Raw genomic sequence first — 288,358 nt, forward strand, 5'->3', positions numbered from 1 at the left:
GTTCTACTCTTATTTATCTGGATGAAGCCAGATGGCCTTGCCACTTGACCACACTCATCTGGCCCATTGCAAAGGGCTCTCCCCACTGGCCATTCAGCACCTTCAAGTGGTGCGGTCTCAACAGGGAATGGGCTTCTCACAGTATTTCCCTAGCATGGTCTGATAAAGAGATGTATCAATGCTGAAAAGGAATTTAACAATTTATAAATGTCAAAAGATATTTAAAAATATATAAAATCATAAACTTAAATAGGAAGTAAAGCATTCATAAAACATAAAAATCCTTGGAAAAAAGTTACCTCCTTCCTTGGCATGTTACTACTGGTCTAGAATCACAGCAAACTCAGATTCTCTAACCCTAACCCACTGGAAAAGAGATTCAACCATGTCAAGACTATCGGATTCCACATGGAACAGAGCAACCCCATCTACTAACAAGTAGGTTCTGGACAGTAGGCTGCACATGCAGAAAAGTCCCAAGATTTGGTGACATTTCTGATTTGAAATGCCAGTTTCAGCCCAGAAAGATTGAACTCATTGTCTTGGTTCTCCATAAAATCCATTCTGTATTTACCTCACTGAGGGAAAGTGTTAGTGTAGTTTTGGTAGGCTCTGGATCAAGGATCCTTTTGGTCTCCTGCTGTTGCTTGCATTGTAGGGGGTGGCTTGGTGCTTCTGTTGGCAAGATGCTTCTGCTGCTGCTTGCGCGAGGGGAGGGGAGGAAGCTTCAGAGCATTCTACAGGGTTCTTGTTCCGTAGGTGTCCGTGAAGAGTATGAATTTCAGGTTGTATACGTTGACATTAAATAAACCTTTGAAGCCGCCCCATCCAGTCTCTTAGCATGATATCACAAAATAAGCATTCAACTACAGTTTTTAAAAATTCATTTTCAGGTAGTGGGCCCACTATTTACACCTTCACCAAGGCCACCCACCACCTTCATTATTTGTGATGTTAGTTATGGCTCTGCTAGAAGCACTTTAGCCTCTGAATCAAAGGGTTTCAAAACTCCAAGCATTTGAGCATAAAATCCCCTGGCAGAGAACAGGATTGTTAAACTGCCTGAGGTGATACTTGTCAAATTAGTCAAGTCAAAATCCCTGCATGAGTAAGGAAAACAATGAGTTGTTTTCACTGTTGAGGTAAAATATGATTTGAGTTTATGGAAAGGTATCACCCCAAAGTGATTCCAATACAGCTCCCTGATCCTGCTCTGCCATTCGATATCATGGCTGATCTTGCATCTCAAGTCCATTCATCTCTGATACCCCATCACGTCCAAAAACCCTTTAGTCTCGGCCTTAAATGGCTGAGATTCTACAGTTCTCTGAGGTGGAGAATTTCAGAGTTACAACCCTCTGCACCTTCTTTGGCATTTCATAAGTGTCTAAGACAAGCATACAAATCACCTTGGCATTGGCCAAGTGTCAGAAAACGGGATTAATAGGGAGGGTCCACTGGTCAGAATGGACATGATGGACAGAATGGCTCGTACCCCCTGCTCTATGACTGTGCAAGAGAATATCAGCTGATCTATTATCCAGAGGTTACATCCCAACTTCTAAACAGCCTCTTCCCATTAATAGCCTCTTACCTCACAGAACTTGAAAGGAATGAGATCAGCTCTTTCTATATTTCAGTGCATGTAGTTCAGTATTAACCAAATCCTCCCTGAAAGTGTGAACACCCTCTTCTCTAGCAATAACTTGGTGACTCCATAGCCAACTGACTCCAAGGATAGTCTCCTCATCTTAAATCATTGACAACTAAAAGTGCACACAGTTCTCAAAAAGAATTCAATAAAATTTGCACAGTATCAGCAATATCTTACTTTTGTACTGTAATACCCTCTTAATAGAAGTCAACTTTTCACTTGCCTCCATCATTTACTCAGTTTATTTACTGTATATTGTGTGAACCCAACACACCAGCATTCTGATTAATGTTTCACCACCAAGTAAGTGATGCATCACTGTTTCACTTACCAAAGCAAATACTCTCGCATTTTCCCAGTCATCTTTCTACTAGCTTTGAATCCAGCTGTAAACCTGCCTACATCGCCTTGTAGTTTCCAGTTGTTGTCTGCTCAGCTCATTTTTCCTGTCACGTCCGCAAACCTAGATATATTACACTCTCTCCTTTCATCTAAAATTATTAATTTCAAACACCTCAGCAAGCATTACCAGCCCCTACCAAACTCTACTAGTAACAGTCTTACAAATTTATTTTCATTTTCTGTTGATTATTAAATCCTCTACAGTGTGTCCACCTTCCTAACCTCTGGGCCCACTATTTTATGTGCCAACCCTAACCACATAGCTCAAGACATTCCTTACATGGCCATTTGGTTCCTTACATGGTCATTTGCCCAACACTTGGTTCATGAACACCAGAGAGGCTGGAAATCAAAAGCAACACACGCAAAATGCGACAGAACCATGGAGGGTCATAAGCAGTCACCGTTTTCCGACCGAGACTCTCATCAGGACTAGGAAGGAAGGGTAAACAGCTGAGGGTGGAGGGGAAGCAGTACAGCTGGCAGGTGATAGGTGAGTCCAGGTGAGGAGGAAGGTGGGTGGGTAGGGGAGCTGGGAGGTGACAGGTGAAAGACGTAAAGGGCTGAAGAAGAAGGAATCTGATTGGAGAGGATAGTGTCCTATGGGAAAAAGGGAAGGAGGAAGGTGATGGCAGGTGAGCAGAACAGAGGGGGTAAGAGGCGAACCAGAATAGGGAATGGGAAAAGAGGTGGGGGGTGGGAGGGGTAAGACAGAAATTACCAGAAATTAGAGAAATCAGTGTTCATGCCATCAGGTTGGAGATTCATGTATGGCTGATTGTCAAATCTTGTTTGCTAACACTCTTGTGAAATATTGAGATATTTCATTATGTTGAAAGGTGCTACATAATGCAATGTTTTCAAAATATTATCAAATGGAATGGAAATGTACTTCTGAGGTAATGACTGTATTTATTGAAATGGCATTTTTCCAGAATGGAACAAACATCCTGTGGATTGTCAAACAGATTATCTCATTGTCACTGATGACAAAAACATCACAGAAAACAAGGCTTCAACAAAGATACTGTAAATAGCTCTTACAAAAAAAAGGTAACTTCACTGGCGATTTGCCACTGTGAATACTTTAAAAAACACGCACACGCGCAGAGGCACACACACACATACACGTGCACTTATACACTCAGCCATCTAGACTTGCCAGTCATTAAATAATATAATTTTCACAAAGTGAAAACACAAATTGAGGTTACATTAGTTATAAGGTAAACATTTCAATAACAATTTCTAATAATTTAAATCTAACCATTGAACAGGATGTTGGCTTGAAGTGATTGTGTTTTATAGAATTCTTGTATAAAATACAGTATTCAGGAGAACAATCCAGTGATAGTTCTTTCACCGTTTCACTATCCACCTCTACGCTGGTTCACTTGGCTTAGACTCCCCTGTGCCAGCATCCATTTGTAGCTTCTCATACTTTCAACAATTAATCCGTTTACTCACTTTGCTTTCTTTCCCCCCGTTTAGCAGCAGATTCGTAACTAAGGTTTACATCATCTACCAATTAGCCACCTGGATAAGGGAGGCAGCTTTAGAAGGTATATGTGGAAAAGTTGTTTACTTATTAATCCTTGGAAAATGATGGTAACAAGTTGACACTTAATAAAACAATTCTTTCACAACAAAAATAACATTAGAGCACTACCAAAAATCTATCACTTCTTTCCCTGTAACTTCTGAACATAAGCAAATCCTCTTTTACAAACCAGTGATAATGTCTCAGCTCAGTTGTAAATTTGCATTGAGAAATGCAGTCATTTGTAATTGTGGGTATCAAATGTATTTAAATATTTACCCGAACAAGGCCAATCAATGCAATCAGGTCAGAAGAAATCCAATTATCAATTTTTGAACTGGAATGATAACCTGTAGTTTTTATAGCCACCCCTCATTTTGAGAATCATCCCAATAATTAAAATCATCTCAAGCTTCTTTTAACTATCTATAAGCTATACTTTAAACAAACCTGACCAAAATACAATCATTAAACAGTTCCTATTCACAAAACACCACTACCAACCATAAGATCGGAAGAAATATAGAAATAAACGTTGATGCTCACTTGACAAACTGCCGAATTTTCGGCATAGCATTGAATGAGACAAATCCTTCTGCTTCGGCCATTTCCCACCGTTTATCAATTTGTGCTGAAACCTACTGAGGATAATAAAGGACTTTATAAAAGTTTTTTCCTTCAGTAAAGATAATAACTCTTAATAATTAACATAATATACTTGTTGTACCCAGTTTGCTTAATGTTTATGAAGCACTGGCCAGTGCAATTCAGCAGGCTAATTCATAGGGAAAGCCATCATTGCAAAGAGTGTGCATATTCCTGCTTTCCACTGGATCCATCTCGGAACCTTTCAAATTACCACAACCAATTGCTGTGCAGTTCTGTTTCGGTAATATGGCACTGACCAAGGATCGATCTGAGAACCTTCCTGGTTTGACAGCATTGTACGGTAACAGTGAATGGTTACTCATCTAGACCTCAGGGGAATTTGTCACATTTATTGAAACTTGGTCTGAACATGCTGTGCCATTAAATACTAGTGGGTCAGAGATGAATGCAAGTCCAGTTTTAGTTATACATTTGAAAACAATCGAAGTTGAATATGCAACTTCATAATCAGCTGATTTTACTTTAATACAAAATATACAGGAGCTCTGCATTATTGAATATTTCTATTTTCTGATGAAAATGGACCTTATTGTTTCAGTCTTCTTTCATTTGCTACCAACACAACTCCTTCAGGAAGGAGTACCCTGGTCACATACATCCCCAGCAAGAGCATTTTTCTAGGGGGGAAAATAAAGATTGCCCAAGTAAAGGAAGTAACCTCATGTTTGGATTTCTTCATGGAGATCTTTCAGCAGTTTGGACACGGGAGAGGCCATGAATAATTTATCAAAGAGGGAAAGAAAACTTATAGTTTCTCAAACTGATGTCAAACCAAGTGAGAAATTAGATCACTGCATTTCTGCTGCGGCTGAGCTGGTGGGAGGTGTTTAGCATTAATCAGCAGTTATGTTCCATTTCATAGAGTTGAGTGCAAAACCCTAGGCTGGCACCTCAGGCAATGCCCAGAGCCTCTGTTGTCTCTCTCTCTCTCACATGTGGGCATACAAAAATCCTTCCACACTTTTTCCAGAAGAGCATGGCATTCTGGCCTTTCCCTCAATTAATTATTACACATAAATTAATTATCTGATTATTAATCGCTCTTTTGTTTGTGGCAACTTCCTGGGCAAGTTAGCTGCCCCATTTTCTACATTGCAACAGTGACTTTAGGTCAAATGTATTCCATGAACTCTAAAAATCTTTAAGTTGCAAAAACCATGCTTTAAATGCAAATCTTTTTCACTCAACTTCCAGTTACTTTTACCCAAGAAAACTCCGACTAATGAGAATAAAAAAAACACTGGATAACCCATTTTAAGTATTATATTAAAAATGATGTCATCATAATAGAAAATAAATACTTTTACTTCTTCCATTTAATTTGAAGTCTTTCTTGAAAAAATCCTGTAGGAGTAATTTTGTGAAACAAGAGGAACCTGCTTGACTCAATCACCTCTTGCAAACTTCCCTCCTGTCAGCACATCCTCCAAAGTCACATTGGCCATGCTGGATCAGCAACTGGGGGGGGTTTCACTGATAGTGACCTAGAGTCAATCCTGTTGCAACTTCCGAGATTCCCTTCATCACAACTCATCTGAGTTCATATGAAGCAAGAAAAATAAAAGAATGTGGAGCATGTTTTGGCCACAGCATTGAAACTCAGATTGTAATGCTAACAATGAAAATAATTTTGACCAATCTTTTGGTCATGTACCCTAATATGTAACTCAGAGTCAAATGCAGCTTGATAAACATTCTCAAGAAACACCTTGGGAGGTTTTAATATGTTAAAGGTGCTAATATAAATACAAGTTGTTATTACAAAGTCTTGCATTTCCCATCATGAATCGGATAGACAATGCTTTCAGACAATACTTCAGCAAATCATGTACTCTACAGCACTCCTGAAGTACCTCACAGACTGAACAATCGCCACTAACTACCAGAAAGTTATCAGCGTTGCTCCCACAGAACCTCCTTCCTCGTGAGAGGTAAAGGTCATTGGCCTTCAGAAGGTCAGGTGATCCGTTCTAGCATTTGGCGACCAACTGTGAGGAATGTCCTGCTGTTGAGAAACCAACAAAGCTGTATTTCACCAGTGTGGACCCGGTTTTGAAAACTCTTCCTCCTGTGGCTGCTGCATTGTTGGGGTCATGGGTCTGGCATGTCTGAAGTATCAACGACTACTTTAATGAAGATAGTGTCATCTTTAATATACGTTCCACTTTCCAAGACAGTCTGTGCAACAAAAAGAGGGCAGCCAGAAGCAATATTCATTTCTCCTACTGGCTGCTTAAAACTGCTGCTGTTGGGGTCTGGCTTAAAGGCATCCCCCAAATGGCGATTGGCCTGTCCTTGGTCTAACAGCATCAACGTTACTTTCTGTTTAAAAGGCCAAGGTAATAGTGCATCATATTCTCCTCGCATGATGACAAAAAACAGCGACAAGTGGGTTCCTTTGCCCATACCATCTCCATTGAGATAAACTCGAGCACACATTTTGTATCCAAAATATCCCGTGTAAAATGGCTGGCTATACAAGGATAACGTTTTTCCATTAACAGCCTCCTGTTTCCGCCGCCTGTAGTCTCGAATCTTCCAAATCAGTTTACCGTTGTAGCTGACAGTTTCTAAGAGTTGAAAGCGTAGGTCCATATCTGCCAGCCTCACGTCATGAACACTCAGTAAACTGTCAAACCTCTTCAGCTGGTTACTTAATTCAGCTGCAAGACAAAAAGAATTAAACATTTTATTTGAATGAAGTCACTTTGCAATAGGATGAACTATTTATATGATACTGGAGTTTGCAAATGTGAATCTTACGTCAACTAAACTTCTTACTGTACTTATTCAAAATATATAATTTCACTGGCATAATCTGCTGAAGATTAGTGACACAGGAAAGTAATGTTTTAACTTAAAATTTAATTTGATGTTGTTATTGCTGTGACAGTATCTAGACTTTACAAAGAAGCAGAGACATATTGCTTACAGCCAGTCACATAACATTCAAATGCTTCAGAGCAAAACAGCATTTAAGGTGATACAAGGACAAATAATAAAAACCTTGGATCCCAAACCAGTCCTTGCCTTTCAAATGGTGCTAAACTGTATTTGCAAGAACTTTTTCCAAAGGTTTCCCTGCAACTGAGATAGGGCATATGGCCTGACACTTCGTGGCTTACCCCATTCACTCTTCTTGAATATGGGAATAATATGGCCAGCAAATAACGTGACCAGCGGCGACGTCCTTCAAACAATTCATGAAACTACTTCTTCTTCTTCCATATATGATTATACTACTGCGTGTGAATGGAACCTGTGATTTACCTTTTCAGGTCGGTTGAGCGATCCAGCACTTTGCTGTTTCTGAGGGAGGTCGCTGAGGTTTGGAGCAGATTGTGCAGCCTGGAGCCAAGAAACCCGAAGCCCATGATTGACTCCAGTCCTCGCCAGTTAAAGCATCAAGCAATATTGAAATCAACGAGGACGAGAGTGGAAGGCGAGCGGGTATTCAGCACCGTCTGCCTGCGTGTGACTGATCTCTCTCTCTCTCCCCTCCTCTTGCTCGTTGCCGCCGGAGGAAGGTGCTGGAGTCGTGGATCTTGGGCAAGGTTTGATCGGTGCAATTTGTCACTGGACTCTGCAGTTCACGTTATACACGTCTGGTTACTCCTTTTCTTAGATTGCTCTTTTCTGCATTTGGGGCCACTGGCTCTGCAGCCAGCAGTCAACGGAAAATTGAACTGAGCTGAACTAAACTGAAAATTTCTAGACTGTTTAAGGACACTCTGGTTTGATGTTTTATGTTCTGTGTGTTTTTCGCTTGTTTTTTGCCATTTGCGCGATTTATTCTTTCTTTTGCGCACTGGGTGTTTGAGGTTTTCCTTGCACCGGTCCCATGGTGTTTCTTTGTTTCGTGGTTGTCTGTGGGAAGAAGAATCTCAGGGTTGTATACTGCATAAATACTTCGATAATAAATGCACTTTGACCTTCCAGTTTTCCAGTACCTCATCTGTGCCTAAAGAAGTCGTCTATCTCTCCATCAGAGCCCCTGTAATCTCCTCCTTTGCTTCCCATAGCTCCCTGAGATAGATTTCATTAATCCCTGGAGACTTATTGACATTAATGTCTCTTTCCTGCAGCGCACATTCCAGGCTATCAGCATAATCTCCCCGAGCAGTGCGTAGTGAACAGTGATACAGAGTATTCTTTCATGACGTCACACGTACTCCCGGCTCCACACAAAAAACTACCCTTTCGGTCCCCTAGAGGACTTACTCTTTCTCTAGCTACCCTCTAGTTTTTAAATACATTTATAAAAAGTTCTGGAATTCCCTTTAATACTGTAGGCCAAGACCATTTCATGATCTTATTTTATCCTCCAAATCGATTTCTTAAGTTTTCTCATCTGTAAACCTCAATGAATTAACTTGATAACAATCTCCTATGACTGACAATAGCTTCATTCTTTTTCCTGAACAACACTCAATTTGGCCATCAAATATATCAACTTTGCTTATCACGCTTGCAAGGATATGCTGATTCCAAACTCTTTTATGTCTCCCACTTATCAGGTATAGTTAGGATATAGGCAGCAATGTATGCATGATGGAAAATGATTAGCCCATTGAGAGTTCACCAGAACAATGGAAACAGTAAAAGGCCCAACACAAGAACCAGGGCGGGGACGATACTGCAGAAACATTTATACCTATGTTATTTTCTCAGGATTAGGTGTGGATTCAAGCTTCTGGAGCTTGAACTTATCAGGGAGTTAGGGAATGGAGTTGCAGCAAGACAAAGGGAATAGCTCTCTCATTGCAAAGTTCAGCCAGAGGACACTCCTGCTCATCGAGTACTTGATGCTAAGGCTAAATTTCTAATGAGTTAGGGATAGTGAAGAGTGACAAAGAGATGAAGCAGAACTGATTGGATTCAAAACTGACACTGTGCAATGAGGCTGCTGAGAGATGACAAACTGAAAATGGCCCAAGGAACCTTGGGGGGGGGGGGGCGGTGAAATAATATAGAAATAAGAAAAAGCTAATGCTATTGATTCTTTGCTGGCCACCGAATAAAATTTAAAAAAGAAATCGAGGGAAAGCAGTGCCAGAGTGCCAGCTGGATGGAGTGGAGAGTTATCTGGGGATGCTGTGCTGATAAGCGTTGCCTCCGGGTCACGAGGAATGAAGAGTGATTATTCGACTTTGTCATTGCCACAGAGCTCTCACATGTAGCCTTCAGAAAAGCCATTTTGATAATGCAGCAGAGACAGAACCCTGATTGTTCTGGGAAGGTTGAACAAGGATTTTGAAAGTGTTAGCAAATTCAAGGACCTGAGAGGAAGAGAAGAGCGTTAGCATTTGGAAAGAAGAAGGAGTCAATGGCGAGCTTCTTGAAATGGCCGATGGTGGAACATGTTAAGGAGAGAACCACAACAGCTAAGGAAAGAGAGATTTAGTTGGCCTGGTAACAGTAGGCCAAGAGGGAAAGAGCGGGATGGCAGACTTATGGCTGATAGGAACATGATGGCAGCATGAGACGTAAAGTAGGGAAAACAAAACTTTCTGTCACCTGAAAGTGAGGGAAATTAGGTCAAAACTGGATAGCTTCAATCTTAGTGGACCACATCACCAAGGCAGCACAATAGCATAGTGGTCAGCACAACACTTTACACTACGGGCAACCAGAGTTCAATTCCCGCTGCTGCCTGGAAAGAGTTTGTATGTTCTCCCTGTGACCATGTGGGTTTCCTCCAGGTGCTTTGGTTCCGCTACACAGTCGAAAGTCATACCATTTGGTAGGTTACTCAGCAGGCCAGGCAGCATCCAAGGAAAAAACCATAGTCGACACTTCGGAACTTTGGCCTGGAGCATCAACTGTGCTTTTTTCCATGGATGCTGACTGGCCTGCTGAGTTCCTCCAGCATTAAGACAGGGGTTACTGGGTGGCGTGGCTCGAAAGGCTGTATCCCAATGAATAGATATATCAAGCCTTAACGAACTCTGCTCTTAAGTAGCAAAACTGCCTATTATTCCAGTAATATCTTGGAATGCAATACCAATTCCAAATTCTTTTTCATTCCTGAAACCTTGGTCTCCTCCTCAACACAAGGAAGCAGCGACACCACCAAGTACTTAACATCTTATACAGTTTATTTATTTTTATTTAGAGATACAATGCGGAATAGGCCCTTCTAAGCCTGCGAACTGCACTGCCCAGCAACCCCAATTTAACCCTGACCTAATCAAGGGACAATATCCCAGTTAACCTACCTGGTACATCTTTGAACTGAGGGGGGAAGCCAGAGGAGCTGGAGGAAACATTCCACAGAGAGGACCTACAGAGGTTGCTGAAGTGAACTCTGAGCTGTAACAGCGTTGTGCTGACGGCTGCACTACTGTGTCGTCCCACATCATCTCCTGCCTGACGACTGTGGGAAGTAACCTGGCTAGCTGCATCATGTTCTGTCACAGCACTTCGAATGTACGGGAACGCAAGAAGCAGCAGAGAATAGCAGGCCCAGCCCAACACACTACTGCACGTCCCTCCCCACCAACCAAAGTATCTAAATCCGAAGGCACCATCTACCTACGATCGGCACCATCCAGGCCACGCCATCTTTTTGCAGCTACCGCTGGGCTGCAAGTACAGAAGCCTGAAGTCCCACACCACCAGGTTCACAAACAGCTACTGCCCTTCTGCCATTCAGTTCTTCAACCAGCCAGCACAACCCTACTCGTATAGTTATGCTTTCATTTCTTTGAACTACCATGGACTTCGTTTTTGTTTTAATTGCATTCATTTGTTTTCCTTGTGTATCTGATGCTACGTGCCAGTGACACCACTGCAATTAATTTTCTCATTTGCGCCTGTGCATACTTGCACTTATGCATATAACCACAAATTAATTTTTTGACTTTTATTGTAACTTTTGAGAAAGTGGGAATTATTATCTTTTCCACATTCTGGTTAGCTGCCTTCAGCCAACTCCTTCCCTTCCCCAGAGAGACAAAATTCCTCTGGCTCTTCTCACTGCCTGAGCTATCACCTCTCCAGTTGAGGCTCAGGATGAAAATACGAGTTTTAGGCAAGTCAGTTTTCAATGACTTCATTTATGATTCTTCATTCTCGTGAAAATCTGCACATTAACAATGCATCCTGGGTTGCAAACACTCTTTTACATAGGAGCCAACTTGCACTGCTCCCACACTTCAATTCACATCTTAGACAACAGACAATATGAGCAAAATCGTGGCTTTGTACTTACTCAAACTAGCAGCTCCCATGCCTGGTCCAGCAGTTCTGCCGGGCAACTCCAGTTGTCTAATTCGGGTCTGCAGGTGGTCTATAGATTCTCTCAGAATGTTGGCATCTCGAGCAGTCTCTTCCTGCCTTTGGTATGTCTGTTGCGATGTTTGGTCAATATTCATCAGCTTATCTGTCTGACTGGCCAACATTTTCTGCAAAAATTAAAATTAAAATTTGTATACATTTAATACAAGCTAGCATCATATCCAAAGCAGCAGGTGATCTGGGTTCATGCCCGATGGTCAGGTGAGGAAAGCATTCCTAGTGACCTAATGCGAGAAAGTCAATGCCAGCTTCAGACTAACAGTAAAATCCTTCGTTATAAGCAAAGCAGGACAGGAAAGACACACTGACAGATTCTGGGTTCCTAGTGAACTGCTTCCAATGTCCATTTCTCATCATGGCCATTCTTTGCAAGCATACAGCCTTTCTCACCCAAATTCCTCTCCACTCTGCAGGTTATTAAGGATCAAACTGCAGCACGTTTCAGTACAACTAACACAGAGCTTGTCTCTGCTCGTTCACTGATGAAATTCTTATCCGTGCCTTTTTGCTTCTAAATTCAACAACTTCAAATGGGCATTCTCATTCCAACCTCTATAATTTAGAAATCATCCAAAATCCTATCACATGTTTTGTACTCAGTTAGTCTGTTCATCAATTCTGTGCTACCTGGATTTTAAATTTTTCATTGACTAATTCATATCCCCTTTTGACCTTGCCCTCTCCTCTTTCTATAAACCTCTCCAACCCTATAATCCCAAGGGGTACGCATAGTCCTGCGCCTCACCTCTTTAACATATCCAAAGTTAATTGACACTGGCAGCCACATCTACAGCTAACAACACCTTAAGCTTTGAAGTAGTGCGTCTCTACCCCCTTTACCTTTTAAATTATTCCATAAAACATACTTCTAAAGTAGCTCAGTCGTCAAGTTATGCGTTAATGTCCCTGTGAAGCAGCTTAAAAATTTTTGCTACATTAAAGACTTTGTATGAATATAAGCTGCTGTTGTTGAGCAAGATATGCTTCAATGAATTGAAGAGAAAAAAAATGTGAAGAACAGTTGGCTGACAATGGAAAACCATTTGCACGAGGGTGGATGCGAACCAGGACTCGCAGACTCTGCAGAATTTGGATAGTTAACTGGCTAGTGTTACAAAGTTCATACAGACTCCAGTACACACGTAGAAATAAATAAGTAAACAATATGAATGGAGACATTTTCACATTGATTATAACAATTAGAATTATATAACTTGAAGCAATTGCATCAGTAGGGAATTATTATACAGTCATTATTATACAAACACCAGAGGGCATATGTATGAAATTAAGGGAGGGAAGTTTAGGGGAGACATCGGGGGTAAGTTTTCTTTACATGGAGGGTTGTGAGTGCCTGGAATGACTTGCCGGGGATGGTGGTGGAGGCTAAAACATTAGGGGTATTTAAGAGCCTCTTGGACAGGCACATGGATGAAAGAAAAATAGAGGGTTATCGGGTAGTGTGGGTTTAGTACTTTTTTTAAGGATTATTTGGGTCGGCACAACATGGAGGGCTGAAGGGCCTGTACTGTGCTGTAGTGTTCTATGGTTCATTGAATTTTTTAAAAAGTTGTAAATTATTGGCTAGAAAAAGAAAAAGCAGCTATCCTTGATGTTCAATGCTGTTACCAATACCGAGTCCTCCCACCATCAATATCCTTGGAGATAACTACTGATCACTGAGGTTGGTTATCTTCAGACATCAACAAACATTTAAGAACGATCCACACTCAACAAGGCAAAAGTCAGGGACATGGTGGAGTATTTTCCACTGGCTGTGATGAGTGCAGGTCCAACAATGATCAACAAGCTCAATGTATTCAAAACAGAATAACTGGCAACGGGCTGCCGGCAACTGTGGTGGAGGCGGATACAATAGGATCTTTTAGATAGGTACATGAAGCTTAGTAAAATAGAGGGCTACAGGTAAGCCTTGTAATTTCTAAGGTAGGGACTTGTTCGGCACAACTTTGTGGGCTGAAGGGCCTGTATTGTGCTATAGGTGTTCTATGTTTCTAATGCCACCCGCCTGTCATGCCTGAATGTTGTTTAGGGCTCAGTGCATGCAGGTGTGGACTGCATTATTTGCCGAGGTGTTGCAAATGGAACTGAAGATTGTGCAATCGGTGAACATTCTTCAGAATGACATTACAATGGTCAGTGATAAAGCAACCGAAGATGACTGAGCCTTGGAAACTGTTCCAAGAGACTCGCACTGATCCACAGGGCTGGGATTTCAGTTTTCTCCTGGCTTTGGTGTCTGCAAGAACTATTTAATCTACTTTATAGACTGTTCCACACCAAAGTTGCCACCATCTTCAAACTGACTTTGAAACAGTAAATCTCGTGGATATTTCTCTGGGGTCAATAGTGAGTCACTTCTTCAAGGATACCACAATATCCTGGGTTGTTCAAGTACAGAGAGCATTCTTCATTCCATCTGAAGTCACATCCTACCCGAGTTATTACTCCATGACACCGTGGCCCTCTGTTGACCCTGCTTCCTGCTCTTACCGTGATTTTAAATGTTTTATGAACATTTAATTTCTTCGTTCTCTATTTTTGACTATTCAGAATATACTGTACAATTATACCTGAAATAACAGTCTATTTTTCACATTTTTGGAATTTTTTCAAGCCTTCCTGATATTTCACATCTCTGTAAGAATTTTACTTAGCTACATCCTCCATGGACTAAAAGCCCCAAGTTGTTTTTTTTTAAAGCTACTTTATTGTTCAGCACTTACAGTTTTTTTTTTGTCAATGCCTTAAGAAATTGATTATTTTTGCAATCCAAAAAGGACATATTACATGTAAACTGATCTATTCAGGACAAATTCTCACTTATCTAATAGTTCAACATTTTACAGCTAATTACATCAAAAACTAAGATACAAGGATCTACAAATATGGAAGTATTTCCTCTCTGTGCCAAAAGGTATTACCTGCATGTGGCCAAGTCGACTTTCGTTCTTACTTGCGAGCTGTGCAAATTTACTTTGTTCTTTCTCCAAGTGGCTTATCTGGGCTGACATGATATCAACCATTTTACACTTTTCTTGCAACTTGTTCTGAAGATCCAAGACCTGCAGCAAGAATGAAGAACTATTAGCACGGAATCTCTCCTGGCAAGCACTATTATACCATTAAGATTCAATTTTTTCACTCTTTGCTGACTTCAGTAATAACTTCCATGAAATCGGAAATGCTTTATTCTTTTGTTCCTAACCTGACATTTCCATCACTGAGAGAGTGGGACTACTGAGGCCTTAAACTTCTCTTACTGACACCTTAAACATCCGCTCAAGGCCATTAGGCAGTTTTTTGATCCCATTAATTTGGGAACATCCTGCATGAAGGAATTATATGCTGTGGGATTTAAATTGGAGTCTCACCCATCACTGAAAGACCACAGTCCGTCAACCCGCATCATACAACTATATATGTAGACAATGCCAAGACCCAAGTGTGATTCAAATCGTTCCACAAAACATAATGAAATGTCAGCTCTGGCAGAAACTGCAACGTTTGACACCTTATACTTTAATACACTTAAATGATACTGCTGCATTTTATCTCATATTTCACAAAGAGTGACTTACTATTGCCAGTGAGGTCTTTTACATAATGAGGAAACTCTTGTAAGATGAATCAGCTACAGAGGTCAAACGGCTAGATTGAGAAAGAATGTAGCTCTCAATACAAATTCTCCTTGTCACAGCTACAGTTAGAGAGGATTACTTTTCAATAGTATATCAGTGACTTAGTAGGGCAGCTTCCAAACCACGATATTTCTAAAATAAACTTAATAAAAGCAGAATGGATCAAAATATTTGCCACTGTCGAACTTTTGTCCAATGGAGGAAGAGTACACAAAGAAAAGCAGAACTTGTTTTTACAAACCCAGTGCAAATTAATAAATTGGCAAGTTAGTTTATTATTGCTATCTGTACTGAGCTACGGATTGCAGATCAATTTGTCATAACAGCGCCTAGAGGGAATACAGGTAAAACAATACAGCGTGAAGAATAAAGTGTTACAGAGAAAGTGCAGAGTAGGTAGACAATAACGGCCAAGATCAAAACAAGATTGTGAGGTCGAGGGTCCATACTAGGGAACCATTATCATAGTGTGATAGAAGCTGTCCCTGAGCCTGTTCATACAGCTTTTCAGACTTTTGTATCTTCAGCCCAATGGGAATGTAGACTGTGTGCAAGGGGATGAGCTCTATGATTGTGCTGGCTGCTTTATCAAGGCAGTGAAATGTGAGAACAAGACCATGGAGGGGACACTGGTCTCATGCTATGCTGAGCTGTGCTCACAACTCCTTGCAGTTGCCTGCAGTCAACTTCTTTGGTTTCAATGGTGCGTCGAACAAAATGCGTTTAGCCTCCTGAGGAAGTAGAGCCATTGAAGAGCTTTCTTGTCCATAGCATCTACATGGTTAGACCAGGATACGTTATTGGTGATGTTCACTCCTAGGAACCTGAAGCTCGCAATCCTCGTGCTGATGTAAGCAGGAGCAATGAGCATTGCGCCCCTTTCCTGAAGTCAATGACTGGACCTTTCATTTTGCTGGCATTGAGGGGCAAGGCAGCTGTCATGTAATCATGTCACTAGGCTCTCTACCTCCTAACAACAGAATAAAAAGCCAGCTCCTCTTCTGAATTTACATTCTACATACTACATACAGTACAATAAATGCTGGTCTTGCAGGAATAGCAATGTCTCATAAATGAAGGAACAAAATTAACCATTAAATCCTGCTCAATGAGCTCGTCCATGTTGCATGTTGAAGCCTTTGGAACGGGGTCTCAACCCGCAGCCAGCTCCCAGAAAATGCAGAAACTGTTACAAGTTTCTAAAAAAAGTCCATGTTTTCATGGAAATAGAGAAAAAAAGGCCCTCAAACAGGCATCCATGCAATTGCTCGGAGAGTTAAGGACGTAAACTTTATCAACATTTTTTTACCCTATTATTGCAAAAATATGCACATTTCTGTTTTTGTCATGTCATTAGCAGTTCTTGAAGTATAACTGTTGCAGAATCTTCTGCGTTAACCAGTTCCCCAAATTACTGCTGGGCTACGTTCCAATTCTGAGAAATCAGTTTAGCCTTATTGGCATATAAACTCCAAAACACAAGGTTTTCTTTTCCTTTGAGCCCAAAACCAAATTTATGCATTTTTAGTTATTTTAGTCAACTGACAGACATACTTTATTGATCCCGAGGGAAATTGGGTTTCGTTACAGCTGCACCAACCAAGAATAGTGTAGAAATATAGCGATATAAAACCATAAATAATAATAAGTAAATTATGCCAAGTGGAAATAAGTCCAGGACCAGCCTATTGGCTCAGGGTGTCTGACACTCCAAGGGAAGAGTTGTAAAGTTTGATGGCCACAGGCAGGAATGACTTCCTATGACGCTCAGTGTTGCATCTCGGTGGAATGAGTCTCTGGCTGAATGTACTCCTGTGCCTAACCAGTACATTATGGAGTGGATGGGAGTCATTGTCCAAGATGGCATGCAACTTGGACAGCATCCTCTTTTCAGACACCACCATCAGAGAGTCTAGTTCCATCCCCACAACATCACTGGCCTTACGAATGAGTTTGTTGATTCTGTTGGTGTCTGCTACCCTCAGCCTGCTGCCCCAGCACAAAACAACAATATGATAGCACTGGCCACCACAGCCTTGTAGAACATCCTCAGCACTGTCTGGAAGATGTTAAAGGACCTCCGTCTCCTCAGGAAATAGAGACGGATCTGACCCTTCTTGTAGACAGCCTCAGTGTTCTTTGATCAGTCCAGTTTATTGTCAATTCATATCCCCAGGTATTTGTAATCCTCCACCATGTCTACACTGACCCCTTGGATGGAAACAGGAGTCACCAGTACCTTAGACCTCCTCAGGTCCACCACCAGCTCCTTAGTCTTTTTCATATTAAGCTGCAGATGATTCTGCTCACACCATGTGACAAAGTTTCCCACCGTAGCCCTGTACTCAGCCTCATCTCCCCTGCTGATGCATCCAACTATGGCAGAGTCATCAGAAAACTTCTGACTCAGTGTTGTAGTTGAAGTCCAATGTGTAGATGGTGAAGAGAAAGGGAGACAGGACAGTCCCCTGTGGAGCCCCGGTGCTGCTGACCGCTCTGTCTGACACACAGTGTTGCAAGCGCACGTACTGTGGTCTGCCAGTCAGGTAATCAATAATCCAATGCACCAGGGAAGCATCCACCTGCATCACTGTCAGCTTCTCACCCAGCAGAGCAGGGCGGATGGTGTTCAACACACTGGAGAAGTCAAAAAACATGACCCTCACAGTGCTCGCCGGCTTGTCCAGGTGGGCGTAGACACAGTTCAGCAGGTAGACGATGGCATCCTCAACTCCAAGTTGGGGCTAATAGGCAAACTGGAGGGGATCTAAGTGTGGTCTAACCATAGGCCAGAGCTGCTCTAGAACAAGTCTCTCCAGGGACTTCATGATGTGGGAGGTCAATGCCACCGGTCTGTAGTCATTGGAGCCACTGGGGCGCGGTGTCTTCAGTACAGGAACGAGGCAGGACGTTTTCCACAGCACAGGAACCCTCTGGAGACTCAGGCTCAGGTTGAAGACGTGGTGTAGTACTCCACATAGCTGGGGGGCACAGACTTTAAGCACCCTGGGGCTGACATCATCCGGGCCTGCAGCCTTGCTTGGGTGGAGACGTTTCAGCTGTCTTCTCACCTGTTCAGCTGTGGTTTCACGTATGGGAGGGGTGCAGTCACGAAAGCAGGGTGGGAGGCTGAGAGGAGGGGTAGGAGGGGAGAGTGGAGTATATGTTGGTTGGGGGCCGACAACAGATGAATCATGTGGGGGATGGGCAGGGGCTACAGTGTCAAATCTATTGAAGAACAGGTTAAGTTCGTTGGCCATGTCCACACTGCCTTCAGCTCCTCTGTTGCTGGTTTGCCGGAACCCAGTGATGGTCCTCATCCCACTCCAAACCTCTCTCATGTTGTTCTGCTGGAGTTTCCACTTAAGCTTCCTCCTATACCTGTCTTTAGCCTCCCTGATCCTGGCTTTCAGGTCCCTCTGTATTGTCCTCAGCTCCTCCCTATTTCCATCTCGAAACACCCTCTTTTTAGTGTTCAGGATTTCCTTAATGTCCTTTGTTACCCATGGCTTGTTATTTGAATAACAAAGGACAGTTCTTGCCGGAACATTGCAGTCCACACAGAAGTTGATGTAACTAGTGATACACTCTGTGAACTGTTTATCACAATTAGCATTAATGTGTACTGGAACAGCTGATCGCATCAACTAAGATCTAAAGTGAAATGTTCACACAAGGCCGAGTTCGCAATGCATTAAGTCTAGTATTCAAAGGAAGCAATTAAACCATACACCTATACAAATATAATGTGCGTTTGTCACCAGCACGACAGCCGGATTAAACAACATGGAAAGAATGTGGCTGACCCAGTGAATAGTTTCTGCAGTTGTGAACCTTCTCATTGATTAAACATAGATTTTTATTAAAGAGATATCAAAATTCAATGGCTTCAGTAATCCAGAAAAGAAGTTAACAAGTGATTTCTAGAGATCAGGGCGTTAGTCTACATCTCGCCATGATCCCAAAGAAATTCAATGCACCACCAGTATCTTTTAAGTACTTTTCATACTGAGATCAGCAGAATGAAGTGTGTTACACAACACTGAAACAAGCCCTTCGGCTCAACAATGGTGACCAAGGAAGTCACATGAACTTGCCCCATATGACTGCATTTGGCTCATACCCCTCTCCACCTTTTCCATCTGTACACTTGTCTAACTGCCTCTTAAACATAATAATAGTACCACACGTATTACTATTACTATCGAAAAGCCGTACGAATTATAAATAAGACAAGTTATTATGAGCCAACCAATCCACTATTTATTCAACTAAATACTTTAAAATTCAGAGATTTCATAGATTTTAAAATAATACAAATAATGTGTAAAGTAATAAAATGGACAGCTCCCACAAAGTATCCAAAGATTGATTAAAATGAGAGAAAGTCAACATGATTTGAGAGGAACATGTATACTTCAAAAACAAAGGATATGAACAAATGTAAAAAATCATTGTATTTCAGTCAGGGGGTGAATCTATGGGACAGTTGTAGTGAGAATTCAAAAACATGCACTACGCGTAACAAGTTTAAAAAATTATTTAAAAATAATTTAATGAACAAATATAAAATACATGATTTAAAATGAATGGGAGTAATGTAAATAAATGATTCTTGGAATTGGATTTTGTGTGAAAAGATTATGAAATTTTTTTGTTGTGTTGTGATGATTGATGCCAAATATATTGCTGTATAAAGTACGAGGGGTAGGTCTAATAAGCTGTAGCTTCAGCCTACACCCTTTCCGACTCTTTTAAAGATTTTTATTATTAAATTTTGTTTTATGAAATCTTCGTTGAAAATTGTGCTTTTTATTATGTTTCTACTGACCGAAATAAAATTTCATTCATTCATTCAATAGGACCTGTTGAAGTTGCAGCAAGGGAAGGATTAAGGTATAGTTGGCAGATAGCGTACAGTCAACCCGGCTGAGAAAGGTCTTTGAAGAGAAGTCCTTGAAGAGCATAACTTCCCTTTGGATGGCATCAATCTGCAGCCATTTGGCATGAAAGGGATGTGATGGAAGAATGCAATGCACACTCCGACTACGGGACAATCACTTTACCAACTTCAAAGTGTCATTTAACACCCGTATTGTGAATGGGAATTGATTATGCAAATAAGGGATATAAACAACCCACAGTTTACCAAGTGCCTGCAACTGCTAGCCAATTCTATATAAAAACGGCATTGCTCTGCTCAAACGTCAGAACAGTACGGTGACAGGAGCCACACTTGTGCACAAGTAAATAAAGTGTAATTGAGGGACAAGTATGAGTTTTCAGATTCCAGTTAATTGGCAACGACGTACCCACCACTCCAGTCTTCTTGGTGGTCTGTTGGATATACCCACCACCTGTGAAAAGCTTTCTTTCCGGTCCCTTTTAAATCTCTCCCCTCTCACTTTAGATCCATGTCCTCTAGTTTTAAACTGCCCAACCCAAACAAAAAGAATGTGCTATGTACCTTATCTATACTGCTCATGATTTTATATGTACCTAACGTTACCCCTCAGACTCCTGTATTCCAAGGGGAAAAAACAGCCCACCTAGCTTCTCCTTATGACTAAAGTGCTCCATTCCCGATAACATCACTATGAATCTTTTCGACAGCCTTTCCAGCTAAATGACGTTTTTAATGAAATCAGCTCCTGATGTATCATATTTCAACAACAAAATAAACCAGCTGCCAAGTTCCATGGCTCTTCTTGGGCACCAGCCCTGGCAAACACCAGATAATCACTGCCCATTTGTGATACATCAGGAACCTATCATGGGACTTATAGAAAAGGTTAAACTCAAAATAGGAAAACTGGTTCTAAAGCAAATACTTCCAATAACTTCAGAAAGCTTTGTTCTCACTTTGGAAGGAAGGCCAGTATAAGTGAACAGAGTTAATATTTAACTTTATTGACCTTTGAGCAAACTAGGAGATGTACAGTATAATAGACAAAAGATGTCTATTATAGGAATATAATATTTAATTATAATATAATATCTAATAATATGTAATATAATATCTAATTATAGGAAAGATGTCAACAAAATAGAGAGTGTACAGAGAAGATTTACTAGAATGCTACCTGGGTTTCAGCACATAAGTTACAGGGAAAGGTTGAACAAGTTAGGTCTTTATTCTTTGGAGCATAGAAGGTTGAGGGGGGACTTGATAGGGGTATTTAAAATTATGAGGGGGATAGATAGGCTTTTTCCATTAAGAGTAGGGGAGATTCAAACAAGAGGACATGAGTTGAGAGTTGGGGGCAAAAGTTTAAGGGTAACACGAGGGGGTATTTCTTTACTCAGAGAGTGGTAGCTGTGTGGAATGAGCTTCCAGTAGAAGTGGTAGAGGCAGGTTCGGTATTGTCATTTAAAGTAAAATTGGATAGGTATATGGACAGGAAAGGAATGGAGGGTTATGGGCTGAGTGCGGGTCGGCGGGACTAGGTGAGAGTAAGCGTTCGGCATGGACTAGAAGGGCCGAGATGGCCTGTTTCCCTGCTGTAATCGTTATATGGTTATATATGTCCAATGAAATGGTTAAAACACCTGAGGATAGAAGCATGTAAATTATGGCAGAAGACAAATATCTGTGGCTCAGGCTTTTCTGGCAGGAAAGCAGCAGGTAAACTGTACACGTGCGAAGCAAGAGGAGAAATAAAACACGACAAAGGCTTAGCAAGTCAGGCAGTATCTGTGGAAAGAAAGCAGACGGCGGGCTGGGGCGAGTCTTCCTTCTGAAAAGTTAACCTTTTTGCTTTCCACATGTGCCACTTGACTGGTAAGTATCTGTATTGCTTTCTTTTATTTCACATTTCCAGCATTTGTAGCTTTTTTAAAAGATTTTCAGTTACAAAGGAGGACCCGGTGGAGTGCAGTCCCTGAGTCTATCAATGACGCTGAGTTGGAGATGGTTGAGAGCTTCAGGTTCCAGGATGCACTATAAATATCACCAACAATATGTCCTGCTCCACCCATGAGAATGCTACAGCCAAGAAAACACACCAACACCTCCATTTCCTCAGAAGGTATAGGATTTTCAGCATGTCCCTGATAACCCTTGCACCATTGAAATCATCCAATCCAAATGCGGAACAGATTGGTGCTGCAACTGTTCTGTCCTAGGTCACAAGAAACTGCAGAAAGTTGCAATGCAACCCATCTCTCTGAGAAACCAGCCTCCAATCTGTTAACTTTGTTTGTACTTCCTGTTGCCTTGGCAGAACAGCTAAGACCTCCCTCCCTCAGTTATTCTCTCTTCTCCCTCGTCAGGCAGGAGATACAGATACAGAAACTTAGATACAGAGATACAGAAACTTGAGCGCAAAGACCACTAAAGTCAAGGACAGCTTCTATTCCATTGCTATCAGACTCTTGAATAGACCTCTCACAGGCTAAAAGATAAACCCTTGATCTCCCAATCTCCCTCATCGTGCCCCCTTGCATTTTATCTGTCTATCAACACTGCACTTAAGGAAAAACTATATTCTGTATTGTTTTTTTATGCCCTCGATATAAGTATACATGTCATGACCTGTCTGGATGGCATACAGAAGTTTTCTACTATATCTGAGTACATGTGTTAGTGAATGCAATTCCACATTCAAATTCCATCTTAACTTTTGTTGCTGCCAGTGGTTCTGGTGCAGTTACCCCCAATAATATTTGCTCAGAGAGAAAGTGGGTGTGGTTGTTAAGGTCTGAAGTTCTTCAACTCTGTTTTAAAACTGGAAGGCTGTAAAACAGATTATGTTGTGTGAATGATTTAGAAAGAAACCAGAATAGTGCAAGCTGATAAAGCTGATCAGTAACTAAAGTTTTCACAGTACAGTGCAATATGTCACTTCATTAATAACAGAAGTGAACATTAAAAGCTGAAGTAAACTTGAGTGTTGAGAATGTTAACTAGATTGAAAGTTGAAACAATTCAGGTGATACTGACCATCATGAAGAGGATCTGAGAGAGTACCATCTGAATATTTTCACAAACAAAATTCTCCTTGAACCACTCTTCGGTTTTGCAATCTCACCTCTCAGTCATTTGCATGGCTACTGATTTACAGATTCTGACTACTTCTTGGTCCAATGAGGACTCTAGGGTTTTAAAACTGGTGCTTGGCAATCTCATTAAATTCCAAGTAAAATGTCGAAATCCCTCGATCAGATAACCTGTAATCTATTTTCCACGGAAACCAATAACTTGCTGCAGTCATTAGATGATAAATGAGCTCCCTTGATGGTTCTCAATTTCTAAGATGTATTTATTTTTCATGAACTAGGTAGCACTAGAAAGACCATCTAACATTTCTTGGCAGCCTTGGATCACCCCTTGACTGCTCAGCCAAAGGAGTGGGTCTGAAGTCCCACATGAACAAGACTGAGCAATTCCCTCCCAGAATGACTTCTGTGAACTAGATGGGTTTTCACAACAATCAGTTTCTCTTAACATTGTTACTAATGATAACAATTTGAAAAAAAAGCTAGATTATTGATTGCATTTAAATTCCACAGTGGGATTTTATCTCTAGGGGTTACTTGATCGATTACTGCTCTAGCACCATATTCACAGAGTGGCTCTTTCCCAGTCTCTCCATCCAAATTGTAAGCAAGCGAACTTTGGAAGAATATGCCAACTGAAATCTCCTTCTGAATCATTCTCTTTCGGATGATTTTTAAAGTACTATTATTTTCTGCCTTTCAACTGATGAAACCCACAAGAACCTTACATCTGCTGAAGAGAATATAGAAAACCTACAGAATACAGGCCCTTCGGCCCACAAGGTTGTGCCAAACATGTCCCTACCTTAGAAATTACTAGGTTTACCCATAGCCCTCTATTTTTCTAAGCTCCGTGTACCTATCTAAAAGTCTCTTAAAAGACCCTATCATATCCGGCTCCACCACCGTTGCCGGCAGCCCATTCCACATACTCACCACTCCCTGCGTAAAAAACTTACCCCAACATCTCCTCTACACCTACTCCCAAGCATCTTAAACCTGTGCCCTCTTGTGGCAACCATTTCAGCCCTGGGAAAAAGCCTCTGACTATCCATATGATCAATGCCTCTCATCTTATACACCTCTCATCCTCCATCGCTCCAAGAAGAAAAGGCCGAGTTCACTCAACCTACTCTCAGAAGGCCTGCTCCCCAATCCAGGCAATATAGATGAGTTGGGAGTACTTTTCTCATTGAAGAGATGCCTAATTTATCTTCCTCAACAACCCAGAAAAGCAAACTCACTGTATTTGACAATTTTCAGACAGACGAAATGACATCTTCTGACCTGTTCTGTGAGCTGCTTCAGAAATAATGATGCATTTCCCTGTCAAACATGCTCCAGTTTGACTCAGCATCAGAAGCCTAACATGTCTTCCTGCTGCTTTCAAAGTCTAAAAGTCTCTTTTTCAAACACGAACAGTACAATTTTAAACAAAAAAAATAAAGAGGCCAGGCCTTCCTCTGCATTTTCCAAATGGAGTGTACGGCGTCCTTGGGCAAAGTAAGAGGCTGAAGGTCTGCTTACTAATTCACTCCTTATGATGCTTGGACGTGATGGTTCTGGCAAGCTGCAGCTCAACAGACTTGGAATATCTAATGGCAAAGTGCCGCCCAAACTATCTGACACAGGAATTCACTTAAGCTATCCCGACAGCAGCCTACGTCCCAACCCAAGCAGACGAGAAGCCCGCGGTCGATGAACAAAACTCCATCATCAACAATATAGAACTGGGATACACTTAGGCCTTGCTCTTCATAGTGGAATATTAATACCTTTATGGATTACCTCTCAATTTGAATGTAGTTTCTATAATCGAGTGAATAGACACTGCTTTTTAAGCCCAAAATGCACCAACCACACCAACATCTGTAGCAGGCAACTTTTAAAATGAGATTACTGCAAATAAGTATTGCCATTTGGCTGAAACGAGCAATTGCCTATTTTAAACTTGGGCATTTCAAGTGTGGGGCGGTGGGGAATTTGTAGCACCATAATGTGACACACCATGTTCCCTTTGCTAACTTGTTCACCAGTTCAGCTTCCACGTCAGCCTTTTATCACTGGACATCAACCGGACCACTAGATGGTGCATTAACTGGGTTTGTTGTATTTGCAGAATAGAGAAAATACAGATAACGTTGGATATCCACTGACCCTGGTGGCAGGACCATTAAAAATGTACTGAGCAAGATAACCAGTCTCAATACCAGTCAGCCACAGTCAAAACAATCTTACAACAATAAATCCCTTTTAGTGGCACCTTCTCATTTTATTGTGCCACTTCTTAGTTCAGTACAGTATAACATTTTAAGGCTGAACTACGTTAACATTAATACTCATAGCCCCCAAAGTATTAACTTTGTAATTCTCTAAGGAGGATTATAAATGAGTGAGAAGAGGAGGAAGAGGGAGACAGGGAGAAGAATGGAGATGGTGGGGGGGGGGGGGGGTGGAGACAGCAGCAATAAGCTCTGTTCCCCCTACACTGCGTAGGTGTGTGGCCGCACAGTAACCAAATGCTCTCACGCACATAGCCTTTACTTCTGCACATCTGGAATTTATTTTATATAATGTTAATATAAAGTGCCACACAATTTCCAGGCAGTGTAATAATTTCCTGCTGAAAGCTATGGTTGGTCTGCCCAGCTGTTGTAAAAATATGTTAGAGGGAACGTAGTCAATAAGGTAAAATGAGCAGTCTGTTTAGACATCAATAAGTAATCATAACATTCCCAGATATTATGGTGCAAATTTGTAGCTGAATACATAGAAACATAGAAAATAGGTGCAGGAGTAGGCCATTCGGCCCTTCGAGCATGCACCGCCATTCAGTATGATTCATGGCTGATCATCCAACTCAGAACCCTCTATCTGCCTTCTCTTCATACCCCCTGATCCCTTTAGCCACAAGGGCCATATCTAACTCCCTCTTAAATATAGTCAATGAAATGGCCTTAACTGTTACCTGTGGCACAGAATTCCACAGATTCACCACTCTCTGTGAGAAGAAGTTTCTCCTCATCTCGGTGCTAAAATGCTTCCCCTTTATCCTAAAACTGTGACCCCTCGTTCTGGACTTCCCCAACATCGGAAACAATCTTCCTGCATCTAGCCTGTCCAATCCCTTTAGAATTTTTTACGTTTCAATAAGATCCCCCCTCAATCTTCTAAATTCCAGCGAGTATAAGCCTAGTTGATCCAGTCTTTCTTCATATAAAAGTCCTGCCATCCCAGGAATCAATCTGGTGAACCTTCTTTGTACTCCCTCTATGGCAAGAATGTCTTTCCTCAGATTAGGGGACCAAAACTGCACACAATACTCCAGGTGTGGTCTCACCAAGGCCTTGTACAACTGCAGTAGAACCTCCCTGCTCCTGTACTCGAATCCTCTTGTTATGAATGCCAACATACCATTCGCCTTTTTCACCGCCTACTGTACCCGCATGCCCATTTTCAATGACTGGTGTACAATGACACCCAGGTCTCGGGTGCACCTCCCCTTTTCCTAATTGGCCTCCATTCAGATAATAATCTGTTTTCCTGTTCTTGCAACCGAAATGGATAACCTCACATTTATCCGCATTAAATTGCATTAAAATGTGGTGGTGTTTCCAAAAGGTTAAACTGACTTCCAGAATGAGAAACCAAAAGACAATGAACAATGGAGCTTCATGCGAAACTATACTCAGAGTCTGCAGGGTTACATCACACAGGATAATAAGAACCTTCTGTTTTTAAACAAAATTACCTTCACATTCAAACACAGAAGGAAACACAAGTTTAGTTTTTTGTAGTGTTTTCTTTGTAGCTGAAAGTGAAACAGAAAACATAACCGACCACTAGTATTGGCTAATTGTTGCCTAAAGGCACACCAGCAATGGCATAGTACTTCACTAATTTAAAAGACCTCATTGATCATCTTATCATAGGTATAGGAGAAGTTGGCTGCACATGTATTCACAAATGCAGTGGATCTAGTCAATTGGACCACTGTTAATCAGGGCAGCTGCTTATTTGGGACAAGGAGTATCCTGTCGTTTATTTTGCTTAATGGGGCAGGGGACTGTTGCTGAACTGTTTCTAACTGGAGTCAGTCACACGCACTACTGCGGTTGTTAGACACTACTCCGTGTTTACAGTGATCGGTTTTAAATTGTGTCAGTTACACGCGTTTGTGTTCAGAAAGCAGTGATTTTTATCAGCGTGAAATAGGCAGTTAAGACATTTGGAACAGTTTCACCGTCTTGGGGTCTCGGCCTGAAACACTGACTGCTCGTTTCCACAAATGCTGTCCAGCCTGCTGAGTTCCCCCAGCTTGTTGTACATGTTGACTATCAATAACTATTAGGAACTGATATAGTTTTATAGTGCTGTAGAGGTACTGGTAGTGTTCAACTTGTTTTGTATTTATCTAAATACATGAAGAGTTACTCAGTTAAATGGTAGTTTGTTTTTTTTTCCCTTTTAACGATTTCCATGAAACTTCAGTAAAAGGGGCAGATGCTTAATTGAGCCGAAATACACTGGTCAAATGTAATTAACCAGAATACACGGTGCTTCTAGCAGGAGTCACGAGAATAACTGTGGCAAAAACCTATTCTGGTTTTCCCCTTAACGTGATTGTAATGATCCCTTCACGATATCAAAGAAATCAGGGACCAAGCTGGTCATCTTTCTGAGTCATGAGTAAAAGGTAATGTTTTCTCCCAAAGTTGCGACGTGAAAAAACATAAAGTAGCATGCAAGCTAGGATAACTCTTTAGAAGTTTAGATATTTAAGTGACATCTTAAATAATGGCATCATAATAACATACTGGATAAGGATAATAAGCCCTCAGAAAAGATATCAACTGTACTGACAATTCTCCTTCAGGGACTGGTTTTGCTGAGACTAATGCACATATCTGAACAATGATTCAACTATTTGTTCCAAAGCAAGAATTTCTACAGTTCAGTATTCAAAGCCAGTGACACATTATGATTTTAATACAGGTGTCAGCTCTCATTTCTGGAGAACAATGAAGTGATAGAACCATTGCTGGGCAAGCTGTATGAGTAATCTGCAGATCTGTGCTTCAGCCCCTCTCTCACAACAACTATCTCATCTCCCTTCTCTCCCAAACAATTTCAAATTTGTGAACACTGACACACCCCAACATAAAAGTGATCAGGTATGTATTAGGCACACTATTGAATTTGCCTTTACTTCAAAAACAAAACACTTTGCTTGGACTTTTTCCACTTTTTACCGTTTTTTCGAGATGTTCATTCTTCAATAGCACATATTTTAAATGCTGGGCCATTGTACTAACTTCATGCATTTTCATTTCTTGGTTGTTTCCCTACAAGAACAAAGCAGAAGAAAGTTCAATGATGGTGAAGGAAACAAGAGAAAAATATTTGAATTCAGCTTCACAATATAAAGTTCAGCTGGAGTTAGCAAGCAAGGTTAGCTCATGAAAGTGTGAATTTCATTTTACACATTGCATCATGGCTGTAACTGCTATAGCACAATGAATATTTTAGTATTTTCTTTCTGCTGTTAGATTAGAGTAAAATCATTGTTTTTTTCATATTTTAACTTTTTTTGTGCTTGCTTGGATTTTTAGATAATCGTCCATGTAATTCACATAATCATACGTGTAACTGTTCAGTGAATTTTCCAGTAATTGTGGTATAGCTGAATCTGGGCTTTCCTAGATGGTTCTTAGTTTTTCTGCAGCAGGTGTCTTTGTGAATAAGTGGATTCATAACCACTTGAACACGAATATCTTGTTAGCTTTTTGGATTCAGCTAGTTTTTAAGTAGTATAGGACAACCACAACTTTTTGTTCCTTGCCTTCATTTCATTTTCTTTCTTATTATACTTTAAGATTTTCTACCTTCTACTTGGCACCTGAAGAAACTTCTGATTGCAAAATTGCCAGAATCCAACTGCCTAATCCCTGCTTTTTACGGTGTCTCCAAATATTTCAAGTTCTACAGCTAGAATTTGATCAACTAGACTTCTCAGCATAGCTAAACTTTAATAGGAATAAAATGATTAAAATGTACTAACCTGGAAATTGCATCCATACTGAGAGAAAGGACAGGACATCGTCACATTGAGACACTGTAACTGGTGGTTATTTAACTGAGAAAGAAAAGGAAGTTATTTTTATTTCTGTCTTGAAATGGTATGCACCTCAATTACTGTAGGTTCCAAGTAGAAGGAAGGTTATTCTTTTTATCAGTCAAGAAAGGAAAGGTACTGACACAGAGTGCAACCTACATGTCAAGTGCTTCAAGTAGTTAAGGGAGTGTCACAGGTGGACAGAGTCACAAAAAGAGCTTTTTGGCACATTGTCTCCATAAATCAAGCGTAATGATGTTCTGTCACCAAAGTTCTACAAGACAATTGGTGAGGCCGAATTTGGACTACTGTGTGGTCATCTACTTACTGGGAAGATATCAGTGAGGTTGAAAGAGTGCAGAGCAAATATACAAGAATGTTGCCAGGACTTGAGGACCTGGGTTATAGTGAAAAGTTAAATAGCTTAGGACTTTATCCCTTGGAGCATAGGAGAATAGGGCAAGATTTGATAGAGTTATACAAAATTATGATAGACATAGATAGGGTAAATGCATGCATATTTTTCCATTGAGGCTGGGTGAGACTAGAAGTAGAGATCGGAGGTTAAGGATGAAAGGTGAAATATTGAAACATAGAAAACCTACAGCACAATACAGGCCCTTCGGCCCACAAAGCTGAGAAATGTCCTTAACTGAGAAATTGTCTAGGTTACCCATAGCCCTCTATTTTTCTGAGCTCCATCAACCTGTCCAGGAGTTTCTTAAAAGACCCTATCGTATCCACCTCCACCAACATCACGGGCAGCCCATTTCACACACTCACCACTCTGAGTAAAAAACTTACCCCTGATATCTCCTATATACCTACTTCCAAGCACCTTAAAACTGTGCCCTCTCGTGCTAGCCATTTCAGCCCTGGGAAAAAGCCTTTGACTATCCACACGATCAATGCCTCTCATCATCTTATACACCTCCATCAGGTCACCTCTCATCCTCCGTCGCTCCAAGGAAAAAAGGCCAAGTTCACTCAAACTATTCTCATAAGGCATGCTCACCATTCCAGACAACAGCCTTGTAAATCTCCTCTGCACCCTTTCTATGGTTTCCACGGTGAGGCGATCAGAATTGAGCACAGTACTCAAAGTGGGATCTGACCAGGGTCCTATGTAGCTGCAACGTTACCTCTTAGCTCTTAAACTCAATCCCACGATTGTTGAAAGCCCATGCGCTGTATGCTTTCTTAACCACAGAGTCAACCTGCACAGCAGCCTAGAGTGTCAAACCTTGACCCCAAGATCTCCCTGATCTTTCACACTGCCAAGAGTCTTACCATTAATACTATATTCTGTCATCATATTCGACCTACCAAAATGAACCACCTCACACTTATCTGGGTTGAACTCCATCTGCCACTTCTCAGCCCAGTTTTGCATCCTATCAATGTCCCTCCACACTATCCACAACACCTCCAACCTTTGTGTCACCAGCAAGTTTACTTGCAGGTCCCCGAGTTTGGCCTTTAAAGTATCGGATCTCAAATGATGAAGAAATGTGTGGACACCTGTTCTACATGAGTGAATCCGAACATGCCCTGTCCAGGTACCAATTAATTTTTGTTTTACAGGTGGCCAAGATGACACCAGCCTTGCTTGCTATCAAAGCTGTCAACTTCAAAAACATCTACACTCACAGTCAGAAAGATTAAAATACAGATTGAAAAATATAGAACATTTAAAATAAATTCTTTAATTACTAAATATTTTAAGTATCAGAAAACATTAAATCACACTTAATTTGGATAATAAAATATTTAACATGTCTCTCATAACCAGTCCTCTCTGTTCAAACTGTTTCAGATACGGGTCTAACATGGAGCCGATTCAGATGGCAGAGTCCCTGCATGAATTAGGCAAGTCCGTGCTCCGCCACTACACTCACATGGAGTCAAATGTCAGAGCATTGCTGTGATGTTTTTGGGAGAGCCCGGCCTGCAACTGTGGGGATAGAGTACCGTGGATCTTTTGTCATAGTCAAGGGTTAAATGACAGTAATATTAGCATGAAACTTACTTTTTTTAAAAAGAGGTCCTCAGTTCCTTGTTAAAACTATACTATTGCCATGTTAAGCTTTCAGGATTTCTCATAACATGAACCAAGGACAAAGAGTGCTTTTCCTTTCTGTTCTTAGTGCCTCTGTTGTCCTTTAGCCAGGTGACTTCCTGATCCATCACATGCATATTCAACTCATAATCCAACTCGCAACTATGTCTATGAAGAGCAGATGTTTGATCAGAGACCATGCCTTCTTGGTCTGATGCACAGAACTCTTCAAGCAAAGCAGGTCAAAATAGAAGCCCTCCGTTTACACACCTCCCAAATTCACCATTTCTACCAGAGAGGAGGACTAAGGTTTCAGGTCTGTGGGAAGCTGTGTTACACTCTCCGGATGTGCAGATATGATCCTACTCCTTCAACACTGGATGCAGATCTGGGCGCTCCCTCCTTCCCCAGCAGCATTTTGAGAGTACCTGCACCAGAAGGCCTCAACAGCCTAACACTATCTCAGACAGTCAGAGGGATACAGTCATTACACAGGTCCTTCAATCAACTTAGTTCAAACTGACTATCAGGCACCCGTTCTTACACTGTTCCTACCCTGACCCACTTTCATCCTCACAAGTTTTCATCAGCCCTGGAAGTCAGGATTGAACCTGGAGCGGTGAGGTGGCAGCTTTACCAACTGTGGCACTCTTCCGCCTATACCCAGGGCAATAAATGTTGATGCCTGGGTTGTAAACAAAATAACAATCACAATTTGGTTCAAACTTCTGTTTTCTGTTAAAGGCTGTTTTTCACCTTGCTGATTTGTCTGAAGAGATGTTATACATGATTATTTTCCTCAGAGGAATTAAATTTTAATGTTATATTTTACAATCAAAGTCCATTCCCTGCACAAATTCAATAAATAAACAGCAGTCTACAAACCAAATTTTGAAAATGTACCATGAGGAAACTTAAACATAACAACTTACCTCTCCTCTCAGAATAAAAGTATTGCACTTATTAGGGCATAGGACTAGGAATGCAGGACAGTCAAAATCTTCATGTTTCTAGGGGAATAAAAGAAAAAGGGAAAAAAATATTATCCCCTCAAAACACGTTACTGAATTGAAGATTGTGCATCCTTAATTAAACTTATTTCTATCCATTTAATTCCAGTCACATCATTCTACTAATCATTCTTTTAATGCTGCTCATTTGACTTAGTGATGGAAACTATCTGTAAAATTGCGTGGAATATTCTGAACGATTCAATCAGAAATGTTTATCCGCAATCTCTGGTATTTTTGAAATCAAATTTCTTTTGATACATTCTACTTTGAAAAAAGTATGTAATGAGGCCTGCATTTACTGTAAATTTCTTTCAAGTCCGCTCCATCCCTCACACCAGCTTCCTCTCACTGAGCATTCTCCGTTGGGTCAACCTTGGCAATGCATTAGAATGCAGAGAAAAGCTAATGAGAATATGGTATAGCTCTGTCTAAACCAACCAACTACAAATATAAAACCTGGTAGGCCGTCATTAGCAAAAATATCATTAGGTCAGTCAGCAACATGACTAACATGTCTTTGACTATGCCATTCAATGGCATTTTTCAATAATTCACTTATTGTTGCCTTGTCTGGGTTCCATCAGAACCACTTTCCTTCCAATTTCATTACAGCCTTACACAATGAGTAAACTCACTGAGAAGGTGCAAGTGACCACCCTTGAATCTAGGGAAGAGTTTGAAGCATCAAGGGGGTCCCAGAAAAGTTGAAGTTTATGAGGACTTCTCTTTGGGATGAAGTCACATCCAGTATAAAGGAAACTGATGATGGCGACGTTGTTCGACAATCGTGTCAGCAGCTGGTCCTGTGTTTGGCCACATTCAGCTGCTTCACTGTAAGGTCAGAAATGGGATGATCAGTGTTCAGTTTCATTCGGAACACCTCTCGTGTCGAGATGCCACGAACACTATACATCAGATATATTCCGATTTGAGACCTGCAGCATCTGTACCGTATAGATGGCAAACAATAATCACAGCTATCAGATGAGGATAGAAATCAGCTCCTAACCTGCAATGGCATTTGCTTTTTGAAACTTAGCGATTCAGCACGGCAACAGGCACTTCTGGCCCAACAAACATGTGCCGCCCAGTTACACCTACGGGAGCCACAGGCAAGTATGTCTTTGCAATGCCGGAGGAAACGGAGGCATCCGAGGGCCGTGATCAGAGGGACCAGAGGCCGTTGCCTCTGCAACCTCCCTACAGAGAGCAGCAAAGCTGAACCAGAGTTGCTGGCGCTGTACACTACGTGCTACATAACGTGCTATACACCACCATCGAGCAGAAATCCAACTGTAGCTACAACAGAAGGTTAAGACCAGCAGTGATAGGTTCACCTCCCAATTCCTGAAATGCTTCTCATCAGACACACGAAACAAATCAGGAGCGTGGTGGAATGCACTCCTTCTGTCTGGATGAGTGAATCTCCAACAGAACTAGCCAGGTACTCTGTATACTTAATCTGTCCACACCGTAACTGTAATTGAAGCAGTTTCAAAATGTACTCACCAATGCCACTCTTCAGCTCTACTGCCTGGAAGGCCAGGCACCTGAAGGCATCACCAACTACAGGTCCGCTTCCAAGTCCTGAACATTACAGGTTTGGAAAATATCTAAATTACCGCATGGCTACCATGTCAAAACCCTGCAAATACTGAATTGTGGCAGTACCTGGATCAAAAGGGTTCCAGTGGTTTGAGGAAATTGCACACCGATTAATTAAAGGCGGAAAGAGAATGGCAATGAATTTCGGTCTAGTTGGTTTTGCTGAAATCCCATCAACAAATGAAGCCAGCCGGTGGTGTAGTGGCATCAGCACCAGACTTCAAGGCAAGATGGTCAGGGTTCAAATCCGGCCAGATCCTTGCCTGATTTCCATCTGTGTTGGGCTGAGCATCTAGCTAGCAACTCGGCCTCATAAAAAACAAACACCAAGGAAACGGCAAAAAAATGCTGCTCGACATGCCACAAGGCACAAAGAAAGGAACAACATCAACAAAAAAAAATAAAAAGTAGCTTCACTTTGATTTGTTCAACCAAACAATAATTGGATGTGATTAAATTCATGCTAACCTCTTTCACTACCAACTGGTTTTGAAGAACAAGAAAAATTAAAACAGATGCTGGAAATCTAAAATAAAGTGAAAGAAATGATGGAAGCTCTCAGTAAGTGGAAAGAAGAAGATTAACATTTCAGGTTGAAGATTCTACATCAGGATATTCTGATGGAAGTTCCTTGATGCAGAGACGATAACTCCATTTTGCTTGCCACAGATGCTACCTAGTCATTTGAGTATATCCAGCATTTTTGCTTTTTAATTGCTGCTCTTGAAGAACAAAAGATTGATGTGTAATAGTGATAAAGGGCAGACAGAACCAGACGGGTGAGGGGAAAGGAAAAGATGAACCAAGGTTGCAGAAACCCAAGTAGATGAGTGTGATACTCTGCAAAGGTCTTAGGCACACTAGATTTTTTTTATATGGTTTCAGAACATTAAGACCTCTACAGAGCCCTGAACTCAACATCTTCAAGGCTGTCTGGGATTACCTAGAGAGTAATCCAGTAATCCAGAGTAATCCAGACTCTCCTTGGCTGCAAGTGAGGCAGCCAAAGCCTGCAGAAGATCTGTAGCAAGTTCTCCAAGAGGCTTCAAAGAACCTACCAGTTGATTTTCTTACAAAACTGCACAACAGTGTACCTAGGAGAATTCATGATGTTTTAAAGGTAAAGGATAGTTGATTTGATTTAGTTTTGTATTGTTTACTGCTCTTCATAGTAAATTTTCTGATATTTAGAAAATTTTTGAAAGCATCCTCACTTTACCTATTTTTTATTTACATATGCCTAAGACTTTTGCACAGTTCTGTATGTGAGTGACAGGCAGATAGAAATAGAGTAATGAGAAGTAGAACGTAAAGATGATCAAAGGGTGTGCAGGGGTTCATGGACCCATCTATAATGATGTGGGTCCATGGTTGAAAGATGGCTGGGAAGCCCTGAAGGGAGAAAGACCTGGATGGATTGTAGGAGTGGGAAACTATACTCAGAGGGTGTGTCACGTGACATTGTAAAAATTCAGTATTCGTCTCAATTTGCTGTAGACCTCAAAAGCAGATGATGAGATGCTGTTCTTCTACTTTATGTCTGACATCACTTTGGGAGCAGAGAATGTGAAGGACAGAATGGAAAAGGGAGAGGAAATGATATGGAACTGCATGGTCAAGCTGTCCATTGAGGGCAATGCACAGGCAGTCTGCGGATGTTCTGCTTGGTCCCACTGATGTTGTGTAGGCCACAATGCCAATCAGGAGGTTGGTGAGGGTGCATGCGAGTCGCTGCCTCGCCTTTAATTTCTGTTTAATCCTTGGATTTTTGTGAGGGAGGAGGAGAAGGGAAAGTAATGCACCTCCTTTGGTAGCTGGAGTGGTCACGGGGTAAGGAGAGGAGTGGGTGGGAAGTGGCAAGTGTACTAGGGAAGTCAATGAGAAAGTGGTCCCTGTGGTAAACAGAAAGGCCAGCTGATGTGGTGAGGACCAAGTGAACAGCATTATCAGATGTGCCTTGGGCAAAGGAGGTAGGGTGAGAGGGAATGAAGAAAATGCACCCCCTTACTACCCATGTTGCAAAAAGAAAGCAGACATCATTAATAAAATTTAAGAAGCAAGGACACAAACTCATGGTGCCAACTATAGACCAATGTGTGACTATAGGATGGAAGCTATCCTCAGTTATACCAAGTAACTCCAGCTTTTTTGCATTCTTCCAGATATTCTGAAAACTTGCATAAACTTAGTAATTGCATAAAGAAACATGGTTACATTTATCGTGGAGCATTTTACCTTTAACTCTGCAATCGTTATTTTTTTATTGCAGTATTTACAGGCTTGCTCCCGATATGTACAAGTTGAATTTAAATGGTCAGCTAAATCCTTCCTCTGAACCTTTTCTGTGCACCCCCTGCGAGCACATCGAACTTCCTGGTAAGGACATTCATGTAAGTGAGCCTGCACGAGAGAAAGCAATCAAACAACTGTTTGCATTGAGACCACTACCTTCAGACAATGTTCAAATGTCACATCTTCTTGATAATTTTAATTGGCAGACTATCAATATTTTTTTTAATTTTCACATAATAATTTTTAAATGATCTCGAAGTCTTAATAGTAAAATTTTATATACTTTCCAAACAAAACTATTGATATTGTGTAAAAAAAAGGAAATTCAAACATTTAATAGTTCATTCCAATAAAAGTTTGCAACTTCCAAGTTAAAGCTTAATCATGCTGTAGTCCACTGATTATCTAAATATGCACCAGAATGACCCAGGAGCTACTGATTGTGTTTCAGATAGGGTTAGTAGTATCCATTACCTCAAGCTTTCCTAGAGGTAGCTGTCTCTTGCATCCATTTATTTCATTCCTACAATAGATTTGAAGTGCTAGAATCTCCTTTCTACAGCAGGTGTCCGTAAAAACCTTTGAAAATAAAAAAAAATAGAATTTTAATAGTTCTTAAGGTAATAAAATTGAAATTCAAAAACGACACATCCCAAATTGCTTACCGCATCCTCATATAAAGGCTCGTTGTCAAGTGGGCACACAGAATTTGGATTCCTGGAAAAATATTACATAATTATACATCACAGTAAGCTAAATCCCAATAGCAAAGTAAAAACAAATTGATTAGATAGCTCAATATGTTCACAAAGACATACTTCTCTTCTGGTCTAAATGCGATCCAAGTTGTATTACTAAACACATCTACTCCTAGTTTCTAAAGCGTATCCAATACACATAGTGAGAGTTATTTTGCAATAATTTTGCAGACATAATTGCAACACTGTCAACTCCACATTTCAGGATTCTTCCACCCCTACGGAGTTCAGCTGGCACCATAATTGCATTTTGTTCATCACTGTTCAACCCAATTTATTTCACATTGGGGCATCATTCAAATAAAATGACCATAAAATTAACAAATGAAAATACAGTTTAGAATCAAATTATGTTGATGTAAGACTTATCAATCTGTATTTATCAATAAAGCAAAAAGAAAGGAATTTTTCTCACAGCCAATACCGGTTCCAGTACATGCTAATTATCAGGTCTTTAACATATAAAGTTAAGATTTTGGTGTCAAAGCTTTTTAATCAACATGAGCATTTTCTGTTTACCATAACTGTACCAATTTTTTCAATTATGTATCAGAGGGATACATAAAACATGAAATGCTTTATTCAAAAGAAACATGACATCAAACGTGCTCAGAAATAGGCACGGCATGGAAATTGGCCCTTCAGCCCGGAGCATCAATCCAAATTGACTCTGTTAATCTCTCTATGCCCTCATTCAAGTGCCCGTACAGACGCTGCTTAAAAGTCGTTTCTGCTCCTGCCTCCTCCATCTCATTCCAGATACCAACAATACTTCGTGTGAAAAATACACACCTCAGATTCCTTTAAACTTGCTCCCCTTCTTCACCTTAAACTAATGCCTTCTAGTAATGGACACCCCTACAGTGGTAAGCAGATTCTGCATATCTGCATTCTCCATAGCTCTCATCATTTTATGTGCCTCTATCCCATCACCTCTCTGCCTCCTTTGCTCCAGGAAAAGTTAGACCCAACTTATCCAATCTCCGATAACTCAAACCCTCCACTCCAGCAACATTGATGTGAATCATTTAAATACCACCTCTCACTTATTCACATCTTTCCTGTAGAATGGTGACTAGAAGTGCAAGCAATACTCCCAAGTTTTGTACAACCAGAATATCACATCACAGTTTCTATACTCATTACCTCAAATGATGAAAGCAAGCATGCCATACCCCTTTCTCACCAGCCTGTCTGCCTTTGTCGCCATTTTCCGGGAAGTAATAAACATGCATTTATCTCCCTGTACAACAATTCCCAAGGACCTGTCATTCACTGTGTACGTCCTGGCATGTACTAATTTCCCAAAGTGCCTCACATTGTGCAGTTCAATCGATCTGCCATTCTCTTTCCCACTTTTGCTTGTTGATTTAGCTCCTGCTGCAACCTTAGCAACCTGTTTAGGCAATCCAAACCAACCTCGTGTGGCAGTAAATTATAAAAGAAGTGTGAACCAGGTCTCAGATCCAAACTTGTCAGATGAATCAAAATAACTGCATCAGCAGACACACAGCAACGCGTTTCAGATTAGTTCAAAAACTGTAAGTCAGAATAGCTCTGTCAACTTACCCAAGAATTTTTTGCATACAGCTTCCACAGAACCTGTGGCCACACGCGGTTTGCTTCGGATTGCAGAGCGGAAGACAGCAATGCTCACACTTGTACTTGTTTTCCACAGTCACTACAAATTTCTCCTTGAAGCCCCCATCCTCCGGTTCAATGCTTAGAGATGATATCCTACCATCTTGAACCGGGGTTACATTCGCTTGCTGTGCCAACGATTCCGGGGAAAACAGGGGTGCCAATGACTCTATGTTTCTTGCTGTTGCCATGGCCTACGGCCGCCCAAAGCTGTAAAGAAGCAATTTTTAGTATGTAACAATAATAACCAGCCCTTTAATATACTCTGTATACAACATTACTCTTTGGACACAACCTGGGGTATCCTTCAACTTAAATCCCTGGTGATTCATTAAAAAAAAGTTGTCTTGGGAGATTGAATGGAGTCCGTTAAGGGAAGCAAATGACAACAAGAACACAAGGAAGCTGATCTAGCCCATAATGCATCAGCCACCCTCCCCATTTCAATATGCCTGTGGCTGACCACTCTGCCTCATCTCCTCTTCCATGCCATTCCACATTGTGAACAATTTCCTGGTCCATCAAAGGTGAGACCAGTTGTAAGTTGGGGGACCACTACATCGAGCACCACTGCATCATCCTCCACAAGTGGGACTTCCCGGTGACCGAACATCTTAATTCTAATCCCCATTCTGCTTCCGAATGTCAGTCCATGGTTTCCTCTTGCGCCAAGATGAGGCCAACTTCAGGGTGCAGGAGCAACATTTTATATTCCATCTGGATACCCTCCAACCTGATGGCATGAATATTGATTTCTCCTTCCGGTAAACAAATTTCTGCCCCCCTTCCTTTATTCCACACTCTGACCTTTTACTTCTTAACACCTGCCTATAACTTACCCCAGAATCCCCCTTTCCCTTTCTGTTATGGTCCATTCTCCTCTCCTATCGAGATCCCTTCTTCTCCAGCCCTTGACCTTTCCCACTCACCTGATTCACTTATCCAGATTCCAGCTTGCTTCCTTTGCCCCCACCAACCTTTTTATTCGGGTATTTTCTCCCTTCCTTTTCAGTCCTGAAGAAGGGTCTTGGCCAAAGACGTTGACTATCTATTCATTTCCATAGATGCTACCTGACCTGCTGAGTTCCTCCAGCAATTTGTATGTGTTGCAACCTCCTCTTTAAATACCTCCATAATTCAGTCTAACTTTCCAGGGTACAGAATACTAGAAATTCGGTAGCCTCTGAAAAAATTCCTCTGCAACATAATTTTAAATGGATACCTTTTTAACTTATAACTATGTTCCTTTGTTCAACATTCAGTCACTGGTGGAAACATCTCGACATGAACACTTAGGATCTTACATATTTTACTAAGAATGCTCACCCTTCTTCTAAACTCTGAAGAATATGGATCTTTTCCTCTCATTCCAGGAATCAGTCAACTGAACCCCTGTTGTTAATATACCATTCTAAAATAAGGCAACCAAAATCATGTACAGCAGTTCAACCTCACAACCAATGCATACAAGCATAAAAATACAAATATTATACTGTATTTCTAAACTCTAACCCCCTGCAAAAAAAGGCCACTATGCCCCTTGCAAAAGGGCTTGCGGTACCTGCAACTTATTGCAAAGCTCTCACAAATCCACCCACTTTCAATGTCTCTTTATTTAGCCTGTTTTTAGTTCTTTCAACTGAAATTCCTGACCTCACACTTCCCTGTCTCAATCCCCATTTGTCAAGTTTTCACCCATTCACTCAAGCTACCTGTATCCTGTTGCAGAGTCCATAATCACATCTTCAGAGCAACATACCCTCCCACCAATTTTCATATCAGCAGCAAACACAGGTACCTGACACACTGCCCCCTCCCAAGTCATTAATATAGATAGTAAATTGTTGAGTGCCAAGAACAGATCTTTAGAACAATCCACCAATTAATCAAACAGGCCTGAGATATTTCCCCTTTTGTTTGGAATTAAAGAAGGCACCAAGTTGATCATTTCAATCACAACTGTAGCTGGCATTTCCCTCTGTTTAGCCATAAAGTAAAATACAACAGTAGACATGGGATACAACACTCAGATCTGAACCGTACATCAACTAAAACCAGAAAATTGTACGAGAAAATGAAGTATGTAAAAATTAAATACTCAGTATTGCCCAAGCTTAAATTTCCCTATTTAAAGAGTTAGGGTAGCTGACTCAAAGATGGAGAATTTTAGGTATTTTTCAAATTGCAGTTTGTCAGTCAAATTTGGAGATCTACAGTCAAATTACAAGCAGAAAATAGGTCTTTTCAAAATGAAACAGTGAAAATTGACAAGGGACTTCAATGATACCGATTTCATGCCCACGTTGTCATCACTGCAAACAAGATTCCAAGTCTACTTTTTTTTAAAAAAGTCCCTTCCAAACGCAAAAGCATTCAAGCTATTGTAAAGCTCTGGGCGTTGTAGTGTAGATAGCAATGGCATCTGCCTAACACTGCTTGACAGCTAGAAATTACTTTAAAAGTTTGATTTCCACTGCATTCAGATGATCAGTCCTAGAATTAAAGAGATGGCCCGTGTCTCATTTCATCACTCAATTCGCACTTGTATAATGAAATGTTCAATATACACACATCTTTTCAGCTTTCACACAATGTAACATCCAAGCATCTTTAAAGGACTGCATACAAGTGAACATCATCGAACATTTTTGTTCAGAGAACTCAAACGTGCCACTTGTTCATGTCCATACATCTCTACGAGCCAGGTACTTTATTCCTGTGCTCTTTGATCTAAGTGAGAATGTCTGAGCCAAAATTTGAATCACATCCAGACCCACTAAACAGTCTGTCTCACTGGCTTGATGCCTTCTGGGTTTTCACAAAGTTAAATTCCAGGACTCAGTAAGGGATGCAAAAGGAAAGTCCCGCATCCCAAAATAAACACACAGCTGCAGAACAAATTTACCTTGTTTTCCTATCATACATCTTCTAACTTTCTTTCCAAAGTACTATTCGTGTAGATCAAAATAAACATCAATTATGCACGTGTATCAGAGTTATATAAATGAAACCAGAGGCATACACATGTTAATGGCAACCTTCCTATTTCTGGATTCCTGGATATGCTAGCATTAATTAACTTTATTTATATCCCTTGCTTCTGATATTTTGTTGTCCATCTTTTGGGAATGATTGGCCATGGTTTCATGCTCTGCACAAATAGTTCCAAGTAACTCCACAAATCTCTTGGGCTTACTTGTTTTCATATTCTCAATTTAGTCATAGTTCTGAGATGGTCTACATCATTTCTCCTTACTGGTTCCGTTCAGGAGATGAGAAATTCAAATCTCTTATTAAGAGGAACTTCATGCATGCTGACAAGTAATGTTCTGTCTCGTTTAAATGCTTGGTCATGGATTCCATTCCCCTTCTCTCACATTCCGCTCATGTTTGCCAGGATAGTCTTATTACCTTTCTCGAAATGATACGTAGATAACACCACTTCGCAAGAGGACTTCATGTACAGGAAAATCAGCATTTTTGGACATCCCCAAAGATTAATCTGTTTAGTGCAACATCATTCTGATTCTGGGATGTGGAAATCAGTAAAATTCCAGGACTGATCATTTACCATCATTGAGTTACAAATCGTATTGGGGTAATGTTAGATTAGGGAAACATCAGAAATTATCTTAAGAAAAATGCTTAGGATTTCGATGTTGATCATTGTCCTGTGAACACAATCTGCAGAGTGTTAATTAGGAGAGACTTTGCCTCAAAGTTGATACAGTGCTTTGCCAATTGCTTTTCTACAGCTCCTGTATGAACAAGAGTCACACGATTTAATAGATGAAATTAGCCAGACATGAGTCACATAGTCCCTCCAGAAGAGAACAAAAGAAAAATGATCAAGAGCAAAACAAACAAAAGTGATCATAGATTACCCTTTCTTAGTTCAAAAGAAGTGTGTGTACTGTAGTCGTATGTAAACTCTGGGAAAAAAGAACTCAGATTGAGGGAATCTAGGGGTAAAATGGTGCAAACAGAAGGAGAAGAAAGAGAGGGGAAATCCCCACAGGTTTCTCTCACTGCACTTGCACAAGTAGTTCATAAATTTCTGTTCTGGGAGAAACTGAGACTTAATTTTGGTAACCTTTCCAGTAAATATGCAAGTCATGCAGTAACTACAGAACTAACCAATGCTGAAGTGGATCATACAAGGAACCGCAGGTGCTGGAACCTGGAGCAAAATCACACTGCTGGAAGTCGTCAACAGGTCAAATATCAGCTGGTCAAGAAACATCAGTGGAGGTGAAGGGCTGGTCGACATTTCAGTTTGAATCAGTAGAAGAAAGGTTTATTTAGAAGTGAGATGGAGGGTTAAAGCAGAGGCTACTAGATGGTAGGTGGATATAAACCGGAGAGGGCTGGTGGGTGAAGGAAGGAGGGAAGATAGAGCCAGATGGGTGAAGGGGAGAAGGAAGTGTTCAGACTGATAAGCAGAAAAAGCAAAGGAGAATATGAATTGGGCAAATAGAGCTAGGTGAGGGAAGAGGTAGTCAGGTGAACCACGAGGAGAAGAAAGAAAAACCCCAGCTGGATAGGTATGAAGGTCATGGTTAAATGGAACCAGCTGGGGAGGGTGGTCTGAGTAATAGGATGGATGGGGGGGGGGGACAAGGAAGTGACGGTAGAGGTCAACAAAAAGAGAGAGGAGCAGGATGGACTGGTGGGAGCACAGGAGATATGGATCACCCAAAATCAGAAAGTTGGTTGTTCTTTCTCTTGAGTTGCCCGCTGCCCAAGCAGAGTGGTGTTCAAAATAGGATTTAGACACATTTTGGTAGTAAAGACTGCCAAGGACAGACAGATTGGTGTGTGAATGGTTGGGGAGTTGAAATGACCTGCAGCTGTTAGTTCAAGAGGTGGCACTGTCTAATTGAAATGCTGAATCTAAGCCCCCTATCTCCTCAAAGGCAGCAAATTTAACCCTGCGGAGTATAACCACAAACCCGGTTATGAGGAATTCAGTACAATACGTGATAACTATTACTCTTACATGACTTTATCAATGATCGGATTGCTGCATAAGAGTTTACATGATGGCAAATTGACAATTACAATGTAGACGCTGTTGAATGCAGTGCAACATAGGAGTTGTTGGAGCACAATTACACAGTCATCTTCCCCACAGTGTGGGAAATTCACCAGGTATCTGGTGAATTATTGCCCTAGCAGTCTATCACCAATCATCAGGAAATGATGGAAGCAGTTATCAACAGTACCACCAGCAACAATTACCCACTAAACGTGTGTCAGGGCTTCACCAGGACCACTGAACTACAGGCCTCATGAGAAACTTGCTCCAAACATGGACCAGAGGACTGAATTCCAGAAGCAAGCGGCAGTGACTATACTTGACATTAAGGCAGCAATTGACAGATGGAGCCTTGATAAAACTGAGGTCAATAGGCCCAAAGAGAAAAGCACTCCAATGGGTGCAGCCATACCTCCAACTGGCAGAGCCTACTCTGCGCAGTATCACGAAATAAATAAATAAATCAATCAAAATCATGATCTTTTAATAGCCATCTCAGTCCAGGAATCATAGTCAGAGATCATCAGGCTGTCCTGTCTCCCTTTCTCTTCACCATCTACACCTCAGACTTCAACTACTGCACAGAGTCTTGCCATCATCAGAAGTTTTCTGATGACTCTGCCATAGTTGAATGCATCAGCAAGGGAGATGAGGCTGAGTACAGGGCTACGGTGGGAAACTTTGTCACATGGTGTGAGCAGAATCATCTGCAGCTTAATGTGAAAAAGACTAAGGAGCTGGTGGTGGACCTGAGGAGGGCTAGGGCACCGGTGACCCCTGTTTCCATCCAAGGGGTCAGTGTGGACATGGTGGAGGATTACAAATACTTGGGGATACGAATTGACAATAAACTGGGCTGGTCAAAGAACACCGAGGCTGTCTACAAGAAGGGTCAGATCCGTCTCTACTTCCTGAGGAGACTGAGGTCCTTTAACATTTGCCAGAAGATGCTGAGGATGTTCTACGAGTCTGTGGTGGCCAGTGCTATCATGTTTGCTGTTGTGTGCTGGGGCAGCAGGCTGAGGGTAGCAGACATCAACAGAATCAACAAACTCATTCGTAAGGCCAGTGATGTTGTGGGGGTGGAACTAGACTCTCTGACGGTGGTGTCTGAAAAGAGGATGCAGTCCAAGTTGCATGCCATCTTGGACAATGTCTCCCATCCACTCCATAATGTACTGGTTAGGCACAGGAGTACATTCAGACAGAAACTCATTCCATCGAGATGCAACACTGAGCGTCATAGGAAGTCATTCCTGCCTGTGGCCATCAAACTTTACAACTCTTCCCTTGGAGTGTCAGACAGCCTGAGCCAATAGGCTGGTCCTGGACTTATTTCCACTTGGCATAATTTACTTATTATTATTTATGGTTTTATAATGCTATATTTCTACACTATCCTTGGTTGGTGCGACTGTAACAAAACCCAATTTCCCTTGGGATCAATAAAGTATGTCTGTCTAGGCCAAACTACCTTCTTAGGGTCATATGTGTGGGTGTGGGAGGAGGAGGGAGCGAGGGAGGAATTCACTGCTATTGCACAATGTTCACTTCTATTTACAATCACTCAGCAAACGAGACCATGCAAATCATTTTCATTGTAACATTCAAGATGATTACAAATTCTTTGTAATTTCTAACTTGTAGCAGTGAAATTGCCATTTCTAGCATCTCCAAGCCTAAACGCTTGAAACCACAGTTGAGTAAAAAAGTTCTGAGTTGTCTTACTGCTTATTTCTTGCCAACTATCATTAACAAAAATCACTGCTTTTTGAACAAAAATATACACAACTGATGCTATTTAAAAAACATTCACTCAAAACATGATGTAGTGTCTAACAACTACACAAGTGCACTCAACTCATGGTAGTTAGGAACTGCTCGGCAATAGTCTCCTGGGCCAATTAAACAAAGAGAGTCCCAATTATTTTCTCAGTTAGTTTCTGTTTCAGAGTTGTCCCAGTTAAGTGGCCGCTCTGACTAACCGATTGTCCAAATAACTGGAATCCACGGCATTTCCCCATTCTAATAGTATTACATGACCTTCAACTTTCAACTACTCTACCCTCCACAAAGCATCATTGGACAGTTGACAGGTCACTTCCCAAACCCTCCCTGGATGTGAGTGGATGCCACGGTTGATGCATGGCTAGATAAAAAATATTACTTCCAATCTGCAATTGTCAATATTCGCTGTGACCTTGCTAAAAGCAATGTCCAGAATGTCAGTTTCTGAAACTTCATCTAATTTGGCAAGATCAGCAACTACAGGATCATGGTAAGAATATTAATGGAAATTGATTTTACGTGGGAAGTGACACTAATCTAGTGATGTTTTCAGGACAACCCAGAATGTCAGACGAGGGTAGGGATTGCCATTTCTATGCTTCTAGTATTCAGTAAAGAAAGAAAACCAAACAACGGAGGGAATGGACGGTCAAATTTAGCCAAGTGCCTTCATCTCCCTTTTTATTTATAAAGAGATTGCACTTTAGAAGTGGAATTTTGAACCCTTATTTTTAAATCTATATTATAGCTGCCTTTTTTTTAATATAGACTACAGTATAGAAATGAGATTTTCCAAAATCTGTTGCCACAAAAAAGTCATGCTCAGCTGGAACTCGTGATGAGATATTGACTGACATTCTGGCCTTCTCTCTTACCTCCTGGAACCAACTTATACTTACTTCCACTTTCTAACTGCTGGAATATTTGCATAATAAAACTTCACAAAAACAATTTCTAGATGAAAGAAAATGAAACTAATCCATTGGCTGCGCTGGATAAATATTATAAATATTGCAGACAGGCTGGCTCCTGTTCTATATAAAATGCATTTGCCTACTACAGTACTAATGCTCATCAGACTTGGGGGAATCCCAACTGGGAACTGGATCAAGTTCTGCTTGCTATTCTGGAACAAATCCAGGTACTTTCACTATTAGAACTTCAGCTTCAAACATTTATGTCAGTAAGTTATTACATTCCACAGGTATTCAAGGAACAAATTATTGATTCCTATGCACATCATTTACATAGGAACATTTTAATACAGTCTTAATAAATGCTAACATTACTTATATTAATTACCTGCTTACTATTTGATAGACCATGCACAGAAGGTAACAGAAACAGTAGTAGGTCCCCTCTTCCATCAAGTTTGCCAAACCATTTGACATGATCAAGGTTGATCTGTGTTGGCTTCAGCTCCGCTTTTGTCCTAGTTTCTCATTACCATCAATTCCCTAATCTTTCAAAATTTTATCTACCTCCAGCCTAAGATGTGGATGAATGCTTCAGTCCCAGGTGAACCAAATCAGAGGGGCCCACATTATAGTATATGGATGGGGACCTCTGCTTCATTTGAAAGGGATGACAAAGTTATGAATTGCCTGGTTCTGAATGAGTAGTCACTGAGGAAGACTGAATTTAAGCAAAGAGAGTTTCCTCTATCCTCTTTTTTTTAAGCCTTGTTTCTGTTCTCCATTTCCAAGACAGTCTTATGCGTACTTCCGTTGCCGTGGGAAGCAGAGCCTTTAGCATCACAACCCATGTCTCACAACCCTCTTCAAATTTCTTCACAATTCATTATTGCCAGCTTTTAAAATCGCCCTTTCTTGGACTCTACTTCTGAACATCTAATTTCTTCCTAATCCTATTCAGGTTTGCTTGTGAAACTTAAAATATTTTGCTACATTACAGTTGTCATGAATCTGATCATTTGGTAAATTTCTTGCAACCAAGCTGATGCGTACCTTCCAATCATCTGTGGTCCTCGCAAAAAATGTACTTATCTAAAACGGCATAACCCCACCCACCAGGCTGAAATCATCTCATTCAATCGTTTTGACCTCAGCAAGTATATGACCCTGGGGTGTGAGGCTTTTTTACTCTTCATAATACAGCATAAAAAGTTACACCACAGGTTTTGAAAGCAAAGTTAAAAATATATGGAATGAAATTGTATTATTCACAGATGCATTGATCAGTCATTCATCCTATCTGTGGTGGTGAGTTTTGTTGTGCAGTCATTTGCATCTTTACAGAATAAAGCACTGTTTTACTGACTATTGGTGAATGGTCCATGTTAATAGAATAGATTTAGCTTATATTCTGACAGAGCAAAGTACAATGATGACATTGATATGTGAGCCATCATATTGAATGCGGAATGGGGCACACAACCCTTCCACAAGTGCTTTTATTTCAGTAAAATAAAAAAGAGAATTGATTGTAAATCTAAGTCCATCCCTGTAACATTACACTGGCACTTTTGGGGTTTCCCTTCCCCACATAAACTGAAAGCATAGTCATGTTAGGGGTAGTGGAGGGTGAAGGGGTTATTTCTAGATACATTTTGAGCAGGATTGAAAGTTAATTATTTGCCAAATGAGCTCATTTATATCCAACTCTTATTTCTGTGGTTGAATTGGAGTTTCTTTCCTTTCTTACTACCACTACTGTTTGTCTTGGACACTTCTGCGATTATTAAACTGACCGATTATTTTGAAATTTAACTTGCCTCAAATTTTTCATATACATTGTAATAGTCATTAATTAGGATGGTGTAGAATTTTATGCCATGACATCAAGCTGTTAATCCAAACAACCATTTAAGATCATGTGTACTTCCTTGATTTTTTAAACAGGATTAATTAATAGTGATCAGGAATCCAATCTAATTCACCAAGCGCCTGCTATCCCCTCTGATGTTCTCACTCCAGGAAACTTTCTTTGGAGAACGTGTCTGGCAGGTGTGCAAGTGGCAGTTAATGGGAGGTTGGAGAATAATGTCCAAGTAATAGTCATCTGTGAGAGCCAAAAGCGATTAGCACTATCCATAGCAGCATTAAAGGGATTAAACATCAAAGTGGAATCCTGGAAAAAAAAACCGGAAACATTGCAGTCAAGACAGCAATGTTGAGAATAAATCCTTTTGAGACCCTGGAGTTCACAAAGGAGGGGTGAGCCTATCCAAATAACGACATTATCACTAGCTGCACACGCAGAAAAGGATGCTGAAGGAACATGGAGTGGTTCAGTGTGTCAGATGTTGGATGAAGACCAGAGAGGAATGAAACTGTGATTACTATCACAGAAATACAATCACTGACTTTTGCTATAGGCACTGAAGACCAGATTTGGAGAAGACCACCACAGGTTACCATTCCCTTCAAACATATTAGCAAACAAGAAGTTTTGAGCTTATGTTTTACATATTTTATATGAAAATGGTTAAGACCTCAAGACATTAGAGCAGAACTAGGCCATTTGGTCCATTGAGTCTGCTCCACCATTCCATGCTTTAATAGGCATCCGTTAGTCTCATGAGACCACAGATTTGCGCCTTGGAAGGTTTCCAGGGCACAGGCCTGGGCAGGGTTGTATGGGAGACCAGCAGTTGCCCAAGCTGCAAGCCTTCCCCTCTCCACACCACCGATGTTGTCCAAGGGAAGGGCAAGCTGCTTGGGTCCTAGGACCCAACTGACGGATTACTAGTCCAATGCCTTATCCACTAGGCCACGTGCCAACACTGATTTATTATCCTTCTAATCCCCTTTCTCCGATCTTCTCTCTGTGATCTTTGACACCATAACTAATCAAAAAACCGGTAACCTCCACTTTAAATAATCCCAGTGACTTGGCCTCCACAGCCGTCGGTACAAAAAATTCAACACCTTCACCACCCTCTGGCGAAAGAAGTTCTTCCTCATCTGTTCTAAAGGGACAATCCTCTATTCTGACATTGTGCCGTCTGGATTGAGAGGCAATATGCTCAAAATTTCTGATGGTGTACAGGAGTTTCGCCACCCCCCCCCCCCAAAGGAAAATGGAGATCAAATGCATTGGAGGAATTAAGTTCATTATATTGATTTTGAAAGGAAATGGGAGCAAAATCCAAGATGGAAATTACTTACGATACCACAAAACATGGTGGTCAGCGAATGAAATGGATGTTGGCCAGTTTTTTTTGAGAATGTGGTCTGGTTAATAGGTGTCTCAAAGTAAGTTGAGTTACTGCACTCCCAAAGGCAGAATAAAGAAAATGTCAGCCCTGATACAGTTTGAGGGAAATGGAAGGGTGGAGTACAAACAGCAGTTAAATAGGTGGCACAAATTTCTTTGCAAATGCTGATCAAAAGATTGGTGAAACAAACAGGGGAGTGGGCTTTATGGAAACCTTGAAAACGAAGAACGGAAGCTGGAGGTTTCCTTGACTCCCATTCTTCCCCTGGTATTAGTGCTAGATCAGAGTAGGTAAAGCCAACGTCCTACGTCCATTCCATAAGCAAACAGAGGCAGAAAAGGTGTAGTTAAAACTGCTAAATGGGCTGGAACGTGTCCGTCCAGCGGTCTACTCTCCCTTCACAGGTCGGCTTAGCTGTGATTTTTGTGCCCGTGTATTAAAACATGGAAGTCAGAGGAGTTGCTTTGCGAATGCCACCACACACGGCCTTCCACTTGTCACTGGCCGGGGTCACCAATCCAAACAGCATAATGGCTTAAATTTCTCAGACCATTGTGACGTTAATTGGACATACATTTTAATTAATAAATATACTTTCAGCCTTCAGGAACTTTCAGCACATTTAACAGCAGTGAGCTGCAAAAAATTCATAGGGCATTTTGTGGAGGGAGTTTCAGAATCTGCTGCCTAAGGTGTTACTGCTGTATGTTGTGTGCATCCTGCTTCATCTGTCTCTGATAAAGAGGGCCAGCCAAGAAGGTGTTCCATATCAGATTTATAATGACCAATTAACCTACCAACTGGTACATCTTTGAACTGTGGAAGGAAACCAGAGCACCTGGAGAAAACACACATGGTCACAGGGAAAACGTACAAACTGCTTATAGACAGCAGAGGGATCACCTGGCATCTTCAGATTCACTCTATGATATGCAGTTCACGGCCAGCAGTGTGCCACATCTTCAATTCAATGAGCCTAAGATATTTCGCACATAATTGCATATGCTTCATATGAACGTGCTTCAACATGGTTCAATACAAGATTACAAGAAGAAGAGAGTAGACGACCACCTGGCTCTTTAAGCCTGCTCACCCCCTGAATACAATCAAGATTGCTCTGCCTTAGGCCTAACCTCCTCCTCTGTTCTACCTCCACATAACCCTCAATCTCCCACAATCTTTCAAAAATATATCTGTCTCCAAATTAAATAATTCTGATGATCTGGCTTCTTCAGCTCTGTGAGGTAGAGAATTTCACCAACTATCCTTTGAGAAATTTCTACACACTGCCCCTTTCTACGACTGCCCCCTTATCTTGAAGCCATGGCCTCCTGTTCAAAACTCTTTCACTAGCAAAAATATTGGCATCTCCCTTGTCATGACCCTTCATACATTTCTGCTACAAATGAAGGTGCTGGACACTGATGTTACTGCGGTTTGGTGTACTGGCCCCTTGCAAAAAAACTGATGTCAAGATGCCAAGATGGTAACTGAGAGCGCATACTTCCACTCCTCAATCTCAAGTAATGCACGTTATGATTAAGCACAAGGAAATATTGGATATTTCTATTTTAATTTCATAATTGTTACTGTACTTTCACAATAGATAAAGTTCAGCATTACATTAGCTGATGTTCAGAGCCCACGTACAGCAATTTGCGTTATATTCAATGCACTAAGGCTCCACATCAACAATCGTTCACTGAAAATGCTGCAAATATACAAGATACATTTGACGAGCACACAGATGCCTTGTAGTTGAAAAATAAGCAGCAAAGAACATACAAAGCCACTATTCGTTTGATCTGATAGTGTAGAAAAAAATCAGCTTACAGTTCATCTCAAAAGACAAAAACTTACTTCTGCTAAGTGTAATGTTATATTGGAACGAACTGACATTGAATCAGGTCTTGTCAAAGTCCATGGCAGCTTTATAATGTACTTCTACCAAACAAAACATCACACGTGCAAAACAGATTTTACTTTGTTTTTGCACTGCAGTCAGGACAGAAACATTTTTAAATCAAAGTCAGTAGTTCCCCCCCCCCCCCACAAAGAAGGACACTCTACATGAAATGGAGAGATGATCATTGGAGAGAAGCCAAAACTACTTTCCATCCAAGCTTAACATGAAGTGGAGATACATCCTACTCTTTGAATTCTAAGCACTTTGATCAATCTCACAGAAAGCTACCTAAAAATAGCCAAGAGATTACTTCTATGTTTCATGTGGCATTACTTTAATACAGACATCACCCCTTATATTTGCCAGGATTAGGTTAACACAGAGATTTTTAAATACTAAAGCTACTATTTCCCCTTGTAATATACTACCAAGTTTCACAGAATCAACTTTCAGTGAAAGAAAACAACTTGGATTTACATTTGTGGATTGCCACGGTGTTTTAGCAGATGTGTCATTACAAATTCTTCCTTCTCTCAACAATACTGCATGTGCCCTTTGAGATTTGTACTAATTTGTTGATTAAGGAAAAAAACTGATTGTGAAGAATTCCACTGAATATGTGAATGCTATATACAGATATGTGAATGCTATATACAGATATGTGAATGCAATATAAACTGTACAGTTATAAATCAAAAAATTAAGTAACTATATATACCTGATCCAGTAATTTTTATACAATTAAACAGTTAATTGTCAAGCTGAACTTTCTTTTAAGGAAGAAAATCTTGACCTCACCTGAAAGCATTGCCATGAAGATGCTGCGTTTCCTCTATTCAAACAAATGAAATAAAGCAATAAACAGAACTAGAGAGAAATGCATTTCTTTTAGGGAGTTTCCAAGGCAGGATCAGTTCCTGGTAGTGCTGGGGACGGCCTGTGTTAAAACTCCCAGAAAAAAATCTATATGGGGAAAGTTCCCAGTGCAGTACATGTTGTCTTCCGCAATTTGAACTTTTATTCTAAAAAGAATTGGTTAAACATTAAAGTGCAAAGTTCAAAGTAAATTTTACTATCAAAATCATCATAGACAATGCTGAGATTCATTTTCCCGTGGGTATACTCAGCAAATCTATAGAATGGTAATTATAACAGGATCAATGAAAGATCAACCAGAGTATAGAAGACCACAAACTGCAAATGCAAATATAAGTAGATTGCAATAAATAACAGGAACACGGGACAATGAGATAGAGTCCTAAAAGTGAGATCGTTGACAAGTGAGTGTACTTATCCCCTTTTACTTAATGGTTGAGGGATAGTAACTGTTCTTGAACCTGGTGGTGCAAGTCCTGAGTCTCTTGTGCCTTCAACCTGATTTTAGCAGTGAGAAGAGAGCATGTTCTGAGTGGTGGTGATCTCTGATGACGGATGCTGCTTTCCTAGAAATGTGTTTCAATTAGATGTGCTCAGTGGTGGGGAGAGCATTACCGGTGATGAACTGGGCTGAATCCACTACCTTTTGTAGGATTTCTGTTCAAAGGCATTGGCGTTCCTATACCAGGTCTTGATTCAGACGGTAAATACAGTCTCCACTACACACCTACAGAAGTTTGTCAAAGTTTTAGATATCATGCTGTGTCTACGCAGACTCCCAAGGAGTCTGCACTTTCTTCCTAAGTGCATTTATGTACTAGGTCCAGGAAAGGTCCTCTAAAATAGTGACACCAAAAAACTGGAAGTTGCTAGCCCTCTTCACCTCTACAGTCACAGTGCAATTATGCCTGGTCTATCTAATTGAAACAAATCGGTTGGCAGACTGTATGGAACAATGTTTTAATATCATTCCAATTTATTAAGGACTTCCTGGAATGTCCCCATATTTTGTTTTCTAAAAACATTATGCTTTAATTCATTAACTTTATAATTCATTATTTGAGTAAAAAAAGACGACAATGGTTTAAAATTCTCATGCTAACATGGCAGCTGAGTACAAGAACATATGAAAATAGGAATCAGAATCACGATCTGGTTTAAAATCCCTGCCATACCTCATGAAATTTGTTGTCATGAAAAATGTAACTTCTTCCTCCTTAAATACATTCTAGCCTCTATACTCTCTGGTTTAAAGAATTCAGAGCTTCATCAACCTCTGTGAAAAGCTCCTTTCTACGTCATTTTTAAATTACCGCCCCCTATAGTTATAACCATGTCTCCTCAGTCTGATTTTTCCATTAGAGGAAACACCTCAAGAGCCATCATTCAATACGATCATCTGTTACTCTTTTAAACACTGAAGGGTATAGATCTAACTTCCTCAGCCAAATTTCAAAGAGTACTAATTTTCAAGTTCTAGCTTAATGTCATTCAGCTGTACATGTGTACCACCAAATGAGACAATGTTCCTCTTGGCCACGGCACACAACATAGTACATAACACAAAATAATATTACCCTACAAATAAATTAACAAATAATAAGGTGCATATACAAGATAAAAAATAAACAGTACAACACTACTGGTGCTTCAGAGGTGATGAGATCTGGGTGGTGGCAGGGTATTCAATGGCCTTATGGCCCGGGGGAGGAAGCTGTTTTTTAATCCCAACAGTTCTTATTCTAATGCTATGGTACCTCTTGCCTAATGGTTAGGGGTCAGAGAGATTTTTGGACAGATGGGAGAGATCACTGACATTGCGGAGAACCCTGTGTTCACAGTGCTCCCAATAAATACCTATAATGAGTAAACAGAGATCTGATGATCCTCTCAGCAGTTCTCACAATCCTTTGTAGGGATTTGCAGTCAGATGAATATCTTGAAATATTAATATCAAAACGAATATCAATAAAAAGGTCATGTTCAGCAAATGATTCAAGTAACATCTCAAAGAGGTTGATTTAAGTTATGAGCACAGAGGATTCTGATATTTCTGACAAAGAACATATTTGGGAGGGATATGAACACAGAAATCAAGGGCTTCAGATACACAGACATGAATGGAATGGAGGGATACGACTGATACACAAGAGGTCAATTAGAACAAACTACCATCAAGATTGGCAGAATGTCATGGGCCTAGTATCCTGCAGAGCTGTACTGTTCTATGAAAGATCAAATGCCACAATAATTCAATGTCCAATACCTTTGCTTAACAACAGTCAGCCCTAAATCGATAAATTTGTCAATGCGAATTAAGGAACTAGATAAAGTAACCACACACTCAGGTTCAATGGAAATCTTAACAAATCCAGAACAATACCATAAAAAGAGCTTTTGGCAAAATTTGAGAACTTTTTGCCTGAAGTAACTTTCTCAACAATGCATGCAGATACACATTTAATAGCAGGTAAGTCCACCTTTTTACATTCCAACTAATCTAAGGTTCTAATTAACCCAACTCTTTTTGCAAATAACGTATTTGGTCACAGAAAAGCTGAAATTTATTAAGTTCCTCCATGCTCATTCATTTATTGGTGTCCACTTTACCTATATCATAACAACTTGCAGTATATTAAAGAATCAAAGACCAAAGGCCTAAGTTAGAGCCTTTAGAGAATCATGATGCTCTATTACTGATTTCATACCCCCTCAAATCTTAATTTACATAAACCATTAGCGTAAGAGTATGGCCACTTTGGAAAACTTCGGGATATTTAAGTTGTCAAATTTATTGAGCAGTCCCAAAGTAATATGCAATCCCGTGCAAATTAACCTAGAAACAGGCCCTTGTATTAGTGAATGCAAGTAGAAGGTCTGCCATCTCACACCTCCATTCACCAGGTGCTGCCTGTGTGGATTGTGTACCTTCGCCTTGCAAGCCTCTGGAGGGGCTGGTGCGCATATGAATGACAAAATCATGGTGAAGAGAGGCGAGAGATTGAGACATATGTGAGGGGCAGGTGGGAATAAGCGTAGGATCAGTGTAAAGTTTATGAATTATGTACAGTATTGACTCAACGGGCTAAAAGGCCTGCTTCCTTCCTCTGCTGTTCCTATTCTGTCTTGGTACAAAACCCTTTGAAAAAAATTGTACGTCTCAATCAAAGATCAAATACTCATTGCAAGAGGAATGATGACGCTTAGTTCGGTGATATCATTCCTACTTTTTATTCAGATGTTTCAACACAATGTCATTTGGTGCTTGAACGTAATAGTGAGGTAAACCGCAATGTCAGGAGGCGTCTTTGAAAAGAGATGCTAAACTACCCACTGATACAAAAAAGGAGGGGATTTCTTGGAGTCTTCGGGCTAAAACTCATCCTCGTGAATAGTTGACCAATCAGCACTTTTGTGGGAAGTTGCCGTGGGCAAATCAGCTGCTGTATTTTCCCGCATTATTGTGATCACAATTTATTTAATTTGCAGTGAAATACCTCACCACGTGTTGAAGTCATGGAAGGTACTATAGAAAGGCAGGTTACTTTCTTCTTCAGTAGCAGGATTAACTCAGCAGACTGAGCAAGTGAATTATTTAATTTGTCACCAATAATGAAACTCCTCAGAAATCCCAAATGGTAGATCACTGAAATTCGGTTTCATGTCAGACAAATGCTTCAAGAATTATTTGAAGTCCTTAAAATACAGACACTGAACACGTGAAGTAGAAAATTCTGGAAATATTCGGCAGGTCAAGCAATTTCTGTGGGAAGAGGGAAAAAAACATTTATATTTCAGGTCAATGGCCTTTTCATCGTAACTGTTTAAATGAAAGATTTTGACCCAGAATAAACTCTTTCCTCAGATGCTTTTTGTCCTGCTGAGCATTTCCAGAATGCATTGCTGTTTTCTTAAACTATCAATTGCAATAAGGCCAAAAAGTGGAGGGGAAAATATTAATTCATATTGAGGAGGCTTAAGCAATGAAACATTCCAATCTAGAGGAAAAAAGGCAGAATTGGTAATGGTACAAAACTTCACTGCAACCTCCTTCAGAGGAAATGCCTGCAGCTCTTACCCAGTCCAGCCTATGCGTGACTCTAGATTCACCAATATAGTTGGCACTTCATGATTTCCCTGTTCAGTGGCAATAAAGTTTGTACAAAAAATGCTGATTATTAAGCACAACACACACATCCTGTAAATTACTGAATTACAAAAAACATAAAAGCACCAATACCACAGGCCAACAGGCTAGAAAGGACACATTGATGCCCTTTCTCATAAGGGCCCATGCTTAACTCCTTTATTCAAAGATCAGAAAAAGCTTGGGAATAAAGCAGCAACATATCATGACTTGGATAGTAAAACATTACTGACAAGATAAGGGGAATAAACCATATAAGGCAATGTTCATGCTTGGTTTTTATTTTCAGTTTCTTGTTCAAATCCCACTAGCAGCCTTTGCACTTGAGGACACAGTTTTATCTAGCATATGCAAAATCATCTGCTCTATGACGATAAAGAAAATTGCTGACAGAAAATGAGAAAAGTCACTAGACCTATAAGATAACGTAATAGAACTTACAGTACATATTAGGAAAATTTTTAAGAGAACTGGACCCACCAGAATAATACTAGCACTTAAACTCCAAGAAAGACTGAAGTAGTTGTACTTAAACTAGACGACATAGAAGTAAGAAGATTTAAGAAGGAACTGTTTCACCCCACTTGCTTGGAACCTGAAATGCATCAACTCAGACTCAGGTTTAATATCACTGGCATATGCCATAAGATGTATAATGCAGTAGTATTGCAATAAAAAAAACTATAAAATAATATATACAAGAGAAAATCTGCAGATGCTGGAAATCCAGTAAATTACTATAAACACACACACACACACACACACACACACACACAGAGTAAAAAAATCATTAAGTAAATAGTGCAAGAAGAAAGCAAAAAAAAAAAGTGAGGAAGTTCATGGACTCGTTGTCCATTCAGAAATCTGCTGCCGAAGGGGAAGAAGCTGTTCCTGAAATGTTGAGTGTGCATCTTCAAACTCTTGTACCTCCTCCTTGATGGCAGCAATGAGAAGAGGGCATGTCCTGTGTGATGGGGGTCCTTAATGATGAATGCTGCCTTTTTGAAGCATTGTCTTTTGAAGGTGTCTTTGATGCTGGGGAGGCTAGCGCCCTTGATGAAGCTGGCTGAGTTTACAACTTTGTACAGCTTTTACCAGTACTGTGCAGTGGCCTCTCTATACCAGATGGTGAGGCAACCATTTAGAATGCTCTCCACAGTACATCTGTAGAAATTTCCAAGAGTCTTTGATGACATATCAAGTCTCCTCAAACTCCTAAAGAAATATTGCCAAGATCATGCCTTCTCAGCGATTGCCCCAATATGTTGGGCACAGGGCAGATCTTCAGAGATGTTGACACCCAGGAGCTTGAAACTTCTCATCCTTTCCACACTGATCAGAATGTGAGGAGTGGTGTGTGTTCCCTCAACTTCCCCTTCCTGAAGTTCACAATTAATTCCTTGGTCCTACTGACATAGAGTGTGAAATTGTTCTTGTGACAGCACTCAACCAACTGATCTCTCTCGCTCCTGAACGCCTCCTCATCACCATCTGAAATTTCCCAACAATAGTCGTGTCATTGGCCAATTTATAAATAGGGCTTGAGCTGTACCTAGCTACATAGTTGTGGATGTAGAGAGTCCTTGAGGAGCGCTGCCATTGCCTGTCAGTGAGGAGACATTACTTACCATCTGCAATGACAGTGAGGAAGTCAAGGATCCAGTTGCAGAGGGTGATACAGAGGCCCAGGTTTTGGTGCCTGTTGATTAGAACCAAGAGTATGGTTGTGTTGCTTTCTTAAGGTTGCTATAGCCAGGGGTGGTAGCGGGGACAAGCTCCCACTACCTGTTAAATGCTCCCAATTGTGTGCATCTCAAATAGCCTCTGACAACTAGATCCAACTTCTGGATAGTAAATTTAATATCAAAGTATATACCATATATATACATCTGGGATTCATTTTCCTGAAGGCAAACTCAGAAAATCTAATTGAAGACCGCACCAGACAGGACAAGTAACCAATATGCAAAAGACAACAAACTGTGCAAGCACAAAAAAACTAATAATAAATAAGTAAGCAATAACTATCAAGAACATGAGATGAAGAGTCCTTGAAGGTGAACCCATAGGTTGTGGGGACAGTTCAAGGATGGGGCAAGTGAAGTTGAATTAAATTTACCCCACTGATGATTGAAGGGCAACAACTGTTCCTGAACCTGATGGTGTTGGTCCTGAGGCTCCTGTACCTTTGATCACTGCCAACAGTTGGTTGCCGCAGGTTTTCAGTACCCTACCAAGTACACCATCAGGTCATGATGCCCTGCATGGTTGCACCTTCTTGAAAGATGTTCTGACATCAGCCCCCAAAGCAGAGATCACAGGGTCAACTGACGATACAAGGATTTGCATAAGTGTACTTTCATTCTCCCTTTCAATGCATGTTCGAAAAGCATGGTGCTCACCTGAGAGTGAAACATCACAGCCATTCATGATACTAAAATTAGCTTTGTAGGAAGTAATGGCCTACAAACCTGCCAGGACTTTCATTTCTAACTTCAATTGGAATTTTTTTTTTTGAACTCTTAAAATAGCTTCTGTAGATTGTACCTGGACTTCTCGTATAATTCTGGATCACCAGTCTTGAATGTCACTGATTTAGCTCTCAGCAGAGTTCCAATCTCCTGGCTTTTCAACGGCTTTTATTGGGTATTTTCCGCTATGTTCTTAAACACAAGCACTCATCCTGTCTAGATGAAGACAGTGACAAATGTGGCACATTCATTCAGACTCAAAGGCAAATCTCTGAATATTGTCTAGTTCACTGACTCAAAGCAGTCCTGGAAGTGCTCTTCCACCTCCCTTGACCGTACCGGCTTAGTCCTCGTCACGGGTGCTGCTCTGGGCTTTAGTCTCTGCCTATATGCTCGGAGTAGAAGTACAGTCAGGTAATCAGACTTTTCAAGGTGTAGGCATGGGATGGCACAGTAAGTGCTCTTAATGGTAGTATAACAGTGGATAAGATTGTGATAGAAACAGGTACTCTTAAAACAAGATGAACACTTGAATTGCTAATGCAGAGAAAGCGACAGATCAGGTCCTGTTAAATGGGATTACATAAAAATGTAAAAAAACCTACAGCACAATACAGGCCCTTCGGCCCACAAAGTTGTGCTGAACACGTCCCTACCTTAGAAATTACTAGTCTTACCTATAGCCCTCTACTTTTCTAAGCTTCATGTACCTATCCAAAAGTCTCTTAAAAGACCCTATCATATCCGCCTCCACCACCATTGCCAGCAGCCCATTCCACGCACTCACCACTCAGTGTAAAAAACCTACCCCTGACATCTCCTCTGTACCTACCCCCCAGAAGCTTAAACCTGTGTCCTCTTGTGGCAACCATTTCAGCCCTGGGAAAAAGCCTGACTATCCACACAATCAATGCCTCTCATCATCTTATACACCTCTATCAAGTCACCTCTTATCCTCCGGCACTCCAAGGAGAAAAGGCAGAGTTCACTTAACCTATAAGGCATACTCCCCAATCCAGGTAACATCCCTGTAAGTCTCCTCTGCACCCTTTCTATGGCTTCCACATCCTTCCTGTAGTGAGGCGACCAGAACTGACCACAGTACTCCAAGTGGGGTCTGACCAGGGTCCTATATAGCTACAACATTACCTCTCGGCTCCTAAATTCAATTCCACGATTGATGAAGGCCAATGCACCTTATGCCTTCATAACCACAGAGTCAACCTGCGCAGCTGCTTTGAGTGTTCTATGGACTCTGACCCCAAGATCCCTCTGATCCTCCTCACTGCCAAGAGTCTTACCGTTAATACTATATTCTGCCATCATATTTGATCTACCAAAATGAACCACTTCACACTTACCTGGGTTGAACTTCATCTGCCACTTCTCAGCCCAGTTTTGCATCCTATCAATGTCCTGCTGTAACCTCTGACAGCCCTCCACATTATCCACAACACCCTCACCTTTTGTCATCAGCAAACTTACTAACCCATCCCTCCACTTGCTCATCCAGGTCATTTATAAAAATCACGAAGAGTCACGGTTAAGGAACAGATCCCTGAGGCACACCACTGGTCACCGACCTCCATGCAGAATATGACCCGTCTACAACCACCCTTTGCTTTTTGTGGGCAAGCCTTGCATGGGGTACCTTATCAAATGCCATGCTGAAATCCATATACATTACATGTCCATTCATCAATGGGCAGGAAGAGAAAGAAGGATTGATATAGATATGTTATGATAGGGTGAGCCAGACGGTCTGTTCGCATGCTGTACAATTCAATGAGCTTGTTTGGTCAGCAATTAGACTGACCTTATCAGATAAAGGCCTCCAAAGTTATGAAAGAATTTAAAAGAGCAGACCGAAAGACACTAAAAGAAGCGAGTCTGTGCGTGCATGCATCCTACCAGAGGTCATAAATATTTGATCATTACAAGAATCCTACAGAAAATTTAAGAAAAACTCCTTTCCTCAGTGAGTGACTGTCTGGAATTTACCATGTCAAATGCTGACATTGCCATCAACATTGATCATCCAGGATTCACTACTTACTGGAACTCAGTAGCACAGATGAAATTAAAGAGAGACTAGAAAACCACATGGAAGGATTAGAAAGTTGCTGATTGAATTGAAGAAACGAATAATAGAAGTCCTGTGTAATTCAAACATCACTGACCATACAAATTTATGTACCAAACCATTTTAACAAACTAGTTAAATTGACAGCTGTCCATATGGAAACAAGTTCTATATCAAACTAACGAATTCATGCATCTCCTTCGCTGTAATCAAAAGTAAATTTGAGACAAATGGTTAATATCCATAAGTCTGACATTTGCAGATTAGCACCTGATGCAAGTAGTCATGTGCTCATTACTTGCTCTGGGTGCTTACACACTGCTCATTGTATGTCATGGGACATCAGAGTTCTCTCAATGGTTTGTAGACAAGTTATTTGCGAGCTGCGCATGTTCCAAGTGCAAGTAAATGATAGTGCCTCGAATGGTTCTGGATGCAGTGTTCACCCTGACTCACAACATACCTGGCCTGACCCTATACGGATGTCTTTGGCCTCCCGGAGCCGAAGGCCAGCCTTGTGTGATGGATGGCCCAGACTCAGCACCCACGGCTTAGTTATTAGGCATGTGCTATATAACCTGAGGGCTGCTGCCAGTTCCTGGGTAACCCAGCTTTTTGTATTTCTCTTAAACTATGTTCAGAAAGATGTATTTTATAGAATGAAAGAGCAAATGTTTTCCAAAATGTTATCGGTAAAATGAAGCAACCCGAGCACATACCCTCATCTCCAAAGTCGTTCTGCAGGTTGAGTGGAAAGGAGTGGGTTCCAAATCCATCCAGCCCTCTCCCCAGCTGCTCACCTCTCCACTGCTGGATTCAGTGACGAGTCTATGTGACTCTATTTATAGGTTAGGGGATTGATATCATTTGGTCCAATCTGATTGACCCAAGTCAACTTTGGGCTTCATTTGTTTTTTTTTGTGGGGGAAGGAATGGGTGGTTAAATAATGCAAACTCATAGAGATTTTCAAAAAAGGAAGTTGGAATTTTGCTCCTTCAGTCATACAAAAAATAATTTCCTCCCCATTTCTTCCTCTTAGGTCAATGATGCAATCTGGTATCTTGCTGTGGGTATAGCTAGGAATATGGATATTGAGGACTGACGGGAACCACAACCACAAACAAAAATATTCTCATTCGTTATCCAGACCTTAACAAGGGATCACAAGTTACCGATTGGACAAAAGAATATTGATAGTTTGCTTTTTAGAAATGCAATTTCAACCACCCCTCAACGAAATTCAAGGAAAGGGTTACAGAAAAGACTTACTGCTCTCTGGTTCTCCAAGAGGACCACAACCTCGTCATGGCTTGGAGGCTTACGTGCCTCAATGACCTGGAGAGTTATCGTGGCTAAAGTCAGGACTTTATGCTTTGGCTCTTGGTAGGGTCGCCCATACCAAACAGGCCAAAGGGTAAAGGATAATGGCCCACCAGTCCTCCAGGTTCAGGGGTTCAGCTCAGGACTAACAGCCCTGACTAGTAAACTGAAACTGTTATGGAAAGAGCAATGAGGCATCCTTCTACATCTGAGTGGCCATGGACAGAGAAGGAGGCCCTTCATTGACACCCTAAACACCAGCAGCATAATGGCTGTAAGTAGTTAGCTGGTCTGTAGCATCCCACGTGCTGTATTTAACCATCGTCATTCTGACAGCCACAATGAAATATTTTCAGCTGCATTGTAGCTATTCTTATAAAAACTATGCTGGAAATCAAAATCCAAAAAATGCTGGAGGAACTCAGCGGGGGGCAGCATCTATGAAAAGGAGTAAACAGTCAATGTTTTGGGCCAATTCAATTCAGGCAGCTCTCCACTTCCCTCTCAGTCCTGAAGAAAGGTCTCGGCCTGAAACTATCTGGATGACAGAATTGATGGCGTTATGGCCAAGTTTGCAGATGATACAAAGATAGGTCGTGTTGAGGAAGCAGGAAGTCATCAGGAGGACTTCCACAGATTAGAAGAATGGGCAAAGAAGCAGCAGATGTAATACAGTGTATGGTCAGACACTTTGGTAGAAGGTTTGAAGTTATAGACAATTTTCTGAACAGGCAGCAAATTCCGAAATGGAGGTATAAAGGTACTTAGGAGTCCTCGTGCAGGATTCCCTAAAGGTTAACTTACAAATTGAGTTAGTAGCAAGGAAGGCAAATGCAATGCGACCATTTCAAGAGGACTAGAATACAAGAACAAGAATGCAATGCTGAGACTTTATAAGGCATTTGTCAGACCACATTTGGAGTATTGTGAGCAGTTGTGAGCCCCATTTTGGAGAGCTGACATTGAGGGTCCAGGGGAGGTTGATGAAAATGATACCAGGTATGAGGAGTGTTTGATGGGTCTAATTAAAACCTACCAAATATTGAAAGGCTAAGATAGAGCGGACATGGAGAGGATGTTTCAAACAGTGGGAGAGTCCAACATCAGAGATCACAGCCTCAGAAATACAAGGATTTTCCTTTCAAACAGTGATGAAGAGGAATTTCTTTAACCAAGGTAGTGAATTTGCCAAAGATGGCTGTGGAGGCCAAGTCATTAGGTATATTTAAAGTGGAGGTTGATTAGAACTTGATTAGTAAGAGCGTTAAAGAATATGGAGAGAAGGCAGGAGAATGGGGTGAGAGGAAAAATATATCAGCCGTTATCAAATGGTGGAGCAGACTTAATGTGCCGAGTGTCCTGTGTCTTATTTTCTTTGAAACATGTTACACTCTCAGAGATTAGCCTGCCTAATTCATATTTAGTGCAACCATCTATCATTTGAGGTATCTACTGATTTCACTGAAAATTGGATCACTTTATTTTTAAATTTCCAAGTTCATTACATTTATGTGAGTTGCAAATTCAACACCTATGGAACCTCACATGTTCAGAATGTTCCAAAATGCCTCAAAGTGACAATGAAGTATATACGATTCCTGTTACAGTGAAGGCAACCATACCAGTCAACTTTCCTACTACAATGTCCCAACAACATTTCTGTGATGGAACTTGAGCAACAAATAGTGCCCAAATACTTCCAAACAATCACCTATTCTTTTTCAAATCACATCACAGAAATTCTGTGATACATACAGGAAGTCTGGCAGGATGGTGATTTGAATCACCATCTCCAACATAGATTATAAGCTCATCTCTGAGGAACGCCTGAATCCTGAACATTAAAACTTCAAGTCTTACCGAAGAGTTACACTGAAAAGGGATAAATGAATTCCTTTTATTATTGTAAGCTAAACAGTTTTAAACAGGAATCAATTTCCGTGTCTGAAACTGTTTTAGTTTGTCTCAAGTAATCACAATTATGTCTTTCTTTTTGTTTTGGGGTTCATTGGTGTCTATGGAATAGGCCATGAAAACCAATTTGACTTTAGCAAACAATAAACTAAAATTCTATCTTCAAAAGCACAATTATGGAATGTCTGCTACTACTTTCCCCCCATCAGTAAGGCCTTAAAGCTCTCTGCTTCTTTCTACACAATGTACCTAACCAGTTCCCCTCCACCACCTCCACTGTCATCTGTTGACGGAACTGGTCCTCATCCTCAGCAATTTCTGTTTTGGCCCCTCCCCTTTTTCCAAACCCAAGGTGTAGCTATGGACACCTTCAAGTCTGCCTTTTCATTGGCTACATTGATGACTGCATTGGTGCTACTTCCTGCTCATCAATTTCATCAACTCTGCCTCTAATTTCAACCCTGCACTCAAAATTACTCTGTCCATCTCTGATACCACTCTTCCCCTTTTCAATTGCTCTGGCTCCATCTCTGAAGACAGACTGTCTACTGATATCTTTTATAAGCCTACCAACTTTCACAGCTTTTCCCTTTTCTCAGTTTCTTTGTCCCCACCACATCTGTTCCCAGGAAGAGACCTTCCATTCAAGAACATCTTGGATATCCTCCTTCTTCAAAGAATAGTTTCCCTTTTTCTACCATCAATGCTTCCCTTGGCCACATCTCCTCCATTTCCTGATCGTTCACTCACACCCCATCTTCCCACTGCCTTAACAGTTATAGACGTCCTTGTCCTTACTTACCATTCCACACGTCTCTACATCCAGTACATCACTTTTCGTAACGTCCATCACCTTCAATAAGATCCTATTGCTAAACGCACCTTTCATTCTTCCTCTCTTTCCACAGTGATCACTCTCCACGTGACTCCTTTGTTTTCTTGTCTTTCCTGGCAATTATCCCTGCAAACAGAATTTCTACACCTGCTCGCACACCTCCTCCCTCGCCATGATTCAGGGCCCCAAGCAGCTCCTCCAAGTGAGACGACATTTCACTTGTGAGTATGTCGCAGCCATCTACTATATCTGCTGCTCCCAGTTCAGCCTCAGAAAGACCCAACAAAGGTGGGGCACTGCTTTCCAAGCACCCTCCCTCCATCTGGCACAGAAGACAGGATTTCCCGGAGGCCAAATTCAGGTTGGACGAGCAATACTTCACATTCCATCCGGATGGCCTCCAACCCGATTATGAACATTGATTTCTCTAACTTCTGGTAATTTCTCCCCCTTCCCTTTCTCTCTTTTTCCACTCCCCGTTCTGTCTCTCCTCTTCCCAGTTCACCTGCACATCATCTCCTTCTGATACCTTCCTCATTCCCTTTCTCTCATGGTCCACTGTCCTCTCCTATCAGATTCTTTCTTCTTTGGCTCTTTGCCCTTCGACTTATCATCTGTCAGCTTCTCAATTCATCCTCCACCCCCACCTGGTTTGACCTATCACCTGCTAACTTCTACTCCTTCCACTCACCCCCCCTCCAAATTCTTATTCTAGTTTCTACCCACTTTCTTTCCAGTCCTGATGAAGGGCCTTGTGTTCATTCTGCACAATCGATGTTGCCTAATCAGCTGAATTTCTTCAGTATTTTGTGTATGTTTCTTTGGATTTCCAGGATCTGCTGAATCTCTTTTGTTTATGAAGGTTTATAACTACTTTCCCATAGGAGGTGTGGATGAAACAAAATAATTTCTTATTTCAATTATTGTTCCATCTTTTCAAAATATAGCAGAAATATCTCAAAAAGGAAGGCATTTCATGCTAGGTGATGGAAAATACTTGTTTGCTCATATAAAGGAAATTATATGCTCAAAAGGTTAAGAGGATGTTGCTGGTTTCAAGTCAAAATGAATGAGAACGTAGGATTTACTGAAAACAAGACAATCTAAAGTTCTTCACTGAACTAGACACCTAATTTCTCTTTTGTCATTACTGCAAAGTCTATTCTCTTTTTCCTCTACTGAAAATACAGTCTCCTCAATTCATGTAAAATATCACTGTCACTAACAAAACTTGGCTCACAAAGGCCTTCATTGATAACAATATGATACACTTTCAGTCACTGTTATGAAAATATTACGTGCAAGTTCACATAATATATTGAAAAATGCTTACGTTTTTAAATGGAAAAGACAAAAAATACCAGCTTTAAAATGGTTGAGTAAAATTTAAAACTTATAGTGTATTTAAACATACTTAAAAGACCATAAACACACGATAAAGGACATTACAAGAAATCCCTTTCTTAAAGACAAAAGTGATAGAGCCACTTCAATGCATCTTCTACATCCATATTTTAAAAAAATGAGGACTTCAGTTCTTACCTCTTCACCCATTTTTGGTTTTAGCTGACAAGGAATAAAAGTCAGTGTCTTTTCAGAATCACTCAAACATCATCCATTCCCAAGATTTGTATAGTTGTCAGTTTCTAACAACATGTCAGTTAGCTTCAATAAAATTATGTAACTTTGATTAACATTTCGGACAATGGCAACTATCAAGTGTCACATGTCTTAAATGGTCAATATATGATTTATTATCAAAGAAGAGTTATGAAACTAAACATATTCCAGTATCAAGAGACAATTCCACACAGGATTAGTGACTTCTGAAAAAGGGGTTGTGTCTGCTAGAAACACACACACACACACACTTTGTAAACTTTTACATTTTATTTACATTTATCAATGATATACATTTTGCATGTATATATAACCTTCCTACCTCCATTGATTAGGACACTAAAGTTAGTAATCACAAGAATAAAGCTTTCAAATGTAGCTTCAATCAAATTCTTGGAAAGACTGACTTTACAAATCAAGCTGACCACAGTAATGTCAGAACAGGTGCCAGAATCAGTAACAGTAATCAGATTTACCTTAGTTTGGAGAATGTTGCAAAATAAGTAGATATTTGCATGGAATCATAATCATATATACTGTACATGAAGACATACTGCAAAAATTTCATGACAAAATTCCTCTCTCTTCAAAGCTGAATGGAGCACTGAGAATTCACTGCTGATCACTCAATCTGATCAATCTCAATTTCTTTTAAACTGCCTTCATCTCAATGTTGCTAGATTCTGGTTCATTCATTGTAGTAACTGTGTCTTGCAATTAAATTGTTGCTGGCGTGCAGTACTTTTGAAAATTGCTGAACTCCTCACTAACTTTGATTCTTATTGTTGGTGGAAGGAGCAAGGTAACTATGATTCTGCACTGTAGGTTTAGGTCACTTCATTGCTGAGCACCTCCTACAGCTATCTCTTTCACAACTTTCACTTTCATTTGTTTCTCTACATACACTTTCATAGCTTTATTTCTGTGTCCCACTCCCACCATTAACCCATCATATATATTACTGTTTACAGCTTCATTCCTCAGCAAAACTACCCTTTTCCCTTTGTCCTATCCACTGTTTGCTCACCTACAGTGCAATTTAATATCAACATGCTTTCTCTCTTTTCGATTCCTGATAAAGGGTCTTCAGTCAAACTATTAACTCTTTTTCATTTTCCACAGATGCTGCCTGGCCTGCTGATACAGATGTCTGCAGAATGTGACTGAAGGACCCATTCCTGATGCAATTAAGCTTGGGAATAACCCCAGCTATTCGTTCAATGCAGATTGACCAAGCAAAAATCATTAACAGGTTCAAGAATATAACTGCAAATGATAGTTTGAAAGGGAAGGCTAATCTTTTATTTAGAAATTTTCCAACATTCATAGAATCAACTTTTCTATTGTCATATCTGTAGAACATTGTTTATGGCAAATCTGTAATCATTGATCAACCCTAAAATAAAGTGATCACAGCTGCCTAATGGCCACAATTTTAAACTTCCCTTCAGTCCACCTCCAGCACTACAGTTTCTTTTTCCAGTTTGCAATTGCTCTGATTTCAGACCCTTTTAGTGCAGCATCATGTCCTTTCATACCTTCATCCACATGGACTCAACGCCACAAAATTCTCATCCTCACACACACTCTCACTCTCGTTTCATTTCATAAAACCTGTTTGGTTGCTTTATGCAGCTTTAACAGAAGGAGCAGAGGGCTGTAGATCTTGTCAGCTCCATCTTAGGTACTATTTTACAAAGTACCCAGGTCATCTTCCAGGAGCGGTGCCTCAGAAAGGCAGTGTGCATTATTAAGGACCTCCAGCACCCGGGGCATGCTCTTTTCTCACTGTTACCATCAGGTAGAAGGTACAGAAGCCTGAAGACACACACTCAGTGATTCAGGAACAGCTTCTTCCCCTCTGCCATCCGATTCCTGAATGGACATTGAACCCTTGGACATTACCTCACTTTTAAAAAAATATACAGTATTTCTGTTTTTGTACGTTTTTAATCTATTCAATATACATATACTGTAATTGATTTATTTGTTTATTGTTATTTTTTAATATCTTTTTTCTATGCTAGATTATGTATTGCATTGAACTGCTGCTGCTAAATTAACAAATTTCACATTACATGCCAGTGATAATAAACCTGGTTCTGATTCTGATGATAATGCCTGTTTCAGTTCACAGAATATTTCCCTTATTTCCACTGCCATGCTGCCCAAAGCCTCTGCAGAACATTTACAAATATATTTCTACATTAAAAAGCAATAATTGATAAGCTCATTAGTTCTTTAAAGATGTCTTACCATTCTTGATAATTTTAAAAAACTATACCTATGAAGTTTTCTCAAGATAGATGATAACAAGATCAGGACAAGTTGGTGGCATGGACTGGATGGGCCCCTTGACAATTCTTTCAATGAGAACAGCCAATAAATCTTTCAGCATTTTCTATTTATTCTAATTCTTGTAAACGTTCCTTAAGAGCTGTCTTCCTCTAGCTAATGACCATAATAAACTGCTACTATATGGCAATTTATCAGTCTTGGAAGCTCAGCTAAGATGCCCCAAATACATGTAATAACTTTCCACTGAGCACCCTTGATTAAAAAATTAATATTTATAATAGCTAATGTGGTTACTGGCTACGATGAAAGAATTGAACTGACTTTACTACTTACACCCTTCGTATACATGAGGAGTAAAAATCTTTACACTACATAGAAACATAGAAAACCTACAGCACAATACAAGCCCTTCGGCCCACGAATTTGTGCCGAACATGTCCCTACCTTAGAAATGACTAAACTTTCCCAAAGTCCTCTATTTTTCTAAGCTCCATGTACCTATCCAAAAGTCTCTTAAAAAGACCCAATCGTTTCTGCCTCCACCACCATTGCCGGCAGCCCATTCCACACACTCACCACTCTCTGAATAAAAAACCTACCTCTGACATCTCCACTGTACCTACTTCCTAGCACCTTAAACCTGTGTCCTCTTGTGCAAACCATTTCAGCCCTGGGAAAAAGCCTCTGACTATCCACACGATCAATGCCTCTCATCCTCTTATACACCTCTATCAGGACACCTCTCATCCTCCGGCGCTCCAAGGAGAAAAGGCCGTTCACTCAATCTGTTTTCATAAAGGATGCTCCCCAATCCAGGCAACATCCTTATAAATCTCCTCTGCATCCTTTCTATGGCTTCCACATCCTTCCTGTAGTGAGGTGACCAGAACTGTGCACAGTACTCCAAGTGGGGTCTGACCAGGGTCCTATATAGCTGCAACATTACCTCTCAACTCCTAAATTCAGTTCCATGATTGATGAAGGCCAATACACCATATGCCTTCTTAACCACAGCGTCAACCTGCACAGCTGCTTTGAGCGTCCTATGGACTCGGACCCCAAGATCCCTCTGATCTTCCACACTGCTAAGAGTCTTACCATTAATACTATATTCTGCCATCATATTTGACCTACCAAAATGAAGCACTTCACACTTAACTGGGTTGAACTCCATCTGCCACTTCTCAGCCCAGTTTTGCATTCTATCAATGTTCCGCTGTAACCTCTGATAGCCCTCCATACTATCCACAACACCTCCAACGTTTGTAAATAGCATGTACAACAGGACAGTCAATATAGCTTAGAGATACAATTGTATCAGCGTGAATTAAACAGTCTGATGGCCTGGTGGAAAAAGCTGTCACAGAGACTGTTGGTCCTGGCTTTTATGCTGTGGTACCGTTTCCCAGACGGTAGCAGCTGGAACAGTTTGTGATTATGGTGACTCAGGTCCCTAATGATCCTACAGGCACATTTTACACACCTGTCTTTGTAAATGTCCTGAATAATGGGAAGTTCACATCTACAGATGCGCTGGGCTGTCCACACAACTCTCCGCAGAGCCCTGCAATTGAGGAAAGTACAGTTCCCATACCAGGCAGTGATACAGCCAGTCAGGATGCTCTCAATTGTACCTCTATAGAAAGTTCTGAGGATTTGGGGGCCCATACCAAACTTCTTCAACAGTCTGAGGCAAAGAGGAGCTGTTGTGCTTTTTTCACCACACAGCCAGTATGTGTAGACCACATAAGATCCTCAGTGATGTGTATGCCAAGGAACTTAAAGCAGATCCATTGATGTCAATAGGGGTTAGCCTGTCTCCAATCCTCCTGTTGTCCACAACCAGCTCCTTTGTTTTTGCAACATTGACGGAAATCAGTAGGAACTTATATATTTGATAAGAAGCTGGAGGACACATTCAGTGCAAATGAATTGGCAATATTTGTGAGAGAACCAAACAAGTATGGAATTGAAGTTCCTTTCTCCCTAATAGAGTTGTAATGAACGCTCTGTGTGTACACTATTGATCATTGCCATCTCGACAAAATGTTGGCCTTGATGCCATAGGGCTATATCAAGTGTTTTTGTTCATCAACATTCAATGAAATACTGCTTTAAAAAAAATTACAAACCCTCCATTTTAAGAAATCAGACATAAGCATTATAGCTGAAAGTCAAAAATCTTAATTTAAAGAAAAATAGAAAATGGTGAAAACATTCAGCAGATCAGGCAACATCTCAGGAAAGAGAAACAGAATTAATTTTGCAGGCCAAAGACACTTTCAGAAGCCCTTGATCCGAAATGTGACCTCGGTTTCTCTTTCCATGGATGCTGTCTGACCTGCAGAGTGTTTCCAGCATTTGTGTTTACATTTAGCTAATTAATGGCTATCTACAAGATATTAAGTAAATAATTGCACGAGTTTTTTGTGGAAACCAAGGAAGAGCATACCAAAAGAAGAGTCTCAATCACACCCAGTAGATTGTTCTTTTTCCTTTCGGATGATTTCAACAAATCAATGAACAAACTGATGCAGAACCTAAATATATCTCATCACATTAGAACAAAGAAACTCATTGATCTGAGCTAACAGGTCGATACATTCAATAAGATTATGGATGTTGCTTCAGGGTACCACCTTGCAATATCACCCTATTATAAATGCATAAGATAAAATATGAAATATGCATTAACTTTTCAGTGGTGGTTTTAAAACAACTTGGAGGCCACACAGGATGAACACAGCTTTACTCAGTTTTGTTAACTTCCACTTAGTGTTGACTTTAGTGGAGAGTTGGAAGGAGTCCCAACACACATCCAGCTGTTTTTTCAAAAAATGGTCAATTTGTGTTCAATTAAGAGGGGGAAATATTAGGTAGTGTGCACAAGAAAGTCCTATTTTCTCTCAAGGAAAACTTTGTGTGGTGTTTAAAACCTCAGCATTGTGACTTCTTGGATGTTATTGAAACTCCAGAACAATTAGAAATAAAACTGCAACTACATACCAAAAGCTTAACTTTGTTAGATAACACTGGTTCAAACAATTAAAACCATAATGTAAACTGAATAAAGTTAAAACTTTACGTGGGAGCCTACTGATGAATAAACTCTTAAACTCCCAAATTTCTGTTGTGAATATACAAACCTAAATTTCTGCCCTGAATGCACAAACTACTAATGATCTTCAGCTGAGGAAATTGGTGAAGCATTCACAGTACAGATCTTCCCCAGCTTACAAACTCCTGACTTGCGTACAGCCCAATCATACAAGAGAGCATTTGGAAGACTTGTAAGATGGATTTGCAAATTTCAGCCACCTGAGAACTCAGTTATAACTATTTTTTGTTACAAACAGTTCACAGGAAAGGAACCTAGGGAAAACATAATCCAGATTGGTGACAGAGGAAAGGGGCCACTTGGATCTATGCAAAATCAATCCAGTCAGTCCCACTCGCCATAGCCTATTTTTATTTCCAAATATTGAACAGTTTCATTTAAAATGCTGTAAGTTAATCTGTCTCACTTCTAATACAGGCAGTCCAATCCGACAATCCAAACCCCAAAGAACTTGCAATGTAAAACATATTCGTCATCTCATTTCTGTTTTTACTTATGCAGCCCACTTTCATCCCAAATCTCCAATTCATGAACTCTTTTAACTGATGGAAACAGTTTCTCTTAAGCTACTCAAACTCTTTATTCATGATGTTAAATACCAGTTATCCTTGCAACTTATGTTCCAGGAAACAAAAATTCTCCAGCTACTCCACCACTGTTCTTGGAATCTTCCTGCAAGTTATTTCCAGTTTTCAAATCCCAAATATAATTCCTCAATCGAAATTACAGGCATAAAGCCCATTTGCCAAATTCAGCTAATATGATTTCTCCATCTAGCCACAAGACATTCAAAATGAAAAAAAAAGCTCGTTAACAATTGCGTACCAGCTTGCCAGTATGGTTCATGCTCACCAATGGCCTTGGTAGAAAAAGAAAGGAAAAATTCCTCCACCCATTTTTGAAAGAATAGATGCTGTAGAGATGCATTAATATACCAAGCCCTGGTATTCTTATTTTCTGAGAAGGCTTGTGTACAGCATAATTTTAAGGAGAACAAAAGCAGGCTGCAAAGATTTCTTTCCAAGCTCATAGCGGCAGGTGCATTTTCAAACTGCCAACTTTCCTCTAATTCAAACCAAGTTAATAATAAAAGGCTGAGAAATTAGTTGACATACGACAAAGTATTTAAATTACAGCTCAAATTTGTCAGCATCCTTCCATCAATGAGATGACAGACCTGTAGCTCAAAGTTGCCCTTTCAAAAAAATCTAACCACCCAGTTTCCCTGTCATTCTCCGCCTCCATTTTTAGTTGTTCTTCATTCATAACCCATGCAACCAAAATCATCTTCCCCAATTCTTCTACGACTGCAGTCGTCTGTTCTGATCTTTAAAGTGTGTCTTTAAATATGCACCTCCTACAGCACTATATATTGTGCAATCCTGTGGTTTCCTAAGCTACATTTCTCTTCAGCAATGGATTCAAAAGTGCCTTTGACTGAGAGCACCTATAGGCATTGACTAAAATCTAGTTCCATCAGTACAGTGAATTTATACCAACAACTGCTGTCAGGGCTGTGAATATAACAATGAAAAAGATAATCGCTGTTCAAAATGTTGGTGTGATTAAGATATGATGGGAAACATTTCTAATCAGTATTTGGCAAGCACATTATTTGAACTGCCATCAAAAAGGAATACTTCAGAAAAATGAAGAAAGAGGATTTTACTTTGCAGCTCCCATCCCAATGGGATCCATCCATTACGACTGTGGTGACTGCAGATCTGCATTTACTTAATATTAAGAAGTTCAGAATAAAACTTGAAAGTTCAAAAACAAATTTTAAAATTATGACAGCAATGAGTGCATCTGAAGGATATAGCAAGGAAAGGAGCAGATGAGCCAGGAGAGGAGGAGGGGACTGATGTAAGGTAACTAGGATGAAGATTACAGGGGAGATGAAGAACGCAATTCCACCCAGATGGTAAGGGTCTGGAGCTCACCTCCTGGAAGATTGGCAAAGTTAGACATTATGATCAAATTTTATATATGCTTGATGTGTACTGAAGAACAGCAGTTCCAAATACGGTGTGGCTGAAGGCAGGATTAATTAGCTTAGCTTTTCTTTGTTGTACAGCACAGATGTGAAGGACTGAATTACTTCCTTTGTGCCATAAATGTTTTATGATTTGTATTCCTAATATTTTCAGGATGTGAATACATTTTCCAAAACTGGAACTCAATGCTTTATTCAAACATGATCTCACTGGAGATTCACCACACCAGAGCACTGATATGGGATTTAGGGCCATGATGTTGTTTGATGGAAATCCTTGTTAACTCGTAAAGTAGTAATACTCCGAAGAATGGTGTAGCTCTCATGTCTTTCCCCATGAATGATATTGTCACTTTTCTCCTCAGGCAACAATTCATGTATTTTTACAATCTTCTGTTATTCAGATCTCTCTCTCACACACACACTTCGATAAGAAGTGGCAACCACATTTAAAATTCACACCTCTTGTCAATGCCAAGTCCAACTGTGCCAGTGGCATTTACACCATAGCTAAATCAACACATACAAAATGCTGGAGGAACCCAACAGGACAGGCAGCATCAATGGAACTGAATAAGCAGTCAACATTTCAGACCGAGACCCTTCCTCAGCACTGGAAGGGAAGTGGGAAGAAGGAAGAATAAGGAGGTGGGGGTGAGGGGAAGGAGTACAAGCTAGAAGGTCATTGGTAACCAAGTGAGTGGGGAGCTGACAGGTAGTGGACCACGGGGGAAGAGGAAGAAGAAGTGGCACCACAGGAAAGTGATAGGCATGTAAGAAGAGGAGAGGCGAGAGGGGAGCCAGAGTGAGAAGTGGAAGAGGGAAGGGGGAGGGTTAGAGGTTAGAGAAATCTATGCTCACGCCATCAGATAGGCTATCCAGACGGAAGAAGAAGTGTTGCTCCTCCATCATGACATTAGAGGCGGCCATGAATCAACATGTCTATCACCTCCTGCTGATACCCCATCCTCCTTCCCTTTCTCCCATGGTCCACTTTCTTCTCCTATCACATTTCTTCCCTTTACCACCTCCCTGCTCCTTTCTTCCTCCCCCATCCACCTGGCTTCAACCATCGCCTGTATTCCTTCCCTTCACTTTCTTACTCTGGCTGCTTCTCCTTTCGTTCCAGTCCTAATTAAGGGTCTTGGCCCAAGACATCGACTGTTAATTCATTTTCATAGATGCTGCCTGACCTGTTGAGTTCCTCCAGCATTGTGTGTGTGCACACTCTGGATTTTTATCATCTGCAGTATCTCTTGTGTTTATAGCTAAATCAACTAGGGTTTTTACAAACAAGCCCTTTTCAGTGTATAACTGACCATCTATTTACTGAGCCATTATCAATTATTGCATTCTGTTAGGATCATTCAAAACAAGGGACTGCAACAGTAGAGAATAAATACATAAAATTCCAGCAATGAAGCCTCTACGTTGGAAAAGGGAAAGAAAATCTTACCAATTCTAATGAAGGATCGTCAACCTGAAACATTAATTCTGTTTCTCCCTCCACAGATACTACCTGACCAGCTGAATATTTTCAGCACTTTATTTCAGATATCTAATTCCAATTGAATTATTTTTTAATTCTTGATTTTAGTAACTCCAACTACAAATTCGCAAAAACCCCCCCATCCTCAGGAGCCCTGAATCTAAGAACGCAATAACTATGCAAATGGAGTTAATAAGCCATTGCACAGAAACATCTTTTCTCCAAGCTTCTTTACTAATGTTATTAGGATGAATTTAAAAAAAAACACAAAATGTCAGTCATCTGGGCTATGACTTCCCAGGAACTATGTCATACAGCCGAGCTCTGGTTATCTGCAAATTGTTTAAATTATTATTAATCAAAATAATTTTAATTAAATAATGATCATTATGCAGTTTGATTTCACACTAAAAACTACTTTCTGTCATTGAGTCCAAAGTCGCTTTAGAAATACCATGAGCAGTAATTTATTTTATTTTCATTATTATGAGCTAAACTTCCCATGAAATAGATATGTACAATTTTCACTCTTCAATAAATAATTTTCATTTACTACTATATTATTCTGAAAGCCACTAGCCTAAAGTCATTCATTTGTCATCCTACCTGTAGATTAGTTTAAAAATATTATTTTTGGAAAATATATACCCTTTTTTTTAATATTGAGATTCAGCACTGAGTGGACCCTTCCAGCCCTTTATGCCCAGCAATCCCCTGATTTAACCCCAGCCTAATCATGGGACAATTTACAATGACCAATCAACCTAAACCAGTACAGCTTTAGACTGTGGGAGGAAACCAGAGCACCCGGAGGAAACCTACACGGTCACGGGGAGAACGCACAAGCAGCGGTGAGAATTGAATCCAGGTCACCTGAACTGTACAGTGTTGTGCTAACCACTGCGCTACTGTGCTACCTCAGTAATCATGACCCACATTTCCAACAGACATTAGTCCTACTAATGCACAAGGGGAGAGCTGATTTTTTTTTAAAAGCACCTTGTAAAATTGTTTTTGAGGTCTGTGTCAATATGAAAATGCTGTACTTCATAGTAAAAAATATTTTTAGTCTTCAAGTGTTTTCCAGTATTATTACACTTTATTGAATGACAAACAGAAAAGAGCACGGAAAGGAAGTAATGGAAAGCAATAGTTAAATGGCAAATTATACTGTACATCTGACGACTCTCAACTTTTTAATTCAAACTGAGTATCTGAAGAAGTGCTTCTGAAATGATGATACTGAGTGTTTATTTCCTGTGAATGGTCTCACCTGAAGCTAATGACTCATATTGGGTTAAAGTTCCACATGCGCTTTTCTATATCTCAACTCAATTTCTGATCAGCCAGACTTAGAAAGGCTTTACTTACTAATATGAACAGTATCACATCCTGACCATGCTCCAGAATCTACAAACATACACATTCCACCAAGGATCCTGGATAATAATTAAGAACAAATTTATTGCAGCATCTTTTTTCCTTCCGCTCCTAAGCTCCTGTGCCTCTCAAAGTAATTTTCTTGGATTCCTGCAACCATGATCGGATTATTCAGCACAGGAGTAAAACTAGAACCTGGGCTCAGAAGTACACGTGTAAATAGGCAGCTGGTTCCCTATGGTGTATCCCGAGGCCCTCCATTGGTCGAGGTTGACCATGGATACCGCATCCCAGCTGCCGACGTGATACGCAAGCCAGTACAACGTCGAGAGCAAGCCATTGCCCATGTAGCAAGCTCCCTCTCTCCATGCAGCTAACCAATCCAAAGGAACAGCAGAGACCGACAGAGTTTGGCACCAGCAGTGCCACAGGAGCTGCCAGTCAGCGTTCAGCAGATGCTAGAAAATCCGAGTAGCACACACAAAATACCGGAAGAACCCAGCAGGCCAGGCAGCATCTATGGAAAAGAGTACAGTTGATGTTTTCGGCCGAGACCCTTCATCAGGACTGGAGAAACAAAGATGAGTCAGGGTTAGAAGGTGGAGGGGCTGGGGAAGAGGGGAGGAAGAAACACAAGGTAGGTGAAACTGGGAGGGGGTGAAGTAAAGAGCTGGGAAGGTGATTGGTGAAAGATACAGGACTATAGAAGGGGGTTTCTGATAGACAGAAGACCACAGAAGGAAGAGAAGGGGGAGGTGATGGGCAGATAAGGTGAGGGGGAAATGGGAAAAGTGAATGGTGAAGGGAGAGCATTACTGAAAATTAGTTAATGCCCCGCTCCTTCATCATTCCCCTCTCTCACCTCATCTCTTTACCTGCCCATCACCTTCCTCTGGTTCTCCTCCCTCTTTTCTTTCTTCCATGGGCTTCTGTCCTCTCCTATCACATTCCCCCTTCTCCAGCCCTGTATCTCTTTCATCAATCAACTTCCCAGCTCTTTACTTCAACCTTCCCACTCCCACCACTCCAGGGTTCACCCATCACCTTGTTTCTTCCTCCCCTCCCCCACCTCCTTACTATGAATCCTCATCTTTATCTCTCCAGTCCTGATGAAGGGTCTCAGCCCAAAACATCCACCGTACTCTTTCCGATAGATGTCGCTTGGCTTGCCGAGTTCCTCCAGCATTTTTTGTGTGCTACTTATGAAGGAGAGTTGTCTTTCTTGTGAAATGTCGAACCAAGGCCCATTCTCCTCCTGAAGGTGAATAAAAGTAGTCTTTGTAACACCTCAGTCATACACCAGAGAACCTTGTCTATTTTAACTCATCCTTGAACCAATGTCATTCAGCAGATCATCAGGTCATTATTCCATGGTCTTAGGAGACCTAGATTACAGTTACGTAAAACCTAACTCTTTGCCACTAAAGTACTTTGGGCTTCCCTGTGGTTGTTAAAGGAGTTTCATGGATATCATTTTCTTTTGCCATGGCAATGCCAGAAACCCAAGGTCAAAGAATAAATGACAACTATCGTTGATTGGTGAAAACTGGTTGGAGTTTGAGGGTTTGAATCAGCATTTTACATATCTCCTCAGCAACACCATTCACAAGATCTGACATCAGTGTCCAGTGAGGATTGATCCACCCATAGCACCTGTAAATACTATCAGCAACACTGGGTATGTACCTTCATTGACAATGCAACATCTTTAAATGCAAGATATTAAGATAAAATGACAAACTAAAATCTTTAAAAATTACTTGAACACATATTATATATAACAATTCTATTTAATGCCAATCATAAAGTTTTATTTCTACTTTGAGTCATTTAAAATGAAGCCTACATTGTTTTCCACAAACTAAGTGGCAATAGATCTCTACCTTTGTTTTAACCTGTTCGTTATCCTAACCATATCTAAGATCAGCAAAGATGCTAAATGAGGAGTGGACCTCCATGACAAGTGTTGAAAGACCTTTTGTACCACACCACAGGTTCAGCAATAGCTACTTTCTGACAATCATCAGCTTTGTGAACTGACTTGCACAGTCCTAACCCTACCAGAGCAATGGAACACTATAGACCATAGTGTTCCATTTTGTTTTTGCACTCAAGTCTTGTTTTTGCACAGCCTTTTCTCTCTTCGGTGTCTTGTACAATCTACGACTTATTTATATTCTCTGTGTTGCCCGTACCTACGTACCTGTGATGCTGCTGAAACATTTTCCATGGTATCTATACCTCACTGTACTTGTGCCCATGACAATAGCTCAACATGACAAGAACCAAACAGTTGAAACTGCGACCAAGGAATATTCTTGCTGAATTGTGCAGTGTTATTGAAGAGGGTTACTTGTATTTGTGAAGATCACTAATTTCAGTAAAGGACAGCCAGGAAAAAATAAAGCTAAGAAAACAAATTAACCCCCCCCCCCCACCACCACCATTTAGAAAACAGTAATTACTTTTATTTTCACACTAAAACATTCAGTTCAAAACATTCCTCAGCTTTTAGTCCTCAACTGCATACCCTTGCCCATTTAATTATCCACATCTTCACACTCAAACACAAACATAGGTCAACAAAACCATGACCATGGTCCTCAGGATCTGCCAAGGCTATGAAGCTCAGTTCTCAAAAGCCCATTGTTAACTGTGCCTGCCATCTCCTGCTACCAGCTGCTTTAACAAGCACCAACAGATAAACAGCTCTCAGCTCCAAATCTTCTTCAACCTGGTTCAGGGATTTTCCTAAGACACTTGTCACATGCTTCTCCTCAACATAAACAAATACTGTGCGGAGTGTAATGTGGCAGCGCAGTCCTTGAAGGAGGCAGCTCATGGGGAATATTTTTGCACATTTGGATTCACATACCTTCCCACTACCATGCCCTGTTCATACATACACAAGTCAATGAAAGGTATGGAGTAAGATAGGAAAAGCTCATCCCAATATGTGTGTTCACACTCAGAAGAAAGCATACTTTCACTGTAAAGATGTTTAAAACAAAAAAATATAGCTTTTAAAATGACAGTTCAAGCATTCATGCCTTCCCCCCCCCCCCCCATTTTCATTTCAGGTGTGCTACAAAGTCAATTTACAGACATCAGGTCTATTAGATATTGTTCCAAGAGGAAAGGAAAAACTTTAAGTATAATTGAGTAAGGAAGTACCCACAGCTATTCTTAGTTTTTCCACACATTTTCAATGTTAGTTTACCCAGTAAGTTTTGAAAACCTAGAGCAGCTGGAAGTTCTGGAAATCTGTAGCTTATAGAAACACCTGGTCAAAAAGAGGGATTAATGTTGTCACGGATAGTCCTTTAATACAATAATCTCTGTATTCTCCTCAAAGCTGACTAACCTGCCTTTATTCAGATTTCCATCATGTGGTATTTTGTCTGTATGTAAACAATGTTTTACTATATGAAATTGGCCACATCCCCAACCAAAATGCCTTTAGCAAATACAAAACAATAAAGAGGAATAACTTGGGAGGGAATAGAGAATACCATTTACTATACCCTTTTTCCTTTTTAGTGTGTTTGTCATTTTTGGACCGGGGTTCTCCTCTACTGAACGCAATGATATTTTTTTTCATTTCAAAAGGTTCGGGAACTTGAGAGGCAAAAAGGAATCCTAATATATCCTAGTTTCCAAGTCAAAAGATGAGCAGATTCCACCTACTCGAAAGAAATTGACTTTATTTATAAAGTTTCCTTTTCCCACACAAGCTCCCCGCACACCTCTGTGATTCTACCACTCTCCTAAAAAAGGGACACACATTTACATCCCGCTAACTAACTAGTTTGCAAACTCAAACATGTGCAAAGGTCTGATGTTCGGCATCATTCCCCTGATAAGGGGGGAGGGGGGGAGGGAATGCCTTTGACACGATTGCAAGTACAATGAACAACTTTTTTTAAAACCACCCGCTCGCGGCCGCCTCACAGAACGGCAACAGCAACAAAAAAAAATAATATCCAGAACATCCTCGGCACCAATTCAGCCTCCCTGCTCCCTACCACCTCTACACTGGAAGTTGAGCCACGGTCACGGAGCTTCCGAAGGTTTAAACCCTGAGACCCAACAGCATTAACACCCTTGTTCTGGGTGGAGTGGCACAGCTGCTAGCTCCTGAAAAGTCTCCGTGTGTAGTCCACCTGGGGGGTCATATTCCCGCAGCTAAATCTTATTTCGAACCGAGTCTTGAAACGTGCCAGTAGGGCCGGCCCCGTGAATGAAACGAGCGTGACCGGTTTAGAGCAGAAATCCCGGCGGACGCCAGCTTTCATTTGAATCACATACACGGAGGCTGCGAGTCCGCCTCCCCGAGCTGCAGGACCCAGGAGCCTCCTAGCACGAATGCCTATCTGAAAAGGCTGGAGGGGCAACTCGCCCGGGCTCGGACACAACGGCAGGGTCTGGTTCGTATCATCCCCTCCGCCTCTCACCCCCCTCGCTCCCCACTCCTGCTTCCCCGCATGAGTTACTGACCCCAAATGGTGCTCTTCATCCGAGCGTGGTCTGGGTCGGCCCCTATAGTCCTTGCCCCTTTGCAGCCTTCACTCCCGGAGCCGAAAGTGTCAATCTTGCGGGGAAGCCAACCGGAAAAAGGTTTCTTCTGGTAAAAATATCAGCGAAAACCACCTCTGATTCATTGCTGCCATTTTGAAAGTCTTGTACAAAAAAAAAGGGCCAATTACACAATGTTAAAATTCCCCACTTTTCTGCCGCTGCTGTTAACGCCGATCCACTCGCTGCGATGACTGACTGTTCTGGCTGGAAAGCCCCTTAAGTCAATATCACTTCCTCTGGCTGTGGAAATCCCCTACTCTATAAACAATATTACACCCAGCGCAGAGTGATCAACAGCTCTTTGATCAGCCTGCGATGTGCTTTAAAGAGATAGAAACGCTACAGAATGTGGCGTTTACGTGGACGGCCCCATTGCTTCTGCCTGTTAGACATTGATACTATTGTGTGGGGAGACGCATCGTAATTGCCAAATATGGCCTTGAAGTATTTCGCATTTGATTAACGCTGCTCCAGTTAAATTGAGAAATCGTGGGCTGTTAAAAAGGGGGGAAAAAACACTGGTGCTGACATCATGTCAAGCAATTCAAAAAGCAATTTGTACTGATGGGGGGACTTCACTGGAATTGAGTTGGTTTGCATTGTGTGACGACATCGGGCCAATTAAATCATGCGAATGCCACCATTGGATGCTGTGTGACTACACTAACTCAAAACGAGCCTCCCTCGAATTAGAATATTTAGCTCCAATTTTCATTCCAAATAAAAATACGGTGACATCATTTAAATTTGTTCAGCGTGAGAACTAGACTTTAAACTACCCAAATACAAAATACTGCAGTTGCTGGAAGTATTCAAGTCAGGCAGCATGTGTGTAGTCAGAGTTAACATGTCAGGTTGACGTACTTTCAATACAGCCGAAGAAAGGTCAAGTAGCTTCAGGACATCTTTGTCCCTGTTGTTATTATTATACCCACTTTTTACTTGTGTTTACAGCAATTCCCTTTTAATCTTCAGACTCTGGTCCAGGCAAAGTAATCAGATGAAGGCATTGGAACATTCAAGTATGTTCTACATTTGAGTGGTATGGATGGTTTTCAGCAAGGGATAAGTTGATAATGCTACGTCATTACAAGTCCCCAACCTCTTCACCAACACACAGTGTTCTTACCATCCCTATCTGTCACTCCAATGTACTATCACTGCATTCCATCTGTCTCCATCCTTTTGCAACTTCCACCCCTGATAAATATTGCTTCTTCACTGGTGACCTTTTGTGAAAGTCGCTTCCTTCATGCACAATTGGGAACTGTGCCAAATCAGCATACTCTGAAATTCTTGCTTAAGCCTACGAGCTCTTCACCTCCCTCTGTATTTTAAGTCCTGCCAAGATTTTTGTCTCCTTAAGCCTGTTTTGGATCATTCCTCCTCATACACTTCCCAAAAGCTTGGAACATATTTTCTGCATTGCAATCAATATATAAATGTAAATTCTTGTGCTAATTACAGATGGTGTACAAAATGAAACTGACGCTGGGGGATTCAGAAAGTGTCCAGTGGAATGGGGAAAGGTTAGGAGAATTGGAAATTCTCTAGAATCTTTACTCTAAATTACAACATGTGTCAGTACAGAAAAGGCCTGGTTGCAACACCTATCCGCTGCTGTCAATAAACCATTACTTGCTTGCTTGGTGTTTGCACATAATGACTATTTGGGCAAACTACCATAGGAAGCAGATGCTAACAAGCTGTTCTTTAAAATCAGTCTCTGCAGAAATGCCCAACAATGCAAGAAAATAGAAACCGAAGGAGGATACCTGGCTCTTCAAGCCTGCACCAACATTTCATTAGACAATAGCTGATATATGCTGTCAGGAGGGCAACAGTTATTTGAGTTACGCACACACAAAATGCTGGAGGAACTCAGCAGGCCAGACAGCATCTATGGGAAAGAGTACAGTCAAAGTTTCAGGCCCAGTCCCCTTGGCAGGACCCAGGTTGCTGCCTGGCCTGCTGAGTTCCTCCAGTATTTTGTGTGTGTTGCTTGGATTTCCAGCATCTGCGGACTCTCTTTTGTTAGTTATTTGAGTTACTGTCTTAATGCATTACAACAGTGGTGTGCAGAAGAGCATCTCCTAATGCATAACCTGGTGAACCATAAACCATGGGCTACAGCAGCCGAAAAGCATCCACTCGGTAACCACTATGTTAGGTAGAGGAAATACTAATAAAGTTGCCACCAAGTGTGTGTTCCTTTCTTTGTCATTCTCCTACTAGTGAAAACATTTCAACATCTACACTGTCATGCCCCCTTGGTGTGTGTTTGATTAAGGTCACTTCTCATTTTTCTAAACTCCAAAGAATACAGGAGCAAATTGTTTATATTTTCTTGATAGAACAACCCTTTTATACCAGAAATTAGCCTGGTGAACCTCCTTTCAATTGTCCCGAGTGCTACATGCCTTTTTCGGTAAGGGGGCCAAAACTGTGATAATATTCCAGGTATGGCATTTTCCAACGCCATGTATAACTGTCATTAAGCCTTTCTATTCTTAAATTCCAACCCCTTTGTAATAAAGGCCAACATGCCATTTGCCTACTTAACTATTTGCTGGCTCTGCATACTAACTTTTAATTATTCATGCACCAAAACATCCAGATCCCTATGAACTTCACTCATTTGCACCGCAGCCTTTCTCCATTTAAAGCAGGCATTCCCGCCTGGGGTTCCACAGACCCCCGGGTAAGTAAGACTGTAAGATATAGGCGCAGAAGTAGGCCATTCAACCCGTTGAGTCTGCTCTGCCATTCAACCATGGGCTGATCCAATTCTTCCAGTCATCCCCACTTCCCTGACTTCTCCCCATACCCTTTGATGCCCTGGTTAATCAACAGCCTATCTATCGCTGCCTTAAATACACCAAATGACTTGGCCTCCACAGCCACTCGTGGCAACAAATTCAACAAATTGACCACCCTCTTACTAAAGTAATTTCTCCGCATCTCTGTTCTAAATGGATGTCGTTCAATCCTGAAGTCATGCCCTCTTGTCCTAGACTCCCCTACCATGGGAAATAACTTTGTCAAATGGTAGCACTCCATGGCATATAAAAGGCTGGGAGCCTCTGATTTAGAGGATAATATGCCTTTTGATTTGTCCCCTTACAGAAGTGCATGACCTAACATGTTCCCCACAGGAACACAGGAAAGGGTCTCAGGAAAAACACAGGAAAAAAAATAGACAAAACAAATATGAGGTAAAATAAATGTGGAGGAAGATGAGCAAAAGAAGAATTAAGGGGATAAAATTAAAAATCAGTCGAAAATAAACCTTAAAATAGGAGGTTGCTAGTCACCACATTACAGGAAGGATGTGGCAGCTTTAGAAAGAGTGCAGAAGAGAATCACCAGGAAAGCTTTATTTAGAAGGGAAGACTAGAATTATTCTCACTGGAATATAGGAGTCTAATTGACGTTAATAAGTTGAAGTTGTCTCCTTGAAGTTATTAAGATTCTGAGGAATATAGATACAGTAGGGCAGATAAAGTATTTTTCTAAGAATTGTTGGTCTAATACTAAAGGGCCTAGATAAGGCACAGATTCACTTGCACCTCCTCCAACATAATCTATTGCATTTAGTGCTTACAGTGTGGTCTCTTCGACATGGTCACTGAGCATAGATTAGATGACTATATCACTCAGAATCATCGGAGGTGCTCTGAGTTTCATAGATACGCACTTTAGCAAAGTGGTCAAATCAAAGGTACAGGCATTAAATGGATGGTGACCAATAGGAAAGAAAAAGGGAGTAAGCAAACAGTGCAAGGTTACCTTGTGGCTATTCCCTTCAAAAATAAGTATATTGTTTTGGAAACGTATGGGGGGTGGCAGGGGAGGGTGTACTGCTCATGAGAAGGCAGCAGTAGACTGTTCAGTGGAACCAGAAATGCCTTTGCCTTTCGGTGGGGAATAGCGAATGCAGGAAGAGCTGTAGCAAAAGGGGACCCAATGGTTTGGGGGTGGGACTCTGCGCGTTCCTGTTAGCATGAAGCACAAGGCTGGCAGGAGTAGGGAACCCTGGATGGCGAGGGTTATTGGTGCCCTGGCCAAGAAACAGAAGGCATGACTCAGGTACAGGCAGCTAATCCCTGAAGGAGTATTTATTATTTTGTCACAACCGAGAGAAAATCCAAGTAGCACATACAAAATGCTGGAAGAACTCAGCAGGCCAGGCATCATCTATGGAAAAGAGGGCGGTCAACATTTCGAGCTGAGACCCTTCAGCAGGATCTGTTTTGTTTGTTTTCCATTTTGTATTTGCACTGTTTGTTATCTTTTACACACTGATTGTCCATACTGTCGGGGGTTGTCTTTCTTTGATTCTATCGTGTTTCTTGTATTTACTGTGAATGCCCACAAGAAAATGAATCTCAGTGTTGTGTGTGGTGTCGTATATGTACTTTGTTAATAAATTTACTTTGGACTTTGATTATAGAGGGTGTAGATGTGCACTCAAGAAGGAAATCGGGAAGGGAAAATTCTGCCATGAAATAACTTTGGCAGAGAAGAGTAAGGAAAATCCAAAGAGATTTAAGGATATTAAGGGTAAAAGAGTATCTAGAGAGAGAATAGGGTCCCTCAAAGGGACAACCTTGTATGGAGCAGTAAGATATGAGCAAGATCCTTAATAAAAATTTCTTCTCTTTTTACTGTGGAAAAAAAACCATGAAGACTTCGTAACTAATAAAAGTGGATGGGATTGTCTTGGGAATACTCTACATAACAGAAGAGGATGCAAAAGGTATAAAGGTAAATAAATCTGCAGGGACTGACCAGCTTTATCCAAGAATACTGTGGGATGGTAGAGAAGACCTGGCTGAGATATGTTAGCCATGGACAAATGAAGGAGTTTTTTGATGAACTATGAAAGTTCGTGAGGGTAGAGCAGTAGATCATAAACATGAGAAAGTCTGCAGATGCCGGGAATCCAAGGCAGCACACACAAAATGCTGGAGGAACTCTGCAATTCAGGCAGCATCTGTGGAAATGAATAAACAGTCGATGTTTTGGGCCAAGACCCTTCTTTAAGACAGAGAAAAAAGGTGGAGATGCCAGAACAACAAGGTGGAGTGAAGGAAAGGAAGCTCGCTGGAATGTGACAGCTAAAGCCATGCGAGCGGACAAGGTCAAGGGCTGGAGAAGAATGATTGGAGAGAAGAGTGGACCATAGGAGAAAGGGAAGGAGGAAGAGACCTGGGGGAAGTTATAGGCAGGCGAGAGGAAGTAAAAGGTCAAAATAAAGGAAGGGGGGATCTTGTTTACTGGAAGGAGAATTCAATATTCATGCCATCTCATTGGAGGATACACAGACAGAAATAAGTGTTGCTCCTCTACTCTGAAGGGGCCTCATCTTAGCACAAGAGCAGGCCATGGACCAACACATTGGAATGGGAATGAGGCAGGAAGATGGAATGAGCAGATATATGGGAAATGGAGGAGATGCAGGGGAGAGAAACCCCATTCTTTATAGGAAGAGGATTTCTCTGATGTCCTGGAATGGAAAACCACATCCTGGGAACAGACGCAGTGAAGGTGAAGAAACTGAGAAAAGGGAATAGCATTTTTACAGAAGTTAGGGTGGGAAGAAGTATAATCAAGATAACCAGGGGTATCAGTAAGGTTATAAAAGACGTCAGTTGATAATTTGTCTCTAGAGATGGGGACAGAGAACAAGAAAGGAGAGGGAGAGGTGTTAGAGTTGGACCATATGAATTTAAGGGCAGGGTGGAGGTTAGAGGCAAAGCTGATAAAGTTGACGAGCTCAGCATGCATGTATAAATCAGCACCAATGTGAACATTAACGTAGCGAAGGAAGAGTTGGTGATTATAACTGGGAAAGACTTTAAACATGGACTATTTTACGTAGCCAAAGAAGAGGCAGGCATAGCTGGGGCCCATGCAAGTGACAATGGCTACCCCTCGAGTTTGGAGACAGTGGGAGGCTGTAGATATGATTTAATGGACTTCAGTAAGGCCTTTGATAAGGTTCTACGTAGTCAGCTGCCTGGAAGGTTAGATCACATTGAATACAGGGAGAGCTGACTCATTGGAAACAGATTTTGTGTAATGGTAGAAAGCAGAGGATGATGGTCAAAGATTGTTTCTTTGACTATTGGCCCATGTCTAGTGGTGTGCAAGAGGGTTTGGTGCTGGACCCATCATTGTTTGTCATCTATGTCAATGATTTGGATAAAAATGTACAATTAGTATGGTTAGGAAGTTTACAGAAGACATTAAAGTAGATGGGTGACAATGAAGATGGTAATCGAAAATTACAGAGTGATCTTGGCCAGCTGATTAATTGACTGGTGAATACCAAATGGAATTTAATTTGAATAAGTGATACTGAAAATCTGTACCAACTGGCTGGAATATTCAAGGACATCTTCAACATGTCACTGCAACAATTGGAGGTTCCCACCTGCTTCAAAGGGGCATCAATTATACCAGTGCCCAAGGAGAGCAGGGTGAGCTGCCTCAATAACTATTGCCCAGTTGCATCACATCTACTGTGATTGAAGATCTTTCAGAGGTTGGTCATGGCTAGAACTAATACCTTCCGATCATGGAAGCGGACCCACAGCAACTTGCCTGTCACCATGTCACTTGTACGGTGTAAGTAATTTCACTGCCTTTCCACTCTGCTTTGAAACATCTGGACAATAGCAAAACTCTTGACAGGCTGATGTTTATAAATTACAGCTCCGCATTCAGTACTAATCAGCAAACTTCAAAACCATGGCCTCTGTACCTCCCTTTGCACTGTATTCTCGAGTTCCTTATCAGGAGACCACAGTCAGGATGCAGATCAGTTACAACACCTCCTCCTCACTACAAACCTCAGGGGTGTCCGTTCAGCCTGCTGCTCTGCTGTTTCTACTCTCATGGCTAGGAACAGTTCAAACACCATCTATAAATTTGCTGACACCGCTGTTGTTGGCTGAATCCTAAATAAGGAGGCATACAGGAGTGAGAAATATTGGCTAGTTGAATGGTGTCGCAACAACAACCTTGCACTCAGCAGCAGTAAGACCAGGAAAATGATTGTAGCATTCAGGAAGGGAAAGTCGAGAGAACACACGTCAGTCCTGATTGAATGGTCAGTGGTGGAAAGTATCAGAGCTTCAAGTTCCTGGGAGCCAACATCTCACTTATTGCCATTTTTTTTTTTGCTGTACTTCTGCCACAACACAAGAAATTTCACAACATAAGCCACTGATAATAAATGTAATTTGGAATCCGATTTTAATTCTAAGCATGAGGTTTTGCATTTTGGAAAGTTAGATCTGAGTAGTGAACGGCAAGCCCCTGGGGAGAGCTGCAGGACAGAAAGACCTCGGAATACAACTGCATGGTTCACTGAAGCAGAGTCGCAGGTGAGGAAGGTCTTTGACACGTTGGCCTTCATGAACCAGACTACTGAGACAACATTGCAGTTGTACAGGGTGCCAGTGAGGCCGCATTTAGAGCATTGTGTTCAGTTTTGTTTGCCCTGCTGTAGGAAGGAAGTTATTAAACTGAAAGGAGTGCATAAAAGATTTACAAGGATACTGCCAGGACTTGAGGAACTGTGTAGCAGGGAGAGATTGGTCGGGCTGGCACTTTATTCCTTGCAGGATAGGAGACTGAAGGAAGATCTATAGAGGAGTATAAAATCATAAGGGGCACAGATAGGATGAATGCACTCAGTCAAGGTTGGCGAATCAAGGGCATAGGTTTAAGGTAAGAGGGGAAGATTAGATAGGAATGTGAGGAGCAACTTTTTTTTTACACAAAGGGTGGTATCTATGTGGAATCAGCTGTCAGGGGAAATGCTTAAGGCAGGTAGTGGAGTACAGTGTGGAGCAGCCCATCCCAGCCCTCTGAGCTGCACCACCCCAGCAAACCCCAACAAAACCCAGTTAACCCTAACCTAATCACGGGACAACTTACAACGACCAGTTAACCTACCCGGTACACCTTTGGGCTGTTGGGAGGAAAGTGGAGTACCTGGAGAAAACCCACACATTCCACAGGGAGGACGTACAGAGACTCCTTACAGAACAGCGCTGGAATTGAACTCAAAACTCCAGAAGGTCCCTAGCTGTAATAGCTTCATGCTAAATGCTACGTGAAACCCAGTGATCGCCTTTAAAAGACAACTGGACAGGTACACGCAGAGGACAGATTTAGGAGATTATGGGTCAAACACTGGCAGATAGAAAAAGAATCCAGGGAAACTGCCCGTTTCTCCAGGTAACCCCGACAAAGATGGCAGAGTTTGTCATTGAAATGTTGGTTAAAATCAATACCAGTATCTGGCTGGAAATTCATCACTGGCAGGTAGGACTACCTTGGATGGGGCATCTTGGTCAGCATTGACCAGATGAACTGTAGGGCCTACTTTCATGCCATCTGACTCCATGACCATTTTGCAGAGCACTTGCACTCCACCCACAGTGAAATCCTGAGCTTCCAGTTACAGGTCGTCTCAATCACCCACACACAAAGCCATGTTGATTATCCCTAATCAGTCCCTGTCTATACAAATACTTACATCTCAGGTGCCTTCGAATACCTTCCAATAACTTTCCCATTGCTACTAGACTATAATTTCCTGGCTTATTTTTTAGAACATTTCTTAAACTACAGAACAACATTAGCTATCCTCCAATCCTCGGACACCTCTCCTGTGGCTAAGGATGGGTTAAATATCTCTGCTGGGTCCCCTGCAATTTCTGTACCAGCCTCCCACAGGGTCCAAGGGAACACCTTGTCAGGCCCTAGGGTTTTATGCACCCTAATTTGCCTAGAAGTGACTGAACAAGATGGCGGTAGTGAACAACGTGACCAACAGCAATGTCCTGCACAGTCTGCAAAACTACTTCCCCTTTCAATTATGATTCCAATAAGCTGCGTGCAGATGGAACCTGTTATTTAAATTTTGATGGTGTGTTTTTGGACTGATGGGGTGACGTGGTACTTTGCTGTCTATGAGGGAGATGTTGAGGTTGGGAGTGCAGTGTGCTGTCTGGAGGTGGGGCATCAACCATGGTGGACTCCATTGTGTCTCTCTGACAGAGTCGACAAAGGTGTGAGTGGAGGACAGGTGGGTGGTCAGAGCTGTCTGCTTGTCTTTCAACATTCTTCCTATCCCTCTTCTTAGCTGCTGTCGGAGGAAAGTGCAGGAGCCTTGGGTTCCACACTGCAAGAATTGATCAGCAAGGCTCATGGCTGAGCATTCATTTTGTGGGACCTTGAGCTTCAGCCTGCATGTGTTTCTGGATTCTGGTTACTCTTCTGTTTTTGAACAGTTTGATCGGAGAGATGGGTGCGGACTGAGGTGCTTGAGCGAAGACGGGCTCTGCGACCCACAGTCAGCTAGCGGCACTAAAATGAGTCAAACATGATGCTCTGGACTCCTGGTTTGATGTTGATAATCGTTTGCTTTTTGCCATTTGTGCAATTCGTTCTTTTTTCATGCATTGGGTGCTTGATGGAACCCTAGGAATGGGTTCCATGGTATCTTTTGAAACGTAGAAAACATACAGCACAATACAGGCCCTTCGGCCCACAAAGTTGTGCCGAACATGTCCTTACCTTAGAAATTACTAGGCTTACCCATAGCCCTCTATTCTTCTGAGCTCCATGTACCTATCCAGGAGTCTCTTAAAAGACCCTATCGTATCCACCTCCACCACTGTCACCGGCAGCCCATTCCACACACTCACCACTCTCTGCATAAAAAACTTACCCCTGACATCTCCTCTATGCCTACTCCCCAGCTCCTTAAACCAGTGTCCTCTTGTGGCAGCCATTTCAGCCCTGGGAAAAAGCCTCTGACTATCCACACAATCAATGCCTCTCATCATCTTGTACACCTCTATCATGTCACCTCTCATCCTCCGTTGCTCCAAGAATAGGCTGAGTTTACTCAACCTATTCTCATACAGCATGCTCCCCAATACAGGCGACATCCTTGTAAATCTCCTCTGCACCCTTTCTATAGCTTCCACAACCTTCCTGTAGTGAGGCAACCAGAACTGAGCACAGTACTCCAAGTGGGGTCTGACCAGGGTCCTATATAGCTGCAACATTACCTCTTGTCCCCTAAATTCAATTCCATGATTGATGAAGGCCAATATGCCGTATGCCTTCTTAACCACAGAGTCAACCTGTGCAGCTGCTTTGAGCGTCCTGTGGACTCTGACCCCAAGATCCCTCTGATCCTCCACAATGCCAAGAGTCTTACCATTAATACTATATTCATGCCATCATATTTGACCTACCAAAATGAACCACTTCACGTTTATCTGGGTTGAACTCCATCTGCCACTTCTCAGCCCAGGTTTGCATCCTACTAAAGTCCCGCTGTAACCACTGACAGCCCTCCACACTATCCACAACACCTCCAACCTTTATGTCATCAGCAAACTTACTAACCCATCCCTCCACTTCCTCATCCAGGTCATTTACAAAAATAACAAAGTGTAAGTGTACCAGAGCAGATCCCTGAGGCACCCCACTGGTGACCGACCTCCATTCAGAATATGACCCATCTACAACCACTCTTTGCCTTCTGTGGGCAAGCCAGTTCTGGATCCACAAAGCAACATCCCCTTGGATCCCATGCGTCCTTACTTTCTCAATAAGCCTTGCATTGGGTACCTTATCAAATGCCTTGCTGAAATCCATATACACTACATCTACTGCTCTTCCTTCATCAATGTGTTTAGTCACATCCTCAAAAAATTCAATTAGGCTCATAAGGCACAATCTGCCCTTGACAAAGCCATGCTGACTATTCCTAATCATATTATACCTCTCCAATTGTTCATAAATCCTGCCTCTCAGGATCTTCTCCATCAACTTACCAACCACTGAGGTAAAACTCACTGGTCTATGATTTCCTGGGCTATCTCTACTCCCTTTCTTGAATAAAGGAACAACATCCGCAACCCTCCAATCCTCTGGAACCTCTCCATTGATGATGCAAAGATCATTGCCAGAAGGTCAGCAATCTCCTCCCTTGCCTCCCACAGTAGCCTAGCGTACATTTCATCCAGTCCCACCGACTTATCCAACTTGAGACCTTCCAAAAGCTCCAGCACATACTCTTTCTTAATATCTACATGCTCAAGCTTTTCAGTCTGCTGCAAGTCATCACTACAATCATCAAGATCCTTTTCTATAGTGAATACAGTATTCATTAACTACCTGTGCTATTTCCTCCAGTTCCATACACACTTTCCCACTGTCACACTTGATAGGCCCTTTTCTTTCACATCTTATCCTTTTGCTCTTCACATACTTGTAGAATGCCTTGGGGTTTTCCTTAATCCTGCCTGCCAAGGCCTTCTCATGGTCCCTTCTGACTCTCTTAAATTCCTTCTTAAGCTCTTTCCTGTTAGCCTTACAATCTTCTAGATCTCTAACATTACCTAGCTGTCTGAACCTTTTGTAAGCTTTTCTTTTCTTCTTGATTAGATTTATTACAGCCTTTGTACACCATGGTTCCTGTACCCTACCATAACCTCCCTGTCTCATTGGAACATACCTTTGCAGAACTCCACACAGATAATCCCCTGAACATTTGCCACACTTCTTCCGTACTTTTGCCTGAGAACATCTGTTTGCAATTTAAGCTTCTAATTTCCTGCCTGATAGCCTCATAATTCCCCTTTCTGCAATTAAACACTTTTCTAACTTGTTTGTTCCTATCTCTCTCCAGTGCTATTGTAAAGGAGACAGAATTATGATCACTATCTCCAAAATGCTCTCCCACTGAGAGATCTGACACCTGACCAGCTTCATTTCCCAATACCAAATCAAGTACAGCCTCTCCTCTTGTAGGCTTTTCTACATATTTTGTCAAGAAACTTTCCTGAACACACCTAACAAACTCCACCCATCTAAACCCCTTGCTTTAGGGAGATGCCAATCGATACTTGGGAAATTAAGATCTCCCATCACGACAACTCTGTTATTATTACACCTTTCCAGGATCTGTTTCCCTATCTGCTCCTCGATATCGCTGTTTCTATTGAGCAGCCTATAAAAAACACCCAGTAAAGTTATTGATAATAACTCTAGATCTAGATTCGAAAGATCTCTGCCTAATCAGAAATCTGTAATGGGAACAAACTGCCGCTGTAAGAATAGATGGAGAAGTGAGTCAGTTTACGAAAATCAAGAGAGGCATTGGACAAGGGTGTGTTTTCTCTCTTGATTTGTTTAATGTATACAGTGAAACAATATTACAAAAAAATAAGAGACATCTTGGGTATCAAAGTTGGTGGTGAAAATATCAATAATTTTGGTAATGCAGATGACACTGTTAATTGCAAGTATGGAGGAAGTACTACAAAACTTAATTGATATAGTTGTTGAAGAAAATGCAAAAACAGGTCAATCTATCAATTGCAAAAAGCCAGAGTGTAAGGTGATATCCAAAAAGAAGCAGAATCCCATCTGCAGGCTGAGAATAAATGGGGAAGACATAGAACAGGTACAGAACTTTTGCTACTTAGGAAGCTGGGTGACGTCAAATGGCAGGTGTGACATGGACATCAAAAGAAGAACAGGGATGGCAAAAGACACCTTTACTAGAATGAAGAGAATACTGACCAACACTAAACTAGGCATGACAACCCGCTTCAGAACACTGAAACGATACGTTTATCCAGTTATGTTATATGGCTCGGAATGTTGGACTAGTAACATGAGGAAACGAATTGAAGCAGCAGAGATGTAGTTTTTGAGGAGGATGCAAAGAATTTCATGGATGAAATGAATATCTAACGAGGATGTCATGAACAGAGCAAGCACTGAAAGAGAAATAATGTATGAGATCATGAAAAGGCAACGTAAGCTCATTGAACATGTGATTAGGAAAGAAGAGTTAGAATGCACGGTAATTATGAGAATTGAAGGGAAGAAAGCAAGAGGAAGGCAAAGACAAATGATGATGGAGACAGCAGCCAGAGAACTGGAAATGAATACCAATGAATTGATCCGCTTGATCCGAAACAGGAGTGTGTGGGCCATGGCAGTCAAAGCTCAAACTGGGCACGGCACCTGATGATGATGATGAAAGTTATTGACCCCTCCTGTTCCTAACCTCCACCAACAGAGACTCTGTAGACAATCCCTCCATGGCATCCACCTTTTCTACAGCCGTGACACTCTCTCTGATCAACGGTGCCACGCCCCAACTCTTTTGCATCCCCCCACCCCCGTCCTTTCTGAAACATTTAAAACCCAGTACTTGAAGTAACCATTCCTGTCTCTGATCCATCCAAGTCTCTGAAGTGGCCACCACAACATATCTCCAAGTACTGATCCATGCTCTAAGCTCATCCACTTTGTTGACAAATCTCCTTGTGTAAGACACATCTCAAACCTTCGGTCTGAGCATGTCCCTTCTCTATCACCTGTCTATCCTCCTTCTTGCTCTGTCTACAAGCTTTCTCTATTTGTGAGCCAACCTCCTCTTCCCCAGTCTCTTCAGTTCAGTTGCCACCCCCCAACAATTCTAGTTTAAACTCTCCCCAGAAGCCTTAGCAAACCTCCCTGCCAGGATATTGGTCTCCCTGGTATTCAAGTGCAACCCATCCTTTTTGTGCAGGTCACACCTGCCCCAAAAGAGGTACCAATGATCCAGAAATCTGAATCTCTATCCCCTGCTCCAATCCCTCAGCTACGCATTTATACTCCACCTCATCGTATTCCTATTCTCACTCTTGCGTGGCACAGGCAGTAATCCTGAGATTACTACCTTTGCAGTCCTGCTTCTCAACTTCCTTCCTAACTCCCTGTAGTCTTTTTTCAGGACCTCTTCCCTTTTCCTGCCTATGTCATTGGTATCAATATGTACCATGACTTCTGGCTGTTCTCCCTCCCACCGCAGGATATCTTGGACGTGATCAGAAACATTAGGGTACCCTAATCAGAAACCCTGGCACCTGGGAGGCAAACTACCATCCGAGTTTCTTTCCTGCGTCCACAGAATCGCCTGTCTGACTCTCTAACTATAGAGCCCCCGATAACATTGTCATACCTTTCTTATTCCTCAGTTCTACCTGTAAAGCATCACTCTTTCCAGTCTGTCCCAACAGAGCACTGCTGTGACATATGCCACCTCTCCCTCTTTAATCAATCCCGCTCTATCACGTCTGAAACAACGCAGTACCAGAACACTGAACTGCTGATCCTGCCCCACCTGCAATCAAGTCTCACAAAAGGCTACAATGTCATAATTCCACATGCTGATCTGAGCCCTGAATGCATCCACCTTTCCAACAATATTTCTTGCATGGAGATGTGTGCACCTTGCTCGACCTTTCAATTCCTGACTTTGTATGTAGTCTTAACAACATCTTTTCAATAACCACTCTATTACCTGTTTTGGCAGTCTGGTTCCTATCCCCCTGCAACTCTGGTTTTAAATTCCAACCCCCTGCCCCACCCCCCGTGTAGCATTAACTAGCAATATTTCCCAGTAGAATATTATTTCCTTTCCAACTCAGGTACAAACCATCCCTTCTGTACAGGTCCCACCTTCCCCGGAAGAGAGCCCAATGACCCAAAAATCTGAAGCCCTTCTTCCTGCACCATCTCCTTAGCCACTGGTTAATCTGTATGATCTTCTTATTTCTGGTCTCACTAGCATGTGGCACGGGTATCCATCTGGAGATCAAAGTGCAAAGGTACTGTATGATTAACCTGGTCTCCCAACATCATCTCATTTAGATTTTAAGATTTAGAGATACAACATGGTAACAGTCATTTCCAACTCACAGGGCCCACACTATCCAATTACGCCCACGTGATGAATTAACCTACTTACCTGTAGGTTAGTTGATCACATTGAATGTGGCAGAAAAATGGAGCACCCACAGTCATGGAGGGAACATGTACATTCCTTACAGAGAACAGCTTGGGTCACTGGCACTGTAACCACTACACTGCACATCTTCCTTTCTGAAGGCAAATCCTACACAAAGAGAACCAGATGATCTTTTTCAATTCTTTCCAACTTCCTGTAAAAAGTTCATCCTCAGAGATCATGTTACGTCCCATCATCAATCCTCACACACTTCCATACTTAGAGACTCGAGGGTTTCATCTTTGTACTTTCCCAACAACAGCACAGTTGTCATTGCACTGACGTGATTTGTCCACGTAGGATCAGCTTCTATAACACAAGCTGACAAGAGCTCCAGTTCTCTGCTACTGACATTAACCCCACAACCATCACTTTGTGACTGGATTGCTTGTCTGGTATCAAGTCATTAATGAAGCAGCCCTCATGTAAATAAAACCGTGACACCCAAAAATGGCTACAACCTTACTCCTGACTTTATTCTTTCCCCTGGCCATTTCAGTTAGATGAACTCAATAATATACAATATTATTTAATTCTAAAATAATCTTCAAATTTTAAGTTAACACACCCATATTGCTATTTACACCCACCTCTACAATATTGCAGTCTTCTGTCCCAAGCTCACTCCCAACGTTCTTTTGTTATAAGTTTAGCTTGTCTGTTCTATTTTCCAGTCAACCATGCTTCTATCAACATACATCCTGACTCATCGAAATTCAATAAGCCACATCCTGCCTCACTCTAAATTCTGCTTGCTCAGAGCTTGCCCCATCCTCATCCTTACGTGAATGTATCAGTATCCCATTTGCAGTTCTGAACTGAAAAAGGCACATAATGTCGCACTATCAATCAGTGGCAGGCCAGGAAATTGGGAATTTTTAAAAACCCACTTAAATAACTAAACAAATGATGACAAGGGAAAATAATTAAACTAGCAAATAGATTTTTAAAAAAACAGGCAGGAAGAGCTTCGACAGGTGGATAGAATGAAAATGAGGCAGCAAGTTAATAATGTGAAATAAGTTAAAGACAAAGATTCCAAATAATAAAACATCATTAAAGATACACCAATAATAGACAATCAAGGTAGAGCAGTAACTAACTTGGAATCCCCAAAATTGACTCTGCATCCTTCGGCATCAGGTTAAAAACAGACAGGGAGACTTCCTCTAAATTTCTCTGGAATAATACGGTCATACAACATACAAATAGTCATATGGCCCATTCACTCACTCATCCTTCCACATCTATTGCCCAGCATTTGTTCCATAGCCCTTCATGCCTAAGAGACACATGTGTTCATCAGGAAACCTCTTAAATGCTGTTAGACACCCTGCTTCAACCACATTCCAGCTGCTTACCAATCTCTGTGAGAGAAAGGTCTTCCCAATATCCCCTCTAAATCTCTTCTTTGCCCTAACATTATGTTCTCTAGATTTATCTAGCTCTGATATGGGGAAAGGTTTCTTGCAGTCTAACCTATTTATCTATACCTTCAACTTTATATACCATAATCGCATTCCCTCCTAACCTCCTTCACTACAGGAAGAATAGATGTAGACTATCCAGCTGCTCCTCACAACTAAATTGCTCCATCCTAAGTGAATCTCCTCTGCACCTCTCTAGGATTACCACATCCTTTCTATACCTTAGGGACCAGAACTGCATTCACTGTAGGTCTGACCAAAGTTTTATAAAGTTGGATCAGAACCTCATTACTTCTATATTCAATGCCCCAATATATCGTATGTCAATTACCTATATACCATCCTAACCACATTATACACCCGTACAGTCATCTGCAATAAACTTGTTCTCCAAGGACCCAGTATTCCCTAAGACCCATGGTGTATGTCCTACTGCATTAGTGTTCACAAAATGTATCACCTTACATTTTTTGGGATTGAATTATATCTGCCACGTTTGAGCCATCTCACCAACACCTTGATATCTCTCTTCAGCTAAGATACCTTCCACACTATTGTCAGTTCTTCCAACCTCCTGTCAAGTATGCACTTACTGATCTCATCTCCCACATCTCATGAACTAGTCACAGGCATACCATCTTATCTATTATCAGACCAGTTTTGGATCCAGTTTGCCAACACTGTTGATTCTTAGGGCCCTAACCTTTTGAACCAGTCTCCTACATGAGACTTTGACAAGGGCTTTTCCAAAACCCAGAGAGTTTACATTTACTACCCTGCTCTCTTTGATACACTTTGTTACTTCATTCAAATCATTCAGACATGTTGGCTGTCTTTGATTAGGCACTTACTTTCCAAGGAATCATTATCCTTCTCCCACAGAATATTTTCCAGTACCTTCCTTATCACTGATATTAGGCCCACAGGTTTATAGTTACCAGACTTGTTCCTCTCGTCATTCTTGGAAAAGACACATTGCCTGATCGAGTGGTATTTCACTTGATGTTAGTGAAGGTTTGAAAACATTAACCAGAGTTTCAGGAATCTCTTCTCTTGCCTTTGGTAGTACCCTGTGATAAATCCCAACTTGCCCCAAAGGATGTATCCACCTTTAAACCCACCAACACCTCTTTATTTATGGAAAACTGCTCTAGACTTTCCCCAACCTTTTTGCTGAATTCTCAACTACGAAGGTTGCTTCCTTTGTGAACATTTATGAGAAATTTTCATTCAGGACCTCATCTATACTTTTTGGCTCCATGTATAGATAGCCTGTTCTCTCTGGTTGTCCCTGGTTATTCTTTTCTCTTTAATATACTCAGAAAACATTTTTGAATTTACCTTAATACTGTCTGATGTGATCTTTCATTATCCCTCTTAGTTTTCCTAATTGCCTTTTTAAGTAATTTTTTTTACACTTTTTGCACTCATGACAGACATTCCCCATCATTAGTTCCCTATTCCTATCAGATACTTCCCTTTTTTCTTTTTATCCAGCCCTCAATATCCGGAGTTTCCTCTTCTTGTAACTCCTGTCTTTCACCCTGACAGGAACACCTTGGTCTTGAAATCCAGTCATTTCTCCTTTGAAAATTTCTTGCAGTAAGAATGTAGACTTATTAACAAGCAGGTGCTCACAATATTGGCCTTCTCTTAGTTTAGGGTATTCATTATTTTTTCCATAATGACTTTTAAAATGCATTCTATGGCCACTTTATTAGGTACACCTGCTCATTCATGAAAATATCTAATCAGCTAATCATGTAGTAAATCAGTGCATAAAAGCATGTAGACATGATCACAAGGTTTATTTGTTGTTCAAAGCAAAATTCAGAATGGGAAAGACTTGTGATCCAAAATCTCTCTTGATGACCATATCTACCTATGATTTCATGTTCAAGGAATATTCCCAGATCCCTTTGTCTACCACACTCCTTGGTGCCCTAACATTCACTGTGCAAGTCCCATGTACAACACCTTACACTTATCTACATTAAATTCCACCTACCATTTTCCCAGCTGATCCAGATCATACTGCAAATGTTGATAGGTTTACTTGCTGTGCATTACAACCCCAGCCTTGGTGCCAACCACAAATGTGATGATCTATATCATTAATAGAGAAGATGAACAATAATGGACCCAGCACTCGTCACAAGCCTCCAATCAATTGGAGAATATTCCTTCATGCTCCTGACTTAGAGTCATAGAGTAATACAGCAATGAAATAAGCCAGTTGGCCCAATTCATCCATGCTGACCATGGTACCAAGCAAACTAGTTCCATTTGCCAGCATTTGGCCCATATCCACCTAAACCCATGTACTTATCCATTGTACCTGCTTCAACCACATTCTCTAGGAGCTCATCCCAGATACTCACCACCACCTGTGTAAAAAAGTTGCTCCTCAGATCCCTACTAAATTTTTCACTGTAAACCAATATGTGCTCTAGATTTATTTCCTCTTCCCTGAGGGAGTGGGGGGAAACTATGCCCATTCACCCATTCTCTACCCATCATGATTTTGTACATCTCAGTAAGACCACCCTTTCATCTCCTACATTCCAAGAAATGAACTCCCATTTTGCCCAACATCTCACTATTACCCAGGACCTCAAGTCCTGGCAGCATCCTCATAAATCTCCTCTGGACCCTTTCCAGTTTAATGACATCTTTCCTCTATTGAACCAAAATTGAAGACAAAACTCCATGTAAGGCCTGACCAATGTCCTGGGTAACTGCAAGATAACCTCTCAACTCCTATACGCAATACCCTGACTGAAGGCCAGCACGTCAAATACTGCTTTCAGCAGCCTTTCTACTTGTGACATTGCTGAAGTGAACTATGTAGACCTGGTCTTCATAGTCTAATGAGCCTGACCATTGACTGTATGCTGAGTTCTACTCAGGTTCGACTTCCCGAAATGCAATACTTCACACTTATCCAAACTGAAAGTTGTTTGCCAGTCTGTGGCCCATTTACCTAATTGATCACGAACCCTTGTAACTTTCGATAATCTGCTCCATTGTGTACAATAGTACCCATTTTGGTATCATCCACAAACTTATTAACCATGTATTATTTTATTCACATAGAAATAGTTTCTATAAATAATGAATAAAAGTCGCAGTATTAACCGTGGCACACCACTAGCAACAGGCCTTCAGTACAAGAAACAACCTTTCACCATCACTCTCTTCTACCTACCATTGAGCTAATTACAAATTCAATTTGCAGTATTTTCCTGGATCCCATGCAATTTAACCTTCCGTATGAGTCTGTTTTGTGGGACTTTGTCAAACTATTTCAGTAGTTACAACAAAGGCATTTACCAAACAATGACCTTGGTCTGAGCTTTGTAGTTGGTGAAAAAGCCTTCAGGTGTCAGAAGATGAAATCATAGTAGAAAACCCAATTACAACTGGGTATTAAATACATTTTAAAATATTTTAATTTAGGTGTTTTTCACCAGCAAGACTCAAAATAATTTAAAATTCTGATGTTTTTATAAATTAATTTTGGGCTGTGTTGTTCAAATTCTTATTCTACCTGAAGCAGTATATTCAACTGGAGAACTGATTTGAAAAACTGCTTCATATGACAATGCAACTTTTTTTTTACAGCATTGAGATTATTCAGATATATTACTCAATATAAATTTGGATGAAACAGTAGTACTTGTGTTTGGGAGATTGGTAGAGAACTTAAAATACATTATATTTCAAATGGCACTTTTCAGTAGTTCCTTGGGTCTGCAGAGCCAATATGCAGAGAAGATGTTTCCGATTGTGGGAGAATCCAGGACCAGAGGGTACAGCCTCAGAATAGAAGGATGCCCCTTTAGAATAGAAATGAGGAGGAATTCATTGCCATAGAAGGCTGTGGAGGCCAAGTCATTAGGTACATTTAAATTGGAGTTTGATAGTTTTGTGATTAATAAGGACATTATAGGTTACGAGCAAAGGCAGAAGAATCGGGTTGAGAGGGAAAATAAATCAGCCATGATGTGGTGAAGAAGTCTTAAATGGCTGAACCTCCTAATTCTATTCCGATCTCTTATGGTCTTAATACACAAGAAACATTTGAAAATGTACTGAAAATATGGCCCAATTTATTTTATTTTCTTTATTTTCTGAATGATAATCATTTACAAAATGGAAGACTGATCACAGCAGCAATGGAATCAGACATTTAGGGTTTGAAAGTCACAGAGTACTTATCTGAAATAGGTGGCAACAACCAATCCAATTTCAAATACTTAATATGACTATTTAAAACAGCAAGACATTTTAATTTCAAAATACAAAATATACACAAAGGAAGAAACTGTACCAAAAATATTTACTTTCATGGTATTATTTAGAAAAGCAAACCAAAGAAATACTTGCAACTTGTGTGACCCTCTAGGGTGACACACCATTTTCATTGCTCAAGAGGCTTCAAAAGGTACAATTAACGTCAGAGAAATAGATACAATTTAAATCCTGAAATTCTTTTTCTTCACAAACATCCTTGAAAACAGGGGAGTGCCCCAAAGAATGAATGACAATTAAAAGTTAGAACCCCAAAGCCCCCCTCAACTGTTTGCGTTAGCAACAGCAAAGCAATGACCCCTCCCCACCAGCAAAGAGGCATCAGCACCCACCCCCCCAGCGAGTACTCAAGCATGAAACAAAGCATCAATAAAGACACAGACTTGCAGTTACCCCAAAGACTACTCGTTCACCCGGAATTCGACATACCACAGACTCTCTCTCTCCCTCATAAGGGAAAAAGAGGTGTACCTGTTTCACGGTGAGAGGGGAGACATAACAAAACAACTCGCTGATTTATGGTATTAAAAGAACTTGGGTCCCTGGGTGCACAGCCAGCTCACTGCTTTCAATCAACCGTGTACTCCCACGATGCAACAGATGGCAGCACTGGCCTCGAATCAGCCTGACTCCAGAGCCATGAAAATCCGGCACCCTGAAAGCACGCCAGTCTTCCAGGCTGTGTCCCTGGCATATTGAAGAGCAGCAGGTCATGAGGCCCTGAGAGAGGGTCTTATCTCCACAAAGAACTGAAGTCAACATATAACTCCAGGTCAGGGTCTTCAAAAGAACCTTGAAAGGGGCAAAAAAAGAGAGATATCAAAGATAGAAATAAAGCTGAATCTGAAGATGCAACCAAAGAAGTCACTGTTAGGTGCCATTGTCCTCCTGAGTGCACTACCAAACTCTGCCCATCCATGGTGGTAGAAAGAGCCCATACTGTGGTCCTTCCTTACAGAGGCGGCTTAGCTCTGGCTGCTCAAGCTTCAGTGATCTCTCGGCATGTGCTCCTATGGCCTACGCCATTCTGCAGCATTCCGTTACACTGTGCTGGAAGACTGAAGAGTTTCAGGCAGAACAAAGCATGCCTTTCACTGAGATGACGACCTTCCGGCAGCACTTGATGTCTGCTTCAGTACGTGTCTCCAGGAACAGGTCATAGAGCCAAAAGTCCTCAATTGGTCAGCTTCCGAGGTGAATTGGCACATAGACCTTAGATACATCACCACATACACTTCGTAGATCCAGAAGTGGGTGACAGTTCCTTTCCCACTGTAGCCACCCCAAGGGCAGCATATATTAGTGAGCTATGTCATTAGTACAGGGAGGGTCCCCCTCACTGCCAGCCATGCAAGGTCTTGGAGCTTGTTAGTGAGGTCTGTTGATGAGGTGCTCTGTCATGTGGTTTGGACCATTTTCTCAGGGAAACACCCCATTTTCCCCCACTCGCTGGGAAAATGGAGACACCTCTTTCTCCCATATTAGGGAGAGAGAGCGCGCCTGTGGTATGTTGAATACCGGGTGAAACGCGAGGTCTTTGGGATAACTGCAAGTCTGTGTCTTTACTGTTGCTTTGCTCACGCTTGAGTGCCGATGATTTTTTTTTTGCCGGTGGGGGGGGAGGGGGGAGTTGTTGCTTGCTGCCACTTACGAGCAGGAGGGAGAAGAGCTGGGGGGGGGCAGACTTTGGGTTTCTAGCATTTAATTGTCATTCATTATTTGGGGCACTTCTTTGTTTTCACAGATGGTTGTGAAGAAAAAGCATTTCAGGATGTATATTGTATAAATTTCTCTGACATTAAATTGTACCTTTGAACTTTTCAACTATATCCCTCAGTGTCCCTGTTTCACAGTATCTGAAGGACATCCTGTGCTGACAACTGCCTGATGGACTTGTGGTCAAAGCTGTTTACTTGGAAGAAGACTTCTACAAAGGACAGGCAATAGGGCAAACCTAGAAACTGACCACTAAAAATGAGGGCGGAGAAATAATAATGGGGGACAGGGAGATAGGAGGTGAACTAAATGAATATTTTGCATCAGTCTTCACTGTGGAAGACACTAGTAGTATGCTAGGTGTTGAAGGGTGTGAGGGAAGAGAAGTTACTATTACAAGGAAGAAGGTGCTCAAAATGTTGAAATACCTAAGGGTACTTAAGTCACCCAGGCCAGAAGAACTGTACCCTAGAGTTCTGAAAGTGGTAACGATGGAGATTGTGGAGGCACAAGTAATGAGTTTTCAAAAATCATTGGACACTGGCATAGAGCCAGAGGACTGGAAAATTACAAGTGTCACTCCACTCTTCAAGAAAGGAGGAAGGCAGCAGAAAGGAAATTATAGACCAGTTAGCCTGACCTCAGTGGTTGGGAAGATGTTGGAGTCAATTGTTAAGGATGAGACTATGGAGTACTTGATGACATGGGACAAGATAGGACAAAGTCAGCATGGTTTCCTTAAGGAAAAATCTTTCCTGACAAACCTGTTGGAATTCTTTGAGGAGATTACAAGTAGGATAGATAAAGGGGTTGCACTGGATGTTGTATATTTGATCTTCCAGAAGGCCTTTGACAAGATGTCACATGAGGCTGCTTACCAAGTTAAGAGCCCATTGTACTACAGGAAAGTTACTGGTATGGTTAAAGCATTGGCTGATTGCTATGAGGCAGTGAGTGGAGGGGAAAAAAAGGATCCTTTTCTTGTTGGCTGCCAGTAATTAGTGGTGTTCCGCAGGGGTCAGTGTGAGACAGCTTCATTTTATGCTGTATATCAGTGATTTGATGGTGGAATGGGTGGTTTTATTGCTAAGTTTGCAGATGATACAAAGATTGGAGGAGGGGCAGGTAGTGTTGAGGAAACAGGTAGGATGCAGAAGGACTTAGACAGATTAGGAGAATGGGCATGAAAATGGCAAATGAAATACAATATTGGAAAATGCATGATCATACACTTTGGTAGAAGACATAAATGTGCAGACCATTTTCTAAGTGGGAGAAAATGCAAAAATCTGAGATGCAAAGGGACTTGGAAGTCTTTGTGCAGAACAACCTAAAGGTTAATTTGCTGGTAGAGTCAAATGCAATGTTAGAATTCATTTCAGGTGGTCTAGAACACAAGACCCAGGATGTGATGCTGAAGCTTGAGTATTGTGAACAGTTTTGGGCTCCTCATCTAAGATGTACTGGCAATGGAGAGGGTTCAGTGGAGGTTCACAAGGATGATTCCTGGAATGAAAGGGTTATCATACAAGGAATGCTTAATAGCTCTGGGTCTGTGCTCACTGGAATTTAGGAGGGGGAGAATGTTGAAATGACTAGACAGAGTAGATGTGCTGGGGGAGTCTAGGACAAGAGAGCACAGCTTTAGGACAAAGGGGTGTCCATTTAAAACAGAGATGCAAAGAAATTTCTTTCCCCAGAAGGTGGTGAACTTATGGAATTTATTACCACAGGTAGCCAAGGAAGCCAGGTCATTGGGTGTAGTTAAGGCAGAGCTCAATAGGTTCTTGATTGGACACAACATCAAAGATTATGGGGAGAAGGCCAAGGTGTGGGACGGAGGAGAGGGAAAAAAAGGATCAGCCGTGAATGAATGGCCCAATTCTTCTATGTCTTATGGTCTGAGCACCAAACTGATTGGGACGATTTGTGGTACACAGCAGGCCTTTTTTCCGTAATGCCAGGGATAGGTAGAACTTTAGTATCCGGACACTTGTAGACCATGCATTTTGGATCCATACAGCATGCAATACAGCTGCATTCAAAGGTGGTCAGCAGGACAATTGTAAATTTCTTGTTCCAGTCTCCGGGAACTTGTGCGTTATCCTTTATTGCACTTGCTCCATTTTGAATTGCCAGCACCGTTCCCCTAAGCTGTGGAGGTGTGCAGCTGCTCTGTGACTGAAATGCTCCCTTGCACACAGCTTTTGTTGATGTGTAACTGGAACTTTCCTTCACATAATGTTTTATTAAAATGCATGTTTTCATGCCATGTAAAAGATTCCAGCTCAGAGCAATGGTTGGTCCGTGCAGCTGTCTGGGAAACCTGTGCTGAGAATAATTGTGGCAGAGGCGTTGCTACTGATCCTTACTGATTGGAACCTGTTAGTCAGGAAATGGAGTTAGAGGGAAGTGTTGACTCCCAGGTCTTTAAGTTTGGGATTACAGTATTGAAGGTGGAGCTGTGGTCTATCAACAATAAAGTTACAGGTACCTTTGCTGTCCATATGTTCCCAAAATAAGTGTAGGGCCAGGGAGGTGGCATCCACTGTAGATCTGGTTTAGTGGTAGGTGAATTGCAATGGGCCATCTGGATTGGTGGCTGAGTCTTTGAACATGGACCAGTCTACTGGCTCAAAGCTGTCATGTAGCAGTTCATCCATTTTATCAGACCAGCACTGCAGGACCCTGTGCTAGATCAGCTTCTGTTTGTCTGCAGGGAGAAGAGCAGAGCCTGGACTCACTAACGAGTGGGTGGTGGGAGGTGGGGGTTGGGGGAGAAAGGAGGGCACTCAATAGCATCTTTGATGGTTGTACGGCAATGAGTGGGGGTTTTTGAGCCTCTGGGGGGCAGGAGACGTGCTGGTAGTATTTTGGTAACTACATCCTCAAGAGTGATTGTCTAGTTGAAGTCACTGGTGATTAAAAGGACCGTGTTTCAAGGCTGTTGATAATTTTTAGTGCATGCAGGCTTCATGCCCGTCTGGTTTGGGGGGCAGACTGCCTTTAGTACAGCTGAAATAAAGTCCTGTGAGAGACAGTATGGGCAACACTCCACCTTCAGATATTCCAAGCTGGGTGAACAGAAACTTGGACAGTCAGTAGATGTTCTTTACTTGGATGCTCATGCCTTGGACAAGGTACTGCAGATGAGGCTGCTAAACAAAATAAGAGCCCATGATTTTACAGGAAAAATACTAGCATGGACAGAAGTTTGGCTGACTGGCAGAAAGGAAAGGGGGAATGTTCTGGTGTGCTGCCAGTGACTAGAGGTGTTCTGTAGAGGCTGGTGTTGAATCCACTACCTTTCACAGTATGTGTTAATGATCTGGATGACAGAATTAATAGCTTTGTGGCCAAGTTTGCAGGTGATACAAATATAGGTGGAGGGACAGGCAGTGTTGAAGTAATGTGAAGAACTTGGACAGATTAGGAGAATGGGCAAAGAAGGAATAAAAGCAAAGACTATTTTCTAAACAGGGGCCCAAATCAGAACTCAAGGGGTGCAAAGGGACTTGGGAGTCCTAGTGCATGATTCCCTGATGGTTAACTTGCAGGTTAAGCAAGAAAGATAAATACAGTATACAAGAATTTAAAAGTAAGGACGTAATGTGGGGGCTTTACAAGGCTTTGGGGGTCAGGCCAAATCTGGAGTATTATGAGCATTCAATGGCACATATTTTTGAAAGGATGTGCTGGCATTAGAGATGGTTCACAAGAATTAACCTGGGAATGAAAAGGTTAATATGTGTCCAGCCCTGTACTCATTGGAGTTGAGAATGAGTGAGGATCTCATGGAAACCTACCAGATATTGAAAGGCCTAGAATGGATGTGGAAAGGTTGCTTCCAATAATGAGAGAGTCTAGGACCAAGGGGAATAGCCTCAGAATAAGACATCCCTTTGAAGATGAGCAGCAATTTCTTTAGCCAGGAAGTTCTTAATCTATTGTATTCATTGGCACAGCTGGTTGTGGTGGCCATGTCATTGTGTATACTTAAAGCAGAGATTGTTAAGTTATTGATTAGTAAGGGTGTCAAGGGTTATGAAGCAAGAGAAGAGGTTGAGGGGTTAAATAACTCAACCATGATTGAATTAATGAGTAGACTTAATGGGCCAAATGGCCTAATTGTGCTCCTGTGTCTTATGGTCCTCTTCCCCCTTCTGCTTGTTTATGATGGTAATGCCTTTCCTCATGGAGTCTGACATGGAAATCAGTAAGACTGCAAAGAGTGGAAAAGTGCATATAAAGCAACCACCCTGCAAGAAATTGACAGTTTGTTCTCACCTGTCCTATCCTACACCTCCTTACACTTCTTAGGCGAGATTAACAGTAGTGTATTGCACGTATTCTGTATTTATATTTGAACAGGGCCTTGTTTTTGGTGATTGGATGGGTACACGGTACCTGGAGGATGACACTTGAAAGGTATTACTGCTCTCTGCATTTCTCTTTTCTGTCATTACACTATAAAAGATAATAGGCTTGTTGATTAGTTTCGAATGCTTATTTTCTATGAACTGATACCTTTATGAATCACAATATTTTCGAGCCTGCTTACTTCATGAATTGTGTACCCTTCCTACTCAAAGGGAGTTTCATAACCTAGAATAGCACCATAATAGGCTATTAGAGGTGAAGTGGAGACAGGAAATCGATTCTCCTGCTGTGCCCACAAATTGTTAGTGTGAGTAGGAAGTCGGGCTTGAGCTGGTAAGTTGGAAGAACATACAGAACACATGGTTCTAGAATGAAAAAATATGCAAACTCTTTGCTAAAAAGGCAGGACGTGCACAGGAATTCATACAAGCCTGCTTTTGCAGGTGCATCTTAAACACACTGAACCTGCATTGAAACCTGCCCTTAATACAGTTGCTAAGTCGCTAACTGAGGCATAGCAAACGTTTGTGGGATCGACAGTCAGGTTTCTGACAGTTGTTACCTATAGGTTACATGTGTCTGTGAACAAAAATGCTTCAAGGAAAAGTATTAGGAATATATAATTTCTTTTAGAAATGCATCAAGCCCTGCGCACACTTCTTGTCAACCAATTACTTCACAAACACAGTATTTTGGTAGAATCAGCTGATTCGAGGTAAACTGCCAAAATGCTATAATTGTGAAGAGATTGGATGATGCATTTCTTTGGGCCACTTCCTGTTATTCAGTTTCCACTCTAAATTACCAAAGGGGAATACAGTTTTCTGTCCTCCCTTTGTTGTGGATAATGGAACCAGACTCCAAACTAGGTTTCTGACTTCATTTCCTTTTCAACCTTTGATATCGTCCACCACGGCCAGCTTGCCTGGAAACTCTTCAGTATTAACTTGGCTCAATGGAGTATCTTTTAGAATAAACTAGCACACATTTCAACTCAACCCTTCAAGCAGTAGTTCATCACCAAAATTTATTTTCAACACTTGCAGTCCAGTCCTGTTGGAAAATTTCATTTTCCGCTGATAAGTACTATTTCACTGGGCAAGTTTTCTTTCTTGTGGTACAAGGCGGCAAAACTGACAGGATGTATTCATCGTCTGCTCTGCTTTAGACCACCAAACAGGAAACAATACAATACAAATTAGTGGGTATAGTTCTCGATTCAGTGGCAAAATGAAGACTGTATATGGAGACCATATTTTTTCAATTTATTGTGGGCAGTACTTCAGGAAATTATTTAATAAATCCAAGTTTTTTAGATATATATGTATATACACACACACACACACAATATCACATCTTCTTAATGATGTTTAGAAATTGACTGCTTTTAAGTCTCAACTCAGAAGTGCCACTACACTGTTAATCTACAGCCAATTTCTGACCAAGCAGCAACTGAGGTTTCTCCAAACTGTGTTTGAAACATTTTTGTAATTTACTGCACATTACTAATTTACTGTCCTTCGACCATTGTAGCTAATAAGAAATTGAGTAGATTTCATGAATTAGTTATTGATTGCAGTGATAGTGCAACTTATTTGGCATTTTGTTCTGATTATTGCCAAGCATCACCTCATCTGTCCACCACTCCGAAGCTCTATACACAATTATAGTAATCTTCTTTGCTAATGATAAAACACAGATAAAAGGCCAACTACAATTCTGGAAAGTTCCTGCATGCCACCTGAAGCATTAGACAGGAAGCACCTGAGGCTTGGTGCAGGAAAGCCCCATTTAATTGTTTTAGACAGTAGTAGGCCAACTGCTAATTTGGAACCAGTCCAGAATACAGCCTTACAAATACGTACATATTTCAAAACTAGAACTCCCAGTCAGATATCCTTCCAAACCAATCAAGAGCAGCGTCACGTCACACCATATAATATTACAATATTATACAAGATTCACATGGCAAGATAAACCACTGACATCTTTCCACCACCCCACCCCCCCCCCCACCTCCCCCAAGGTTGGATTCATGTCAGGTCCAAATAACCTACATACCAGGAAATGCAAAATAACTATTGAAAAAGTAGGAATTTTTCAAATAATATAGCATTTATCTTTTAGAGATTTCCTGCAATTAGTCAAAATACAGTTGGTATTGTTTACAAAAAACACTTACAGTAAAAATACCAGACTTAACAGGGCATGGTACATATCCAAAAACATCCATATCATCACTTTATTTAGTAAGCTAGGAATAATTTGAAACCATTACATTGCAAGGCTGACCACCTTTTCCTTCCCTTGACAATACTTATTTAGATAAATAAAAAATATACACTTGTATACAGGTTATGTCTGACTGACAGGGAAATCTGATTTTTCACAAATTGCTTCAAAGCTATACATAAAACTTATAAATGGATACATTTTTGAAACAAATGATTTCATGGAATTCATTATTCATTGGGTATCATTTAATTATGAGTATTTGGGTGACTATTTATAAAGAGACTGCTATAGAAAGCAGCTACTTTTGAGAGGAATTGGCTTATGGACAGTTCTCAGAACGGAACCATTATGTAAGCTGGGTCTTCAGTATTAACTAAAATATCTCAGTCTTAGGGCAAAAATTTTACAAGCTACAAACTAGAAAAATTAATACTGTGGCGGATATCATTTACAGTGATTGAGTGCATGGCTTGGTTTCCATACAGGAATAAAGCTTTAATCATAAAGATATGTGTCATACCGAGAAACTACTGCAATGCCCTATTTATGTCTACAACAGTTAACCGTTGACTTAGATCATTAACTCTGACCTCAATTATAGTTTGAATGCCTTAATTGTCTTATCATCTGATATGATTGAGCTTTATTTCATTTGGATCTTTCCAAACAAAGATAACCAAGCATATTATGCTAAAAGCAGGGTTATGTGAACAACTTAAACCAGATAAAGTGATCAATTTTGTTTGCTGTCTTTTATTTTAAAGGTAGCTTTAAGACTTCTCTTGGAATTGAACAAAATAATATCCGTGTGTTAAAAGATTACAGCTATGGCCTCAATGCCATCCAATTCTCAACTGCAGAAAATAATTTGTAATAATTGAGCATAAAGGCACAAAACTAATTATTTTTAGCATTCTGCATTTAAAAAATTCATACAATTTGAAGTTTTTAAACCAATCCAGCTTATTAATGACAGAAAGCAATGTTGACAGCTATCAATTGACACCAATAATCAGTTTACTGATCCCAGTTTATAATTTACCAGATTCACTTGAATCTAACCTTGCTTCAAAAATGGACCAATAGGCTTTATTTCTAATGAGTAGTGAGGTTACTGCTCTTGACATTGAGGCAGCGTCTGAGTATGACAGAGAATCACTGAAAAATCTGGGCACAAAAAGGGAAGGCACCCCAAGTGCAAAGTTATATATCCTCAATGAAAAAGAGAAAAGATAGTTGTGGTTGTTTGATGCCAATAATCCCAACCCATGGACATCACTGAAGGAGTTAATAGGTCCAACTATGCTTCGCTGTTTAATTAATGACCTTCCTTCACCATAAGGTCAGAATTGTTTAAAGGTTGACTGACGATTAATTTCATTCACACACAGCAACTGAGAAGATCAAGTTGTTCATGCTCACTTGTAGAAGACCACAAGACCTAGGCCATTTTGTCCATTGAGTCTGCTCTGCCATTCCATCACAGCTGATTTATTATCCTTCTCAACCCCATTCTCCTGCCTTCTCCCCATAACTTTACTATCAACCTCCACTTTGAACAGACTCTAACAATATGTATGCATGGGCTAAAAGGTGGCACATAACAATTAGTTCAAAAAAATGTCAGGCAAAGATTATCAAGAGAAGGCTTGGAAGCACAGTACCATTACCATCACCAAGCCGTTAACATCTTGGGGTCAACACTGGTCAGAAACTCAACTGGTCCACTCGCATTAACAGACCTTAGTGAGTAACACTCCAAAGTCTTTCCAAGGACAGTACAAATCAGTAATGTTATGGAATACTCCCCAAAGCTTTAATTGACTTGTCCTTTGTTGTGGACACATACCCTGGTTTGATTTACCCACTCTTGAAAACATCTCTACCTGTAGAATGTCATGCATCTTCAGATCTTGTGCTTCATTAAGATTATCCTTAATCTCCTAAATTCAAGAGATTCAATTTCATTATCCACTCCTGATAGGTCAACCATCTCATCCCAAGAATTAATCCAGTGAAGCTCCTTTGGACTACCACTAGTGTTGTTATATCCTTTAAAAAAAAAGGAACAAGAGCTACCTTACAATAAAAAGCTATCACAATGAAGTCCCATTCTAAGACTGGAAGATAAAAAACTCAAGATCATACATTAGTGTTTTGGAGTGTGCATGTGCAATTTGCTCCTGTTTCTCTGACTTCCAAGAGTCCAACATCAAAAATTTATTGCAAAAAAAATTTGCATAAATGCACTTCTTCCATTAATTGTGCAGAATTACTTGCTAAGGTACAAGATTATAGTTGTATTCACGTTTAGTGTATTTTAAATAATAATTTGAATCATTAACTCACATTACAAATGCTCTGTAAGCACTATCACACTGCTTTTTGGTGAGAGCTATGTGCCCTTATGAAGGTTTGGACTTTAAAAATCAGACAGCAGGCTGCAATAGCACTTTCCGTGCAAAGGTGCTTATGGCATGCCAGAGGTGAAAAACTTTTAGAAAAAGTGTAAAAAATGGCAAAATAACAAAAAGAGAAAGTGTAGATATATATCAAAACCTATAGGAATGAAGCCCCAAACATCTCTCTGAAGTAATACACCTCACCTTACCATACAACTTCTCCCCTTCCCCACTCTCACCAAAATGAACCTTTAAGTAAGGATCTCATTACTCTAGGAGAAAAGGGATGGTCATTCTTTGGAATGTGGGGGAGTTGTTACCATGAGCCTGAACAATTACACAAAAACCAAAATTCAGGAATTCCCATCCTTTTTCATGATCACAAATACAGTCATCACAACATTGTGCAACAAATCAGTAACTAACCGAAAAGGATTTAGTGCTTTCCCAGTGTTTATGATGAATAAACTCTTCTTGGCCTTCCTTTCTTTGGCCTGACTTGTACCTGGCTGGAAGCCCAAGAGGAGTTTATTTGTAATAACTAACCATTTCCCAGGAGCCAGCATCAAGCATGTTCCACCAAAAACTGGCAGCGTTTTCTTTCGTAAGACAGCACACCCTTCAGTCGGGTCCCTTCCCAAAAATGGAAGCAACAAACAGGATCTATCACAGAATGGCACTGTCCTGGAGTGTGCAAATACTGTGTAAAATTGTCCTTGCTGTGCATTAGTCTAGCGTGTGAACCCAATACACATAACATCAGTCCTGCTCTGTCAGCACTATGGCATTATAAGACCATAAGACATAGGAGCAGAATTAAGCCATTTGACTCATTGAGTCCACTCCGCCATTCAATCATGGCTGATCCTTTCCTTCCCCCTTCCTCAGCCCTACTCCCTGGCTTTCTCTCCATATCCTTTGATGCCATGGCCAATCAAGAACTCATCAATCTCTGCCTTAAAAACATCCAGCAGCCTGGCCTCCACAGCTGCCTGTGGTAATAAATTCATCCCTGGCTAAAGAAATTTCTTTGAATCTGGATGCCCCTCTATCCTAAAAGTTGTGTTCTCTTGTCTTAGACTCTTCCACCACAGGAAGCATCCTTTCCACATCTACTTCTAGGCCTTTCAAGATTTGAAAGGTTTCAATGAGATTCCCCCTCATCTTTCCAAATTCCAGTGAGTACAGACCCAGAGCCATCAAACATTCCTCATATGATTTCATTCCCAGAATCATCCTTGTGAACCTCCTCTGAATCTTCTCCAATGTCAGTCCAAAACTGTTCATAATACTCAAGATGAGGCCTCACCAGTGTCTTATAAAGCCTCAACATCACATCCCTGCTCTTGTATTCTACACCTCTTGAAATGAATGCTAACATTGCATTTGCCTTCCTCACCTCTGACTCAACCTGCAAGTTAACCCTTAGGATGTTCTGCACAAGGACTCCCAAGTCCCTTTGCATCTCATTTGGATTTTCTCCCCATTTTGAAATTAGATCACACATTTATTTCTACTACCAAAGCACATGACCATGCATTTTCCAACATTGTATTTAATTTGCCACTTTCTTGCCTATTCTCCTATCTGTCCAAGTCCTTTTGCAGCCTTCCCGTTCCCTCAACATTACCTACCCCTCCACCAATCTTAGTATCATCTACAAACCTGGCAACAAAGCCATCTATTCCATCAACTAAATCATCGATATACGGCATAAAAAGCGGTCCCAACACTAACCCCTGCAGAGCACCAATAGTCACTGGCAGCCAACTAAAAAAGGATCCTTTTATTCCCACTTGCTGCCTCCTATCAATCAGCCAATGCTCTAACCATGCTAGTAACTGTCCTGTAATACCATGGGCTCTTAACTTGGTAAGCAGCCTCATGTGTGGCATCTTGTCAAAGGCTTCTGAAAGTCCAAATATACAACATCCACTGCATCCTCTTTATTTATCCTACTTGTAATCTCCTCAGTTCAGTATGGCAGTTACAGTGGGCACGAACTAAACTGTTTAATAAGAAATAAAATTCTAATTTGTCTCAACATGATCACATCCCCTTTTTAAATATGCTGAAGTATATAAAAGGAACATTACCAATAGAAATACATGGTTTATTGCTGCAATTAAATGTACTACATACTAATAATCCCTTGATTTAACTGTGCCAACACATTTTCTGCAAAAGAAATTTTAAAAACAATTCTGCTCTGAGTACACCATCTTCAGCGCACAATTAGCCATCCCATTTTGAAGCTCTCATCTGCTGGCAGTCAAATGACTCCCTGTTGCAAATGAGAGACAATGTAAAGTTACATGTCTGTTGCAATATTATTTCAAAAAAGCCTGGGAGGCTTGTGCAAATACATTTTTCTTTTTTAATGTCTGCCTTAAGGCACTCTATGACTCTGGATTAACCACATAATGCAGTTTTGAAGCAAAGGATTATTAAATAATCAGAATTCAGTTTTCATTTAGTGTTATTGAATTCAGTCATACTTATGTATAACCTACCTGAATAACACATTTTGCTCACCTTTCTCCAGCATGTTAGTACTGCATGATTTTTGTCAGTAGATGGATGGATTGAGGAAACGTGAATAGAAGGGGCATGATGCCATATTGCAATGCTTATCTACTCCAAAGCAGGCTGTATTTAACTGCACTGTAAATATCTTTTTTATCCAGTCCTAAGAATCAGATGTATAATTGTCAAATGAAAATATTAGATGAGAAATTTTACACTAAGTAGAACTGGTTATTTACATCTAGAGCAAACGCTGTAACATATCAGTTATGTTTTTCACCATTTTGAATCCCTGCTTTCTCCATTTTCCATTCAGCACCTTAAACATGTTTCAGTATTTAACTATTTGAAATGCCACCTAACTCCAGAAGTGTATACTTTACCCAATAAATTCAGCATTAGCCTTGAGAACCCCATGACTGCTGGGAGAGGGACGTGGGCAGAACACAGGTTCCACATTTCTATTCTCCTTTATGTGACAAAATACATCTTGACAGTAAACTTCGAATTGCAAATCTTTGAATCTTTCATATGGTGATATGTTGAGGTCTGATAGAGCTTTCTGGGAAACACCATCTAATACTTCTTAGTAATTATGCCATTTTGATCAGTCCTGCTCACAATTTCCATTTCTAAGCCAACTACCAAGTTATTTAACATGATTAACTCCAATTCTATAAATCTTGTGTGCATCTTTATCACATGCATGTTGAAAATCCAAATTAATAACCTTTTCTGAATTCCTAATCATATTAATGATTTCTTCAAAAAAATTCAAATACTTGGACATAATTATCTGTCAAAAATTCCCATCAACTCTGATCAGCTGATACTTGTCCCTTAGTCAGGCTGTCTCCAGTAAAAACTTTGATATAGATTTATCAATCTTGCAGTATCTCACTTGAATTGTCAAAATATTTAACTCTGCTGTCCTTCTTACTATCTATCCAACACTGTTGGTGAATTGTACTTGCCTGATCCTTTTTTAAAATAAATACATACCCCAGGGTTGTTACCAGAGAATCAGCCACACCTGAGCATACATCCTTGACCCACTTATTTCTACACAAAAGGTTTCCAAAAACAATTCAAAAGCAAACTCTTTATGTGCAAACTAGCAACTCCTAAATCCAAAATCATTACCAGCTCTTTCAACATCTTTTTATTCTCACTGAACCAGACTGGTTGTCTAATACTTGATAATGCATGAGCAGGAATTTCCTCCAAATACAAAGTAGATAAAAATCTATGTTATTATTTCCAATAGAGACTTCATTGCTTGGCAAGATTCCAACATCTTCTTTACAATACATTTAATTTTTGACTCAAAACTTTAAATATCTTACCTGTACCATCACTAGCTCCTCCTATTTCCACTTAAGTAAATGCAACTATCCTAATCTCTATCCCAGTTTGACTAGTGCTGAAACCGTCAATTATGTTTTTGCTCTCCCTAGGATTTACTATTCTAACGAATTCCTGATTGTCACCCCTTAATTCTAACATCTGGTAATCTAAAGTTCTGCTGACTATGAGCTAACACTAAATTTCAGTTCATCCCAAACAACTCAATTTCTTATTCTCAAAACCCTCTATCCCTCCAACCTTAAATGTACTGACGTCAGACAGAGTTCCGATCAAAACACTGGTTGTCCATTTCCCTCCACAATGCTACCTGGCCTGCTGAATTCCTCCATCTTTTAAGTAGAGACTCCAACTCCAAGGTTTGCTGTCTCTTGTAACTCTCAGTTATGGTTGCTTGTTCATTCTCCAATTTAATCAACTCCTTTATTCTTAGAACATGGAACAGTACATCACATAACAGGCCTTTTGTTTCACGATGTTGTGCCAAACTAATTAATTTGTAATCAAACTAATCCTTTCTGCCACATCCTTCCAAAACCTGCCTATCAGAGGGCCCCTTGAATGCCCTCCCTTGAAGCACCTTTTCTCCTGTTAAACTCCAAAGCTCTTGAATCCCCTAAACAAAAAAACTTCCTTTTTACCACCTTGAAGTGTTCACAGTTAATTTTGTTCTGCTATGTTTATGGTAGAATATGACTTGTTGATAATTATTTTCTAATACACGTCTGAAATGCTTTTAACTTACAAGATGATGGCATTAGTTACTGCAATGTTTCTTTCCAGTTACTAACTGCCAAGTTATTTAAAAATTATTAAAATTCAATTCAGTTCAACAGTTCTCCATTTGAACAGCTTGACTTCATCCCCATTTCAAATTTGTTTGCGTAAACAAATTAAATCAGTTTTTAGATAATTTTACAAATAATCATTTTGCATATACAGGTGTCCCCCACTTTACGAATGTTCGCTTTATGCCACTTTGCATTTACAAAAGACCTACATTAGTAACCTGTTTTCGCATTACAAAGATGATTTTTGCTTTTATGAAAATTTTTCCCATGTAAATTAATGGTTCTTCGCTTTACGCCATTTCAGTTTAAGAAGGGTTTCATAGGAACACTCTACCTTTGTATGGTGGGGGGGGGGGGTGGGGACACCTGTACTTGAATGTGTAATAAATGTGGTCATGTTGAGAAACTTTCAAATAGTGGTTTATTTAACTGTAATCACACTTTGAGTTACTTTAGTTGGCTGTCAACTCAGAAAGATAATCTAAAAATAAAAACTTATAAATTTGTTTAAATAGCCACTTGAGTTTTAAATTTAGAGGAAACAAATGACAGAACATCTAAAAACAATATGTTATAACTTGTAAGGTGACCATTTGCTCCTCAAACTTCTCAAAGCACACAAGGTATCCTATTCGTATAGTCTGCCTATAATGGCATTTTTCTCAAAATACTTTAATCATTGCTTAACTTGGCTAACTTCTTTAAAGTTTATTCACTTTAATGGAATACAATGGATAATTTTGTTTTGCATAGTGTGGTTTGTAAATAATTAACTGTCTTGGTATCCAAGTATTTTATGCAAGGATTTTTTTTAATTTTCAAGGTGGCATTTCAAACATAAGACATTTTAGCTAATGTTTGCAACTTGAAACCAAGTACTTACTTTTTTCCCCCTCTTTAAGCTATAAATGTTTATACCGGACACTGCATATTTTATGACATTTCCATGACTGTTCCAACAATCACAAGCACAAAAACTCATTAAAAAATACAAGATTCTGGAAGGTTAAACCATAGAAAAATAGAAATGATTTAAGTTACTTCTTTTTGAAAATGGCCTTCAAAAGCCATTTTGCTTTATCAAAACTCTTGTGTGCATATTGAGAAGTTAGAAGTACAATTTTATACAAGTGGCATTTAGAAATTTTCAATTTGTTCTTTCTTTGATCGATGATTGTTTATCCTTCCCACTTTTACTGAATGCAATAACATAATTATATTTTCTTAAAAATATACAGTTAGCAAGAGCCCTGCCCAATATTCAAAGCAGTACTGTAATATAACCATTTCTCAATGTGGAACCATGATACATAATGCTTAAAACCTTGGAAATAATTAGAATTATTTCTCACTAACAATTATTTCTCAGTTAAAATTAGCAGTAACAGGCAATAAAATATAAATCTGCAATATAAACACATTGACTTTTCTTTTAAAAAAGAACATCCTATTGAGCACATCAAGAGGCTATATAAAAACATGCTCAATTTATTGCAAACTAAATCCTTTTTTTTTGAAATTCTGGCAAACATCACTACATATCAGCAGCAACCCATAAGCAATTTTAACAAACTTAATTTAGAAAATTCTAAATGCTGGAATATTACTCCCAGAAAGGACTAATAATGGTTTGCATTTCAGGCAAATATTAAAGTAGAAATTGTAAACACCCATTCTTACACAAAAACATGCATAGACTCAAATGACTTTGTTGAACCCAATGGATCTGTAGCGCATTGTGCTTAACCCTTATCATACTGAATAAGCAGGAACTCCATATGGTTAGCACACCTAATTCTGCAATGAACTCCATACAGCTTAGCTGTGCTAATATTCTATACCTGAATATGATCAGTTTCAGTATAGTAACTGCAATATTCAAGTTAAAGTTCTCTCCATACTTGATGTGGAAGAACTACTCTAAAAAACTGTACAGCAAACTAGATGAAACTTAAATAAAAACAGATCATTTTTTTCTTTTTGTGAAAATGCTAGTTAAAGGCCCTTCAAGTTTCCTCAGACATGGGAGGTATGTTTAAAGTCTATGAGACAGTCCAAACTACAGTTAAAGTACCCAATAATTTAGAGACAGTTCCGACATCCATTTTCTGTACGCCAGTTAATACAATATACAATCATGGCATTCACATTAAATCATAAAATATTTGTGAGGGAAGTATCAAAGATGTGTCTAATGGCAGTCACCATTCCAAAAATATACAAATTATTAATGCCCTGTGGACATTAAATCATGAACTGGTTAAGTGTAAAACAATACATTCACAAACGTTTTTGTGAACTCCATATTTTGTTTAGAAGCATGCAGAACCAAAGTTTTTTTTTCATGATTCTGATGAAAAGTAGAAGTTTCCTGGTGACAGTCAGGGTAAGGCAGAAGGGTCCAATTGTGAATATTGCAGCTTTTTGGTGTTAAGCTGGAAGCTGGTCCTGGTGAGTTTGTGGAGGTGGTTGGTTGAAGTTTGGCATTGTTGGATGACCTGGACAAAACAGCAGTCAGATAGCAAGTTCAGGTCATCTACTGAATGTCATTCTCACGATGCAGAATGGTATCTTACATCAAGCACAGAAGGAACCTGAAAAATATTGTTTAAAAATACCATTAGCACAGAATTTCAAAATTATTTTAGTCAAATTTAGGATTTTTTTTTTAAAAAAACGAGTCTTTGCCAACAAGTATTGAGATTTCTGCATATTTACAATATTTGAGGGGATCCAAGTCAAAGCAGAAAAACTTATATTATTCATATACACTGAGTATATGTTTACAAGTACATCATGCAGAAAGGAATTGGTGACTATTTCAATGATTCTGCTTTAATCATAATGCAGCCCCACAGAAAGAAAAACTTCCCTTTTATTGTGCACCTTTTAATGTTAGTGTTGCCTGTCCTTGAGAACCAGTTTTTTTAAACCCTCTAAAGATATTAAAGCTGCCCCGAAATCTATAACAAGAGCCCAGTAATTCAGTGCAAAGCGTTCTTAAATATAATGGAGGGGAGGGATAGTGGGGTGTGGGAGCAAAGAAAAGATTGAAAGTGCTGATTTCTTGCTGTGGCGCATTTTATTCATATGAACATTATTCATTTGTTAACCTGAATGAATGCAATAAAAATATTTGATCATTTGTCAAGAACATCACGATCATATTTAATTAACCCCCATCTTTTCTTCTGCAGATACTCACTTCATGATGTAACTACAATGGATGAAAATAAAATAGTGCAGGTGCTGGAGGCACACAGCAGGTCAGGCATCATCAGGTTAGTAACTTCAGTTTTGATGAATTAGTGTACCACTTTTCAAAATAAAGTACAAAGCAGATAAATAACAGGAGGAACAGAACAAACTCTTGATTGTGTAGAAGGCAGGTATAATTTAAAGATAGCAGAGATGGCAATATGAGGTAAAATGAGTTTCCATCTTACCAACAGAATTATTACCAGAATCTGCTCTTCAAAGAAAAACATGGTCAGTGGTTTGTTGATAAACCAAGATCCAGCCTGAAGTCAATGTTCTTTCTTGGTAACAAGTAATTACCTCAGTGCCCAACTTGAACTATGAAGGTCAGCAAAACATTATCAACCTGAATTTTGACCCCACACCCAGCACTATGAAAGCAAAGACAGTGAACTGAAATAGGAAGTACAAGTAGATTACTATTCCATTTGAAAAGATATTCTATTTTGCTCGCTGATTGCCACTTGCAGGTCCTTTGCACTCACAGACCTTGTCAACCACTGTTGTTTTTTCCCCACTTCTCCATTTTTCATCTTAATAGTTGTTCTAAATATTAGTTGCCTCTAAGCTTTCAGATCTGAGAAACAAAGGCAGCAATGGGAACTGCTGGTAAAACTGCTGCCTCATGGTTCCAGTGACCTTGGTTTAACCCTAGTCTGTGTGGAGGTTGCCAGCTCTTTCTATAACCGCATGGACCTTCTCTGGGTGCTCTGGTATCATGCTAAAGATATATTGGTTGACAGGATAATTGGCTACCAATGTGCAGGTAGAATTGGAGGTAAGCGTGGTTGTTACAAATGGGGGGAAAATATAATATTGGTGTTGATGGGTGCCAAGTGATCAGCATGAACACAGTGTGAGCTTGGTTCGGTACTGTTTGACAATGACTTAGTATCTGTAATTGTGAAAATCAGTCTGAAACGTTAACTGTTTCTCTCCACAGATGCTGCCTGACTGGCTAAGTTCTTTCAGCATTCTCTCAAACTTAAATTATCTGATAAGGCCAAACTGGGCATTCAAGATATTTATTAAAGTAATAATGATTTATAATGTTTAAACAGCTTACAATTTCGGCTTTCCCATGATTAAACCTGCAAAGAGACCTATCCAGTATTGCTTTCACTGCCTTTGTTGATTAGAAGCCTTTTTTTAAAAAAAGTGTTTATTCAGCGTTCACAAAATTACTGTCAATTTCTGTCTCTCCAAACTTCATGCTCTCAAAGCACAATAAAATGAAAGTAGAATAATTATTTTTCACTGCAACAATGTTTAAAGGCATAATGGCCAATGAGCATCCAAAAGTGGAGCATGCTCCACTGCTTAAAAAGGTTGATTATTCTACTTGTATCCCACTTTTTCAGATCCCTTTATTCTTCGAACATCCATAAATCTGTCTCTATTCAGAAAACTTTTGATGATAAAAGCCTCCACAACCTTCAAGGATAGCAATTTCCAAAGATTCACAACCCCAAGTAAAGGAAAGTCTCATCTCATTCCAAATGCCCCAATAGGTATTCTGATAGTGTGACCTCTGGTTCTGGGCTCAACTGAAGGGATTACCTTCTCCACATAAACCCTGACAAGTCACATAACTGTTTTAAAAAAATATCTGGAAAATTCAGGTCACATCCAGCCAAATCTTTCATATAGTAAGTTTACCTGAAGTTAGAAAAGGTACAAGCTAAATGAATAGCTTGACTAAATATAGGAAATAATTTAGCATCATAAACAAATGTTATTTGCATTCCGGAACACTTAAGGGAGTAACGAATTAGTATTTTTTGCATAACATCTACAAGCCAACTGCCACACATCGGAAGCTACACCTCTCACATCCTTGTCAACCACGTTTTCCAGGATCTTGGAATGTAATAGAATTAGATTTTGACAAGCAAGTGTGAAACGTACTAAGGCAAAGGATGGGGATTTACCTCCTCTTCCTCTTCAGAAAGTTTAGTAGTAACATCCGGAGAATTTTGGGATTTGTCACCAATGTTTCCATTTGCTTCTCCACTACCATGTTCTGCTTCCCATTCCTGAAGAACTTCTTCAAGGTTGAAACGACGACGGTAATTCACAAAGAAATTTTTCACTTGTACAACTGTCTTATTGCCAATTACATCTGAAATAGCTTGAAAATCTCGGCCATATTTTCTTATTGCTGGGGGAGAGGAAAAACCTATTACTCAACATGAAAGTTACATTTCAATTGACATTCCTGCATTTACATCACAAACCAAAATAAGTATTGGGACATTTGCTTACCTTGCACAGCTAGTAGTTGCTCTTCAGTTGTCCAACGAGCATTAACTTTCTGATTTGTCTAAAGAACAAACTTGCAATTAATACTCCAAATAGCTTCACAAATAAATAATTACTTCTAATGTGTCCCTTCCTGTTGCCTTGCTAGCAAACTTTGCAGAGCAAGATGCTACCATCAGAAAAATTGATTGGTGTCCAATTAATGTAATTCAACTATGATAGAGAAGGTATGAAAGTTAGCCCATAAACAGTAGGAATATGGCAAAGGGATCTTTTTTGCTTCTTTAAATAAAGTTGATGGCTGATAAGAGATTGTTTTAAAATCTCATCTGAAAATACATTTCATGTGAAAATGCTAAACACATATACATGGTATTAACTTGCATTTGAGCTGAAGTGGAGTAGAGTGTGTTCAGTTGGGAAGCTATTAAACAATACTTCAGCAATCATCTGATACACAGCAGTACATTTTAAACCTCCAAAGTGACCAGGGTTAACCAAGTTATAAACAATAGTTTATCAAGTTCACATCTACACATTAATACAAGGTTATAATGACAGGTTTTGGACTGGTTCTTTTCCCACAGATGCCACCTGACCTGCCAGGTGTTTCTCACATTTTCGGCTTACATTTCACATTGCTAGCATTTGCAGTTTTGTTATTATTCATTAATTATACATTTTGGAAATGGATTATGTACTGCAATACTTCAAAAATGAATGCATAACTGTAATTTGATCTAAAAGTTACAGGTTCAATGAAATTTTGCACAAGTATTGTTTCTTCTGCATGCCTGCATTTTTGGACTTCCACCATTATATTGCAATATGATAAAATTAAAATAAAATAAATTAAGACAAAAGAGATGGTTGTTGACTTCAGGAGAGCACGGAGCGACCACTCCTCGCTGAACATCGACTGCTCCTCGGTAGAGATCTTCAAGAGCACTAAATTTCTTGATGTTCACCTGGCGGAGAGTCTCACCTGGTCCCTCAACACCAGCTCCATAGCAAAGAAAGCCCAGCAGCGTCTCTACTTTCTGCGAAGGCTGAGGAAAGTCCACTTCCCACCCCCCATCCTCATAACATTCTACAGGGGTTGTACTGAGAGCATCCTGAGCAGCTGCATCACTGCCTGGCTCGGAAATTGCACCATCTCGGATCGCAAGACCCTGCAACGGATAGTGAGGTCAGCTGAGAAGATCTCTTCCCGCCATCACGGACATCTACACTACATGCTGCATCTGCAAAGGAACCAGCATTTTGAAGGACCCCACGCACCCCTCATACAAACTCTCCTCCCCCCTGCCATCTGGGAAAAGGCTCCGAAGCATTCGGGCTCTCACGACCAGACTATTTCTTCCCCCAAGCTGTCAGACTCCTCAGTACCTGAAGCCTGGACTGACACCTTGCCCTATTGTCTTGTTTATTATTTATTGTAATGCCTGCACTGTTTTTGTGCACTTTATGCAGTCCAGTGTAGGTCTGTAGTCCAGTGTAGCTTTCTCTGTGTTGTTTTTTTTTTAAAGTAGTTCAGTCTAGTTTTTGTACTGCGTCATGTAACACTATGGTCCTGAAAAACATTATCTCATTTTTACTATGTACTGTACCAGCAGTTATGGTCAAAATGACAATAAAAGTGACTTGACTTGATAAAAAAACTAAGCCAAATAAACCTAATGCCGCAACGTTAACTCTCCACACACCCAAACCTGTGCCTGTGACATTATTTGTATGAACTTTTGGAATGTGTTTAAATATTCCACATGAGATTATTAACAAAATGAAAGTGGACAGGAATTGGGATAGTCTTTGTTTGGAAATTAATTACGAAAGAGGCACAATAAGAATATGGTCTGTTTACCCTGTATACCCCAGACTTTAAATACAACACAGTCATGTCATCTGCAGAAATTCTGATGACTTAGCAATAGTTGAATGTATAAACAGAGGATAGGAGGATGAATACAGGGCCCTGGTGGAGGACTTTGTCATATGGCACAGCTGAATCATCTGCAGCTCAACATCAGTAAGACAAAAGAGACGGTGATGGGCTTTAGGAAGACTAAGCCTCCATTGCTCGCTTTTGTTATTGATGTGGATGTGGTGAAGACCTACAAATACCTGGGGGTGCACCTGGATGACAGACTTGAGTGGAGCACCAACACAGATGCTCTGTACAAGGGCCAGAGTCGCTTCTATTTCCTGAGGAGACCGAGGTCCTTTGGAGTGTGCAGGTATCTCTTTCACGTGTTCTATCAGTCTGCTGTCACCAGTACAATCTTCTATGCGGTGGTGTGCTAGGGCAATGGCATCAACATTGCTGATGCCAACAGGCTCATTAAACTGATTAGAAGAGAGTCAAACTGGACATACTGGAGGCTGTGATAGAACAAAGGACCCTCCAGAAAATCCTCGCAACACTAGACGATGTTTTCTTTACCTTCTCCATGCCACCTTGCAGTTTCAGTAGAAGTTTAAGACAACTGCGCTGCTCCAAAGAGCACTACATAAGGTCATTCTTACCCTCGGCCATTAGGCTCTATAATGAATTAACCTATAGCAGGGGAAGCAATGACCCCCCGTTAGGCCATTAACCTGTTTACTAGAGCTCTGCTTAGCTCTGTTTACCACACGCTGCTATCATGGACACCCTGTGCAATACTATCATCACTTCTTATCTGGACACTGTGAATGTACACCCATTACTGTATAATATTACATTAATTCTTGCACTACCATCTTATCAGTGTGAAATTGAAATCTTGTAATCTTTGACTTGTAAATCTTGTACATCTTATATTTAAGGTAACGTTTATTCTTTCTTACTTCTCTTACAATATTAGTATATCTGTGTACTTGTAATGCTGTAATTTCCTTTCGGATCAATAAAGTACCTATCTATCAATCAATTCTTTTATTGTAGAATGTGACAAATGATATAGTATCAATCTTTATATTAGTTAAATAAAAGAGTACATATATATAAACAAAAGAATTATCTTATCTATATCACAAATATCTATATCAATAACAATTCAAATAAAAGGAAAAATAAATATTATCAAAATCATACATAGTATTAATTCTAATAATGTATAATAGGGGAAAAGATAATTGATTCTCCTCTTATCCATAAAAAGAGAAAATATAAAGAAACTTTTATAATTGAAATGTACACAAAAAAACCCCAAACACAAAAAAATCAAAAAGAAAGAACTGGGCAGCTCAAACTGAGAGTGAAAGCAAGAAAAAAAGGAAAGTTTCTGATCAAATCCAAACCTTCAAAAAGGTAACTGGAAGGGCCATGTCAGAGCATATGAAAATATTGCATAAAAGGTCGCCAAGTTTCCTCAAATTGAGAGGATCTATCAAATGTCCGACTTCTTATTTTCTCTAAACTTAAACAGGACATAATGGAGGTAAGCCAATAAATAACAGTAGGTGGATTAGAATCCTTCCATTTAAGCAAAATGGCTCTCCTAGCCAATAAAGTTGTAAAAGCTATCATCCGTTGAGCAGAAACGGGAATATCACTAGCTTCAGATGGAATGATCCCAAAAATTGCTGTAAGTAAATTCAGTTGTAGATGCAAATTCAAAACTTTTGATAAAGTTTTAAAGACTTCTTTCCAAAAATTATCTAACTTGATACAAGACCAGAACATATGTGTTAAAGTAGCCACCTCAATATTACATCCATTGCAAATAGAATTAATATCAGAAAAAATGTGCTAATTTGTCCTTTGAAATATGCGCCAGATGCTCTACCTTGAATTGTATCAAGGAATGACGGGCACAAATAGAAGTAAATTTACCAAATAAAAAATGTTATCCCATTGATTATCTGAAAGTGACTTTCGAAACTCCAATTCCCACACAGCTTTAACTTTATCATTAGATAACATAAACAAATTCAATAACCATTTATAAATTATAGCTATCAGTCCTTTTTGAAATGGTTTGACCTGAAAGAGAGTATCAATGATATTGGGTGAATAAGCCGAGGGAAAATCTGGAAGTAAACTACATAGAAAATTCCTAATTTGTAAATATCTAAAAAAGTGTACATTAGATAGGTCATATTTATCCACTAACTCTGAGCGAAAGACATCAGACAATTGTTCATGAACGAATCTAAAAAAGTTACTATTCCTTTGGTTTTCCAAATTGAAAAGGTCTGATCGAAAATTGAAGGTTTAAAAAAATTAAGATGAATTTTACTAGAAAAAACAAAATTATTGAAGTCAAAGGATCTACGAAACTGAAACCAAATTCTTAATGTATGTTTAATAATAGGATTAAGGTCTTGACTACCAATCTTAGAAAGCAAAAAAGGAAGAGGAGCTCCCAGTAAAGAGGCCAAAGAATACCCCTTCACTGAGGTTTTCTCCAAATCCACCCATCAGGGACAGTCATGTATATCTGAAAAATGAATCCAAAAAGAGATATAATAACTGTTAAATTGCCCAATAGTACAATCTAAAGTTTGGCAAAGCCATACCACCATACAACTGAGGGTATGTCAAATTTGATTATTTGGGATATGATGAAATCTTTTCTTAGGGGACAGACAATTTCATATTCAGCAGCTTTAAGAAGGAAAACTAAAACGGAGCTTTTAGTGATTACTAACAGGATGAAAGTATTAGGTAAAGTTTATTCAGTATTACTGAAGATTTATATAAGGAAAGGGTGAAACTTCAAGTGCAGCATGACTTGCTATTGACTTATCCCATTGAGCAGCAACTTTTGAAATTGAAAAGTCAATTTTATATACATGGAGATAAATCAGGCAAACTGTTACCTGCTCAACTCAAATCAACTATGGCCAGAAGGCAGATTTTGAAAGTATGAAGATCTGACGGAACTGAAACATCAGATTGTCAGGAAATTAATAAGGCTTTTTTGGACTTTTGCTCTCATCTTTATAAATCTGATTTTCCAGACAATGCTACTTCTATGAATGAATTTCTGCAAAGATTGAATATACCCCAAATTTCTACCCAAGATATGAATACTTTAGATGCACCCATTAATCGAGAGGAAATAGCTAAAGTTATATTGTCTTTTCAATCAGGTAAAGCGCTGGGACTGGATGGATTTACGGTAGTATTTTTAAAGACGTTTGGGGATATTCTTACACCTCATCTATGCCAAATTTTTACTGAATCTATATCTTCTGGGACCCTCTCAAAAGCTTTTTATGAGGCATCAATTTCATTAATTCGCAAAAAAGGAAAAGATTTATCTGAATGTGCCTCTTACATACCAATTTCCTTATTAAATGTGGATTCTAAAATTCTTTCTAAGATTTTGGCCAACAGGCTTGAGAATGTTTTACCTAAGGATCAAACTGGATTTATTAAGAATAGATATTTATATTTTAATATTTGGATATTATTGAACATCATTCATACCTCTCCATCTAAAGAATTTGAATGTGTTGTTTCTCTTGACGCGGAGAAAGCCTTTGATAGGGTAGAATGGCCTTATTTATTTCAGGTTTTAGAAAAAGTTAATTTTGGTCCAGGTTTTATTTCCTGGATTAAGCTGATTTATCAAGCTCCTACTGTGGCAGTTATAACTAGTATTCAAATATCCTCTTATTTTAGGTTATACAGAGGTACCCGGCAGGGTTGCCCTCTTAGTCTGCTGTTAATCAACCTGGCTCTAGAACCTTTTGCTACTGCTCTTCGGGACTCCAATAAGGTTCTAGGTATTAAGAGAGGAGATATAGTGCATAAGGTTTCGTTGTATGAAGATGACTTGTTAGTTTATATTTCAGATCCTGCTTTATCTATATTTTCTGAATTTAGTAGTTTTTCTGGATATAAATTAAATTTGCACAAAAATGAGTTATTTCCTATTAACAACTATTTTGATCAATATGACCAATTTCCTTTCAGTATTGCTAAAAATAACTTTACTTAGCTCAGTTTTAAAATTATCAAAAATTTTAATGACCTGTATAAATATAACTTTCTTCCACTAGTTGATTATATGCAACAAGTAATATCTAAATGGTCTCTTATGACATTATCATTAATTTGCCATATTAATGCTATTAAAATTACACTGTTACTGAAGTTTTTATATGCATTCCAAGCAATCCCCTCTTTTGTTCCTAAATTGTTTTTTGATAGAATAGACTCTAAAATTTTATCTTTTATTTGGAATAATAAAAATCATAGATTGAGTAAACCTTTATTGCAGAAATTTTCTTTAAAGTATGGTGGTATGACAAATGATATATTTTAACCATGAGGAGACTATTGGGACAGGAACTTCAAATTTTCCAGTTTGACTTGAATGAATAAACAATCCAAGTCAAGAATGATTAATTCCCATTTCCAAATGGGAATTAGGAACTTTTAAAGAACATGCACTAACTCAGTGAGGAATACAATAGAGATATGAAGCATGGAAATAGTTGTTTTGTTACCCAAACCTAATTCCCTTTGCTTGCACTTGGCCAATATTCTTCTAAACCTTTTCTATTCAAGTATCTAAATGTCTTTTTCCTACATACACTTTGGCTGCCATATATCTACACACTTGTATGTTCCCTTCTCACCTGAAACCAATGTCCTCTAGTTTTAAACTCCTCTACCTTTGGAAAAAGTGTGACCACCCACTTCAACTTTGCCCCTCATGATTTTATATACAAATTATTGATAGGTCAACCTTCAGTTTCTTTCAATCAAAGGAAACCAGTCCCAGCCTGTCCTTAATTCTAGCTGTTCTGTCCTGGTAACATCCTCTTGATTTTTTTTCTGTATTTTTCCATCTGTAACATCCTTCCTCTAGGTGGGAAACCAAAACAGAACGTAATACTCCAAGAATGGTCTTGTATGGCTTTAATGGGTTGAAACAATGTCCTACCCAATTAAGAGCATATGATATGCCGTCCTCAATACCTGTTAGTATTATTGCTTTCACACAGTTATATCCTTTGGTCTCTCATCTACAACATTTCCCTGGGTCCTGCCATTCAATTTGTATATCCTATAATGGTTTACCTTCCCAAAATGCAATTTCATATTTGACTATGTTAAATACTATTTGCCATTCCTTTGTCCACTTCCATTGTTGATCTAGAATTTGCTGCAACTTTGACAAACTTCATCATTGTCCACTATATCACCAATATTGGTGTCATCCACAAAGTTTCTAATCATATCACCTATGCTTGCACCCAAATCGTTAACATAGATGGACCCAGCACTGATTCCTACAGTACATTATCTGGCACAGTCCTCAAACCTGAAGAAGCAACTCTGTGCTACCTGACTCCCCCTATCACAATGTCACTGTATCTGATTGGCAAGCACACCCTGTGACTTAATCTTTTGTTAATAAATTTTAAAAAGGCTAACAAAAAAAATGTTAAACAGAATACCTTCTTGTATTTCAATGTAGGTTAGGGCAGAGTATGAAGAAAATTGTTCTTCAAATATATTAGATAGGATGAAATACCATCTGGAACACAGGATTTAGATATCTTGATCACTCTATTCCTGGAAAATTAAACTGGCCTTGAATCATGTGAACCGTCAATTCAGCACAAAGATGCTGAGCCTGGATTAGAAACTCCATATTCTTTTACTCATGTTTCCTGAATTAAAGACTGCAGTGTTAAGAAGGTATTAAAATGTTAATGGAATTTTTATAGATTGGATACAAAGAAACTAGTTTTACAAAAGGCAAAGCAAAATGAGCACAAGTCTAAACCCAAGCCTGGGAGCAAAAATTAAGCAATCTCTTCTGCAATCTGTGCTGGGCTTTCATAAGCTAATTTTCAGCCCAAATGCAAGTTGCTACCGATTTTAAGTGCAAGTTGCCTGTCGCTTCTGTCATTAAGGCAGAGGCATGCTAACAGTATGCTTTTCATTACACAGTTCATCACTTATAGAATGGGACCAGGATAAGGGCCAATACTGGCTTGGATACCACTAGCTCAAATCTCAACTCATGTTATTTAAAATACAATAAAATAAAGATTGGCAACAAGAGGATGGCAACACGTGAACAATTACAAAAGGTGGGGTGCTGCACACAAAGAATAAAAGCCTTTAGTGACACTATCTTGGGTTTAAAAGTGTATCGATGCATCATGTGCTCATAAAGTACACAAGATATGTGAGAACAAAGAGCATCTTTCTAATGCTTTAGGCAGGGAAATATTTAAGATAATATAAATAATACATGCATCTAGGTGAACACTTCTTTACCTCCAATGGCTTGAATTCCTCTATCCCACCATGTAATTTTTGTTTCAGAGCACCATTTATTTGTTTCACATTCTGGATCTAGAATTAAAAAAAAACTCATGAGCAAAGAATGCAGTACCAGGGATGCCATGGTAATGTAGTGGTCAGCACGATGCTATTACAGCCTGGGGCAGAGTTCAGAGTTCACTACCTCTGCCGTCTAAGTTTGGAAGTCCTTCCCGTGAGTGATTGGATTTCCTCCCACATTACAAAGGCATACTGATTCATAGTTCAATTGCCATAGTAAACTGTCCTATGATTAGGGTAGGTTTAATTAGCTGGGTCATTGGGGAGCTCAGATTGCTAGGCCGGAAGGCCTGTTCCATGTTGTATCTCCAAATAAAATTAAAATAAATGTCTCCAATTACATTTTTTTAAAAATATTTTAAACATACCACTTCTTTTTTGCTGCTATACTACATGGTACTAGGCCATGAACAATTCTTCTTCCCTCAACCCACATCACTGACTTGTGGGGATGCAAGTTGTTCTTTACTATCACATTCATATTACTTTACTTCTTTTATCAAGGAGAGCTGAGTAGCCCCTTTGATTTTACTGCCCTTAGTAGCCAAGGATGATCCCCTTCCTACACAATTCAGAGGTGTTGGCATTGGCTAATGTCTCACAATCTAATCCATGGAGACCAATTACAGGTCTGGGAGGACCAGACATAAAAGTTAGGTGGTTTTAAAGGATCAACAGTGCCAGGTACAGTGAATTGAAAGTGGGAGGTAGAGGTTATGCCAGAAGACAAAGCAAGATTATATTTTGGGAGGTGAATTTGATCTGATTATAAGGGACAGGAGGTGAGCAAATCTCATCAACCCCTTTTTCTCCATATTAGCTTTCTCTCGTCAACTGGCAGACCTTCAGGATGCATGCTTAACCCACTGCTCTACTCTCTTCACACCCATGAGTGTGGCTAGGTACAGCTCAAATGTCATCTATAAATTTGCCGATGATACAAATATTACTGGCAGAATTTCAGATGGTGATGAGGAGGAGTACGGTAACAAAATAAATCAGTAAGACCAAGTAAGATCTTGCACTCAACATTAGCAAGACCAAGGAATTGATAATAGACTTGAGCAAGGGGAAGACAAGGGAACACAGACCAGTCATAATCGAGGGATCAGCAGTGGAAAGGGTGAGCAGTTTCAAGTTCTGAGTGTAAACACCTCTGAGGATCTATTCTGGCCCCAATATATCAGTTCAATTACAACGAAGGAACAACAGTAGCCATAATTCATTAGGAGTTTGAGACTTGGTGTATCACCAAAGACACTTGCAAATTTCTACAGAAGAGTGTTGTCATTGGCTGCATCACCCATCTGGTATCCAGGGGCCACAGCACAGGATGATGGAAAGCTGCAGAAGGTTGTAAACTCAGCCAGCCCCATCATGGTTACCATCCTCCCCAGCTTCAGGAACACATTTAAAAGGTGGCATCCATCATTAAAAACTCCCATTATCCAGGACATGCCCTCTTCTCATTGCTATCATCAAGGAAGTGCTACTAGAGCCTGAAGACACACTCAATGTTTCTTCTCTGCCATCATATTTCTACCTTACCATTTTTCCTCTTTACCACACACGCACACATAATAAACAAAATTACTGTGCATGTTTATATATTGCTGCAGAAAAACAAGAAATTTCACACCATTTGTTGGTGATACTAAACTCTGATTCACTCCCAATCATCTGCCCTACGATTCCCAAATCTGCACACACTCAGCCTCTTCCACTAGTTTCCCTGCTGGCCCAGTCCCGGAAAACATTCATTCCACCATGCAAGGCTGGGATGATCGGGAGTGGTGATTCTTGGGAAATTTCTACACAGAAAGGTTAGGTCAGGATTCATCCAAACAGATCAATAGATTACTGAATATTAATGGAATCAAGTAATATGGGGATAGAGTTAGAAAATGATGCTGAGAATGATCAGTCCCAATTGACTGAACGGTGGAAAACAATCAAGGTGTCCAATGGTCGACATCAACATCGTTTTTTTGCACTAGTTATTTAATTTTTTTAAATACAAGTCTTATTGTAATTAGTTTTTAAATTATTAAGTATTGCAAGGTACTGCTGCCACAAAACAAAACAAAAATTATGAAATATGCCAGTATAGTACGCTGATTCTGATACTCACTTCACTGACAGTACAGGCAAAATATAGATTAGATTGAACTTGTCATCAATAATCATGTAATGCAAATCAAACGAAACAGCTTCACATATTTTAGGACTTTTTGCTCATTTTTCTTTCAAATTTAGGAAAAAGTTTTGAAAACATGTTGGAGATCAGGCAGCATCAGGATAATGATGAAATGACACTAATGTATGTCTCTCCAGAGAAGCTGCCTGACATGCTCAATATCTACAGCATCCTGTTTTGTTTTTTTAAAACTTCCAGCATCAGTTTTAAATGATGGAAATACTCAGCAGGTCAGATAGTATCTGTAGATACAGAATAGAGTCATGAGCATCTGTGCAACAATTATCACTTGGAAAAATAACTTGGAAGGTTCACAAATATCAATTTCGAAAGAATATTATGACTCAGTCCAAATGGACTGCCGTTAGTGTCCCTCCCTATTTTGCAACTAAAGAGAGCCTTGGGCATTCAATCAAGCTGTAAGGTGACATCTGTGCATGCTATACAGGACTTTCCAATGGGTTCTGACTCCACTACCTTACATAGCAGGCTGCAAGGTCACTTGACTGCTGACAGTATCTCAGTGTATGTTAATGGGCAAGAGAAGGAGATAAGCTGCAGGAGGACAACAAGGCAACGAGGAGAGAAGGAATGTGACTAATGGGATTGCTCTTCCAGGAAGCTGCACAGATCAGTCAGGTCAAATATAATTATAAAGATACTGAAGGACAAAGAAAACTGAATTGTATATTTAAAAACACAAAGGAAGGCAGGCACCTAAGTACAGCACCATGCAGATGTCTTAGGCACATGTATATACTGTAGCTAGGATGCCCAGGACTTCTGCACAGTCCTGTAGTAATTTTATTATTGTACTGTACTACTGCTAAAAAAAAAGTCATGACATAAGTGAGTGATGATAAACCTGACTCTGATATTGGTCTCTATTGTCGATTGACAGTGGGAAGGAAGCAGAGAGAGTGGAATCATGGTTGGGAAAAGGGGAAGGGAGAGGGGAGGGAGCAGAAAGGTAGGTGGTGTTGTGGATAGTGTGGAGGGCTGTCAGAGGTTACAGCGGGACATCGATAGGATGCAAAACTGGGCTGAGAAATGGCAGATGGAGTTCAACCCAGACAAGTGTGAGGTGGTTCATTTTGGTAGGTCAGATATGATGGCAGAATATAATATTAATGGTAAGACTCTTGGCAGTGTGGAGGATCAGAGGAATCTTGGGGTCCGAGTCCATTGGACACTGAAAGCTTCTACAAGGTTGACTCTGTGGTTAAGAAAGCATATGGTGCATTGGCCTTCATCAATCATGAGATTGATTTTAGGATTCAAGAGATAATGTTGCAGCTATAAGACCCTGGTCAGACCCCACTTGGAGTACCATGCTCAGTTCTGGTCACCTCACTATAGGAAGAATGTGGTGAATATAGGAAGAAAGGGTGCGCAGGAGATTTACAATGACGTTGCCTGGATTGGGGAGCATGCCTTATGAGAATAGGTTGAGTGAACTCGGTCTTTTCTCCTTGGAGCGAAGGAGGATAAGAAGTGACCTGATAGAGGTGCACAAGATGATCGTTGATCATTGATGCATTGATCGTGTGTATAGTCAGAGGCTTTTTTCCAGGGCTGGAATGGCTAACATCAGAGGGCACAGTTTTAAGGTGCTTGGAAGTAGGTACAGAGGAGATGTCAGGGGTAAATTGTAGTTGTTTGTGTTTTTCTTTTACGCAGAATGGTGAGTGCATGGAATGGGATGCTGACAACGGTGGTGGAGGCGGATACAATAAGGTCTTTTAAGAGACTCCTGGACAGGTATATAGAGCTCAGAAAAAGAGGGCTATGGGTAACCCTAGGTAATTACTCAGGTATGGATATGTTTGGCACAGCTTGTGGGCCGAAGGGCCTGTATTGTGCCGTAGGTTTTCTATGTTTCTAAAGCACCTGAGAGACATTCTGCAATGGTCATAAAACCAATTGTTTAGAATCAAATGAACTTGCCTGGTGTCAAGACAGGACTTGTCCACCCCACACCAACCCCTCACCTGACACTCCTCTGGCACCTGTCTCAGAGCACTCTACCCTCACCATTTCCAACATCCTTTGCTCCCACCAAATTTACAAACTCGTAACTCTCTGCTCCACGTTGAGAAATATAGTACCGTGCTATATACATGCACCCAAGACTTTTACACAGATACTCTTACTATCTTTCCTTTCAGTTAGTCCTGATGAAGGGACTCGGCCTGAAACGTCGACAGTGCTTCTCCCTATAGATGCTGCCTGGCCTGCTGCGTTCCATCAGCATTTTGTGTGTGTTGCTTGAATTTCCAGCATCTGCAGATTTCCTTGTGTTGATTTTTACACAGAACTGCATTACTGAATTGCAGCAATGATTATAATTGCTGGTAGCAAATTAAATTACATTTATGCCTTTGGATGAAAAGACGCACAGTAGCATATCCTAGCTTTGAGTCATCAGGAAACTACGGGGAAAAGTAAGCTGTGTGGTTGATGCAAGAACTGTCAAATGGATCAAAGGATAAAAATATAGGTAGGCAAAAAGACACCGAATGGAGTATGATGCAGGAAAACACCATTTTCCATCATTAGAATAGTAAAACAGCAAATGATGGAAATCTACTAAATGTCTTGTGCTGGTTTAAGAGGAACTGGAAATAAACATGCATGTAAATAAGCAATTACTGCAAAAAGTTCAGAGGTAAGGAAGTCTTGCACTTGTTTCCATGAGATCTCATTTGGGGTACGTCATGCAATTTTTGGACATTTGAGTAGTTTCTTGAAAGAGAAAGGCTATCCCAGCCAAATAGGTTTTTACTCACTGGGTGAGCATCACTTATTTTTCCTCAAAGTTAACCACCACAAAAGACTTTTCTTGGAAAAACTTCCAAAATGCTACTTAAAAAGCTGCTGAATGTAACTGAAATGAAGTTAGTGCTTACTTGACGTTTAAGAGAGACCAGTTCCATATCAAGCTGCCTTAGGACCGTGTTAGCAGCACCAGAACTTGCAGACAAAGCATCAAGATCTTCTTGAAGAAGAAACATCCCCTTTGGAGGTTTCTGACTTATTCTTTGTTTTCCTTGGACTGTTCTTGTCTCTTTCTTTGTTGGGACACTTTTCACAGTTTGAGAGCCCTGCTGTTTGAAAGAAGTCACAGATTTTTAAAAAAGCTACCATAAAATAAATAGGAATTTAAAAGAAATTTCCATTACTAATCCTGAATGAGAGTGTACATTAAAAATAATTCTTCCTTTCTGATATCAAAGGAATTATACGAATTTGTAATGCAATTGTTAAATTCCTTTTCCCTAGAGAATGACATGTGATAGACACAATAAACTGAAAGATGAAAAGCTGAAAGATCCCCAAAAAAGCCACGGCCAGCATCTCTTCCATTAATCTGGAGTTTTAAATTCAGATGACTCCTGGGCACTCACAACTAGCTCTGAACAGCTGAGAATATACTACCTGGTCCTTGACTTCTGGTAGATTTATCACTCTAAGTAGTTATGTTATTTTTTATTTTGGATGTTTTCATGCTGAAGTGATTGCCGTTTCAAAATCTGGAGGAATCTAGTAAAATTTGGGAATTTCTCCAGGGATGTTGTTTGAAAAAATTAAAACACATTAATGTCAATGAAATCTACCAAACTCACTTGCTTTTGAATACAAGGATGTCAAATTTTATAAGGACATACATTGACATATTGATGTCATCCTGAACATCAATGTCCTACAGTTTCTAACATCCATTTTGGCACATGTATATATTATGTTGACATGGGTGGGGATGTAACGGAAATGGTCACTGGCTGTTAATACGAATAAAGCATTAATCCCTGATTGTACTTGCCTTCTCAAACTCAGCTCCACTGCTTTGGGAGTGAAGTACAATTTCCAGTCAATAACCTTTCACCTGCCCATGCAACAAATGTCTCTAAAGCTCTACATGAAAGGAAGTGAATTTACAAATCTAATAAGAAATAACTGTGTAAACACCTATCCCAGCACACCTTGCTTCTAATGGCAGCCAGTTCAAAGCTACTATTTTCATGTTACATGTACTGAAGAAAGAACAGCCTGAGAACAAAATAACCCCTCCATCAGTGACAGCCTGGCTTAAAAACCTGGGGAGATTGCCAATGGAGTAGCAAAATATATTAATCTTATTTTAGTTCAAAGATAAAATAAACTTTACATGTAACTTTTATATCCAGGATTTTTATGGACAAGCTTAATGTAAAAGTGTGCCAGCATGTACCTGCAGTTGAAAAGCAATACAAAACTGTAACCGTATTCAAAGGAAAAGAATATACATGAGAAAACTGATTTCCTATTTTATATTATGTTATTAGTATTATTTGTACGAACAATTTGCTGCAAATTACCAGCAGAAATAATGAATGCAGGTTCAATTGCAGCAGTTAACAGAAGTGCAGACAAGTACATGGATGGGAGAAGTATGGGTTGATGGGACGAGGCAGAACAACAGGACTAAAGGGCCTGTTTCTGTTCTGTCGTGCTCTATGGCTAAGTTATTTTCTGAACTCTAACCTCTAGAAAGCATGCAAATAGAGTCACAGATGCACACTTCATATTTACATTACTTTCCTAATTCTATTTAAACAACTTCAGGTACAAACCAGAAACTACTCCTCCTACTTAAATTTTCAGATTTTACTTTTAATTAATTTTGGGATTTTTGTTTACATTTTTAAGTAGTGCTCAAAGTTGATTCATTTGAGTTATTACAACACATCATTGATAAAATAATTAAATTTAATACAGGTAAGACAATGAAATATATATTTTAGCCTGTGTAAATAACAATACATATGCTTTCAAATGTATGCTCTTACCAAAGTTTACATTAACTTTCAGTGCCGCAGCACCAGTATTGCAGAGTTTATATTCCTGGTTAGCAGCAAAAGTGCCCTGTCCCATTTCAATGTACTGATTTGATGCATTGCATATAAAACTGAAAACCTAATGTCAATTTCTAGAGCATTACAGATGCTATATCACCTCAGATTCCTTTCCCTCCACTACTGTTTTAAATAATGGGGCCACTAGTGCTGAGACAGGATTCCAAAGAAACACCATTCTCTGTATAAAGAAGTTTCTCCTTTAGTCCTAAATGATTTCACCTCATTTTGCTATTATCACACTTAGTTCTATATACCTCTGAAAGGGCAATCTTCCTTCCTGCATCCAGCCTGTCAAGACCCATCTGAATGGTGCAAACTAAATCATTTGCAGCTCAACATTAGTAAGACAAAGGAGATGATGATGGACTTTAGGAAGACCAAGCCTGCAGTGTTCCCTGTTACTACTGACAGTAAGGACTTGGATGTGGTGAGGACCTACAAGTACTTGGGAGTACACCAGGATGACAGACTTGCATGGAGCACCAGCACACAGGCTGTGTACAAGAAGAGCCAGAGTTGCCTCTACATCCTGAGGAGACCAAGATCCTTTGGAGCATGCAGGCCTCCTTCACATGTTCCACCAGTCTGTTGTCACCAGTAGTCTTCTATGTGATGGTGTTCAGGGGCAATGTCATCAACATGGGTAATGCCAACAGGCTCAATAAACAGACTAGGAAGACTGGCTCTGTTAAAGGAGTCAAACCAGACACACTGGAGGCTTTGGTAGAACAAAGGACCCTACGAAAAATCCTGGCAATTCTGGACAATGTTTCTCATCCTCTGCATGCCACCTTGGCTGAACAGAGAAGCGCTTTTAGTAACAGGCTAAGCCAACTTCACTGCTCCAAAGAGCACTATATGAGGTTATTCTTACCCTTGGCCATTAGGCTCTATAATGAGTGCAACTATGGTCAGGGAGATGAAGATCCCCCCCTGTTAAAGTGTTGGTGGTAACTTGTTTTTCATTGTTTCTACTTCTCTTCTAATATTTCTATCTGTGCACTTGGAATGCTTATGTGACACTGCAATTTCCCTTGGGATCAATAAAGTATCTATCTGTCTATAATCCACTCAGACTCTTCACATCCAATCCTGGCAAGAGTCTGGTGAATCTCCACTACATTTCCTGTATGCCAAGAGCATCCTTTCTTAGCTAAGTAAGAAGTGCACTCTCACCAAGTAATGATTTGTTTACTCAAACCTTTTCATAAAGGCTCACATATTCATTCTCTAATCACTTATTGTCACTACATGTTGGCCTACAATGACTTGTGTGCGAGGAAACTCAAACCCATTTGAGCAAGTGCCCATGGTCTGGAATGTCATTCACAGGCCCTTTGGAATTTACAGTTTACAAGCTTACTAAATCTAGTCCATTTTTGACTGACACGTTACTTCAGTACCTCATTCTCCCTCGGCCCTTGCTTCACTGGAGCAAGTAAAAGTAAATTACTTTTACAGGATTAAAAAAAAAATTTCCCACAAAGTAATTGTTTAGTTCTTTTTCCCCATTTATAAATTCTGATTTTTATGGGAAGCACATTTACCCTTGCTAGTCTTTGCTGCAGATCCACAAAATTCTGACACTACTTCTTAGTTTGTAGCAGTCAACTCATTCTGCTTTCTCTTTCACAATTTTTTGATTCTTCTTTGTCATTCTCTAAAATACTCTCTCCACTTCCAGGTTATGTGTTTTTTTTTGCAATATACGCACCATTTATTTTAATGTTCGCCACCATCTGTCAATCTAACTTTTCAATGTATTTGCCCATTCAACGATTGCCAACTATCCAAACTGGAACCCCTACAATTCGCCTACCAACACAACCAACTGACAGATGTCACAATAGCCACTGCTCCACATACCGTCTTAACACATCCGGAGAAGAAGGATGCTTATGTGAGAATGCTGTTTTTGGACTACAGTTCAGCATTCAACACCATAATTCCATCCAGGCTCGACAGAAAGCTCAAGTGACCTCGGCCTTGACCCTACCACGTGCAGCTGGATCCTGGATTTCCAGTCAGATTGCCAGCAGGTGGTAAGAGTGGGCTCCCTCACCTACACCCCTCTGACTCTCAACAAAGGAGCCCCTCTGGGCTGTGTACCAAGTCCATTCCTTTACTCCCTGTATACCTATGACGGTGTCACCATCCACAGTTTTAATATGCTAATTAAATTTGCTGATGACACTACAATGATTGGCCTAATCTCAAATAATAACGAGGTGTCCTACAGGGAAGAAGTCATCTCTCTGACACAGTGGTGGCAAGGAAACAACCTCTCCCTCAATGTCGCAAAAACAAAGGAGCTGGTTGTGGATTACAGGAGGAATGGAGACAGGCTTCAAGTTTCTCGGCGTCCACATTACTGAAGACGTGGTCTGTACACACCAGCTGTGTAGTGAAAACCTCTTTCACTTCAGACGGTTGAGGAAGTTTGATAAGGGCCCCCAAAGCTCAAAAACTTTCTACAGGGGCACAACTAAGAGCATCCTGATTGGATGCATCACTGCCTGGTATGGGAACTGTACCTCCCTTAATTGCAAGATACTGAGGAGAGTGATGTGGACAGCCTAGCAAATCTGTAACTGTGAACTCCCCACGATTCAGGACATTTACAAAGACAGGTGTAACAAAAAAAAAGGCCTGAAGGATCACTGGGGACCCGAGTCACCCCAATCACAATCTATTACAGCTGCTACCATCCGGGAAACAGTACCGCAGCAAAAAAGCCAGGACCAACAGGCCCTGGGCAACTTCTTCCACCAGGCCATCAGAGTGATTAACTCACACTAATTTGAGTGTATTTCTATATTACATTGACTGTTCTATTTATTATAAATTACAATGATTGCACACTTAGACGGAGACATACCAAAGATTTTTACTCCCCATGTATGTGAAGGATGTAAGAAATAGTCAATTTGATTCAGTTCATGTCTTTGCAGTTCTTTTCTTTAGGTATTAAGACTTTGGCTTCAGATTGAACTTTTGTCACTTTGAAAATCAATGCAAAAATGGTATCATACAGCAATTAATCTTCACGAATAGCCCCTTTACACAAGATCATTCAATAACCCATTACCACTGCTCAAATTGGATCTAAACTAAATTTTTTACTGCTAGGGTTCTTGTCATAGATCTAGAAAGAAGGAAAGTGGTCAGAAAGTAGCTAAAACGCAAAGCAGAGGAATGACATTCAGTAACTTGCTCAGACAATGGTGAAATTCGGAGAACCATGCTTATTCAAATTGGCAGACCTTTTGGTGAATCGCTTTGAAAAAGAGCAGCAACAGTTTGGATTCTGCTACATAAATTCGAGCTTTACAGCAAATACTTGTCAGTGGGCTTTAAAAAATGTGCCACATGTATGGTAAACAACTAAAAAACACTTATTACCCCTCAAACATACTGATCTACCTCGCAATTGTGCTGCATGCATCAGAGTTATGTTTTATGATATGAACAAAAACAGGAGAAAAACTATAATGGGTGATATGGAAGCTGTACAAGTCTGTAATGCTCTCTAATAATGTTGGTTGGAAGGAAAATTCTTCACAGATTAAAAACACAATAGGTTGATGTGATAGATGAACTGATTTTGCAAACATGTAATGAAGTTACTGTGACCTGAAATTAATTTGCTCTAATTTTGAAAGGATAGACATGAAATCACCTGCGACTTGTTTCTTACTGTGCCAAATAATAGCTTTAAGTCTGCTTCTTCAAGCAAGAGTTGCACTGATGATTCATTCAAAGTTGAAACAAGCTTGATTTGCAATTTGCCAGGAAGTGGGTTTTGCACCAAAAATTACACCACAATGTTTGCTTAGTGTTCCTTTACCAAGGCTGTTAGCTTCTTGGTTAAATAAGAGAAATTTCAAACATTGCTTTAGGAGATACAGGTTAAAAATTCAGTCTGATTAACTTCGGTAAAAGTTTTCATTTTCACTCATTTTATTGCTCACGCCTTTAGTTGTTTTGCCCTACCTGGATCACATCTTTTCCTTTTCTTCCCTCCCAACACTGCCAAATGGATGTTGTGCAATGAGCTAGAATTGATTAGAGAGCTTAAGGTGAAAGAATCCTTGGGGGAAAGTGATCATAATATGATCAAAATTGTAGAAGAAGCAGAAGTCAGATGTATCAGTATTACAGTGGAGTAAAACGAATTACAGAGGCATGAGAGATGAGTTGACCAGAATTGATAGGAAAAAAACACTGGCAGGGCTGACGGCAGAGCAATTCAGAAGTCAAAGAATAAATACAAACCCCATTTCCAGAAAAGTTGGGCTATTTTCCAAAATGTAATAAAAACAAAAATCTGTGATATGTTAATTCATGTGAACCTTTATTTAACTGACAAAAGTATAAAGAAAAGATTTTCAATAGTTTTACTGACCAACTTAATTGTATTTTGTAAATAAACACAAATTTAGAATTTGATGGCTGCCACACACTCAACAAAAGTTGGGACAGAGGCATGTTTACCATTGTGTTACATCACCTTTCCTTTTAATAACACTTTTTAATTGTTTTGGAACTGAGGATACTAATTATAGTAGATTTGCAATTGGAAATTTTGTCCATTCTTGCTTGATATAAGACATCAGCTGCTGAACAGTCTGTGGTCTCCATTGTCTGATTCTCCTCTTCATGATGCGCCATACATTTTCAATAGAAGATAGATCTAGACCGGCAGCAGGCCAGTCAAGCACACGCACTCTGTGTCTACAAAGCCACATTGTTGTAGCCTGTCCAGAATGTGGTCTGGGATTGTCCTGCTGAAATAAGCATGGACGTCCCGGGAAGAGACGTCGCCTTGATTGCAACATATCTCTCTAAAATCCTAATATACACCTCAGAGTCAATGGTACCTTCACATACATGCAACTCACCCGTGCTGTGGGCACTGGTGCACCCCCATACCATCACAGATGCTGGCTTTTGCACCTTTCGCTGATAACAATCAGGATAGTTGTTTTCATCTTTGGCACGGAGAACTCAACGCCCGTTTTTTCCGAAAACTAGATGAAATGTGGACTCATCTGACCACAGCACATGGTCCCACAGTCTTTCGGTCCATCTGAGATGAGCTCAGGCCCAGAGAACTCGCTGCCGTTTCCGCAGAGTTGATGTATGGCTTCCTCCTTGCGTAATACAGTTTCAAGTTCCATTTCTGGATGCAGCGACGGACTGTGTTAAGTGACAATGGTTTTCCGAAGTACTCCCGAGCCCAGGTGGCTATAATTGTCACAGTAACACGACGGTTTCTTAGGCAGTGCTGCCTGAGGGCTCGAAGATCACGCGCATTCAACAGTGGTTTCCGACCTTGCCCTTTATACACTGAGATGTCTCTGAATTCACTGAATCTTTTCACAATATTATGTACTGTAGATGTTGAAAGACCTAAATTCTCTGCTATCTTGCATTGGGAAATGTTCCTTTTGAACTGACTAACAATTTTCTCATGAATTTTGGCACAAAGGGGTGAGCCACGACCCATCCTTGCTTGCAAAGACTGAGCCTTTGATGGACGCTACTTTTATACCCAGTCATGATACCTCACCTGCTACCAATTAGCCTGCTTAATGTGGAGTTTTCCAAACCTGTGTTACTTGAATATTCTGTGCACTTTTCAATCTTATTTTAACTCTGTCCCAACTTTTGTTGAGTGTGTTGCAGCCATCAAATTCTAAATTTGTGTATATTTACAAAATACAATTAAGTTGGTCAGTAAAACTACTGAAAATCTTTTCTTTGTACTTTTGTCAGTTAAATAAAGGTTCACGTGAATTAACATATCACAGATTTTTGTTTTTATTACATTTTGGAAAATAGCCCAACTTTTCTGGAAATGGGGTTTGTATATCCCAAAGAGGAAGTAGTATTCTAAAAGGCAAGATGACACAACTGCGGCTAACAAGTCAAAGCCAGCATAAAAGCCTAATACAGCATTGCTTAATGGGAAGTAAGAGGACTGGGAAGCTTTTAAAAATCAATAGAAGGTAGCTGAAGTCATTAAGCAGGTTAAAATGAAATACCAAAGTAAACCAGCCAATAATATTAAAGAGGATACCAGAAGTTTCTTCAGATACATAAAGTGTAAAAGCGAGGCAAGAGTGGATATCGGACCACTGGAAAAAGATGCTGGAGAGGTAGTAATGGGGGACATCGAAATAGCATACAAACAGAATAAGTATTTTGCATCGGTCTTCACTGTGGAAGACATTAGCAGCATAATGGAAGTTCCAGGTGTTTACCAGAACTAGAGAGAGAGTTCTTGGAAAACTGAAAGGGCTGAAGGTGGATAAGTCAACTGGACCAGATAGTGTACCACAGACACAGGAACAGAATTATGCCATTTGTTCCATCGACTCTGCTCTGCCAATCAATCATGGCTGATCTTTTTAACCCCTCCTCAGTCCCACTAACCAGGCTTCTCCCCGTAACCTTTGAGCCATGTCCAAAAAAAAAGCCTATCAATGTCTGCCTTAAAATACACCCAATGACCTGGCCTCTACAGCTGCCTGTGATGACAAATTCCATAAATTCATCACTTTCTGGTTGAAGAAATTTCTCCCAATCTGTTTTAAATTGTTGCCCCTCTATCTTGAGGCTGTGCCCTCTCATCCTTGACACCCTCATCATGGGAAACATCCCTTCCCATTCTACCAAGTCTTTAAATATTCAAAAGATTTCAATGAAATTCCTCTTCATCCTTCTAAATTCCAGTGAGTACAGACCAAGAGTCAAATGTTCCAGGTATGATAAACACTTTCATTCCTGAATCATCCTTGTGAATCTACTCTAAATACTCTCCAATGGCAGCACATCTTTTATTAGATGAGGAGCCCAAAACTGTTCACAATATTCAAGATGAGGCCTCACCAGTGCTTTATAAAGCCTCAACATCACATCCTTGCTCTTGCATAACAGATCTCTTGAAATTAATGCTAACATTGCATTTGCCTTCCTCACCACTGACTCCAGGTTTAGAAAATAGTCTGCATATCTATTTCTTCTACAAAAGTGCATAACCATGCATTTTCCAACATTATATTTCATTTGCCGCTTCCTTGCACATTCTTCTAATCTATCCAAATCCTTCTTCAGCCTGTTTCCTCAACACTACCTGGCCCTCCACCAATTTTTGTATCATCTGCCAAATTGGCAACAAAGCCATCTATTCCAAAATCGAAATCACTGGCAGCTAACTTATTCCCATTCACATTCTTTTTACGTTATATTGTGGTGATCCACTTCCCAGCGTACTCGACCCGGCTCACAAAGCTGCATGCTCCGGCATTCAGGCCAGTCGCAAAAAGGGCGCCAAGCCTGCTTCACCAGTAAGGGGAAAAGCCCGCGTGCGGGATGGAACTGTGAATATGCGCCCCCTACAGCATTCCCGCCTGGGGAGGACGGGATCAGGAAGGCTTTAAAGCGAGGCTGCAAAGTTCGAATAAATCTCTTTTTGTAACTGCAGCTCACCGAATCCGTGCCGTTAGTTCAGTGCTGCATGTAGCACACCGCTACAATTGGTGACCCCAACGGCCCAAACGATATTTGGGCTGAAGATGAACGACGCTGCATCTGTTCATGCAGTTTCGTTACAACTGCCAAGCTTCTGGACGCTGCGACCTCACCTATGGTTCCAGCAAGCAGAAGCCCAATTCCAGATTCGGCAGATAACCTCGGATGCCACATGTTACTACTACGTGGTGAGCTCCCTCGACCAGGACACAGCGGCCCAGGTTGAGGAGTTCATACAGTCCCCCCCAGCGGACGGCAAATACACAGAATTCAAAGCCTTGCTCTTAAGGACATTCGGACTCTCACGGCGCAAGCGAGCTGCCCACTTACTGCACCTGGATGGTTTGGGAGACAAGCCGCCGTCGGCTTTGAAGAACAAGATGCTCTCCCTGGCCAGAGGTCACGAGCCCTGCCTCATGTTTCAGCAGGCATTCCTGGAGCAGCTGCCCGAGGACATACGCCTGCTGCTGTCCAACGCAGATTTCAGCGACCCTCGGAAGGTGGTGGCCCGGGCGGACGTGCTGTGGAAAGCCAAGAAGGAGAGTGGGACGTCCGGCGCACAGAGCACCAGGCCATGCTCCCAGCAGCAAACCAGACCAGGCCCGGCCGCAGAGCCCGCTAAACCCAGAGGGAGGGGTGAGGAGACCAACGAACAATGGTGCTTCTACCACCAGCGGTGGGGCGCAGAAGTCCGCCGCTGTAGCCCGCCCTGCAAGTTCCCGGGAAATGCCAGGGCCAGCCACCGCTGATGGCTACAGCGGCTGGCCATCGGGATAGCCTCCTGTATGTCTGGGACATGCAGTCGGGACACCACTTTTTGGGCGACACCAGAGTCGAGATCAGCGTCTTACCTCCGACAAGTTACAACATCCGCAACAGGGCACCGGGTCCCACCCTGAGGGCCGCGAACAGCAGCACAGTTCGGACCTACGGCACCCATACGGTGCGGCTACAGTTTGGCTCCAGCCGGTTCACGTGGGACTTCACACTGGCCGCCATAGCCCAACCACTCCTGGGAGTGGATTTTTTGTGGGCTCACAGCCTATTGGTCAACCTGCCCAGGAAGAGACTGGTCCACGCCAAGACCCTTTCAAACATTCTCCCAGGGAGAAGCCCAGTTGCCAGCCCCACACCTAGACTCCATCACGCTGTCCGACAACGACTTCACCAGAGTCCTGGCGGATTTCCCATCGGTTCTGGCACCGCAGTTCACGGCAGCCATGCCCAGACACGGCGTATAGCACCGCATCTTGACACAAGGACCACCCCTCCACACCCGTGCTCGAAGGCTTTCCCCAGACAAGCTCCGATTGGTGAAGGAGGAGTTCAAGAGGATGGAGGAATTGGGGATCATACGGCGGTCCGACAGCTCATGGGCCTCCCCTCTGCACATGGTGCCCAAAGCAACAGGGGGCTGGAGACCATGCGGCGACTACCGCAGGCTGAACGAGGCTACAACGCCAGACTGCTACCCTGTGCCGCACATTCAGGACTCTGCAGCAAACCTACATGGCACACGGATCTTCTCCAAGGTAGACCTCGTCCGGGGATACCATCAAATCCCGATGCACCCGGACGATGTCCCCAAAACGGCACTCATCATCCCTTTCGAGTTCCTCCACATGCCGTTCGGCCTAAAGACGTTCCAGCAGTTAATGGACACGGTGGGACGCAACCTGGACTTCGCGTTCATCTATTTGGACGACATCCTCATAGCCAGCAGCAGTCGTCAGGAGCATCTGTCCCACCTCCGTTAACTCTACGCCCGACTGAGTGAATACGGGCTGACAATCAACCCGGCCAAATGCCAGTTCGGGCTCGACGCCATCGACTTCCTGGGCCACAGGATTACTAAAGACGGGGCAACCCCTCTGCCCGCCAAGGTAGACGTGGTCCGCCATTTCCCCCGACCCAACACAATCAAAGGCCTTCAGGAATTCGTGGGTATGGTGAATTTCTACCACCGCTTCCTCCTTTCAGCTGCCCGAATCATGCGCCCCCCTGTTCGCCCTGATGTCAGGGGTGATGCAAGGACATTACCTGGGACGAGGAGCCCGCCACCACTTTCATTAAAACCAATGAAGCCTTGGCAAACGCTGCAACGCTAGTGTACCCCAGAACAGACATCCTTACCACCCTCACAGTGGACGCATCTAACATGGCAGTCGGTGGAGTGCTGGAACAACTCATCGAGGGTCGCTGGCAACCCCTGGCGTTTTTCAGCAAACACCTACAACCACTCGAGCTCAAATACAGTGCTTTCGACCGGGAACTGTTGGTGCTATACCTGGCAATCTGGCATTTCAGGTACTTCTTAGAAGGTAGGCCTTTCACCGCGTTCATGGACCACAAACCTCCTACCTTTGCGTTCACGAAAGCATCCGACCCCTGGTTGTCCTGCCAGCAGCGACATCTGTCCTACATCTCCGAATACACGACGGATATCCAGCATGTCTCGGGAAAGGACAATGTCATGGCGGACGATCTCCCGCCCTAACATCCAAGCCTTGTCCCGGGGGTAGACTATGAAGCACTGGCGGAAGCGCAGCAGGCAGACGAGGAGATCCCTAGTTACAGAACCGCAGTATCCGGTTTGCAGCTCCAGGACCTCCCCATAGGCCCGGGTGAGAGGACCCTACTCTGTGACGTCACCACTGGCCAACCCCGCCCCGTCGTTCCGGCAGCAGCGCGTTTTCAACTCCATTCACAACTTAGTGCACTCCTCCATCAGGACAACCGTCGGATGGTAGCCAACAGGTTCGTTTGGCACTGACTTCGCAAGCAGGTCAGTGAATGGGCCAGAACGTGCATGCACTGCCGAACAGCCAAGGTGCAGCGGCACGCCAAAGCTCTGCCGCAGCAGTTCCACCCCACCCACCGGCGTTTCGACCACATTCATGTGGATATCGTGGGTCCCCTGCCAGTGTCGCGCGGAGTGCGGCACCTCCTGACTATCATGGACCGGTTCACAAGATGGCCAGAGGCGGTCTCGCTCGCCGACACTACCTCTGAATCTTGCATTCGGGCCGTGATTGCCACCTGGGAATCTCGCTTTGGTGTACCGGCCCACATTATCTCCGACAGAGGCACCCAGTTCACCTCCAGCCTGTGGTCAGCTACGGCCAGCCTTTTGGGGACTCAGCTGTACAACTGCTTACCACCCACAGTCGAACGGACTGGTGGAGCATTTCCACCGTCACCTGAAGTTGGCTCTCATGGCCCGCCTCAAAGGGCCTAACTGGGTGGACGAGCTTCCCTGGGTCCTGCTCAGAATCCGCACGGTGCCCAAAGAAGATCTGCACACCTCGTCGGCCGAGTTGGTGTACGGCGCACCCTTGGTCGACCCAAGAGAGTTCATACCAGCCCCAAGGGGGCAAGAGGAAGAACCTGCAGCAGTCCTGGGCAGACTACGCAAGAGGCTCGGTAACCTGGCCCCCATACCCACTTTGCAGCATGGGCAGAACCCGACCTGCGTACCCAAAGACCTGCAGAACTGTAAGTTTGTTTCTGTATGATGGGGCGGACATCAGGCACTGCTACAGAGGCCCTACGAGGGGCCGTTTACGGTGATCAGAAACAACGGGTCCACATTCGTGCTGGACATTGGGGGGAAAGAGGAGGTTTTCACGGTGGACTGACTCAAACCGGCCCATGTGGACGTGGCGCAGACACTCGAGATTCCGGCACCGCGGTGCAGAGGCAGACTTCCCAAACAGAGTCCGACCCAGACTGTGGGCATTTGGGGGGGGGGGGGGGTGTATCGCCGGTTCTGGGGGGGGGTTATGTGGCGACCCACTTCCCAGCGCACTCGAACCGGCTCACAAAACGGCGTGCACCGGCATTGAGGCCAGTCGCAAAAAGGGCGCCAAGCCTGCTTCGCCAGCAAGGGGAAAAGCCCGCGCGCGGGATGGGACTGTGAATATACGCCCCCTACAGCATTCCCACCCAGGGAGGGCGGGATCAGGAAGGCTTTAAAGCGAGGCCGCAAAAGTTGAATAAATCTCTTTTTGCAACTGCAGCTCACCGACTCCATGTCATTATTTCAGTGCTGTGTGTAGAACACTGCTATAATATGTCAATGATTTTGATGATGTAATTGATGGCTTTTTTTTGCAAAGTTTGCAGACGACATGAAGATATGTCTAGGGGCAGGTAGTTTTGAGGACATAGAGAGGCTACAGAAGGACTTAGATTAAGAGAATGAGCAAAGATGTAGCAGATGGAATACAGTGTCGGGAAGTGTATGGACGTGCACTTTCTTAGAAAAAAGAATGAAAGTCTTGACTTACAAATGGAGAAAAAATACAAAAAACAGACATGAAGGGGCTTGGGAGACCTTGTGTGGGATTCCCTAAAGATTAATTTGCAGGTTGAGTCTATGAGGAAGACAATTGCAATGTTAGCATTCATTTCAAGAGGACTAGAATATAAAAGCAAGGATGTAATGATGAAACTTTACTTGGAGTATCGTGAGCAGATTTGGCTCTCTCACCTTCGAAAGGATGTGCTGAAGCTGGAGAAGGTTCAAAGGAGGTTTACGACAATGATTCCAGGATTGAAAAGGTTATGAAGAGTGCCTGATGGCTCTGGACCTGTATTCACTGGAATTCAGAAGAACGAGGACTGACCCCAATGGCCCCCATCAAATGGTGAAAGGCCTTGATAGAGTGGATGTGGAGAGGATGTTTCCTATGGTGGGAGAGTCTAAGACCGTGAGGACAAAGCCTCAGAATAGAGGGGTGTCCTTTTTGAAAGGAGACAAGGAGGAATTTCTTTAGCCAGAGTGTGATGAATCTGTGGAATTCTTTGCTACAGTCAGCCATGGAGACCAAATCTTTAAGTATATTTAAGGCAGATATTGACATATTCTAGATTGGTCCAGGCATGAAGAGATACAGGGAGAAGCAGGCTGAAAGGAAAAATGGATAAGCCATGATGAAATGGGAGAGCAGACTCAATGGGCCAAATGGCCTAAATCTGCTCCTATATCTTATGGTCTTAAATATATATTTGATCAATAGTTTATATACACATTTAGAAAGCTACCTGTAGCTTGATAAAAGCAAGATGTAACTCTACATTATAGCTACATCAGTGCGTGTGTTTTTTTTCACACACAGGCAAAATGCTGATATTTTCAAATGGAACTCTGAAAGTCTTTTCTTAAAAAAATCTGTTAAAATTGAAAAATCCAAGTCCAAATTGTTCCTCCAAATACACTCAGAGCTTAAGTTTAGTGCAATCCTAACAAAGAGGAATATTTGGACCAAATCCCTAGATAAATGTGGAATTATTTGGAAGAATAAAATGAGGTATGGGATAAAGAACAAATTTATAAGCCTTTCAAGGTGCTTGAAGGAATCTCCATATTACTAATATGGTTCAAAATTACTGATTTTTTATTTCAGCTACATGTTTAATTTTCAAGGGTTTAACCCTGCAGCTGAAATAAGTACAATTTAGACTTCTGCTTTTGTGCTTAACCCAAGCTACATATTTGCATTGGACGGCATCTGTGTGACAGCTTTCCAATTGAGTCAGAATCATTTGACTGAATAATAATTGTCAACATTTTGAAATGCTGCTGTTGTTTTTAAATTTTCTTTGATATCTAAATTTAAATTTAGGGAGTACCTGGAACAAAACGGTTCTAATCAAAATGATCTTGCAGTATTTGAGGTTATTTATTAAAATTTGTCTTTTTCCAGCCACGACCATAACTTAAAATTTCTACTGAAATAAAACCTGGTGGGACACTGACAAAGAAATACAAACTGCACAGTTGATCAGAAAGAGAAAGTCAGCTTACCTCTTTCTTTGCCTCTTTGTTTGGATCAATTTCACTATCAACAACACTGCTTGTATTTACATTAGATTCTTCAATTTCATCACCACTGTAGAAGAAAACCCGATTTGGTTATGTCATAGAATTCAACAAAACTTGGCAATTCAACATTCAATGACAATATTTACCAGAATTATACAATCCCCCAAAAAGATAAACTGCACGTAACACTTTCACAAGTAACAAACTGTCTCACAGTAGACCACACTACATTCAGCTTTGCTTGCATGAGTGGGAGTTCACTCTAAATTTACTAACGTTAAATGAAATTAAATCAATACTTTTGGCACAACTAAATCATCCTGTGAGCTAAGGAAGCAGTTGTATCTGACTGATGAGGATCTCAGTGGAGCACCAGCAGCAAAAATCTGAAGCACCAAAAGTCCGAGCGTGAAAATCTGGGCTTAATTTCCCCAGCATTCAGATAATTGATTAGTGCATTGGAAAATAATACTGGAAGCAGCTCCAGTGTACGGATACAGTATGCCAATGTTATAGAAGGTGCTGCAGGCTGGTCATAGCTATAAGATAGCTGAGCAAATGATTCAAAACTTGATGCTCCAAAAGATTGATTACACACAAAATCAAAAAGGAATTTGACTTATTTTGTGAACTGATAAAATTACATTGTATCATGAACATATCAGCTTGGCACAATAATCAGATGACATCAGTATTTGTTTTAAGCACATATTTACCATCTTTAATGTTTTAGTGAAGTTTTGTGTGAAACTGCTTACATCAGTCAGCATAATGATAAGAAATTTCAACTTTAATTTATGCTGGGAAGTGAAATCTTGCTAAAATTCACAATATTCAGGAAAATTGTACTAAAATTCATAAAGGCAAGGACTGAAATTTAAAACAATTGAAAATGTTGAAAGAAAACCGAACATGTGAAAATAACCACAAAATACCTAACCTGAAGTATACTCAAAAATCAAGTTTTATAAAGTTTACTATAAAATTGCATCAGAATAATAGGAAAAGGCTGCTGTAACATTTAATTACCTTCCTTCTTTATCCCTTTTCATTTGCTTGCGAGCATGACGATCCATTACACTAGTCTTTGTTCGTGTCTTCTTCCATGAGTAATAGAACTTTACTAAGCTTGCTATGGATTTGTCAGGTAGCTGTAAAAAATATATAATGGACATAGCTGAACAATTTTGTGAAGTTCAATCAAATTTCAAAATCCAGATAATGTCATTTCACAGCTGTACTGTTGTCAAAGTTTGAAATCAAAGTGCATTTCAACCCTCTGATTAATACATGCAAGAACACAAGTATAATCAAGGGAAATGGTACAGGATGAGTGGAAGATGAAATTGGTGTAATTACCAGCCCAGATTCTACTGAAAGGTGCATCAGGCAGAATGGAATGCAAGGCCTACCATTCCTATTTTATAGTCTGATTTTCAATTATATTATCACACGTCATGAAAGTACATATAGTACATATGAAAGTGACCAACCCAACTTGCTGAGTTCCTCTCACTTGTTTGTTGCTCCAGATTCCTGCATCTGCAGTCTCTTGCACCTCCAAACGTATCAATTGTAATTACACTACTGAGTGAAAATGATTCAAATTTCAGACCCACTCATACACTTATAACTTGGACAATTATATCTTGGGTAGCAGTTTTATTTCGTGTGGGATAGAACAATAGCTTGGGCAAAGGTCCGGGGAAGAAATCAATGACTGCTTTGAGTTCAATAGTGCTTGTTGAAAAGCATAGGATTGACACTTGGGCTTCAATGTCAAACAGTGTGCCAACTCTTATCTTTCTTGTTCAGAGATGAATAGCTTCAAAAATGAGCCGGAAAACATGCTCTCTAAATGAAATTCAAAAATGTCATATACTACGGTGCACTTATGACTTATTTTATATATACTACAGTTTGGGGGGCATTTGTTCTTTAAAATATACTTCAAATTATTTGCCTACAAAGATTTATTGCAGGACTGCATTCAATAAGTTAGTTTTAAAATTGGATTACCATCTCCTGTAATGCACCAAGATTTGACAGCAATAGGTTTTCATTGCATAATGGAAGGTTTATTGAAAGTGAAAAATAATGCAGCCCCATGGAAGAAAGCCTTCAACAAACACCGGATCCCATGGCTTAGATGCAATTCCCACAACTTGGTTTGAAAGAGTTCCATGCAGGGACCTACTGCAAGCTCAAGAGACCAAGAAAGAGCTTTCTGATTGTTTGGAAAGGCTCTTTATTAAATACTTCAGGTCTTGAAGTGGGCTGCCTGCACCACAAGGACAAGGCGCATTACAAAAGACGTCCAATTGGGGGAAGGAGTGAGAGACTGAGAGTGGTCCAATGTCAGTTACAGGGATCCTGTAACTGGGATGTGAATCGGGCTGTCTTGGTGGCTTCATAAACATATACAGGGGGACGTCACGTGACGACGTAGGATCGAGACGTGGAAATCCAGCTCTCCCGTAAAAAACTAATAAATTAATGTTTAAGTGAAGAAAAGTTAGTAAATATTTTCTAAAAACTACATCTAAACTACTCAGGATTTTCCTGAGATATGCCTCCAAAACAGACAAAGAAGAAAACTACTACTTTGAAGACAGTACAAGCTGGGACGGCCGCCATGAAGAAGCCTCGGACTCAAGTTCATCTCACCTCCGGCGATACAGAACAGGAATCGGCGGCAACATCAACAGTCTCCAAGAAGAAACAACAGGAACTGCGCGTGTGCGAAGGAAAGGGCATGCGCAAACATGAGCAATTTGAACTACAAATCCCAGCTACGATTGGAAGTGGAAGTGAAAATGAACCCGAGGTGGATTTGGATTCTCTGGAACATACAGATGAAGATCAGGTGGTAAAAGAAGAACAACAGGAAGAGGTTGGAGGTGGAAGATATTCTGGAGACATAAGAGAAGCTTTGGCGCAAATAATGCATGAATTAAAAGAATTAAAAACATTTAAAATAATAAAAGATATTAAAAATATGAAGACTATGATAAAATGGTGAAAAAACAGGAGAAAATGGACAAGAAAGTTAAAAAGTTGGAAGAAATAATGGGAGACACTATTGAAAGAGTGAATAAAATGGAAGATAATATTCTTGCCTGGACATCAGAAAGAAAATGACTGTTGGAAAAAATAGACATGCTTTTTTTTTAAAACTTTTTTTATTGCATTTTTAGATGGTTACAAAGTATGAAAAAACAATGTATATAACCCTTACCCCCTCCCCCCTAACTGCCCTATAGAAAAAAAAGAAAGAAAGAAAGAAAGCCTGGTTGTTGGAAGATCTCCACATGCTCCATGGAATTCGTAATAACTTTAATATGTATATTTATTTCTTTCCCCTAATAACCAATTGTTTCATCTTCAGAGCATCTATATATTTAATCCTCTATTTCTATCATATATTCCTTCTTAATTTTAGAAGTATAACATTATCTGACCTCTCAAATATACTTTCATTGCTTCCCACAATATAAATTTATCATCAACTGAATGTAAATTTGTATCTAAAAAGAACTGAATCTGCTTTTTCATAAAATCACAAAAATCTTGACGTTTTAGTAAAATTAAATTAAATCTCCATCTATAAATTGATTCCTCTTTATCTATCATTATCATTGTCATTATTAAAGGAGAGTGATCAGACAATATTCTTGCTTTATATTCCACGTTTTTCACTCTATCTTGAGTATTTGTTGATAATAGGAAAAAATCTATCCTTGAATATGTTTTATGTCTATTTGAATAGAATGAATAATCCCTTTCTTTTGGATTGATTCTTCTCCATATATCAATCAAATTTAAATCCTTCATCAATGATAGAGTTAATTTTGCTACTTTTGATTTTGTAATAGCCTTTGTTGATCTATCTAAAACTGGATCTAAACAAAAATTAAAATCTCCACCTATTAATATTTTATCATGTGCATTAGCCAAATTCAAAAAGACCTCCTGTATAAATTTTACATCATTTTCATTTGGTGCATAAATATTCATAAGAGTCCATAGTTCTGAAAAAATTTGACAATGTATAATTAAATATCTTCCTGCCGAATCAATTAATACATTTTGTATTTTAATTGGTAAATTTTTATCAAAATTGCAACTCCTCTTGCCTTTGAGTTAAATGAAGCTGCAATAACATTTCCAACCCAGTCTCTTTTTAATTTCTGATGTTCTATATCCGTTAAATGAGTTTCTTGTAAGAAAGCTATATCTATTTTCATTTTTTTAATGTATGTTAAAATTCTTTTTCTTTTTATTGATCCATTAAGCCCATTAACATTAAAACTTAAAAAATTCAATAAATTAGTCATTATTTTTATTTATGTTACTCCAATCTATAATAATACCTAATCTTTCAACTTTCATTGTATCCTGGGAAATCTTTTTAGAAGTCTCCATGTTGCTATGTGTGTCTCCACCAATCATCCAGGCAAAAGAATAGAAGCAAAATAGAAAATAAAGAAAAAAACAAAATACCCCCCTACTAATGTTGTGAAAGAAAGGAAACAGAACATTACCCCCCTCTATTGTACGGGTCATGGCAATCGCCATGATTACACACGTGAATCCCGTAGTAACCGATTCAAAGCTCCCCAGCCCCCCGCAACATAAAAAATATATATATAAAGAAAAACATACTATTCTCAATTAATATTTCTAAAATATTACTTTTCTCCCTTATATCGTCCTTAAATGTCCATCAGTTCCATTTGCTTTCTCTGTCTTCGTCTTTAACCATTACATTTAGAAATCTCTGCTTTTAATTAACGAAGAGATGAAAGTTTTTGTGCAAACACCTCCGCATCTTGATAATCAGAAAAAAATCTTTTTCCTTCCTCCAAAAAAATTATCAGTGTTGCTGGGTGACGCATTAAAAACTTATAACCTTTTTCCCACAAAACATTTTTAACTGGATTAAATTCTTTCTTTCTCTTCAAAAGGTTATAACTTATATCAGGATAAAAAAGAACTGGTTTCTCAGCTATCATCAACGGACCTTTTCTTCTTTTAGCACCCTGGGCAGCCGCCCTCAAAATCTTTTCTTTATCCTGGTATCTTAAACATCTTATCAAAATTGATCGCGGATTTTGATCATCTTGAAATCTTGGTAAGGCTCTGTGCACCCTTTCAATCTCAATTAAAGTTTCTTCTCCCATTTCCAATTTTTCAGGAATCCATTTTTGAAAAAAATTTATTGGGTCTTCTCCTTCGGTACCTTAAGTCCAACAATTTTAATATTGTTGCGTCTACTAAAATTTTCAAGTTTATCAATTTTTCCCACGAGTTGTTTTCTTTCTGATGTCCAGGCATCATTATCATCTTCCATCCTCTTCATTCTTCCCTCCATTTCTTCCATTTTGACGTCCAAATCTGTAATTTTCTTTTCCATTTTTTCCTGTTTCTTTGTCATTTTATCAAACATAGCCTCCATATTTGTTATTTTTTTCTGTAATTACTTTTTGGTTACTTTTAATTACTTTTTCTAATTTTAGTAATCTATGCATTATTTGCCTCAAAGTCTTTTTTGTATTTTCAGAGGAACTTTCATCTCCATCTTCGTCTGATTTTTCCAGAGAGTCTGGCTCTCTCTCAGACTCACTTTCACTGTCGGTTTCAGTCGTTGCTGGGTTTTGTAGTTCTGGTTGCTCTCTTTTGCGCATGCTCGTTCCTTTACGCTTGCGCAGTTCTCGTTGATCTTTCCCTTTAGAAATGGCCGATGCTGCCGCAGTCTCCTTTTCTGTTTCACCGGTGGTGTGTTGTACCTGAGTCCGCGGTTCTTCAGTAGAAGTAGGCCTTGATTCTGTTCCAACTTGAGCGGTCTTCGCGGTAGCAGTTTTCTTCGTCCTCTGTTTATGAGGCATAGCTTAAAACAATCCGGAGTAGTTTATAAGTAACCTTAAAAAAGTATTAATTAACTTTTCTCCACTTAAACATTAATTTATTAACTTTTTTACGGGAGGGCTGGGTTCCAGCGTCTCGATCCTACGTCATCACGTGACATGCTTGAAAAGTTTAGTAGATGAAATAATATTAAAATTGTTGGTCTTAAAGAAAGGATAGAGGGAGAGGATCCGATAAAATTTTTTCAAAAATGGATCCCGGAAAATTTGGAAATGGAAGAGGGAACCCAGTTGATTGAAATCGAAAGGGCCCACTGAGCCTTAAGACCAAAATCTCAACCTGATCAAAACCCATGACCAATCTTGATATAATGCTTAAGATATCAAGATAAAGAAAAGATCCTGAAGGCGGCTGCCCAATGTGCCAGAAAGAGAAATGAGCCTTTGATGATAGAAGGGAAAACAGTTCTTTTCTATCCTGATATAAATTATGACCTTTTGAAGACAAAGAAGAAATTTAATCCAGCGAAAAAGGTTTTATGGGAAAAGGGTTATAAATTTATATTGCAACATCCAGCAACACTGATAATTTTTTTGGATGACGGAAAAAGAAGATTTTTTACTGATCATCGGGATGCAGAGAAGTTTGCACAAGAACTCCCAAATATTCACTAGACACAGTAAAGATTTAAAAGTGAAACTGATTAAAGATGAAGACAGGGACAGTGAAGTGAATTGATGGACATTAAGGACAGAAGGATATTTAAATATACTTTTAATTATATGATACAGGGGGGAGAAAGGTAAAAATTTGATAAATATTAATCAAGAGTAGTGATATTATTTTTTCTTCTCTTATTATATACTTTTTTCATGTTACGGGGGAGCTGGGGGAACTTCGGATCGATCACCACGGGATTCACGTGTGTAATCATGGTGTTTGCCGTGACCCGCACAACGGAGGGGGGTAATGTGTTTTTTTTCCCCATTCACAACATCAGCAGGGGGGTTTTTTGTTTTTTTTCTTTATAATTTTTCTTTTATCTTTCTTCCTTTGCCTGGATGATTGGAGGGGAGAATTTTAAAATAATTCCCCCAAGGTACTATGAGAGTTGAAATATTATGTATTATTATAGACTGGAGTAACCCCATTAAAAATAATGACTAATTTACTGAATTTTTAAAGTTTTAATGTTAATGGGCTTAATGGACTGGTGAAAAGAAAAAGAATTTTAACATACATTAAGAAAATGAAAATAGATATAGCTTTTATACAAGAAACACATTTAACAGAGATAAAACATCAGAATTTAAAGAGAGACTGGGTCGGAAATGTTATAGCAGCTTCATTTAATTCAAAAGCGAGAGGAAGTTGCAACTTCGGTCAACAAAACTTTACCAATTAAAATACAAAATGTATTAATTGATTCTGCGGGAAGATATGTAATTATACATTGTCAAATCTTTTCAGAACTATGGACTCTTATGAATATTTATTCACCAGATGAAAACGATGTAAAATTTATACAAGAGCCTTTTTTGAATTTGGCTGACGCACACGATAAAATATTAATAGGTGGAGACTAACTTTTGTCTAGACCCAGTTTTAGATAGGTCAACAAAGGTTGTTACAAAACCAAAAGTAGCAAAATTAACTTTATCATTGATGAAAGATTTAAATTTGATTGATATATGGAGAAGAATTAACCCAAGAGAAAGAGATTATTCATTTTATTCAAATAGACATAAAACTTATTCAAGGATAGATTTTTTCCTACTATCAGCGAATATTCAAGACAGTGAAAAATATGGAATAGAAAACAAGAATATTTTCAGATCATTCCCCCTTGATAATGACAATGATAATAATGGACAAGGATGAATTGATTTACAGATGGCGATTTAATTTGATACTATTAAAACGTCAAGATTTTTGTGATTTTATGAAAATCTTGGATACAAACTTACATTCAGTTGATGATAAATTTATATTATGGGAAGCGATGAAGGCATATTTGAGAGGCCAGATAATAAGTTATACTTCTAAAATTAAGAAGGAATATATGGTAGAAATAGATCAATTGGAAAAACAGATTACAAAATTATAAAAAGAATCTCAAAGATATATGACAGAAGAAAAACAAAGACAACTTGTTAATAAGAAGCTACAATACACTTCAGATATACCAAACAGAAAAAGCAATTATGAGAACTAAACAGAGATATTATGAACTAGGTGAAAGATCACGCAAGATTCTTGCTTGGCAGTTAAAAACAGACCAGGCTTCCAAAACGATAAATGCAATTAGAACAAGTGTAAATAAAGTTACTTATAAACCTTTAGAAATCAATGAAATTTAAAAAAAAATTTATTCTGAACTATATCAATCACAATCACAAAATGATATTGTTGAGATAGAAAGGTTTTTTTAAATCACAAATAACTCTCCCAAAATTGAATTTGGAAGAACAGAAGGGATTAGATGTGCCTTTTACATTAAAAGAGGTTGAAGAAGCTCTAGGATCACTTCAGAGTAATAAATCTCCAGGAGAAGATGGTTTTCTGCCTGAATTTTACAAAAAGTTTAAAGATTTATTAATTCCTCTTTTTATGGAGCTAATACACCAAGCGGAAAGAACGCATAAACTTCCAGAATCTTTTTTGACAGCTATTTTAATAGTATTGCCAAAAAAAGACAGATCTTTTAAAGCCAACATCATATAGACCTATTTCTTTGTTGAACACAGACTATAAAATAATAGCAAAGATTTTATCTAATAGATTATCTAAATACTTACCGAAATTAATACACATGGACCAAACAGGATTTATTAAAAATAGACAATCGGCAGATAATGTAACTCAGTTACTTAGCATAATTCATTTGGCACAAAAGAGGGAGGAAATGAGCGTGGCAGTTGCTTTGAAAGCATTTGATAGATTGGAATGGGATTTTTTATTTAAGGCATTGGAAAAATATGGATTAGGAGTATCTTTTATAAAATGGATTAAAACCTTAAATACTAACCCCAAAGCTAAAGTGGTGACAAACAGCCAAATTGCAACATCATTTCAGTTAACAAGGTCAACTAGACAAGGTTGTCCATTATCACCTGCTTTATTTGTGTTGGCGATAGAACCATTAGCTGAATTAATTAGAACCGAATCAGATATTACAGGTTTCAGAGTTAATCAGGAGGAACATAAGATTAACTTATTTGCTGATGATGTTCTGATTTATCTAACTAACCCATTGCATTTATTGTGTAAATTATCTTCTAGATTGGAAGAATATGGGAAAATATCAGGGTACAAAATAAATTGGGATAAAAGTGAAATTTTACCCCTTACTAAAGGAGATTATAGTCAACGTCGATTAATAACTCAATTTTGATGGCCGATAAATGGTATAAAGTATCTAGGTATAAGAGTTGATAATGATATAAAGAATTTATATAAACTAAATTATTTGCCATTATTTAAAAAAAATTCAAGAGGATCTTGATAAATGGATGATGTTACCAATAACATTAAAAGGTAAAGTCAATGCCGTAAAAATGAATATATTCCCTAGATTACAATATTTATTCCAACACTACCAATACAATTACTGCAGAAGTTTTTTCAAGAGTTAAATAAATGCGTGAGGAAATTCCTTTGGAAAGGTAAGATGTCAAAAATATCGCTGGAAAAATTGACATGGAAATTTGACCTAGGAGGGTTACAATTACCAAATTTTTAGAATTATTACAAAGCAAATCAACTTAGATTTATTGCATCTTTTTTTGATGAAGAAAAACCGGCATGGATTAGAATAGAATTAGATAAAATAGGAGAAAATACACCAGAAGATTTTATATATAAATGGGAATCTAAATGGATATGGGAAAAAAAAGAATTTCCTGTACTAAAACATTTGATTGATTTATGGAACAAGATAAATGTTGATGAGATAAAGAAATTTTTATTAGCAAAGAGACCTATAATTCAAAATAAACATCCCTTTTACAATCAACTTTTATATAACTGGTTTCACAAAGGGATTAGATATATAGGAGACTGTTTTGAAGGAGGTATATTAATGTCATTTGACCAATTAAAGAATAAATATAAAATAACAATCTTTTCTGTTATTTCCAATTAAGGGCTTATTTAAGAGAGAAACTGGGTCAACAATGTTATTGCCGAAACCTAATGAAATAGAAACTTTAATTCATAAAGGGAAAATTAAAAAAATTTATTTCTGGTATGTACAATGTGATTCAAAAACAGGCAATTAAACAAGGAATTCATAAGTCAAGACAAAAATGGGAAACTGATTTGAGTATTAAAATTGATGAAACAAGTTGGTCAAGATTGTCTTGACAGTATGACAAATACAATAAATGTTCGACTAAGATTAGTACAATATAACTTTTTACATCAAATATATATTACACCACAAAAAATAGATTAAATTCAAATTTATCTGATCAATGTTTTCGATGTAATCAAGAAATTGGTACTTTTTTTACACTCTATTTGGTCTTGTTTTAAAATTCAACCTTTTTGGACAAATTTAAGAGATTTACTGGAACAAATTATTGGAATGCAACTTCTACATAATCCAACATTATTTTTACTAGGCAATATTGAAGGGATAAAATTGAAATCCAAATTGAATAAATATCAGAAAGAATTCATAAAAATTGCATTGGCAGTAGCCAAAAAAGCTATTGCAGTTACTTGGAAATCGGATTCATACTTAAGTATAGTTCTTTGGAAGAATGAAATTTTGAGGTGCATTCCACTTGAAAAAATTACTTATAATTTAAGAGATAAATATGAAATATTTCTGAAAATTTGGCGCCCTTATTTACAAAAGTTAGGATTAAATAAATAGGTGCTCCGAAGATAAAATTATTGGTTATCTGGGTAAAGAATTAAATATACATATTAAAGCTATTATGAACTCCATGGAGCACGTGGGGATCTTCTGATATCCAGGCATTCTTTCTTTTTTCTTTTTTTCTTTCTTTTTTCTTCTCTTTTTTTTCTATAGGGATATGTTTGAAGGGGGGGGGGAAGGGTTGACAATTTTTTTTCTTTCTGTAACCTATTTGAAAATTCAATAAAAAAAATTTTTAAAAACATATACAGGTGGCCCCCGTTTTTTGAGCGTTCGCTTTACGACAGCTCGCTGTTACGAAAGACCTACATTGGTACCTGTTTTCACTAATCAAAGAGGATTTTCATTTTTACGAAAAAAAGACGCCCACTTTATACGTGTGTTTACCGCAAGAAAGACTACCATGACCTTGTAGTGAAGCCTTGTGCGGGCAGTTGTGTATGCATGAGTGTACGTGCCGATTTTTTTCCTCCAAATCAATTTTAGCTTGCTTTTCCCAATTCCAATAAATGAAACTACACCATACATACAATATTTCTATGTTATATAGGCTGTATAGTTATCATATCATTCCTGCTTTTACTTTATGTTAGTGTTATTTTAGGTTTTATGTTTTATTTGGTATGTTATTTTTTGGGTAATTTGGGGTAAATTAATAGTAACTGCTTCTTCGCTTTACGACATTTCGGCTTACAAACGGTTTCATAGGAACACTCTACCTTCGGATAGTGCAGGAAACCTGTATCTAAGATCACGAGGATATCAAAAAGCATTCACTGACTGCTTAACAATATATTGCAAGTAACAACAGAAGCAATGGCAGATATACCAAAAAACAAGTCAACTGAAGCATTTGTGCCACCTATCTGGCTGGCTGTAATTTAAATGATGGTACACATTTATTTAAAAAACCCATTGGGACAGTAGTACACAAAAGTCAGTATTATAACTGACAGTTCAGTTCTCTACTTCCATTTTCTTTGAGCTTTATGAGAACCCGAAGCTTCTGCTATTGAATGTCAACAATAAAAGTTAGAAGACAAATAAGAAACAAATCTTAAATCCTTGCCAATTTTCTCCCCTCCAGAAAATCTGGCAAGCAGGTTCCATGGGTACAATGCACTGCTCGATATTTCAACTGCAATACTACATAATGACCCCACACCCAATAAGTCAGTATCAGAATGATCCTCACCCAATGCTTATATTATCAACAGCTTCTGGATGATAACTCTTTAGTGGAAACAACATTGAAATACACCAAAGGACAATTGGGCTTGTAAGTAAGTTAGCAAACTCAAGATATTAATATTTAAAAATAGTTAATACTATAAAAAGTTGGTTTGCAGAGTTTCAAGTGAGTTCCAAATTAAACCGGTCAACAACAAACAATGGATTTGATGGGAAATCTGACTACACAAACTCAACTGACAATTGAACAATGATAGTGGAGTCTTGTGCTAGCTTTGAAATCATACACCAAGTAAACTGTACTGTATAGCAGCACCTAGCTGAAATCTGTCCATCTCACATGCGACTTCTCAGTTAGGGATGACTGCACAAAGGGAAAACATGCACAAAAATAAGTTTAACTCAACCAAAGCTGAGAATATTGAAGTTTGCCTCAATTAGGATACGAAGTTCCAATGAAAAATATCACAGAAAATAAAGTAGCTTTGTGTTACAAGTATAATTTTTTCAAACTCAAATTATTTACACAGGTACAATATGTATTTTTAAAATTCTCGTATTCCTACCATTTGCTGAATTCTGTGGAAGGTCTTCCCATGAAAACTGAATGCTTGCTCGAAGAGTACCCGGTCCTCCACAGTCCACTCATCTGGGAATGGTGTGAAGTTTGGAAGGTCAGCCAAGGATTTCTCAATGTTATGTTTGTGCCAAAAGAGCATGCCTAGGGCCTGTGGGAAGAGGGGAAAAAAATCTTTAGGTGAAAAAAAATTTCAAAACAGTAACATTGAAAGGAGATTGAAAAATTATGCTATTAAAATGAGATCTGCACAAAGCCATTAAGTTTCATTATTTACTTGCAAAATATGACCAAATCGGAAATTTATTCAACTGAGTTAACATTAGTTAAAATTTCATCAAACTGGAAGGATTAATCATGAATTTCAGAAGGTTCTAGCTTCACTGCCTCTTCAAATCACTTCAACTAAAGGTGACTGATTATAGGTATTGTTTGCTAATACTTGCTTGTCAGAGGAACACATGGACAGAGAAGAGGCAAAATGAAATGCGTTATGATCTGCAACTTCTGATTACTATTAACATAAAAACATACAAGGACGTGATACCAACAGGCAACATAAAAATGAGAAAGTCTACAGATGCTGAAAATCCAGAGCAACACACACAAAATGCTGGAGGAACTCAGAAGGTCAGGCAGCATCTCTGGAAATTAATAAATAGTTGATGTTTGGGGCCAAGACCCTTCTTCAGGACTGAAAAGGTGGAGGGAAGGGAAGGAGAACAATTTTACACCTTAAAAATGGTAATGAAAAATTCTTTACATGGTTAGACCATAAGATATAGGATCAGAATTTGGCCTTTTGGCTCATTGTGTCTGCTACGCCATTTCATTGTGCCTGACCCATTTCCCCTTTATCACAAATCTCCTGCCTTCTCACCATTATCCCTTCATCCCCTGACTAATCAAGAATCTATCAACCTCCGCCTTAAATATACCCAATGATTTGGTCTCCACAGCTGCCTGCGGCAATAAATTATACAGATTCACCACACTCTGGCTAAAGAAATTCCTCATCTCCACTGTAAAAGGACTCACCTCTATTCTGAGGCTGTGTCCTCTGGTCTTAGACGCACCCAGCATAAGAAACATCCTCTGCAAATATACTCTATCAAGACCTTTCCAGCATTCGATAGGTTTCAATGAGATTCTACCCCCCCCCCGCCATTCTTCTGAATTCCAGAGCCATCAAACACTCCTCACATGACAAGACTTTCAATCTCAGAATCATTTTTGTAAATCATCTTTGAACACTCTCCAATGTCTTCACGTCCTTTGTTAGACAAGGGGCCCAAAGCTGCTCATAATATTCCAAATGAGGCCTCACCAGCACCTTATAAAGCAGTAACATTACACCCTTGCTTTTATAGTCTAATCCTCTTGAATGAAAGCTGACATCACATTTGCTTTCCTACCGACTTAACCTGTAAATTAGCTTAGGGAATTCAGCATGTGGGCTCCCGAGTCCCTTTGCACTTCAGGTTTTTGAATTTTCTCTCCACTTAGAAAACAATCTATGCTTTTATTTCTTCTACCAAAGTGCATGACCATACACTTCCCGACACTGTATTCTTTCATTTCTTTGCCCATTCTCCTAATCTGTGTAAGTCCTTCTGTAGCCTCTGCTTCTTCAACATTACCTGCCCCTCCACCCATTTTTATATTGTTTGCAAACTTGGCCATTAAGCTATCAATTCCTTCATCCAAAATCAATGATCTATAACGTAAGAAGTGGTCCCACACAGACTACTGTGGACCACGAGTCAGTGGCAGCCAACCAGAAAAGACTCCTTTTATTCCAACTCTTTGCCTCCTGTCAACCAGTTACCCATGCTAGAATCTTTCTTGTAATACCATGGGCTCTTAACTTGTTAAGCAGTCTCATGTTAAAGGCCTTCTGAAAATCCTAGTATAAACCATCCATCCATTCTCCTGTCTCTCCTGCTTGTTATTTCTTCAAAGAATTCAAACAGATTAGTCAAGAAAATTCCTCTCTCAAGGACACAGTGCTGTCTTCAGCTTATTTTAATCACATGTCAAGTATCCCAAAATCACATCCTTAACAATCAACTCGAACTTTCCCCCCAACCACTGAGGTTAGACCAGAGGTCGGCAACCTGCGGCTCCAGAGCCACATGCGGCTCTTTGATCTCTGTGATGCGGCTCCCCGTGGTTTGTTAGCTTTTGAAATGTAATTCGAAATTTGAAGATTATGGTGATCTTGTACAATCTGAAAACTTTGCGGAGACACCGTTTCCTGGCACATCCGAACCGGCTCACAATTAGCCAGCGTTCAGGCTAAGGGAGATAGCCTACGGGGGTTTGTGAGTACGTGTCTTTTGGAGCATCCGCGCCCACGGGGAGTGGGTTGAGGGAGGCTTTAAAGCAAGGCTGTTTAGTTCGAATAAAGTTACCTTTGACTGCAGTCTTTATTTTAGCGCTGCGTGTAGCACACCGCTACAACGTGTTTTTTATCGCTATTAATATACATCACCACTGCCAATGCCTGACACCCGCCAGTGCGCGCTTTCTTTTAATTCTTCGATCCAAGGTAGGCTACCTATGTAGTAACCTTCAACACAACGTCTTTTTTATCGGAGTTCAAAATGTTTTTGTTGCATGCAGAAATGTAATTTCGTTTTCTCTGCAGGAGTTCATCAATTTCATAAATGCAACACATTATAGTTTGTTTATACATAGCATAAAGGCAAAAAAAAACCCGTTGTATGCAGTGTTATTTCATTTTGTGGCTCCCAGTGTTTTCTTTTCTGTGGGAAATGGGTCCATATTGGCTCTTTCAGTGGTAAACGTTGCCGACCCCTGGGTTAGACAAAATGACCTGTAATGTTCTTTCTTCTGCCTCTCTCTCCCTTCTCAAAGAATGGAGTGAAAGTTGCAATTTTCCAGTCCTCCAGAAGAATGCCAGGATCCAACTAATTCTTAGAATATCATTACTCTTGCCTCCACAATTTTTCAGCCACCCCCTTCTGATCAACTGGTCCAAGCGACTTAACTATCTTCAGACATTTCTGTTTCTTAAGCAACTTCTTCCTAGTAATGGCAACCACTCACTTCTGTCCCTTGACACTTGGAATTCTGGCATACTGCTAGTGTCTTCCACAATGAAGAATGTTGCAAACTGTAGAGTCATACAAAAGTGCAGCATAGAAACAGGCCCTTCTGTGCAGAGACATTTAAAATGGCTACTCCCATCAAACTGCACCAGGAACATAGCCTTCTGCCCATGTTCCTATACAAGCTTCTCATAAACATTAAAATCAAGTTTGTTCCACACTCTCACATGCTGAGGGAAGAAGTATCCCCTCATTTCCCCCGTAAACTTCTGACCTTTCACCCTTAACCCATGACCTCTAGTTGTAATCCCAGCCAACCTCAGCGGAAAAAGCCTCTTGCATTTACTATCAATACCCCTCAATTTTGCATACTTCTACCAAATCTTCTCAATCTTCTATGTTACAAGGAATAAAGTCCTATTCTATTCTTCTCCAGCATCATTTTCCAGCAGTCCAATACCTACTCTCACCTCTCTTGTACACTTTACATATCTGAAGAAAGTTTTGGTATCCTCTTGCAGCATTTCAAAATCTGTGGCTTAACCTAATTACACTAAATCTGCAATTTCAGTATGTAGAAACACTTCAAAAGTGAAATGAGTTATGACCTACCTTCAGTAGCTACCTCCTGGAAGCTCAGCATTGGTGATAAACCAACTAAAAAGCTTTACCTAAAAAAAAATTCAATTGTAGATACAGCCATTGTGTTTTGTGGGTTAACAGCATCCTTTGCTGGGATGTGGGTATCTGTCAGGATTATGATCTATTGCTCATTACCTGCAACACTTGAGATGATGAGGAGTAACTGTCTCCTTAAACTACGGATGGCATTCTCAAGAATGCAATCCCCTCTCCCTCAGATCCCATCGTCAGCTCCTGGGCCCTCAGAGGCTCCATCTCCCTCTCACCCCAACCCTTCCCTCTCCACTCTCACTACCAGCCTTCCTCCCCCCTCTGATCCCATCTCTCATCCGTGCCGGGTCTTTACCATTCCCTCCGACCTTCAACTCTGAGGCAGAGCGCTCTGTCCTCATTAAAGGCCTCACCTTTGTCCCCCTTCGCCCACACCTCAGTGAGTTCTGCGTACGCCATGATGCTGAACTCTTCTTCCGCCGGCTCTGTCTCCGAGCTTACTTCTTTGACAAGGACTCTCTTACACCCACTGATGACCCCTTCTCCCGTCTTCAACCCTCCTCCTCTTCATGGACACCCCACTCTACCTGCTCTGGATCTCTTTATTGCTAATTGCCGACAGGACATCAACCGTCTTGACATCACCACCCCATTCCAATTCCAACCTCACTCCTTCCGAACGCTCTGCTCTCCACTCCCTCCGCACCAATCCCAACCTCACTATAAAACCTGCTGATAAGGGGGGAGCTGTTGTTGTCTGGCGTACTGACCTCTACCTGGCCCAGGCACAGCGACAACTCTCTGATAACACCTCTTACTTACCCCTTGATCATGATCCCACTAAGGAGCACCAGGCCATTGTCTCCAATACCATCACCAACCTTATTAGCTCTGGGGATCTCCCATCCACTGCCACAAACCTCATAGTTCCCACACCCCACACTTCCCATTTCTACCTCCTACCCAAGATCCACAAACCTGCCTGTCCAGGTAGACCTATTTTCTCAGCATGCTCCTGCCCCACTGAACTCATTTCTGCATACCTTGACTGTCTTATCCCCCCTTGTTCAATCTCTTCCCACCTACGCTCGTGACACTTCTCATGCTTTGAATTTTTTCAATGATTTTAAGTTCCCTGGCCCCCTCTGTCTTATTTTCACCATGGACGTCCAGTCCCTATATACTTCCATCCCCCACCGAGATGGTCTCGAAGCTCTTCAGTTTTTTTTGGATTCCAGACCTAACCAAATCCCCTCTACCACCACTTTCCCCCGTCTAGCGGAATTAGTTCTTACTCTCAATAATTTCTCCTTTGGCTCCTCCCACTTCCTCCAAACCAAGGGTGTAGCCATGGGCACCTGTATGGGTCCCAGTTATGCCTGCCTTTTCGTTGGCTTTGTGGAACAGTCCATGTTCCAAGGCTATACCTTTATCCATCCCCCTCTTTTCCTTCGCTACATTGATGACTGCATTGGCGCTGCCTCTTGCACATGTGCTGAGCTCGTCAACTTCATTAACTTTGCCTCCAACTTTCACCCTGCCCTCAAATTTACCTGGTCCATTTCTGACACCTCCCTCCCCTTTCTTGATCTTTCTGACTCCATCTCTGGAGACGGCCTATCTACTGATATCGACTATAAACCTACAGACTCTCACAACTACCTGGATTATTCCTCTTCCCACCCTGTCTCTTGCAAAAAGGCTATCCCCTTCTCACAATTCCTCCGTCTCTGCCGCATCTGCTCTCAGGATGAGGCTTTTCTTTCCAGGACGAAGGAGATGTCTTCTTTTTTTTAAGCAAAGGGGCTTCCCTTCGTCCACCATCAACTCTGCTCTCAAACGCATCTCTCCCATTTCTCGCACATCTGCCCTCACCCCATCTACCTGCCACCCCACTTAGGATAGGGTTCCCCTTGTCCTTACCTACCACCCCACCAGCCTCCAGGTCCAACATATAATTCTCCGTAACTTCCACCACCTCCAACGGGATCACACTACCGAACACATTTTTCCCTCCCCCCTTCTGCTTTTCTCAGGGATCGCTCCTTACGCCACTCCCTTGTCCACTTGTCCCCCCGCCCAAATCCCTTCCCATCGATCTCCCTCCTGGCATTTATCCTTGTAAATGGAACAAGCACTACACCTGCCCTTACACTTTCTCCCTCACCACCATTCAGGGCCCCAGACAGTCCTTCCAGGTGAGGCAACACTTCACCTGTGAGTCGGCTGGTGTGGTATACTGCGTCCGGTGCTCCCGGTGTGGCCTTTTATATATTGGCGAGACCCGACGCAGACTGGGAGACCATTTCGTGGAACACCTACGCTCGGTCCGCCAGAGAAAGCAGGATCTCCCAGTGGCCACACATTTTAATTCCACGTCTCATTCCCATTCTGATATGTCTATCCATGGCCTCCTCTATTGTCAAAATGAATCCAAACTCAGGTTGGCGGAACAACACCTTATATACCGGCTGGGTAGCCTCCAACCTGATGGCATGAACGTTGACTTCTCTAACTTCCGTTAATGCCCCTCCTCCCCTTCTTACCCCATCCCTGACATATTTAGTTGTTTGCCTGTTCTCCATCTCCCTCTGGTGCTCCCCACCCCCACTTTCTTTCTCCTGAGGCCTCCCGTTCCATGATCCTTTCCCTTCTCCAGCTCTGTATCACTTTCGCCAATCACCTTTCCAGCTCTTAGCTTCATCCCACCCCCTCCGATCTTCTATTATTTTGCATTTTCCCCTCCCTCCACTACTTTCAAATCTCTTACTATTTTTCCTTTCGGTTAGTCCTGACGAAGGGTCTCGGCCCAAAACGTCGACATTGCTTCTCCCTGTAGATGCTGCCTAGCCTGCTGTGTTCTACCAGCATTTTGTGCGTGTTGTTGTTTGAATTTCCAGCATCTGCAGATTTCCTCGTGTTGGCATTCTCAGCCTTCTTTGGTGGAGTCATCCAGGATTTAAACTAATTATCATGAAGGGCAAGTGTTGAAAATATACTCATCCAGACTTCTGTCATGGTGCTGGTAGAAAGGCTTTGGAAAGTCAAGATGGAAGTTGCATATAACTGAACATCTAACCTCTGACTTGCTCTTGCTGTTCAATACCTTGTGGAGATTCTGATCAAAAATTTCCATAGAATGATTAAAATCTTGGATTCACCATTTGTACTGCAGTTAAATATCAATAGGACACACTAGACTCCTTGATAGTGATGAGTATCCAGCAGATAATTTTTAATACTTATTCATGCAATATAGATGTCATTGACAAGGGCAGTATTAATTGTCCATGAGCAACCTCACAGTTCTTCAACTGAAGGTAGTCCCAGTGTTACTTGGTAGGGAGTTCCTGGATTTAAACAGTGAGGTGTTGAATCTCCAGAGCAGATGGAATGAGACGTGGAGCCGGTGGTGCACCCTTGTCTTTTTATGGTGCTAACAAATTTAACAAGTATTGTCAGAGTAGCCTTGCCTGTTAATTTCAATATATTTAAGTACACTGCACTGAGATTTAGCATGGAGATAAGAGTCACAAAGCGAAAGAGTTTGAACATGGGCCTTTCGGCTCAATCAATGCCAAATACAGTGCCCACCAAACTAGTCCCAGTTTCCTGAATTCATCCCATTCCCCTCCAAACCGCACCTCTCCATGTACCGATCCAACAAGTACTTCTTAAATGATACTATCGTATCTGCCTCAACCACTTCTGCTGATCTAAAAAGAGGACCTACTCTCTCCCTGGCCACCCTATTAATATAATTAGAGAACCACTTGGGATTTCCCTTAACCTTACCTACTAGATCTATCGCATACCTTTTCTTTGCCCTCCCAACTTCCCTCTTTTTGTAGTTAGAGGGACCACTTGTCCCAAACCTCCTAAACCCAATGGATGCTTTCATCATTTTCCTGACTAGATCCTCAACATCTCTCATCAGCCAAGGTTCCGCCTTTAGCCTATTGTTGTTCTTGGTCATTCAATCTCACACTTTTAGAACATAGACCAGTAAAGAACAATACATGGCCATAATGTTGTGAAAACCCATATAAACCTACTGAGATCAATCCCCCCCTTCCCTTAAAAGCCTTCTACATCTCAATCATTCTTTTCCCCTCAAACAGGTGACCCAATGATATCTGCTAGATCCTGCCCAACTCCCTCAAAATTAGTCCTGCCCCAGTTTTGGACTTCAACCTGCACATGCACAGTAGAGGAAATAAGTGTTTGGTATGGTGAATAGAGGAGCAAAAAGAAAAAGGGAATGTTTGCTGTTACTTATCAGTTTATGTGTGTATGCTTTCTACTTCACACTGGGTCACTAAAGCAGCAACTGATTTGTCAATCTGCATTCATCGAACAACTCACCTCTAATCCTGTGCTGGAAAGAAATCTAAACCCAATGAAGACTGCTAGATCAAGGACGTTACACAAAAACTACTGCAACAACATCTTAAGTATGAGATGAGTGGACAACTAAAATCATATTCTTATGCAAGACATAACAGTGAACATTTGAGCATTCTTTCCATAATGCTTAGCAACTTCAGTTTTACCAGGCTTCTTTAATGCCAGCCTTGGTCAAAAACGACATTAACAGCAGTTACCTCACTTCTAAAAGTATACTCAAGCATAATATCAGTGAGCAGGCAATGGTAACACTATTCTCAATGTCATGATGCTTTGCTGATTACAGATTACAATGACCGGGCCTCATTTTTGTAAGACAGGACAACCAAATTCTCATACTGCCATGTGGTTGTTGGTATTGGAAATCTACTAAAACATCCTGGTTAGTGATACAACTGGTTCTATCATTGGCAGGGTGCTAGCCGGTCCCTTAGTTGAATGATTCCAATTCAACTATATTACATAAAATGTGTTTACAGACAATGATGTGGTAGGACTGAAATACAATGATTTTCATTGGTCGGATTCCAGTATAAAAAAATTCAGACTTTTAGCTGTATTTGAAATATATTTGTTTATGCTGCTTTATATTTAACCAGATGGTTGGATGGTCCCTTCTGCTGCACTATAAAAATGCTATTACAAACCATTTGTAACAGAATGAAGTGATGAGTTCAGGACAAATTTTTATAACAAAAAGTGAAAATTTTGCTTCATAAAGTCAGCTATGACATAACACAAGTAAATATTTCCAATCAAAAATTAGTTATACTAAGTAGCTCGAAGTGCAACGTTGTCAACATCATGTATTAGCATATCAACACCAGGGCAGCGAAAGTTGCTACATAGCTTGCTGAGCAGACTTGAACTATTACAGTTAATTTAAAGTAGTACTCAAGTCTAGCAATGACAGATGGAAGTAAATTTGGAAGGAGCTGCTGCTGTGCAGACAGATTAAACAGTCATAGTTGTATACTTTCAATATGGTCTCTGAAATTTACAATCAAGACCTACTTTTCATCAAACTGGGGGGGGGGGGGAAGAAGAGGGACAAGATGAATTCTGCAGCTCGGATATTTTTCAGTACTCCCAAGACAAGGATGAATTGGACAAATATGCCCATGTCTCTTTTACAAGTTTTTAAAAATATTATCATTACAAAATTCTGAGCACGATGAAAACAGAAACTGCTAAAGTAACTTGTGGCACTCAGCTTACAACATCCTACAAATGGTGACGTCATTTAAAACTGATCAAAAATTAATCTAAAAACTAAAAATGCCAATTCCCATATATTGTACACAAGTTACTAACTGCAACAAATGAAATCCTTTTCCAAAGGAACTTCCAGATTTCAGCTTTTCTTTCATACATCACAATTACATGCAAAAAAGCAATTGTGCCAAACTCAAGGGTCACTTGTCAGAACTTCATTCACTCAAGATGTTTTCTCTGAAACAATAAATATCATCTCTGCACTTGTCAAATTTCCCCCTCCCCCCACAGAACTGAAAGGATGCTTAACAAGAAATATTTGAGAAAATTTCAGAAGGTTTGAAACAAACATGCCAAACTTGGATTCAATCATATAAATAACAAGGAATGACTGACATCATTAACAAAATGATCTCAAGTATGCTCTTAACAAGTTGCATTTTTTTAAAAATGGCACCATTAAAAATTTCAGACTGTCCCCTTCACATGTACGATCAAAAGTCTAGCAAGAAACAAAAGGAGCAGAAGGCAAAAGGAGCAATTAGAAAGGTGGTCAAATATTAAGAGACTAATATGAAATTTAGGATGAGACATAGGAGACTGCGGATACTGGAATCTGGAGCAACACAGAATGCTGGAAGAACGCAGTGGATCAGGCAGCATTAATGGAGGAAAATGGACAGTTGATGCATTGACTTGAGACCTGGAGCTCACGGTGACAGAAGTTTGAAGACTAGAGATACAGATATGGAGAAATTTATAAGGTGGTGGTTATAGGTTTGGAAGTAAGGAGATGAACAAGATTTAGGCAAGCATTGAAACAAAGATGTTAATTATATCCTTGGTTTAGACAGGTGCAAAAGGCAAAGCCCTAGGTTTATCTAATGTTTAATTGGAATCAGAAATTAGGCAAATAATCTGACAAAGATTGTAGAGGAAATTGAGATTAGAGAAAGTCTGGTAGAAATAGTGATGAATCAAATAAACAGGTCAAAAAAGATACATGAGAAATTTCAGGGGTAATACTCAAAGATAGAAAGAGAATTCATTATTGCAACTGCTTTGACTAAAACCAGGTTGATTTGACTGCAATCCAACCGAATTGGGAATGAGGGATGTCCAAGGACAACAGCGTCCATACAGATTTAGAGACAAAGTCCCACCAATATAGAGAATTTTATTTGTGATCATTTGGGTACTGTGGCAGAGAAAGAAGGATGATTGGCATGATCAAGGTGGTCAGAGATATTTTTAACATGATGGACAAGAAAATTGAAGGTGCCATAGTAACCTGACAAGGCATAGAAACTAATGACAGGCTTACTGAAGAACACTGGGACTTGTGAAAAGGAAACATTAGCACCAGAGGAAAGGAATCATTTTCAGCCAGTTAGCACGAGGGCAAATTGGGCAAACAGAATTGGCTCAAAGATCAAATTTTATATCTTAAATGTTATTACCTGCTCCATGTTGTAGCCATGCTTCTCTTTTGCTATTGCAATGTACTCATCCACTGAAAATGCAAAACAAAAAGTTAAAACTTTTACAACTTTTAGTGAACATCATATATACAGAAGCAGGAATAGGCCATTTGGCCCTTCACAGCTGCTGCACCACTTAAAAAGATCATGATAGATCTTTCACTTCAGTATCATTCTTCTGCACCAGTCCCACCTCTATCATTTCCCTTCATATCCTAAAAGCTATCGATCTGTCAATTCCAGCCCCCAAAGAAACAGCTTCCATTTTTGCAACCCCATGTATTGGAAGCCATTTACTTCACATCATTCCTTGAGACATCCATTTAGCTCTAAACTTATTGCCATTATGCCAATTTGCCTGCAGCCTAGGAGGAAAGCTGGATATTACTATCCTTGTGGTTCTGTCTTTTAATTCTGACCCTAGCTACTTGCATTCCTTCAGAGCCATCAGCTCTGCAATTTCATCATCACTGCTTCTTATGCAGACTCTACAACCGAGTCTTTCCCTTTCCACTCCTGGTTTCTGTCTAGCCCCCATGATATATCTGAGTTGTGTAAAGGACTACAGAGAACATCCACACAGGATGCAAAAAAATTACCTCTCTAATAAACATAGTCTGAGACTTCTCCAGCATGACCTTCTGGAATCCCGATTGTAGCAATAATTTTTGTGCTATGCGACTGAACATTTCTACAGTATGTAATCCACATGGTCAGGTAACTGACCCTCTGCCTGAATTCTGGACTCCAGCTCATCAGCTCTGAGTTAAGTCACCCCTTGGATGGCATTCCAATGCAGTGGATCCTCCAATGTTTATTCCACTGAACAATGAACTTTGGTGTTCTAGTTTTTGGATAAATAATCTACTTCACTATCAGCACACACTAAGGAGAGAGATTCACTTTTTTTGTGTATTCTTTTGCTAGCTTGCAGTATACAGATATGGAGATGCATGGACCCTCAAGTGCACCAAAAATATACAGGATACAATACTGTAAGAGCAGCTTTAGAGAAGCTGAAGGCACAAGTTAACATGTTTGTAGTATAAATTAATGAGTTGGATGAAAGTTCAGATGGGCTGATTAGCAAGTTAGATGACATGAAATTGAAGTTGTGGATAGCCAGTTGGTCAAAGCATAGATCAGTTGGAAATAGGGACAGAGAAATGCAGATGAAATTTAACCCAACAAGTGAGCTGATGCATTTTGGGAGGGCAAATGCAAGTGAAATGTAGAGTAAAACAGCAGAACCCTTAGAAGCATGATGCACAGAGGGATCTTGGGATGCAGGTCCATAACTCCCTGAAAGTGGTCATACAAAAAGGCAGTGTGTTAAAGGAAACATATAGCATGCTTGCCATCAATGGCCGGGCCACTGAATTTAAAAGTTTACAAATTAGAAAGTCATGTTGCTGCTGTATAAAACTTCATTTAGGCCACATTTGCAGTAGTGTGCAGCCCTATTTGCCACACATCAGGAAGGGCACAGAAGCTTTGGAAAGGGAACAGAAGTAGCTCACTAGAATGTTGCCTAGATTGGAGTGTAGTAACTGTAAGGAAAGGCTGGATAAACTTGAATCATTATCTCTGGTGAAGAGGCTGAGGGGTGATCTGACGGAGTATGCAATTGAGTCAATTCTGAATCCACCTCACTAGTCCTCCCCAAATCTCATATGACCCTGATAAACGAGAACACTTTTGAAGGCCTCATTAAAGTCCATATAGAAAAGGGTAGATAATCTTTTTTCCAGGGTAAAAATGTCAAATACTAGAAAGCATAGCATTAAAGTTGGGGGTGGGGGGGGGGGGGAGAACTTCAAAGATTTGTGAAGCAAATATACACAGGTACACCACACACTCAAAGTGCTAGGTGCCTATCATGTGGTGCCTGTGAAGGTGGTAGATACACGAGCAATAGTTAAGCAGCATTTCAACAGGCAAAAGACCAGGAAGGGTAAGAGATATACAGATCAACTTAGTTTAAATCAATGGCATAGTCAGACCAGACATGGCAGGCTGACGGACTTGTTCCTGTGCTATAGTGTTCTAACTGAGCTCAATACTATGAATAACATCCTTGAGCAGAAAAACTGAGTTCCCAGTACTATGTCGATTATTTAAAACAATATGACAAAACAAAAGACAACAAGCAATATGTTCTTTAAAGCTGCAGTTCTTATTATATGTTACGTTATGAACAGATCGGTAGCACAAAAATCAGGTTTGAGGTACAGGTGTAGCTCACTAGTTCATACAATAATTGTGATACCACTGCTTTATTTGTCATCAAATTACTGATGCAGCCAAGTATCATCAAAAACAAAATTTTCTCAGCAAAACTTAGGAAATGACACTTGGGTGAAAATGTTGGCTATTGGATGTGGTGTGAATATATGCACAATTTGGACATCATGCTAAGATAAAGAATTAAAGTTTTTAATCTGTTCTTATTTTGATGTGGAAAAAATGCTGTCAATTTCCCCAAACCTTCTGGTACCATCCAAGCAATTTCATTACAAGTTGTCAAACTCACATTTCCTAATTGTTTTTAGTTTGCATATTCAGACTTCATGTTTTCTACGCCCACTTAGTGCATCATAATGTAAAATGCACACCACTTTTCATTACCGTATAGATCTGATCAAGTGGGACACTTTAAATCGTGTCTCATTGCAAATGTGTGTGAAAATGTTAAAGGTATTCCAACAAACTGTACTGCATACAGTCGGCCCTCCATATCCGCGGGGGATTGGTTCCGGGACCCCTCGCGGATACCAAAATTCGCGGAAGCTCAAGTCCCTTATGCAACCTGTCTCAATCCGGTGGACCTTATTACCCAGCGGAACCCCAGACCTTATTTAACCTGTCTCAGTGCAGTGGACACTAGGACCCAGCGCCAGAGCTCTGAATGCGCAGTGTTTCTGTTCATGAAAATAATCACCATCACGATTGAAAATAAAGTGGAAATAATAAAGCGATCGGAAGGAGGTGAAACACCATCAGTCATTGGAAAAGTGTTAGGCTACGTTGTTCAACGATCAGAACAATCTTAAAGGATAAAGTGAGAAAGGATGTGCCCCAATGAAAGCTACAATTATTACTAAGCAATGCAGTGGTTTAATTATTGGGTTTTGGGTTTTTGATCCTCCACATCAACCCGGCATGGTGGAGAGCGCACTCGGGAGCGATCTGTCCCAAGTCCCGAGAACTTCCGTTCCCAAGCCCGGCGCTGAAACATACATTCTTAAGTGTTTCAAATGCATAGAAAGGTAAAATGTATTATATATACACTAAGACAAACTTTTGACTATCTGACGCTAAATAATACCGGATGTACCTGTTCCGACTTACTTAGTAAGAGAACTTCCAATTTTTCAATCCCAATGCACGATAACCCACGCATATCCTCCCGTATACTTTAAATCATCTCTAGATTACTTATAATACCTAATACAATGTAAATACTGTGTAAAATGGTTGTTAATCTGCATTGTTTAGGGAATAATGACAAGAAAAAAGGTCTGTACATGCTCAAACAACAAGTGCTGGAAGACCACTTCTGGGTTTTCGCAATTCGCGGTTGGTTGAATTAGCGCATGCAGAATCCGTGGATAAGGAGGGCAGACTGTATTCTCCATTCCTACATAAATCAGCAATGGGCTTGCTTCTGTCCACTTTCTCACTGCACTACATTTTCCAAACATTCCCCTACAGGTTTCCAACTGTGCAACCTAATTCTTAATACTGCAAACATTTCTTCAGCAATTTTTTTTCAGAAGTCTATTCGTTTTAGCTATCAAATTGACCCACATTTGATTTTGTGATTAAACCATCTAGAATGCAATGGCTCAACAGCGACCATTTTACAGTCACGCTTCCATTTTTTACCTCAAGATCCTTGTATTTAAAGCTTTAAAGACATAAATCTGTACAGGGAGTATCTTAAATCTTCATGGTCTTTGTGTTCTATATATTTTCTTGATAGCATAGCAATGAGATATCTAGGCACTTTGTTTTGAGTCATTTTGAACCACCAATCTTAGTACAAATATTGACGGCCAATGGTTGTATTGACAACAGTATATTGATACATGGACCCAAACCACAAACTATAGACCTCCAGCTCCCTACTGGCCATAACAAGACAATTATAGGTAAGGCAATTAATTAAATTATAAACTTAGCTGTGAATTTATAGTAAGATCAGAATCAAAATTAAGCATAGTGACAATAAAATTACCACCAGCATCTTTCTTTTATTCAAGAATTGGTGGACATTATTGCCCAGGTCAGCAGTTTTTCCCCTACATTCATTGTTAGTGGGGTCATGGCACCTAAAAACCACTTTCAAATACTGCAATCTGTGCAATGAAAACACCGCTATGTTGCCAGACAGTAAACAAATAAAAGTGCAGCAAGTATTTTCTGGTCCATGTTTCAAACAGTTACAAAAATGAATCACTTAGCTACAGGATGTTCATCCACTGACCTTCTCCTGAAGCTATTTTTGTGGTTCCAATTAAACTTCTAGTAGACCAATATCATCTACCAACCAGCCCTCAAATTCATTCAGTATGCTCCACCACCTGCCTCCAACCCCAAAACTCCTTCCTACCCCCAACCATTGTAAGGGTGATTAAGCAATGGTAATGCGAATCAATGAGGAAAGGGTTGGTTAGACTCTGTTTTGTAGATGTGTAATCTGAAGTAAGTCACATTCATACCGATGTAAACAAGTTTTCTAGACCCTGTCATATCAAGAGTAGACTGCAAACATCCCAAACACAAGAGATTCTGCAGAAGCAGGAAATCTAGAGAAACGTACACAAAATACTGGGGGAACTCAAAAAACCAGGCAGCATCTATGGTAGGGAATAAGCAGTGAATGCTTCAAGGAGGAACCCTTCATCTGGATTAGAAGCAGAGGTAAAGCCTGAAATAGAAGAGTCTGCAGAAGGGAAGAAGCACAAACTGGCAGGTGATAGATAAGACCAGATAAGGTGAGACGGTGGAGGTGGTAAAACAAGTTGGTAAGGGATAAATGGAAGAGGTAAAGGACTGAAGGAGGAGGAATCTAATAGGATAATAGGCCACGGAAAAAGATAGCGAACCACTAAGGATGTGAGGAGGAGGAGACGAGAGTAACTAGAACAAGGAATGGGGGGGGGGGGGGGAGAAGAGGGGGAGAAAAAATACCAGAAGTTGGGAAAATCAACATTGATGCCATCGCGAGTGGAGGCTACACAGACAAAGGTGTTGTTCCTCCAAACCGAGTTTCCCCTCATCTTCACAGTAGAGGCAGCCATGGACATTCCATATTTTAATTATATAATGGTGTCTTAATAAAGTGGTTGAAAATTATTAGACCCAAGATCCTCCCCATTTTACAAACACGGCCCTTACATACGACACATTTGCTATCTGGTATGGGGCTGCAAGCAATTTCTGCTATGTCGGAACATTATTTATGTATTTGTTTTTCCTGTTCAGTAACCTTGGAAAAACTTGTATAGTCAAAAGTCAGCTCTACATTCCATTATGTCCCCCCCCAAAAAAAATGGTAATTAAAACTCAAAATGAAATGAGCAGGATATTACAATTCTTCATTAGCATTGCATTTTCAATTAAATATTTCATGGATATTCAGTAACAAGTTCAACTGGGTTTTAAATAACCATGATATGTAGTGGACTTTCAACTAGGTATGTCACCTCCAAACAAGAAAATGTCACCATTAAATGCAAAGCTAGTAACATGTAATTGGAACCATGTTTGTAGAACTCTGAGGATACTCAGCATCAAATCACGTGCATGAAACTAGACTAGTTTAAATTCATTTTATTTGGGGATTTTTTTGGTCTAAGAGTAGAAACTTTAGATTGTTTCAACTTCTTGGAATTCATGAAATTTGCATATAGTGATTCTGCAGATCAACATACTACAGAACATTTACTCAAGTTACAATTAAAATCTATAGAACTATCAGAATCACTCCAGTTTAAAAACAAGTGGTACTTCATGTATTGAAGTATCAGAATGCAATGAAAGGCTCTCATTTGGGCAAATACTAAAGCACTGTCTGATGTACAAGTAAAAGTGGTACGTATGGAGAGGTCACTGCACAGGATCAGGAAAACTGCAGAATGTTAGAAACTCAGCCAGCTCCATCCTGAATACTGGTCTCCCCAGCATCCAGAATACCTTTATAAAGCAATGCCTCAAAAGCCAATCATTGAGGATCCCCATCACCCTCTTCTCATCACTACCATCAAGGAGGTGTTACAGGACACACACTGAACATTTCAAGAGGAGCTTCTTCCTGTCTGCCAGATTTCTGAATGGACAATGAACTCAGGAATGTGTACACACATGGTTCGATTAAGTGGCTGCCCCAATTAGTTGGTTTCATGGAAATGGGTATAAAAAAGACAAACTACCATTTAACTGAGTAACAATTAATGTATTAAAATGAAATACAGAACAAATTAGAACACTAACAATACTTCTTCAGTACTATAAAATTGCATTAGTTCCCAGTTATTGACGGATGAATTAGTCCAGTATATGCAGATACCTAGTGCAGATAATGGCCTTCCTTCATACAATGCTTTAGATGATTGCACCCTCCAAATTTTCATTTTCATGGTATCATTCAAGACAATCATCAAAACCTTCAAATTCTTTGTAATTTATAACATGAATTAGTGAAATTGTTTAATTTTCACTCCCAGCTGTTTCTGGCATCTCCAGGCCTGAATGCTTGAAACCATGGTGAGCATAACTGTTCTAAATTGCCTTGCTGCTTGTTTCAATGATAAAAATAACTGCTTTTTGAACACAAACACATGCAACCGACACTATTTAAAAAGTGTTCGCAGTAAGTAATGTAGCATCTAATGGATAAGCAAGTGTACGCAACTTGTGCTAGTTAGCAACAGTCTCCTGCTCCAATTAAACAGCATACTGTGCCAAATAAACAAAGGGAACCCTGGCTATTTTCTCAATTTAGTTTTTCTTCTTTAAGAGTTGGCCAAAATAAACAACCACCTTAATTAACCAAGGGCCCAGTTAACTAAAATCCACTGTACTTATTGTAATTTTGCAGTGCATTGCTGCCACAAAACAATAAATTTCACTACGTATACCAGTGAAATTAAACTTGATTCTGACTGATGGCACAAATCTGACATTAAAAACAAAATCACAGAAGAATCAAACAGCACATAAACAGACCTTCTGGACACAACTTGCCCATACAGACTATGATACCTAAGGGAGAAATGCAAAGAGACCTAGGAGTCCTAGTTCATCAGTCATTGAAGGTGAATGAGCAAGTGCAACAGGCAGTGAAGAGGGCAAATGGAATGTTGGCCTTTATTACAAGGGGAATTGAGTACAAGAGCAAGGATGTCCTTTTGCATTTATATAGGGCCCTGGTGAGACCACACCTGGAATATTGTGTACAGTTTTGGTCTCCAGGTTTAAGGAAGGACATTCTGGCAATTGAGGAAGTGCAGCGTAGATTCACTAGGTTGATTCCTGGGATGGCAGGGCTGTCTTACGCAGAGAGATTGGAGAGATTGGGCTTGTACACGCTGGAATTGAGGAGATTGAGAGGGGATCTGATTGAAATGTTTAAGATAATTAAAGGATTTGATAGGATTGAGGCAGGAAATATGTTCCAGATGTTGGGAGAGTCCAGTACCAGAGGGCATGGATTGAGAATAAGAGGTCAGTTATTTAAAACAGAGTTGAGGAAGAGCTTCTTCTCCCAGAGAGTTGTGGAGGTGTGGAATGCACTGCCTCGGAAGATGGTGGAGGCCAATTCTCTGGATGCTTTCAAGAAAGAGCTAGATAGATATCTGATGGATAGGGGAATCAAGGGATATGGGGACAAGGCAGGGACTGGGTATTGATAGTGAATGATCAGCCATGATCTCAGAATGGCGGTGCAGACTCGAGGGGCCGAATGGTCTACTTCTGCACCTATTGTCTATCTACAGTAATCCTATTTGCCTGCATTAGGACTGTATGCTTCTATACCTCTCATATTTAAGTATCTATCCAAATGTCTCTTTAAACATAACAACTCAAAGTTTCCCCTACAATATGTAAATAATCTTAAGCATCCCAGAACCATTGCTTAGGGCAATTACATTTGTACACCAGTGAACAACAAGCAATTAAACATTATTAAGAATTTATACAAAAGTAACTACTCTATAAATAACTAAAACATTCCTACCATAAAAATGTATAGAAGCTGTTTTTCAGGTAAATTTAATTTTAACTTTGTGAAAGCACTAACCCACCCACAAACCTCGGAAAGGCAAGGAAGACAGACGTACAGAGAGAGACACGAGACAAAAGCAACATTTGTGATTAGATGGTTCGGACAGACAGAAATTGTCCTGAACTTCAAACTTAACGGCAGTTTTTCAGACCTACTATGCTAATTTCCAATGTAATGTTTAGATAACACAGTTTTGGTATTCTCCCAAAAATTGAAAATTTGGATGAAAAAAACATGAAAATATGTACAGATTCTGATTGCCTAAATATTGCTTTTGTAGAATAAATGACATTCTTCAACTCTTAAATTTTGAGCTTTTTAAATTCCTGAACATCCGTAGGTGGTATTGGCTGTTAATGCAAATAACACATTTCATTGTATGCTTCAAATTACATGTGATAAGTGAAATGATTCCAGTATTCGAGATAATCGTTATACATATACATGGTGTGGTGCACCATCTACTGGTTACAGAAAACAACTCCAATAAAATCTCAATAAAAAGAAACATGTGAATAAGAAATCTGAACTACCATTTAGTAACAATTTATATTGAATCCCCGATCGAAGAATATTTAAACCCACAAATTAAAAGGAAAGATAAATTGTCAATGGGTATCACAAGGCTGCACATGAGAAAAGGAACCTTTAAGACAGGAAAGGAACACTACTATAGAGAAAATGGCACAAAAGACAAGTGCAAAATTAATATCTACAGCTGATTTGATGTGAAATCAGTGGCAGAACCCTGAAGAAATTGGAGCAATGGGCCATTGAGCCTCTAAAACCAACTCTATTGTTCAGCAATTTGACCTGTTCTTTGGCCTTCACACAGAAGGACACCACCCAAAGCAAAAGATGATGATAGCAACCACCCATTAAACTCAGTATCTTATTTCATTGAGATCATCTCTGATTATTCAAAACCAATGCAGATTACAGGCCTAACCCACGGATGGTGATGCAGGAAAAGATCAATGGATTATTTGTCCTTAAATAAGGAGATTGACTTAAAATCAATCTCATTTACTTTTCCCCATATCAAGTGAAGTTTATTGTCATTTAACTATATATATATACATACACACACCGTCAATCAAAACATTTCTCCAGACCAAAGTGTAAAGCAATTAGTACATATAACACATGTGTAACACACAAGAACTTAGGAAAGGAAAGTAAGGATAAAATCTACAGATGAATTATACAGAAATTTGCATATCCCCATCAACTTGTCCTGTTTCAACCATTCATCAATATGAGTGCTTTACACAGTGGTCAAATAACTTATTAACCTATATATTTTTGGGACCACAGTGGAAAGTGGAGACCCTGGATGAAATTTCAAACTCGTGTGGAGAACAGACAAACAGACAGAATAGGCAGTCAGGATTGAAACTGGGTTACTGGAGCCGAGAAGCAACTGTGTCAATAGCTGTGCTGCTGTGCCGCCAAACTTGGAAGGATGAAGGGCCATTGGGTCAAGAAAATTGAAGAAAACAGATGTAAATCATATCAAAAGTAGATAAAATCAAATCAGCAAAGATAGTGCTGGGTAGTGCACAAGTGTCCCAACATGCCTACAACTCACTAATCCTAACCATACGTCTTTGGACTGGGGGGGGGGGAAGGGGGGGAGAACTATAACACCTGGAGGAAACCCACAAGGAGAGCATACAAACACCTTACAGACAACAGAGGAAATCAAACCCCGATCTTACAGCTGGTGCTGTAAAGCAGTGTGTTAAAATGATATGCTACCGATATGCCAGATTAGTGTCCAAAGATTTCCTCAACATATTAAAATTCCAGATTTTCCCAAGTGTCTTTTCATGCCCTTTTCTTTTCAAATCCTTCTGAAATTCTAGCACAGTGCTCAAGGCTCCATCCAGTTCACAGTACTATGCAAAAGTCTTAACACATGTAAAAAAAATTAAGTGAAAAGTTTCTAACCATCAAAAATTGCTACAAGGAGCAATAAACAGTAAAAAGAATCATATCCATATCTGGTGTGCCACCCTTTGCATTTAAAACATCATCAACTATCATGCAGTTTCATTAGAAAGTCAGTTGGTATAGATTGTTCCACGTATCATGGAGATCTTGCCACAGTTCTTCTGCAGATTTGGCTGCCTTGCTTGCTTGCTCGCTTCTGTCTTTCCAGGTAATCCCATACAGCCCTGATGTTGAGATCAGGGCTCTGTGGAGGCCCGTCTACTGCAGAACCGCTTGTTCTTCTTTTCCTTGAAGATAGTTCTTTATGACCTTGGCTGCATGTTTGGGGTCACTGTCCTGCTGCATAATGAAATTGCAACTGATGAGAAGCCTCCCCAATGGTATTGTGTGAGGGATAAGAATCTGTTTGTACTTCTCAGAATTGAGGATTCCATTCATTGCGACCAGATCACCAAGACCATTTGCAAAAAAATGCAGCTCTAAACCTGCAGGGAACCTCCACCATGCTTCGCTGTTGGCTGAGACTCTCGTTCATATAACACGCTCCAACTCTTCTACAGACAAACTGCCCCCTGCTTGAGCCAAAACTTTAAAATTTTTACTTATCAGTCTGGAGCTTTTGCCATTGTTCAACAACCCAGTCCCTGTGTTTTTGTGCATAGCCTCTTGGCTTTGTTTCCACTTCAGAGGAATGGCTTTTTGGTAGCCACTCTTCCAAGAAGACCACTTCTGACAAGACTTTTCAACTGTAGAGGGGTGTACCTGGTTCCATTGGTTTCTACGATTTCAGAGCTAATAGCAGTGCTGGATATGATTTAGATGGGACATCAGTTTGATGTATCTCTTGTCTGCTGCACTCAAGATTCAATGGCTGACCACCGTACTTCTGGTCCTCATTTTGCCCATTTCTTCAAGTTTCTTCAGAGGAGCTCGTACACCACATCTTGAAGCTCTTGTCCGCTGTGAAATATCTACTTGGGAGAGAATTTGCTGATGCAGGATGACCAGTATGTGAGTCTGCCAATGCTCATCTTGCTATGATGTAAGAATTAATGATTTGAAGATTAATCTGCCACATCTGTCAACCTCACCTTTTAGTTCGGTTGCCCTTCACCTAGTATGATTGCTTCTACACTCACTTGTGTTCCAGTCAACTCATTATGTCATTGATCATTAGCATCCTTGTTATTATCTTTGTTTAATCATGCATTGGGCTATATACCTACAAAAGTAATCAAGCTTTTTTTATTTGTAATGTGGTCTATTATTTAATGATGCTTTCTCTGTTGGAAATACAAAAATTTTTCCAACATTTATTTTTTGGAAAATGAACATCTGGAAATCTAAAACAATTTGTATAACAAATCTAGGGTGACTAAGAATTATGCACAGCACTGTAGATCATAATTACAAGCTACGCAACTCTGAAAGACAATTAAGGTGTGTACGTTCTTTTGTTACCTTTCATCCAAATGAATCTAATACCCTATTTAACAATCCAAGAATGTTTTAAAAGCTACGAGGCAATGAGCTACATTTTGTTTTGAGATCCAGAAATCATTTAACACTTGGTTCCAGGTCAGGGAGGAGTGTGAGAGAAACAGCGATAATCTTGTTAAGTTTATGGGCTCATGTGAAGGCTTTTCCATTCACATTCCCTGCGGCTACATAGTTTGTTCTGTTAAGCAGCTTGGTTTTGCTGTAAGTGTTTTCTGGTGCAGTCAAGTATGAATTTTCTTGTCTGAGCAGAAGTACGCTGCTGCAGCAGGTTTCATACCCACATTACTTCAATGCTGACAACGCTGGAAAATCCAAGTCTGCTTTAGTATAATTTTCTCAGTAAGTTCCTGACTAAAGAAGAAATGTCCCAGTAGGAACTTGCTGTCTACTTCAATTTCAGACTTGCAGCAGCCCTTTAAAGGGCAGTGGTAATATAAACATCCAGCGTTTGCAAAACACAAAATGCATCCAGCATGTGCCTCCAATTATCCCAAAACCTCATCCTTAATAATGGAATCTAACATCTTGCCAACCATTGAAGTCAGGCTAACAGACCTATAATTTCCTTTCTTTTGTCACACTCCCTTCTTAAAGAGAGGAGTAACATTTGTGATTTTCCAGTCCTCTGGAACCATTTTAGAATTTAGCAATTCTTGAAAGATCACTACAAAAAAAGACTGCACAATCCCTCAGCTACCTAACTCTTTCAGAACCTTGGGGTGTAGTCCATCCGGTTCAGATGACAGGGACTCTCCAGACCTTTCAATTTCCTAAGCACCTTCTTCTTAGTAATAGTGACTACATTTACTACTATCGCGACACTCCTGAATTTCTAGCATGTTGTTGCTGTTTACCACAGTGAAGACTGATGCAAAATACTTAAGTTCATGGGCCATTTTTGTCCCACATTATTACCTCTACAGCAGTCCAATGTTCATTCTAATCTCTCTTTTTTATTCTTTTGGCATCCCTCTGATTATATCTGATAGAAATAGAACCAACAATTCAACTTGGTGAAACAACCCTAGAAAACGTGGACCACTTTCTGTATCTCAGAAGTCATCTTTCCTCCAATGTCGACCTTAATGACGAGATCCAACATCATCTTAAATGTGCTGGAACAGCTTTTGGAAGTCTCCGAACAAGAATCTTTCATGATTGTGACATCCGAACAGACACCAAAATGTTAGTGTACAAAGCAGTGGTGATCCCAACGCTCCTGTATGCGTCAGAAACCTGGACAACATACCGACGACCTCTGAAAGCACTTGAAAAGTTCCATCAACGCTGTCTTCGAAACATCTTAAATATCAGCTGGGAAGGTAGAAGAACCGTCAGTGTGCTAAATGAGCAAAAACAACGAGCATTGAAGCCTACGTCATCAAAAACCAACTAAGATGGAGAAATCATGTTGTTCGGATGAAAGACGAACATCTGCTGAAACAATTCTTCTACTCCCAGCTTAAAGAAGGCAAACATAAAAGAGGTGGACAACAGAAGAGATTCAAAGACGTCTTAAAAGCCAACATGAAGAAATGTAACATCGACACTGACAATTGGGAAACCAATGCCAAAGACAGGAAACCCTGGCAAACCATCATCCAAGAAGGAACAGCAACTTTCAAAGCCAATAGATGTGCAGAGTTAGAAGTGAAGAAAATGGAAAGAGAGGCAACAACAACCAAAGCCCGATCTGCCATCTGGAACTACCTATCCTGAATGTGGAAGAACTTTGAAAGCCAAGATTGGACTCATAAGCTACTTAAGAGTCCATAACTAGATCAACGGAATGAAGACCATCATCCTCGACCTTGAGGGATAGCCATGACAATCCATCTGATTATATCTGATAGTGATATGGTATAAAGTCACAATTTGTATCCAAAGCAACAAAATTAGTGTCAGCAAATATGATTGAGGCAAATGGAATATCATTCAAAAGACATCTGTATAAATGCATGGATAGTAAGGGTTTAGAGCAGGGGTTCCCAACTTGTGGGCCACAGACCCCTCAGTTAATAGTAGGAGTCCAAGGCATAAAAAAAGGTCTGGAACCTCTCGTTTAGAGGGATATGTGCCAAACAAGGCAATCTTTGCAGGCACCACTGGTTGGTATGGACAAGTTGGGTGAAGAGCTCATTTCCGTGGTGGTGTAGTCAGTCAGGGGGGGGGGAGAGAGGAAGAGACAAGTGGAAGCTATAAAAACAAAAGTGACTTGGTCAGCATGAATCTCAAGTAACAATGTGAAGTGGTGTCATGACACCTGGTTAATGCCTGTGCAGGAACCAGCTGGAATAATTTTTCACCCAAGACAATTTTGACTTTTAAAGTGTCGTGACACCCTCCATTATTCTTAATATTGAGACAGACTATTTTGAGATACTGTCTCCCTAAGGACAATATTACACAAGTCTAAATTTGATAACTGCAGAACAGGTGGCTAAGTTGATTATAAGCAGCAGCAAAAAGTGAAAGTTTCAAAACAAGCACACAATGGAAAAGGAGACAACTTTAACAATGAAATCAAAGCAATGGCTAAAAAGTTTATGAAAAATATATTGAAGTTATCTTGTGAGATTATTGATTGCAATAACTCCAGAGACCAACAATTGCACATGAAGACGCCAAAACTTGTCACATCAAGCCCAAGCCAATTTCATTTAAAACAGGTAGGTCTATTCAGAGTAAGATTAGTAAGACAAAGGAGATGGGGATAGACATTTGGAAGACAAAGCCTGAACTGCTCCCTGTTACTATTTATGATGAAGATGTGGCGAGGACAAACAAGTACCTAGGGGTGCACCTGGATGACAGATTTGAGCAGAGCATCAACACATAGGCTATATATGAGAAAGGCCAGAGTCGCCTCTATTTCCTGAGGAGGCTGAGGTCCTTCGCAGTATGCAGGCATCTCCTTCATGTGTTCAACCAGTCTGTTGTCGCCAGTACAATCTTCTATCCAGTGGTGTGCTGGGCAATGGCAGCAACACAGGTGATGGCAACAGGGTCAATAGGCTGGTTCTGTTATCGTGAGTCAAATTGGACACATGGGTGGATGTAGTAGAACAAGGTACCCTATGGAAAATCCTGGCAAATCTGCACAATGTTTCTCATCCTCTGTATGCCATCTTGGCTAAGCAAAAGAGCACTTTCAGTAATTCACTAAGACAGCTGCACTGCTCCAAAGAGCACTAAACAAGGCTATTCTTACCCTCAGCTATTAGGCTCTATAATGAGCCAACTACAGCCGAGGAAGTGATGATGCCCCTTGCTGATAGACTGAAGTAACTTATTTTTTTATGTTCTTACTTCTCTTCTAATATTTGTTTAAGTCAATTCGTGCACTTGCAATGTATTGTGACACTGTAACTTCCTTTGGGATCAATAGAGTATATATCTAACGGGCTTAAAAATTGTGTAATGAAGGAGTTAATAGAGTTTGTTTTGGTACTACATTGTGAATCTGGCTCTGTTTGAACTAATCACGATTAATAAAATAGTATAGTTATTGGGCACAGTCATCATCCAGTGTGGTTTGTCATGTGCTACATTTAACTTGGTTTAATTGGCAACATTACATTACTCTATGGTGACTGCCATCCTGGATGACCTTAAAAAATCCTGACGGCTGAAGCATTCTGAAAGTCACTCTCAAAAGAGTTCACATTGGATAGCAAAAAAAATTTTTTTTTTAAAGACAGAAAAGAACATCAATAAGAATAAAACAAGCAGGCCTGCTTTTGCATCAGTCATGATCAGCTTAAAAACTTATAAAAAGGAGAAATTTTATGTTTTGGAAATACTGTGTGCTATGTCATAAATGCTGACAGAGTTCACTGAAGCTTTGATTTAGAAATCCTCCATTCTCCAGTTTAAAATCGTTACTTGTGGCTTTGGTTACACTCTGCCCCCATTACGTCCTAATTGGTTTATAATCCAATTCAGGACTTGAACCTAATTTTGGCTGAAAAATTGCCCAGCAGTTTGAACAAATATTGTACTGCTGAGGACATGCTTTATCAGGTGAAGTGTTGAACTAAGATTGCTTTCTCTCTCAGGAAGATTAATTTTAAAAAATAAGTTCACTAGGGGACCACACCAATATTTGTATTATCCAATAACACTTAGGTCATTGCTTTTTGCAGGACTTTATGGATCACAAATTGGATGCTTCATTTCCTAAATTAGATTCAACAATACCAGTGAACAAAGGCATTAAAGATCCAATTCACTGATTAGAAATAATTTAATTGGGGAGCCACAATCGCACAGTGATACTCGTGACGCTATTACACTTGAGGTGTCAGTGTTTGGATTTCAATTCTGGCGGCCTCTATAAGACAGCTTTTACATTCTTGCTGAGAGAGCTTGGGTTTCCTCCGGGTGCTCCAGTTCCCTCCCACAGTCCAAAGGCGTACCAGTTAGTAGGATAATTGGTCACTGTAAATTGTCCTGTAACTAGGCTGGGGTTAAAATCAGGGGTTGCTGGGCAGTCTGGCTCGATGGGCCAGAAAAGCCTGTTCCACACTGTACGTCTAAGTAAAAATAAATAAATTCCTCCAGTCCCTCTCACCAGTCAGTTTTGATGTCCCTCCATCACCAGTTTTCATCCCTGTCACCTTCTTGGCTTCATCCATCCATGACCTTTGCATTTGAGCAGCTCTTCATCCCCTCTCCCATCTGGTCTCAGTTCCAAATGCCCTTCCCTCTCCCCAGTTGATCCTATTATCACATTCCAGCGCTGGTAGCTTTTGGGTTGGTGCTCATCAACCTCCAGCAGCCTTATCCTCTTTTACCCTTCCCTCCACCTCCCAGCTTTATCTTCCTACTTTGTCTGCTGCCATCTAGTAATCACCTATCTCCTAAACCCAGCCCAGGCCCAGACTTTATCTGCCTGTTATCCAGCCTCCCCACCCGATCAGTCCACAATCAGATGTGGCCTTTGTCCCCACCTTCTAATTTTTTACTAGCCATATCCCCCTTCAGCTAGTTTTGACCTGTCAATTCCAACCTCGCTCATACATGCTGCTTGACACACAGATCACCCAACAGCTTGTTTACTGCATAAGATTCCAGTGTGTGCAGTCCATTGTCCAATTCTTTGCTAAGGTTTAATTCCTGGTTCACACCGAAGTAGTTTATTGGACATGGGGCAAAATACAATCACACTGTGCACTAGATAAATATATCAGAAACATCATGGTTGGCTTATTAACTAAACTGTGATAACCTAGAAGGATTTTACCAGAAATTTTGCATGCACATTTCACAAGTAGATGACCATATCTTAAATCAAATTTAGCACATTACAATGGAATAAATGTGAATTTCATTTACACTGTAATATTGAAACTCTTTAAACTTCCTATTACCACACACACATTCTGTAAAAGACAGTCACATTTTAAAAATCAAAAACCACACTAAAATATTGGTTAGATACAACTAAATTATTCAACATGTTCCTTAATCTTGCTGCCATTTTCTACATACCCCAGGGTTGTTTATTTGTTTAAAAAATAATCTCTTGCTGCTTGACTTTTATTTAACGGCTCGATTACCTGCTTTTCAGTCTTGCCTCCACTGGTGGCACTGTGGAGCAAGTCATCCAGCTTCTCTTACTAATGTACCTCCCAGACCCACTCCCACTTCCCAAGCCTGTTACAAAGAAAGAGCAGAAATGAAGAAACTATTTACTTCCAACATCCAATGGGCACTGATCACGTTTGATAGCTGTCATTCAGGTTTCCTCAGTATTACCCACTGCACCTTCTATAGCTCTTAAATCAGAAACCCGATTCCATTTCAGAAATCCATCACATTAACAGACAAACACAATGGCGATATTCCATGAAGGGCTTCTTCCTCTTTTTTTTAAACAAAAGGGTGCAAACCCCTTAGGGAATATCATCCCATATTTAACTCAGTTTCAAGTCAAGAAGTAATCTTTCCAACAACGAATGAATGGGCTAAAGACTCCTATTACTCCTAAACACTCCAAAATCTCACTCAAATTGCTCAACTGCAAAGGGTTTGAACCTGAGGAATTCCACAAATTTAAAATTACTAGGAAAAGTTAATTATTAGGGGATTATCTTTCAATTAAGCACATTTTACTTTATCATACATAATTTACCTCAGGTTTCCAGCTTTCCATTCCCTTTCCTGGCCACTGACCCGACCCCAAACCCTTTTCTTTTATGTCAACTGCTACCCATCATCCACAAATTAAGAGCAATTTGGAAGATGAGAAAAGAACAAGGAAAATAAAGTTGACAGAAACCAGATACAAGAAAATCTGCCCTGTGACAACCACACATTTTGTAAACAGTCCCAGAACAGCAGCTTTGCTCTCCATACCCATCCCCCACCACCAGTGGCTCTCAAAACTAACGGGGCAAAAATTTGAATCACAGAAAGATATTTCAGAGTATTTTTAAGTATAAAAAAACTCCTGAAAAAGAATTCAGAAAATAGGTAATTTATGGATAAAAGTCATATCTGAATATTGTCCAACTTAAATCTTCCCCCTCAAAGTAATTGATTTAACAAGTACCCAAGAGATATTTGGGTACTTGCATTAGGCAAAATGTATATACTTTTAATATAGTTTTTATATTAAACAAAATACTAAATAAAATTCATTATGTATCAGAATCTAATAACAGATAACAGAATTCAACAAAATGCATAGCATTTGTAACAATATATTTACCTTCAAATATAAATCAATTGTGGCTTTACAATAATTCATCTTGGTAATATTTTTGCAAATATCAAGCATTTTACACAGATAATGCATGATTTAACTACAGTTTGCTATAACTACATGCAATTTCTCCATGCAGAAATCTCAAATTGAGCAGAATAATTCTACAATTTGTTATAAGAGGAAGGAACAAGGAGAAAGATTGCAACAGCTTATATGAAAATATTAATCACATGCAGATTGCATGAGCTAACCAAACATCTGTAGGCATAGATAACTTAGTACTGGATTTCCTTAGAATAAGGCGGCAAAATATTCCTAAGAAAATAAATAAAAAAGAATATGGGGAGACAAGGAACTCTTTGGGGAAAAGAACACTGGAGATAATCAATTAGATGGTTACGAAAATATCAAGTCAGCAATTCACAAGATTTTTTTAACAGATAAAACAGCAAAATAATTGTAGCTATAATATGGAGTAGGTATAATAATGAGTGATTGTAGATGCATTTAAAAAAAAAGATAAAGATCAACAGACTATTTGGCTCAAACAGTTCACTTCTGTGCAATGATACCAATGCAATTTGAAGCATGGGAAGTTAAATTTGACCCCAATTTGAGTAAACAGGATAATACATCAAACAAATCCAGAAACATTTTTTTCCTTTTGGTTAAGGAATGATTTATGAATAAAGCAATGATTTATGCTTTTAAAAAATCTTGAACACTAACCTTAAAAAATGTAATGAAAAAACCTGGTCTGAAATTTAAAAATAAGCTATATGCCAGATTATACATAAAACAATTAGAATAAATATATCAAATGAAATGTGAAACATTTCTACTGCCATTGCCACTGTGTAGATTATGACTTAGGCCAACGTTAGTCTTTCTAGATATTATGGAATTAATTAAAATACATTTTATTCTAGCATTCTCAGCATGAATTTATTAATTTGATATTTCATGGAGATGATACCACTGAACACAGAAACATCCAGTACAATATTTTAACATATTGGTGGTGACTTAAAGCAAATCCAAAAGTTACAAGAGTAGCCATCATCTCCTATAAATATTAGGAGTAATAATTATATTTACCAGCAGTTTATTACCAGCATAACTAACCATCTTTACTACTTCATTATACATGATGCTCTTGGGCTTTGAAGTAAAAAAAACCAGAAGATTACAAAACATTGTTGTTCTCATTGCTGCAGCTGGCAATTTACATCAGAAATAGATTTTAAATGCAGCAACTAACCCAGCTTTGCTCAGGAACTCATTAAAATGAATCATACACAATTGCAAATAATAAAATTATAATTAAGTGTCCCAAGTGTAATGTCTTCAAATTCACTGCTTGGCATATAGCTAGTTAAAAGAAACTTACACATGCAGTTCAATCTGTTTGCACATATGATCTCTTCAAATGTGTGTAACCACATTGGACATGCTTAATAGAGCAGAGACCAGAATCACACATTTAGATCAAGTAATACCACATTAAGTAATAAAAATGGTTATAAGGTTGTGAAAAGTTACCACAGCAAATAACTTCAAATTTTTATTTAAAAAAAGCAATAAAACAGTTGTCATTACTTCAAGTAGCAGGTTATAAGTAATTTTTCAACCACAAACTGGATTTCACACCAATCCATCCCCATATTGTTGATTTCAGGTTGATGCATCAATGCTTTGTATTCCCTTTTTATGTTAAAAATGGCCTTGCAAATCAGCAATTATAATATAAAATGACACCTTTCTTTCCAGATCACCTCCTCCACTCTCTGCCGCCACCCTCCCTCAATCAAAAATTACCTTGAAAAATCAGTGCTCATTTTTCTCCTCATGTTGAGAGCATTCAGCTTTTCGCATGTGCCGTAGACCATATAGCCTGTATCAATGTCACAGTGGCACTCATTGACTAAAGCAGACCTAAACGTTTCATTACTTAAAATGTAGGAAATGTTTCGTGTTTGTGTGCTTGACAGCGTAACATGGTTGGAATTATTATTACACTCTCAATAACTACATTTTTGATTCAAGCAGCATATTATAGATTTAAAATTATTTACTGCCTTAACAATCAAATTATAATTACAAGAATAGTTTATTAGTGGATGCTTGCTCAGGTGTACAATGTTGCCCTGCTCCTAAAGACTGCTTTAGGAAAATTGAGTATAATTTCTGGACAGCCAGATACATCAATGTTCTAATATCGTCCATGAGCCTACAAAACTTAGCTTGTTACGAATTATCTTAAAAAGCACATGTTTAAATAAAAACACTGCTGAAAAGACAAACTTCATGGTTCTCCCAGGTTTAGGGCACTATGAAATTAAGCAAATTGGCAACCCAATGGATTACTGGGCAATAAATTTAAACTGAATACATTATTCCACTGTTTCTGGGTTGAACTGTCAACAGTTTATCATTTCCTCTACACAAAAGGGCCCCGACGTTCTCTATTAACTCAGAACAGGACTCTGAACTGCTCCACTAAAATTATCCACAGGCAAGCAGGAAATTGAGAGATTACTGTGCTAAAATTGAAACATTTATATACCTTTTCAGAATGCACTGTGCAATTTCTTAGTAAGTAAAACTTCCTGAACATTAAGTTAAGCAGCAGGAACAGTAAGGAAAGCAAGATCATAGAACCACTCAACATCCTCTAGGTCCTCTGATTTGGCAGCTTTTCCCCAAGATCTTACTTCTGTCGGTCTTCTCATCTACATTGTGAAGATCCTTTCATATAACGTATCTGAAGCTGATAGCATTCAAGCGCATATTGAGACGACAGTGTTCATCATGCACTTAGATTGGAGATTTTTTTGCCAATGATTTTACAGGTGCATAAACTAATGAACTCATCCAATGTTATCGATGTGCTTGAGATGTTTGGCAGTTTATATTATGTTCTCATTATTGATCACCCACCTGTCAAAATGCCATTTCAGACTCAGAGAAAAAAAATCACACTTGTTGATATTCAAAGACAGCTCAGCTAATTCTTCAATTTCACCCATTTGTCAAACCACTGAAAAACAATGCCACTGAACAGTACAGTAATTTCATCGACTGCTGCTGAGAAGTCTGAAGAGCTTCATTTTCACATAATAAATTATTTCCCAGATCTGACAAATATGGCATTTAACATCATACGATTCAATACTTGGAAGTTTTCAGTAAGAACAACTTTTCTGTACCATTAAAATTCAATCTTACAAAAGATGTTCCATTGGTGAAAGGCCAAGAAAGGCAATGAACAATGGAACCACAATGTTGACTTTAAAACAGTTCTTTCAACACCTCATGGAACAGGTTTTGCTGGGCAAGTAACATCCTAGATCAGTACTTCTTTTCTGGCATTTATTACATTTTCAGGTTTGAGTGTCAATGCTAAGATGAACCTTATTTTCATTTATAACAGCCCCAGAAGAGAGTGGTGAGCTGCCCTTTAAACTGCTGTTTTGTTGCATACTATAACTTGTTCACCAATTCTTTATAAAATAAATGTAAACAAGGGCACCTAATCTGGAAGTGCATTCTGCCCCTTTTGTTTTTCTTTGAATCTAGATCGCTGAGCCATAGAGAGTTATTACATGTGAAAAGGTCTGGATAGCTATCACTGTATAAGTAATTTGAAATCGTCACCAAAACCAGAATAGAGGCAGGTGATCAATCACTTGGAATATGGAAATTAATCTTTGCCCAAAGGAATATTTTACCAGTGCATATTTTACACGTTCAGAACTTACCAATTTTCATCCAGCTCAACAACTGATTTGGACTCTTTGATCTCTGTTTCCATCTCAGGAGTTAATAGGAAAGTACAGAAACAGGCCTATCAGGCCATCTAATCCATGCCAAACCATTTAACCTGCCTAGTCCCATCAATCTACACCCAAAACATAGCCCTCCATACCTCACTCATCCAGGTATCTATCTAAACTTCTCTTAAATGTTGAAATCGGGCTTGAATGCACCACTTGTGCTGGCAGCTAGTTCCACACTCTCACCACTCTCTGAAAGAAATTTCCCCTCATATTCCCCTTAAACATTCCACCTTTCACCCTTAACCCATGCCCTCTCGGTGTAGTCCCACACAACCTCAGTGGAAAAAGCCTATTTACATTTACCCTCATCTATACCCCTCATAATTCTGATCTCTCAATCAAATCTCCTCTCAATCTTCTACATTCCAGGGCATAATGTCCTAGCCTATTCAGTCTTTCCTTAACCCAGGTCCTCAAGTTTTTCAACCTTATTTACATCTTTCCTGTAGGTAAATGACCAAAACTGCACACAATACTCCAAATTAGGTCTCACCAACATCTCTTACAACTTCCATATAAAATCTCCTGCACTCTATTTTGATTAATGAAGGTCAATGTGCCAAAAGTTTTCTTTATATCCCTATCTACCTCTGCCATCACTTTCAATGAATTATGGACCCCTTTATTTTACCACATTTCTCAGTGCTCTACCATTCACTGTGCGAGACCCATGACCAACGAAGTCACTACTTCCTCACTACCCTGGTTGGTCCTACTGAAGTGCATTATCTCGCACGTGTCTGCGTTAAATTCCATCTGGCGCATTTCAGCCCATTTTTCCAGATGATCCAGATCCTGCAAGTTTGATAGTTTTCCTCGCTGTCCATTACACCCCCAATCTTGGTGTCGCCCACAAATTTGCTAATCCAGTTAACCATCTTATCATTCCGATTGTTGATATAGATGACAATAACAGAACCAGCACCATTCCCTGTAGCACACTACTGGCCATAGGCCTCCAGTTAAGGCAACCATCTACTACCAATATCTGGTTTCTCCCACAAGGCCAATGTCTAATCCAATTTACTACCTCATCCTGAATGCCAGGCAACTGAACCTTCCTGACCAACCTTCCATGTGGGATCTTGTCAAATGCCTTACTAAAATCCATGTAGACAACATCCACTGCCTTCCTGTCAAAAAAATTATCACTGGACCCAACACAGATATTTGCTTCAAACCCGATAACTTCAGTGACTATATTATATCTCCTGTCAGCTGTTTCCTGCTCTTTCTCTGTCCCTTCTCTCTCCTCCTCATCTACTTCGTTCCTCCTATGCCCACTCCACCTCTCCAGGCTTTTATCACCTGGTTCTTTTTCCCCCTTTCACCCACACACACTCCAACTATTCTCAAGTGCCCACCCTCCTCCCATCATGTGCTGCCCTTTGTAGCCTTCACTTACCACCTCCAGCTTCTGTTGCTACATCCACTCTTCCCCATCCTACCGCTGCTCCTCACCTAGATCCACTGATCACCCTGCCAGCTCACGCTGCATCTTTCCCCTCACCTCTTTATACTGGCCAATTCTCCTCTGTTTCTCCAGAGCAACTGAAGGGTCACAACCCAAAATGCAACCGTCCATTTCATTCCTAAAATGCTGCTTCAGATGCTGAGTTCCTCCAGCAGTTGGTTTTTGCACCAGATTCCGGCATTCATCTCATATGGCAAATAATTTGCCATCTGCTGTAATTGAGCCTGACCTCGAGTTTCCTGACTGACAAAAGGAGTCAATTATTTGAAATGAAAAATGTTGATAGATTTCTACACAATCAGCAAATGAGCACAATTGATTGATTATGCCTAAAACAGAAAACATACACCGAAATGTTGTGAACAGTTGCTACACTAGACAGTGCAGAATTACTTTGCAACTAGGGTAAAGATGTGAGATTAATTATAATCAGAGGATTTATATATTAAATGCTCAAATATTGCACTGCCATTGCAATAACTTGTGGCTAGATAGAATAAGCTTACATAAACAATGAAGTGCCAAAGATCGCTCTTACAGGAGGATCACAGTTTTATTTTGATGAAATATAAATAATCTTTAATTGATTCACTTTTATTTGTATTTTTAAAACTTCTTTTATTCAGAATGCACAGGTGTCATTTAGGAAAAGTTGAATCAGGTCTGCTGTGCATTATAGAATAGCTTCAACTTTGTAGACCAATCATCTCTACAGTAGTAATGGAAGGTTTTTCAGTGCAGTTCCAATTTATTGTCATTTAGAAACCACAAATGCAATGCAGTTAAAAAAATGAGACAACGTTCTCCAGAATGATATCACAAAAGCACATGACAAAACAGACTATACCAGAAAATCCACATAACGTTTGGTAATCCCCAAATCCAGAGTCCGGAAAGGCTGCTGTGTATTAATATTGCTATTTTTGCTATTTTATCTGACTGCATATGGAATGTATCTCCTTTCATGACTTGCCGCTTTCTTGCATTGCAATGTATTCAACAATCAAAAGGGAAGGTACATGGATTATGTCAGAATGACCCAAAACCAGAGATTCCCAACTTTTTTTATACCATGGACCAATACCATTAAGCAAGAAGTGCATGGACCCGGGTTAGGAACCCCTGCCCTAAACCAAACATTCAGTAAACACCACAAAGAATTTCAGAGAAACATTTTTGACAAAATTCTACATTGGGCTGACAAATTCTGGTAAAGTGATCAAAAGCAGGATCAGAAGTAGTCTCTTATGCTTGTGTGTATAGACATCACTTAACCAGTAGATCCACAAGGTCTGCTATGGTGAGACGTGGTTAACCCCAGCTTTGTCATTTAGTCACAGTAAATATACCAATAAGAGCATCCTTGGGGGCACGAGACTACGGTAGTTTAAAATGTGTGTGGGAGACTGCAAAAATTTTTGAAAAGCTGGAAGGAGACAGTGAGGCAAGTACAAGATCATTATAGACACTGAGCACCAGAGATCATGGAGGACATGATGAAAATGATGAGTTAAAAAAAGCAAGCTGCTGGCAGAATTCAAGTTAGACAGAATCTGTGGATGCAAAACAATGGCTGAAATGTTGGGACAAGACCCTGCATCTGGATAGTGTGCTAAGAGGAGATGGCCTCTATAAAGAGACTAGGACATGGGTTCCCAGCCTGAGGTCCAAAGACCCCTTGGTTATTGGCAAGGTTCATCAGCATAAAAAAAAGTCTGGCTAGGGGCAGGGGCAAGACAGGAGCTGGCAAACAACAGATGAGGAGAGGTTAATGGGCAGATGAAGCCAGATAGGAAAGGGAGAAGAGGAGATGGTGATGGAGGCTGGAAGGAGATTAGTAGAGACAAAGAACTGCATATGATGGAATCTGATATGGAAGGTGGCGAGTGGAACCAGAGAAGGGATGGACAAAAAAAAACGGAGCAATGGGTAAAGTGTATGGACAATAGGCAGTTCCCTCCACAGTGGCCACCTTGATCTCCCAGTTGCAAACCATACAGATTAAGGGGAGCAGTTCCTCTCATTTGTGGCCTCACTGTGGTAGAGAAAGAGGCCGAGGACAAACAAGTCAATGTGGGAATGGGGATGGGAGGTGAAATGCATGCAACTGGGAGCTCAAAATGGCCATCGTGGGCAAAGCTCAGCCAAGTGGCTGGCTACTTGTGCTTGATCCTGATGTCGAGGCCATATTGAGGGCACTGAATACACAAGGCAAGGTAATACTGATGACAGAGAGACCTGTATAAAGTAAGAGTGAATTGCTGATGGTGAAACCTGTAAGGGAGTGCCAGGTGGAATGGAGAGAGCTGATTAGCAAGATTAGATCCAGATGGAGGCAAGGGATGGGAGTGCCACTGAAGCCTGCAAAACTTTAGATGAAATGTATATTGGAAATGAGCCCAAGAGGAGAAAAAGAATAGAGGCACAGAAAGGGAGGAAATCCTTTTTCTTGGATAGAAAAGCAGTGCTTCACTAAAAGACAGAATTAATTACAATTAATTTTGGAAGAGGAAAGTTGCAATGCCAATAAAATTTAACTTGGAGGTATTTTATTTCTATTTTTAAACACTTGTAAACTTGGACACAGAAGAGAAATCTATAACCAGGATTCAGTTTCTGAATAAGGGGTACACCAGTTAGTCCAGAAATGAGTAGCAACACCTTCATCTTGATGAATGGCAGAGTATCTGGGAACACAAAGTACACTGCAGATGCTGGGGTCAGATCAACACTCCTGTTGGGGTCATCTATTGCAATCTCTTACTATCATTCAGGGCCCCAAACAGTCCTTCCAGGTGAGGCAACACTTCACTTGTGTGTCTGTTGGGGTAATCTATTGCATTCGGTGCTCCCGGTGCGGCCTCCTCTACATCGGCGAGACCTGATGCAGATTGGGGGATCGCTGCATTGAGCTCTTCCACTCCGTCCGCCACAACAGACAGGATCTCCCAGTTGCCACCCACTTCAACTCTGCTTCACATTCCCATTCGGATATGTCCATGTATGGCCTCCTCTACTGCCATGATGAGGCCAAACTCAGGTTGGAGAAGCAACACATCATATACCATCTGGGTAGTCTCCAGCCCCTTGCTATAAACATTGAATTCTCCAACTTCCGATAATTACCTCCCTCTCCCATTTTCACTCTGCCTCCTCTTCCAGCTGCCTATCACTGCTCTCATGATTCTGTCTTCTACTACCCATAGTGCTTTCCCCTTACATTCCTTCTTCATCTTTCCTGCCTATCCCCTCCCTGCTTCCCCTCCACCACCCCTTGATCTTTCCTCTGATTGGTTTTTCACCTGGCAACTACCAGCCTTCTCCTTCCCACCCTCCCCCCACCTTCTTTATAGGGCCCCTGCCCCCTACTTCTTCAGTCCTGACGAAGGGTCTCAGCCCGCAACGTTGACTGCTTGTTTCCATGGATGCTGCCCGACCTGCTGAGTTCCTTCAGCTTGTTCGTAAGAGTAGCTGGGAAGACTTGTTGGCCTACTCCTGCTCTGATTTCTCAAGTCTAATTTATTTCACTGTATTTAATCTGAGAAACAGTTAATACAGTGCAGTGATAAACAGAACATTGCTGATAGGTTATTTTGCAATGCCAATTCTTTCTCTCCCACAGAATCTGGCTTAATTTGGTGTACAAGTAGAAGAATAATTATTTCAGATGATTTAGTCAAGAATGATAAGCAAAGTAGCTTTTCCCAATAACCTACAAAGGACTCCACATCTTTCATAGAATTCTGATTAAGTTCTACAGCTCTTTGCCAATGATGACCAGACCTCAAGATTATCGTAACTATTTCAATTTTAAATAAACAAATTTCTTATATTCAGGAACAAGTATTCTGGCCCCAAATTTGGTAAATTTCTTTTAAAACATAGAAAGATATTACTCTTCCAAGTGTAAGCACACAAATCAAGTCATGAGGAGCGCAGCTAAGATATACACCCATTAAAAAAGGACACTCTCAGACTGCGATGCATGTACCTTTGCAGTCTTACAAGGACAAAACCCCATGGTTTTATTTCAAAATTGCATATAGGAACCAGCACTTATTTTAATGGCACGTTAGCAAACAAATTTAAAGCAGCCTGTACACTTGTGGACTGTATTACTTATTTAGCAATACAGTGTAGAACAGGACCTACGAGCCATGCTGCCCCAGCAATCACCAACAACCCCAATTAACCCTAACCTAATCACGGGACAATTTACAATGCCCAATTAACCTACCTGGTACATCTTTGGACAGTGGGAGAAAACTGCAGCACCCAGGGAAAACCCACGCATTCCACAGACGGGGCCAGAACAGAAACCCAAACTCCAATATGAAATAGCAGCACACTAACTGCTACACTACCAAGGTGCCCAATTCTACACTATTTTTCTCCAAATAAATTCACCATTAGCAATGGGCATAAATCCAACATCTCAGCGAACAATTCTTGGAAAACTGGGAAATACTCATATGAACTTGTATTGAAAGTAACAGACTTTAAAATTAAAATGAATATTGAAATACAATTTTAAGTAGAACTTACATTTAGACTCAGAGACATTCTGATTAGGTGACCAGACCAGCATTCCAAGGTTATCCCTTTCTTGACATTGCTTTGCAACATCTGTGTGCGAAAGATAAAAAAACAATTTATTTGATATTTATGACATGTACCTACTTTTAGTATTTACAAATAAATATAAAAACACTAGGTGGCATGGTGCCTTTTATTTAGCAACCCACGTCCAATATTAAATTTGGAGGCTATCCATACTGAGTTTGTATGTTTTCTATGTGATCACATTTTTTCCATCCGCAGGTACTCCTATTTCTTACAGACATTTTGATGGACACATGACAGAGCAAGATGCAGATGAGTATGAAAACAAAGAAGTGGAATGGGATTAATGAGGATTCTCCCCTGGAAGATGCCATTGGGTCATGATTTTTGTTTGAGATGAAGTGGGGGTGGGTTTTGGTAGCCAGCAGGAAACAAGGAAACAAGTTCAGAATTGGGTAATTTGTTCGCTTAAATGTAATCATGTATTCATTCATCATTTTCAACTCCTGGATTCAATTTTCTCCTTTTCACACATTCAAAGGGCCTTGGCCCCCCAGGATGTTACAAAACCCTTTACACACAATGAACAATGTTGAAATACACACAATTTTGAAGATCTAGCAGCAAATTTGTATGCAGCATGCTCCAATAAAAATGTGTGTGATTACAACTAGATATTCTGCTTTTATTCATGCAAGGGATAGCTACCGTAACAAAGGCAGTACTTCTGGTCCATCCCCAACAATTAAAGAAAAATACTCTCCCTCCATGAGGATGCGCAGAATCTTGACCAAAAGACAGCTGTGTAATTATGAATAACACTGCTCCAAGATGTCAACTACCTTTAGAATTTGAGAGAAGACTGTGTTTAATGCTCCTGCTGCCCTCTTATGGTGTAAGTCAAGGATTTGAGATAGTACAGCCCTACCTCCTAACACTTATTAAAACACAGAACACTGGAAAAACACAGCCAGTCACACAGCATCTGTGGAAAGAGAAACTGCCAACATTCAGGTCTGTGATCCTTTGTTTTCTGTTTGTCTCAGATTTCCAGCAAGTGCAGTTTACCTTTTGATTTTCATTTACTGTGAGCATTTATCACTTTAACGTAAAAAGGGCACACTAGACAACCAAAGCCACTCAGCTTGAAGATACTTATTAGCACTTTAAAAACTGCCAGAAACAAGGAATTTCCTGCCCCATGTGTCAGAAGAGGTTGGAATGCTGATCCTCCCAAGCAGAAATCCAGCAGCTGCTAAAATTGCTGGGAAAATCTGGGCTGCTGAGTAATTGGTCACCTCAGGTTGATAAACACATCAGAAAGCTTTTCGTTTTATTTTGCTTTATGAAGCGGAGCCTTTCGCAGGAGATGAACATATCAGAAAATGCAAGAGCATCCCCATGAATTTCAACTTGATAGTAATAAGCACCTTCTGGGGGCAAAGCTTTCGCTTGCTGGCAATCAGGGAAAAAAAAGTCATAATTGGGTTAAAAATGCAAATAATCCGAACCACAGTCCTTTCTAAAATGATTTTTTGGCTATAATGGCAAAAAAACACACCACCCAAGTTGATCGGGTAGTGAAGATCATTGAATAAACTGAAGCGAGATCCTGAGATGCACAAATACTCTCGTCGTCTTCTCTCCCTACTGGCAGGACATTCAGATTTGAACATAATATGGAAGACTACTACCCAAGGAGTTTCAAAGCATCTCTTTTTTTCTCCCCCCAAAACAGAAGGTACAAAAGTATATCCAACTCACCTGACAAGGGTGTTTGTTACTTTGGTACTCTACTTGCAATCATATAACCCATGTAACAATTACAGCAGGGAAACAGGCCATCTTGGCCCTTCTAGTCTGTACCGTACACTTATTCTCACCTAGTCCTACCTACCCGCATTCAGCCCATAACCCACCATTCCTTTCCAGTCCATACACCTATCCAATTTTACTTTAAATGACAATATCGAACCTGCCTCTACCACTTCTACTGGAAGCTCGTTCCACACAGCTACCACTCTCTGAATAAAAAAATTCCCCCTTGTGTTACCCCTAAACTTTTGCCCCCATCTCTCAACTCATGTCCTCTAGTTTGAATCTCCCCTACTCTCAATGGAAAAAGCCGCCTATCCACATCAACTCTATCTATCCCCCTCATAATTTTAAATACCTCTATCAAGTCCCCCCTCAACCTTCTACACTCCAAAGAATAAACACCTAACTTGTTCAACCTTTCTCTGTAACTTAGGTGCTGAAATCCAGGTAACATTCTAGTAAATCTTCTTTGTACTCTCTCTATTTTGTTGATATCTTTCCTATAATTTGGTGACCAGAACTGTACACAATACTCCAAATTTGGCCTCACCAACACCTTGTACAATTTTAACATTACATCCCAACTCCTATACTCAATGCTCTGATTTATAAAGGCCAGCATACCAAAAGCTTTCTTCACCACCCTATCCACATGAGATTCCACCTTCAGGGAACTAGGCACCATTATTCCTAGATCACTCTGTTCTATTGCATTCCTCAATACCCTATGTAGTGTTCTCGCTCAGGTATAAGAGAACTCTGAACTAAACACAGAGGTAAACCGTAGTCAATGAAAACAGGATCGCAGTAAGATTAACCGTTTACTGTTCACTCTTCCACATTAACGCATGGTGAAAACTGTTGATAAAACAATACAAAATGTATACAGTATTTGTTTCCTTCTTGATATCACATTTACATCGTAAATACTTGCAAAAGTAAAACTACAACTACATTACATTAAAGTGCAGCATACAGTCAGAATCTACCTATGCCATTGACTGCTTTAAATACACTTCAACACAAACTATCCTCAACTCTTTAACTAACGAAAACATAAACCTTATCAAATGTCATTACTTTTAACAGAATCAGCGTTAACATTTTTAATTCAACACATCGATTATCTCATGAACTTACGGCGTTGCTTCACTGATGTTTCTAGTGCGTAGAAAGAAAACTTCTCTTGTGCTGATCCTGCACATATGAGCCCTCTCCTTCCCGTTTCTCCAAACCGGTATTTTCCCACAAGACGCGGCAAAACTGGGTGCAACATCATCGCATGCCGCGATATATCACAGACAACGAATTTACTTTAAACAATCTTAACTTTAACTAGAAAATTCTAAAAAAAGAATTACTAAAGCGAAATTATAAACTAAACAAATGCCATAAAGGCAACACACCTACCATTTACCATGTATGTCCTATTTTGATTATTCCTACCAAAATGTAGCACCTCACACTTATCAGCATTTAAACTCCATCTACCATCTTTAAGCCAACTCTTCTAACTGGCCTAAATCTCTCTGCAAGCTTTGAAAACCTATTTCATCATCCACAACGCCACCTATCTTAGTATCATCTGCATACTTACTAATCCAATTTACCACCCCATCATCCAAATCATTAATGTATATGACAAACAACTTTGGATCCAGTACAGATCCCTGAGGCACACCACTAGTCACCGGCCTCCAACCTGACAAACAGTTATCCACCACTACTCTCTGGCATCTCCCATCCAGCCACTGTTGAATCCAATTTTACTACAGGCAGTCCCCAGGTTACGCATGAGTTCCGTTCCAGAGTCCGTCTTTAAGTCGGATTTGTATGCAAGTCAGAACAAGTACATCTGGTATTATTTAGCGGCAGTCAAACATTTGTCTTAGTATATAGACTATATTTTACCTTTCTGTGCATATAAAACACTTAAGAAACGTATGTATTTCAATAATTAAACCACTGCGTTGCTTAGTAATAACTGTAGCTTTCACTGGGGCAGGACCTTTCACAAGCTCCATTATTCTCACTTTATCCGTTATCTTTTAAAATTGTTCCGATCATTGACTGACTGTAGCCAAAACGCTTTTCCAATGACCGATGGCGTTTCACATCTTTCCAAACGCTTTATTATTTCCACTTTATTTTCAATTGTGATCACTTCCCATCAATGGAACATAAACAATGTGGGCGGTGGGTCCTGAGCTGCGCCAGATCCCAAAGTCCGCTGGGTCCTAAGGACCACTGCACTGAGACAGGCTAAATGGGACAATGTGCTGGGTTTGGGTATCTGATCCTCCACAATATTCCACGTGGGAATTTAAACTGGAGGTAGCAGTGTTCTTTTTTTACGAAGTCAAGTTGCGAATTCAACATAAACCCTGCACGGGAGCAGTCTGTCACTGCATCAAACTCGGGAAACATTGTTCTCCAGCCTGGCGCTGATCTCACTGTGTCACCAGTCAACCGGAACGGGGCGGGGGCGGGGTCAGGGTGAATCTTACTAAGAAAAATTTAAGCCAAGTACAATGTTAAACACTCAGTGTCAACAGCAACGACTTAAAATGGTGGACATGTTGCGATCTGACTTAAAATGGCGGACGGCATTCTCCTTCCTCAGTTCGTAAGTGCAAGTTGTCCGAAAGTCGGAAGTTTGTAACTCAGGGACTACCTGTACTTCAATATTAATACCTAAAGATTGAAGCTTCCTAACTAACCTTCCATGCAGAACCTTGTCAAATGCCTTACTGAAGTCCATATAGACAACATCCACTGCTTTACCCTCATCAACTTTCCTAGTAACCTCTTCAAAAAATTCAATAAGATTTGTCAAACATGACCTTCCTCGCATAAATCCATGTTGACTGTTCCTAATCAGACCCTGTCTATCCAGATAATTATATATACCATTTCTAAGAATACTTTCCATTAATTTACCCACCACTGACATCAAACTTACAAGCCTATAATTGCTAGGTTTACTCTTAGAACCCTTTTCAAACAATGGAACAACATGAGCAATGCGCCAATCCTCTGGCACCATCCCCGTTTCTAATGGCATTTGAAATATTTCTGTCAGAGTCCCTGCAATTTCTGCACCAACTTCCCTCAAGGTCCTACGGAATATCCTGTCAAGACCTGGAGATTTATCCGCTTATATTCCTTTAAAGCACCAGTACTTCTTCCTCTTTAATCGTTTTAACCCTGAAGGGTTGTACATTGAAATAATAATAGGTCAAGCTTGTTATGTAGCACAGTTGATATAAAATATTTTCTAGTTGAATCTTCTGTCCCTTAGGGGTTTCCCTCAAAAATAATTTAGAAAATGTACTAAAGCAAGCCACTTAGCCTCTCACAATGAAATTTAAAGCGACCTTCTGTTTCTTTTCATGGTCTAAAGTTTTTGAGATACTTGAAATCACTGCTTCAGGGGTTTAGGGGTTCCTGGTTTGCCACACTAGCAAAGGTCAGAATTCGGGCAACTTGTTAATGAGATAATGGCATCATTGTGGGAGTTACAGAAAAACATTTGACACCTCATTCCTTGCATTCGAGGTCAGCACAGATAGATATCCATTTAGCACAAGGACCTTGGCCCAAAACATCATCTGTTTATTTCCCTCCATGGATACTTGTATAATTTTAAACAAACATGAGAGAAACATAGATACAGAGAGTTTGAGAATACATAATAGGTTAAAGTATAAATACAAATAGATAATCTATACATAATAACCTCCCAAACTCATAGTGATTACGAAAAAAGGAGTGAATAAGAAAAAAAAACCCTCCAAGAAAAAACCAACATGGGCCACTGCATTATGTCAAATATACACAGCAGCGTCAGTAACTCCGTACCTCCATCCAAATAATTATAAATAATAAAAGTAAGGTTTAGGAAAAGTCAGTTTAGCTCATATGAAAATGTTGAATAAATGGTCTCCAAGTTTCTTCAAATTTAATTGAAGGGTCAAAAACAACACTTCTAATTTTTTCTAAACTCAAATAAGAAATAGTTTGAGAAAGCCACTGAAATATGGTTGGAGGATTAATTTCTTTCCAATTCAATAGGATAGATCTTCTAGCCATTATCGTAACAAATGCAATCATCCACCAAGCTGAGGGGGGAAACAACTATTATCCACCATTGGTAAACTAAAAATTGCAGTAATAGATTGCAGTTGCAATTTAATATTCAGAACTTTTGAAATAATACCAAAAATATCTTTCCAGTAATTTTGCAAGCAGGGGCAAGACCAAAACATGTGGGTCAATGAAGCAACTTCAGAATGACATCCGTCACAGGTTAGATTAACATAAGAATAAAATCGAGCAAGTTTATCCTTAGACATATGAGCCCTATGTACAACCTTAAATTGTATTAAGGCATGTTTAGCACAAATAGAAGAATTGACTAATTGTAAAATTTTCTCCCACTGCTCAGTGGGTATAAGACAGTGAAGTTCTTTTTCCCATTCCTTCTTAATTTTTCCTGATACTTCTGGCTGTATTTTCATGATCATATTATAAATGATGGCTACTAAACCCTTCTGGCAAGGATTCAGAGCTAAAAAAATTTCCGTAATGTCCATTGGACATAATTTCGGAAAAAACTGTAACATGTTATTCAAGAAATTTCTAACTTGCAAGTATCTAAAAAAATGTTTAACTATAGGATTGGTTATTTGTTTATTCAATTTAGATAAAGCAGAAGGAAACAAAGATCCAAAAATAGAAAACAATGAGAAGTTTCGTACAGATTTACATTCCAAATTTACCCATTGTGGGCAAGATACTATAATCGATTCTTGTGTCCAAAATATTAAATATCGAATATTAACTGCCCAATAGTAAAATCTCAGGTTTGGCAAAGCCAAACCACCCTCTTTCTTAGGCTTCTGTAAATATTTTTTACTTAATCTAGGATTTTTATTCTGTCACACATACGAGGATATTTTGGAGTCAATAGTATCAAAAAAAGATTTAGGAATAAAAATTGGTAATGCTTGGAATAAATATAAAAATTTGGGTAATACTATCATCTTAATAGTATTAATTGGACCAACCAATGACAAAGATAATGAGGACCACCTGGTAACAAGTTGCTTGATTTGGTCAATTAAAGGTAAAAAATTAACTTTAAATAGATCCTTATGTTTCTTGGTAATTTTATAGCCAAATAAGTAAAATGATCTGTAACAAGTTTAAATGGTAAGTGTTTATAAATTGGAACTTGCATATTTAATGGAAATAATTTACTCTTATTAAAATTCAGTTTGTAACCAGAAAAGCTATTAAACTGAGTAAGCAAGGATGAAATAGCAGGAATAGATCTCTCAGGGTCAGATATGTATAGTAACAAATCATAAGCATATAATGATAACTTATAAGTCCCTTCCCCACGAATAATACCAAAAATATTAGGTGATTCATGAATGGCAATGGCTCAAGGTTCCAAAACAATGTCAAAGGACTTAAAGGACAGCCTTGCCTCGTACCACGGGATAACTGAAAAAAAGCTCTCTGATTATTGGTAAGAACCGAAGCCAAAGGTTTATAAATATATTAATTTAATCCATGATATAAATTTCAAGCTAAAATTAAAATTCTGCAACGTATTAAATAAATATAGCCATTCAACTCTATCGAATGCTTTGTCAGCATCTAAGGAAATAACACATTCTGGTATTTTAGCTGAAGGAGTATAAATTATATTAATTAATTTTCTGATGTTAAAAGATGAATAACGGTTTTTAATAAATCCGGTCTGATCTTCAGAAATAATTTTAGGTAATATATTTTCTAATCTAGCGGCCAAAATTTTTGGTAAAAATCTTAGAATCCGTATTCAGCAAGGATATAGGTCGATAGGATGCACATTCAGTGGGGTCTTTATCTTTTTTAAGAATTAGAGAAATGGAGGCATCATAAAAAGATTATGGTAATTTACCTACAGTTAGCGCATCTTTAAAAATTTTACAAAGCCAAGGAGAGCGTATAGAAGAAAAGGATTTTAAAAATTCCGCAGTATAACCATCTGGACCAGGGGCTTTACCTGAATTCATTGAAAAAATAGACTCTTTTATTTCAGTTTCCGTGATAGGCGCGTCTAGAAATACACTGTCTTCTGTTGTTTATTTTGGGATATTCAATTTTCTTAAAAATTCATCCATTATGGAAGAATCTTCAACAAATTCTGATTGATATAAAGAATCATAAAAATCTTGAAAGGCTTTATTTATCTCTTTTAGGATCAATCATCAAAGTGCCATCTCGCTTACGAATCTTGGTGAACTGTCATTAACGGAAGCAATTTTCAATTGATTAGCCAATAATTTGCCAGATTTATCTTCATGTACATAAAACTGGATTCTAGATTTAATTAACAGATTTTCAATTGAAGAGGATAATAGCAAACTATGTTCCATTTGAAGTTCAACTCTTTTTTTTATAAAGTTCTTTACTGGGGGGGGGGGGTCACTGAATAAATCTTATCAATTTCTATAATTTTATCGACCAATATTAATATTTCAGAATTAGTTTGTTTCCTAACTCCAGCAGAGTATGAAATAATCTGTCCGCAAATAAATGCTTTAAAAGTGTCCCATAATGTTCCAGTAGAGATCTCTTCTGTAGAATTTGTTGAAAAAAACAAATCAATTTGTTGTTTAATAAAGTTAAGAAAGTCTGAGTCCTACAGTGAAATAAAGTTGAACCCCCAAGATTTAGCATTAGAAGATGAATCCATTGTCTTAATAGATAACTTCAAAGGTGCATGGTCAGAAATGATAATGGATCATATTTACAATCGATAACATCTGTGAGTAAACAATGATCAATAAAGTAGTAGTCAATTCTTGAGTAATTATGATAAACATGAGAAAAGTATGAAAATTCTTTATCATTAGGGTGTAAGAATTGCCAATTTTCAGAAATTGCAGAATCAACCATAAAGGAATTAATAAGAAAGGCCCATTTATTCGGAAGAACCTGGGTGGGCTTAGATCTATCCATCGAAGGATTTAAGCAACAGTTAAAATCCCCACCCATTATCAACATGTATTCATTTAAAGTAGGAAAGGATATAAATAGGCATTTAAAAAATTCAGGACAGTCAGTATTTGGAGCATAAACATTAATTAAATCAATTTTTTGATTGAAAAGTGAACCAGTGACAAGCAAAAATCTACCTTGTGGGTCCAAAATTGTTTCATAGTGTATAAAAGAGGTTGAAGAATCTATAAAAGTGGAAACGCCTCTTACTTTGGCTTGGGAATTCGAGTGATACTGTTGGTCTTTCCAAAACCTAAAAAAACGTTGACTATCCACCTTCTTCACATGAGTCTCTTGTGCAAAGATAATATTAGCATTCATTCTGTGGAATACTTTGAATATTTTTTTCCATTTGATTGGATGATTTAAACCATTAGTATTCCAAGAAACAAAATTAATAATCTTATCCATATTGCCAATATTTATTGCAGTTAACAGATAAGGTTTTAAAAAAAAGATGAACTCATGAATCTGGAAGAGGGAAGTAAGTTCAAGGAGGAACTTATGACACTCCAACCATTTTTGTAGTTTCAGGTCAGCCCATGAAGTAGAACTTAGCAAAAAGCAAGCAAAAAAAAAAATCCCCCACCCTCGAAACCCCAGAAAAAAAAGCCAAAAAGAGGCAAGCAGGCAGACTAATACTAACTTTACCCCCATGTCTCAAGACAGCAACTCAAACGAAAAAATTAAAAAAGACACAAACCACCCCTATTTTTAAAAAAAGGGTTAGTATAAAAAAGATAAACTATAAAATTAGTACAAAAGGATTAAAAGAAAAAACTAAAAGTGTTAAAACCCAAGAATGGATAATATTGTATTAGTATTTTTTTTAAAGAAGTCCTTAATCTTGTTCAGACACATCCAAACGGATGTGACGTATCCAAGCACCAAGGACTTTTGAGGGAAAAAAACATCTTAGGAAAAAGTTTTTTTTAAAAAAACCTTAATATTTAAATGTTAGAGATATAAAAAAGTGTATATAAACTTTAAAAAAATCTAATGAGTTATTTTTAAAACAAAGAGAATAATATAAGAACAAACTCAGAATAAACCAAAAAAAGGACCTTTACTTAAGTGTGTAAAAAATATACTATCAACCATCACGTAAGAATCATCAAATTATAAAAGGTCCGAATCTATAGACTAATTATTAGCATTAAGAAAAAGGTTAATACAAATTGTAAAAATACATTAGTTAACTCGTAATGAAAAATGTACTATTCTTCAAGGAATCTTTGAGCATCTGCTGGAGATTTGAACAACCGACAAGTCTCATCTTTGAGAGTAACTCTCAATTCTGCGGGAAATAGCAGCGCTTGTTTGTAGCCTTTCTGATGAATTTCCGACATAACTGATTTAAAAGCCATTCTTGCCCTCAAGACTTCGGGACTGTAGTCTTCCAGAATACGAAATTGGAAATTTTGAAAGCTGATCATACCCTTTTTCCGGGCAGCCTGAATCAGACATTCTTTAGTATGAGGATAATGAATCCGGAGGATCACTGGTTGTGGTTTCGTACCTGCAGCTGGTTGAAAATGAGAAATGTGATGTGCATGGTCGATTATTGGAGGGGTATCCAGAACTTCTGAGCTGAATACGTCCATTAGAAATTTTGAGAAAAATACAGTCAGATCACCATTCTCAAAATTTTCCAGAATCCCAATTAGCCGAAGATTTTGGCTTCGAGACTGGTTTTCAAGATCAGTCCATTTTAGATTTATAACGGTCCAGCAGTTTAGACATCGAAGATTGCTGTTGTTCCAAAGTTTCAATTTTGCGATCTCTCTGGCAAGCAGCATCTTTAAGAGCTAAAATTCTTGCTTCTTGTTGTTGAGAATCCATTGTAAGTGATTGAAGTTTTACATTGACTGTCTTTAAAATTTCATCGAGCATAGAAAGCTTTGGGGTTAGTTTATTCTCCAGTTTTTCAAGGCTCTCGTCCATAAGTTTCGCAATTGCTTCCGAAGTTAACGTTTCTTTCACCTGTTTCGATTCCTTAGGTTCTTGTTGTTTAGACATTTTAACAAGTTGAAAAATAATTCAAACAGTTGAAAAAAATTTCATAAGTATCAACCCCTTTAGAATAGGTATAAACAGGTCAATTAGGGGGTGATTGTAGGTAGAAAAAAGTAATAGGATTGGAGCAAAGCCTAAAACAGTCTCACTCCATAAGCACCATCTTGCGACCTCCCAACATTTGTATGTTACCCATTTATCACTGGCTGTTTTTACAGAAGCAACCCATGAACAACCACCTGAATACAACTGTAAGTACATCTGGGATTCTGCAATCATTATGATTCTTTCCATATCCTTGCAAATATTACTTTCCTACAAATCTTTTGGGAGCTCATGGCTAGTAAGCTGGTTGAGTCAACAGGCCTGACTGAAAATGAATGAAATTTCATTACACAATGGAATCCAAGGTTGACTGATATAAATGGTATATAAACCCTTGAATAAGAATTACTTTATGAATTATTTTGCAGCTGATACTTGGAAAGAAAAGAGAATTCAGCTGTCCAGATTTCCTGATATGTTGAATGTTGAAAAGCCTGATATTTAGCAGGTGTAGCTTGATAATGGCTGATCAGAATCAGGTTTATTATCACTGGCATGTGACAGGAAATTTGTTAACTTAGAAGCAGCAGTTCAATGTGTTATGATCCCAGCCCCATCCTTTTTGAGAATCGCCAGATCGCTATTAATTCGGGTCTTGGACCCAGGAAATGAGAGAGAATCCTCAGCAGGACAAAGCAACGGATTTGGCCACTGTTTCTTGGAGACACCTTTGTGAATTACGATCCTATACTACGTGCCAGCTCTCCAGCTCTCAGTTCAACGTGGGCTGGGCTACGTGCACACCCTCAGGCAATGTGGGCTGGGGGATTGCATCACCCCACCCTGATTGACATCTACAACCCTGCAAGTCCAGATAAAAGGTAGGCTGCAGGGGGCAGTCTCTCAGCAACGCAACAGAAGGAGACACCATCGCTCATCGCTCCCGTGATAACGGGAAGCTATTCGGAAGCCACGTGTGGTCCGTTTCCCCTGGCCTAGGAAATGAGTGGCTGATAACACCGAAAAGGACTTCGAACTGACAACGGATTCAACGGTTTGCGTCCAAAAAGACTGGCAAGTTCCTTTTCTCATCAGAAATCTCTCTAACACGTGAAACCCAGCGGTTTCCAAAAGGCAAAAAGCCTGCAGACTTCTGAGTGACTTTTATATTTCCATCGGACTCAGTATTATCCCCTAGACAAACGACAGAACTATTTCTTATTGATGACTATTACTATACCCGCGCTTTAGATTAAGTATTGACGACGTATATTATCTGAATGTTTGCATTAACCTTACTTTTGTGTCCCTTTATAAATAAAGACTTTTAAAAATAGTACCATCAGACTTCAGTGGACCTCTCTATCTTTGCTGGTAAGTGATCCAGTTACGAGATACATAACAACTTGGGGTTCTTGTCTCGGGATTTGACACCAAATTGGGAGGCCAGTGAATCGGGCTTGTAAGTCCAAACTTGAATCTGGTTACACAGGTAGCCAGGCAGGAAATCAGCAAAAGAATAGAAATGGTGGCTTTACATGAGGTCATTATGGATTGTCAGTTGGTGTCTGGACCCGTTGAAATAGGGGTGCCATCCGAGTTCCCGAGAACTGACGCGGACGTTCTTCTTGGTAACGATTTAGCAGGAGGTAAGGTTTGGGCAGCCATGATGCCGACCCGCCGACCGCGGTGGCCCCGCCCCTAGAGTCCCAAATCTATCCCGCATGCGCGGTCACTCGCAGCCTGTCGAGAAAGGCAGCTGAGAACGAGAGCAGTTTAAATCGGGCCAGTTTTTATTTGGCTGAGACGTTTCTACCGACCCTGTACCACGAGGGTTTAGAGGGTGGTAAAACGAAGAGTAGTAAAGTGAAAGAGGAGAAGGGAGCGGAGGTAGACCTGCCTTTAGCGAGGAGAAAGGTCTTAGAGGCAGAAAATAAAGATGCGGAACCGATAGAGCGGTTAAAAGGTCCAGAGTTGGACATAGATGATCTGTCTGGGTTGGCAGAACTGTTTGAGGAAGTTGAAACTTCTAAAGGTGTTCCCAATAGTGAAATGAGGGCAGCCCTAGACGAAAAGGGTGCCCTTACCTCGAAGACGTCTGCTGGGTTGGCAGATGAGGTTGTTTCAGCCTGCGGGGTTGAGTTTACTCCGGAAGGGAGTTGCCCAGAGAGTACCTGGGAGAAACGAGGGAACTTAGGATTTAAAAAGGGTACGGGTACTGATCGCCTGGAAGAGGCCAATGTCCCGTTTGAGTGTGTCCAAGATGGGGATGCACGTGGTGCTGAACCTGGTAACGGAGCTCAGAAGAAGTCTGAGGTACTTGATTCAGTGGAATGGGGCGGCCGTCCTTGTGAGTCAGATAGACTTGATTCAGTGGAAAAAGGGTTAACCTTGGTAACCGTGGGAAGTGTGCGTTCCCCGGTGTTTGTACTCGAAGGTGGGTTCAAAGTTAATGCAGAATTTAAGAATGGGGGGATGAGGATTATTATTGAAGGAAACGGAAAGTCTGTAGTTCCCAAATCGAATGAAGAAATCTTAAACCTGGCAGATCGCTCACAGAGTGAGCCGGGAGATAGCGGGGCCCCCCACTCTATTGTTATGCCAGGATGGGGTGTGAAGAGGCCGCATTCGAAATGCTACTTGAACGAAGAGTTCGAATTAAAAACCAATAGCATGAAGGGTCCTGACAAAAGGGCTAGCCACCTGGGTAAAATTAAAGAATTGGGTGGAAATGATCTAAGTTTGGGGCATGGTGTTGATAAAATAACCCCAATGAATGAGGCGGGCAGGAGTTCACCACGCCAAATTACTCAAGTTCCCAACGGGGGGACTCACCGGAAAAGAGGCGACAGTTAATGGGGATGCCATTTTAAACAGCAAAGCAGGTTGTACGGGTTTGCGCCAAAGCCTGTGAATAAAGACAGCCCCTTTGAAAACCTGCCAGTTAAGTAAAACAACCGAAACGATTAGTATTTGCATAAACTTTTGTAGATGCACCTAAGCTAAGATCACACCTCCTTAGTTTTGTTGAAGGAAAGAAAAAAAATAGGTGGTTATTAAATTGAAGTCTGATTCTACAAGACTTTAGTACAGTACGCAATGTTAAGATATTAAAGAAAGGGACGCTGTAATTGTTAACTGTTTAGATACTGACTTGAATGTATAACGATAGTACTCTGTGAAAAGAAAAGCTTGTTAGATTCAAAAATCCTGTAAGACTCTGTACCACTCTGTTTTAACCGCTGGTAAAAACGTTTTTTTAAGAGGGGAGGTGTTATGATCCCAGCCCCCTCCTTTTTGAGAATCGCCAGATCGCTATTAATTCGGATCTTGGACCCAGGAAATGAGAGAGAATCCTCAGCAGGACAAAGCAACGGATTTGGCCATTGTTTCTTGGAGACACCTTTGTGAATTACGATCCTATACTACGTGCCAGCTCTCCAGCTCTCAGGTCAACGTGGGCTGGGCTACGTGCACACCCTCAGGCAATGTGGGCTGGGGGATTGCATCACCCCACCCTGATTGACATCTACAACCCTGCAAGTCCAGATAAAAGGTAGGCTGCAGGGGGCAGTCTCTCAGCAACGCAACAGAAGGAGACACCATCGCTCATCGCTCCTGTGATAATGGGAAGCTATTCGGAAGCCACGTGTGGTCCGTTTCCCCGGGCCTAGGAAACGAGTGGCTGATAACACCGAAAAGGACTTTGAACTGACAACGGGGAATCCACGTTCCCGATTCAATGGTTTGCGTCCAAAAGGACTGGCAAGTTTCTTTTCTCATCAGAAATTTCTCTCTCTCTCTCCCCAACACGTGAAACCCAGCGGTTTCCAAAAGGCAAAAAGCCTGCAGACTTCTGAGTGACTTTTATATCTCCATCGGACTCAGTATTATCCCCTAGACAAACGATAGAACTATTTCTTATTGATGACTATTTGATTGAGTATTGACAACGTATATTATCTGAGTGTTTGCATTAACCTTACTTTTGTGTCCCTTTATAAATAAAGACTTTTAAAAATAGTACCATCAGACTTTAGCAGACCTCTCTATCTTTGCTGGTAAGTGATTCAGTTACGGGATACGTAACAACTGCAATACATTATCTAACAGAGAAAAAAATAAAACAAAACATAATAATAAACAAGTAAATCGATTATGTATATTAGATCCTCAGAGCTCCTGACACCCAGAAACTTGAAGCTGCTCACTCTCTCCACTTCTGATCCCTCTGAGTATTGGTATGTGTTACTACATCTTACCCTTCCTGAAGTCCACAATCAACTCTTTTGTCTTACTGACATCGAGTGCCAGCTTGTTGCTGCGACACCATTCCACTAGTTGGCATATCTCTCTCCCGTGTGCCCTCTCGTCACCACCTGAGATTCTAGCCAACAATGGTTGCATCGTCAGCAAATTTATAGATGGTGTTTGAGCTATGCCTAGTCCACACAGTCATGTGTATATAGAGAGTAGGGCAGTGGGTTAAACACACACCCAAGATGCGCCAATGTTGATCATTAGCAAGGAGGATATGTTATCACCAATCCACACAAACTTTGGTCTTCCAGTTAGGAAGTTGAGGATCAGAAAGATTGCAGAGGGAGGTACAGAGGCCCAGGTTCTGCAACTTCACAATCAGGATTGTGGGAATAATGGCATTAAATGATGGGCTATAGTCGATGAACAGCATTGTGACGTAGGTGTTTGTGTTGTCGAGGTGGTCTAAAGCCATGTGGAGAGCCATTGAAATTGCATCTGCTGTTGACCTATTGTGGCGATAGGCAAATTGTAATGGGTCCAGGTCCTTACTAAGGCAGGAGTTCAGTCTAGTCATGACCAACCTCTCAAAGCATTTTGTCACTGTTGATGTGAGTGCTACCAGGCAAATGTCATTAAGGCAGCCCACATTATTCTTCTTTGGCACTGATATAATTGTTGCCTTTTTAAAGCAAGTGGCAACTTCTACCCATAGCAGTGAGAGGCTGAAAATGTCCTTGAATACTCCCACTAGTTGATTGGCACAAGTTTTCAGAGCCTTACCAGGTACTCCATTGGGACTTTCTGCCTTGCGAGGGTTCACTCTCTTTAAAGACAGTCTAACATTGGCATCTGAGATGCAGATCACAGGGTCATCAGGTGCCGCAAGGATCTTCACAGCTGTAGTTGTGTTCTCCCTTTCAAAGCGTGCATAGAAGGCACTGAGTTCATCTGGTAGTGAAGCATCGCTGCCATTCATACTATTGGGTTTCGTTTTGTGGGAAGTAATGTCTTGCAGACTCTGCCAGAGTTGCATGCATCCGGTGTCGCCTCCAACCTCAGTCAAATTGTCTGATTTATTCCCCTCACCACACCGCATAACTTTTGGCATACCTGGAATATTCTCAAGGGAAGTCATAGTGGAGTCCCATTTGATTGCAAAGAAACTGACTAAGTACCTGGAAGGATGGAATTTAGAAGGAGAATGATTGATTGATTTTACATAACCCAATACAGACTCAATAAACCTCATTCAATGCTATAATCAACTTGTGCCATTGTAAACAACCAAACAGGCAATATTCCTGCTACTTTTGGATACATAAAACTAGAACTAGGCCACAATTGGAAGAATCAGTTTTCCTGGTCACAACTGCATAGCTATAGAAAATTTCTAATCATCCAGTCACATAGGTTGAATAAGAATTGAGATAACAGTCTAAAAGGGGTGTTGAGATTCTTGAATGAAACATGCCAGAACTGAAATGTTTTCTGAAGATGCTTTAACTAGCTAAATCTTGATAGAAAATAGGAGGTGTTAGCAGGAAAATAGGAGGGATAGATTTTTGAGTGACACCAGAGGCAATGAAATGCAGTGAGGTCAGAAGCCATTTTCAGTTTTCTCCACCTCAAAGAGATGAGAAAGAAAAAGGAAAATGTGACTCATCTAGATGATACCAGTGAGGTAGGGAAGGACGGCATAGTCAACCATCTCTGGCAGAGGCAGAAATTTGAATGTGTAATCCAAAAAACATGGAAGGGACTACATTCAATGAGAAAAGGAACCTTGGAGGGAAAAAGAACTATTAACAATGTCAAATAAAGGAGTCTGAAGTAAAACTAATGGGCACGACATTTACAGGAATAAAATCAAGAGACAAGACAAGCTCAGAGCAACAAAGTTGGGGAAAGTTTGGCTCCAGAGACAAAGGCAACTATTAGGATGCCCTCATTCCTAGTAACTAAACATCATAAGTTCCTTACAAGACCACGTACAGGAAACAGGAATTTAAACAGATAGCCTAATTAGTTGTTTATTTTATGCAGGGATGTAAAAATGTTGGATTCTTGCTCTATCAAGCCATACAGAATTGGCAAGGTCAAACATACCCAAGAGATGGAACAATGAATGACATGCTAAATCTTCAAGGACAATTTGGAGTTAAGTGCAGACTTTGCCAACTATGTGCAAACTACGTACATGAACAAAACCTACTGAACATGTCAATTAAATTGCACAGACTCTATTAAAGGCAGATTTCTACCAATGGTTAAAAGTATTTCTGTTGAGGTTCTAAGTTCCTGATTAACTTGTGGAACATTCCTACATTTTGTCAACATATTTCCAAAGGTTCAGTGTTTAAAACTGAGTGCAGTATTCTAGATGGGGTATGTCCAACAATCTGCACAAATACAACTTCTTCCCTCGAACATTAATGCTCTCGAGGTAAAGAGCAACATCCTAGAACTTTTCTTTTAATACCTCTCAAGTCTGTGCAACTGGAAACCAAATTTTAAATGCGTCTTGTGATACCAAAATCTCTATCTTGTCATGGTTTCAAATCTCTTCTCATTCAGAAAGTTTTTTGGGTTCTAAATGAATGACACCCTTCCCACTCTGAATTCTCTAAGAGAGCTTTGCTTATCAAGTCTGTCTCTTTTTAACTTCCCATTTCCAGTTTCACAATTTTCACTATTTTTAACTATTATCGGCAAATTCTATGCACACATTGGGCATTCCTTCATCCTATTCATGCAGACTCCAGGACAATACTACTTGTCATGCCCCTATCAAACTCCATTTCTCTTACCCTACTGTCATCACCTACCTTTAACCAATTATAAAACTTTGACAGAGTGTCTCAAATTCTGTGCACTTTTACTTTGTATGAACCCAAGTTTTAAATTAAGCACTAACTTTCACATTAATATATAAAATAATATAAAAGTTTATATTTTATAAATAGGCAAGATACATTTTAGTCATCGTAAAGTTTTGAAAAATAAGTAGACATTTGTGAAGAATGTTATGATGAAATGGCGGAGCAGACTCTGGGCCAAATGGCTCCATCTGCTCCTATGTCTTGTGTAATTATGAGAGAGCCATCAAGCCAAATTAGACACAGGACATATGGATAGCACTCTTCATTCTTAAAATATATGGCAGATAAGTAAATGTACCTTTGGATGCCAGCAAAAAGCAAGATCAGCATTAAAAACGTAATATTTTAATAAACATTTTTAGTTAAGTGTACAAGAAAGTACATGAGGTGATTGCCATTGAGAGAGAAAGCAGAAGAAACCTTGCATGCTATTTTAGAACAGTAAAATAACGAGAAAAATATAGCTTTCATGAGTGGTACACTAGTTTAAAAATATTATGGACAAATTATTTAAGCTGCAAACATTTTTAAATAGAGAACTCATCAATGACAGATTTGTAAAATTAGTAATTAACAGTCACAAGTAATTACAACATCCGCTCCACAATTATAAATCCAGCACTCTTTGTAGGATTAACACAGAAATTCTGACTTGTAAAATATTTTTAACGAACATAAACCAAAAAGATACTGTTAACATCTGGTCTACACCTCTGCCAAAGAAATAACATTTGCTTGATAGGCATTTCTAAACAGTTCAATGCTACTGCTGTCTTCAATCTTGGGTCACAAGATTTATTCTGGAGTGTTGTAGAATGGCCCAAACTGCAGAGACCAAATTGTACAGAGGCAATAATGGGAAGTTAAAAGCGCATCACTCCTTTCACCACTGACTTTCACCATCATGCTCAAAGTCATCTGGAACTAATAGACCTCATCATACATAATCTATGTTGGTGTTTGTGCTGTAAACTAATCCTCTCACATACCATCTACCTCATTTCAGCCTTTCAGCGTACATTTCTAATTCCTTGTCTCTCATGTATTCATCTAGGCTACTTTTGAAAGCACACAAGCATAGGCATTTCCTCTGGTTCCTTCTTCAGAATTGCAATTCCAGGCCTTGACCTAGATTTTAGAGCTTTGTGAATGGTAAAGCTACGTGTGCACTATAATTATACTATTAAACTGATCAGAACCTCAATATTTTCACCCATGTAGTGTTGTCCAGATATACCAAAACTTTTAAGAATGATTTCGATTCTTCCATCCGTTGCCTCATTTTGCTGTCCACTCTACTAAATCTATCACTTGCCAACAGAAATTGGAGAAATTGGAAATAAAGTTTTGCTGTAGAATACTCTAAATATAACAGATAATGTTGCAAGCAATTTATATAGTCTTTTAATGGTGCTTTAATTCACATAACCACAAGAAATAGCAGGTCATTTGTACTTTCCAAATCATTATCATTCGTGTTTTGAATGAACTCAATTACTAAAACTCCACAGCCCTTAAATTAGATTTCTAAAGATTCACAAGACCGTGTGAAAGAATCTCTCATTTAATTGACCTACTCTTTTATCTGAGACTTTGACCTCTAGACCTATGCTCTTCATCCAGGGGGAAACCCTCCTGAGATCACCTCTATTTCTTCTGAATTCTGGAGAAAATATGCCTAATGTACTCAGAACAAATCCACCATCGCAGGGCCCAATTTTCAATACACACTACCTAGGGCAAATAATCTTTTATCTTCTTCGGTTGTCCATCGGGATCTGATGACGACGTCCACTCCTTCAACGGTGAGATCTTAGATGACTATATAGTCCTATCCTGGACCCACAAGTTCTATTGCAGGTGGGACATGTATATGTGTCAGTGGTGGTGGTAGTGATGGCAACCATGGATGCATTTCTCCTGGCTCTCTTCTGCTGTCTTCCGGTTGTTCTTTCCATCTCTAGAATACGAACCCCATCCCTACACAGCTGTTGCCAAGTGTTACAGTCAGCGGCAACATCCTCCAGTTCGTCAGGTCTGATCTTGCACTTCCTTAAACATTCTTCATCTGATCGTAATAGCGCTTCTTCGGCCCTCCAGCTGAGCGCCGACCATGATGTATCTGGCTGTATTACGCTCTGCGGGGTAGCCGACATGGGGGCATCCTTATCACATGCCCCGGCCACTGCAACTGACACTGGGTGACCATGGCCTCAATATTTCTGCAGTTGGTCTTTACAAGTACAGGCAGCCCTCCTTATCCACGGGGGATTGGTTCCGGGACCCCTCGCGGATACCAAAATTCACGGATGCTCAAGTCCCTTATGCAACCTGTCTCAATCCGGTGGACCTTATTACCCAGTGGAACCCCAGACCTTATTTAATCTGTCTCAGTGCGCTGGATATTAGGACCCGGTGCCAGAGCTCTGAATCTGCAGTGTTTCTGTTCACGAAAATAATCACGATTGAAAATAAAGTGGAAATAATAAAGCAATCGGAAAGAGATGAAACACCATTGGTCATTGGAAAAGCGTTAGGCTACAGTCGGTCAACGATCAGAACAATTTTAAAGGATACAGTGAGAAAGGCTCTGCCCTGATGAAAGCTACAATTATTACTAAGCAATGCAGTGGTTTAATTATTGGGTTTTGGGGTTTTGAGTGGAAAGCACACTCAGGAGCAATCTGTCCTGAGAACTTCCGTTCCCAAGCCCGGCGCTGAAACATATGTTCTTAAGTGTTTTATATGCATAGAAAGGTATAATATATACTATATACTAAGACAAACGTTTGACTAACTGACGCCAAATAATACCAGATGTACCTGTTCCAACTTACTGAGAACTTCTGACTTTTTTTCGATCCCGATCCACGGTAACCTACGCGCATCCTCCCGTATACTTTAAATCATCTCTAGATTACTTATAATAGCTAATACAACGTAAATGCTGTGTAAAATGGTTGTTATACTGCATTGTTTAGGGAATAATGACAAGTAAAAAAGTCTGTACATGCTCGAACAACAAGTGCTGGAAGAGCACTTCCAGGTTTTCGCGATCCGCGGTTGGTTGAATTCGCGCATGCGGAATCCGCGGATAAGAAGGGCCGACTGTATCTCACTGTGAGGCACCCGCTCACGCCAAGTAATTCCCAGGATACGCTGAAGGCAGCTTATGTGGAAGCACTCCAAGGACTTGATGTGACGGCTGTAGGTTACCCAAGCTTCACAGCCATAAAGGAGGGTGGTGACACAGACCGCTTGGTATACAGCGACCTTTGTGGAGGGATGAAGGCTCCTGTTCCGAAAGACTCTACATCGAAGTCTCCCAAAGGCAGCTGATGCCTGTTTAATGCGGCTCTGGATGTCGTTGTCAATGTTTATATAAGGGCAAGAGAACCGAAAGCTATATTTCATTTGCAGTTACACCGATTTCTTTAGTTCTGTTCTCAAATCTATTCATAATTGCGATCAACATGTCATTTATCTTCCCAAATGTTTACTGTACCTGAATGTTGGCTTTCAGACTTATATACAAGATTACCCCAGTCTCTTTGAACATTATTTCCTGATCACAATTTAAAAATTAATTTGCTCTTCTGCTTTGGGTGGTTAAGTAGTTGACCTCACTCTTTTCCACTGCATTGTTCATTTGTCAGGTCCTCGCTCAAAGCTTTTTTTTAAAAAAACCGTTGTCACAATCCCACCTACTTTTGTATCCTCAGCAAATAATTTGGCCTATCACAACAATAAATAGCTACTATTGTGAATAGCTTAGGCCCATGTGTTACCCTAATCTCTCAGCTCTTTCTACTAACATCACCTCCAGACAATACAAACACTGAAGTCTTTAAGGTGGACAAACTAAGCATAATACCATGACGATTCATCTATGAGAAACAAAGTAGAAGACATCTCTCTAATGTACATGGAAGAAGACACACCTTTATTGTTAAGGGTAGGCTAAGAACAGGATTTGGTTGCAGTAAACTTTAGTTAAGAATTCTATTTTCTGACTCCATCTTTCCCACCACCCCCCCCACTTCTGATTTTCTCTATGTGACTTCCTTATCCACTTAGCCCTCCCCACCAATCTTCCTCCTGGCACTTATCCTGCAAGTGTGACAAGATCTACACCTGTCCCTACACCTCCTCTCTCACCACCATTAAAACCTCCAAACAGTTCCTAGATGAGGTGACACTTCATCTGCATGTCTGTCAGGGCTATCTATTGTATCTGATGCTGCCAGTACAGTCTCCTTGAAATCAGTGAGACCTGATGCAAATTGGGGACAGCTGCGTTGAGCACCTTCACTACGTCCACCACAAAAGGCAGGATCACCCAGTGGCTACCAGTTTCAAATTAACATTTCATTCCCATTCTGACGTGTCAGGCCACGGCCTGTCAAGGCCAAACTCAGATCGAAGGTGCAACATCTCACACCATCTGGATAGCCTCCAACCTGATGGCATGAACATCAATTATTTAACTTCCAATAATTCTTCCCCCGCACCCCCCCCCCCAATTTCCATTCCCATTCTGGCTACCCTCTTACACCTTTCTCAACTGCCCATCACCACCTTCTGGTTCCTTTCCTCTTTCCATTCTATGGTCCACTGCCCTCACCTATCAGGTTCTCTCTTCTTCAGACTTTTACCTCTTCCACTTGTTCCCTCCCAGCTTACTTCACCCCCATCCCCGACCTTCTCTTTCACCTGTCACCTGGCAGTTCACACTTCTTTCACTCCCCCACCTTCTTATTGGGCTTCTACCCCACTCCTTTCCAGTCATGAAGGGTCTGAGCCTGAAGCATCAACTGTTTATTCCCCTCAATAGATGCTGATTGACTTGCCGAGTTCCTCCCGCATTCCCTGAGTGTTCTCAAGATTTGCAGCATCTGCAGAATACCTTATGTTTATTTTTTCTATTGTTTGACAGTGCTGTGTGTAAATATATATTAATCAATTGTATCAATGCATGCATAATTAAAATGTTACTTACCATCCATGTCTTACAAAAAAGTACTAACCAAAGGAAATATTAGCTTTTAAGAAAAATCTTGAAGTGCAAGAACAGTATTAGTGAAGGAACTATTTTCATATAATTCACAATTACAATTATATTGTCATATAATTAAGATCAGCTTCAATACCATAAGATATAGAAATAGGCCATTTGGCCCATCAAGTATGCTCTGCATTCATTCCATCATGGCTGATTTATTATCCCTCAAGCCCATTTTCCTGCCTTTTCCCTGTAACCTTTAACTAAACAAGAACATATCAACCTCTGCTAAAAATATACTCAATGACCTGGCCTCCACAGTCGTCCATGGCAACGAATTTCAGATTCACCACCTTCTGTCTAAAGAAATTCATTCTCATCTCATTTCTAAATAGACCTCCCTCTATTCTGAGGATTTACCCTCTGGTCACCCACTATAGGAAACATACTCCCCACATCCACTATCTAGGCCTTTCAATATTTGATAGGCTTCAATGTGATCTCCCAATTCTTCTAAACTCCAGCAAATATAGGCCAAGAGCCATACACTCCTCATATGTTAACCCTCTTTCATACCCAGAATAATTCTTGTGAATCTCCTACGTACCCTCTTCAATGCCACTACATCTTTCCTTGAATAAGGGCCCCAAAACTGCTTACAATACTCCAAGTGCAATCTGACCAATGCATTATAAAGCCTCAGTATCATCACATCCTTGCTCATATTCTAGTCCTCTCAAAATGAATGTTAACATAGCATGTCTTCCTTACCACCAACTCAGCCTGCAGATTAAACTCCAGGGAATCCTATACATGGAATCCCAAGTCCCTTTGCACCTCTGATTTTTGATTTTTCTTCCCATTTAGATAGTCTATGCCTTTATTCCTTCTACCAAAGTACCTGACTGTCCACTTCCCAACACTGTTTTCCAACTGTTACTTTGTCCATTCTCCCAATCTGTTCAAGTCTTTTTGCATCTTTAACACTACCTGCCCCTCCACCTATCTCTGTGTTGTCTGCAAAATTGGTCACAAAGACATCAGTTACATCAACCAATTCATCAACATTTAACATGAAAAGCAGTGGTCACAGCGCCGACCCCTGCGGAACACGACACGTCACCAGCAGTCAACCAGAATAAGCTCCCTTTATTCTGAGTCTTTGCCTCCTGCCAATCAGCGAATCTATTCATGCGTCATATCTTTCCTGTAATACCACGGGCCCTTATCTTGTTATGCAGCTGCACGTGTGGCACCTCCTCAAGAGCCTTTTGAAAATCCAAGTAACCAACATCCACTGACTCTTTGTCTATCCTGCCTGTTATTTCCCAACAAATTTGTCAGGCAAGATTTCCCCTTACAGAAACAATACTGACTTTGGTCTGCTTTATCATGTGCCTCCAAGCACCTTGAAAGCTCACTTAATAATGGACTCCCAACAGGTTCCCAACCACTAAAGTCAGGCTAATTGGCCTATAATTTCCCCAAAGAGTGGAGTGACATTTGCAATTTTCCAGTTCTCTGAAACCATTCCAGAATTTAGTGATTCTTGAAAGATCATTACAAATGCCGCCACAATCCCTTCAGTTACCTCTTCCAGAACCCAGGGGTATAGTCTATCGTAGGTGACTTATCTATCTTCAGACCTTTCAACTTCCCAAGCACCTTCTTATTATTAATAGCGACTAAACTCACTTCTGCCCCGATACATTCGAACTTCCAGCATACTGCTGGTGTCTTGCACAGTGAAAACTAACAAAATACTTAAGTTCATCTGCCATTTCTTTGTCCCGCATTACTACCTCTCCAGCATTATTTTCCAATGGTCTAATATTCACAATGGCCTCTCTTATTCTTTACACCTGAAAAAAATTTTTGGAATACTTGTTGATATTTTTGGCTAGCTTGCCTTCATATTTCATCTTTTCTCTCCTTATGGCTTTTTAGATGCCTTCTGTTGGTTTTTAAAAAGCTCCTCAATCCTCTAATTTCCCACTAATTTTTACCCTTACAGTTTCTTAACAGTACCCATAAGAATTCTATATTTTCCAATCCTATGTCACCGTTCTAAGGATTTGATTTCATGTTTTTTTAAACACAGCCTACCAACCTGTCCTTTCGATACAAGTATATCCTTGGATATCAAGCTCCCAACAATCATCTTCTTTCAGGTACATCTCAGTGATGCCCAACATCATACCTGCCAATCTCTAAATGTGCTACAAGATCATCTACCTTATTCCCTCTACTGCACAGTGCACTGCACACTGGCCCTTCAATCCACATTTAAAAACTACAAGAGCAAGACCAAAGGTGACATCAGAAAACTGAAAATTTCCTCCTGAAAGAAAAAGTTCCTCTTAAGAGTTTTAGAAGCAAATTCTCCCTAATCTTTTGCACCACAGTTCATGATACAGATCGGAAGCAGTCAAAATTCTGACAGTAGGATCTTTCAGATACTGTTAACAGTGGCAAAGTAAAGTAAATTAAAAAGGCAGGCATAGAGTTATTAGATCAAACTGTGCTGAGGATAGGAATAAAGCTAAGAGATCAGAAAGTGGGACAAGGCTAGCAAGAATGTAAGACTGAATTGAATTAGAAATCAGTCTGCATAGGTCATAGCCCAGAGCATTTGGGCAAAGGTCAGATTGGGCAATAGAGACAAAAGCGACTGCAAAGATACACATTGATGGGAATACTCCTGATACTACAGAAGGACTTTTGACTGAAAATATGACCATAAAGGATTCAAAAATTGTTACAGTGATATGTTAATTACACAACCCATAAAATGAGTAACTATTTAAGCCAATCAGGAGGATTTAATGCAGTGTAAAGTATTAGATGAAATCATTACAACATTGGTTTTAACAAAATTGTTGCAGCTCACGTAGCCGTGATCTAATATTGATTGCTGCTGATACTGAATCAATGACAGTTAAATAATCTCCTTGAGCAATTATACATCTCTGCAAATCTGAGAATGACTTGGTATTTTCAGGACTTAAAAAAAATATTCCTCCCACCACCACTTTGATTTTTTGCAACAGCCTGTTTCAGATCTTGGTTAACTATTGCGTATACAATCATACGTTGATCCCTTAAACTAGAAGTAAATATTAGCTTTATTTGTACATTGAAACATATAGTGAAATGTTGGTTGTTGATGCAAATAACACACTTTCCAATGACATTCTGGGGACAGCCTACAAGTTCTGCAGCTTCCAGCACCAACAATGCAAGCCTACAACTTACTAACCCTAACCAGTATGTCTTTGGAATGTGGAGGATTACCACTGCACCCAGAGACAAGTATTCAAATCCTAAAGAATTAACTCGCTGCCATAATGGGCAACCACATTTTACCATGTGTTGCTATGTGAACAAAGTAAAAAAACTACCTGCAGTGGCAGAAAAAAAATCACCTTCAAGATTCCACACACTTAAAACCATAGCATATCAAATTCTACTTTGTTAAAAAAAGAACTTCAACCTTAAAATACTGAATACTATCTTTGCCGTATTGTTATACTTGTTAACGGACTCTGAAGAAGCTGTTGCTCCTAGAAAAAATTACAAAAACAAAGAATGAACCTGGATTTAACTAGCACCGTTTTTTATTCTCACGTGATTATGCAGCAAGATTAATCACTCTTAATGTCTAATTAATCATCGGTGTGCAGACATCAAACAGCTAATTTTTGTTAAGACTCTGTAGTAGTGGGACAAATGAACAGTTACTTCTAAAATGTTGGGGATTAAACATCTGAAAACCACTTCCAATGAGGTTTTAAAATTTAAATAATGAAGCTTCATCTTAACACCTGAAATAAAAATGATTGCACCATAGAAAAAAAGAACTTTCTCAGTAATAAACTTATATTAGCTCAGTAAAAGTTCATGGATTTGGGCTTGAACCTATGACCTAATCACTCGAGGTAAAGATTACTGCCACAAGGTAAAGTTGATGCTGTGCAATACTGATTCAAGATTGTTTAATGTCATTTCCTGCACACAAGTGTAAAGAAGAACAAAACAGTTGTTACCCTGGACCCAATGCAGTACCAAAAAAGATTAAAACAATAATAATTAAAAACACAATATAAATACACAAGATAGCTTATATACAAAGGTTGAATGCACATCCATAAAGTTTCACTAGGCTGTAGATAAGGTGACAGAGAGAAAATAAAAAAAAAAGTGGTGGATTTGGTGAGTGCAAGTAATGATCACCATTACTACTTGAGGACACTGTTTTTGAGTCTGATGGTTCTGGTGTGGATGTGACTCAATCTCCTCCCTGACAGGAGTGGGAACAGAGTTGGTGAAATCTTTCATGATATTACTGGCCCTTTTCTAGAACCTTTCAAGTATACACATCCTTGACGGCAGATGGTCTCGAAGCTTAGAGCCCTTTTGACTACCCATTGTAGAGCCTTCCTGTACCAAGCAGTGATAAAGCTGCATGTCTGAAGAATTATGCGAGTATGGAAGTGCAAAGTCCAGCTCTCTGCAACCTCCTCAAACAAGAGGCTGGTGAACATTCTGGACTATGTTGAATGTGTATGGGATCATGAAAGCTTGGGTGTGATGTGCACCAATGTAAAAAGGGGGTGTGAGTGGTGTAAGTTCTCCTGGCGTTGATAACCATTTACTTTTGTCTTGTTGATATAGAGATTTGTAACTCGGGTTGAGGATGTTGCCGTTGAGTGGCTTGCCAAGCTGGCTTGTTAGCTTGCTGGATAACAAAACGTCTACAAGGCAACATCATCAGTGCAACTTCGAATTAAATGTAGTGATCTTGAGATTATTTACCATGAATCAGGCCTGCAACACTTCCACCTTCTCTCTGTAGGCCATCTCATCATTGTTGGCGATGAGCCCCACCACTGTGATGTCATCAGATGATGTGATGATTGGTGTGTTTGGCCACACAGTCACGTGTGAGCAAAATGTACAGCAGTGGGCATTGCAAACACTCAGTTGCAAAGTGATGTATTTCGAGTGAAGAGTAAGATCTGTGGGACAATAGAGCTGAGTGCTGAAATGAAATCCAGAAACAACATTCTGACACAAGTGTCCTTGTTTTCGAGGTGTGTCAGGGCCAGGTGCATGACAGATGCTACGGCATCTGTCATAGAGTGGTTCTGTCTGTAAGCATATTGGTGAGCGTCTAATGAGGCAGGAATTATGTTTGTGATATGTACCATTATCAGTCGTTCAAAGTACTTCATGATGATTGGTGCCAGTGCTATTTTGCCATTTAGTTCTGAAGGTGTAGAGTTCCTTGGTACAGCGATGACAGCGGCTGATTTGAAGCACGTGGGAACAGCCGCCTGGTTAAGTCTTGAAGATACGACTGCTTAGCATTCTGAATTTTATGCTGCACTACAAGTTGGAAAGTTGTGTTTCTAACATGACAGTGAAACCAAAATACCTTACTCTCAAACAAAATAGACTATTCTCCTTTGTCCAAATTAATCTCCATAAATCCAAATCAGAAGCTAAATTTAAAGGTCACTTCCATGTTATTTTTTCCCCCAAATAGCAATGTTCTCTTAGTTTCATTTTTTAAGAACAAACTAAATTGCTCAACTTAATGCATTGCTCTCTCAGTCCAGACTCAAACAGTCACATGCAAACATTTCCATCCTATTTTGTGAACCATCTTAAAAACTATGAACTTAAATATTTAACCAACTTTATATTTTGGCAGTAAAGGAAATGAACACAAATAATACACAACACGCCCCTTTTACACTCCAGTTCTTTCCTTCTGGAAAATAAACAAAGCTTTTTCCATTTACCCTTCATTCCTGGAGCCACACCCAATGTCTCCTAAATGCATTCTTTCCTCAGCACCTACACTTGCCTCAAGCGACAAAAGAGCAGGTATTTCATATGTACTTCTATCTCCATTTAGATATTACTCTTATTTCAACTTATCTTCTAACAGAACCATCAAGATACATCAATATGACTTGTCATTTACCGCTCAAGATCTCCTGGTTTCATCCGAATGTAAATACTTAAAAACTAGATGAACTTGAAAGTTGTCTTAAAATCTGATTCCACTTTAAAAATTAACCTCAAATTAAATTTTCTAAGTTACTTGAAATAGATAGTTTAAAACAAAACACTTCTATAGCTCAAGAGAAATCTTGCAGTCATTTCTAGTCTTCCATTAATCTACATACCCTTTGCTTCCTATTAGCCAAATGTTCTCAGAAGCATGTAGCTATATTATTGAAATTAGACTTGCAATAACATCAACTTTACCATAATTTCTATCATAATTTCACATGGCTTAAAACACTGAAATGAAACAAACAATGGCAATAACTTAGATCCCTTGATACATATTTATTCTTCCACTAATAATTTCTTCTATTATGAAAAACATTTAGATATACGTTTGGTGAGAGGATATTTGTAATTTTAACTCTGCTACTTCCCAAAATGATTCACTGAGCATTTAGAGGTTTAAATGTGGTCTTTCAAAATTTAGATACTTTTAATTAACAATGCCACATTACAACCAATTAATTATTTGCAGGTGAAATTATTACATGAAGGGGTTTGCTTCAGTGGAAAAAAGTATTTATTCTATCTGCAGTTATATTTGAAGCAATATTTCAAACTTGTAATATTTATTGAATCTGAGGATTTCCAAAATTTGGCTGCACATTTATTTACCAAATGTACAAAACAATGGCCTACAATGTGAGGAATAACTAATAAGGGTACCATAATTAGGTCCAAAAAAACCCAAAAAGTATTCCAGGTCACTGTATTACAGTGAGAGTCATACTACAAAGAATTCTCAAAATTCAATCCAACAGAATCAAAAAAATTTCCTGCAGGAAGATTTAAGTGTAAAATAAATTCTATTATTGATCCTACTAAATAGCTCCGAATTCTTAGCCAACTCTTACAGGCTTGAAACTGTCACATACAACTAGCTTGTATAAAATTCAAGCTGGTTCCCCGATTTTCTTCAAGCAACTTATGCAACCAGTAACAAAGTGATTTTAACTGTCCTGTTGTACATACTGTTATAAATTATACATTTAGAAGGATCCAAGTAATAAAGTCAATTCAAGTGATACAAGACAAGAACAGTTTCAAGTTCAAACTGTTGTGATGAATGAACTACAAAAGCAAACAATTTCTCTACTATAGTATAAAAAAATTATAGTACAATCTGAACCTGACCAATCCAAACCCAATCAGTGCTGGACATTTTAAAATTTTTGAAACGACAAAACTACAATTGGGTCTTATCAAACAGCCAAGCTCTATAATCAATTAGAATTCATTTTCATATCCCTTCATCGCCCATCCAAATGTAATTGTTTTATCATTTGTGCCCTGTGCCACCAGTTTCCTGGCCCACTATCAGGACCTTATTTCTTTTAAGATGTCCTTGAAAAGCTAGTTTTAACTAACTTCCCTGATAACCTCCTTGAGTGGCTTGGTGTCAAATGCAGCTTCAAAATACCCATGAAATGTGTTGGTTGTTTTACTACCGGAAAAGTATTAGCGAAGTGCACACAACTTCAGGTACATACACCTGATGAATATTTAGCCCTATTTGGCTCACACCTGGATTTTACTCACATTCTCAATAACCACAATCGCAATACATGTACAAATGCTCAAGTTAACAAAGAATCTACGAATAAGCAATAAGGATTTGTGCAGAAACACACCATGACATGTATGATTTACAGAAAGCATGTAATACAGAGTACATATGGAAAGGAAACAAAATCAAGCTAATATTGAAGACACAAGACAGTCTGCAGACGAATCCAAAGCAATACACACAAAATGCTAGGGGAACTCAGCAGGTTAGGCAGTATCTATGGAAATGAATATAGTCAACGTTTCAGGCTGAGACCCTTCTAGTTGCTTCCATAGACCTTACCAGACCTGCTGAATTCCTCCAGCATTTTTTGTGGTTGCTAATATTGAAAAGCATGCTTTTGTGTCACAAGTCTTCCAAGAATCTAACCATAAACTATGCTTGTTATCAACCGTATCAGATTAAACCAGCGTTCAAAATGTCAATAGTTCCATTTAATATCAGAGAAATGCATGGAATATACATCTCAAAATCCTTGTTCTTCACAGACATCCACGAAAACAGAAGAGCCCCCAAAGAATGAGTGACAGCTAAAATGACAGAACCACAAACCCCCCCCCCAATTCCCTCTCCCACGCTCAAGCAGAAGCAAAGCAATGAGTCCCCCCTCCCTGTTTTTCAGTATCCATTTATTTTTAACCACAAATAATAACCACTTCTAATCCAATATCATCTCTGATATTGGCATATTTGTCACTAAATCGCTTAGTGCCTTTCTCTCTTCCAAATTGGACTAATCCAATACCCACCATCTTCCCATTCTCTCATTCAGACTGCTACCAATTAATCTAACTTCACACAAAGGCCTACTCACCATGACTTTAAGGCTCACTGATTGCCACCAATTTCAAATCCCCAAATAACTACTGCATTTTTTCCGAATCATGATCTCCACATCACCATCTCCACAGCCTCAAAGTCTTACATTCACTGGCTTCTAGTCAGTTACACAGCCTCAAGTTCATTCAGCCCACCTTCCAGCAGTTTCACAAAAAAACCCTTGAGCAACCAGCCAGCACCAATGGCATAGTTTTTAATAAAATTACTATATAATGCTTACTGTAAATTAAGTGTTTTCAACAACTATGACATTACAACCTCTCTCAAAATAACAAAAACCTCCAAAAAATTTCAAACCATCTTTGAAAAATTATCTGATTTTAAATACACCCAATTTAGCATAAAAGCATTTTTGACAAAAAAACATGCGCCACAAAGTGACAAAAATAAATTAAGATCATATGTTTATAAACATTTTCCTGGCATAAAAATATAATTGACCAAGATGCAACTTTCTAAACAAACTTCTGGAATACTCATGTCTTAATTATAAACCAATTTCTCCACTTTGGGAAAACTACAAATTTCCTCGCCGATGAAGAAAACTACCAGAAATATTTACATTAACCTACTTCTTGTTGAATTGAAAGATTTTGCGGTAGGCTTCCCACTGAATACTTAACACACAAGGCCTATAAGCCAAAAAAGCGCACCGCGTTTAAAAGGAATTAAGATTACCCATTTATAAACTTTTAATTACAATCGGTCTTGCTCGTTCAATAGCAAACACCTTTAGCATCATTTGCAGTGGCTTCTTGCTTTCTTATTTCTCGCACATGCGCCCAATGATAAATAATGCAGATTTCAAAATACACTTTAGTTTTATTTAGAAATAAAATCGCATTGTCGGCCCGATATTGAACGACATAACCACCCCAAATCTGAAAATAAAATTGTATTTCGGAAAAGACCAAATATATTTAACAGGTTCATTCACACCGAATGTGAAAGTAACCGCACCTGAAACGAGGAGAGTTTGATAAATTGCATAACCTAAATGGCGAAATATAACCTGAGCAGTAAAGATCTTTTAAATTATAAACTTTTGAACATGCGAGTAAGATAGGTACAGTATTTCAGTTTTATCCAGGGTGGGGTAGGAAATGATGATTTAAGTCAAAGCACGCCTGCAGCACACGCTTCTATTGCTGCTATTCTCAGGGCGAACAGTAGGGCGAGGGGGGGGGGCGAGTTATTCATCTATTCTCGCTTTTATTATAATTGCTGTTTTATACTTTTCTATCATCTTTACTAACTCCGCACCGTGACCTAGAAAGGAACCCGACCAATCCTCCCCTCCCCCGCGCACCTACCCTCCTCTTCACTGAACCCTGTTTCAATTTAACCTATTAAACACAGAAGTGGGGGGGGGTAAGAATTAATAATGATGAAAATGAGTTTTAGGCTATTTCAACACATGTAAAAGCCAGAATTAAAGAACAAAAAAAAAGAGAGCTCACCGGGATCGTATTCAGGGACAACTGCTTGATATTGCGAGCCAACTCGCATTCCTCCACCTGTAACAAGTAGTTAAAATAAATACCTTATTAAAAGAAATGAACAGAGCGATGTCAGTGCATTGAAATTAAACCAACAAGTCAGTTCTAGGCTACTCCAACGCTTCAGTACCGTGCTCATCATCAGAACCGCTGCTCGCCTCTTCCCAGGAGTTATTGCCATTGGTCGCGGCTCCCCCCGCAAAACTTTTAGCCCCATTCCTTCCTCTTCTCTTGCCCGAGACCTCGGGCCCTTTCTCTATCATGGTCGGCATTGTTGGTGCTGCGCGGCGAGCGCTGCCTTGCAGCCGCGGTCTGCCCTTTTGTTGCGTGAAAGTTTGCGGGCGCCCGGGCTGTGTCGGCGCCTCCTGCGAGCGGGCGGGCGGCAGGCGGGAGGCGGGAGGCGGCGGCGGAGGAGGTGGCGGCAGACCCGAACTCAGCCTCCGAGCGCAGCGGCCACACTGCCGCACACCCCAACCTGATCGCGCCGCCGCGCCGCCCACCGGCCCCCTCCCATTGGGCCGGCCGCCGACGCCCTCACTCCATTGGCCAGGGTCTGTGTCCATCAGAAGGGCCGTTGCATTTCCCTTCGTAAGTTAGGTTGACTTCACACTGTACGTGGTCTTTAATCACTACGCCAGCACTGGTGCCTACGATTACATTCTCATCACTTTAACTTTATTTTCAGAATGCACTTTTATCCAACATATCAATGCGGTCAACTAATAAAGGTAATTATTTTGGAAAACAAACCGGAAAATAAAATTAACATTTCACATATTTGAAGAGCTTATTTTAGGTTCCTTGGAACTATTTATTGCGGAGGACTATTTACTCAAAAGCCGAAGGTGGCTGGAATAGAGGAATTGCCTTTATTTGAAAACATTTCCTAACTTTTATTCAACTCTTCCTACGTGATTACATTTATATATAGGTCAAACTATGCGATGATTGCAAGATACTAAGGACTCTTGCCATCTTGTCAAGAATAATTCCGTAGCAGAAGCTGTGTTTCACGAGGGCTAAAGTTGTTGATCTTTGATAACACTTGAAATGATTACGATCAGACTGTTATACCTCTACATAAAATTACCCACATGAACAAGACTGAGGCTACTGGTAATGGGAAAATTCTCCGTCCATGATTTAAAGAGTTCAACGGCGGAGTCCAACCATAGTTCATTAAATAACCATTATACAATCACGGCTCAATTTATTAAAAACATAATAAGCATTTAAACATTTTATAAGCATATCTTTTCCTTTGCTTCATTTTTCCTTTGTGAAAACACGCAATGCATGACGGTTTAAATATTGCAATGCAAATATTTGGTTACATCATATCTACTAGTAAACTCAATATATTTATAGTTTTATATATATCGGAGGTCTAAGAAGGAAATTCACAGTGTGATGGTTAAGATCTGTAAGGATAAAATCGCATTGATACTTTTTATTGGACAGCTCTACAAACTCTTAGATCACCATTAGGCTGCACCAGATCATCATCCAGTTGGTTGCAATGGAGGAAGCAATTAAACATAGTGTCTCAAGTGTCGTTACGGGGAAACGGCATTACTCTGTCGAGTGCAGTAAACAAAGCAGTTTATACTTGTGTTGTCTTAGATCCTAAAATATGATTCTGCATTTGATATACAGGTAGAGAATACACATCTCTTCGAAGGTTAACTTTTTAAGGATACAAGTACAGCTGACAAAAAAATTAACTTATTATTGAAGACCCTCTGAACCTTTTTTTGCCTATGTGAGTGAAAATGAGTATCAAAAAAAATCAAAGTAGAAATATGGAAAAGTACATCACAGCCTATTGTCCCATAGCCATCATATCTGTCTGACCATAATGACTATCTAATACCAATTGTCCGCACACTATGCCGGTCCATCTATTCTCTGCCTGTTCATGAGCTTATCTAAATGCCTCTTGCTATTGTATCTGCTTCTACCATCTCCCTGGAATGCACCTGGCAGCGCATTCCAGACATCAACTACACTGTGAATAAAACTTGATTTGAATATTTCCATTAAAATCCCCGCCCAACTCTCCACCACCACTACCCTGAAGCTATACCCTCTAGTATTTGACATTTTCACTTAAGAAAAAAAAGACCAACCATTGGCTGTACCTATGCTTTTCATAATTTATACACTTGTTTCAGGTCAACTCATGCTCCAAAGCACCAGAGGGGAAAAGCCCAAGTTTATCCAACCTCTCCTTCGAGCTGATACACTCCAATCCAGGCAGGGTTCTGGCGAACCTCTTCCGAACCCTTTCCAAAACCTCCACATCTTTTCTATGTTGCCTAACTAAAGTTTTATGCATCTGCAACATGACTTTTCATATAGTTGACACTTTAACTAACGAAGGTAAGCATGGCATTCATTTTCGTCACCACCCTATTCACCTACATCAGGAATTTTGGACATGCATCCCAAGATATTCTGTACATCAATGTTTCTAAGATCCTGTCATTTACTATATACTTCTCTCTTGTATTTGCGTCACCGCACAATTGTCAGGACTGAATTCCATCTGCCTTTCCTCATCCAAGTTTCCAATTGATCTATCCGCGCTGTCCTCAATTGAAATTGTGCTAAACTCACTCTCTACTATTCTACCAATTATTGTGTAATCTGATAACACTAATTAGTCCTGTATTTTCATCCAACTCATTAATATATATTACAAACAGGTCATGAAAAACGCCCTCTGACTTCCATTTTGGATCCAATTTTCAACTCATTTGTCTTAATCTTCTGGACCAGAACTTTGTAAAAAAAACGTTTATTTTCTTCCCACTTTCTTATCAGTAAGTTTGGAGTTAACAACCACCATAAATCCTCCAAGTCGTACTTTAAACTGTTCATGCTGGATCTGCAAGATAATATTTCCCATTCACTCGAGCTACATCTTCTCTAAACCTATACCAAAAATTTCAAATAGTATAATTAATACGTTAAAAGTCTTCGCTGTTTAATTTTTATTTCTTTTTACATTTCTGATTGTATTATTTCTTGCAGCTACTTCCTGATAATCATGCTATATTGCTTGGTACTGAAATACAGATTTTTTTTCCATTTTAAACTTGCCTTGTTGAGATGGCTTCATAATATACAGGAAACTGGTATTTGTCACCAGCATTAAAGCTCATAGAAAGATCATTGGTGTTAAAATGGAGATTCCCTGGGACTTCTCAAAGTTGTTTACGTAAATGACTAATTCATAAGATAAAAATATAAGTGGTTAGTAGGAGGCACTTAAGGTGGTAATGTTTTATGGTCTAATACCTTACAGTTTTGTTGCAATTTAGGTGCATCTCTATGAGAGAGAAGGGCCGGAAAGTTGAAGCCAGAGTAAAATAGAACAGATAAAGAAGCACGTAACAGGTTCCAGTTCAGAGGGAATGGAAGAAAAGAGAACGAGAGCATCAAAAACAAAGGATGCGAGAAGATTGACAGCAAATATAAAGAGAAATCCTGAAAGATTCTATAGACAAGTAAACAGAAGAAAAGTTGTCGAAAGAGAATTATCAGCAGCCAAAAAATTAATTTTTAGAGGCAGAGGGACAAAATGACTACCTTCACCAAGGAAAAAAAAAATTACCAGAGATCAGCAAAGGAAGATGTAACTGAGATTCTGGGTGGGCTGAAGTTAATAAAGAGAGAAAGGCTGGTTGTATTTCGAGTGGATAAATCACCTGGTCTGGATGCTGGGGAAAGTACAGGAGGATATTGCAGAAGTGCCAGCTATAATCTTTCAAACGCCTATAGATATAGTGTGGTGCCTGAGAACAGAAAAACTGCAAACCTTCAGCCTCTGTTGAAGAATGGAAACAGGTATAAACCCGTTAGTACAGACCAGTCAGTTTAAATTCTATGGAGAAGAAGGTTCTAGAAACATTAATCATTTACAGAATTAGCAGTCACTTGGATAAGAGTAGATTACCTGTTATGGATTATTTAAAGGCAAATAATGTTCAACTGATGAGCAAGCTTTCTTGACAAAGTAAAATTCAAGATTGAAGATACAGCATTCAAGATTGTTTAATGTCATTTCCTGTACACAAGCATAAAGCAGAACAAAATAGTTGTTGCTCCAGATTCAAAACAGCATATAAAAATCACACTGATAAGAAGACAGTAATGAAAAAACACTAAATATAAATGCATATGATATTTTATATACATAGATTGATTATATATACATAAAGTGGAGCTAGGCACAGGAGTATCATCTATACGTGAGGTAACTGACAGGAAATGATAAAGTAGTGGTGGTTGTGGATGTGGAGGGGTGGGTTAGTAGCGGATGGTGATGTTGATCAGCCTTACGGCTTGAGGAAAGTAACGTTGAGTCTGGTGGTCCTGGCGGGGAAGCTACGTAGTCTCCTCCCAGGTGGGATTGGGACAAACAAACCATGAGCAGAGTGGGCGGGATCCTTCATGCTGGCCTTTCTCCAGAACCCTTCTGTATATATGGTGATGCGCTGGGCAGTTTTGACTACCCTTTGTAAAGCCTTCCTGTCAGTTCAGTTTCCGTACCACACACTGAAGCAACATGTTAGGATGCTCTCTACTGACCATCTGTATAAGACTATTCCTGTGCATAGTCTGGCTCCTTTCACCCTCCTCAGAAAGTAGTGCTGAGCTTTCTTGATTACGCAGAACGTGTTGTGGGTCCATGAGAGGTTGAGTGTGAAGTGTACTACCAGGAGTCTGAAACTGCTTGCAGTTTTCACTGCTGTCTTCTTCTTGTTCAGCTCATTACCCCTTCAGGGGCAAGGCCACCAACAGCAGTCCTCTGTCCTGAGCCAGTCTTTTAAATTGTCCTCAGGTGTAGTCCATCGACTTAGTGTCAGATCCTTCCTCTCCCAGGGATGAGGTCTTTTGGAGCTTCTGTTGCAGTTTCTGAAGCTCTAGGTTTTCGCGGGATGGGGTTGCTAGCACAATGTCCACTTCCGCTGCTGTGCCACCCAAAGAGGGGTGCGAGTGGTGCAAGTTCTCCTGAAGTCGATAACCATCTCCGTTGTCTTGTTGACATTGTCTTATTGTCTTGTCTTATTTGCATGGCACCAGGCCTCGAGCTCCTCCACCTCCTCTCTGTAGGAAGTCTCATCATTGCTGGTGATGGGCCCCACCACAGCTGAACCATCTGCGAACTTGACAATGTGATTATTCAGGTGTTTGCCTGTGCAGTCATGTGCGAGCAGAGTGTACAGCAGTGGGCACAGCACACAGCCCTGGGGGGCACCCGTGCTCAGGAAGATGGGGAGGGAGGAGCAATTGTACAACCTGCTTATCTGAGGTCTGCTCTTTAGGAAGTCCAACACCTAGTTGCAAAATGGTGTATTTAGACCAAGGAACAGGAGCTTGTTCACCAAAGGAGAGGGTGATGATGGAAGTACAATGTGCTTTTAACTTCCAAGATGTGGCTAAAAATGTGCTATTAGTCATGAAATGGAATAAAAAGGACAGAAACATCATGTAGATAAAAAAGGTTCAGTGACAGGAAATAAATAATGGAGGGGAGTTTGCAGTGCTGTCTCACAGGGGATCATACAAAAAAACTTTGTTTTTCTTAACACTGTAACATTAATGATTTGGAGTTGTGTGTACAATCCACACAGAAATTGGAACTGCAGATGACATAAAAATAGGAAGTGAGTGGCCAGCAATAGGTTGCTGGACTGCTGGATAAATTACAGACGAAATCTAATGCTGAGAAAAATTTAATGTGTTACATTATGTAATGGAAATCAGAAAAAGACAGTATAAACTGAATCCCAGAAGTAAAATAGAGAGATTGGGGATATATGAAAACCAAAGAACAGCAAATGGTGGAAATCTGAAATGCCTACATGTGGGAAGCGACACAGTCATTTCCCTTTCAAGTTAAAGAGCCTTTGTTAGGACCAGGATATATGTTCACAGTTCTTTGAAAGTGGTGGGTTTGCCCTAGAGAATGGTTCATAAGGCACATGGATTTCTGGGCTTCATTACGGGATGCATCGAAGAACAAGGAAGTCGGGTCGAACCCCTTTATGAACTTTGGTAAGGTCACAAACTTACTGAAATGATTCCAGGGAAGAGAGGCGTTAGTTAACAAGAGAAACGGAGATTGTTCTTGGAACAGAGGAGTTATGAGCAGATCTGAAAGTGGTACTCATTAAAGCAGCTGAGTTCAAATTGGTGGAGGGTGTCAAGAATGCAGGATAAACAATGGAGACAGGCTTGACTGTAGCATTCAAAAGGAAATTAGATATGTAACTAGAAAGAAATAATATGTAGAACTTTGGGAAGTGAAAAGTAAAATTGCTCCATCAATGAGCTGGCATAAAATTGACAAACAGAAAGGCCTGCTGTCATGCTGTAGCCATCGTGTGATTCTTTGATTCTGTGACTTGCAGGAAATCAGTGTGTGCAATAGTTTGATACATTACACATGAACAGAGTTGAGAATGATATATAATACTTCATTATCTAGATAAAAGCTTAAATGTATGTTCAAAATACTTGTATCATTATCCGAAACAGTGTCTCATTTTTTTCGTGATATTTTTGGCTTACTTCCCCCAATTCTAAATTCTTATACCCACATTTATAATTGAAACTATATGTAAACTCATCATTTTGTAATTATACTCTGCAAGTGGGAATGGCATAGGAGCAATTCAGTTTTATATTTACCAGCTGTTCAGTCTCTATTCCAAAATAATCCTATGTGTCAAATGATTCTACCTCTCTGTTTCACAAGCCTTGCTAGGCTTTGTAATTTTACCATAACAACAGTAAAATAAAAACAATATGAAAAGTATGAATAAAAATTGATAAAGAGCATAATGTTAACCAGGGGACTGAATTATATATGGCCCAAGATCCAATGCTGAGAATCATGTCTTTTCTAATCTACCTATTTTGCTTTATTATCATTTAATCCCACTTTGCCTGGAAGCTGTATGTAGTCTGTACATTGACTGAATATATTAAACTTATTAAAATTTTACTCATTGGGTGAATAGTCTGTCTGTATCACTAGTAGTACTTAAGTAACACTTTAGTTAATAACATATTGCAATTCTTAAATAATGCAACTGTTGCAGTACATAATTCATCTAAAGTGAAATCTAAAGTAAAACAACCTCTCCCTCAATGTCATAAAAACAAAGGAGCTGGCTGTGGATTACAGAAGGAATGGAGACAGGCTATTGACATCAATGGATCTGGGGTTGAGAGGGTAAATAGTTTTAATTTCCTTGGCATCCACATCACCGAGGACCTCATGTGGTCTGCACACACCAGCTGTGTAGTAAAAAAAGCACAAAAGTGCCTTTTTGATCTAGACGGTTGAGGAAGTTTGGTCTGGGCCCCCGTATCCTAAGAACTTTCTACAGGGGCACAATTGAGAACATCCTGGCTGGCGGCATCACTGACTGGTATGGGAACTGTACCTCCCTCAATCGCAGGGCTCTGCAGAGAGTGGTGTGGACAGCCCAGCCCATCTGTAGTTGTGAACTTCCCATAATTCAGGACATTTACAAAGACAGGTATGTAAAAAGGGCCTGTTGGATCATTAGGGACCTGAATCACTCCAACCATAAACTATTCCAGCTGCTACCATCCGAGAAGTGGCACCGCAGCATAAAAGCCAGGACCAACAGGCTCTGGGACAGCTTCTTCCATCAGCCCAACAGACTGATTAACTCATGTAGTGTTTTACATTGATTGTTCTATTTATTTTCATACACACAGCTAAAAGTATTCAATTTCTTCTATGCTCAGAAATTATGTACCATTGCTTTAATGGAAAGTGAGCCAATTTTTATTATGGTGTCCAGTTTAGATAATCATCCCTAAGATGGATAGTGATGAATGATATGGCATCTACTGTATTCAAAGATAAGACGGAATTGGATCCATCAACTATGAAGACGTTACAATGCTAAGAATATTCCTCTTAGCAAAGTAAAACATAAATAGATAAAGTGAAAGCTGTTACAAAAAACTGAAAATGAGAACATTGTAACTATCGGTAGAAACCCCTGGACTTACTGTTTTGTTTCATGTGAATTCATTCTCATAACTTTCATGTAAGGTCTTTCATCCACTCACACTCAGGGAAATATTGTATTTACAGTCCTCTCTGGCATCTTTTTGTAATATAATTTGTATGACTATTACTCTAAAACTGGATCAGGCTTGTATTTATAGTATGGTAAGGGGTCTTTTCCAAGTTTGTATTTTAAGACAAGATTTTGGTGAATAATTTTTGCCACTTGATCGTGCCTGTGTAAGAAATCAGACTGAGTTTAACTGTTGTGGGATCCTGTAATATGTTGGAGTTTTTCTGTTTTCTCTTGGCATTTTTTGAATTTATTGTCTTGAATTTGCTTGTCTTTTATTATGCATTTTTGATAATTTTTTATGTTAACCATCTGATCCTGTATAGCCACAAGGAACCCCTCTGTTCCAAGGAAGAGGTCTCCAACTCTGAGGCAGGTATTTGATGCCAACATCTAGTCTGCTCAGATCATGAGGGTGTCTTCCATGGGGTGGGGGGGGGGTCATTGTCTTCCATTGGTCAGCTTTTTTTCTGTAGTGATAACCTTGTCATTTGTTCTGGGTTGTGCTTTCATTTCAGTTAGTGAGTCCTGAAACCTGCTTTCACTAATGAAAATATATCCTTAGAAGTTTTATCAGATTGTTGTGTATATTTTTGATGCTTGTTACCCTTCTTCCTCCCTCTGACCTAGGTAGTGTTAATCCAAGTGTGTTGGAACACACATAGTGTTTTCTAAAATTTATCATTTCAGTTCTTATTCTTTTCTTTGTAAATTTTCCAGATTTGTTTCAAACCAAGATATTATGCCAAAAGAATACATAAAGATGGGTATATTGACAGTGCTTATGCCTTTTTTATATTTTTACTATTGAGCTCTGTTTGGCAGATTTTCATAAGCCTTGAAGTAAATTCTGTCAAAAGTTTTCCCTTTATCACGCAATAATCTTTCCTTGCTGATATCCCAGATACATGTTTCATATTCATCCATCGGTTGTATTGTCTCCTGCTGTTCTATTTTGTATTCTACTTCCTCTATTGCACCTTTTTATATTTAATGTTCTGCACTTACCGAGTCCACTGTTCACGTTTATATCTTTAGAAAATAGTTCTACTATTTGGATTAATTGCTTTAACTTTACTCATGAGGGAGCATGGAATCTCAAACCGTCCATGTTTGGATATTGTAATAAGGTATAATTCATTTGGTTATCGCTGATTTGATGCTCTATTTTCATCCAATTCAGTGAATTAGAGAGCAAGTTTAAAGTTAGACTAAGCCATGGTGGTCTAAGAGAGTCTCCTTGGAAAATGCCTCAGTTTATTTTGATAACTGTGGTTGTTCTTTTTTGATTGTTAGTAGATAGGGTGATTATAGTACACACCAGATGTGGTAGGAATTTCACAACCAGTGAGTGTAGTTTATATACATTAAGAGCTTCTATTAACAATGAGTGAGGAACAGAATCACATGCTTTTTGATAGTCAATAAAACAATGTAAAAGATTTGTTTTCTGCCAGACGTGATTTAGAATTACACCATCTATTGTCAGTTGTTCCTTACAACCTTTCATACCCTTACAGCATCCTTTCTGCTCTATGTAAGTATATTGTGGTAATCTAAGTGAGTGGTGATTAGTTGTGAGATGCATGACGTAAACAAGTAATAGGACAATACTTGGATGGGTCATTTGTGATTTCTTCTTTTAACTTCTGTCCAAAAATTGTGTACTTTTTCAGGATTTTTAAGGAAATTGTTGATGTGTATCAATGGATGAAGACAAGGAAATTGTTTAGATGATTAATTATGGATATGATCTGCCGGTATTTTCCAATTGTGGGTATTCTTTATAACTACTTTAAGCATACCTTTGTAACTTCAGGTGTTCACATGTCTTCAATTGTGTGTGTGTTCTTTTTCCTCCCCAATCCAGCTTGCTTCTTGATGATGCATCAACTGTTTGACCAGATACTAAACCATACGTTTATTATCTCTTTGTTTGTTGGTAATTCTGTGCTAGGTGACATTTTGGTGTGTCAAATTTAGTTTCAACGGCCTCTGTATGCCTTTTTTATTGTTCCTGAACTGATAATTCTGTTTTCTTCATCTTGTGCATTTCATGTATCTACTTGATCTGGCTTTGTATGCACAAAGTTTTTGTTATAGTGTATCTATGAATTCTATAATGCTTTTGTTAGGTTGATCAGACATTATATTTCCTCAGTATTTCCTTTGCTTTCCTCCTAACTTTCTTGATTGTGTTATCCATTTTATACTCCATTAGGCAGACTATTTCTGCTCTTAGGGTTTCAATTTTGTTTCTTAATCACTTCTGCCATTTTGGTGTTCTCACTTCATTACTCAGGTTTGAATTTCCATTAATGAGTGCCTCTATTTTGGAGCTATTGCAGTGTATTGGTTAATGTGGCACAATATGTTACTGTGTGTAGTTCTTCAAATGTTTCAAGTTTTACTAAATATTGTTGAGAGTATTAACAATTTTTACAAATTTCGATGACTTACTTTGTTTTGGCACATAAGGTCATTTTGTTGGGTCAGTGCCCATGTATTCTGTTAGTGTGATATTAAATGTTAGGAAAATTTTTATCTGTAAGATCAGCTTTGTCATCAAAATTCTGTGGAGGCTTTGCATCTGTCTTGTTACTTTCAGGTTGTGGAGCAGTTGTTGAAGTAATTCCATTTTCATCAGTGTTCAAGAATGGCATCTTCATTATTTTCTTGTATAGTATTATTGTGGTCTTTAGTTTGGTTTCTTTCTAGCTCTTGTGCAACTTCATGTTTTATTTAGTTTAACGTGTCTATAGAGATCGTTATTTTTTGTTAGCACTCTACATTGATTTGCCATTTGTTGTGCATTTGCTTGCGTGAAGGGATATTGTGCTATAAGTTGTTGATGAAGTTTGTCCATGTGTGTCGTCATGTCAGTCTTGAGTTCCATTATTTGATAATATACACACATTATAAATGTGTTTACTTCTAATGACCATTTTATTCATGTCTTTCTTCTCCTAACTGCTTGAGTGTTCTCAGTTGTAAGCGGACTGCTACTCTGAGGAACACCTGCAGCAGTCGTAGCTTTTGGTGTTGGTGGGCTCCTTTGAACGCTGACTGTATCTTTTTTGAATTTCCCCATGCCTGCCCACCGATTCAGCAGAAAAAGTACATGATTGTTATATTTTTGTATTTACACAGTTTGTCTTCTTTTGCATGTTGGTTGTTTGTTTATCTTCATTTGTGCGTATTTTCATTGATTTTTTAAATATTTCTTTGTACCTACTGTGAATGCCTGCAAGAAAATGAATCTCAGGGTAGCATATGGTGACATATATGTACTTTGATAATAAGTTTACTTCAAACTTTATGATAAGTAATCTAGAAATTGTTGCATTATTCAGCTTAGCATTACGTACTCTGTTCATACACACTATATTTCCTAAACATTCGCGATTGCTTGGCCACATTCTGCTCCAATTCCACCTACTTATTTGCAAATAATACCATTATTTTGTTTGTATCTTACATATCAATGAGTTGGAATACAGGATAGAGAGCCTAGTGACAATGGTGCCATAGCAACAACCTTTCCCTCGACGTCAGTAAAACCAAAGAGCTGGTTATTGACTTCAGGGTGGGAGGCAGTGCACGTGCTCCTGTTACATTGCTGAAGCTGAGAGGGTTGGGAGACTTAAGTTCCTCTGAGCAAACATCACTGATAACCTGTTCTGATCCAACCATGTTGACGTCACAGCCAAGAAAGCTTACAGCTTGCCTCAGGAGGATAAAGAAATTTGGTATGTCCCCTTTGATCCTCTTCACCATGGCCTGGTAAGGCAGCTGCTCTGCACATTACTCAGACTCATCTTCCCTCCTCTGTCCACACTTCTCACTGCCTCAGTAAAGCAGCATAATCAAAGACCTCACCCGCCCCAGACACTCTCCCCTCTGCCCCCTCCCATCCTGCAGGGGGTAGGAACACCTGAAAAACTGTCCCATCAGGCTCAAATATCATTACTATAAAACTATTGAACAGTTCCCTTGTATTATAACATGGACCTTTGACCTTAATTTACCTCACTATGACCTTGCATCTCATTGTCTACCTGCAGTGCACTTCATAATTGTAACACTTTATTCTGTATTCTACTGTTGTTTATCATGTACAACTTCAACATACTATTGTAATGAATTGATCAGTACAGACAATATGTAAGTTCAGTTTTTCACTAACTCAGTACATTTGTCAATAATAAACCAATACAATCCACAAATGTGAAACACAATGAGGGCCAATTCTGAATAGTTTTGCATCATTCCAAATCAGGCACTTCCCAATGTGACTCACATTTTCTCACCTAATGTGATAACTGTATCAGATGTGCTTTGATTCATATCATTACACTACAGGAAAAATTGGATGACGTCCCAAAAATGATCCATTGCTAATTCCTAAATACATAGGATGACAAACCCATCAAATTGTGATCAATAGTTACTTTATATCCTTCAAGGTCTTTCTGGCCTAAAACCATGGTACCTACCTGCTTACTCACCAGTATCATCCACCTGATTTTCCCATTTGCCCAAGTCTCGACCCAACCCATGGTTCTCTGATTACTACTGTCCCAAAAACTCAGCTGCATGATGCTGCAATATGCTGAGACCTCCGACCAGTGCTCCGCTAGTCTGACTTGCCCTAACAAGGTCTCAAATCTCCAAAACGTACAATGACCTACAACGTGCCCATATGGTGCTTTGCATTTTCTATGCCGCTACACCTTAAGCAGCAAGATTTAACATCTAAGCTACAAATGGAATTGAGATATGGATACAGCTGCTTACAGATTGTGTAAGGGAACTGGCGTTGGAGCTGGGTGACCTTTGGCTCACTTGCGGGAATGAATAGGTGACAGAAGTTATAAGAGGTAGTCACATCAAAGTTGCAGGAGGCAGGTAGCTGGGTGTCTGGGCAGACAGGCAAAGGGAATAGTCAGATAGTGCAGAGTGCATTGATAGGATGCAGAGCTGGGCTGAGAATGTGGTCCAATCTGGAACAGTGTGAAGTGATACACTTTGAAAGGTTGAAGTTGAAGGCAGAGTATTGGGCTAATGGTAGGATTCTTAGCAGTCTAGAGGAACAGGCGGATTTGGTGTCCACGTACACAGATCCCTTAAAGTTGCCATGCAGTTTGACAGGTTTGTTAAGAAGGTGCATGGGCAGTTGGCTTTTAATAGTCGGGGGATTGAGTTCAAGAGCTGCAATGTAATGTTGCAGCTCCATAAAACTCTGGTTAGACCACACTTGGAGTATTATGTTCAGTTCTGGTCACCTCATTATAGGAAAGATGTGGAAGCTTTAGAGAGGGCGTAGAGGAGATTGACCAGGAAGCTATCAAGAGTAGTGCAGGCCTTATGAGGGTCGGTTGAGTGAGTGAGGACTATTCTCTTTGCAGCAAAGGAGGATGAGAGATGACTTGACAAGAATGATAAGAGGTATGGATAGAGTGGACAGCCAGAGGCCTTCTCATGAGGAAGAGATATCTAATATGAGGGGGCATAATTTTGTGATGAAGTACAGGGAGGATGTCAGAAGTATTTTATTTACACATAGAGTGGCAGGTGCTTGGAATGAGCTGACAGGCATGGTGCTTGAGGCAGATACATTAGGGACATTTATGAGACTCTTCTATAAGCATGTGCATTAAAGAAAAGTGGAGGGCTCTGTAGGATTAAAGAGTGGGATTGGTCTTGGAGTAAGTTAAAAGGTTGGCACAACATCATGGGCCAAGGAACCTGCACTGTGTTGTACTGTTCTATGTTCAATTTGCAGAATGCTCTTCTAACAATCTTAGAGAGAAAGAAAGGTTCAACACAGTAACAGGGCCCTTCAGTCCATCTAGTCTGTGCCAAACCACATTAACAGCCTACTTTCATCAACCTGCACCTGGACCATAGCCCTCCATATGCCTACCACTCATGTACCTACCCAAACTTCTCCTGAATGTTGAAATCAAGCTGGCATGTACCACTTGTGCTGACAGCTCATTCTACACTCTCTCGACCCTCTTATTGAAGAAGTTTCCCCTCATGTTCCCCTTAAACTTTTCACCTTTCTCCCTTAACCCGTGACCTCTAGTTGTGGTCGCATCTAAAAAGCCTGCTTGCATTTACCCAATCTATAACCCTCATAATTTTGTATACCTCTATCAAATTTCCTATATTCTAAGGAATAAAGTCCTAACCTATTCAATCTTTCCACATAACTCAGGTTCTTCAGTCCTGGCAATATCCTTGTAAATTTTCTCTGTACTCTTTCAACCTTATTTACATCTCCCTGTACGTAGGTGACCAAAACTGCACACAATACTTTAGATTAGGCCTCTCCAATGTGTTATACCACTTCAGCATAACATCCTATCTTCTGTACTCAATACTTTAATTTATACTTTGGCTTTGATTCATTTTCTCAAAGATGAAGTTATTTTCAGAGTTTGAAAATATATTTTGTAGTTGAAGTAAACCACGAGTGAAAAACTGCAGACACCAAATCAGAGGTGCAGAGGGACTTAGGACCCCTCGTGCAAGACTCCCAGAAGATTAACTTACAGGTTGAGCCTGTGGTAAAAAGGTAAATTCAACGTTGGAATTTATTTCAAGGGAAATAGAATATTAAAGCAAGGAAGTAATGCTGAGCCTTTAAAAGGCATTAGTCAGGCCACACTTGGAGTATTGTCAACAGTGTTAGGCCCCATATCTCAGAAAGGATGTGTTGTCATTGGAGAAAGTCCAGAAGAGGTTCATGAGGATGATAACGGGAATGAAGGGCATAACACATGAGGAGCACTTGGCAGCTTTGGGTCTGTACCCATTGGAATTTAGAAGAATATAGCGGGATTTCATTGAAACCTATCATATGTTGAAAGGACTAGATAGGGTGGATGTGAAGAGGATGTTTCCTGTGGTGAGGGTATCCAGAACTAGAGAGCAAAGCCTCAGAAATGAGCGGTGACCCTTTAGAACAGAGGTAAAGAGGAATCATTTTAGCCAGAGAGTAGTAAATCTGTGGAATGTTCTGCCACAGACTGTGGTGAAGGCCAAGTCCATTGCTTATATTTAAGGTGGAAGTTGATCATTTTCTGATTGGTCAGGGCATCAAAGTATATGGTGAGAAGGCAGGCATATGGGGTTGAGTGGGATCCAGGATCAGCCATGACGGAATGGCGGAGCAGACTCGATGGGCTGAATGGCCTAATTCTGCTCCTACATCTTATGGCTTCTGCTTCTTTCTTTTTCAGTCCTGATAAATAGTCTCAGCCCGAAACATTGATGTTCATTTTCTTCCATCAACGCTGCCTAACCCACTGAGTTCCTCCAGCAATTTGTCTGCATTGAATGGAAATTCTGGTTGGTCTTCCTGACTTTTCCTAATGACCAACCATAGCAACTTTGACAGCTGAAAGAACCTTAGCTTCCACTCACTCACAGGCATCTTCTCTGTTTCTCCACCTCCTCCACTTTTTGCAATTTTAGAAAGGCTAATCTTCCCATTGTTCCAGTTCTGATGAAGGTTCATTGTGTTGAAATGATATTCCCTTTCATTCTCCATAGGTTCTGCCTAATTTAATGAGTATTTCTAGCATGTTGTGTTTATATTCCTTTGTATTCAGTTAGGTATACCAGGAACACAATTTTAAAAACTTTCGCAAAACCCAAAACTAAATGCTCAAACCTTGGAATTTAATAACTCATAGGTTCTGAAGTTATGACTCACCACAACAAAGTAGATCAAATTAAAATAATCAACAGAGTAATTAAACTGAAGAAAACACAGACAGTTGTTATCAGGAACAAGAAATATATTTTACTACATTTTTAATGGTGGAAAATTTAGGTGTTTGTTCTTATTTCTTTTGATTCACTGGCAAGAAAAAATCCTATATTGTTCTCAAAAGGGTACAAACTAAACAATAAATACATGGTGAACCTAAGATAAGAAAATAGAAAAGCAGTAGTTAGAGATACCTATGCAACCTTAGATTACTTTCAGACTCAAAGGCAATCCATCATGTTGGCCCAGAAATTAGTTTATTCCCAAAAACATGAAATCAGTGCTGAGACCTCATTAAAACAATTTTGTTGTACAGGTTGCACTGCCCTTGTTTGATTGCAGACCTCAAAACATTCTAGTCTCCGTTTCATATCCACCATCTCTAATTGCACAAAGCACAATGTATCTCCCCCAGTCTCTGCAGTGTTCTTTGCTCAAGGTTCAAAGTACATTTATTATCAAAGTATGCATACATCAAACAACCTTGAGATTCGTCTCCTTAAAGGCAGCCACAAAACAAAGAAACCCAAAAGAACTCATTAAAAATAAGATCGTTGAACACCTAATGTGCAAGGGAGAAAAAATACCAGGCAAACAATAGAAGCAAGAAAATAACGTTTCAAGTTGAAGTCCATGAAAGAGAGTCCGTCCACAGACCTTCTGTTCAGTGCAGTGGAATAAACATCGCAGAGCAGCAAGCTAAACCGGCCTGTCCCTCACCTCAGGCCCTGACACCCTGACCTTTTCAATCTGCCGCAGTGCTTAAATTGTTGTCCAATCGTCAGGCTCAGTCGCTTCAACACACTCTGGGGCCTGAATCCTGCCGTCTCGATTTGGCCTGGATCTGACGTTTCCAATTCGGCCTGGCACTTAAATGGTCATCCAAACATCTTTCCTCATATTTACACATTGTTTTATTCCTCACACTTTACACACTGATTACTAATTACTCATTCGTACTTCAATCTTTGCACAACAAAATCACTGACACACTATTCCCACCCCCCTCCGCAAATACAGACTTCAAAAGATAAAGTGACTGAAGAAGGCTGATGAATATACACCTGGAAGTATTTGTCAGCGAACTTGCAAACGGTAGTTCTGAATACAGAGGAATTTGACAGCTTCCATGCTAGCTCACACTATTGTCACGTAACCTTTAGCCATTTTATCTTTTGAGAAAGAGTTGGTGGAAATTTCCAGATGTTTACATCACTCCCGATGTTTACTTTCACACAGAGCAATAAGGTTGCAGAGGTGCGGCATGGGCAAATGAGAAGGCATCTGTTTATTTCTCAGGAAGATGGCAAGTCTATATCCCCCCATCTTCCAATCCACTGGTGCCTATATGTGTGTCAGACAGCCTGATTGCTTTGGGCCTCTGAAGATAATGAAGTCTGCAGCTGAGTACTATCTGGTCTCCCCACAAAAGGAAATAATCGCTTTTAGATATGTAAAATACAGGTTATGTGAAAGTGAACTTTTGATATTCCTGTTAACTAAATACAATACTCAAAATTAGACATATACGTCAGCTAGGGGCAAATCAGTAATTTATAAACGATTAACTTCTTCACTTTCGTACTTTGTCTCTACCTTCAATGGAACTGATCCGAAATATTTATTTTAACAGCCTAAACCTGCAATGGTGCTGTTATTCCTTAGCAGTGCTTCCTGGCCCCAGTTATTATCTGCTTTTATCAAAGGCCTCCCTGCAACATAAGGATAGAATTGGGAATGCTTGGTGATAATTGCACAGCAATCAGCTCCAAATTGAGTGTGAGACAAGGTGGACAGATTCTATCATCTTGAATGTGATAATTACCAGCACATTCCACCGAGTTTCCCAGACTTGGTTTTCCTGTGCCCCACAAGAGAGAGACCTGCTTCCCCTGCCTCTCCCGTTCCTCATTGTGAAACACCAATGAAATCTATCTGTCTTTGTATTTTTATACCCCCCCCCCCCCATCTGTCAATTTCTTTCTAGGGTTTCATCTTCCACCAGCAGCCACACCACCCAACATTTTGAAAACTCCTATCCGAATCCAGCCTCAGGCTGCATCTATGAAATATTGGGAAATTCCATTTTTAACTTCCAAATATATCATTTCAGAATTCTTGAATAAAATTTGCCACGTGTCTGCATTTTTCACCAGTATTTATTACATTCTTAATTTTGCTGTGATGTTCAATGAACAACTAAGACTCTAGAATCATGTAGAATTGTTTTCATAAATATTATGAAGGTACTCTATGGTGGGCAGCCACCCTTTTATGAACACAAAAACTGTTTTAAAAGAAACATGCTCGTAATTCATTGAATTGACCAAGATCTGCAGAGGGCCATCCTACACCCTGGTTTAATCAGCCAAACAGTGACACAATTATAAAAGTATGAGCAGATCATACAGCCTCGCACACCTGTTCCACCATTTGATATAACCATGTCTGATCTTTTGCTTCAACACCCAAATTCCATGATTCCCTTAAGATCCAAATATCTATCAACTTCCTTCTTCAATAAACTCAGTGACTGAGCCTCTTTAACACTCTGGGGATCAGTCAAAGTCAAAGTCAAAGCCAAAGCTGAGTTCATTGTCAAACACACAAGTACATGCTTGCACAGGTGCAATGAAAACTTACCTACTGCAGCACCACAGGCACAAGGGATCATAGAAGCAGCATTCAGAAGGAAAACGTAAAGTAAACATAGATGATACTTGAAAAATGCAATCAGAACAAAAAAAACACCAAGTCCAATTTAGTGCAAAGTGATCAAAATAGTCATAGCATTGTAGTGATTGGATTTGTGCTGGTTAGTTCGAGAATCAAATGTTTGAAGGAAAGAAGCTTTTACTCAGAGTAACACACACAAAATGCCGGAGGGACTCAACACGTCAGGCCGCATCCATGGAGAGGAATAAAGAGATAATGTCTAGGGCTGAGACCCTTCGTACCTAGCTGGGTCTCAATACCTAGCGTCCTACCCAATGGTAACTGTGGTATGGCCCGGATGGTGAGGATCTTTGCTAATGGATATTGTCTTCATGAAGCAGTGTTTCCTGTAGATATTACTGCCAGAGGGATGTAGCCCTGATCTGGTGATACAGGACTTGATAATCTGGGAAGTTGAGGCCTTAATGGATGAGGCTAAGATGGTCACACCCAGGATGCAGGCTTCAGATAGATGAGTGACCACCAGGAGGTATACGGGCAGTAGGGAGTCAGTGCAGGGTTCCCTTATAACAAATCCCCTCAGCAAAATGTACGTCCCTTTCAACACTGCTGGGCGGCACAGGGGGAGAGTCCTATCAGGGCACAGCAGTAACTGCCAGGTCCAGGTCAGTGGCACTCCGGCCAGCTCTGAGGGACGATAGGGCAGGGTAAAATCCGGCAAAGCAATAGTGATAGGAGATAGGTGCATATTGTGACGTAGGCAGAAAGTTGGAAGAGATTTGGAGAAAGGCAACAAATGAGATTGCTGGGGCCTTGACCAGTTCCTGGAGGACTAGCAAGTTACTAACGTCGTTCCATTATTCAAGAAGGGAAAGAGACATAAATATGGAAATTATAAACTGGTGAATCTCTTACCAGTGGTAGGGAAGTTACTGGAGGGAATTCCTAGGGATACGAGCGTTCTGAAAACTATGGCCCAATTATGGAGTCAGCAGAGCATCGTGCAGGGTATCATATTCTCCTGTCTTGACTGTTTTTCGAGGAGGTGATGAAAGTAATTGATGAAGATAGAGTTGTAGATGCTATCTGCATGGACTTTAGTTTGGAATTGACAAGCTTCCTCGTGTGAGGCTCATCCAGAAGATTAAGATGCATGGGATGAACTGTTAAATAGCCATTAGGGTTCAGAATTGACTTGTCTATAAGTCAAAGAGGCTGGTGGTCAATTGGACTTATTCTGGCTGGTGGTCTGCGATGCACTGTGTTACAGAAGGATCTGTACTGGGACCTCTGCTGTTTGAGATATATGTAAATAACCTGGATGAAAGTTAGTATGTCTGCAGGCGATACAAAGATTGGTGACAAATAAAACAGCTGGATGTACATTAGTTGCAGATACCGGCTTAGAAATGGCAGATGGAGGTTAACCTTGCCAAATGTGAAGTGTTGCACTTTGGGATATCAAATGTAAAGAAACAGAAATTTGTTGTTTTGCAGCAGCAGTACATTGCAAAACAAAATTATAAAAAACTATAAATTGCAATGAGTATATATATATAAAATAGGTATTGCAAGGAGAGAAATAAAATAGTGAGTTAGAGTTCATGGTCCATTGAGAAATCTGAAGGTGGAGGGGAAGAAGCTGTTCCTGAAACGTTGAATATGTGTCTTTAGGCTCCTGTACCTGAGGGAAAGAGGACATGTCATGGATGATGGGGGCCCTTTTAAGTGGATGCCACCTGTTAGAGGCATCACCTTTTGAAGGTGTACACGATGCTGTGGAAGTTGGTGCATATGATGGAGCCAACTGAGTTTACAACTTTCTATGGTAGATTGGTAATAACAAGAACCTAACAGTGTTGATGTGCAGAGGTTACATGGATTGATAGGACATGCTACGCTTGCCTTAATTCATCAAGGAATTGAATTCAAGAATCAGGAAGTTACATTGCAGCTTATAAAACTCTAGTTATGCCTCATCTGCAGTATTGCATTCGGTTCTGGTCGTCCCATTATAGGAAGGATGTCAATGCTTTGGAGAGGCCGCAGAAGAGGTTTGGCAGGATGCTGCTGGATTATAGGACGTGTGTTATAAGGAGAGGCTGGACAAGTTTAAATTGTATTCTCTGGAGTTTCAGAGGTTAGGGAAAAATCTGATTGTGGTTTATAAGATTATGAGAGGCAAAGACAGAGTAGACAGCCAGTATATTTTTTCCCCAGAGTTGAAGTATCTAATACCAGAGGCCATAGCTTTAAAGTGAAAGGGGTTAAGATCAAAGGTGATTTGCAGGGCAAGTTTTTTTCACACAAAGAGTGGTGGGTGTCTTGGATGCGCGGCCTGGGGTTACATGGAGGCGAATGTGATAACAGTTGTTCAAGAGGCTGCTCGGTAGATACATGGATATGGAGGAAATTGAAGGATATGGACATTGGCTTTGTTTAGCTGGGTATTTGATTACAACATTGTGGGCCAAGGGTTCTGTTCCTGTGCTGTCCTGTGTTATGTTCTATGTTTTGGGCCAAATCCACTACTCTCTGCAGCATCTTACCCTCTTCCTGCACATGCAAATTGCGGTACCAGACATGTTGCAATCAGGCAGGATGCTTTCAACAGTAGATCTGTAGAGGTTCGAATGTCTGGTGATAAGCTGAACCTTCTTAAACTCCTAAGAAAGTAAATCAGTTGCATTCTTTCCTTATGACTGCATCTATGTGCTGGGCCTAGACAGGTCACTTCAAAGATTTCAACGTACATTTATTATCAACGAATGTATAAATTATACAACCTTGAGATTTGTTTGCTTATAGGCAGCCGCAATGCAAGAAACCTGAAAGAACTAATTAAAAAAATAAAATAAAGGCCAACCCCTGATGTGCAGAGAAAGGGGAAAAAAACGCAAATCATGCAAACAATAGAAGTGAGTGACAACGTTCCGAATCAAAATGAGTCCGTACATCCAAACCCCGGAGTAGGCCCAAGCCTCAGTATCAGTCCATTGTATTAGCGGGCACGGAGCACAGCAGCTGGGGGCAGTCTTTATAGCCTAGGTACCATACAGAGAGAGAAGTAGACATTACAGGAAAGCAAGCAAAATCAACTCTCGCCTCTGATCCCAATGTCCTGTCTTTTCAGTGTATCCTTTAAGTTGTCCAGACAATGTATTGCAGCTCGCACTAGGACTGGAGCACTGCTGCAGCACAAGGCTCGGGCCTAGAACACACAACCCGGCAATTTGCTCTGTGTTCAGATTTCGCCAAGCAGCCTGAAGCCTCTCTCAATTTCTCCAAATCAGCTTGGCACCCATAGCAATCCGGGCCAGTTGTACAGACATCAAAGCTCCACTGCCTCATTTTCTCCTCTCTGAATGGTTCACTCCATCTGCATCAATTCTGTAACATACCAGCACAGTTCATCCCTCTAATTCACTTTGTCTTCGCTCGCCTCTTCATTGTTTTGCTGTGATGATTTACTACAATTTACTTCAGAAAAGGTTTTATTAGTAATGTTTTTAGTCAAATTGCTTGCCTTTGAGCTACTGGTGAGTTGCCACATGTGTTGTTGAGTAGTGCCACCTTAAACCATTTGATATGTTAACAACCAGGAATTTAAAACAGCTGACTCTTTCCAGGGCTGGTCACCAAATGTAGACTGACATATGTTCACCTTCCTTCCCCTTCCTGATGTCAACAATCAGCTGTTTAGATGACTGATTTTGAGCAAAATGTTGTTGTTGCAGCACCACTCAACCAGGTGTCCTATCTCACACAATGGTAGAATATTATTCTTTTCCTTGCTCTTGATACATTTCTGTTTTAACAAATTGCACCCATGTGTTACATGCTGCATCATTGAGCAGATCTATGTGGAGCATTTTCACAGCAAAGCAGCATCCATTGTCAAGGACCTCCATCATCTTACCATGCTGTCTTCTCACTGCTGCCATCAGGAGGGAGGTCCAGGAGCCTCATTACTCACACCACCAGGTTCAGGAGCAATTATTACTCAACAACCAGAGGGGATAACTCTGGGGATAACAGTGATGGGGTTAACTCACTCCATCACTGAATTGTTTCCACAACCAATGGACTCACATTCAAGAACTCTTCATCTCATTTTCTCAATATTTATTGCTTAATGCTACTTTGTTTTTTTTTGTTTTTTTGTATATACTGTGAATGCCTGCAAGACAATGAGTCTCAGGTTTGTATATGGTGACATAAACGTACTTTGATAATGGGCACTATTGTAGTGTAGCGGTTAGCGTTATACTATTTACAGCTTGGGCATTCTGATGTTCAGTTCTGTAAGGAGACTCTGGAATGCTTGGGTTTCCCCCAGATGCTCCATTTTCCTCCCATAGTCCAACAATATACTGGGTATGTTAATTGGTCGTTGTGAAATTGTCTTGTGATTAGGTTAGGATTAATCAGGGTTGCTGGGGCCGGAAAGGCTTACTCTGTGCTGTGTCACTAAACTAAATAAGATAATAAATTCACTTTGAACTGCACTGCTGCCACAAAACAACAGATTTCATGACAAGATATGAAACCTGACTCTGATCCTGAGCAACTCATCCTCACAGCAATCCCGACCTCAACCTATGACAGATCTTCCCTTTGTCCTAATTCATCCCGACTTTGCAGCTTAAAACTAACTTCTTTCTCTCTTTCCCAGTTCTCTTGAAGGGTCTCAGACCAGAAATGTTATCTATATCTCTCTTTCCACAGATGCTGCCTCTGTTGCAGAGTACTTTCAGCATTTTCTGGGTCTCCAGAGGACCAACCAGCTGACAGTCTGTTACTGTAGACAGGAGCATTCTAAAATATTAAATTGCATTTCAATGAAGTTTTACCAAAATCTTGTTTCAGTATGTTCTGTAATGTTTAAACTGAAAGCCTCTGTGAATTGACCTTCAGATAATCATGCCATTGTTCATAGCATACAGCACGAAAGTCTTCAGATTCAAGTTTGGAAAATTATATGAAGAAAAATGTACATAGTGAAGATTCAATTCAGCAAGAAAGAGAGTTTCATATTTCTAAGTAGTATATAAAATGATTATCATTTTTCATACGCTGAAGAATTTCAGCACCACAAGTCACCTGATTCTTTTAAGTTATTCTATGTACCCTGAAGATGTTTATGTAGAACTTGAAGTGCAAAGTACAGAATGAAAAGAATGAAAACAAAATAATGTGTGAAGGCTAACTGGAATAGAAACGGGAGGCAGAGGCTGAGTTTAAACCATGCTCTTTTGCCTGTTGATTTTAAAGATTTCAGCATTCATTCTGCTCAGAATTACCTGGTCAATGGGTAAATATATCATTAAATAACCAGGACCGTGACTGAACAGCGCCAGTTAAAGGGAAACCACACTGAGTAAATCTAGTCACTAATCTAGTTTAATTGGTGGGGGGAGGGGGAGGGTGCTTCAGTTGTCCTTGCAATCATTCCAGTAGAGATTCTGATTTGGAAAATATTGAAGAACAGCGTGAACAACACTGAAAGCCATGGTGCAGGTGCTGATAAGTAGAAGTCTTTTATCCATGGAGTCATAGGAAATCCGTCTCCTGAGCATATATTCATGTAATCAAATGACAAGGCCCTAAATACAGCATCACAAAAGTTCAATTACTTCATTTGAGAAGACAAAATCAGCAACTCCATTTTTAAATGCCTTATCCCACTGACCAATCTACCAGCCTCAGACCCTGCTTTTTTCAACACTCCCCAAAGCCAACCATTGAAATCCTTCAACCATGGTGCAAACATCCCCAACAATCATTTCAAAAGCAGACCCATAAAATGAAAGCCATAACCCACCCAAACTCAATATCGTTCTATCACCTCCATAGCCAGCCTCTTGCACCAACTCTTACTCCAAACACATCCACAGACAGATTCTATGTCCCTTTCTCAGATTTGTTCCTGGCATCTTCTCACAATCCAATCTTCATCCTCAGTGAAACTCACTGACTACTCTAGCCCCAGATCACATCTTCCAAAATATCTATTGTGCACAAGAGCTGGATAGAGGATTCAAGCATGAGAATAACCTTTATGAGATGGTAGTTGCACAGGATGTCACAGCTAAACAGTTCCTGTTCTTGTTGGTAAAATGAATTTCCCATGTTTACCCATCTTCTATTTTTTTCGCAGATGTACTCTTGTTCCCTTCTCACTGACTCCAAAAGTTACGTCTTACTAATGCCACGTTGTACTGAGGCAGTGCAATTCCGTTCCAGAGTTGGATAACACAAGGGGGCATAGTTTTAAGATGCCTTGAAGTAGGTACGGAGGGGATGTCAAGGATAAGTTTTTCACATATAGAGTGGTTGGTGCGTGGAATGCACTTCCGGCAGCAGTGGTGGAAGCAAATACAATAGGGTCTTTTAAGAGACCCTTAGGTAGGTACATGGAGCTCCGAGTATAGAGGGCTATGTGATAGGGAAATTCTAGGCAGTTTCTAGAGTAGTTAACATGGTTGGCACAACATTGTGGGCTGAAGGGCCTGGAATGTGTGGTAGATGTCTATGTTCTACGATAGATCTAAAATCCCTGGAATGTATGGGATTTCCTGTGGGAAAAGGTGATAGATTACACTTGTCTCCACTGGAGTTTAGAAGGATGAAAGGTGACATTGAAATGTACTGAGAAGCCTTGGATTCGAGGATGTGGAAAAGATGTTTCCTCTTCTTGAAGAATCTAGAATTAGTGCTTACTTTCAAAAATAAGGATGGCATAGATTGAGTTGAGGCATTTTTTCCCTCAGAAAGGCATGAGTCATTGAAACTCATTTCCTCAAAGTGAGCTGGAAGCACAGTCTTTGAATATTTTCTCAGATATAGGTGGAAAAATTCTTGACAAGCAGGAAGATAAAAGTTTCCTACAGGAATATGGAGATGAGGAAACAATCAAATCAGCATCGATTTAATTAAATATCAGAGCAATATTGAATGGCCAAGTAGCCTAGTCCTGCCCTTAATTCAAATTCTTGTAAGCTCATAAAATGCTGTACCCACTGAGTGGTTTATAATCAGTCACTGGTACTCTGCACCTTCAGGAGAACTAACCGCTCTCTCTGTCTGCAGCTCCATGAAAAGAAAGAAATATGATAGGGTATGATCTGTATGCAATGGTGAACATCGAGTTCCATGTGATGCAAATCTCTCCATTTCTAATCTGCAAAAATCAGAACTAAGAGTTCCTTGAAGTGTTTGCCTTGCATGATTGGCACAGATGCCTTTGGCAGCTCTAAATATTGCTGCACTCTAGGGATGGCCTTACTGAAGAAGACTTCTCACATTGTGCTCCTCATTGAGTTTCAGGCATAGGAATTGTTTCCCCCTAAAAGCCTATTTATTGTCCTTATTTTCCTACTTTTCGGCACTTTATCCTGTTTTATGTTCCCTCTTTTTATCCTTCAGATCATCTATTATTCCAAAGAGAAGGCCTGTTAATATGCTCACTTCAGGGAACAAAAGGTCTGCAGAGTCAGTGGAAGTGATTACAAGCGCCTCTGCAAAGTGAACTTACTGCAGTAAGCATCAGACCTTTCAGAATCCCAGCATCAGAACAACAGCCAGAATAAATCAACAAACAACTCATTTACACAATGCCAATGACTGAAATCTGTAGATCTATTTTATCCGGTATATAGCTCACGCAGGAAGGAATGGAGCGGCGTGAAAATGTTCTTTAAGTTCTGGAGAATGAACTTGAACAGAGAATGATTATTAGAGGGAGAACATGTTTGTGGTGATGGCCATTATTGGGTTAGTTTTATTGGGAAAAGATACTGGAAAATAGAGTATACATTCCAAGGAAAGCAGGATGTAATCTTCATAGATTTTAACTAAGCTTTTGACCAATTTCCATGTGATAGGCTTGTCAAATAGGCAAGGGCCCATGGGATCCAAGAGAGAAGGATAAATTGGGTTGAAAATTGATTCAGTAGTAGGAAGCACAAGGTAATGACTGACAAGTGTTTCCATTACTGTTACCAGTGGAGTTCTCCAAAGTTCAGTACACAAATATTTGCTATTTCTGTATATATTAATGAGTTTGACTAAACTGTAGAGAAGTATGGATGACAAATAACATACAAAAATTGGCTATTGCCAGGGTGCAGGGGAGCTTACTACTTCATGAGGGCATGGATGGTATGGTCAGGGGGGAAGAAACTTGGCAAATGAAAAATAATCCAGAGAAGGATGACAAAAAGCATTTGGAGAACTGCTACAAGGAAAGGAATATACGATAAATTAAATCATATTGAGAAGTGTGGAAGAATTGAGGGACATTGTTCACTGATCTTTACAGGTAACTGAACAGAGAGTTCAGGTGGATTAAAAGGCAGATGGATTCTATTCATTAGTAAGGGCTTTGAATGTAAGAACTACTAGGTTATGCTGAAATTGTATATAGTACTGTTTAGTTTGCTGTTTGAGAACTGCATTCAGCATTGGTCAGCATAGAAGGGAAAGATGTGACACTACTGGCAGAGATTCTGCTAAGTCTGGAAAATTTTAGCCACGATTGCTAGGTTAGAGTTTTCCCTTTAGTATACAGGAAACAAAGGGGAATCTTAGTTTGAGCATATTAAATTATAATGGGCCTAGGCAGAGTAAAAGAGAAGGACATATTTCTCTCAGCAAGGGGACAAAAAGCAAAGAGCACAGATTGAAAGTAATTGATGGAAATATTATATGAACATGCTGAACTGAATAATCTGCTGCTGCGTTGCAAGTCTATCCTGTCAGATAGTATCCCACATGTGAGAATTAGAGTGGGCTGGGGTGTTGAATTCCAAATCATCATTGCTCAGAGTCACACCTCGTGGAAGCAATTCAGCCCACGGAGTCTACTGCATATCAAACATCAAGCAGCCATTTTTCATTGATCCTGCACCAGTCCAATATTTTATTCTCCCCACATGGTTCCCTCAACTCCTCACAGATTCTAACATGCACCAACATACTTAAGGCAATTTATAGGAGTTGATTGATCTGGAATATGGGAGGTACAGTCATAGGGAGAACATGAAATGTTGCACAGGGAGCAGCAAAGTTCGGGATTGTACCCAGGTTGCCAGGGCCGTGAGACTCTACAAGTAGCTCTGATAGCGGTGCTGTAGACAAATTGTGCTGATTGCAACCAAGACCTGCCTGCTCTGCAATTCTATGGCATTGATTTTCCCCACACATATTGACAAGTTCCATGGGCAGCTTTTTGCTAATGGCCCAAACTAATAGAATGAATAATCCTAATTTCTATTTGTTTTGGTCTGACTCAGACAATGAAAAAGGGAAAGCTGGACATAATTTCACAAAGGAGTTAGTGCATGAGCAGAAAGAAGAAGAGGAAGACAGATGCACAGGTATTTAAAAATGTAATTTGTATTCTTAATGAAGAACATGGTGTAAGACAATCAAAACCCTATGCTATAATGTAGAGAGACAGTCAATGAGAACATAAGCTGAATAACCATGCACACTGCCAAAATAAAGTCAGGATATCCAGAGAGAAAGAAATAAACACACAAAAAGGGGCTGCACGGTAGCATAGTGGTTAGTGTAACACTATTACACACCTGAGACCCAGGTTCAATTCTGCATCTGCATGTAAGGTATTGTATGTTCTCCTCTGTGACTGTATGGATTTCCTCCTGGTGCTCCGGTTTCCTCCCACATACCAAGGATACAGGGCTACTCGGTTAATTGGTCACATGGGTGTAGGCTCAGTGGGCCAGAAGGGCCTATTACCACATTGTATCTATAAATAAAGTGAAACCTTTGGAGTAAGAAAAATTCAGAAAATGAAGGGCATTCCCTTTCCCTTGCTAGGGAAAACAGCGCAATGATAAGCAACACACACAAAATGCTGGTGGAACGCAGCAGGCCAGGCAGCATCCAAAGGAAGAAGCACAGTTGACGTTTCGGGCTAGTCCTGACAAAGGGTCTCAGCCTGAAACGTCGACTATGCTCCTTCCTATAGATGCTGCCTGGCCTGCTGTGTTCCACCAGCATTTTGTGTGCGTTGCTTGAATTTCCAGCATCTGCAGATTTCCTCGTGTTAGCGCAATGATAACAAAGCTTACTAGAAGGGATGGGTTGTACAATGTATACATACTTCGAAAATAAAGGTACTTTGAACTTTGAAACCTCCAGAAAATTGAAAAAATGGAGAGAGAAAGAGCAAAGGAAAGCAAGAAGAATATGAAGTAAATGCTGCAATTGGACCTGCGCTTTCATACTGGATGCACTCCAAGACGAAAGTAACATTAGAACTCAGGATGCTACTAAATGTGCTAATAAATCTCAAAGCAGCTGACCCCGCCACTACCCCAGCCCATTCAATCAGACACCTCTTTCTACCTTGAGTTTCCATTCAGGGCAGCATCACCCCACCTAAAGGCACGTGAGAGCAAGTGACTGCGTGCACACAACACGGAAGAACAGAAATGAACAAAAAACCACATGTTAGTTGATATTGAGATAGTGTACTTGTGAATGCTGTCAGTGGCAGAGCATTCACAAGTACAAAGAAGAATTGTGGTGCAGTACCTGTGAGTTCTGCTGTATTGTTATTTAAAGGCTGAGCTGGGATCCTGATGCGGATCAGCCTTTAGGATTTTAGTTTCCATTCGGTCACATGGATCACTGTTACTAGCCTCTACACTCACTGTGGAGCTGCTGTCAACCCACCAATATGCCCACCATATACCCACCAACCCACCTGGGGCAGTTGATTAAAAAAATAAACAGAATGGATCCAGAGAGAATAAGAACATAGCCTGTTTTAAATGATGAGACAATTTAGCAAACTTTGCAATCGATCAATTTGATAAACACAAGAGATTTTGCAGGTGCTGCAAACCCAGACTAACACACACAAAATGCTGGAGGTCCTCAGCAGGTCAGGCAGCATCTATGGAGGGAAAGAAGCAATCGACATTTCAGGCCAAATCATTTCATCAGGACTGGAGAGGAAGTGGGAAGAAACCAGACTAAGAAGGTGGGGGGAGGGGGGGGAGGGGCAAGAGTACAAGCTGGCAGGTCACAATATGAAATGTCTAATTAGGAAGTGGAATAGCTACAAACTAAGTGAAGACAAAGAAAGTGAATTGAATCCTGTTCTTCTGTGTATAATGGAGAAGATTTTTTTCATAGCACATCACTTAACATAGATGTTGACATACTGAGTAGGTTAGCAACAGGGGTATACAGCAGAATGTGGTAAACCATGTATATCTGTCTGGACACACCCCTCTGCTGATAAAATTGATGCACTATCGATAACTCCAAAAGACTGGAAGTAGAGTAAATACTGAGAGGCTTTTATTAGCAGTAAAACAGAGCATGTCCATGCCGGATGGTTGCCCTGGACTGTGGGAGGAGCAGTGACACAATCACCTTTATCTAGGGGTCTGTGGGAGGAGCCGCAGAGGCAGTCAGCAGAGGGGCGTGTCCAGACAGATATACATGGTTTACCACACAGAACAGGATGTGACTATATCTGATGATAAACTGTTTGTTATATTTTACAAAATAAGCAATCCCACAGCATTCCCAGCTCTAACTAATGTTCTCAAAAAGGGGGTAATAATAATCAAGAGAATTGTACAATTAAACAATCTATATTTCTGACAGTTTCTGAGCAGCCACTCCCTATGGTCTCCCCTTTATACTTTTAAAGTAAGGTAATTAATCATGTACAGTGAGAATCCTGATGTATTAATTGCCTAATCATATTCCAAATATAGAATTTATGCCTGTTCTACTTTCTAACTTTCTGCTGTCACAGTTTACATACTTGGCATTACTGCCAGTAAACCTAACCTTACTCTGCACTGTTAATGCGTGGTCACCATTACCTTCCCTCACTCAGGTCAGTTCCTATGGTGCCCCGTCATCTCTACTTAGGTACAAAAGATGCAGATTCTAATACATCCAACAGATTTGCAAGAAATTACAGAGAGTTGTGGACACAGCTGAACACATCATGGAAACCAGCTTCCCTCCAAAGGGATCAGTCAATATAGCAGCCAGCAAAATCAAAGATCCAACTTATCATGGACACTCTCTCTTCTCCCTGTTCTTTTGACCATGTACCACCTGTCTCAAGGACAGCTTCAACCCCACTGTTGTAAGGTGTCTGAGTAGTTCCCTGGTAGAATAGAATGGATTCTTGACCTCCCAAGCGATCTCATTATGATCTTGCACTTTACTGTATACCTGCACTGCTTTCCTCTGTAGCTGGTATACTTTATTCTACATTGTTACCTCAATGCACTGTGAAATGAATTGATCTGTATAAACAGAATGCAAGACCAGCTTTTCACCATATCTCAGTATGTGTGACAATAATAAACCAATTCTGATTCCACACTATTAGTTTATCCACTCCATGCCAGGTTTTGTGAGACCATATCAAACATGGTTAGGCTCTATTGTTATCCCAGGAATTATACATGTATATTGTTATCCCAAGAATTCCCCTGGCCTTTTTCTCTATACTGCAGACTTTCCCAGACTCCTGTCTACTATCTATAGCATGAAAATCTTTTGAATATCTTCATGATCAATTCATGTTTGTCAGCTTACACACAAACAAACTTTTAAGATTCCTCCTATCTGTTTTTGTCTGCTGGTTTTTTTCTGTTTCTCCTCATGTCCAGTTCAAGCTCAACTCTCTCTTGACATCCACATCATATTCCTTTTAGCCAATTTCCCATTCAACTACTAACCATCCAACTTGCTCTCATGGCTCTGATATCATCTATTATTTTTAACAATTTTCTCTCCTCTTGTCAATGTTATTCTCCTTCAAAACAACCTTTGTAAGCAACCTCCCATTATGTTTTATCGTTGTAACAATAACACTTCATCCTGGGAACAATTTCGAACTAACTGGGCACTCTCCAATGTTCTACATCTTTCTACTTATGGAGTGACAGGAACTGAGCACAGAGCTCCAGTTGAGGCCAGAACAATGTTTTATAAAGGCTCAGCTTGGCTATACTGCTTTATTCACTGTCTGATACATGTATATCCCAGAACTATGTTTGCTCTGCTGACCTCTTCCTCAACCTGTCCTGCCAATCTCAGTGATTAGTGTATCCCAGATTCCTCAGCTTCAGTGCCCCTGAAGGACAGTATACCTTTTTTTATTTAGATTTAGATTAGCTTTATCTATACATTGAAACATACAGTATGTAAATGGGAGAGCATACAAAACTCTCCCATTGTCCCAATAATTCATCATTCTTATACTGTACGTTATATTGACTCCCAATTAAGCGTTTTGTCAGCATTAAGATAATCAAAACCTGATTCAAATTCCTCCATTCCTGACCCTTCTCAGCTCTGTAATTAATACCAGTTCAACATATCTCTGAGATGTTTACTTTGCATCTTTCTTAGTCAGGTACCACCCTTGAATTTCATTATTCCACCACCAGGACCCTAAATCACTGCATCATGGCTGAAAGTAGATTATAGCTGAGAGCTTAATGTCCAAGGATACATATTGTATTGAAAGGGCAGGCAGAAAGGCAGAGGGGCGGCATTGTCAAATCATTAGAAAGAGGTGACAGGGTTGGAAGGTGTTGGATCATTGTGGGTAGAGCTAACGAACTGCAAGGGTAAAAAGACCCTAATGGGAGTTGTACACAGACCCCCAAACAGTAGTAAGGATGTTGCCTACAAATTACAACAGGAGATAGAAAATGAATGCCATAAGGGCAATGTTACAACAGTCATGGAGGATTCCAGTACTCAAGTAGATTGGAAAAATCAGATTGGTGCTTGATTCCAGGAGGGGGAATTTCTGGAGTGCTTATGAGATGGTTTTTTAGAGCAATTTGCGGTCGAGCCCACTAGGTGATCAGGATTGGGTGTTGTGTAATGAACCAGAATTGATTAGAGAGCTTAAGGTAAAAGACCCTGAGGAGAAATTGATCATAATATGATTGTATTCACCCTGAAATTTGAGAAGGAGAAGCTGAAGTCAGATGTATCAGTATTACAGTGGAGTAAAAGGAATTACAGAGGCAGGACAGAGGAACTCAACAAAATTGATTGGAAAAGAACACTGGCAAGGATGACGGCAGAACAGCAATGGCTGGAATTTCTGGAAGCAATTTGGAAGGCACAGGCCATATGCATCCCAAAGAGGAAGAAGTATTCTAAAGGAAAGATGACACAACTGTGGCTAACAGGAAAAGTCAGAGCTGATATAAACACCAGAAAGGGCATGTAGTAGAGCAAAATTTAGTGGGAAGATAGAGGATTGGGAAGCTTTTAAAAACCAACAGAAGGCAACTGAAAAAGTCATTAAAAAGGTAAAGATGGAATACAAAAGCAAGCTAGCCAATAATATTAAAGAGGGTACCAAAAGTTTCTTCAGATACATAAAGTGTAAAAGAGAGGTGAGAGTGGATATTGTACTGCAGGAAAATGATGCTGGAGAGGTAGTAATGGAGGACAACAAAATACTGGAAAAAATGAATAAGTATTTTGCATTGGAAGAGACAAACAGTATGATGGAAGTTCCAATGTCAGTGGTCAAGAAATGTGTGCAGTTACCGTAACTAGAGAGAAGGTTCTTGGGAAACTGTAAGGTCTGAAGGTAGATAACTCACCTGGAAGAGGTAGCTGAAGAGATCATGGAGGCATTAGTAATGATCTTTCAAGAACCACTAGATTCTGGAAATGGTTCCGGAAGACTGGAAAATTGCAAATGTCACTCCATTCCTCAAGAAGGAAGAGAAGCAAAATAGGAAACTATAGACCAGTCCATCTGACCTCAGTGGGTGGGACAATTTTGGGGTCGATTATTAAGGATGAGGTCTTAGGGTATGTGAGGGCACATGATAAAATAGGCAGCAATCAGCATGGTTTCCTCAAGGGAAAATCTTGCCCAAGAAATCTGTTGAAATTCTTTGAAAAACTAACAAACATGATAGACAAAAGAGAACTAGTTGACGTTGTGAACTTGGATTATCAGGAGGTCTTTGACAAGGTGCCACACATGAGACTGGTTAGCAAGCTATGAGTCCATGGCATTATAGTAAAGATGCTAACATGGATAGAATACTGGCTGATTGGTAGGAGGCAAAGAGTAGGAATAAAGGGAGCCTTTTCTGGCTGGCTGACAGTGACTGGTGATCTGTGTTGGGACTGATTCTTTTTACATTATATGTCAATGATTTGGATGATGGAATTGATGGCTTTGTTGCAAAGTTTATAGATGATATGAAGATATTTGGAGGGACAGGTAGTTTTCAGGAAATTGAGAGGCTACAGAAAGACTTAGACAGATTAGGAGAATGGGCAAGAAATGGCATATGGAATACAGTGCTGGGAAGTGTATGGTCATGCACTTTGGTAGAAGAAAGGGTTGACTATTTTCTAAATGGTGAGAAAATACAAAAAACAGAAGTGCCAAAGTTGAGCCTGTGGTGGTGAAGGCAAATGCGATGTTAGCATTCATTTCAAGAGGACTAGAATATAAAAACAAGGATATAATGTGATACTTTAAAAAGCACTGGTGAGACCTCATTTAGGGTATTCTGTGCAGTTTTGGGACCCTTATCTTAGAAAGGATGTGCTGAAGCTGGAGAGGGTTCAAAGGAAGTTCACGAAAATGACCAAGATTGAATGGCTTGTCACATGAAGAAGGTATGATGGCTCTGGGCTTGTATTTGCTGGAATTCAGAAGAATGAGGGGAGACCTCATTGGTACTTATTGAATGGTGAAAGACCTTGATAGAGTGGATGTGGAGAGGATGTTTCCTATGATAGGAGAGTCTAAGAATAGAGGGGTGTTCTTTTAGAACGGAGATGAGGAGGAATTTCTTTAGCCAGACAGTGATGAATCTGTGGAATTATTTGCCACAGGCAGCTGTGGAGGCCAAGTCTTTACGTATACTTAAGGCAGAGGTTGATAGATTCTTGATTGGTCAGTGCATGCAGAGATACAGAGAGAAGGCAAGAGACTGGGGCTGAGAGGAAAAATGGATCAGCCGTGATGAAATGCTGCAGCAAACTCGATGGGCCAAATGGCTAAATTCTGCTCCTATATCTTATGAGCTTAAACTCTGGAATTTCTCTCTTCAACGCACTGCCTTTCCTCCTTGAAGAGATCCCTCAGTTACTGCATCTCTAACTGATCTTTAATGTTATTTTTCTGTGGCTGAGTGCAAATTTTTGGTTGATAATACTTCCATGAAACTCCCACAGATGTTTCGGTAATAAAATGTTGTTATATTAATACAAGCTATTGTTATTATAGTGAAGGCTTTGGTGATTCACAAAAACAGAAGGAAATGGGAATTATTTACATAGCAAAGGAAAACTAATGTAACTGATAAAGGCACCACAATTCTGAATGACCAAGCAAACTGAATTACAGTAGAGTTAACACTGCCTTTCATAAGTACCTGCAATAGTACTCTCTCTGCATACATCTACAAATCTGGATGTTAGTGTGGCTTGTGAGGAGGATGCAGTGAGGAATCAGTCTCACTGAAAGTGCAGGGATACAGAAGATGAGATATAAAGTAGATAAATGTTGTGTTATCTGCGTTGATATATAAAAAGGATTAGATTTTTGCTTGCTGACCGATTTAAAGCTGTGGGCGTTCAGAAAGTTAACATGCAAGGATAGGTAGGAGTAGTTTGGCCATAATTGTAAAAGCATTGGTGTAGTTGGAAAATTTCAGATGATGATGGGTGCTGTTAACATCAACCCACTATCATCCTGTCAAACCCCCTTTGCCCCCCAACCCCACACTCAGCCAGCTAAGGAGGCGTAGAGGAGTGAGACAGATTAGCTGATTGAGTGGTGTCGTAACAGTATCTTGCACTCAACATCACCAAGACCAAGGCATGGACTGCGGACTTTAGAAAGGGAAAATTGGAAAAACGCACATGGGTCGTCATTGAAGGGTCAGTGGTGGGGAGGGTGAATATTGGATGTTAATATCTCCAAGGATCTATCCTGGACCAAACATAATGGTGCAATCATGAAGAAGGTGCAGCAACGCTCCCTTGTTTGGAGTTTGAGGTGTAAAGTTTTGTAATTCCAGAAATTAATCAAAAGTAAAATACAAGAGCTGGGATATTTGTCTACTTAGTTTTTCTTTAATTTTATTTTAGTGAGGCACTCGCTTATGATGTGGTGGTGGTGTAATGACATATCCCATTCATGTACTTCTGACATATAATCCAAATTATGTAAACAAACAAAAATGCCTAATCTAACAAAATATTTACAATGTACTGAAATATTGAAAACACTACATTTCTCCATGTTTAGCTATAAACTCCAACTCAATGTAGAATACATCTCAACTCAAATATGTAATGTTTTGCTCTCCAGCCATATGTGCTGTATACTATATAAAACAACTACTATATAAACATACACAGCATAGTAAATATTAAATTGTCCCACTCAGACCTAAAGATTTAATCACAGTGGAGGATCTCTTACTTTTGTGGGTTAATGACTTCCCTGAGAAGGGGGTGGGGGTCACTCTGCTTGGCAGGTGAGACTTGTGGCTGTGAAACAATCTCAGGTTCTGGAGCCTCCTCCATGGTGGTTGTTGGAGTTGACTCTGGGACGGCAGGAAGTGGTTTTAACAGCTCTGGGCACCTTTCTTCTCTAACAATTGACTCTGCTCTCCTCAACAGATCAATGTGACAACTTCAGATGACAACTGACGTGGTCTCCTCTGTGGTCCAGTTCTGTCCGTAATCTTTCCAAGTACCCACTTTTGAACCCGTGTAGTCCCTCACCAGGAGTGTAATATCGAACCTCATTGATTAAGGAGCCCTCAATTTGTCTCTGTTGCTTGTTCTTCATACTCCTTCTGAGATTTGGTTTGAGGAGATCCAAGGCTGAGTGCAAGGGATGACCCAGGAACAGCATTATTGATTGTGGAATGTGCTGCTGTGTGATATGCAAGAAGGAAATTAGCAAGGTTCTAATTCAGTGCTCCTGTTGTGTGTTCTGCTGACATTGCTTGCAATGTGTTTTTTAGACTCCGGACAACCTTTCTGCCAAACCATTTGTACCTTAATGATACAGTGTAGATGTAATATGTCTTATTCGGTTCATTTTCAGGAATGACTGAAACCGTTCCACAACGTCCATTATGGCTGACTGTTCTGAACCACCAGTCCTTGAGAAGAGGCTTCTCAACAATCATGTGCAAAGCTGCAGAAGAGGCTATTGCGAACACTTTTGCACATTTTGTTGCTGCATCCACTCCTACCAGGAAATTTGTGTCTATCCTGTCTAGCAATATTCACATCAATCCTTTGCCAGGTCAATGGAGGCCATTTCCAGGGATGGAGATGCACTGTTCTTGGCATCTTCTGGACGTGCTGGCATCCTGAACAGTGCACAGCAAGCTGCATGGTCTGCTGATCTATCCCAACCCACCAGACAAAGCTGTGAGCCAATGCTTTCATTTTGGCCACATCTAGATGACAGGCATGTAACTCCTCAAAGCACTTTAGCTCTCAGCTCAGATGGTAGGTCAGCCTCAGCTAAGTCCACTTTGCTGAAGTGTTTTTCTCTGGAACGGTTTGAAAAGATATCCTCTATCCTGGGCAGAGGGTATTGATCTACTTTTAGTACAGGGTTGATGATGACCTTAAAATCACCACAGATCCAGACAGACCCATTCTTCTTGACTACTGGGACCATGGGCATTGCCCATGGGCTCCATTCAACCTTGGAATGAATTCCTTCAGCCTCCATGTGATCTAGCTCACTGGCTATTTTATCTTGGATGATATTAGGAACCAGATGGGGTTTGTAAAATTCACAAGTGGCTTTTTCATTTAATGCTATTTTATCCTTGATATGTTTGAGTTTTCCAACTGCCATCCTTGAACACTGCTGTGGCATCATCCAGTACCTTTCTTAATTTGCTTTCAGTTTGAATATTGCAGGGGGTGTGGCATGAAAATTGTAACTGGATCTCCAATCAAGTTGTAGTTGTCTCAACCAATCACAGCCCCACAATGCAGGCCCTTCTGTTTTTACCACACTATACACTCAGCTGGCTTGCTGGTTGTTGTGTTTTGCTGTTACAAATGTCATTCCCATAGAAGTTATCTTTTCTCCAGTGGGAGTTCTTAGTTGGATATCTGCAGGCTTCAGTTCAGTATCTTTGAAATGCAGTACAAACTCATTTTGTGGAATGACTGAAAGAGCTGTGGCAGTGTCCAATTCCATTTTAATTAATTTGCTTTTCACTTCAGGTGTAAGCTATACTGCTTGTCTCATGTTAGTTTTCACATTGTAAATCTCAAGGCTACCCAATCCTGTATCACTCTCGTCATCAGGTTTTTCATCAATAGCATCCAGATTAGTGCTCTTTTTGAAAATGCATCTTGGCTTTTTATCTTTTTCATTCCTTGTGCAGTCCATTTATTTTTGTCCTGCTGACATGCTTTTTGTGCGTGTCCTACTCTGTTGCATTTTCTGCAAGTTTTTCCTTTGAACTTTGGTCTGGTGTATGTGAACACCTACCACAACAGTAAGACAATTTGTTCAGCCAGGTGGGCTTCTGTTCAGATGCTGCAATTTTGTTCATGGCCACTTTCATTCCTGACAGCAACTCAATGCATCTCCGGCTGTTGTTTCTATTGATAAAGGAATTTCAACTGCTCTCTTAAGCTAAAGCTGTGTTTCAGTTAGGAGCCAGTTTTGAAAAATTTCTTGTAAAAATATCTACAAACTAAATATCTGAACTAATATCTCAGGGCATCAATAAGACTATCACTGAACTTCTAATGTTTGGACAATTTTTCAATTCAGCCACGTAAACTGAAATAGACTCCACTTCCTTTTGATTCTGCTTATAAAACCTAAAACATTCTGCAATCAGTAATGGTTTTGGTTCTAAATGCTCCTGCATTACATTCATGATATCAGGAAATTTTATTTTGGCCTGTTTGGTTGGAACAGTTAAAGTTCTAAACAAACTACAGTTGGCCCTCCTGACCTGTGAGTTCCGCATGCGCGAATTCAACCAACCACGAATCAAAAAATCCCAGAAGTGCACTTCCAGCACTTGTTGTTTGAGCATGTACAGACTTTTTTCTTGTCATTATTCCATAAACAATGCAATATAACAACTATTTTACATAGCATTTACATTGTATTAAATATTACAAGTAATCTAGAGATGATTTAAAGTATACAGGAGGATGTGGATCGGAATTGAAAAAAAAACCGTAAGTTCTCTTAACAAAAACGCACACAAAATGCTGGTGGAACACAGCAGGCCAGGCAGCATCTATAAGGAGAAGCACTGTCGATGTTTCGGGCCGAGACCCTTCGTCAAGACTAACTGAAAGGAAAGATAGTAAGAGATTTGAAAGTAGTGGGGGGAGGGGGAAATGTGAAATGATAGAAGACCGGAGGGGGTGGGATGAAGCTAAGAGCTGGAAAGGTGATTGGTGAAAGTGATACAGAGCTGGAGAAGGGAAAGGATCATGGGACGGGAGGCCTCGGGAGAAAGAAAGGGGGGGGGCACCAGAGGGAGATGGAGAACAGGCAAACAACTAAATATGTCAGGGATGGGGTAAGAAAGGGAGGAGGGGCATTAACGGAAGTTAGAGAAGTCAATGTTCATGCCATCAGGTTGGAGGCTACTCAGCCGGTATATAAGGTGTTGTTCCTCCAACCTGAGTTTGGATTCATTTTGACAATAGAGGAGGCCATGGATAGACATATCAGAATGGGAATGGGACGTGGAATTAAAATGTGTGGCCACTGGGAGATCCTGTTTTTTCTGGCGGACCGAGTGTAGGTGTTCAGCGAAATGGTCTCCCAGTCTGCGTCGGGTCTCACCAATATATAAAAGGCCACACCAGGAGCACCAGATGCAGTATACCCACACCAGTTCTCTTACTAAGCAAGTTGGAACAGGTACATCCAGTATTATTTAGCATCAGTTAGTCAAACATTTGTCTTAGTATATAGTATATATTTTACCTTTCCATGCATATTAAACACTTAAGAAACGTATGTTTCAGCACCAGGTGATCCAGTGACAGATCGCTCCCGAACGCATTGTCCATCCGTGCCGGGTTGATGTGGAGGATCAAAAACCCAAAACCCCAAAGCCCAATAATTAAACCACTGCATTGCTCAGTAATAATTGTAGCTTTCATCAGGGCAGGGCCTTTCTCACTTTATCCTTTAAAATTGTTCCAATCGTTGACCAAATGTAGCCTAACGCTTTTCCAATGACCAATGACATTTCACCTCTTTCCGATTGCTTTATTATTTCCACTTTATTTTCAATCGTGATTGTGATTATTTTCATGAACAGAAACACTGTGGATTCAGAGCTCCGCTGTCGGGTCCTAGTGTCCACCTCACTGAGACAGGTTAAATAAAGTCTGGGGTTCCACTGGGTTCAAAGGTCCACCACATTGAGACAAGTTGAATAAGAGACTTGAGCATCCGCGTTTTTTGGTATCCGTGAGGGGTCCTGAATCCAATCCCTCGCGGATAAAGAGGGCCGACTGTATTAAGTTTTTCCACCCATTGCACTTTGCAACACTGACACTTGTTTCATTGGCTATTTCATTTGCTTCAAAATGCTGTTCAATTTGTTTAGTATTCATTGTCTAGTTATCTGTTGTGCAGTCGAATACATCTATCTTACCAATGTAGCTAGCATCTCTCTCTCGTTCTAAAGAAAATCATGCTGTGCTTCAACAGGTTGGTCATCATCTCGGGTTCGTTTTAAAGCTTCTTCATCGCTACTGTCCTGTTTTGTCACCCAAAAACTAATTGAAAGAAAAACACAGGAGCCAGGAGATGTTTGGCCACTTAGTTTTACTTCCCTTTTCTTTAGTGAGGTGCTCACATATGATTTGGTGGTGTAATAATGTATGCTGTTCACATTCTTCCTACATATAACCCATAATGAACTATGTATACAAGCAAAGAATGCTTAATCAAACAATATATTTACAATATTACTGAAATATTGAATACACTACAAGAGGAGATTTGGTATGTTACTAAAGACTTTTGCAGATTTCTATAGATTGTGGTGGAGAGCATCCTAACTCCACCAGATATGGAAGCTCTAATGCACAAGATCAAAAGAGGCTTCAGAGGGTTGTAGACACGGCACAAACTGCCCACGTTTAAGGGCATCTTCAAGGTACAGAGCCTCAAGGAAAACTACATCTATCATTAAGGACCCACACCATTGTGGACACGTCCTCTTTTTGTTACTACTATCAGGAAGGATGTGTAGGAGACTCAGGAAGAGTTTCTTCCCCTCTGCCATTAGATTCCTGGACAGTGCATGAACGCAGGAACACTACCTCATTATTCCTTTTTTTTTGCTCTGCAGGTAGATGGTGTGTGACGTTGGAGCTAATGAAACAAGTTTAAGAAGCGGAGTCGATTACTTCTGCTTCTAATTCATCTAGGTCAGGGGTCGGCAACGTTTACCACTGAAAGAGCCAATATGGACCCATTTCCCACAGAAAAGAAAACACTGGGAGCCACAAAATGAAATAACACTGCATACAACGGTTTTTTTTTGCCTTTATGCTATGTATAAACAAACTATAATGTGTTGCATTTATGAAATTGATGAGCTCCTGCAGAGAAAACGAAATTACATTTCTGCATGCAACAAAAACATTTTGAACTCCGAAAAAAAAGACGTTGGGTTGAAGGTTACTCCATAGTTAGCCTACCTTGGATCGAAGAATTAAAAGAATGCGCGCACTGGCAGGTGTCAGGCATCGGCAGTGGTGATGTATATTAATAGCGATAAAAAAACACGTAGCGGTGTGCTACACGCAGCGCTAAAATAAAGACTGCAGTCAAAGGTAACTTTATTCGAACTAAACAGCCTTGCTTTAAAGCCTCCCTCAACCCGTCCCCGTGGGCGCGGATGCTCCAAAAGACACGTACTCACAAACCCCCGTAGGCTATCTCCCTTAGCCTGAACGGTGGCTAATTGTGAGCCGGTTCGGATGTGCCAGGAAACGGTGTCTCCGCAAAGTTTTCAGATTGTACAAGATCACCATAATCTTCAAATTTCGAATTACATTTCAAAAGCTAACAAACCACGGAGAGCCGCATCACAGAGATCAAAGAGCCGCATGTGGCTCTGGAGCCGCAGGTTGCCGACCTCTGATCTAGGTGCTTGTGCATATGTGCATTCGAATGTAAATACTGACTTTGTTAGGGATGTCAATGTAAAGTACATATACATGTATGTCACCATATACTATCTTGAGATTCATTTTCCTTCAGGGCATTGATAGGAAAATAAAGAAATACAATAGAATTTAAAATATATATTTATAAATAAAGATGGGCAAACAACGAATGTGCAAAATAAGACAAATTCTGCAAATAGTGAAAGAGGTAATACAGAGAGTTCTTGAAAGTGAGGTTGCAGGTTGTGGAATAAATTCAGAGTTGAGAGGAGTGAAGTTATTTATGCTGGTTCAGGAGTCTGATGGTGGTGTGGGACTTAACACTCCCGATCCTTCTGCCTGATGATCTAGATTCTGTGATGATCAAAAGTTTTAGTGTGATCTTTATAAGTGATCATATAATGACTAAACATAGGATTCATGATTATGTAGAATGCATATATTTTTCCATGTAATAATACTGCAGATTAAGGTTTGGTCTAAAACAAAAGAACTGAATTAGAAGTGGAAACACAACAGTAGTTTTAATTTGTGTTCTTATATATGTTATTTCAAAAATAAAGCTATCTATTTATTTCCTAGATGCTGGCTGACCTGCTGAGTTCCTCTAGCACTTTGTGTGGGTTTCTTTGTACTTCCAGCATCTGCAGATCTCTTGTTAATAAAATGTAAGGAGTTAAAAGGCAAACAGCTGAAAAAATTTCTGTTTAAAGTTAGTTGTCAAGAATGGTACAGCATAATAATAAAAATGCAATCATTTATCAGTCACTTTGACCTTATTATAACCTAATTCCCAGCAGCAGCACAGAGCCAACAATAGGCAAAACACACAATCATCACTGGCAACTTACACACATGAATGGTTGAAGGTACAATTCACTTGTCCATCATAAATTCATCCATCTTCATTTTGAGAAATGCAGGTCAGGTTGGACCTACTGAGAAAAACTGGGTTAGGAGCTGTGCTATTTGATCCTTACCCACGATGGTTCCCTGTAACTCAATCAGTAATAGATGATTTGTAAATACCCTATTGGGTCATTATGATAAAGCTTAAAGCACATTATCTTCCAAGATGAATTATTCCCAGTTTTGATGCTTACTTGCCAATTCAGTTGTTTGATTAAATCAGTACAAAACCATCATTATTTTCTGTTTTTGTTTGATAGCAATGTTTTCATATGAAATGAGTTGAATTTATGAGCAAATGCCAGGTTGATTGGTGCCTGTTAATTATTACTTCTCCTGAAACTCTTTTGTAAGAAAAAGAGGAAAATATACAACCAATGTTTCTACATCTGAAATATGAAGCAACTATTTCTCTCCTTTTCAGGGTTATTATGAGTACCCTATTTTTTCACATTTGCAGCCTTTTCTGTTTTCCTTCTCATCTAAAATTGAAATGTCACTAGTTTAGGATGGTTGGATGTAGATAAAGTGACACAACTTCATTCCCGACAGGGGTGTGCCAATTACAAAGAACAAACACACCCAACTCTCTTCAAGCCAAGAAACTCAAAAATGGCAGTGAAGATAACAAGCTTGATTCAGAGCCAGTGAATCAGAATTATCATGAAGCACAAAGTGCATTTTTAAAAGGCTTGAACTAGCTTGGTAAGTAACTTTATTCTCCGCAAAACAGCTTTCATATAAATCTGTTTGAGAAGATATAATTTTCCATTTAAGGTAACATTATAATTTAATTCATTTTATGCAAAATGCAAGGCTGATGACCACTTGGAAAATATTGTAGATACTGGAAATATTCTATTATGATGGTGTAACAAGGCCATTCTGCCCATTACATTTATGTAAACTTTTGAAGCAATTCCATTCCACAAAGCAGAAAATACCAGAAATTTATTTGGCTTTTTTTCCTTGAAGTGACGGAGGATGAGCGGTGACCTGTTAGAGATGTATAAGATGATGAGAGGCATTGATCGGGTGGATAATCAGAGGCTTTTTCCCAGTGCTGGAATGGCTGGCATGAGAGGGCACAGTTTTAAGGTGATTGGAAGTAGATACAGAGGAAATGACAGGGGTAAGTTTTTTTTAATGCAGAGAGTGGTGAGGGTGTGGAATGGGCTGCCGGCAACGGTGGTGGAGGTGGATACGATAGGGTGTTTTGAGAGACTCCTCGACAGGTAGATGGATCTCAGAAAAATAGAGGGCTATGGGTAACCCTAGGTAATTTCTCAGGTAAGGACATGTTTGCACAGCTTTGTGGGCTGAAGTCTGTAATGTGCTGTAGGTTTTCTGTGTTTCTATGTTTATCAGATCATTAACAAAAGATGATGAATGTGAAACTTTAATTCTCATCCTCCCCCTTTGGATGCTCTCTGATCTGCTGATCTGATGAGGATCTGCTGATCTTTTTTGTAATTCAGTGGAGAAATGTTAATTGACAGCAACATATGACAACTGGAAAACTGCAAAAGTTACTCTGGAAGGGAGCAAGGCAGAAGGAAGGAAATTATAGGCCAGTTAGCCAGACTTCAATGGTTAGGAAGATGTTAGAGTCCATTTTTAAGGTTGAGTTTTTGGGGTACTTGGAGGCAGATGATACATAGGCCAAAGTTGGCATGGTTTCTTTAAGGGGAAATCTGGTGGAATTCCTTGTGCAAATAGCAGGCATGATAGACAAAGGAGAGTCAGTGGATGCTGTTTACTTGTATTTTCAGAAGGCCTTTGACAAGTTGCCGCACATGAGGTTGCTTAACAAGATAAAAGCCATGGTATTACAGGAAAGATGTTAGCATGGCTACAAGTTTGGCTGACTGGCAGGTGTTAAAGAATGAGAATAAAGGAGGCCTTTTCTGATTGGCTGTTGATGACTAGTGGTGTTCTACAGGGGTCAGTATGGGACTGCTTCTTTTCATTTTATATGTCTTCGGCACCCTCTCCAAAGCCCTCACTATAAAGGCTTTATCATCTATGGTTGATATGAAGCAAGAATTTATCTTCCATTCAATGCCATTACCATCATTGGATTCCTCAGCACCAACATCCCCTGACGAGAAATGGAATGGGAATTACATATAAATCCTGTCATCGGAGTGATCAGAGCAGGGTTTGAACACTCTGCTCCAAGTGACCTGACTCCCAAAATCTTTCTACGACCTGCCAAAGTGTCCCAAAACACTTCCCACTTACCAGGAGCGTTCACAATATATATATATATATATATATATACAGCAATATCCAGGATAAAACACCTCTATTGATCTTAAAAATATTTTTCTTGTTTCAGCCAAATGACTGAGGCATCTAACATCTTCAAGACATATTATAGCAAATCACCACAATTTCTCTCTGCAGCACCACTGAACCAATAGTTGATACCATCTGGGAGCTTCGGTGCATCAGATGTATGAGGGCATTACCACCAGCAATCTTCCCTCCATCCTGCCCAGTGTTTCCCTCATCAGGGGAACAAAATTACGAGGTTTCCCACCTGATCAAACTATGAGGATGATTCCACCCCTGAAATTCCAGCAGACTTTTCACCAGTTTCTTAAGGGCAAACAGGGGATGGACATTAAGGGCTGGATTTGCCAGGAACCTAGAAACAATTTTTAAAAAGAGAGGACACCAGCTGCAGCAGAATGTATGGTCAGCAGAAACAACAGGCCGAAAGCACGACAGAGGAAGAAACAATTAGAAAAATGACAAGGCGTATACAAAGAAAAGCGTGGCGAAGCAAAACAAGGAGAAAATCTCCAACACACATAGGATCTAATTCCCATGCCTTTGTGAGAGCAATGAAATAAGAAAATATTACAAAGTGCTCTGTCTGTAAGGCGCATATTAGAAAGTATTTGCCTGAAATTATATCATTATGCTTCCTGTAGAATTCTCTAACTACTGCACTGGTACATCACCAAATTATAAATAATGTTCTTATAAAATAGGCAGAAGGAGTTATTAAGCATTAACCTGTCAACAGAATTAAGTCTAATGATCGTAGGAAGAAGATTCATAAACTATTTTAAAGCTCATTACACTAATGCTTTTTCTTGGCTCTTGTGAACCTTTGTAACATTTCATCCAAGGCGGCATTCATGTTACTAATGAATTTCCTGGTGGGAGTCACCATTCTAAGTTTGATTTGAAAGAAAGAAGCCCCCCAAAAAGTCCTGTGAATAGGTCTCGTGTACTAGAAGTGTTCTACATCCATTTACTCATACCCTTAATTCAAACGTGTACAAATAGTGAACATTTACTCTTGCATGGAATTAGTGAATCATTTCTACTTTCTTGTCTAATCTGCTTCATCTCTTTCAGGCTTGCTATCTTATCATGTTATGAACTCAAACAAATCTGCACTTGGAGAAGAAACTATTGATAGAAAAGAGGGGAAAATTGTACATTTCTCCAGACATCTAAGCATATAATTTTAAGATGACACTAATGCAGTGCAGGAGGATTGATGTATTGTCAGACATGCATGTTTCATTCAAAGGATATAAAATATTCAATTAAGTTTTTTGAAAAATAAGGAAAATTCCTCTGCTACCATTGCCAGGACTACCTTCGGTGGCACAGAAACACTACCGATGTTACCTTTACGAAATTCTCCAGCATCAAGGCTGTAATTCCAAAGGCAGATCCAATGTGTAGGTCAAATACGATTCTTGAAACAGGCATTTTATTCCGAGTTCTGTCATAAGATACTACCCGCAGGTCAGAGGAAATAATTCAAAGGTGTTCTCAAAGCCCTCTAGAACCCAATGTGACTCCCCCACCAATTCACGGCAATCCACAGGTCATGATGAGTCAAACTGGAGAAGGGGTATTTGGGAGGGTTTAATGCACTGCTTCTCAAACTACTTGCCAGCCCTGACCGGCAGTTCCTTCGAATTTCACATTGGTCTCATCAGTCAATTCAAAACTGACACAGTTGAAGTGGAAACAAGTCATCCTTGATCTAGGGCACTACCCAAGAAGACTATTCCTCAAGCAAAACCATGAAGAATGCTTAGTGCCATCTTTCCTTACATTACCATTTTCAAAAAAGTGTGTTTTTGCTTTTGAGACACTTTGGAACATCCATTGTTCATGAAAATTGCAAATGGATATTCTCATTTTGGTGATATATGGGAATAAGAACTGGAACAGAAGCAGCCCTTGCTCAGATTTTCACTGAGAGTGTGGCTGATATTTTACCATAGTTCCACTCTTTTGCAGTAACTCCAAAACCCTCACTTCTCTAAATATCCAGAAACCTATCAACCTTTGTTCAATATATTCTGTTGTTAAGTGTCCAGAGCCCTCTTCCCTTTAAATATTGTTGACTTCAATCATGTCAACTTAATTACAGTTCCTGCCACAGTTCTACCAGCATGTCAACTTTGCAAGCAGGGTAGATATATATTAGACTTGGTCAAACAAGAGAAAATCTGCAGGTGCTGGAAATCAAAGCAACACTCACAAAATGCTGGAGGAAGTCATCAGGCCAGGCAGCATCTATGGAAAAAAATATAATCGACGTTTCAGGCTGAGACCCAGGACTCAGCCCGAAACGCTGCTGTACTTTTTTCCAAAGATGCTGCCTGGCCTGCTGAGCTCCTCCAGCATTTTGTGTGTATTATATTAGACCTGGTTCATGGAGACTACAGGCTGTCCCTTGCCCTCACCTCAGATACTCAGACCACATGCCTTAATGAACAGCTTTAATATCTCTATGCAGCAGTAGGCTTCAAGACAGCCACCATTCCTGTGCCCACGAGAGTGATGGTAACTTGTCTAAATGGTTACTGCCCAGTGGCACACACCTCAACAATCATGAAGTGCTGGTAATTGGATCGTAAAAGTCCCACCTTCCAGCTACATTGGGTCCTTCCCAGTTTGCCTGTTACTCAAATGGTCCTCGGATCTCCACTTTATCCTGTCCCACCTAGAAATCGATGCCTCATACGCCAGGACGTTGTTCATCAACTTCAGCTCAGCATTTAACATATTCGTCCCTCAGAGGCTAGTGGGCAAATGATACCTGTTGGGAGCAGCATGGCCCTCTGTATCTGGATCTTTGATAGAAAGATCCCAGTCACTCTGAGTGGGCAGCAACACCTGAAGCTGCACGATACTGAGAACTAGTGATCCCACCCTCCACCAGGGTTATACTTTCAGCCCACTGCTTTTAATGCTGCTGACTCATGACCGTACTGCCAGGTCCTGCTCAGCTCCACTGATGACCTAATAGAGGTTGGCCTCAGCATACAGACCAGAGATAGACAGGCTTGTCAAATGGTGTGGGAGCAGCAGCCTGAGTCACAATATTATATACAGTCAGCTGACAAACTTGAACTTCAACTTCAAATTCAAATGAAGAAATATTTTCTCATGTTAATCCTGAAAGTCTGGTGCTCTAGTTGATCCTTAATCATATAGTAGTCGTCCACCCAATAAATAAACATTGAAGCAAAGTGTTTATTATATTTGTAGACAAGGGGACAGAAGATTTGCAATCTTCTGGCACTCTCCATCCATGATTTCAGCAAGAGTTTGGTGAAAAGGCCACAAATTATGCAAAGGAATGTTAATTGGGGCTCTCCGATCATTATACTGTCTGAAGTGTCTACGCTAGCGGAGATGAATTGAAGCTAATGGTAGAGGTTACAATGAGATATCTTGTATTATTAGGTGTCACAGTGCACGCTGGCAGGATTGGACCCAAATGCGAAGGAACAGCAGACTCTCTATCACAGTGGTTGCTGGTACTGACTCAACCCAGGTCCGGTGGACAGCAGCCTCAGTCACTGACAACAACTCGACCCGGGCGCAGACTCCCCACGAAGAGACAGGAACAAGTATTCAAACACAGGAATACAAACAGAGCTTCAAAGGCGCAACTGAGCAGCATCACAAGACAAATCATCCTCCACAAACTCTTCAAATAACCATAGAACGCAGGAAACATGTGCTGCTCGCAATTAACTTGACAAGATAAAACCAAAAGCACCTGGGTTAATGACTCTAACAATGAGTAAATAGAGGTGCTGGAGAAACCCTGAAGCCCAACGCTCTACAGTAAGCCACATACCTCATGACCGTTAGGTATCTTGTGCATTTCCTCCAGATGAATAGTCGGTGCAGGAAGTTAGTGCGGGAAGCACTAGGAGTCCATGACAGCACCAAACTGAATAAGTTAGAATACATTGGAAAATGGACCATGGAAGCTCATTGAAATGTAATCAGAAAAAAATGGAAGTTAAATCAAGCAGATATATTAGGAGGAGTGATCTCAAAAGCTAGGTTTTAAAATATAGCTTAAAGCACACAGTGGACACAGAGAATTCAGGAAAGGTTTCCCATGTACATGATCAAAATTTCTGAAAACATAATTGGCATTTACAGACGAACACACAAAAAAGTTGGAAGGTCAGACAGCATCTGTGGAAGGAAATGGACAGTCAGCATTTTGGCTGAGACTTTTCAAAACCAATGGAAATTTCTGAGGATGTAAATAATAGGATTGATGAGGGAACAGTGGATATGGTGTACTTATATTTTCAGAAGGCCATTGATTAAGTTTCACATTAAGGGCAAAATTTAATTATAAGAGATTGTGGATAATATACTGTCATACATTGTAAACTGGTTTACAGGCAGGAAACGGGAAGTAGGAATAAATGGGTCAAGTGGGGTAATGCAGGGAGCTGTGTTTGGACTCTAGCTATACACAATATATATTAACAAATTCAATCAGGGAAGTAAATCACATTTTTCTAAATCTGTCAAGTCCAAAAAAGCTTTGGGATTATGAGTTGTGAAGAGGATACAAAGAGGTGTCAAAGTATTTTAGACAAGCTGAGTGAGTGGATAAGTAAATGGCACATATAATATAGTGTCAATAAATATCCTTCCACCTCCTTAGGAACAGAAAAAGAAACTATCATTTAAATGGTGATAATTGGAAGACGCTGATGTACACAGGGATGAGTGTGTTCTTGTATACCAATCACTGACAGCAAAGCTGCAGGCATAACAAGTATTTAAGGTAGATGGTAAGTTGGCTTTCACTGCAAGAGATTGAGTATTGGAGCAAAATGTCATCCTGCAACTGAGAGAACCTCAGAGAAAGCGCACCTATGTTCTGTTTTGGCCTCCTTTTCTACAAAAGGATATATTTGTCAGAGGGTGGACACTTAAAATTCACCACACTGATTTAGAGATAGAAAGATTAAAGTATGATGGAAAAAAGAATGAAGGGATATCTCAATGAAAATTACAACATTTTTCAAGGCTACCTGAATTGGATAGAGGAGGAAAGTTTCTTCTGGTTGGGAAATCTAGACATTGGTCACAGTTTCGGATTATGGCTGAGATGAGGAGAGATTTCTTCACTCAGATGGAAAACCTCTGGAACTCCCTACCACAGAAGGGCGTGGAAGCCAAGTCACGGAAAATATTTAAGGTAGAGATAAAGAAACAGATTTTGAAGCACAAAATCAGTCAACAGATAATGGGAAAGGGCAGGAATATGTAACTGAAATAGAGAATTAGTCTCAGTTGCACAGCAGCACTGAATCATCTGCTGTTGTTCCTGTTTTCTGTTTTAATCATTTCAGAAGTAGAAATTGAAGCACAGAGAAGGCAATATTAAGGAAGAATGAGACAATGAAGGGCTTTGAATAGAAATAAATAAATGCTATCTTGAAAAGGTTTGGGAATTGTGAGACAAAGTATAGCAGTGAAGTAGATGCAAGGGGCAACAAAACGTGGAGATGGGTATGATAGAGGCAAAAGACTATTGAATTTATTTAGACTTAATCATTTTCTGGGATAGGGGTGATTCTGGCATAGCCAGAGTTTATTAACCATTCATAACAGTCTTCTTGAAAAGATGCATACCTGCTGTTGGTTAGGACTTCTAGTAATTAGACCAGTGACAATAAAGAATCAGTAATGTATTTCCAAGTCAACATGGTGTGTAATTAGGGGGGGCCTCCTAAGCACCTGCTGCACTCGTTCTTCCTAGTGTTACAATTGTAGGCTTAAGAGATGCTGCCAGCGAATGATGGAAAGTAAATTATTGAAATTCCAAATGCTACACTATAAGACATAGGAAAAAATTAGGCCATTCAGCCCATCAAGTGTGCTACACCATTTCATCATGGCTGATCTATTTTCCTTCCCAACCCCATTCTCCTGCTTTCTCTCTGTATCCTTTGACACCCTGACTAATCAAGAACCTATCAAGCTCTGTGGCAATAGATTCACCACTCTTTGGCTAAAGAAATTCTTCCTCCTCTCTGGAGATACTTAGACACTTTTTGCCAGTGGTGGATGGAATGTAACCACTGGATGAATGCACATCCACCATGATGAAGTACTTTGAGAAGTTGGTCATGAAGCATATGAACTCCTCCCTGAGGAGCAACCTGGATCTGGTCCAATTTGCCTACCAACCCAACCGGGCAGCAGTAGATGCCATTTCATTGGTCCTTCAGTCAGCTCTGGAACACCTGGTCACTGAAGATAAGTATGTCAGGATGTTCTTCATTGACAATGGCTTGGCATTAAACACTTTCATTCCTTCAAAACTCATTATCGAGTTCCAAGACCGAGGCCAAATACTTCCCTGTGCAACTGGATCCTCTATTTCCTCACTTGCAGAACCCAGTTAGTATAGATTGGCAACAGCATCTCCTCCTCGGTCTCCATCAGCACAGGTGCATCACAGGGCCATGAGCTTCGCCCCCGTTTTACTCACTTTACACATATGATTGTGCAGCTA

At 40.0% G+C, this 288,358-nt stretch overlaps 2 protein-coding genes and 1 long non-coding RNA gene across 6 annotated transcripts; 1 reads left to right on the plus strand and 2 right to left on the minus strand.

Moving 5' to 3' along the window:
* Window positions 1-2,956: 2,956 nt before the first annotated feature.
* Window positions 2,957-82,724, minus strand: traf3 (TNF receptor-associated factor 3). Of its 3 annotated transcripts, none has more exons than XM_059958842.1 (11): window positions 81,665-82,416; window positions 38,636-38,917; window positions 36,974-37,025; window positions 36,783-36,887; window positions 36,252-36,416; window positions 32,331-32,408; window positions 29,286-29,360; window positions 28,477-28,569; window positions 14,510-14,650; window positions 11,479-11,671; window positions 2,957-6,928 (listed from the first exon to the last, which is right to left on the minus strand). In XM_059958842.1, the coding sequence occupies exons 2-11, from the start codon at window positions 38,896-38,898 to the stop codon at window positions 6,357-6,359; spliced, it is 1,737 nt and encodes a 578-aa protein (XP_059814825.1). In that variant the 5' UTR covers window positions 38,899-38,917; window positions 81,665-82,416; the 3' UTR covers window positions 2,957-6,356. The 3 variants fall into 3 exon arrangements, with proteins under 3 accessions (XP_059814825.1, XP_059814831.1, XP_059814840.1); XM_059958848.1 differs by lacking the exon at window positions 81,665-82,416 and adding an exon at window positions 81,331-81,467; XM_059958857.1 differs by lacking the exon at window positions 29,286-29,360 and having other exon boundaries at window positions 81,665-82,724.
* On the plus strand, window positions 81,475-122,967 carry LOC132386595 (uncharacterized). The gene is made up of 4 exons (XR_009509601.1): window positions 81,475-81,594; window positions 82,721-82,787; window positions 86,435-86,512; window positions 120,983-122,967. It is a non-coding gene; the product is annotated as an uncharacterized LOC132386595 (long non-coding RNA).
* On the minus strand, window positions 118,188-237,268 carry rcor1 (REST corepressor 1). Of its 2 annotated transcripts, none has more exons than XM_059958878.1 (12): window positions 236,930-237,268; window positions 236,761-236,817; window positions 203,716-203,796; window positions 175,376-175,428; window positions 164,576-164,737; window positions 153,092-153,213; window positions 152,045-152,129; window positions 136,711-136,905; window positions 131,539-131,616; window positions 123,309-123,366; window positions 122,975-123,204; window positions 118,188-120,379 (listed from the first exon to the last, which is right to left on the minus strand). In XM_059958878.1, exons 1-12 carry the CDS (start codon window positions 237,069-237,071, stop codon window positions 120,338-120,340), a joined length of 1,305 nt encoding a protein of 434 aa, XP_059814861.1. In that variant the 5' UTR covers window positions 237,072-237,268; the 3' UTR covers window positions 118,188-120,337. The 2 variants fall into 2 exon arrangements, with proteins under 2 accessions (XP_059814861.1, XP_059814852.1); XM_059958869.1 differs by having other exon boundaries at window positions 136,711-136,908.
* Between the last annotated feature and the right edge of the window lie 51,090 nt (window positions 237,269-288,358).

The sequence above is a fragment of the Hypanus sabinus genome, chromosome 2 (assembly GCF_030144855.1).
Source record: "Hypanus sabinus isolate sHypSab1 chromosome 2, sHypSab1.hap1, whole genome shotgun sequence".
NCBI lineage: Eukaryota > Metazoa > Chordata > Chondrichthyes > Myliobatiformes > Dasyatidae > Hypanus > Hypanus sabinus.

What these genes read in the sequence shown, in the direction of transcription:
- rcor1 (XM_059958869.1), bottom strand. Translation starts at nt 237,071, where the DNA reads ATGCCGACCATGATAGAGAAAGGGCCCGAGGTCTCGGGCAAGAGAAGA. An exon ending in ATGGCTACAACATGGAGCAG is followed by an intron (nt 164,738 to 175,375) that starts GTAATAACATTT and finishes CTCTTCCCACAG; the next exon opens with GCCCTAGGCATGCTCTTTTG. An exon ending in GCAACTACTAGCTGTGCAAG is followed by an intron (nt 123,205 to 123,308) that starts GTAAGCAAATGT and finishes CCTCTCCCCCAG; the next exon opens with CAATAAGAAAATATGGCCGA.
- traf3 (XM_059958842.1), bottom strand. Translation starts at nt 38,898, where the DNA reads ATGGCAACAGCAAGAAACATAGAGTCATTGGCACCCCTGTTTTCCCCG. An exon ending in TGTATGCAAAAAATTCTTGG is followed by an intron (nt 37,026 to 38,635) that starts GTAAGTTGACAG and finishes ATATTTTTCCAG; the next exon opens with GAATCCAAATTCTGTGTGCC. An exon ending in TACCTCTAGGAAAGCTTGAG is followed by an intron (nt 36,417 to 36,782) that starts GTAATGGATACT and finishes TCTCTCGTGCAG; the next exon opens with GCTCACTTACATGAATGTCC.